This window comes from Bos taurus, chromosome 9 (genome assembly GCF_002263795.3).
Source record: "Bos taurus isolate L1 Dominette 01449 registration number 42190680 breed Hereford chromosome 9, ARS-UCD2.0, whole genome shotgun sequence".
Classification (NCBI taxonomy): domain Eukaryota; kingdom Metazoa; phylum Chordata; class Mammalia; order Artiodactyla; family Bovidae; genus Bos; species Bos taurus.
In genome coordinates this window covers 33,702,424-33,990,781 of record NC_037336.1, presented here as the reverse complement: position 1 = coordinate 33,990,781, position 288,358 = coordinate 33,702,424, and the positions used below count along the sequence as shown (strand labels likewise).

Sequence of the window (288,358 nt, the reverse complement as noted above, 5' to 3'; positions counted from 1 at the left end):
TTTCTTAGGAGATGCAGAAAGCTTTTTAATTAATGTAGTATTCCTGAATATTCCTATTTTAATAAAGCTGTTTATTTTCAAAACAGAAAGAAAAGCCATAGACTGGAAGGAAATATTTTCAAATCACATACAATATCTCCTGAAGGACTTATATCCAGAGAAAATGAATTCTCTAAAATTCAACAGTCAGGGAACAATTGGTCCAATCAGAAAATCAGCAAAAGACTTGAAAAACACTTTATCATAGAGGACAAAGGAACGGTGAACATTTCCAACTATATGTGCCACCATTAGTCACCAGAGAAACAGAAAATAAAGCAATTGTGAGATATCACTGCTTACTTATTTGAATTGATTTTATGAACTATTGGCAACATCAGATGCTGCCAATGATATGGAACAAATAGATCTCTCTTACATTGCTGAGTAATACACAAAATATCACAGCCACTTGGAAGACAGTTTGGAAATTTCTAATAAAATTAAACATATACTTAACATATGATTGGGCTTTCCTGCTGGCTCAATGGTAAAGAATCTGCCTGCCAATACAAGAGATGTCAGTTAGATCCCTGGATCAGGAAGATCTCCTAAAGAAGAAAATGGCAACCCACTCAAGTATTCTTGCCTGGGAAACCCCATGGACAGAGGAGTCTGGCAGGCTATAGTCCATGGGGGTTACAAACGAGTTGGACATGACTTAGGGACTAAACAACAGCAACAACACCATGTAATTATGTCAGGAGCCATGTTAGTCATTACTGACAAAAAGGAGGCATGGCCCCAAACCCCTCTCCTCATTCCGCAGGCACGGTCCTGGGATGAAGGAGTTAGCTCTTGTGATTCTGACTTGTTTCTTCCTTTCTTTGGTTGAGTTGGCTGGAAAGAATGTTAAGGTGCTTATTGTTCTTGAAAGGAGCATGAGAAAGCACAAAGCCTTGTGCAGCTGTGCCCAGAAAATAATCTATAAAGTAACCATTGACATTTGTTCAAGGATCTTTACAAAGAATGTCCCAGGATGAGCATGCAGTCCGCAGCTTGAGGCCATGGGAAGGATTGTTATCTGAGACCTGTTTGTGAGGGAAATGTTTATTGGCAAAGGAAGTTTGCTGAGTTTCGGGTTTAGGAATAATCAAGAATAACTAGAAGCCTTTTTAGGAGTCAGTGATCTTAAGATGCTAGGGGCAAACAGGATTTAGAAAGATAAGATACAAATTGAGGAATGTGGCTGGAGACAGTAAATCTGGGTGGGGGAAACTGAAAATGTCAAACCTCTGACCTAATGCTTTAGTCAAAGTATAAAAGAGAAACTGAAGCTTGAAATAAACATGTAGTTCTGTACTATGAGTCAGAGACTACATCATCGTCCGCTGATGTAGTTCTGTACTATGAATCAGAGACTATATCATTCGTCCTCCGACACCGCTAACCCCTTCAGGCTGATTCCCTGGCTGCTGGAGCTGGTCTCCGGCATAATTAAGCAATCCCACTGTTGTGGATTTATCCTAGAGAATGAAACTTTTATTCACACACAAAGTTGTTCATGAATTTATTACACCTGTTTGTAATAACCTAAACTAGATGGTATCTCAAATGTCCCTTCAGTAGGTGAACAGATAAAGACACCATAGTATAGCCATACAATGGCATTTCACTCAGGAATAAAAAGAAATGTACAAAACACAATAACTTAAACAAATTTCAAGGGCATTTCCCTAACTGAAGAAAGATTAACTCAAAAGGTAACATAGTTTATAATTTTGTTTTCATGACATTCTCAACCTGACAAAATTATAGTGATGCAAAGCAGCTAAGAAAAATCCAGGTGCTTAAGTAGGTGGGTGGGTATAACTACTAATGGGCAATGACAGGAGCTTTCTTCGTGGTGATGGGGCACTTTGTATCTCCTGACTGTGCTGAAGTTTACATGAATCTACATGAGATAATGTTTCATAGGAGTATAATTACCTCAACCCCCAAAACAAGTACATGTAAACACTGGTGAAATCTTAACAATGTCTGTTTTTGAATTAATATTTTACTAAAATCAACTTCATGCTTTTGATAATGTATTATGGTTATGTAGGATATTATTATTGGAGGAAACATGGAGAAGGGAACTTCTCCATGAGTTTCTGTATTATTTTTACATGTTCTTATGGAGCAAACTCTTTCCAAATAAAAATTATAAAATAGAACATCAGTTTAAAAGTCCTTAAAGAAGAACAAAGCTGAAGAATTCATCCTAGACAGTTATCAAGATCTATTTTCAAACCTCTTTATTTTTAAATAAGTAGATCTATAACAGTTTTTCAAAGACAGTCTATAGTCCCAATGTTCCCTCTTTCTCTTACAATGAAAAAGTGATCTCTACAATCCACTTGCTTATATATTCAACACTAGTACACATGTAAGTAGTATAACAATTGCTAAGTTATGTTTCTCTGAAAAGAAATTTACCAACTGGATTACAGTATTGGTATTCAGTTCTTTTTTATTTTTAGCCTTGCAGTGTATGGACAAAATTTGATTTCTACAATTTATTTTTTATTATATATTTTTAATTGGAATATAATTGATTTACAATATGCCTGCTCCTTGGAAGAAAAGTTATGACCAAACTAGACAGTATATTAAAAAGCAGAGACATTACTTTGCCAACAAAGGTCCGTCTAGTCAAGGCTATGGTTTTTCCAGTAGTCATGTACAGATTTGAGAGTTGGACTATAAAGAAAGCTGAGTGCCAAAGAACTGATGCTTTTGAACTGTGTTGTTGAAGACTCTTGAGAGTCCCTTGGACTGCAAGGAGATCCAACCAGTCCATCCTAAAGGAAATCAGTCCTGAATATTCGTTGGGAGGACTGATGCTGAAGCTGAAACTCCAATACTTTGGCCACCTGATGTGAAGAGCTGACTCATTTGAAAAGACCCTGATGCTGGGAAAAATTGAAGGCGGGAGGAGAAGGGGATGACAGAGGATGAGATGGTTGGGTGGCATCACTGACTCAATGGACATGCTGCTGCTGTTGCTGCTGCTAAGTCGCTTCAGTCGTGTCGGACTCTGTGTGACCCCAGAGACGGCAGCCCACCAGGCTCCCCCATCCCTGGGATTCTCCAGGCAAGAACACTGGAGTGGGTTGCCATTTCCTTCTCCAATGCATGAAAGTGAAAAGTGAAAGTGAAGTCACTCAGTCTTGTCCAACTCTTAGTGACCCCATGGACTGCAGCCTACCAGGCTCCTCCATCCCTGGGATTTTCCAGGCAAGAGTACTGGAGTGGGCTGCCATTGCCTTCTCCGTCGATGGACATGAGTTTGAGTAAACTCAGGGAATTGGTGATGGACAGGGAGGCCTGGGATGTTGCAGTCCATGGGGTCGCAAAGAGTTGTACACGACTGAGAGACTGAACTGAACTGATTTACAATGCTTTTTACATATATGTATGTACATACGTATGTACATATGTGTGTATATATATACGTATACACGTATGTATATGGCTTCCCTGGTGGCTCAGTGGTAAAGACCAGCCTGCCAATGCAGGAGATGTGGGTTCGATCCCTGGGTCAGGAAGATCCCGTGGAAAAGGAAATGGCAACCCACTCCAGTATTCTTGCCTGGACAGAGGAGCCTGCTGGGCTATAGTTCATGGGGTCACAAAGAGTCAGACACAACTTACTGACTAATTGAGCACGCATCCTTTACCTCAGTACCTTTATAGCCTTAAAAATCTAGTGTGGCTAGTCCATGTCTAACTGCAGTCTCAGCCTACACTGCTGAGATTTTCATTTGCTATTCTACAGCCTCTTTGTCTCCTATCAGTTTCTACAGAGCCACAGTCTCTTTGACCAATAGTTCTTTCACCCACATCTATATTCCAAGATTTCCCTGATTTCTTAATGTGGTGTAGATCACACAATTAGTATTATTGATTCATTTACTTTTTCATATTACATTTATTGCAGTCTACAGTTCTATATTTGTGTATTTTATTTAACACTTCTTCTCTCTCCATTCTTCTTCTTTTTTTAAAAATTTATTTATTTTTGACCACACTGCCTGCAGCATGTGAGATCTTAGCTTCCTGACCAGGGATTGAATCCATGCCCCATGAAGTGAAAGTGCAGAGTCCTAACCCCTGGGTCAGGGAAGTCTCACTTCACTCTCCACTCTTATGCTGGGAGAAATAAATACACTGTGAGAAAAGGCACTGACTACTTTGTATTATTTCACAGGGCTTGGTACATAGCAATCACACACACACAAAAATTGTTTAATGATTTAACTCTCAAAGGAGTATAAAAGTAACTAGGCAGACAAAAGAGGGAAATTATTCCTGGGAAAACAAGTAGGAAGTATGAAAACTCACAAGATGAGAAGAGTATTGATGCTTTTGTGAATCGCCAAATAGTTTGATGTGGCCAGAGGTCAGTACGCACACAGTAAAGGACAGACAATATACAGAAAAGGTGTATTTGAGGACAAATTCCCAGAAAATCACCTAAGGACTACAGGATAAAAGGAAAGGGATAAGAAAAGTTAGTAAACACATAAGCATGTCCAGTAGTGCATCTAATTCTTTTAAAAAGAAGGAAATACTAATATTTCCACTATTGTTTTCTAAATTATGAATGGATCTTCAAGTGAACAACAGACCATGAAAAGTGCATGTGTATATGAATGGAGAGTACTGTTAAATGTTTTAAATCAAAATAAATCAAAATCAAAATTGCTGATGTATAGAATCACTTGTGATCTTCATAACAATTATTTCTAAACAGGAATCATTTAACTAAATAGACAATTTCTTCAAAACCTTGGACAAAGGAGAATCTATTGTCTTTCTCTGATCTTGCCCCCGACAGAACAGCTTCTGCTGTAGCCCATAGAAAGTTCACTAATGTGTGTGTGACAGGGGGTAGGGGTGGGGAGTGAGGAGTGGGGGAGGGGTAGGTAACTATTGTAAACAATTTAATTCCATTAAACCAGACATACATAGAGGAATAACCAGACCAAGTCCAAGTCTAATGATTCAGTAATACAACCATTTAATTGAAGCTTTTCCACAAGAAGAAAATAGGTATTGTATAGCAAAGTTCAGTTCAGTTCAGTAGCTCAGTGGTGTCCCACTCTTTGCAACCCCATGAATCGCAGCACGCCAAGCCTTCCTGTCCATCACCAGCTCCCAGAGTTCACTCAAACTCACGTCCATCGAGTCGGTGATGCCATCCAGCCATCTCATCCTCTGTCGTCCCCTTCTCCTCCTGCCCCCAATTCCTCCCAGCATCAGAGTCTTTTCCAATGAGTCAACTCTTCGCATGAGGTGGCCAAAGTACTGGAGTTTCAGCTTTAGCATCATTCCTTCCAAAGAAATCCCAGGGCTGATCTCCTTCAGAATGGACTGGTTGCATCTCCTTGCAGTCCAAGGGACTCTCAAGAGTCTTTTCCAACACCACAGTTCAAAAGCATCAATTCTTCGGCGCTCAGCCTTCTTCACAGTCCAACTCTCACATCCATACATGACCACTGGAAAAACCATAGCCTTGACTAGATGAACCTTTGTTGGCAAAGTAATGTCTCTGCTTTTCAATATGCTATCTAGGTTGGTCATGCTTTCCTTCCAAGGAGTAAGCATCTTTTAATCTCATGGCTGCAGTCACCATCTGCAGTGATTTTGGAGCCCAAAAAAATAAAGTCTGACACTATTTCCACTGTTTCCCCATCTATTTCCCATAAAGTGATGGGACCAGCTTAGAATGATGGTAAACATGAGTGGCTGCTGATCCTGGAGTTACTTCACTGTGACAATCTTTTCTTTCTCATCAGAGGAGAAAAGAGAGAATCATTGTGAAGCATACTACCAGAGAGAAGACTGAATTGTAACTGAGGGACCGTATTCATGAAAGGATCCTATGGAAATATTCTTTCCACCAGTCCCATTTTTCTCTCCTGGTAAACAGAGGTATGGGAGTTTAAAATAGTCTGTAAGTTAAGCAGTAGGAAACGTGTCTCCTCTAAGTAGTCAAGGTCAAAATTTACCCCATCTAGTCAAGGGAAAAAACTAGGCCCAAAATTAAATTCAAAGCTTAAAAGAAGCAATGTAGAGCAAAATATTTAAAAAATCAAGAAAGTACCTGCATTGTTTTATATATCTGTGTCATTCTAATGCACAAATATCATAGGTGATTTTGAATCACCTGTTGCCTTGAATTTAAAGCTCATTATTACCCCCAGATAAACTCAATAGGGATATTTTTCATCTTTTCCTGAAAAAAAAAAGTCATGATTTTGTTGCTGTCAGTTGCCAATAACCACATGTAACAGAGGAGGAAATAGTAAAAAAGTCAGCTGCAAGTGAGTTTTGCACAAATAACATATTTTGTTGAAAGCTTCAAATCTCTGAATAATTTACTGCATCCTGACCACTTTTAATTTAGAGAAGTGTGAGGTAGGTGGCTCAGATGGTAAAGATTCTGCCTGCAATGCGAGAGACCTGGGTTCATCGATCCCTGGGCCAGGAAGATCGCCTGGAGAAGGGAATGGCTACCCACTCCAGTATTCTTGCCTGGAGAATTCCATTGTCAGAGGAGCCTGGAGGGCTACAGTCCATGGGATTGCAGAGTTGAATACGACTAAGCGACTAACACATACACACATGAGGTGATACCTGGGTCAAGTCTATAAAGCTACCACTTCATTTTAATTATCCCAAGTTAACAACTGGCCAAATTGTCACATAATGTCAGCGAAGTCTGGACCCTAAATTATTTTAAATGAGTACTGAGATTTATATCTACTATATTCTTAAACTTCAAAATTGTTCATATACCTACATATGCACAAAATAAACTTTACGGCCTTATTTAAGCAAACAAAACATAATTTGGATCATCCTAGTTGATAAAATCAATTTAATAAAATAATAATGTTAAGATATTTGAAATACATTTCTACAATGAATTACCAAACTCCTCTGTATTCTGCTATGTCAGCGTTGCCCTACAGTTTATGCTCTCTGATTTATACCTTTTCTTCTTGTTTCCCAGAAGCACAATTTCAACATCAGACAGGGGTCTCCTTTGTGCCAGCAGGATCTCACTGAAAGTGGTTAGCCTCTCTGAGATTGGCCTGTTTGAAATAAGAATGTCCTCCCTGGACTCAGTTCAACTCTTTTTTCTCAAAGATATCTCTTCTGAATGCTCTGCTCTTTCATAATGCACAGATTTCCTCTCAACAGCCCATAACGTACAGGTCTGAAACATTATCTTTCTCATTTGGCTCATACCAAATGTGATCATATGCATATAACACAATAAACTAGAATGAAATTAAGCTTTATCTCCATTACAAATGACTCACCTCTAGCTCTTACTAGTTGGGAGATGTTCTTCATATCATTAATTACCAGCTGTGTGACCTTGGGGTCAAATGTACCACTCCAACTTTACATTTCTGAGACACGTTAGGAAGAAGAGATGTACATTATAAAATTCATGTAAATAAAAGTAAGATTATAATTTAACTTTAAATAGCTATAGGGAAAATTATCAGCATCACCGACTCAATGGATATGAGTTTAAGCATGCGTTTAAGGGGCCACAAAGAAGATAGGACTTAACAACTGAACAACAACAACAATATTTGCATTTTGTAGCAAATTTAACCAGCAAACACTAGGTTTGCAGAAGGTCAAGGGCCCACTGCTAGGATCTCTGTGGTTAAAAGAATGGGGAAGTCATACTATTACTTCCATAAACAAATTTATACTCTAGTTAGGATAATGAGGTAATCCCAAATATAAAAGAATATGTTTTAAAAAAGCAGAACTTTGTGAGTGAATTTAGAATGCACATTCCAAATGAGGTCAAATTGAATTAAATAGGATGATGAATGTAGTAGGTAATAAATTTTAAGATGAATTATAAACTTATAAGACACACAGGTCAGTAAGAATTAGATATAGAACACAGAAAAGGAGGAGTCAAACGTTTGGTTAGTAAAGAACCTTGACCAGAGGCTGCAGCTCTGGACCAAGCTCTCTAGATATTCTAGATATTGAGAGAGAACTTAGAGGTTTCCAGTTTGAATGTCATAAAGTAGGAACTGCCCCCCTCTGCAATCTCCTAAAACATCACACTGCTTCTCATTAAACTCTAACATTCCAAAGAGCTTATCACTCCCAAAATCACTGAATCAGTGTTGAGACAACGCAACCTACAAGAGAGCTGTCCCCTGTAAAATGAGCCAAAATTTAGGAGTGAAATGCCTTGACGTCTTTGAACATATTTTGCCCTTGATCATCATGTCAGGATTTGAGCTTTATTGAGGGCACCTGCTATAAGCAAGTATAAACGGAAATTCTATGAAATTGACTAAATGAAAACAAAGAATGTAATCTAATCTGCTCAATCTAAATAGTTTTAATGGTAAAGGATTTGGGAGTTTACTAGAACTGGCTTAAGAAAATAACAAATACAGCCAATAATCTGGTGATTATCAAAACAATGGCAAACGCACATGTTAAAAGAGAGATTCCATCAAAAACAGGGCAGTCTCCCAGAAGGGGAAGGTAGATGAAGGAGAGGTGCCGGGGCAGCCCACCGCGTGGTCAGGCGGCCGTTGGGTGGACGCCCTGGCCTTGGCGCCTCCGCCCGCTGTGTGGCCACGGCAAGCTCCGCACCCACTCAGCGGGTTATCGTGCCCACTCGCACCAACGTGGTTGCTAGCATGCCCAGCGGCAAAGTGAGATACGCAAAGCTCTCCAGCCCCGGCGGCGGACATATTAACCGTCAGAAGGAAACTTCACCTGCCAAAGAGAGCTTAAAGCCGAAAAGATGCCCAGGTGTCGTAAGACCTCATGTATTGGAGAAAAGCCGTACTGACATTCCTTTTAAGGCCATTGCCTGCGCCTTCTCACAGTTTTTGGTTGGTGCTTTTCTCATTATTACGGGCTGCCTCTTGCTGGCAGGCTATATCAGCAAAGTGGGCGCCAATCGAGCCTTCCCAGTCCTGACTGTCGGCATCCTGGTGTTCCTCCCGGGGTTTTACTACCTGATCGTCGCCTACAGAGCCTACCGAGGCTGCCCGGGCTGCTCCTTCCGTGACCTTCCGGACTTTGATCACTAGCCCCCACCCCAGCCAGAGGAGTCACAGGTAGGGGTGAGCAGAGTTGGAGGCATTGGACAGAAGCTGTGGAAATCTATGCTTAAGAATTAAGGAAATCTACCGTTTTGCAAATAAATATTTGGCACAACTATAGCCAGATTTTATAAATCCATCCTCCAAATGTTGAGTTTACAGTTAGCCAACTAGAAAGTTAAGAGAGGACGTGTTCTTTTTTTCTTTTCCTGGCCCTTGCAGAATCCCATGACAAATTTTTCCACTTGGATATGTATGGAGGAGGAATAGCAATGTTAATTGTGTGAGGAAGTGAAAAGTTGTTCTGTGAAAGCAAAATGTTGCCACCGCCACCTATTTAGAGCTGAATGTTTCTTTTAAATAGTCCTCATGGACAATTTTATTATATCTTGTGGCAAATAGAAAAATGCAATACATTATGTTAAATTTATTACCAAGTGATTTATTTGAAAAGTTTTTATTTTATCCCTCATATTAATCTCTAACTTTGTATTCTATGGATGATCTTGATAAAACCAAATATCAATTGAGGAAAAATTAAAAGACCACTACAGCTGTGTTGTATGGAGGCCCTACAAGTTTTAGGGTCACACAAAGCTCCGTTTAAATCCCAGAGGCAAACTTGCCAGCTGTATATAAGCTTGGACAAATTAATACTTTGAGGCACAGTTGGGGACCATAATTCCTACAGTTTTAGGTTCTTAGTTCAGTTCAGTTCAGTTGCTCAGTTGTATCCAACTCTTTGCAACTTCATGAACCACAGCACGCCAGGCATCCCTGTCCATCACCAACTCCGGGAATCCACCCAAACTCATGTCCATTGAGTCGGTGATGCCACCCAACCATCTCATCCTCTGTCATCCCCTTCTCCTCCTGCCCCCAATCTTTCCCAGCATCAGGGTCTTTTCAAATGAGTCAGCTCTTCACATCAGGTGGCCAAAGTATTGGAGTTTCAGCTTCAACATCAGTCCTTCCAATAAATACCCAGGACTGATCTCCTTTAGAATGGACTGGTTGGATCTCCTTGCAGTCCAAGGGACTCTCAAGAGTCTTCTCCAACACCACTGTGCAAAAGCATCAATTCTTCAGTGCTCAGCTTTCTTTATAGTCCAACTCTCACATCCATACATGACCACTGGAAAAACCATAGCTTTGACTAGACAGACCTTTGTTGGCAAAGTAATGTCTCTGCTTTTTAATATGCTGTCTAGGTTGGTCATAACTTTCCTTCCAAGGAGTAAGCATCTTTTAATTTCATAGCTGTAGTCACCATCTGCAGTGATTTTGGAGCCTAGAAAAATAGTCAGCCACTGTTTCCCCATCTATTTCCCATGAAGTGATGGGACTGGATGCCATGATCTTAAGTTTTGCGTTCTAGTGGGGGTTAAATAAAAAATTCCATATCAACAACATAGCACATACGTGTTTTCAAAAGTATTAGTTTCTCACTGTAAAATAGGGTTCTATAGAAGAATGCACTAAGCCATAAATGAATTACATCTATTCACCTCAAACAACATAGAAGAGCTGGCCACCAGAGAGAATTAGACTGCTAATCTGCAAAGTTACAAGTTTAAATCCAGACACAGCGTTACTTTTTATTTGCATGAACCTTCTCTTGATTCCTATAAAGGAATAGGGCAGATCAAGGCTTTGTGGTGCCTAAATTTTCTATAATTTGGATGGGGGGGGGTCCTCTTTAGAAATAGAATGCAAATTTGTGAATTCAGAATTAAATAGAGGGCTTATCAAGGGGCATATACAAGGGTGGGGCCCTGATGGGTAAGTCTCATTAGCTTCCTGATAAATTTGGCTGTTAGAGAAAGTGAAGAAAGGATCTAGAGAAGAGGACTGAATATGGAGTCAAGGCTGTGGCTCCAGAATAAAGGTAATATTGAACAAACTAGTAATATTTTCTAGAGAAAAGTATATCATCATATAAAAACAAATACTTTTTGAAGTGTTATAATAAAGAACATAGATTTGTGAAAGATAAGGAAAGGAGTATATTTTCTGGACAAAGAATATTGTCAATTCATAAAAGAGAAGGAAGATACTCTCAGATGTGTTACTGTTAGAATAAACAGGATGTAGTCAAGTTTAAAAAAAGAATTTGGTGATCTTCCATGAGTATTATATTATTGTTCATACCTAGACATATACATAATGAATGTGAAAAACAAATAAAGCTCCAAATATTAGTTTGATATTTATCAAATTGTGCTAAATAAACAGAGATAAGATGAAATGTAATTTGTTTGGGCTCAGATAGCATCATCATAATCCACTCTCTTATTAGAAACCACAGAATATACAGAAGAGTATATTGGGAAAGTAACTGGTAAAAAGTTCACCACAGCTTCAATATGAGTAATTAATATCAAAGAACAATAAATCTGTGCAACGTTAGTTAAGGAATGCAAATTCATGAAATCAAAGATCCAAATAAAGTCAATAGTGGTAAACCTTTGTTTAGAGATGAACCTTATCCCAAAGAACACAGTTAGGCCAGTAAAGACACGCTATGAGAGCATGATCATACCCCAGAAGATGATACTAGAAATCCAAACATTGTCTTAACTCCACATGGTATGGATAGTGTATGTGGTAACTTTATAATTTTAGTTTACCAAGTCACATATCTAACAACTCTTCTTGAATTGTACTTATATTTATGTGTCGTTTCTTTTGTTATACAGAGTTGAGACAAATTTCCTAGAACAACATCCTTTTGAAACGACTAGATTTCCAAGCAGTGCCTGACAGCCATCTGATAACAGTTAATTGGCTCACCAAGCTGAGTCATTGGACACAAGAGATGGTGAGAGAGTGTAAGAAGCACAACCCATCTCCAGACAGAAGGATATTTCTAACAACATTCTGAGAGTAGGAGCTTATCTTTGATTTTGAAACAGAGCACAGTACTTCATTAATTTTTGGAAGAAAGTCTTATTTCTCTGTCCTCCCAAGAGTGTGGGCCACAAACTCATAATTTACTCTGAGGTCTTCTTCTGTGGTTTTGAAAGTAGCCTGTTTCACGGTGGATTCCACAAGCTCATTCATCAGCTGCTTTTCAAGAAATTTGTGGAACATGTCAAGTCTTAAAACCCATACTGAATTGAGAATATTACCTGTCAAAATTTTAAACAGACTAGATGCACCTGCCCAGTAAACTTGGGTCCCATCATCAAGATTTGTGTGGGAGACACAAAAACAAACACCTATCCTGTGACAGCACGTTCAGCTTCAAATATATCATTTAAATGAATGTGGGGGAAAACAAGACACTGGTCCTGCTGAACAGGTGCTAGTGCAGCAGTCAAATGAGCTTTTTTTCTATGCCTTTTCCTTTCTGCCTTTCCCTCCTCAAAATACGTTATGAAAGGGTCTATTTGACAAAGTCGTCAAGTAAAAGTATTGGCAAAACAAGAACAGAACAAAACAAAAAAGCAGCAAACAGGATCATATAGAGCTATACCTGGAAAAAGGAAGTGGGAAGTAGAAGAAAATGTTTCTAGACTTGAGTAGATCCAGCTCACACTCTAAGATCTTTCAAGTTAGTCATCAGTGATTGGGAATTTTGGGGCTCCCTCAAGTTAAGAAAGAATGGTTTGTGCATTTAACAATGAAGTGATATATTCCATTAAAACTGATCAGGATACACATACTTGCTTACACCTTTCCTCTCTTGGGACACGTTTGGGAAAAAATTATTCCTAAAAAATGATAATAAATATTTATAACAATATTTTCTAGTGATTATTGATATATACACTGCTGCTGCTGCTGCTACGTCGCTTCAGTCGTGTCCAACTCTGTGCAACCCCATAGACGGCAGCCTACCAGGCTCCTCCATCCCTGGGATTCTCCAGGCAAGAACACTGGAGTGGGTTGCCATTTCCTTCTCCAATGCATGAAAGTGAAAAGTGAAAGTGAAGTCGCTCAGTCATGTCTGACTGTTCCTGACCCCATGGACTGCAGCTCACCAGGCACCTCCATCCATGGGATTTTCCAGGCAAGAGTCCTGGAGTGGGTTCCCATTGCCTTCTCCCGATATATACACTAAAATGTTTTTAAAATAAAAATAATTATATGACTTACTATATTTCAGATAAGAATCAGTAAAGATAAATGGCGTGGATTTCAAAGTCTTCCAGCACATTTAGAAAATTTGGGTTCAAAAGTGGGCATGAAAAGTTAGAGCTTTGAAAGTCTACCACTGATTATCAATTGCCTTTGTTTTGATCTGCCATTGTTCAGTGAAATGCTACTAAAGCAGAGTAGCAGCTTAGAAAAAGTGAGCTTAATTTCTTTACTATTCACTGTGTAACTGGGCACTACATGGGGAATAAAAACAAGACAGTCTGGACTCTTGGCACTACTACCAGCCAATAAGGTGCTTTAAAGCCCGATATTCTTACACAGATACATTTAGCTTCTAATTTTAAATGGTTCGTTAGATGTTTAAGTGCATTACCTGAGTGCTAAGTTATAAAGAGTATATCACATAGCATGTACATAAGTACAAACTTGTTTTGAATAGCCAAAATACTAGATCATGGTATTTATTTGTATTTGCATCACATTTTCTGTGACGTATCAATGTAATTGATATATTGACATTTTAAGATGGTTGTATTGCTGCTTCTCCATATAAAAATTTAACTGGAAAATGAAGCATTTATAAATACAATTTAATAGAAAATTCTTTATACAGAATCAGAATATTTCAGGTAAGATATTATTTAACCAACTGACTTGTTTAGTTGCTCAGTTGTATCTGACTCTTTGTGACCTCATGGACTGTGGCCCCAGGCTTCCCTGTCCTTCACTATCTCCCGGAGCTTGCCTTATTGAGGTTAATTTATAAATATGAGCACAAGCCATTCATATCTACACAACTCAAATAATTTGTCAATTAATATATTGCCCCAGATTTTTCAGACATCTTAAAATGTAACAATTATAGTAGATTATCAATCTTTGTTATTGTTATTTAGTCACTAAGTCATGTCTGACTCTTTTGAGACTCCATGGACTGTAGCCCTTCAGGCTGCTCTGTCCATGGGATTTCTCAGGACAGAATACTGGAGTGGGTTGCCATTTTCTTCTCCAGGGGATCTTCCAAACCCAGGGATTGAAACCTTGTCTTCTGCATCGGCAGGCAGATTCATCAGGAAAGTCATTATGAATCTTGTTAGCTATCATTTGACAATGTGAATAAAAATTTTAAATGTACATAACTTCTGACCCAGAAATTTCACATTTAGAATTTATCACATATATATAAATACATATACACACTTATAATATATACTTTATGATCTGAACAAACATAATTGTGTTAAGATGTTTAGTGTTAAACTGTTTCAAATATTAAAAATTGAACAACTAAGTCTCCATCAATAGCCATTAGGGTTAAATAAATTATAGAACATATTTAATATCAAATATGTTATACAAACATATATGTACAAATTTTAGAATGTGTTGAATAATTATTGAATGTAATAAACATTTCTAGAATAGTGCCTAGCATTATCCCATTTGTTTCTTTACAAAGTAAATTCACAAATACATATATTCCCTCCCAGTTTAACAAAAAAGATAAACTAAACAGTGGGAAAATATTTTTTCTAAGTTCATTCATTTTTATCAATTGGCTTAGAAATGTATACTATTACAACATTCATATTTGAGTAATGGATTCAAAATTGTATGTGCATAAACTTTCTTACATTATACTAATACTTTTTAAATGTTTATTACGAGCACATATTATTTCTGTGTTTGAGAACTACTTTTAAGTACCCTGAATAATGAAATTTTATCCTATCAAAAATAAACTACGTGTCAAATCCTGGAAGATGATGCAGTGAAAGTGCTTCACTCAATATGCCAGCAAATTTGGAAAACTCAGCCATGGCCACAGGACTGGAAAATGTAGTTTTCATTCCAATCCCAAAGAAAGGCAATGCCAAAGAATGCTCAAACTACTGCACAATTGCACACATCTCACATGCTAGTAAAGTAATGCTCAAAATTCTCCAAGCCAGGCTTCAGCAATACGTGAACCGTGAACTTCCAGATGTTCAAGCTGGTTTTAGAAAAGGCAGAGGAACCAGAGATCAAATTGCCAACATCCTCTGGATCGTCGAAAAAGCAAGAGAGTTCCAGAAAAACATCTATTTCTGCTTTATTGACTATGCCAAAGCCTTTGACTGTGTGGATCACAATAAACTGTGGAAAATTCTGAAAGAGATGGGAATACCAGACCACCTGACCTGCCTCTTGAGAAACCTATATGCAGGTCAGGAAGCAACAGTTAGAACTGAACATGGAACAACAAACTGGTTCCAAATAGGAACAGGAGTACGTCAAGGCTGTATATTGTCACCCTGCTTATTTAACTTATATGCAGAGTACATCATGAGAAACACTGGGCTGGAAGAAGCACAAGCTGGAATCAAGATTGCCGGGAGAAATATCAATAACCTCAGATATGCAGATGACACCACCCTTATGGCAGAAAGTGAAGAGGAACTAAAAAGCCTCTTGATGAAGGTGAAAGAGGAGAGTGAAAAAGTTGGCTTAAAGCTCAATATTCAGAAAATGAAGATCATGGCATCTGGTCCCATCACTTCATGGGAAATAGATGGGGAAACAGTGGAAACAGTGTCAGACTTAATTTTTCTCAGCTCCAAAGTCACTGCAGATGGTGACTGCAGCCATGAAATTAAAAGATGCTTACTCCTTGGAAGGAAAGGTATGACCAACCTAGATAGCATATTCAAAAGCAGAGACATTACTTTGCCAACAAAGGTCCAGCTAGTCAAGGCTATGGTTTTTCCAGTAGTCGTGTATGGATGTGAGAGTTGGACTGTGAAGAAGGCTGAGTGCAGAAGAATGATGCTTTTGAACTGTGGTGTTGGAGAAGACTCTTGAGAGTCCCTTAGACTGCAAGGAGATGCAACCAGTCCATCCTAAAGGAGATCAGTCCTGGGTGTTCTTTAGAAGGACTGATGCTAAAGCTGAAACTCCAGTACTTTGGCCACCTCATGCGAAGAGTTGACTCATTGGAAAAGTCTCTGAGGCTGGGAGGGATTGGGGGCAGGAGAAGAAGGGGACGACAGAGGATGAGATGGCTGGATGGCATCAGTGACTCGATGGATGTGAGTTTGAGTGAACTCCGGGAGTTGGTGATGGACAGGGAGGCCTGGAGTGCTGCAATTCATGGGGTCGCAAAGAGTCGAACATGACTGAGCGACTGAACTGAATTGAACTGAACTAGATCTATAACGATGTGAGAATGCTGAAATAATAGTAATTTGTGTCATTAAAGCAATCAGGTGAAAGTACTTTAGAGAATGTCTCCAAATACTAAACTCAATATAAGATTAATATCTAACTGCATTAAAAATAATGTTAATCATAATACCACTATTTGACCACACGTCCTAAAATTCTTACCACAACCCTTTATAGATATTAGTCCAACATTTTTATGGATAAAATCTGAGGCAAGAAGTCTTCAAAAAACTTACCTATGTTTAGCACATAACTAGTAAGTAGAGAGCCAGGACTGGAATTCACAATTCTATGTGTTTAAGTCCTGGCAAAAAGAAAAAAAGGAATACCAAAGATGGCAGTGGAATCACAACCAAAATCACTAGGTCTGTGCCAGAAAATTAAACAGAAAACTGGACAGCTTTCTAAGTTTAGAGGGCTAACAACATTTTTCAGGTAATAGATTCAATTCATCCTGTTTTTACATAAATACCCGATAGATTTTTATCTTGTGAACAAACCCAAATGTCTCTGCCACACTTCATCTTGAGAATTGCTAGCATTGTCTAAAATGATAGTAATGACATAGTAGAGAAGGACAGTGGGCAGAATGAAAAAGCATATCTTTAAAATGGAAATAGTTTGTGACTATATTGTATAAACTATATCCCACATTAGCAAGAGCTATTTCAGGGAGTTATTAATTGTAAAAGTGTAAAGTGGCTCTCAATAAAAAGTTTGAGAGCCAGGAACCTATTTCTATAAGAAGTTCCCCAAAATAACCTGGTATCAAGTTGTATATTCATTGCAAAGGTGTTTCTTTCAGAGTAATTTGAGAATTACAAAAGAATTAGAAGCCTCCCTTCAAGAGTTAAACAGTAATCTGGCCCTAATTTGAGAGTCTGTAACTCACGAGCATTTCTCATAGAAAGACATATCACTATCAGGGAGCAATTGGTTTGTTTCTAAAGTCTGAGATAACAGTGAAGTCTGAGTGAGCTAATATGATAGACTATTATATATGTCAGAGGTTATTGAGATGCTATATTAGTTCTTTTTGTCTTTTTTGCATTCTTCCAGTATTTTTTATTCTGCAATGAATTTGGTCTACTAAATTGGCAGTTAGTGGAAACAGGAAAGCAAGAGGATAATGATATGTCCATTTTTTGTCTACTTGATACTCATACTCCATACCATGGACAAAGAATAATGATGCTGAACTAAGCTCAAGTAGTTATGGTGTTAGCTTCCTGTACATACCAAGGTTTTGTTTGTACACTGGACATGTCAGTTCAATTATAAAAGATTTAACAAAGTCAATTATATCTTATCTACAAGAAACCCACTTTAAATATAAAGACGTATCAGTCAGTTCAATCGCTCAGTCATGTCTGACTCTTTGCAACCATGTGGACTGCAACACGCCAGGCTTCCTGTCCATCACCAACTCCCAGAGCTTACTCAAACTTGTGTCCATTGAATCCGTGATGTCATCCAAGCATCTCATCCTGTCGTCTCCTTCTCCCACCTTCAATCTTTTCAGCATCAGATTTCCCAGTCTATTCCAATGAGTCAGCTCTTCACATCAGATGGCCAAAGTGTTGGAGTTTCAGCTTCAGCATCAGTCTTTCCAATGAATATTCAGGACTGATTTCCTTTAGGATGGACTGGTTGGATCTCCTTGCAGTCCAAGAGACTCTCAAGAGTCTTCTACAATACCACAGTTCAAAAGCATCAATTCTTTGGTGCTTAGCTTTCTTTATAGTCCAACTCTCACATCCATACCTGACTACTGGAAAAACCGTAGCTTTGAGTAGATGGACCTTTGTTGGCAAAGTAATATCTCTGCTTTTTAATATGTTGTCTAAGTAGGTCATAGCTTTTCTTCCAAGGAGCAAGAATCTTTTAATTTGATGGCTGCAGTCACCATCCACAGTGATTTGGGAGCCCAAGACAGCAACATCTCTCACTATTTCCATTGTTTCCCCATAAATTTGCAATGAAGTGATGACCCTGGATGCCATGATTTTAGTTTTTTGAATGTTGAGTTTTAAGCCAACTTTTTCCCTCTCCTCTTTCACTTTCATCAAGAGGCTTTTTAGCTCTTCTTCACTTTCTGCCATAAGGGTGGTGTCATCTGCATTCTGAGGTTATTGATATTTCTCCCAGCAATCTTGGTTACTTCTTGTGCATCATCCAGCCCGGCTTTTCACATGAGGTATTCTGCATATAAGTTAAATAAGCTGGGTGACAATATACAGCCTTGATGTACTCCTTTCCCAATTTGGAACCAGTCTTTTTTTCCATGTACAGTTCTAACTGTTGCTTCTTGACCTACATACAGATTTCTCAGGAGACAGGTAGGTGGTCTAGTATTCCCATCTCTTAAAGAATTTTCCACAGTTTGTTGTAATCCACACAGTCAAAGGCTTTGGCGTAAGTCAGTGAAGCAGAAGTAGATGTTTTTCCAGAACTCTCTTGCTTCTTTGATGATCCAACAGATGTTGGCAATTTGATATCTGGTTCCTCTACCTTTTCAAAATCCAGCTTGAACATCTGGAAGTTCACAGTTCATGTACTGTTGAAGCCTATCTTGGAGTATTTTGTGCATTACTTTGTCAGTGTGTGAGATGAGTGCAATTGTGCGGTAGTGTGAACATTCTTTGGCATTGCCTTTCTTTGGGATTAGAATGAAAACTGACCTTTTCCAGTCCTGTGGTCACTACTGAGTTTTCCAAAATTGCTGGCATATTGAGTGGAGCACTTTCACAGCATCATTTTTCAGGATTTGAAATAGCTCAACTGGAATTCCATCACCTGCACTAGCTTTGTTTGTAGTGATGCTTCCTAAGGCCCACTTGACTTCACATTCCAGGATGTCTGGCTCTAGGTGAGTGATCACACCATCATAGTTATCTGGGTCATGAAGACCTTTTTTGTTTAGTTCTCCTGTGTATTCTTGCCACCTCTTCTTAATATCTTCTGCTTCTGTTAGGTCCATACCATTTCTGTCCTTTACTGTGCCCATCTTTGCATGAAATGTTCCCTTGGTATCTCCAATTTTCTTGAAAAGATCTCTAGTCTTTCCCATTCTTTTGCTTTACTCTATATCTTTGCACTGATCACTGAGGAAGGCTTTCTTATCTCTCCTTGCTATTCTTCGGAACTCTGTATTCAGATGGGTAAATCTTTCATTTTCTCCTTTACCTTTAGCTTCTCTTCTTTTCTCAGCTATTTGTAAGCCCTCTTCAGACAACCGTTTTGCCTTTTTGCATTTCTTCTTGGGGATGGTCTTGATCACTGCCTCTTGTACAATGCCGTGAACCTCTGTCCGTAGTTCTTTGTGCACTCTGTCTATCATATCTAATGCCTTAAGTCCATTTGTTCCTTCCACTGTATAATCATAAGGGATTTGATTTAGGTCATACCTGAATGGTCTAGTGGTTTTCCCTACTTTCTTCAATTTAAGTCTGAATTTGGCAATAAGGAGCTCATGACCTGGGCCACAGTCAGCTCTCAGTCTTTTTCTTTTCTTTTCTTTTTTTTTGCTGACTGTATAGAGCTTCTCCATCTTTGGCTGCAAAGAATATAATCAATCTGATTTCAGTACTGACCATCTGGTGCTGTCCATGTGTAGAGTCTTCTCTTGTGTTGTTGGAAGAGGGAGTTTGGTATAAACAATGTGTTCTCTTGACATAACTCTGTTAGCCTTTGTCCTGCTTCATTTTGTACTCCAAGGCCAAGTTTGCCTGTTACTCCAGTTATATCTTGACTTCCTACCTTTGCATTCCAGTCCCCTATAGTGAAAAGGATATTTTTTAGGGGTAATAGTTCTAGGAGGTCTTGTAGGTCTTCATAGAACTGTTCAGCTTCTTCAGCATTACTGTCTGGGGCATAGACTTGGATTACTGTGATATTGAATGGTTTGCCTTGGAAACAAACAGAGATCATTCTGTCATTTTTGAGATTGCATCCAAGTACTGCATTTCGGACTGTTTTGTTTACTATGATAGCTACTCCATTTCTTCTAAGGGATTCTTTCCCACAGTAGTAGATATAATGGTCATCTGAGTTAAATTCCCCCATTCCAGTCCATTTTAGTTCACTGATTCCTAAAATGTTGATGTTCACTTTTGCTGTCTCCTGTTTGACCACTTCCAATTTGCCTTGATTCATGGACCTAACATTCCAGGTTCCTATGCAATATTGCTCTTTACAGCATCGGACTTCACTTCCATCACCAGTCACATCCACAGCTAGGTGTTCTTTTTGCTCTGGCTCCATCGCTTCACTCTTTCTGGAGTTATTTCTCAACTGATCTCCGGTAGCGTATTGCACACCTACTCACCTGGGGAATTCATCTTTCAGTGTCCTATCTTTTTGCCTTTTCATGCTGTCCATGGGGTTCTCAAGGCATGAATACTGAACTGATTTGCCATTCCCTTCCAGTGGACCACGTTTTGTCAGAACTCTCCACCATGACCGGTCCATCTTGGAGAAACCTATAGGGCATGGCACATAGTTTCATTGAGTTAGACAAGGCTGTGGTCTTTGAGATTAGTTTGGTTAGTTTTCTGTGATTGTGGTTTTCATTCTGTCTGCCCTCAAATGGTTATGGATAAGAGGCTTATGGAAGCTTCCTGATGGGAGAGACTGACTGAGGGTGAAACTGGATCTTTTTCTGATGGGTGGGGCCATGCTCAGTAAATCATTAATCCAATTTTCTGTAGATGGGCAGGGCTGTGTTCCTCCCTGTTTTTTGACCTGAGACCAAACTATGATGGAGGTAATGAAGATAATGGCGACCTCCTTCAAAAGGTTCCATGCACGCACTGTCGCACTCAGTGCCCCTGACCCTGAAGCATCCCACTGTGGACACACGCATCTGCCAGAGACTCCTGGACACTCACGGGCAAATCTGGGTCAGTCTCTTGTTGGGTCACTGCTCCTTTCTTCTGGGTCCTGGTGCACACAAAGTTCTGTTTGTGCCCTCTGAGAGTCTGTTTCCTCAATCCTGTGTGAGTTCTGGCGGGTCTATGGTGGGATTAATGGTGACCTCCTCCAAGAGGGCTTTTGCCATACCCAGATCTACTGCACCCAGAGCCCCTGCCCCTGCGGCAGGCCATTGCTGACCCGTACGTTTGCAGGAGACACTCAAACACGTCCTGGCTCGGTCTCTGTGGAGTCTCTGGATCCTGGTGGGCACAAGGTTTGTTTGAGTCCTCTGAGCATCTCTGGCCGGTAAGGGGTTTGAAATTTCTACACACAATTTCACCCCCGTACCATCTTGCTAGGGTTTCTCATTTTCCCTTGGACATTGCATATCTTTTTTGTGTGTGGGGGATCCAACATTTTCAAGTCAATGGTTGTTCAGCAGCGAACTGTAGTTTTGGAGTTCTCGCAGGAGAAGATGAGCGCACGTCCTTCTACTCCGCAATCTTATGCCACAAACATCACCAAAGACACACACAGGATAAAGTAAATGGATGAGCAAGAATGCCATGCTAACACTCAAACTCAGAGCAGCTATATTAATTTCAGACAAAGCTAAGTTCAAAGCAAGGAAAATTATCAGAGATAAAGAGGGGTATCACATAATAAGGGATCAGTCGTCCAAGAAGACATGTGCTCAGTTGCTCAGTCATATCCAACCCATGGACGATAGCCCACCAGACTCCTCTTGTCCATGGAATTTTCCAGGCAAGAATACTGGAGTGGGTTGCCATTTCCTTCTCCAGGGGATCTTCCTGACCCAGGGATCAAACCTGCATCTCTTGTATATCCTGCATTGCAGGCAGGTTCTTTACCACTGAGCCACCTAGAAAGCCCCCAAGAAGACATCAGTTCAGTTTGGTTCAGTCACTCAGTTGTGTCTGACTCTTTGCGACGCCATGGACTGCAGCACGCCAGGCAAGAAAACATAACAATCATTAGTGGCTTCACACCTATAAGCAAAAAGTCAAAATACATGAGGCAAATACTGATAGAACTACAGGGATAAATAAGTGAATCCACTATTGGAGTTGTAGACTTCAACACTTTTCTATCAGAATAGACAGATACAGTAAGGAGAAAATCAATAGGCACATAGTTGAAGTCAACAATACCATTAATCAACAGACTGTAATTGACAACTATAGGCCACTTCATACAACAATAGCAGAACAGGCATTCTGCTTAGACCCAGCGGAGAAGGCAATGGCACCCCACTCCAGTACTCTTGCCTGGAAAATCCCATGGATGGAGGAGCCTGGAAGGCTGCAGTCCATGGGGTCTCTGAGGGTTGGACATGACTGAGAGACTTCCCTTTCACTTTTCACTTTCATGCATTGGAGAAGGAAATGGCAACCCACTGCAGTGTTCTTGCCTGGAGAATCCCAGGGACAGGGGAGCCTGGTGGGCTGCTGTCTATGGGGTCGCACAGAGTCGGACACAACTGAAGTGACTTAGCAGCAGCAGCAGCAGCTTAGGCCCAGATGGAATATTCGTCAAGGTAGACCACATTCTAGGCCATAAAAGCATTTTAACAAATTTAAAGGATATAAGAAAATAAATATTAAAATCATATAGACCAGAATGGAATTAAATTATAAATCAATAACAGAAAAATAGGTGGAAATCTCAAAATATTTTGAAATAAATGAAAATATAACATCAAAATTTGGGGAATGCAGCAAAATTAGTATTTAGAGGAAAATTCATAGAAGTGAACACATATATCAGAAAAGAAGAAAGATGTAAGTCATCTAAGCTTCAATCATCTAAACTTCCACCTTAGGTAACTAGAAAAAAGGAGCAAATTAAATCCAAAGTAAGCAAAAGAAGAGAAACAATATAAATATAAATTAGAGCAGAAATTAATGAAATTGAAAACAGAAAATTAACAAGACCAAAAACTATTTCTATGAAAGAGTCAATCAATTAATAAGCCTCTAGCAAGGTTAAGTAAAAGAAAAAAAGGAGAGAAGGTGCAATTACTAATTCAAAAATTAAAGATATAATACTAAATGGCACCCCACTCCAGTACTCTTGCCTGGAAAATCCCATGAATGGAGGAGCCTGGTAGGCTGTAGTCCATGGGGTCGCTAAGAGTCGGACACGACTGAGCGACTTCCCTTTCACTTTTCACTTTCATGCATTGGAGAAGGAAATGACAACCCACTCCAGTGTTCTTGCCTGGAGAATCCCAGGGATGGGGGAGCCTGGTGGGCTGCCGTCTATGGGGTCGCACGGAGTCGGACAGGACTGAAGTGACTTAGCAGCAGCAGCAGCAGCAGCAGCAGTGATCCCATAGATGTCACAAGGATAATAAAAGGCACTATGAACAAGTCTATGTTTGTAAATTTGATAACTTAGGTAAAATGGACCAATTCCTTGAAAAAATCAGTCTGCCAAAACATACATAGACTTATATATATAGGCAATTTCCTCATATATATATATGTGTGTGTGTGTGTGTGTGAATCCATTGACTCAGTAATTAATAATCTTCAAAAATAAGCCCAGATGGTTTCACAGGTGAATTTTACCAATTCTCTACAATCTCTTCTAAAATACAGAACCAGAGAAGATACTTTCTGATTCATTCTATGAAGCTAGAGTTACTCTAACAACAAAACCAGACAGACATTACAAGAAAAGGAAACTACAGATAAATACTTCTTGAGAATATAGATGCAAAAAACTCTTCCTTATCATCCCTTTCTCCTGGTCTTACCACCCTGCTCTGGCTTGTCAGTCCAAGGAAAAAGCCTCCATCACTTCTTCCAGCTTCAAGGGTGGAGAGAATAGAACTATGAAGGGGAAAAAAAATGCTATCCCCACTTCAATCCTTGTACCAATGACAAAAAATAAAATCTCCAATTTATAATTCTAGCTTATCTTTCATTTTGTTTTTTGAATCTATTCCAAGAGCTCTAATCTGGGGCCTCTGACTTCAAGCAGTCCCTGAACTAGAAGAAATTACATACAACATTCTGTGTGTGCACACCCATGTACATTTTGGGAGGGGTAAAGATCCACAACTTTGAACAAAGTATTGAAGAGGAGTTCTGTTCTTTTGAATTCATAACTTCTTTCATGAAGTTAGAATTTATGACCAACAAGTTGTTAATTAGAAGTTATACCAAGTATTAATTGGCTTGTTTTAAAAGAGAGATACAGAACAAATTAACATGAAAGACTTTAATTAATTTACAGTTTTTAGTCAAGGCCAGGTATGTATGATTCCATCCTCTATACATTCTTTTTGTTGGGGATGGAATAATTAATAGTCATAATCATGACCTTGCTGCTGCTAAGTTGGTTCAGTCGTGTCCGACTCTGTGAGACCCCATAGACAGCAGTCCACCAGGCTCCCCTGTCCCTGAGATTCTCCAGGCAAGAATATTGAGGTGGGTTGCCATTTCCTCCTCCAATGCATGAAAGTGAAAAGTGAAAGTGAAGTCAGTCAGTCGTGTCTGATTCTTAGCGACTGCTTGGACTGCAGTCCACCAGGCTCCTCCGTCAATGGGATTTTCCAGGCAAGAGTACTGGAATGGGATGCCATTGCCTTCTCTGAATCATGACCTTAGATACTGCAAAATTATGAAATCACAGGTGTATTATAAAAAAAGATAACATTATACTAATATAGTTTTAGGGTTAATTTGAATTTCAGTTATTAGAAAACAGGTAACCCATGAATTATCTATTTACATAGGGTAACCTTCTCATTGCCTTCCCTTGAAGGTAGTTTTTTGCCTACTTATCTGGCAGATTCCACAGGAGGGAGAAGAGGAAAATCAGGACTCCTTTGTTTACTGTCCAGAAGTTGCCAGTTTGGTTGGCACAAACGAGACACCTTTGATTTCTGAGTTTTGGACCCTGATGTTGTGCACACTGTAGTCTCCTTGTCACCTGAACCTCCAGATTTCCAAGGTCTTCACCTCGCCCTGACCCCTGTCAGTCTCTTCTCCGTTACACACACACACACTCTCTCTCTCTCAAACACACACAAGCTCTGTAAATGCATTCTCCCCCGCCCCCATTAATGTAAGACTCCCTCCTCAACGCTCAACTTGAATAAAAATACTAGTATCAGACCCTGAAAATTCTCCCGGGCTCCTCCTCTGCGTCGGCCCAGTTCTCAGGTTTCCAGGCGGGCCTGATGGACGGCAGATTAGATTGGCTGAGCTACCGGAGAAGCAGAGGCTCCACCAAATCACAAACCCAGGATTTTCATCCTTCTCGGCCTCCTCCCTAGACTCCTGGCAACAGGCGTGCGTCGTTTCTCTTAGGGGAACCCAGCCTGGGGTTGCTATGGAGACATGACGCTGCGACTTGCAGAACAACTAGGACCCAGATATAGCCTAGCAAACCTAAGCAAAGCCAGTGCCCTGCGTTGCTGCCTTCCATATTTGCACGCCCTCTTCATCCAAAACTTTTTTTTCTCTTAACTCCTTCCATGGAAGATTCCATCCCCGTCAACCAAAAAATAAAACACCAAGAACTTGGGGAAACAGGGCGGCCGTGGGAAGAAACGGTAACTACTTCCCAAGCTCCTGAGCTTGGATTATCCGAGGCCCTAGAGTTGGAGCAGGGGCCAGAAACTGGACTCCAGCCCAGGAGCAGCCCTCCTACGATGCCCCTCTCTGGAGCCAGAACGCCGGATCGACCTGTGGATGACCTCGTAGGACTACGCGCATCATTTCCATCTTCCGCATTTCAGGAGCTCCCTTCCACTCTTTCTCCCCTGGCTCTGGCCAGGCAAGACTTTATGGCACCATGGCAGTCAGACAAGACCACTAGTGTTATTCCTGAAGCTGAGACACCTCATTTTGGCCATTTGGAACAATTATCTGATAAAGGTGGATCAACTCTTCATCAAACATGTCAATCAAAGGGAAACACCTTTCATCAATCTCAGCAAACTAAATATCCCCTGTATGAACTGAGGGATGTGAGCGACCACACCTCTAAACAGAAAGAGCTGAGATTTGACATTTTTCAAGAAGACGACTCAGACAGTAACTGTCATCTAGATCAGCCTGAGTCTGGGGCTTCTCAAGTGGCCCCCAGCATGCTTGAGATTGCCATTCAGAATACTAAGGCTTACCTACTGAAGACCAGTAGCAAGTCGGGCTTAAATCTGTAAGTCTTGGAGGAAAAGAGAGAGGAAAATTTGGCAAAGGGAGGGGCTATGATTATCTTTGTGTGAGGATGTGCTTCTGTGGGTGAATGAAAATATATCTGAAAAGTCTGAATTAGTGAGAGAGTAACTTCATAACTCTTTGTATTGTAGGACTCAAGACAGGTCACTGGTGGAGTTTCTTTTAGCTTCTTTAAAGGTCCTAGATACACAGAAATAAAATCTAGGAATTATGGAATCTGGGGTTTGAAAGAAACCATTAAGTATCTCTCCAGGATGCTTATTTAAAAGGACTGTCTACCAAAATCTAAGCATTTTCAGTGCTTGTATGATGTGGTTTCAAGTCCCTACCCAGGCCAGTGCTGGAGGGATAAATTACCTGCTTCACCTGGGACTGTCCCAACTAAGCATGGCATCCTGAGAAACTTCTCAGTCCGAGGCAAATCAGGAGAATTCCTTGCTATACAGGCCACCCAAGTACATGCCATTTTATCCAGATCTCTTTTAAAATAACCAATGACCCAGGAATATTCTGACCATCCTATTATAGCTAAGATTCAGATCTCATCATTGAGTCCAGATTTCTAGAGGTTCTTGCTTCCAGGATTACATAATCATAGGGTCAACAAAATTACAGGGCTAGAAGGGACTTGAGAAAACATCTAATATAATCCGCTTGCTTTTTAAATGAGGGGACTAAGTCATGGAAAAATTAATTTGCTCAACATTTCTCTGGCTACAACACTCTCTGACTCTTACCTTTCCACCATCACTCTGCTTCAGCCACATGGCCTTGTCAGTTCCAGTGTTGCTACCTTGGCCCAGATGGCTTCTTCCCTAAGTCCTCCTTAGTTTTTGCTGGCTGTCTTCACATCTTAGGAATCAGCTTCCATAGAACTCTATTATAACTGCCTGCTCTTTGCTTCATAGTACTTAAGGTCATTTATAATTGTATAGAGACTTACAGACTTATATTTAATGTTTGACTCTCCCACTAAAGTGCAGGTCCCCAGAGTACAGGGACCGTTTGATTTTTGAACGCCACTATATACTTAATGCCTCAGAGAAGGCAATGGCACCCCACTCCAGTACTCTTGCCTGGAAAATCCCATGGACCGAGGAGCCTGGTAGGCTGCAGTCCATGAGGTCTCTAAGAGTTGGACACGGCTGAGCGCCTTCACTTTCACTTTTCACTTCGTGCATTGGAGAAGGAAATGGCAACCCACTCCAGTGTTCTTGCCTGGAGAATCCCAGGGATGGGGGAGCCTGGTGGGCTGCCATCTATGGGGTCACACAGAATCAGACACGACTGAAGCGACTTAGCAGCAGCAGCAGCATATATTTAATGCCTAGCACAGTGTTATCAGCTATTTACTGACTAAAGAATTAATTAATTAATTAATTAATGACAGTACAGGAGACACAGTCTAGACCTTTTGAATATAGTTAATCCTCAAATGGGGGCTTCCTTGGTGATTCAGCGGTAAACAACACGTCTCGCAATGCAGGAGATGCAGGTTCAATTCCTGGGTTGGGATCTCCTGGAGATCCCCTGGAGAAGGAAATGGCAACCCACTCCAGTATTCTTGTCTGGTAAATCCCATGGACAGAAGGAGCCTAGCGGGCTACAGACCATGGGGTCACAACAGAGTTGAACACAACTTAGTGACTAAACAATGACAACAATCCTCAAAACAATTTGCTGAGATGCCTACTGATTACTCAGCAAACATTAATACCATTCAATATACGTATGTGGCAAAAGCTTGTAACTATTACTTGGCTTTTAAAAATGTGAAGTATAATCTTATAGTCTGAAGAATAAGATATCAGTTAATATATAATGTGAGGAGTCTTCACAAAACCCAAATTAAAATATTATTTATAAATTACTGTCTTTAATTACAATTTACTTAAACTTCAGGTATGTAATTTGCTGGATTCTACTTGAATTGCTGATATAAACTTCTTGTCACAATTCCCTGGGTTAAATAACAAGCAAGAATTTACAAACTTTGATAAAATGTCAAAAAAGTTCATTATAAATACTTGAAAGTTCACAATTTAAAACTGAATACAAAACATAAAATGGGAAATTTTCTTTTACTGAATTATTTTATAGCTGACATTGCTTAAATAGCTAAATTTAATTTAGTGTCCAAATGCTAAGTCTCTGAGGTGGTAAATGAATTCCGTCCATAATATTCACTATTACTTTCTAAGTGCTTTATAGCCTGTAGTTAAAAATGGCTCATTAAAGATGAACTAAACTCCATATCTTATACACAGCTCTTATTTAACAACCATGAAAGCTATTTTTTATTGAAGTTAAAACAATTTTGACTAAAATACAAAATTGGTTTTCATTTTGTGGAATAAAAAGCCTGCAAAAAAGACTGCTTCCTTCTTTTCTGCCAGTCATAACATTTCTGTTCATTTATAAAAATAGCAATTTTTGGAGAAAGAAGAAGATATTCTTCATATATAATATTTTCAAACTGTCCTTCACATTTGTCGTGCATATAATTTACCTATTTTCCTTTGACATTCTTAAGATCCATTAGACAAATACAGATATTAAAGAAAGAATTAAATAACTAGGGCAGGGTAAAGATAGTAGGAATTTATTGAACATCCATTTTGTTTCACTATGATAAGGAAGGAGATGTATTAAAACACCAAACAAAAACCTAATTTCAGCCCTGGAAGAACCTACTGCAGTTGCTGAATCAGAAATACATAATGTACACAATCACACCACAGTGTATCAGTGGTCTTAGAAAGGCCCAGTCCACACTGAGGAAGAACAGTTTCAGGAATAACCTGAGTGGTAAGGCTTTGAAGATTAAGTGTATAGTAAATCATTTCTTGAGAAAAATATATATAGGACACCACAAGCAAAGGCTCTCAAGTCAGACAGCAACAAGATGCTGGACAGACATTTACCTTGCTGGGCAGACATTCTAACTGAACTAATTGTTAGAAATGAAAATGGAGAGATATAGTGCTTATCCACCAGAGAGGTAATTTATGCAAGTCCTCACACTGGACAGAGGAATTTCTATCTCGCCTGAGAGCAGTTTGACAGGCATTTTGGGTTCTTCAGTAGTAAATTTCACGTTGAAAAACTGGTATCTTAAAAAGCACCTCCTAGCAGTTATGTGTAAAATGTAATGAATTAATGAGAGCTTAGAGATTAATTAATGAATCAATAGAGAGGTTAGAGGCAGCTTCACTAACTCAGTTATGAAATAAAAAGCTACAGCAGTGGTTTTAACAGAAAAGGACAAAAAATATTAGAATGCATCACATTTTAATAAACGTGAGAACATCAGATGACATTTTTCTCTCCATTTGTGTGTGTGGGGGTGGGTTGGGGTTGCAATATGAAATGTATTTCTTGTAGGTCTAAAAACACTGAAGTATATAACTGGCTTAGGAAATGTGAAAAGAAAATTGATCTTAAAAGAGTCAGCTGGATTTAAAAATCAAGTTGGATTTGATAAGGGGTAGGAAAGGGGGATGGAAAATAAGTTATGTTAAAAGAATGAAAAATAAGCTTAGTCACTTTTAAATATATAACTGAGCGATTTTGATCTGAAATAAAAAGTAAAAATTGTAGCTGATGTAGAACATGTATCTTGCTGTAACGTGTTTTTCTTTATTAAGTTAAATATTCATATCATATTGAAGGAATTTCTTAAAAAGTTCTAGGATAAGTTATTCTTGACAATGGTAAAAGTTACTGAGTTTTTCCACTAAAAATCTCTCAAGTCTTTAGGTTGTTGAAGTTTCCTAAAAACTCACTGAATATGTATGAAATATTTCTTCAGATGCTTTAGACAGGGATATTATCTGGACTTTTCTCTTTTCGGGTAGATATGATCATCTTTCTGAAATGCTGACCAAGGTTTTAGATAAGCGTCCTGAAAATGCTGTGGACATCATTGAAAATATTAGCCAAGATGTCAAGATGGAACATTTTAGTAAAAAATTAGATACACTCCAAAATGAGAATGAGATGCTTCCAACCTATGAAATGGCAGAGAAGCAGAAAACTCTTTTTCTTCAGGGAAATGTAGAAGGAGCTGACCAAGAACTGGAAGATGAAATAGTAAGTCACTCTGTAAATTTGAATAGGTCAATCTTAACGGTTTTTTTGAGGTGAATGGGGTGTGGCTTTAAATTCATACCCACTGCCTTTTTATAGCTTACTAAATAGTATTTGCAACCTCATTTCACACCACTCATTTCCTTGGTTAGAGTTTCTTATGTTTTCACCTTGTGTTTTAGTATTTCACAGATTTAGCTATTTTATGTTTGTGGGGCTAAATTCCTTGGTATCAGTGAAAATGGTTTCTTCACCTTTTATATTTTCCAAAGTGCCTGGGACAGCCTGAGTGCATAGCTATTTCTTATTGAGTATTGTTGAATGAATGAATAAATGGCACATAATTTAAAATTTGGCTTTAAATCAAGATGCATATTTTTCCCTTTAATTTACTGGAAAAATTAAAATAGCTTCTAATGTCATTTGCATTTTCTTCCAAGGCTACTTCTTCATATTGTAACTTGACAGTATGTATATCAATGAGACATAATAGGAGAGAAATAAAAGATTTCTTTTAATCCCCAAAGATAAATTGTTGAGAATATTTACCGAGAAAGTTGGTGACAGAGATTAAAAGCTATCATTCAAGAATGAAATCAGCTGTATTACAGAAATTTTACTTTCAAATATTTCAAATCAGTATCCGCTTTGTTTCCTAATGCCTGCATTTTTGCAATTTATTCTACTGAGTAATTTATACTGTACATCTACTGAGCTTCTATGTTCCATTACTCTTAGGCTATTTAAAACTGTCTACATACTTACAAATTTGATGTTTGGAGTAAGACACATTCAAAAAAGGACACAGAGTTCAGTCAAGCAAAGATAGGAGGGGTAGGGATATACCACATGGAACTAATGGTAAAGAACCTGCCTGCCAGTGAGTTAGAGACGCGAGTTAGATATCTAGGTCGGGAAGATCCCTTAGAGGAGGGCATGGCAACCCACTCCAATATTCTTGCCTGGAGAATCCCATGGTAAGAGGAGCCTGGAGGGCTACAGTCCACAGGGTCACAAAGAGTTGGACATGACTGAAGCAACTTAGTAAACACACACGCAAACCCTCTAGAGCTCTGTAGCCTTCATAAGGAGACACAAATGACACAGTGAGATATAGAAGAGTCAGAAGGGACAAGTGATAGGTGTCAAGGACTTGACATTAGCTGATCTTTTCTAAAAATATCTTACTCAAAACACTTGGTTATGGAGCTGTATATAGCATTGACAAGTCTGGGGACAAACAGCATGTGGGGATCAAATATTTGTTATTTTTGCTTTTATTTCTTTTGCATTGGGAGACTGATCTAAGAAAATGTTGCTATGATTTATGTCCAAGAATGTTTTGCCTATGATCTGTTCTAGGAGTTTTATGGTGTCATGACTCATAATTAGGTTGTTAAGCCATTTTGAGTTTATTTTTGTAGATGGTGTGAGGGAATGTTCTAATTTCACTTATTTGTATGTAGCTGTCCAGCTTTCCCAAAACCACTTGTGGAAGAGATTGTCCTTTCTCCACTGTACACTGTTCTTGCCTCCCCTGTTGTAGATTAATTGACCACAGGTACACAGGTTTATTTCTAGGCGCTCTATTCTGTTTCATTGATCTATATGTCTATTTTTGTGCCGGTACCATGCTGTTTTGATTATAGTAGCATTTGTAGTATTGTCTGAAGTCTGGGAGGGTTACACCTCCAACTTTTTTTTTCCCCTCAGGATTACTTTGTCTATTCTGGGTCTTTTGTAGCTCCAAGTAAATTTTAGTATTAATTGTTCTAGTTCTATGAAAAAGGTCATTTTTATAAGGATTGCATTAAGTCTTCGGGTTGCAAGCAGTTCTTTTATGGATAAAATATTAATCACAATGCTTGTATTCCCAGGCAGAACACGCTCTTCCAAACATTATGGAATCAGCTTTTTATTTTGAACAAGCTGGAGTTGGTTTGGGCACAGATGAGACTTACCGCATATTTCTTGCCCTCAAGCAGCTTACTGACACCCACCCAATCCAAAAATGTCGTTTCTGGGGCAAGATCTTAGGTCTGGAAATGAATTATATTGTAGCTGAAGTGGAATTCCGTGAGGGAGAAGATGAAGAGGAGGTGGAAGAGGAAGATGTACCTGAAGAGAGGGACAACGGAGATAGTGAAGCTGATGAAGACGATGAAGATGAATTACCAAGGCCCTTTTACAAGGCCCCACAGGCTATTCCAAAAGAAGAAAGCAGAACAGGTGCCAACAAATATGTCTATTTTGTTTGCAATGAACCAGGAAGACCATGGGTGAAGTTACCAGCAGTGACACCTGCACAAATCGTTATTGCAAGGAAAATCAAAAAGTTTTTCACTGGGCGATTGGATACCCCCATTATAAGCTACCCACCCTTCCCAGGAAATGAGAGTAATTACTTACGAGCACAAATTGCCAGAATTTCAGCAGGGACCCATGTCAGCCCACTAGGATTCTATCATTTTGGTGAAGAAGAAGGAGAAGAGGAAGAAGAAATAGAAAGTGGGCGAGATAGCTTTGAAGAAAACCCTGATTTTGAAGGCATCCAAGTGATCGATCTAGTGGAATCCCTATCCAATTGGGTTCATCATGTACAGCATATCCTCCCTCAGGTAGGGGTTTTGCAATTCTCAGCCTATCAGCTAGTCAGTAAATATGTATTAAATTCTGTCTATAATGCACACAGTATATTCAAGACAAAGGCCTTCAGACTGTAGACAAAGACAGAGACAATTTAAAAATCTAAACACAAAGTAGTATATAATTGCCAAGTCATTTAGACCCAGGATCTTCAAACAGATTTTATTTCCAAATGGAAGTAAAATGGGCTTTATTTTATTTGGGCTTCCCTTGTGGCTTAGATGGTAAAGAATCTGCCTGTAATGCGGGAGACCTGGATTTGATCCCTGAGTTGGGAAGATGCCCTGGAGGAGGGCATGGCAACCCACTCCAATATTCTTGCCTGGAGAATCCCCATGGACAGAGGAGCCTCGTGGGCTACAGACCATGGGGTCGCTAAAAGTCGGACACAACTGAGTGACTAAACACACATGGAGTATTTGGCAAGTTATGGAAGAATTTAGGTTTAGGTGTGTTGTGAAATTATTTTTATATGTTAAATATAAATGGGTACATTAATTTTGGGAAGAGTTCTTTTATTCCATTCTTATTAGCCAAGGAAATTTTTTTGCATGAACAATAAAAGATTTTAACAAAAGCAAGTAAAGTGCCATATAGTAGTTACATAGGACCTTTTCTGCCAGTTTTTAATAGCACTTTATATATAGTAGCTCATTTAAGACTCACACTTGTATAAAAGACTAATTTCTTTATTGTACAGGTGAGGAAACTAAGGCAGAAAGCTTAGGAAATGTCACAAGGGAAACAGATCTAATAAGTTTCAGATGTGAATGAGCAGAATGGATCCAGAGTCCACACTCAAAAAATCCGGTAAACGGTCTCATTGGCAGGTAGAATATCTTCACTATACTTTGATATAGATAAGAGATATTCTTAAATATTTCTAGATGAGTTAATTAAATGAGAAATTATAACCTCAAAACTCCATACCTAATCTTATTATCACATTGTTGCTATTAATAATAATAGTACCTTACCATCATATAAATGAGTAAAAGGCATTATTACCTTTTTCATTAAGGTTTGAATAATTTTAATATATAAATACCCTGTAACAATATTTTGCTTGAAATAACATAGATCAAAATAGCATTTGGTAAATATACATCAAATGAATGAATGGTCAATATGCCACACAGTGGAACACCATGCAGATTAATTATTTCAATCCAAAGGAATATTCTGGCATTTTAAGGTCCTCATTAGACCTCTAGATCTTGCAGTATTTTTGCCTAGGGTCGCTGTAATTGGTTCAACCCCATACAAAAAAGTGAGGAGGAAGAGGAAGAAGAAGATGAAGAAAAAGAAGACGAAAAAGGAGAAGAGCCTGACGACACAGAACAGGAAGTGGGGCCTCCACTCTTGACACCAATCTCTGAAGATTTAGGTAATTTTACATATCCTACATATATATGTGTGTCCATAGATGTGTGTGTATATATATATATACATATATGTACACATGTATATATATGTGTGTGTGTGTATGTGTGTGTGTGTGTTTTGTGTGTGTGTGTATACAGGAATACATAAATATGTACATGTGTATATACGAGCATGAAAGTGAAAGTGAAGTCGCTCAGTCATGTCCGACTCTTTGCAACCCCATGGACTGTAGCCCACCAGGCTCCTCTGTCCATGAGATTTTCCAGGCAAGAGTACTTGAGTGGGTTGCCATTTCCTTCTCCGGGGGACCTTCCTGACCCAAGAATCGAACCCCGGTCTCCCTCATTGCAGGCAGACGCTTTACCCTCTGAGCCACCAGGGAAGCCCATTTACGAGCATACCTTGGAGACATTGTAAGACAGATTCCAGACCACTGCAGAAAATGTGAATATTATAGTAAAATGAGTCAACTTTTTGGTTTCCCAGTGCACATAAAAATTATGTTTACACTTTACTACAGTCTATTAAATGTACAATAACATAGTATCTAAAAAATGTACATGCCTTAATTAGAAAATACTATATTGTTGGGGGATGAGAGAATTAGGTGAGGGAGATTAGGAGAGACAGATTTCTAGTTACAAGATAAATCACTTATGGCTATGAAATGTAGAGTGTGGGGAATATAGTCCAAATAACATAAGATCTTGGCATGGTGACATGCTACATGCTAAGTTGCTCAGTCGTGTCCGACTCTTTGTGCCCCCTTGGACTGCTGCCCACCAGGCTCCTCTGACCATGAGGATTCTCCAGGCAAGAATACTGGAGTGGGTAGCCATGCCTTCCTCCAGGGGATCTTCCTGACCCAGGCATCAAACCGGGGTCTCCTACATTGCAGGCTGATTCTTTACTAACTGAGCTATGAGGGAATCCCATATATGAATATATACACAGGTATTTCTGGCTTTTCAAAAAATCAATTTACAGCACTTTGCTTTTATGAGAGAAGTACATTAGTACAAATTTTCACTGATAGAAATTAAAAAAATAAAAAGGCAAAACAAAAGTAATGTTCAGCATTTTTTGCAGTGAGCAGTTATAGGGCAGCACACACTTCAGGCTGTCAGAGCGGCACTTCCAAGCTCCTTCCCCAGGAACTACACTCAGCATCAAGTTGTCATAGCTTTGCATTGAGTTTGGAGCTTCCGTGCTTTATCTCAGTTTATCTTGGCAATCTATTAGCAAGGTGTGTCCTAAGGTAATTGCTTCTTTGCTCTATGTCATTTCGGCTTACAAAATGTTTCATAGGAGCGCTCTACTTTTGGATAGTGGGGGAAACCTTTACACACACATACACACACACACTGTAGTTAATGGTGGGAGTAAAGACAGAGGTTGCAGGAGTGTATTGCAGAGGGGAAACATAAGTTGGCTCTCTTACTAGAAATGCTGACAGTTATCTTTTTTTTTTTTCATACTTGTTTTGCATTCTACAGATCATAAATACATGACATAGAGTAAAATATCATGAAGTACTATTTTTTTTCCAGTATACTCTTGTTCTCATATTCTTCTTTTCTTCCTGTTCAGTTTTGGAGTGTTCATGCTCCAAACCGTAGCTCTCTTTCATAATACTGAATTGGTCATCACATATTTTTCCCTCTACCACACAGGCCTCCTCTCCCTTGGTAAAACTTATTTTCTCTGTTGTTCAAATGTACACACAAGACAAATATATATAAACACACATTTTTTTCAAATTTCATTGTTCCACAATGTTCAAATGATATCCTCCTGATTCTATGTTAAACAGATGTTTTAACCTTTCTATGTCAAGTGTGTGTATGTTTTAAGGTTTATAAATATAGCTTTTCTGTTACACAGTATATGCTTGTCTGTTTAGGAGTTAAATCTATTTTGAGTTTCTCTTTGGTTTACAGAGATTCAGAATACATCGCCTTGGACAACACGGTTATCCTCAAATCTCATTCCTCAATATGCGATTGCAGTCCTTAGATCCAACCTTTGGCCTGGAGCATATGCCTTTTCCAATGGCAAGTAAGTATGCGCCCACTTGTAAGGCTGTTATTTTGGTGATTTAACTTCTAGAAAGTATAAGTTATCACTGGAATGTGAAGTTACTACTGTTTTCACTCTTCTTTGGCATGTCAAGTCTGTAATGGCATAAGATGAATTCAAACAACATCCATCTTATGCAACAAAGCATCAAATTCAGAACATTAGAGTAATTCAGACTTCTGTGTTTTCATCTGAATTATCCAATTAACGGAGCTAAAATGTTTTTTATTCTATGGTTATTTGAGTAATTGATAATCATTTCATGGAGGTAATTCTAAGCAGTGTCAAATTGAGTCTTATCACTTTTGTTAGATATCTTGAGAAAAGATAATTTAAAATATGTATGATTTAGGCTATCACTTTCAAGAGAATTAGGATAAGAGGATAGTCAATGTCCATCTGTCACCCAGAGCATATACTTCCATTTGTCTTATGCTTCCATTCCTTACTTAATAACCTAGGGTCAGGAGCTTGGCTGAGCTGGAGAACTGAATGGTCAAATGTCAGAGTAGCTATGAGATCAACAAGCCAAAAATGAAAGTGTTTTCAAGCTGTTAATCACTTGCTGTGATGGCATAAGCAAGTTGAAGCACTGATTCTACTCGCTGTCCGCCGCCTCATTCCATTTGCCTGCGTGGAACAGCACCCTGGTGGAAGGTCAGATGGGTCAGCACAGATGTGAGGGCATCCCACTGACAAGGAAGTCCTCGACATAAGGCTTTTGCAGTTTTATGGACCTGCTACCAGAGGAAGGTAGGGAGGGCTAGGAAAAAGTACTGGGTACTGGGACTTGCCTGGTGGTTCAGTGGTTAAGACTCTGACTGCCACTCCAGAGGATGCAGATTCGATTCCTGGTCGAGGAACTAAGATCCCACGTGCCATAATGCCAAAAATCAAAAACAAAACAAAAAAACTACTGGGTACTGAGGTCAGAGTAAGGGAAAGCATCTATAAGATCTCCTCTTCTCTTACTCAACCCCCATTAGGAAGCCTTGGCAGAGGGGCCTGAAGACTTCTGCTGAAGGCACGAGATGAAGAGGCTTGGGAATAAAAGGCACCTGGGCCAAAAATACAATTCTATCAAGAGCATGTCAGGCCAGAGGGGCCAGAGTCCTTGCCCACAACTCCTCTGAGACTGCAGTGCACTGGCTCTGCACCAAGTCTGTTGCGGAGAGCACTTTTCTCCATGAGGTCTACCAGGGAAAGCTTTTGTGATTGCCCAAGGTTGGACCTGAAAAATCATGCATAGGTTTCTAACCACAAGCCCAAATCCTCATGCAGCCAAGTTTGCTAGATTGGCAACTTCTTTATTCTTCCTAACACTAAGGAATGTATGCAACCTTTAACTTAGTTGTTTTGTTTTTCTGAAAATAATTAAAAGATCAAAGGCTGTGGTCCAGTCCAGGTGTAGGGTTCATTTTGAGAGTCTGGCCCTATGTTTTCTTAACCAGGTTGAGCAGTTTGGGTCATAGTAACCCGCTGTGGGCTTCCCAGGCTGTGCGTGGTAAAGGATCCACCTGCCAATGCAGGAGACGTGAGAGATGTGGGTTCAATCCCTGGGTCAGGAAGATCCCCTGGAAGAGGTAATGGCAACCAGCTCCAGTATTCTTGCCTGGGAAATCCCATGGACAGAAAGGAACCTGGCGGGCTACGGTACACGGGGTCGCAAAGAGTCGGACACAACGGAGCACACACACACACCTCCCTGTGGTAGAAGAATCATTTAGAGATAGTTCATCTCTAATGCATTTTAAATATACTGTACTGTTTTAACATTATGGGGCTATGATACTCTTAAGTACTTTATTCTTCAGAAAAGGATAAGTTTTTCTTACTGAAAACTTATATATGATCTACATTTTATTTTTAACTTACAGAAAGTTTGAAAATTTCTACATAGGCTGGGGTCATAAATATAGTCCAGACAGCTATACACCTCCAGTTCCACCACCTGTTTATCAAGAGTACCCCAGTGGACCAGAAATTACGGAAATGGATGATCCTACTGTGGAAGAGGAGCAGGCTTTCAGGGCTGCACAAGAAGCAGCAGCAAATTCAACAGAGGAGAATGAAGAAACTGAGGAAGAGGAAGATGAGGAAGATGATTATGACTGATACAAGTAGAATTAGCCCAGTCTCATGAGACTGATACACACATACTCCTTATTTGGGACTGGTTTATATATATAAATTACAACTATTCATGTGTAGAATATCATTCCCTGAAAATAAAAATTTGGAATTTCACATTTGGAACTATTATTATGTACTTTGAGAAAGATGCTCAACAGATTTTTCAGAGGCTAAATGACATTTTCTTAATTAGTTTTGATGGCTTCAGCTAACCAAATATGTACTTCTGTATTTTTTAAGCCTCAGGTTGAATTTCTAATAGGCAAATAAGATAATATATACTCCACAAAAGCTACTTGGGGGGCTTAAATATTTTTTGAGTGTCAAGGAATACTGAGATCAAAAATATTCATAACTAAATTAGAGCATGTGTTCTTCAGCAATTTGTGATACTTTTGCAAATACTGTATGTATATACATCTATCTATCTATCTATCTATATATATATTCCCCCAACCCCCTGTATACAGAGGGTATACAATTCTATTACCTGCTTCAAGACTGTAGGAACATTCAAATTTTTTAGCTTTTACCTGTTACTTCTTAAAGAATCTTCTCAATGTAACTCTTCTTTCATCCTATAGAAATTGGTTTTACCTGATTTGGGGAAAAACTATTTGCAGAGATGGCTAGCTGGGACATCAAAAGACTTCAGACTGATATTTTCTATCACTGCTTTTCTAAAACTAGTTATTTTTATTCACTAAGAAAGTATTTTTAAGTCCTATATCCCTGGCACTCCAAGGCTACTGTTAAAAACTAGGCATTGCTTCAGAAATCTTAGGAGTTTACATTCAAGGAGGGAAATATTTTGTGATACAAATATTATGTCATAGTACAGTGTCAAGCCCTGTGGTGAAGAACCAATTAAAAAATAAAAATAAAAAACCCTTCTACTCCATAGTTATTATGTGTAAAATGAAAGTATCAGTAATTGTAGTTTCTGTAATTTTCTTGTCATAGACTGGCAGTTTGCAGATGAGTGATCTTACCTTCAAGCAACATTGCTTATCAAACCCTTAGAAAGGGAAGTTCCTCAGTCGTGTCCGACTCTTTGCGACCCCATGGACTGTAGCCCACCAGGCTCCTCTGTCCATGGGATTTTCCAGGCGAGAGTACTGGAGTGGGTTAGAAGGTACATTTAATCCAAACTTGAGCAGTTCAGGAAGCATTTCTAAGAGAAGAACTAAGGAGGAAAGGATCCTAGGCAGCGCCAGCTGTATTTTGGCAAAGGACTTTAGGCTGAAAGAGTGAAACTTTGAGCATGGTGAGAGATGAAACTGAAGAGGTAAGCAGAGCCCAGATTGTATAGGACGTTTGGATTTTAATCATGAGCAATGAAGGGGACTCAACTAGGCAGTCACAAAATCGTATTTGTATTTTAGAACAATTTGGCTTCTGTGTGGAAGATGGACTGACAGAGGATCAAGACAAGCAGACCAGTTAGGAGGATATTACACCGTCTAGGTAAGAGATAAGGATAGCATGAAGCACCATAACTGCATGGGGATATAGAGTGGAAACCTGTTTACCAGTCTGAATGACAGTATTAGAAAGGAGGTTTTCCAGAATTTTCCAATTGGCAATACTATTCATTCCAAGAGTGCAACACTTAGTATTTAATATAATAGATAATATTCATAGAACTTCATTCAAGTAAGTTCTTGTTTGTTTTTTAATGGGGTAGCAGCCCCTTACTGCTTCTCCTTTTTAATTTAATATCTCTTTTTTCATCTACCCAGATTTCTTTTTAAGAAAGTGCCTCTGACCCATGGTAGATGGTCACATGCTAATCAGATGTGCCCTCTATGGAATCTGAAATCTAAGCAGACATTCTACCTCAACTCCTAACTTGATTGCTCTTGCTATAATATTAGGCCATATTCTAGCCTCAACTGTTGCCTTTGTTCTAGAATAGTTCCCTAGTTACCTGTGGATTCTGTGAACTTCTGATAATTTGAACGAATTCTCTTCTGCTTAAAACTGGCCAGAATAAGATTCTTGCTTCAACCTTAACTGGCAAATCTAACGTGAAACTGAAAGATTCCTTCTTACAGGACACATTAAACATATGACTCTCACAGTTATATAAGAGTGCAAATATTTAACAAAAGCAAATTACTCTTTTCAGAACTATGCCTATGAAGTATTAAGGTTCTTTCTATCTAGTGAGGAGGGAATTTCATTACATATATAATAACAGAATAAAGCAGAATGCTATAATGGTAAGAGCTTGGAGGTGAGACAGTCTGGGTTCACATCTTGGATTAGGGCCACTTTCTTGGGCAAATTACTAATCTCCAAAGTTTCAGCTTCCTCATAGGGCTAATAACAGTATTTGTCTCACAGAATATAAAATATTTTGGAAATCAAACTAATTAATACATGCAAAATACTGAGAATACCTAACACAAGTTAGAACTCAACAAATAGTCATATGACTATAACACAAAACTAGTTTCTGAAACATGGATAAATCAGGAAATACAAAACTCACAATGCAAACAAGATATTTTATTGGAATAATTACTAAACAATGAAGCACTAAAGGTATAATTTAGACATTTTAGAAATTAAAATATAAATGGAGTATTTAGAAAATTCACAGATTCATATGTTGTATTAAGGTTAATACTGGAATTTGGAAAACAAAGAAAAATTCCACAATCACTGAAATGCTGACTTCTTCAAGGGATCTTCTCAGCTGTAAAGACTTGAGAAGCTTGTCTCCTAGCCTTGAAAAGAAATTTTAAAAATGTTAAGTGAGAAGTCAATTAATTAAAATATGCATTATCATCTAATATCAAAAAAGCTAAAATCTTGGATTTTTTTCAAGATAATGAAAATTCTGTAAGGAATAGTACAACTTAAATTTAGGAAATTAGGAAATAATTTTTAAAGTCAATGAAAAAATAGAGAAATTAAGGAAACAATTCCATTCACCATTGCAACGAAAAGAATAAAATACTTAGGAATATATCTACCTAAAGAAACTAAAGACCTATATATAGAAAACCATAAAACACTGGTGAAAGAAATCAAAAAGGACACCAATAGATGGAGAAATATACCATGTTCATGGATCGGAAGAATCAATATAGTGAAAATGAGTATACTACCCAAAGCAATCTATAGATTCAATGCAATCCCTAACAAGCTACCAACGGTATTTTTCACAGAGCTAGAACAAATAACTTCACAATTTGTATGGAAATACAAAAAAAACACCCTCAAATAGCCAAAGCAATCTTGAGAAAGAAGAATGGAACTGGAGGAATCAACCTGCCTGACTTTAGGCTCTACTACAAAGCCACAGTCATCAAGACAGTATGGTACTGGCACAAAGACAGAAATATAGATCAATGGAACAAAATAGAAAGCCCAGAGATAAATCCACACACCTATGGACACCTTATCTTTGACAAAGGAGGCAAGAATATACAATGGAGAAAAGACAATCTCTTTAACAAGTGGTGCTGGGAAAACTGGTCAACTACTTGTAAAAGAATGAAATTAGAACACTTTCTAACACCATACACAAAAATAAACTCAAAATGGATTAAAGATCTAAACATAAGACCAGAAACTATAAAACTCCTAGAGGAAAACATAGGCAAAACACTCTCCGACATACATCACAGCAGGATCCTCTATGACCCACCTCCCAGAATATTGGAAATAAAAGCAAAAATAAACAAATCGTACCTAATTAAACTTAAAAGCTTCTGCACAACAAAGGGAACTATAAGCAAGGTGAAAAGACAGCCTTCAGAATGGGAGAAAATAATAGCAAATGAAGCAACTGACAGACAACTAATCTCAAAAATAAACAAGCAACTCCTGCAGCTCAATTCCAGAAAAATAAACAACCCAATCAAAAAATGGGCCAAAGAACTAAATAGACATTTCTCCAAAGAAGACATACAGATGGCTAACAAACACATGAAAAGATGCTCAACATCACTCATTATCAGAGAAATGCAAATCAAATCTACAATGAGGTACCATTTCACACCAGTCAGAATGGCTGCAATCCAAAAGTCTACAAGTAATAAATGCTGGAGAGGGTGTGGAGAAAAGGGAACCCTCTTACATTCTTGGTGGGAATGCAAACTAGTACAGCCACTATAGAGAACAGTCTGGAGATTCCTTAAAAAACTGGAAATAGAACTGCCTTATGATCCAGCAATCCCACTGCTGGGCATACACACTGAAGAAACCAGAACTGAAAGAGACATGTGTACCCCAGTGTTCATCGCAGCACTGTTTATAATAGCCAGGACATGGAAGCAACCTAGATGTCCATCAGCAGATGAATGGATAAGAAAGCTGTGGTACATATACACAATGGAGTATTACTCAGCCATTAAAAAGAATACATTTAAATCAGTTCTAATGAGGTGGATGAAACTGGAGCCGATTGTACAGAGTGAAGTAAGCCAGAAAGAAAAACACCAATACAGTATATTAATGCATATATATGGAATTTAGAAAGATGGTAACGATAACCCGGTATGTGAGACAGCAAAAGAGACACAGATGTATAGAACAGTCTTTTGGACTCTGTGGGAGAGGGAGAGGGTGGGATGATTTGGGAGAATGGCATTGGAACATGTATAACATCATATGTGAAATGAACTGCCAGTCCAGGTTCGATGCATGATACTGGATGTTTGGGGCTGGTGCACTGGGACGACCCAGAGGGATGGTACAGGGAGCGGGGGGGTGGTGTTCAGGATGGGAAATACATGTACACCAGTGGCGGATTCATGTTGATGTATGGCAAAACCAATACAATATTGTAAAGTAATTAATCTCCAATTAAAATAAATAAATTTATATTAAAAAAATATAATGAGAAGTAATACCAAGTAAAAATGCAAAGCAAATTTGAAAAAAAAAATTAAGAAAATTTGAGATAAAGATAAAACACAAAAAATTAAAAAGAAAATATCACCTTTTTATGGAATAATGAATCAAAAGTAAAAATCTGGCTGAAATTCAGAGAGAGACAAGTAAAAACAGGGAAGGAGAGATAAAGATGAGACTATGAGCAAAGAAATACCACCAATGCCTCACTTTCAAGACCAGAAAGATAACAGCCAAATAAAATACTCAGCTAAACTCCATCTTAGTATCTAACCTCATCTATGATCTCAAGTTATCTGTATACTGGTGAGCAAGCATCTTGCTTTTTCTAACAGTTAAAATTAACCTCTAACTTCATTCAGCCAAATAAATGATAGGGTTAAAAAAAAGGAATGCAATTTTGGTATTTAAGTCATTGCAAAGAAACCTCTTTGCACAAACATTTGCAAAGAAACTTATCATAATTAAATTGAAGAACTTCTTCAACAATCCTTGCCTTTATATCCCAAGTTGTGAGGCTAAAAAGATTACTCTAGCTCTCTCTCTTTTCAAACAACTTTAGTCCTTTCCCTCATGATCCTATTATTCTTCATAAATGCTCCTCTCTACTGCGGTGTCTCTTCTCCCTTTGAAAGTGAAAGTTGCTCAGTCTTGTCCAACTTTTTGTGACCCCACAGACTATATAGTCCATGGAATTCTCCAGGCCTGAATACTGGAGTGGGTAAGTGTTCCCTTCTCCAGGGGATCTTCCCGACCCAGGGATTGAACCCAGGTCTCCCACATTGCAGGAGGATTTTTTACCAGTTGAGCCATAAGGGATGCCCTTCTCTCTTTAGAGGGAAACAAATGTGGAGTACTTAAGAGGGACTTTTTTTCTTCAAGATTAGAGAATTGTGCATTTTCTAGACTTGATATGCTACCATATAGCTTCTGTTTATACAAATGGAGGGGATCCACTTCTTAGGAATTTTTCTATAATGTACTGCTCATCACTTAAATGCAAGGGATAAAGAGGCAACACCACTGGAGTTAATTTCTGGAATTGTATATATCCAGTAAGTATTATGTGTATGAACAGTTCTTGAATCTGAAAGAAAAACATGTCCCTCAGAATACTTAACTCTCTCAATAGTGTGATAATTATATCTCCAATAGTACATCCAATACATCCAAGTGCCTAACATAGAGCCTCAGGAATCTTTAGAATCACATTTAATCAACCAAGACCAATATGAGCTGGAACTCCTTGATTAAGTTAGACTTTCTTATCATACTGTTGCCATTTTCATTACTCCCTGATAATCAAAATTAAATTACGTATTATAAAATTAAATATTTTTATGAAGTTCTCAGCAAAGTATTTGACAATATTTGGGTATCATCTGAAATTTAAAGATGTCCATTCTGGAATTAAATGAACAACAACATATCTTTGCCAATCTAATATTATAAAATGAGGTGTTAGGAGTTACAAAGGAATAACATTGATTTTTAACTTAAAAATTTTACACTTTGAAGTTCAACCTGTCCAAGCGTCACATGAAAAATATTTAGATACTTACAATTTTCTCCTCTGAAGAAAGCACACCTTCTACTGCCACTATCTGGTATTGCTTATGTTTTAAATTCCCCACAAACTTCCGTAGTTGCTTGAGACTGCTAACTTCCATGTCTTGCTTTAAGAGTTTCTGCATTTCTCGAGAAGGACACCCAGGATCAAATACTAGTAAACACAATGTTCGGTTTTTTTTCTCTTCAATTCCAACAACTGTTCGACTATGACCTATAGAAATGTCAAAAAAGAGTACATATATAAATGTGAGAGAGACACTTATTTGAGCAGGTACATACAGGTGTAAGTTACTATACACACACACACACACATATATATAGACACCTTATATATACTTTTTATGTGTGTTTCAAATATAAATACAGTCAGTCCCTCTGACATATTGCTTATCTGAGTTCTTTTAGTTCTCAGACACAAAACTTTAGTTCTACTTCCTAACCTCCAGTTTTCTTTCGTTCAATTTTAGTTTTCCAAAGGCTTCATGGCAAAATATTCTACTTCTACTATGCCAAATATTTTAGTTTCTTTTCCTAATCCCATAGTCCTTTTTATTTAAGTGATCTCAGATAAAAGGATTTGAAATTTAACTGCTGGGGGACAAAAACTCATGGTTCCAAGAGGTAAACAAAAGTTAAGCAAAGTAATGCAGGGAAGAGGGAAAGGAAATGCCAGTGCTAGAGAGGGATGAGTAATGAGTTAAAAAATTTTAAAGGGTGGCCAGGGAAGGTCTCATTGAAGTGAGGAAAAGCCCTGAAAAAAATTAATGATGAACAATAAAGGAAGAGGTAGCCCTGAATCAGGTAGCCCCAAAGATATCAAGGATATCATCTATTACTGCAATGTATTATGATGATGCTATAGCTCTAAAAATCAGAGTAATGTCAGTGTACTTCTCTCCTCTCATTATCAGAATCTTAACATACTCTAAAGCAAAAGCTAATTAGTTGTCTTATATAAATAAATCATCTTATAAGTTACACTCAGTATCTATAAATTATACTAACCTTGATGCTGAAGATAGATAGGAGGTTTAGATGTACACACTACTTTTGGACTTCCTTCTCTCTCTGAAGCATAGTAGCTCAATATCCACTCAAATAAGCGAGGGTGTGTACCCAAAGGACCAGTTGACTCGTGAAAGTCAACAATACGGCACCTATAAAATAATTTACAAAATGGATTATTTAGAAAATATTTTAAAAACTTTTTTATAAATGGAGTTATAAAATGCAAACATTTTAAATTAATTTTATTTCATCATTATTTTCCTAAGAAGAAATAAAAGTTTATTATTTATCTGAAAACTGTTATTTTAGGAGGAAATTCTTTAATAACTTAAGGTTGATGACAGCTATCAAAGTTACAAAAATTTTCTCACACAGAAAATCTCCCTTTGTAGTAAATGAGGATCATACCTGATTTTAAAGAGTCTACATATAACCTGAGACATGGGGACTTTTATTCTAAAGTCTCTAAACCTGACGATTACTTAGAAGTTGATTTTTAATTCCTCAGCAGCCATGAGGAGCTATCAAAAATATCCCAAATATTTTTCCTGTCAGTTCTCTCAAATTTCAATAATAGACAAGAAAAGAATACCTGTAAAGATCATAGAAAACCTGTGTGTACCCCCATCTATACATCTATCTATCCTCTATTTAGCAACAGACCATACTGGTACTGTTTCCTCAAGAGGAAGTCAACCATGAATAAATCAAATTATTTTAACCAGGAGCATTATTTACACTTCTCAACAACTATTTTAAAAAGACTGAGTATAAAGGAAAGGAAAAACAATTAAAAGCTTTATTTTCACTTTAAAGTATAGCACAGATATCCTATTCTTGTCTTTCTTGGCCATAAAGTTTCCAGACACACCCACATTGCACTGGTTGCTATCTTCAGCCTCACCAAGTTTAACGTTGATAACTTTCAGCTGATTACTCCTGAGCTTTAAATATTGAAATGAACTTCTGGAAAAGCTATCAAAAAGTAAGAACAGTGATCTTGGGTTAGCAGTTGACTACAAGTTTAGATTGAGAATTTGCATAGTATTCTATGGATAAATTCACAGAGAGCAAAAGGAAGACATTTAAATAACTAGTAAACAAATTGAGGGTATAGTAATAAAAAGGCTTTACAAAGAACTAACTTATTACAGGTACCAAGAAAACAGCTTGATATATCAGGTACTTTAAACAAAAATTTTCCTTTCCTTAAAAATGACTTAAAAGCTCAAAACATGATATAGTATAAACAATCTGAAGGTGTGACCAGACTGGCAAAAAGGAAAAGAAGAAAAATTTAAAGGGCATTAAAACAGTCCTTTGAATTTAATAATTCAAGAAAGTTATTATATACACAGTCATTTTTCTATTTAAAATTCAAGAAGTATTTTTATCTCTGAATATAACTCATATATAGAAATGATGTAAAACACTGGCAAAATGACTTGGAAACAAACATAAAAGGAAATATACAGTCATGAAGCTTAAGGCAAACTTTCTATTAAAGATGATCATAAGCATTTATCTCTGATGCCTCTTGAAAGCCCAACAACATAATACTGAAGGAGAAAATGATTTAAACACCTATGGAGAAAGAGAATAGGGTCCAACAAGAAACTGGCACACATTTCTGGAAAATGGATAGCAGGAGAGAGTAAACATAAAAGTGAATGCAAAGAAATAGAGACAACTTTCTTAAAACCCAAAAGAGGACAGAAGTTTAATGAACACCAGGTATTGGGTAGAACAGTACTGAGGCTGAAAACAGAGATTAACTCGAAGGTTGAATAAATAGAGCAAATCACTAATCAACTCCTCACCTAGTGGAGGAACTATAGGCAAGAATGGACTCTGAGAAAAGAGCTGTCTCTTATACTAATATTGGAGAGTCCCCAACCACACAGCAAACTTCCACCTAAGAAATGAAGTTTTCTCAACTACAAGCACCAGAAACCCTACAGGACTGCCAATCAGCTTTTTTAGTGCCTCATTCTTCACTTTAGGAAAAACAGTAAGGATTTTTAAAAGTTAGAAGGAAGTCTTCTAAATGAACAGACTAAAATAAATAGACATGAAACTAATTTAACATGGAGGAAACAGAAAAATGCAAGGAATAGAAAAATTTTACAATCATAAAAGGCTATGATGCTATGAAATTACTCCTTAAAATCAAAAAACATTATTGTTAAAATAAAAATTTCAATACAGTAGTGAGGAGATAAAGTTGAGAATCCAGATAGTAAAACAAAAAGCAAAGATCAAAAAGTAAGACATGACCAGTGAACTCAAAAAGTCAAAAAAGTTCAGGGGCCAACAAACAGGAGTGCCAGAAAAAAAAAAAAACAAACAAACTGGAGAGATCATATTCATCAAACAACAGTGAACCCTTAAGCTCTTACTGCATGCCAGTCACAGTCTTAAGCACTATATCATCACTACAACTCTATGAAGCAGTCTCTATTTATGTGTTCTTTTTTCAATGGTGGAACTAGGGTACGAACAAGTTAAGTCATAGAGTTAATAAGCAGAGAGCTAGAATCAGTTGTAGGCAATTTTACTCCAAAAAGTCTAAGCTCTTAACCACTATGTGCTTAGTCCCTCAGTCATATCCAACTCTTTGTGACCCCATGGACTGTAGCCCACCAGGCCCCTCTGTCCACGGGATTCTCCAGGTACATCTTGCCTTCTCATTAAGTAATACTTATTGTTAGAAGCTAGTAGAGGAACAACTTGAAGAAGTGAAGTCGCTCAGTCATGTCTGACTCTTTGCGACCCTGTGGACTGTGGCCTACCAGGCTCCTCCGTCCATGGGATTCTCCAGGCAAGAATACTGGAGTGGGTTGCCATTTCCTTCTCCAGGGGATCTTCCCAACCCAAGGATCGAACCCAGGTCTCCCACATTGGAGGCAGACGCTTTAACCTCTGAGCCACCAGGGAAGCTTAATCTAATCCATAAATGATTTTGAGTTAAGAATAATATAGCAACACAAACTATCACTCAGTAATAAGACTAGGCATCCTTTCTTAGGAAGCTAATAAAGGAAGTGTTCAAGTAAAAGAGAATAATCCAAAAATGAGAAAGACATGGAAGCCAGGAAAAAAATCCAGGATCTAATGCAACAGAATGAAGAACTGCAACACGATTAGAGCTGTGGAAAGGATCTAGAAGCAAACAATCCAGACTAGAGAAAAGGACAATCGGGTTCAAGAAAAACGTCTCCAGGAATAAGGAGTACCTCAGATTACATAAATGGAGTTTCTGCAAAAACTTTACCATGATGCAGTCAAATAGTAAAAGGGAAAAGGTAAGGCAATTCTTAAGGAAAACTTTAAAAAGCTTTTCAGGAAAGATATAAAATCATTAGTGAATAATATTTACATAGTTATGACTCTAACTTAATAAAAACTGGAGATTTAACCATATTATAAAAAGTGAGGAGAAACAGGTGGGAGATATAAGGAGAATGCAACAGGTAATGTCTAAAGCTGACAAACCAAGAAAAAGCCATGAAAGCATATTATTTAAAAACAATGAAAGTGACAGCCGTCTCTAAGAAATAAAACTTGAGAATAGAGAAGAGCAAGAAACAGGGTATGTGTGGTTGGTTTTCATTATAAGTCCTTAATTTTATTAATGCTACTTAAATTTTATTTTTAAACTATCCCTTTGATAAAAAGCACAAACAACAAAAACTTCCTAGACATAACAATTAACTTGGTTTTTAGGTACATACTTTATCCTCAGGGAGGTGAGAAGGGTATATATTTCACATGCTCCAATCCAGGCCTTTGTTCCCTGTAACTTGTCATTAAGCTGAGAGGCACCCTGTGGATCAAAACCTTCCTTCCATGCATCTTCAATCATAGACTGAATTTTTGGAATGCAAGGAACTGACATACCTAAAATTATACAAAGCAAACATGTAATATGACAGTTACTAAAGTACTGAATAATACTAAGCAGTACATCATATATTCTACAAGAACCTAACATTTATAAGACAGTTATTTCTGACATCTACTATATCATTTTCTCTTCCTACAACCAGAATGAAGACTTTTAATGCAAATATCCACTAAAATACATCTTTATTAAAGCTATCAATTTTAATACGCATATTATATATTAATTCATTCCACATCATATGTATTTATTAGATGGTAAATTCAGAGTCTGTATTTCACATACCTTTCAAGCTATCATCATAAGCATCATTTTGCAATAATGATGAAAGCAGCATTTGGAAATTTCTGTAACCACAACCCCAACCTTTATCACCAAAAGATGAATGAAAGTGATCCACTCCTGCAGAAAGCCACACACGTCTCACATCTGTGGCAGCATTCTGATAATACCTATAAAGTGCTTCCATAATTCCTAAAGTGGAAAAGAGATATAGAAGGTTTAGAAGGGTATTACCTTTCTATGTCTGTCCATACATTTCCAGTATCAATCTCTTTTTCAAGGGCACATGTAAATCCTGCCAATTCCATCTTCTACCTTTTTACTGACATAGTCTTAGTTATTGTCCTGCTTGTTTTACACAATGCAAGGTTCCTAATACTAGCGTATTACTTATGCTGAATTGAAATTGTTTGCATTTTTCATTTCTGCATCTACAGGGCCTAGCACATAAAAGTACACTGCTGAACGAATGTTATCTCTCCATTTTATTATACATTATGCTGGATATCATTCTCTCTCAAGCTCAGTTCTAATCAGTTTGCTCCCAATTTAAAAACCTCATTATGGTTTATCACAGAGGGTTGATTTTTATGTGATATAACTACTTCCGGTTGGCATAAAAAAATACCAAGATCTACACGAAGGAATTGTTTTTATGTACATCAGATCAGATCAGATCAGTCGTTCAGTCGTGTCTGACTCTTTGCGACCCCATGAATCGCAGCATGCCAGGCCTCCCTGTCCATCACCAACTCCCAGAGTTCACTCAGACTTACATCCGTCGAGTCAGTGATGCCATCCAGCCATCTCATCCTCTGTCGCCCCCTTCTCCTCCTGCCCCCAATCCCTCCCAGCATCAGAGTCTTTTCCAATGAGTCAACTCTTTGAATGAGGTGGCCAAAGTACTGGAGTTTCAGCTTTAGCATCATTCCTTCCAAAGAAATCCCAGGGCTGATCTCCTTCAGAATGGACTGGTCGGATCTCCTTGCAGTCCAAGGGACTCTCAAGAGCCTTCTCCAACACCACAGTTCAAAAGCATCAATTCTTCGGTGCTCAGCCTTCTTTACAGTCCAACTCTCACATCCATACATGACCACAGGAGAAACCATAGCCTTGACTAGACGAACCTTTGTTGGCAAAGTAATGTCTCTGCTTTTCAATATGCTATCTAGGTTGGTCATAACTTTCCTTCCAAGGAGTAAGCGTCTTTTAATTTCATGGCTGCAGTCACCATCTGTAGTGATTTTGGAGCCCAGAAAAATAGTCTGACACTGTTTCCACTGTTTCCCCATCTATTTCCCATGAAGTGATGGGACCGGATGCCATGATCTTCGTTTTCTGAATGTTGAGCTTTAAGCCAACTTTTTCACTCTCCACTTTCACTTTCATCAAGAGGCTTTTTAGTTCCTCTTCACTTTCTGCCATAAGGGTGGTGTCATCTGCATATCTGAGGTTATTGATATTTCTCCCGGCAATCTTGATTCCAGCTTGTGCTTCTTCCAGTCCAGCATTTCTCATGATGTACTCTGCATATAAGTTAAATAAACAGGGTGACAATATACAGCCTTGACGAACTCCTTTTCCTATTTGGAACCAATCTGTTGTTCCATGTCCAGTTCTAACTGTTGCTTCCTGACCTGCATACAAATTTCTCAAGAGGCAGATCAGGTGGTCTGGTATTCCCATCTCTTTCAGAATTTTCCACAGTTTCTTGTGATCAACACAGTCAAAGGCTTTGGCATAGTCAATAAAGCAGAAATAGATGCTTTTCTGGAACTCTCTTGCTTTTTCCATGTATATATATAATTTTTTTAACTTTTTATTTTATATTGAGTATAGTTGATTAACATTAACAATGTGATAGTTTCAGGTATACAGCAAAGTGATTCAGTTATACATAATTCTGTTCTTTTTCAAATTCTTTTTCCCATTACGATTATTATATAATATTGAACAGAGTTTCCTGTGCTATACAGTAGGTCCTTGCTGGTTATCCATTTTAAGGGTATAAATATTTAAAGAATATAAAAGGATATGTTTATGATATTAAAGATGCAGGAATTTCTTAAATAAGACACTTAAAAGACACAAGTAAAGGGAAAGATTGAGAAGTCTGATTACATTCAAATTTAAAATTCTGCCTAATTAAAGACAGCATATACAAAATTTGGGCTTCCCTGATAGCTCAGCTGATAAAGAATCTGCCTGCAGTGCAGGAGACCCCGGTTCAATTCCTGGGTTGGAAAGATCTTCTGGAGAAGGGATAGGCTACCCAACAGTATTCTCAGGCTTCCCTTGTGGCTCAGCTGGTAAAGAATCTGCCTGCAATGCGGGAGACCTGGGTTCAAGGCAAATTATAGATTTGAAGAAGAAAACTGCTCTTCATATCATCAATGAATAATTAATATCTTGAATACTTAATGGACTGCCAAAAATCAATAAGAAAAAGACAAACAATCCAACAAAGACGAGAAAAGGGACTAGGTTATTTACAGAAGAAGCGAACTCAGGAGACATCAGAGAAATACAATTAAGAGGTGTATCTTACCATTAAATGGCAAAAACTTTAAAGAGTCACAATATAAATAAAGTGTGAGTCAAAAACACAATGACCTAATGTAGGTTACAACCATTCTAGAAAACAATTTCATAATACTCAATGAAATTAATTATGCAAATGCCCTTTAATCTAGTATTTCTAGTCTGGATGTTAGAGAAACTTTTGAGGAGGAAATCTGTTCATAATTTTTAAGAATAAAACACTGGAAACAATGTAAGTCATAAAAGCAAATTCTGTTCAGCAAAGTGAAAGCAGCACAGTTTAAGAATCAACATATTTAAGCAAATTCAATCAGAGCATACATATTGTATACCAACTTACACATAGTTTAAAATATAAAAGATTATATATTATTATGGAAACTTACATACAAGATAAAATTACTAAAACATATATGAGATTGATAAATACCAAATTCAGGATAATGATTCCCTTTGTGGAGGAGGAGAAATTAGAAATCAAAGAGGGGTATACAAGGGGTCTAAAATACATATAAAAGGTTTTACAGCTTAAAAACATTAAGTTTCATAAAAATTGGGTAGCAGGAACAAAGCTGTTTCCATATAATCTTTTTTAACTATACTAACAGATGGTCATGTATGGATGTGAGAGTTGGACTGTGAAGAAGGCTGAGTGCCAAAGAATTGATGCTTTTGAACTGTGGTGTTGGAGAAGACTCTTGAGAGTGCCTTGGACTGCAAGGAGATCCAACCAGTCCATCCTAAAGGAGATCAGCCCTGGGATTTCTTTGGAAGGAATGATGTTGAAGCTGAAACTCCAATACTTTGGCCACCTCATACAAAAAGTTGACTCATTGGAAAAGACTCTGATGCTGGGAGGGATTGGGGACAGGAGGAGAAGGGGATGACAGAGGATGAGATGGCTGGATGGCATCACTGACTTGATGGACATGAGTCTGAGTGAACTCCAGGAGTTGGTGATGGACAGGGAGGCCTGGCGTGCTGCGATTCATGGGGTCGCAAAGAGTCAGACATGACTGAGCGACTGAACTGAACTGAACTGAACGGATATGTTTTTTTAAAATGTGGAAAATATCAGGAAAAAATACATTCTTTGGAACAAGGCAGATCTGATTGTGAATACCAACTGGGCTATGCAACCTCACCTTGTGCTACTTTGCTTCAGTCATGTCTGACTCTTTGCAACGTTATGGACTGTAGCCCTCCAGGCTCCTCTGTCCATGGGATTTACCAGGCAAGAATACTGGAGTGGGTTGCCATGCCCTTCTCCAGGGGATCTTCCCAACCCAGGGATTGAAACTGTGTCTCTTATGTCTCTTGCATTGGAAGGCAGGTTCTTTACCACTAGCGCCACCTGGGAAGCCCAACCTTACCTTAGGAAAGTAATTTAATCTCTCTAAGTCACAATTTTCTCATCCAGAAAAATATAATACACAAGGTTTTTCTTTTGAGAGTTACATGATACAATATATAAGGTCTTAATGTCTAAAACTATACTGAACAATATGGCAGAAACTATTTGCATATGGTTATCTGAACATCTGAAATGTGGCTTGTCCAAACTCAGATGTTCTGCAAACTAAAATACACATTGCATTTTAAAGAATGTACAAAGATTGAAAATACTGCACTGATAATTTTTAATACGATTACACATTGAAATATATTTTGGACATATTGGAAAAATATTAAAATTAATTTCACCTAGTCTTATTTTTCTAATGTGACTAATGGAAATTTAAAATTATTTATGTGGCTTACTTACATTCTACTAGACAGCAATTGTCTGGAAAATAGTAAGCTCTCAATAAAAACTATTCTCAAAGGTCCATTTTCAAATGTCAAGTAAATTGATACAAGATAAAAGTGAATCATTTACTATAAAAATAAAAGATCAGGAGTTTTAAAACAACACACAAAAAAATTATTTGAATACATGGTCTCACCTAAAACTATATAAACTGTGGGCTGTGAAAATCAAGCACAATTCAAATAATCCTATTACTTCAGTGATGTATGAAATATTAAAACCATGATTTGGATTAAATACTCACCAGACGTTTTTGTTTTTCCATCATCAACACCAATAGCTAATGATTCCATCATATCAGCTTTTCTTCTGTGAAATTCAGATGGATGCATTCTTCCCCTATTTACTTCTATCTCCATATTTCGTAGCTGCTGTTGTTTGTACCCTCCAGAATTATCTAAACCATATTGTCTCTATTGAACATAAAAACAAATGACTTAATTTTTATGTCCCTTTACATCAATGAGGTGAGAAATTTACCACTATTTTATATATCTGGAAATATATTTTGAAACATTCTGGTTTATTGACTTCTATATAAGTCAACTTACAGATTTTTATGAAAAATAATTACACAACAAAAAAATCCCTGAGTTAATAATAGCCTTTCTCTACAAACAACCATTACGGCAAGAAACTTCTTTTCCTTGAAGTAGGGAAAGTAGAGAATCCAGTCTTCCTACTAATGGTAATGTGAAAAGCAGATGAGTTCTGACCATTCTGCTGATTTTTTTGAAGACAACCTATCAAGGAGCCTGTACTTCTTCCCTGGTTCCTAGGCTAGCCTACAAAGGCCTACTTAATCCACAATTCACTCAGGTATTCACTCTATGCAGTAAATGAACTATGTTTTTGCATACTGACAGAAAATCTAAAATAATATGTTAAAACAGCCCCTACAAAAATATTTCTGAGATCTAAACAACTAACCTGCAAAGTTACTAATACTATAATAAACGTATACTCCCTTAAACATTGAAAACTTTTGTATTGATAATATAAGGTAGAGAAGATATAGGAAAAGTCAACTTTTTTCTCCTCTGAATCTTGGTAGGAAAATAATTATACAAATAGATGAACCACAGATAAAAAAAATAGCCTAAATTAGATATTCTAAAGAAAGAATAGCCATGTGCAAGAAATCAGAGGAAAAAAAGTTAGGTCAAACAAGTTCAGGAAGATTATGATTTGTACAATGCATATTAGTATATTAAAGGCTTTAAGAAGACATCAGGTACACAAACCTGTTTAATTGAACATTTTCAAACCTATTCATTCATAAATCCTTTTTATTCACACATTATCCTATAAGCACATAGAAAAAACATTTAAAATCTATGAGCATTATTAGCAAATGACTACATAGTCTACAGCAAGTTAGGACTCAAAAGAGTAGAAAAAGTTGTTAAAATATAAAAGAAGCTACCAGTTTAGTTCAGTAGATACTACCATTCACCTAAAATAGGCTCAAACTTCATAAAAAAGCATTTTCCATTAAAAGTGGTTCTTTCTAAATTCCTGAACTGCAGTCACTAAAAGAATTTAAGACTCAGGAGACATTAATTCTAAGTTTCTGTTTTAAGTATTTATGCAAACATTTAAAATTCTGAGTCTCAATTTCTTAGTTTTCTCCATTAACATAGGTTTAAAAGTAGGCTTCACCATTTAATACTGCCCAATCCTGAACAAGTTAAGCTACATAAGCACTCTTTGTTTCCATTTCTTCCTCTGCTGTTCAAAAAAAAAAAAAAAAAAATCTAAAATAACTTTATGGAGTACGGAAGACTGTAAGATACTTTACATCAGGGTCCCCAACTCCAGGGCCACAGACTGGTACCAGTTCATGACCTATCAGGAACCAGGCCGCACAGCCAGAGATGAATAGTAGGTGAGTGAAGAAAGTTTCATCTGTATTTACAGCCGCTCCCCATCACTTGCATTACTGTCTGAAACTTGTCAGATCAGCAGCAGCATAATAAACGTAATGCACTTGAATCAACCTGAAACCATTCCCCTGCCACTCCAGGTCCATGAAAACACTGTCTTGGTCCCTGGTGCCAAAAAAGCTGGGGACTGCCGCTTTATAACAAGTGTTTGCTCCAGTATGCAAATGCATACTTATGAATGGTGGTTGTTATGAACAATAAAAAATATATGTAAAAAATATTTTGTATTATAATAAAGACAAAAATAATAAGCTGAAGTCTTAACAGCATGTTTAAAAAATAAGAACTCTAACTAAACCAAAATAATATAATAATTATTAATCTTTGTACCTGCAGCTTCTGAAATTCTTCCATTTCTTGTCTTGATTCTTCAGATCTCCTCTTTCTGTCTTCTTCTTGTTGAAGCTGTTGAGCCAACTCTAGATCTCTAGAACACTGGACTCTATTCACACCTATTATATATTTTTAATATTTAGAATAAAAGACTGAAATCAAGGCTCACTTATATGTTAGTACATATTTTTAAAATGGAGTAAAGGCTATTATTTTGCCATTTATTCATGACTATGATGTCATAGAAACACTGAGTATAAATCCAGCAGAACTTAAACTGCCTCTGTAAGGGTACAACCTCCACTTAAATCACTAATATTCACCGAGTGTTTAGGCTGTGACAAACACTTCTCATTAATTATCATTAATTATCTCATTTGGATCTTCATAACAGTTAGGAAGTTAAGTATTATTATCTATTGAAGAAATCAGAACTTAAGAGAAATTAAGTAGCACCCTGGAGTGGTGCCCCTCATTAATACATATAAGGCAGATTGGTTTTTAAGAGAAATACTTGGTTGGGGTGGGTATGGTGGAAATAATTAAGGAATAAAAAAACAAGTGAGCAAAGTACAGCTATTAGATCACAACCTAATGTATGACCTCAAGCAAAGAGTATAACTTGCCCATTTTGCTCTCTATCCAGGGTGCTACACATCCATTATTCAGTGCTCTCTGGCTAGCATCTCCTTGACCTCCCAATTTGATGGTTTAATTATGTATCTAAATATTCTTTCTTTTCCTTCAAATCTCTCAGCCTCTGATACCTCTTCCTAATTGGTCCCCACTTTTACTGGTGGAAATACACAATCCAAAACTGATTTTTAGCATATTTATAAGGCTATCTACAGTGATTCACTCAGACTCACCTCAGACTCCAGCCTATGGAGTACACATAGCCTATGTGTAAGCCTATGGAGGTTACAGAATAACTCATGTACCCATACAAAGCTTGGGTCTCCCTGGTGGCTCAGTGGTAAAGAATCTGCCTGAGACCCGGGTTAGATCCTGGAGTTGGGCAGATCCCCTGGAGGAGGGCATGGCAACCCACTCCAGTACCCTTGCCTAGAGAATACCACGGACAGAGGAGCCTGGTGGGTTGCAGTCCATAGGATCACACAGAGTTGGACAGGACTGAAGTGACTCAGTAGCAGCAGCAGCATACAAAGCTTATCATAAACAAAGAATTATCAGAAACTCAACTTCAGAGTTATTCTTCCACAGTAATTAGTAAAGAACCAACACAGTAAAGAACTGTCCCATCTTTACTGCAGCAATTCTCATCTTGGTATTAGGCTGAGTGATCAGGTAATGCTGTCCATGGACATCACTAACTGTACCAGGATCGCTGCTAATGAATACTAGAAACCTCTGCAGTAACAGGAGATATCTATGTACCTTAAGAAACTGATATCCAGTAGAACACAATTGGTTTCTCTTTTTGTCTACTTTATATTTTGTTTCAATGGAATTGTGAAACTCAAATAGGATCTTTCCACTTCTAAGACACCATCATGATTACTTAATCAATGCCACTAGCAAAAAAGATAGGGAAACAGAAGAAAACTTTAGAATCTCTTATAAAACTAGTCAGTGGTAATAAAGAAGCTAGAAGAGTAGTTGAAAATGTACTTGAAAAACTTTAAAGTCACATACTTCACATTCTTTTTAAAATTACATGTGCCATATGGCAGCTTCTGAGTTCATAAACAATTTTTACTGTTAAGATGTTAAATTCAATTACTTCCAGCTGCTGAAAGAATGGCCTCAACTTTTAAATCAAAAAGATTTTAAAAATGGTACAATATTTCATTATCTTCTGATGTTCTGGGTCAAAACCCTGGATGCACACCCCTAATTCAATTGTTGGTCACACCAGTTAATCCTTTACATCTTTTCTGTGAAAAATCTTTGACAAGTTGAAGCTGTATTAAAATTTTTTTAAGGGACAGATTTATTTTTAACCAGTGTGTTTTCTTCCCCTCTATAACACCAATCTAAAAAGTAGATAAGTGTCTAGGAAGTAGAAATTAAATCATAACATCCTTATCTTTAAACATATAGTCATACCTTGTCCAAAGCTGCTTTCTTCCAAATGCAAGTCAACATGTTCCTGCAGAATATGGTAGTTTGTACAGACGAGCCCACACATAGGGCAGTCATAGAGTAGTTGATTACAGTCTGTATTAGAGATATAATTTAGTTGGTTTTATTTTTAAAATCTTTAGATTTTTCACATCAAGTCAAAGACTGTCTACTACTCACTAACTATATTAAGTAAAAACTCTTTGTAGTTGGATTTAAAGCAATTTTCTACTTCTAGATGAAAGACTGAGCACAAACCTCTTATCACTACAGTGAAAGGAAATAATAATAAATATTCAGCTCTGTAGTCAAAATAAGAAAAGGAGAAAGGAAAATCAAATGGTAAATAGTGGTCAGTCTAGATATGGATTTTGGGGGCTGGATTCTCAGTACCCTCCAAACTAAGTAGTGATGTGCAGAATTCAAGCATTTAGCATAAAGCTGGACATGGATCAAATGCCCTAGTTTGCAGCATAAGATCAAAGAGCTGCATCCATTAACCAGCACTGCAGACAGACAGGTACAACTTGCCCAAGAGAGAAATGGTACTTCTATAAGACCAAGACCTAGCTGATACTGGGTACAGATGTTATTAGAAAATTACAAATTAAAATAAAACAACACTACATATATATTAGAATGACCAAAATCTAGATAGTCAAAATCTGTATGATCAAAACTCTGGTTTTTCTTAGTCATGTATGGATGTGAGAGTTGGACCGTAAAGAAGGCTGAGTGCTGAAGAATTGATGCTTTTAAACTGTGGTGCTGGAGAAGACTTCTGAGGGTCCCTTGGACAGCAAAGAGATCAAATCAGTTAATCCTAAAGGAAATCAACCCTGAACATACATTGGAAGGACTGATGCTGAAGCTGAAGCTCTAATACTTTGAGAATGAGATGGTTGGATGGCATCACTGACTCAATGGACAGGAGTTTGAGCAAACTCAGGGATATATCGAAGGACAGGGAAGCCTGGTGTGCTACAGTTCATGGGGGTCACAAAGAGTTGGAGTGACTTAGTGACTGAACAACAACAACAAAATCATAGACAACACCAAATGCTGGCAAAGACTTGAGCAACAGGAACTCTCATTCACTGCTGGTGGGAATGCAAAATGGTCCAATCCCTTTGAAAAAGTCTGGCAATTTCTTATAAAACCAAACATACTATTACTACATGATCCAAAATCACGAATTCCCTTGTGTTCACCAAAATGAATTGAAAACTTCTGTCCACACAAAAGCCAGTACAGTTTATAGCAGCTTTATTCGTAATTGCCAAAACTTGGAAGCAACCAAAGGGACCTTCAGTAGGTGAACAGATAAACTGTGAAACATCCAAAAGAATATTATTCAATGTAAAAAAAAAAAAAAAAAAGCTATGAAGCCATAAAAAGACATGGAGGAATCTTAAATGCACATTGCTAAGTGAAATAAACCAATATGAAAAAGCTACATGGCATATGATTCCAATTATACAACATTCTAAAAAATGCAAAAACATGGAGACAGTATAAAAAGATCAATGGTAGCCAGTGGCCACAGAAAGGGAGGATGAACAGGTGGAGCACAGGGGATTTTCAGGGCAGTGAAGCTATTCTGTATGATACTAAATACTAAATGGTGGGTTCGTGTCATTATACATTTATCAAAACCTGTGTACATCACCAAGAGTGAACCCTAATATAAACATGGACTTTGGGTGATATTGACATCAATGTAGATTCACTGACTTTGACAAATGTATCACTTGGTATGGGTTGTTGAATGCTGGAGGAGTTTAGGAGGATATACGGACAGAGGGTACTTGGGTACTCCCTGTACTTTCTACTGCATCTTACTGTGAACCTGCAACTTTCCTAAAAAATAGCATTTATTAAAATTCAAAAAATGAATATATGCCCTCTCCTTCAGTTCAGTTCAGTCGCTCAGTCGTGTCCGACTCTTTGTGACCCATGAATCACAGCACGCCAGGCTTCCCAGTCCATCATCAACTCCTGGAGTTCACTCAAACTCATTTCCATCGAGTTGGTGATGCCATCCAGCCATCTCATCCTCTGTCATCCCCTTCTCCTCCTGCCCCCAATCCCTCCCAGCATCAGAGTCTTTTCCAATGAGTCAACTCTTCGCATAAGGTGGCCAAAGTATTGGAGTTTCAGCTTCAGCATCAGTTCTTCCAATGAACACCCAGGACTGATCTCCTTTAGGATGGACTGGTTGGATCTCCTTGCAGTCCAAGGGACTCTCAAGAGTCTTCTCCAACACCACAGTTCAAAAGCATCAATTTTTCGGTGCTCAGCCTTCTTCACAGTCCAACTCTCACATCCTTATATAACCACTGGAAAAACAATAGCCTTGACTAGACGGACCTTTGTTGGCAAGGTAATGTCTCTGCTTTTGAATATACTATCTAGGTTGGTCATAACTTTCCTTTCCAAGGAGTAAGCATCTTTTAATTTCATGGCTGCAATCACCATCTGCAGTGATTTTGGAGCCTAAAAAAAATAAAGTCTGACACTGTTTCCACTGTTTCCCCATCTATTTCCCATGAAGTGATGGGACCGGATGCCATGATCTTCGTTTTCTGAACGTTGAGCTTTAAGCCAACTTTTTCACTCTCCTCCTTCACTTCTATCAAGAGGCTTTGTAGTTTCTCTTCACTTTCTGCCATAAGGGTGGTGTCATCTGCATATCTGAGGTGATTGATATTTCTCCCGGCAATCTTGATTCCAGCTTATGCTTCTTCCAGCCCAGCGTTTCTCATGATGTACTTTGCGTATAAGTTAAATAAGCAGCATGACAATATACAGCCTTGACGTACTTCTTTTCCTATTTGGAACCAGTCTGTTGTTCCATGTCCAGTTCTAACTGTTGCTTCCTGACCTGCATATAGGTTTCTCTCCTTAACCTTTCATAAAAATTATTCAAATGAATCAGACTTAAATGTAAAATTCAAAACTTCTAGACGATAACATGGGAAAGGTGACCTTGGGTTTGCCAGAGTTTTGATACAACACCAAAACATGAAAAAACACCAACCCATGAAAAAAGAAATCAAATAAGACAAACTTCATTAAAAGTAAAAACTTCTGATCTGTGAAAGACACTGTTAAGAGAATGAAAAGACAAGTTTCAGACTGGGAGAAAATATCTGTGAAATATTTGCAAAATCCAATAAAGGACTTGCATCCACAATATATAAATTATTCTTAAAACTCAACAGCATCAAAGAGACATATGATTCTAAATGTGTATGCACAAACAACAGAGCCTCACAATACATGAAACAAGTCTGATATAGCCTAAAGGAAAAACAGACAAATATACTGGGATATATAGATATATATAGATCATAATTGGGAACTTTAACCTCCTTCCAAAAACTGGTAGAATTGCTGGACAGGAAATTAGTAAGGACATGGAAGATCTGAACACAAACAACACACAAATATAGACAAATATAGAACATTTGATGCAACAACAGCAGAATATACATTTTTTTCCTCAAATGTCTATGGAACATGTGAACATGTGCTAAGACAGACCATATCCCATATCTTAGGCCATGAAACAAGTTTCAATAACTTCAACAAATTCAAAGGAACTTAAATCTTAAAGTTTGCTCTCTGATCAAAAACGAATCAAAGTAGAACTCAGTTAACAGAAAATCAGAATCCCAGACAATCCAGATGCCACTGGCCTGGTGGTAAATAAAAGAATACCCTCTGGAAACTGGTCTTCCCTGTGGCTTAGATAGTAAAGAATCTGCCTGCAATGCAAGAGACCCAGGTTCCATCCCTCAGTTGGAAAGATCCCCTGGAGAAGGAAATGGTAACCCACTCCAGTATTCTTGCCTGGAGAATTTCATGGACAGAAGAACCTTGTAGGCTACAGTCCATGAGATCACAAAGAGTCAGACAGGACTGAGCAACTAACACTTTCATTTTCACTTTCTTCCTCTGGAAACTAGATTGTGAGTCTACTTCTCCTCAGAAAGTTTCTACAGCTACTTTTGAAGTAGATGAAACATTTATTGTTTGCATCAAAACTCCTTTCCATTATAGTAGTTTCATATTATAATAATGGCAAATGAGCAATGCTATAAACTTAAATTAAAAACACGTCTGTAGTGATCTTATTTACAAACCAACTTTTGGGATACTACATATTAAATTGAGACTCATGCTACTTATTATATAAAATGAATACTTTACCTTCTAACGGAGTGTCTAAAAGATCAGCATGCTTTGTTTTCACATGAGTTTCCATATCTTGACTATTATCTTCTATTTTTCCACAGAATGGACATTCAGGAGGACTGTACATTGTTTCATAAATTGATTCTTTAATTTTGGTTCGGTCAGACTGTTTTTCTGTACTTTTCAGGAATTTTCTAGATTCAGTTAAGTTCTCTGAATAAAAGTCTTTATGTTTTAAAGTACCATCCTTAGGCAGGCTTTGAGCTGAAATCTTCGGCTGATTAGATGCACAAGCTGAATGAACACTTGAATTAATGTCTGCTCTGCACTGTAGGCTGCTGTCCTTCCTGTTATCGGAAATTCCATACTGTACTGTATTAATCCTCTCAAAGTTTCTTTCTAGTTCATTTTGCTCAAAATGAGCAGTTTCAATATGAAAACACATTTCATCATAATTCACACCTGACAACTTGCAAAATGGACATATAACTTCATTTTCCATGTGAACAATTAGGAGGTGAGCCTTCATGTCTGGTTCTGAGGATACTGTTTCACCACAAATATCACAAGATAGCATGGTAGAGCCGGTAACTAGAAAAGAATACAATGTTATTTATGTTAGAAAGTAAGAGCTGAAGAAAAAGAAAATACATTTTATAAAAGGATTTGGAACAACTATATTTGTTATTTATAACTAGATTATTTAGATGAAGAAATTTTCAATGTCCTTACTTCACTACTGTATTTCAAGTTTATGGTTTGGATAAAACAAAGGCAAAGCACAAGTGAAGTTGCTCAGTCGTGTCTGACTTTTATGGCCTGTAGTCCATCAGGCTCTTCCATGCATGGGGTTTTCAAGGCAAGAATACTGGAATGAGTTCTTATTTCCTTCTCCAAGGGATCTTCCTGACCCAGGGATGGAGCCCTGGCTCAGACTCTTTACTGTCTGAGCCACCAAGGAATCCCTAAACAAAGGCAATGATACAGCAAATTGAAATAAAAAATTTTTCAAAAATTTCAAAGTGTGTCTGGACTGAGGTGAAGAAAAAATAATGTATATAAACTCGCCCAGGTAAAATAAGCCAAGTAAGAGAAAATAAAGAGAAGAAACCTTATCAACCAATATATCTAAATACAAAAATTTTAAAGTTATTAACAATGAGTTGCACAAATAAATTTCATAATAGCAGTTAACAGTTGAAGAGTTTTACATGTCAAACTAATTTAAGCACCATTACTATCATTCTGGGCTTCACTAATAGCTCAGCAGTAAGAATTTACCTGCAATGCAGGATCCAACCTGCAATGTTGGATCCCTGGGTTGGAAAGATCCCCTAGAGGAGGGGACAGCAACCCACTCCAGTATTCTTGCCATGAAAATCCCATGTACAGAGGAGCCTGTCAGGCTATAGTCCATGAGGTTGTAAGGACTGAATTGACTGGGCACACACGATCATTCTAAATGAAGGAAACTGGCTCATAGTCACCAGCACCAGAAAATGATTAGCCAAAATGCTAACCCAGTCAGGCTCCAGAGCTGCACTCTCCACCCAAAATATAAAAAAAGCACAGTAAACACAGTTTCGGAGAAGGCAATGGCACCCCACTCCAGTACTCTTGCCTGGAAAATCCCATGGACGGAGGAGCCTGGTAGGCTGCGGTCCATGGGGTCGCTAAGAGTCCGACACGACTGAGCGACTTCACTTTCACTTTTCACTTTCATGCATTGAAGAAGGAAATGGCAACCCACTGCAGTGTTCTTGCCTGGAGAATCCCAGGGACGGGGGAGCCTGTTGGGCTGCCGTCTATGGGGTCACACAGAGTAGGACACGACTGAAGCGACTTAGCAGCAGCAGCAGCAAACGCAGTTTAAAAGAGCACCGATTCCAGAGCCAAGAGAACTGGGTTATAATCTCAGGTTTCATAATTTTAGATGAGACACCTCACCTTTCTGAGGTTCGGCCTACAAAATGAGCTGTACTGAATCAGCAGTCACTTCTGGGTTTTACAAAGTTCTGGCTATGACACAAATTTTGCTAAGACGTTTTTTAAAAGCAAGCACAGTCATAACCTTTCTACTATCTAGACTATCTTTCAGCTAGGAATTGTTTTAAAACAAACAAAGTGAAAATAAGGAAACTATCCCCACCATTTAAGTAAATTTAGTTTCATAAGATCGCCCAACTTTGTCTCTCCTCCCCCCCACCCCTTTTCCTCAGACAAGTGAAAACAGTCTCTGATTTTGATGTAAATTCTCCCAAACCATCAGTGCAAAGAACGTGACACCCAGAGAAGTTTCTTCTTTTCCCGGGCCAGGACCCAGAAGAGTGTGCTTGAGCTCCCCAACACTTAGATCAGAACAAGTGGATGACAGATGTGTGGAGGTCGGCGAAAGGTGCCGGAGCCTGCCCAAAGATCCATGCCAACGTCCCAAGGCCAGGACGTGAAACCAGTCCCGATACTAACTGGGTCAAAGCGTTGGGCCTAGGGATCCGGGGCTGGGACGGTCAGTTCCTACCGGCCTGCAGAGCCGGCCGCTGTCACACTTTCCTATGCTTGGCTTCCTCTTCGGATCCCGCAGCAGATGTCGTCTGGCTCGCGGGCAAAGGAGTGCTGCCCGGTGTCGATTACCTTTCCCGGCCTGAAAATCTGAGGTAGGCCCTTATTTTTACCCAGAGACTCACGGTTAACCGAGAAGAGAACCGGCGACTCTGAAAAGCCTCAACCCACAGACGCAAATTCAAAAAAGCTTTTCCTCTCTTCCCCGGAAGAGAAGGAATCCCAGCATGAACCTCTGCACGCTAATCTGGGTCGTAGTGCATTGTGGGAGTCGTAGTCGTTTTCCCGTCAAGGTTCCAACGCCTAATTTAAGAGGAGACACTAGACTCAGAGGTCTCTATAAATGAATTCCCAGGTTGGGTCCTAAGGCATTACGCGAATCCACAATACCCACTGTCTAGGGCCTGACTGAGTAGCACTCTATTACACCATCAATCAAGGGCTTATAATGTTACAGCGTGCCAAACTCCGCGAACTATGGAGGGTGGCAAAGACCTGTTTTTGCCTCAAGGTTTCAAGATAACGCTATTTTGACCCCTGATTAAAAATATGAAACAGCTCTTGGTACTTAAAAATACAATATCAGAATTTAAAAAATCGTATCAATAGAGAGCTGTAAGGTAACCCAAAAACTTTCTCAGAAAAGAGAACAAAAAAGAACAAGAGATGGAAAACAGGAGCTTCTTTGGGGAAGGAATCATGTGCTAATTATCTTGCATATTCTGTGCCTTGCACTACATAAACAATCTGTTTTCAATACTGCTTGTTCAACCCCAAGGTTGAATCATGTGTTGAACAAGGCTATATGTGTGTTATAATAAATTAAGAATACTTTACTTGGAGTTATTTATTTCATATATCAGTGGCTACTATTTTGCAAAAAAAAAAAAAAAAATCCACAGATGTTACGGCATCCAAAATTTTTCAACTGAAAGGTTGAAACAAATGAGCAGAGAAGATAGGAAGAAGTGAATGAAGTTGAAGAAAATGAAGCTCCACGAGGTCAGGATTTTTATCCGTTGTGTACACTATTGTACCTCCAACATCAAATCAAGTCTGGCACAGATTAGTCCCTCCGTCAATACTACGTTGTAAAATGAATAAATGAATGGATGGAAGCTTGGATGTATGGATGAACAAAAGAACGAACGGGTGAATGACAGAATTGGCAGGGAGCGCTACTGCTGGCAGGGCAGTAGGACACACTTCTGCCACAGCAACGCACAGAGTTAAAATCCCAGAGTCCAGAAGTCGCCGGATCCTCCATGAGTGGGTGGGGCTGGGGCGTCCGCTTCTCTCCGCCCCTCTGCCTGTCGGTGCTGCAGCTTCGCTGCCGCCGCTGCAGCCACCGCCGCCGCTGCCGTGTGCAAGGGCTTCTGGGAGCCCAGACTTAGGGGTCTAGAGTAAGGGGCGCAGGAGGCCGCCATCTTGAGTTGTGAGCCTGGTCTCTGTACTCATCGCTAGGGGCGGAGTGCTGACCCCACAGTTACCGCAGCAGCCACCACAGCCGGGGACTGGGAAGTCAGGGCGCCGGCTAGTGCCACATTAATGGGTAAGTGGGAGTGACACACACCAGGTGGGGTGAGCCTCGGGTTTGGTCCTTTCGGGAGCTACTAGTTCCTGAGGCCACTGTTTTTATCTTCCACTACAATTGGAGAAGGAAATGGCAACCCACTGCAGTGTTCTTGCCTGGAGAATCCCAGGGACCGGGGAGCCTGGTGGGCTGCCGTCTGTGGGGTCGCACAGAGTCGGACACGACTGAAGCTACTTAGCAGCAGTAGCAGCAGCAACAAAGGGTTCAGGGCCGGGCCGGGTTCTCTCAGCTTTTCCAGAGGGAGACAGCAGTGGCGGGGGCGTGGCGGCCAGACCTTTCCCTTGAGGACGCGAAGCCGCAGGGAGCTCAGAGCCTCTCCGAGAGCCAGGCTGATGCTCAGGAGTTTTAGGCACAGGATCCTCTCGCCGCTCTGCTCCGCTGTCTCTCGGCAGTTCTTTTTTTTTTTTTCGGTACATGGTCTTAACAGACGTTGCCTGTCACTTCAGGGGCTCAGCAGTCTGTTCCACAGCTCAGCTTGTTAGAAGTTCCTTCGTGTCCAGAATAAGGCAGGTTCAGCCCCAGGGGCCTACGTGTCGCACCCTCTACCGCCAGCGCTGCCGTCCACCTGGCGCAGATGCCTGGAAGGGCTCAGTCCTGACGCGGGCCAGCGCGGTTTAGATGCTTTAGTTAGCTCACTTCCAAGGTGACAGTTTAATAGTGTCTCCTCACTAATGCACAAGACATGAGAGATGAGAGGAATTGAAAGCTGTGAGAAAGGATAGTGCTACTTCAAAAGAATATGACACTGGCATTTACTCTTTGTCTTTTTGAACACTTCTTTAAAAAAACCTTCTGATCTGATGTCTCTTAGTTACAGCATTCCATGATTTATATTTTATTTTAAAAAGTGACTTTCTCTCATGGTAAACAGGAAATGGCTCTGTCCTTTAGATCTTCAAGTACTGCTTGTTTGCTTGTAGGGGCTCTGGTTGCTGCACTTTCCCCTTTGTACTGATCTTGTCATTTTACTAACAGACACCCAAGCCCATAGAAACGCAGGCTTTATGGAGACAAGAAATTCCGTTAATATGTATTAGAAAAAGTTCAGATTCCAGGTATTTGCCCAACCTCCGCACAGTTTTTTCAAAGAGCGGAGTAAAAAACAAGCTTATGACTGAAGAAAATCCTCTGGCAACTTTATAGTGTTTGAATGGCATTTCTTATATTTGAAATAACTTGTATGAGACAGCAGGCTTTGAAGTACTGTCTTTTAAGCTATATTCCAAAGAAAGAAAATCCCCTTGGGTGAGGCAGCTTTAAAAAATCATTTTCCTTGAACTTACCCCCTTTAAAGCAACTGCAGTGAGGATGCAGATGTTAAATAAGGGACAAGAAGTTAGTACTATAGAAGGAAAACAAACAATGAGTTGCTGGGGCGAGATTTTATTTGGTTAGCATTTATACTGAAAGATTTTAATTTGTCATTGCCTAGATTGATGGTCTTATGAGTACTGTCTGCTGTGTGTGTTGGGAGGCACAGGTGATTCAATCAGATGTGGGGAGAAAATATTAGAACTTCTGCTTATATTTTAAAACTTTTCTTTTTTTAATAAACTTCTGTGAATTTATAAGTGGATAGTTTATTAAGTTAGTAATATGCATATATAAATAAACAAGCATATTGAGGGTGAATTCCCAAATGTATTTTGTGTGCATAGGATATGTGATCAAAAGTTTAGAAGCCAGTGGCCTAGAAGATGCCTAATGCATAGGTGGTAAATATTGTAAAGAGGTTTATTGCTGCAAACATTTCATTTTGCTAAGATATTTTATACTGTTGAGTGTAATTCAACAATAAATATGAAGCCATTTGCTCGGTAATTAACTTTGTTTTTCCCTTCCAAGAGCCTAAGCTTTTATTAGTGCAACAGAGCTTTTATATATAAAATAGAGAATAATGCTAAACATTGTTATTAAGAAAGTTAGATTGAACTGTTTCTAGACATAGGTATTTGTAGGTGCACACAATATTGCTAAAATTAATTGATTGACTATTTTATAAAGAGATATTGGTTGATTATACATGTATTTTAATTGCACAACTATATACATGTGTTAAGAGGTGCAAAGTACTTTTTAAATCATTGTAAAGTCCTCAGCCCTTTCCATTCTACCTTTAGTTCCACCACTAAAGAAATTTTTCTTACTTTACCAGTGACCTGATTATCAAGTCTACCTTCCTGTGGCACTTGACTTATTGTAGACACTTAAATATTTGCGGGATAAATCAATGAATGAATAAATTGAGTGACTTTTTTTTTTTTAGGGTCACTGCAACTGAAATATTTCTTTATCTTTTAAATTCCCTTCTTTTTCAGGACTCTTATTTTCTTCTGATCCTTCTATTTATGTTTGGTTTCCTTTGTTTTCCATTTTCCATGGAAATGTGAACATCCTTAAGACATCCTTTGGGCGTCTTTCTTTTATAGCTCTAGTGCTCTTGTATGATCATTCAATACTCTTTTCCTGAGTTTGACTCATAATTTTTAGCCATTTATAAATCAAAACCTTCTGTTTGTGCTCTATGTACTATAAATTTAACACATTTAAGATTAAATTCACTATACATCATTAGAGTTGCTGCAGTAAACAATAACAAAATTCTAACAAGGGTAGCCAGGATACAGAGCAACAATAATAGCTAATGGAAATGCAAAGTGGTATACTTACTTTTCAGAATGGCAGTTATAAAATGTGAAGCATATTCTTGTCCTGTTATCCATAGATTCTACTCCTAGATATTTACCTGAGAGAAATGAAAACTTACATTTACACAACCTGTACATGAGTGTTTATAACAGTTTTATTTGTAACTGCCCTAAACTAGAAACTGAAAACTACCAGGGCTTCCCTGGTGGCTCAGAGGGTAAAGTGTCTGCCTGCAATGCAGGAGACCTGGGTTCGATCCCTGGGTCGGGAAGATCTCCTGGAGAAGGAAATGGCAGCCCACTCCAGTATTCTTGTCTGGAGAATCCCATGGACAGAGGAGCCTGGTGGGCTACAGTCTACCGGGTCGCAAAGAGTTGGACACGACTGAGCGACTTCACCTTCACTAAACTAGAAACCACCCTAAATGTCCTTCAGCTAGTGAATCAATAAACTGTGGTATATCTGTACAATAGAATATTGCTAAACAATAAAGAATGAATTTTGATACATGCCAACAATATGGTGACTCACAGATACACTATGTTAAATGTAGACAATTAAGACTATATACTGTTGTAATTTCATTTATGTGAAATTTGGGGAAAGGCAGAGCTATGGAAATAGTGGTTGCCAGGTTTTAGGAGTAGGAGAAGGACTAAATAGGAGCAGCATGAGGAAGTTTTGGGGGGAATTATGAAGCTGTTCTGTATCTTAATTATGTTGGTTATACGCCTGAGCATTGTGTCAAGTTCGTAGAACTGTGTACTGAGTGATTTTTGCTGTGTGTAAGTGAAAAATAAAATAATTGAATTCATTGTTTTCATCTCAAAAACAAGGAGGCAAGAAAACAAAACCACTACGCCAATCCTCCATCTGTATTCCCTTCTTGGGTTATTTTGTCATTATTCTGAAAGAGTTCATGCTGGAAACCATGAAATCATCCTCAACTCCTTTCTCTTTCTTAGCACATATTTCTTATGCTCACTTGGCCTCTAATTCTTATTGAATCAGTATCTGAAATATTTCTGGAATCAGTCTGTCTTCTGTGTTTTTCAGTGCAGCTACTAATTTACTTTAGGTCTTTTATCATCAATGTTTGAAACAACCTTCTCTTTAATTTCTTAATTCTTCTCCTTAGGATCAAGACCAGATTTCTCAGCTAGATTGCAGGAACTATATATTTCAACCTTACCTACCTTTCTGGTTTTATCTCCTGCCCCTTTTAAAATATATTTTATGTTTATATGTTTTGTATATTTATAAAATATTTATGTGTTAATTTTTAAAATATGTATAATAAAACTACTTAAAATATAGAAATATTTCAGTATTTTAAATGAACTGATTATACTCTAGTACTGAAAATTGGTATTGTAGTCATAAGTCAAGTCCTGACCTGTGTGGTTTTAGTTCTTTAGGCAGTTCCTTAAGTAAATGAAAGAAGCCAGACACCAATAAATACATACGGTGTGCTTACTGAAACTTGATGCTGTATTTTATTGAAAATAAGACAATTCATTGCTGATTATTTCTTGATCTTTCCAGAAGCTGTGATTTAGAAGTTTTTTATCCAACTGTTTTCATGACTGTTTGCTGGCTAACAGTTATTTTAAGATGCACCTCACTTATAGAAAGGTTAAAATACCAGGGATACGAGAGTGCCTCTCCGAATCAGTGAAATTATGGTAATGACTTTGTGTTTAGACCAAAATCTATTATTTGTTTGATAGTGAAGTCCTAAAACATTTGATTATTTTCCTCCAATTTTGATGTAGAGGTGAGAGGATGTATTCATTGTACATAATTTTCAGGATGAGTTTTATTGGTGTATTTAATCCACGAGCCTGAATTTATTGCCCCAGAGTAAACTTCTCATGTTATTTTGAAAGTAATTGATACCTATTTTCTTCACTCCTAATCTTAAGATGCCATGGCTAGTCCAGGGAAAGATAACTATAGAATGAAAAGTTATAAGAATAAAGCCCTAAACCCCCAGGAGATGCGTAGACGAAGAGAAGAAGAAGGAATACAGCTTCGAAAACAAAAAAGAGAAGAACAGGTAGGTGTCTTAAAATATTTAATTCTGTTATTGCTAATTTTTAGATAATTTTAAATGAAAAATTTTTTTCTAGGAAATTGAATATAAATATATTTTTATTAGAATCCAGTAATATTAGCAAATTCATGAATCAGAATCCTTTGCTATTTTAATCACTGACAAGAATGACTTTTCTATTCCATTGATGAATCTTTTATGTCAATATTTCTACCCCAGCGCTAAGACATATTTACTCTTGAGCCTATTTGTATCACTTCCACTCAGTGTTGCAAAATTTGCCCCCTAGAAAAACATTAACTGTATTCGTCACTTTGTGGTTTTCATAACCCTTGCCCCTAAGTTAATTATAATCGTTTTCCTATGCTACTCATACTGTTCTCCTATAGTCTCATCAGGCAGACCTCTTAGCCTTCTCTGTTTGAGCTTTATATATGGAACATAAGGAATAGAAAAATTCATTTAAAAGAATGCATCTCCACATGTTTCATTCCAAGACACACTGAAATTTAGAAGTATTCATCAATAAATAGAAGGGTATGGTCCTCACATACATGAATTAGAACCACTATGTAAAAGGGACTAGCAATGTAGAAAGTTAAAAAAGGCCTGTTTTAGAAATATGATTATCCCCCCTATTTATAGCATCTAACATAGTCTCTACTATATTACAGTAGGTACTTAAGAAAAAAAAGTCTGTTAAATAAAGGAATAGGAAAAGAACTGTGTAGAGACTGAGGAAGAGCAGAATTTTATTTAGCTATCAAAAAGATTATGATACCAGATTTTTTATCAGTTTTGATTTATGAAATATACCTGTAAATCTTGCTCTGTGACTTGACCATGTCTCTCTCTTCCTCTCTTTTTTTTTTTCTTTATGTTCACTCAGTTATTAAGCATAGGGTCATCTTCCCTGAGAGTTGTTCTTGTTACTTGTTAGTCTGATATACTGGCTCTGTTAATATATCGCATTATCTCACTCATATAACAGATCTGCTTTTCTTCTTAGATATCTCATAATTCAGTGTAGGCATATGTGTTTTTCTAAGTGCTGTAAAATATAAATGTGTGTTCTGTTTATGGTACTGGAAATTGGTTAAAAGACCTGAGATTAAGAATGTCCCAAAGCAGTCTATAGAACAAGAGCTAATCTAGCCCCAGATGTTTAACTTCTCTTGAATAATTTAGGTGTTTATGGTATGGCGATTACAAAATACTAAAATATTCGGAACTTTAAGTGATAAAATGATTGTTTTGTTCACTTAAAGGAAAAAATAATTCTATGGGAATTTAGGGTTTTATGGAAAACTTAATGTATTATTTCTCTTTATTATAGTTATTCAAACGCAGAAATGTCTCTTTGCCCAGAAATGATGAATCTATGTTAGAAAATCCTATCCAGGATCCAGACATCAGTTCCACTGTACCCATTCCAGAGGTAGATATTACAAATGTATTTCAAATTATATTTCTTCAGTATTTCAGAGATGTACTGCAAAATTATTAATTTAAAATGTTTGGATAATAATTATATTTTCTGTGTTTTAGGAAGAAGTTATTACTTCAGATATGGTTCAGATGATTTTTTCTAATAATGCTGATCAACAGCTAACAGCTACACAGAAATTTAGAAAGCTGCTTTCTAAAGGCAAGAATTATTTTCAGTGTGCTTATTTGATGTTACTTATTTCCTGATGTTACAGGAATTTGTAGTGCAATTTTGTTAGTTTTTTTTTAAATTTTAAGACTCTTTGCCAGTACGTCTTAATTTTTTCTATAATCTCTTTTTTAAAACCATTATACTGTCAAAGTAACACATGTTGATTGTAGAATATCTGCAAATGTAAAAGAATTTAAAGAAGCAAAATAGTCCCAAATCAGTCCCATTGCTAAGAAAGTTAGAGATACATATTTATAAATTCTTACAGAAATATTTTTCAGACTTTTTAAAAATGGCAGCATGACAGCAGAGCATGAATGTAAAATAATTTAATCAGATATTTCTTTTTTTACAAATTTTAAAAAATTTAATTTCTATTTTATATTGGGTGGGAGTAAAAGCATTAATATTATGTATTATCTTGATGTTTTATAACTGTAAGAGCAGTTTAGGCTGTAGAATCCAGACTTTTCATGTAGAACATCAAAACAAAACTTTGTAGTATTTTACTAGCTTTGCAGAAATCTCCCAATTTTTGAAAAAGTTAGGATAGCAAATTTGTAGAAAAAAGAAAAGGAAAAATGTCTATTCCTTTTTTTTTTCTTTTGACCACATTGCTTGACTTGTGGGATCTTAGTTCCCAATCATTGAACCTGGGCCCCCTGCATTGCAGGTGCATTGGACTGCCAGGAAATCCCAGAAATATCTTTAAGTTTGCATTTATTTTAATTGCACTTACTTTTTGCACTTATTTTAATTTTCATTTAAACTTCTTAGAGATTTTATTATTCTCTTAAGTCCTCACCTATTGTGAGAGTTTATCAAAAATTCTACATAGTTGAATAGCATTTTTGTAAATAACATCTTGAGAAGATAGGACTTGTCTGGCTGAAAGACATTAGGCAGTTCATGGTTGTAGTGAAAGGGATATCCCTGGAAATTGGAGTATGGTTATGAAGAATTAGAAGGACTGTTATCCTTAGGAGGGTTATTATCCTTTGATTGGTGTTTTGAGTATTGGACTGAAATACTCCCATACTGTAAAGGTGACCTGCTAAATAGCCTTTAATTTATGAATTTTAAATATTTGTTTAGGAAATATTTTAAAATTTTCTTACTGTTACACTAATGAAAAATAATTTGCTTTTTTGTAGTTTTTTTTTTTTTTTTTTGGCAGCAAACATTGCAGTTATGAGAGCATTTATTTTCTTCAGTTACGTCCAGCTAAGGGTTTCAAGTCTGGGCAGTGAAATCTAGGAAAGAGTTATTTTGTGTGTCCTGTTAACTGACACAGGGTCCAGATCATTGTGCTTTTGTATCTGCATAATAGCTTCATTCTTTTTTAATTTTTAGAACCTAATCCACCAATTGATCAAGTTATACAGAAACCAGGAGTGGTGCAGAGATTTGTGAAATTTCTTGAAAGAAATGAAAATTGTACATTACAAGTGAGTTCTGTAGTTTATGTTCTTAATTATCTTTCCAGAAATGACATAGGATTAGTTTCTAGTGAAAGCAACTTCTACAGTACTGAATATATTGTAAGCATTCAGTAAATATCAGTAGGTGGCGATTAAAGGTGGTGCTACCTGTCTTGCCCTGGTCAAGTTTACAGTGCTAATTTTTTCTAGGAACTATTACTTTCTCTAGAAACTATTATCATTAAGCAATTTTTTTTGAAAAATATATTTAAAATCATTTGTAATTTTAAGAAAAATTTTATAGTTGTCAACCTTTAATAACTTTTGCTTTAGAAAATCATAAATCAAAATGTTAACTTACTTAATAGTTAAATTTATTTTGGCTCCTAACTAAAGTTGTGACTTTTTAGTATAAACTCTTGTACCTCTTAAAACATTTTTATCTGATTGATCAGTTTTTTTTTTTTTTAAGAAAGAACAAATCAGTATAATCTACTTAAAATGTGACCAAAGTTAAGTGTGTCTTAAAGAGTGTTGCTTCTCAGTTATAGTGAAAATTTAAAGATGTCTTCCAAATAATTGGCTACTAAAAATATTGAAGTTTGCAAATATTTTACTGTTTAGGATTGTTCTTCCTGACTTTCATTGCTATATATATATAACCTACACCTACTTTCTTAATGCTCTTATTGGTATAGGAGAACTGTTCCTGGTATTTGAATAATTTGAAATTACTTGGGAAAGATCCTCTCTCTAGGTATAAGCAAAGAAATGTGCTGCACTTCTGAATATTACCCATCATGAGCTTTATAAAAAATGCTGAGAATGTTTACAATAAGGATAGTCTTATGTCAATTAAGTGATAATGCTATAAGGACTATTAATCACCTAAAATCTATCTATCAACTAGGGTCTTTATGTAATAGTGCTGTAAGGGCTGGAAATCATGGTTTGGTCATTGACTTTATTTGTAAGCTCTGAGTCCAAACTAAAATCTAAGCCTCCTGATAGCAGTTTATTTGGCTCTTTAATTCTAAGTGATTGAAAGAAGAAGTGAATGGATAAAATTGAATGTTACTTTAAACAATACATTGTATAAGGCATTGTAGTTACAGATTGGTAAGATATTTCTCTCTTTGCAGAAATTCTTCACTCTGTTGGGGAAGACAAACACCTAAACAGATCTATAGTACTATAGATGATACTATAGTTCACTTAGTGCTAATAGAAAATTGTTATACAAAGTACTTTGAGAGCAGAGAGAACATAGCAGCTTATGTTTACAATGTTACACAGCTAGTCTTAAGGGGGAATGAGAGTTTAACAGGCTGAATAAAAGGAAAAGTAATTTCAGGTTGTGAAAATAGCATGTGTAGAAAGCACACAGTATTCAAGAACGTTGGGGATTTGAGAGTTTATCAATCATTGTGTGTGTGTTAGTCACTCAGTCGTGTCCCTTTGTAATCCTGTGGACTGTAGCCCTTCAGGCTTCTCTGTTCATGGAATTCTCCAGGCAAGAATACTGGAGTGAGTTGCCATTTTGGTCTCCAATTAATCATTATACTTGAAACCTAGTGAAATTCAACAGTGTGTTCTTTGGGCAGCTATATGGTGTACCATATTATCCAAGTTAATATGAAATATATTGTTCAATATATTCTTGAACCATACCAAAGAATGCTCAAACTACTGCACAATTGCACTCATCTCACACGTTAGTAAAGTAATGCTCAAAATTCTCCAAACCAGGCTTCAGCAATATATGAACCGTGAACTTCCAGATGTTCAAGCTGGTTTTAGAAAAGGAAAAGGAACCAAAGATCAAATTGCCAACAATCACTGGATCATCAAAAAAGCAAGAGAGTTCCAGAAAAACATCTATTTCTGTTTTATTGACTATGCCAAAGCCTTTGACTGTGTGGATCACAATAAACTGTGGAAAATTCTGAAAGAGATGGGCATACCAGACCACCTGACCTGCCTCTTGAGAAACCGATATGCAGGTCAGGAAGCAACAGTTAGAACTGAACATGGAACAACAGACTGGTTCCAAATAGGAACAGGAGTACGTCAAGGCTGTATATTGTCACCCTGCTTATTTAACTTATATGCAGAACACATCATGAGAAACGCTGGGCTGGAGGAAGCACAGACTGCAATCAAGATTGCCGGGAGAAATATCAATAACCTCAGGTATGCAGATGACACCACCCTTATGGCAGAAAGTAAAGAAGAGCTAAAGAGCCTCTTGATGAAAGTGAAAGAGGAGAGTGAAAAAGTTGTCTTAAAGCTCAACATTCAGAAAACTTAGATTATGGCATCCAGTCCCATCACTTTATGGGAAATAGATGGGGAAACAGTGGCTGACTTTATTTTTTGGGGCTCCAAAATCACTGCAGATGGTGATTGTAGCCATGAAATTAAAAGACGCTTGCTTCTTGGAAGAAGAGTTACGACCAACCTAGACAGCATATTGAAAAGCAGAGACATTACTTTATCAGTAAAGTCAAGGCTATGGTATTTCCAGTGGTCATGTATGGATGTGAGAGTTGGACTGTAAAGAAAGCTGAGCACTGAAGAATTGATGTTTTGAACTGTGGTGTTGGAGAAGACTCTTGAGAGTCCCTTGGACTGCCGGGAGATCCAACCAGTCAATCCTAAAGGAATTTAGTCCTGAATATTCATTGAAAGGCCTGATACTGAAACTCCAATACTTTGGCCACCTGATGCAAAGAGCTGACTCATTTGAAAAGACCCTGGTGCTGGGAAAGATTGAGGGCAGGAGGAGAAGGGGACGACAGAGGATTAGATGGTTGGATGGTATCACCGACTTGATGGACATGGGTTTGGGTGAACTCCGGGAGTTGGTGATGGACAGGGAGGCCTGGCGTGCTGCGGTTCATGGGGCTGCAAAGAGTCGGACACAACTGAGCGAATGAACTGAACTATACTAAGTTCTGTTTTGAGAGTGCATTTATCAGTCCAATAACGTGACCCTAGGTACCCAACTAACACAATTGGCTATATAGTACTGTGCTGTAAAAGGTTTATAATGCTTTCCACACAAATAATACATAAAAAACAACCAAAAAATAAAGAAAACATTTTTAATCTCGTAGTATACTACCTTGAAAAGTATAGTAGTGTAGTACAGCAGCTGGCAGGCAGGGGCTGGCATGCCAGGCGAGAAGAGTTACTGACTGGAGGAGGGAGAGAAAGTGGGGATGGTAGAGCTGAAGGATCGTCAACAATAGGAGATGGAGGTTAGGCTGCAGATATATATCAGTATATATATATGCAGTATATCTGTATCACTCTTGCCTGATGTTGATGGAACACACGTTCATATCTTTGAAAGTTTGTGTCTTGAAGGCTCATATGTAGGGGACTTGCTGTAATTGAGAGGCCTCAAACTGGGGACCTACATGTTTGGCCTGCACATGTTTTAAAATATATGAATTCAGATATAAGGCTTTCAAAAGTTGAAGAATTTCAAATGGAAGTCTAGATTTGGGGCTTCTTTTTACAAATCAGAAGAATTGGCATTGTTGCCAAATACTGAAGATCTAGTGGAGTTGAATAGGAGCTCTGCCTCTTTTTTTTTTCCTTTTAAAAAATATAACCATTTTCTCTAGTTTTATCTGTACTTTTCATGCCTTTCACTAATGCTTTTTATTACACTTTTATTAATCATAATAATACCTACCTTAATGTGAAAAGTTGTCTAGGCCAAATATTTTTAAAGCCATTGTCATTATTGTCACTCCTTAATTTGCAGGTCTAATTTGCTAGTCGGTTAGAGAACCATGAGTTAAAATTTTCTCAATTGCATCATTATAAATCCATCACAGATAAGTATATCTGAAATCTGATTGATATGAGTAACTTCCCAGAGGCACTGCTACTTGAAAGAATACCACAAGTTTTTGTCTCTGCTAATAATGAACTCTTTCACCTTGAACTAACCACCTAAATGTATGGCTTTCTAGTTTTTCTTATTTAAGTGAGAAGGTTTAGAATAGATGATCCTTAGGGAAACAAAAGTAACCTTTTATGATTCTGCTGCTGCTGCTGCTAAGTTGCTTCAGTTGTGTCCGACTCTGTGCAACCCCAGAGATAGCAGCCCACCAGCCCTCCCCCGTCCCTGGGATTCTCCAGGCAAGAATACTGGAGTGGGTTGCCATTTCCTTCTCCAATGCAGGAAAGTGAAAAGTGAAAGTGAAGTCGCTCAGTCGTGTCCGACTCTTAGCGACCCCATGGACTGCAACCCACCAGGCTCCAATGCCCATGGGATTTTCCAGGCAAGAGTACTGGAGTGGGGTGCCATTGCCTTCTCCATTTATGATTCTAAGTTCCATAAATATTCTATTAATTAAGTAGTGTGTATCATTTTGTTTTAAACTGCTTGATTTAGAATACCTGGCTCCCTAATAGTAAACATCAGGGGTTTTATGAAATATAAATTCAGATGTGTTCATTTATTGTTCATGATTTTATAAATTTTTATTCTTCTCAGTTCTTATTTTTCCAGATTGAAGAGTCCTTTTTAAAAAAAATTTTTTTTACCTATCAAATCTGATTTCACATTGAATCTTATTAATCGTAAGTGAATCTTTCTCTCAGACTTATTCAGCTAAGTCTTGACTCCCTCTCTTCTTCCTTTCTTCCTCTTTCTGGCATTTCTTTGGGGCTTTCATCTATTTTGCTTTTATTTTTCCTTAGTTTGAAGCTGCGTGGGCATTAACTAATATAGCATCTGGAACTTTTCTGCATACCAAAGTAGTGATTGAAACTGGGGCTGTTCCAATTTTTATCAAACTTCTTAATTCAGAGCATGAAGATGTTCAAGAACAGGTAAGTTTCTAACTTGAACTGTTATATCTACTAGATTTTAATTTTCTCTTGAAAGTGCCATTTGTGATTATGATTTGAAATTCATTTTTACCAAGTTGCCTGTGCATTACATTTGTTAGAATATAATAATTTCTGTTTAGTGTCAAATTGGAAGGAAGAATGAACTGTTTTAGGTATTATCCTAGCTCCTTTGTATATAGATTTCAGCTATTGAGAATTACTATTCCCATTTATAGAAGAGCATACTGAGACCCAGAAAAGATAGTAATTTACCCAAAGTCACGGTGAAGGGCTGAGCCAGGTTTTAAACCTGGAACAGTCTGACTCCTTGTTCTTTACTTGTATGTAGATTATTTTATTGTTTCTTTTTAATATGTCATGTTATTTTTAATAAACCATTTTAGATTAGACTTTATAAATAAATTATCATAGTTGTTGTAACAGGGAAAATTTAATCACATATAATTTTTACCATCTAGAGAAAGTCAAATGTTTTGTTATTTTTGTTTTGATTCATGTTCATGCAAATTGATCCATAGATCTCACTACCATTCCATTTGTTTGTTTATATATATATTTTTATATTTTTTCTTATTATTTATTCTTTATCATTATTTATTAATTATTATTTTTATTATTTATTCTTGAAGAAAATTTTACTGATTACTCATTATCCATTCAGGTAGCTACATAATTTATTCCTCAGTAGTTGTACAATTGAGTTATTTCTAGCTTGTTGGTGTTAATATTGTGGTGAGCATCATTATATATCAATCTTGATAGTAATATGTCTTGACATTAATATATGCCTTGATTATTTCATTAGGGAAAAATGATTATACTCAAAGAAAAGCTTTTAAAGTGCTATTACTATTTCAAAGTGGACTTCCAAAATGTTATAAAAATTGATATCCCACAAACAAAATACTTCACAGGGTGAAAAATGTCATCACTTTAAAAACTTTTTCTTAAAAATGTAAAAAATAAACTTAGGTCTAGAGTAGATGTTAAAAATATTAGTGTAAATTTTAAATGTTAAAATATAATTTTCTCAGTTGAAAAATTAACTTATGTCTACTTTTGTACTTATGAGAAACTTGAAATGAAAATATAATGATCATTTGCATTTGTGTAATTTCTTATCAAATTGAAATTTAATACATGAATAATTTGATCTTTTACTGTCATTTATTTAATCTGGACTATCTCTAAGCTTATTTTTAAGCATTAATTCAAGACAGTTCTCACATTAGCTTTACCTTATAGTTTACTATGCTTTATCTCTCCTTCCTTTTTTCTTTTACAAGTTAGTTCCTTCCCAGTGAGTGGATTCTTTGGCATAGTGGCAAACTTCTAGCATAGGTAATTGTAAAATTCCCTAAATAGATATACAGTTGACCCTTGAACAAAACAGGTTTGAATGTGTTGGTTTACTTACACACAGTTTTTTTTTTTGCAATACATACATACTGCAGTACTATACAATCTGAAGTTGGTTGAGTCTGCAGGTGATCTTGGGTAAGGAGGGCCAGCTTTAAAGTTATACATGGATTTTCGACTGTGCAGGGGTTGATGCCCCTCACTGCCAAATTGTTCAAAGGTCAACTATATTTTGTCTCTCCATGTAGATTCAAAGTAGACAAACTATCTCCTTCTTAAAGAGAATAAACATTTCACTATCATGTAAGAAAAAATTTTTAAATGCCCTGTGTTTTAATTTGACTAAAAATATTATTAAAGATATTTTTGAAGTTTTCCTTTCTTGTCTACTAGCATGTTTTTTTTTAACATCTTGAAAACTTACCAGTTTTTTCCTTTTACAATAAAATTTCATTCTTAAGAGAGAATCTTATTTAAGATATTGTCGTAAAAGAATATTTTTTATTGTTTTTTGAAGGCTGTTTGGGCACTTGGTAATATTGCTGGTGACAATGCAGAATGCAGAGATTTTGTTTTGAATTGTGAAATACTTCCACCTCTTTTAGAGTAAGTACTTTAAGTTTATCACAATTAAATACTATTAACTTTTGGAAACGCAAACTATTTACACTATATTTCTACGTACACATTTACTTCTTCAGTGATACTTTTAAATTTTGCTTATGTTTGGCCAAGCCTGAAATAGCTTGAAATTACATAAAACTAACAAAATTTCTGGTTGTATCATATCTGTCTTTTATGTTCCCTTAAGCCACACTTCACAGCATTCATTGCTTACTTGATGCCTACTGTGCTAAAACAATTATTCTAGAGAACAAGGATAAGTAGTAGTTTTTAATACACTAAAAATTTAAAAGTTACTAAAGCAGATGATATTGAGTTGATGAACAGATGATGTGTTGAACTTGTCAGATTTTCATATTTGATTTTGAAATGTTCAGAGAACAGAGAGATTTTTTCAGAATTAGAATTTTACTTAAAATGACTTAGCTAGTGGTTTCTTTTTCTAATACTTTACACTTTTTTTAAGAAAAGAAGCTCCCCTATAATATAGGGTTCTTTACAAAGATGACATAAAATTATTTGAAAGATAGGTTTATTTATCCAAGTTGGTTATCATTTATTGAGAAAATTTTTATTTAGGCTGAATACCATTGGCAAATAGTGAAAAAGGAAAAAGTAATTGAGATATTTTGAAAGGGAAAATTTTACTCTTAGCATTTCTGTGCCATTTGCCATCCTTTCCAAGCTTAGAAATTAGAATATGTTTTTAGATACAGTTTTGTTTTGTTTTTAGATACAAAGAATATGTTTTTAGATACAGTTTTGCAAAATATTGACTTTCCGTGGACAAAATGGATTTCTCAGCATCATTTCACTCAACTCACACTGAGTACTTAACTATGTTCAGGCCACTGAACCACTTGTGATTTCATTTACTTTGGGCTTATTCAAAATAATATCTGAGCAGTTAGTCCAATTATAAAGGAAAATACTGATTTAGCATTCAATATCAGAATTATTTTGACGTTCATACTACTAAAAGTATCTGTTAAATTTTCAACTTAGGGTTTTTCTGGCCTGATTTTATGGTTTGTAGATTAACTGTGAGCACTTTGTTTCTCTTTTTACTTTGTCTCTAGGCCATATTCTTTGCTGTCTGTCTTTGGGTCATTTATTATTTGTTAATATTTAAAGTTGGTAATGGTTTATGAAATAATAAGTAAGCATTTCTTAGTTCTAATTACTCTAAATGTTCTGCTGTTAAGTCACTTCAGTCGTGTCTGACTCTGTGCAACCCCATAGATGGCAGCCTACCAGGCTGCCCCGTCCCTGGGATTCTCCAGGCAAGAATACTGGAGTGGGTTGCCATTTCCTTCTCCAGTGCATGAAAGTGAAGTCGCTCAGTTGTGCCCAACTCTTAGCAATATTTTAATTATGACTAAAGAAACCAAACTAAAAAACAAAGGTCTAATGAAAAACAAACAGTACCCAGCTATCTAATCATGGTTATAAACATAATAAATTTCAGAAAAAGAGTAGGTTTAGAAGTTTTCAAAGTTTCATTAAAAAATTGAGAAAGGTGATAAGAAGGAAGGTATGTCAAGATGTTCTCACCATGGTTGGTCAAAAGGAAAAATGGTATTACCTTTAAGAAGATTATGGATAATCTGTAGTTCACATTGAAGTTAAATTAACATTTAGCTAATGTGTTAAGTATGTATAAAATTTTTATTAATATAATACAGTTTTATCAGTTCTGCCTTTTGATTTTCAGTAAATGTAAAGCTTTTACTATTATGGACTTTATATACTGAAATGGTGATTTAGTCACCAAGTCGTGTCTGACTCTTGTGACCCTATGGGTTGTAGCCTGCCAGGCTCCTCTGTCCATGGGATTCTCCAGGCAAGAATACTGGAGTGGGTTGCCATTTCTTTCTCCAGTGGATCTTCCCAACCCAAGAATCGAGCCTGGGTCTCTTGCCTTTCAGGCAGATTCTTTACTGACTGAGCTACTAGAGAAGATCCCAATATACTGTTATAGCTTTGTTGTTTTAATTTAATGCAACTTTAATTTATAATACAGCAAATTTGGATAAGAAAAGATTTGTAATTTCTCATAATATTCCCATTAATACAAGGAGGATAATATGCATCACAGCTTAGCCAAGTACAGTCTTCATGCCAAATTTGGCCTGTCCCCTGTTTTTGAAAATTAAATTTTACTGGATCACATCAATTTGCTTACTTAATGTCTGTGGTTGCTTTCATGCTGTATCATCAGAGTTCAGTAGCTGCAACACAGGAAGGCCTGTGAAGCCAAAAGTATTTACTGAAAAGTTTGTCATTTCCTGATGTAGTAAGTCAGTGTAACTACCTTATTTCTAAATGAGTTATGGTTTTAGGAGGTTTCAAATATTCTTTATAGCAAAACTTTTAGAGCATATTTTTGTGTGACAGAATATACACAATAAAAAATTTACCATGTAAAAGTTTACAATTTACTGCCACTCAGTATGTTCATAGTGTTTCTCAACCATAACAACTATCTAGTTCTAGAACTTTCTATCATCCCAAACAGAAACCCCAATACCCTTTTTTCCAAGTACTTGGATACCTCTAATCTGTTTTCTGTCTCTGTGGATTTGCCTATTCTGGATATTTTACATAAATGAAGTCATATACTGTGTGACCTTTTGTGTTGGCTTCTTTCACTTAGCATATGGTTTTCAGGGTTCATTCATATCATAGAATGTATCAATACTTCATTCTTCTTATAATTAAATAATATTCCATTATATGGATATACCACATTTTGTGGTACATTGATCACTTGATGGTCATTTGGGTTATTTCCACCTTTTGGCTACTGTATATGTGCAGTACTCCTGTGAACATTTGTGTGCAGGTTTTTGTTTGAACACCAGTGTTTTCAATTCTTTTTAGGTATATACCTACCAGTGGAATTGCTGGAATGTGCTAATGCTGTCTTTACCTTTTACCACCAGACTTTTTCCATAGTAGCTGCACCATTCTATTTCTACCAGCAATGTGTGAGAGTTCCAGTTTCTTACCAACAGTTGTCTGTTATTTTTTTTAATTGATATTTTAATGGAAGCTAATTACTTTACAGTATTGTGGTGATTTTTGCCATACATTGACATGAATTAGCCATGGGTGTACATGTGTCCCCCCGCCCCTGACCCAAACCCCTCTCCCACCTCCCTCCCCATCCCATCCCTCTGGGTTGTCCCAGTGCACCAGCTTTGATTGCCCTGTTTCAGGCATTGAACTTGGACTGGTCATCTATTTCACATATGGTAATATACATGTTTCAATGCTTTTCTCTCAAATCATCCCACCTTCACCTTCTCCCACAGAGTCCAAAAGTCTCTTCTTTATATCTGTGTCTCTTTTGCTGTCTCACATATAGGGTCATTGTTACAATCTTTGTAAATTCCATATATATGCATTAATATACTGTATTGGTGTCTTTCTTTCTGACTTACTTCACTGTGTATAATAGGCTCCAGTTTCATCCACCTCATTAGAACTGACTCTAATGTGTTCTTTTGAATAGCTGAGTAATATTCCATTGTGTATATGCACCACAACTTCCTTATCCATTCATCTGCCGATGGATATCTAGATTGTTCCCATGTCGTGGCTATTATAAACAGTGCTGCAATGAACACTGGGGTACACGTGTCTCTTTCAGTTCTGGTTTCCTTCGTGTGTATGCCAAGCAGTGGGATTGCTGGGTCGTGTGGCAGTTCTGTTTCCTATTTTTTAAGGAATCTCCACACTGTTCTCCATAGTAGCTGTACTAGTTTGCATTCTCACCAACAGTGTTAGAGGGTTCCCTTTTCTACACACCCTCTCCAGCATTTACTGTTTTTAGACTTTTTGATAGCAGCCATTCTTACCTGTATCAGATAGGACCTCATTGTGGTTTTGATTTGCATTTCTCTGATAATGAGTGATGTTGAGCATCTTTTCATGTATTTGTTAGCCATCTGTATGTCTTCTTTGGAGAGATGTCTATTTAGTTTTTTGGCCCGTTTTTTGATTGGATCATTTATTTTTCTGGTATTGAACTGCATGAGCTGCTTGTATATTTTTGTGATTAATTCTTTGTCAGTTGCTTTGTTTGCTATTATTTTCTTCCATTCTGAAAGCTGGCTTTTCACTTTGCTTATAGTTTCCCTTGTTGTGCAAAAGTTTTTAAGTTTAATTTGGTCCCATTTGTTTATTTTTTCTTTTATTTCCATTACTCTGGGAGGTGGGTCATAGAGGATCCTGCTGTGATTTATGTAGAGAGTGTTTTGCCTATGTTTTACTTTAGGAGTTTTATAGTTTCTGATCTTACATTTAGATCTTTAATTCATTTTGAGTTTATTTTTGTGTGCAGTGTTAGAAAGTGTTCTAGTTTCATTCTTTTACAAGCGGTTGACCAGTTTTCCCAGCACCACTTGTTAAAGAGATTGTCTTTCTCCATTGTATAGTTTTGCTTCCTTTGTCAAAGATAAGGTTTCCATGCTGCTGCTGCTGCTAAGTTGCTTCAGTGGTGTCTGACTCTGTGTGACCCCATAGACGGAAGCCCACCAGGCTCCCCTGTACCTGGGATTCTCCAGGCACGAACACTGGAGTGGGTTGCCATTTACTTCTCCAATGCATGAAAGTGAAAAGTGAAAGGGAAGTCACTCAGTTGTGTCTGACTCTTAGCGACCCCATGGACTGCAGCCTTCCAGGCTCCTCCGTCCATGGGATTTTCCAGGCGAGAGTACTGGAGTGGGGTGCCATTGCCTTCTCCAAAGGTGTCTATAGGTTTGTGGATTTATTGGGCTTTCTGTCTTGTTCCATTGATCTATATTTCTGTCTTTGTGCCAGTGCCAAACTGTCTTGATGACTGTAGCTTTGTAGTATAGTCTGAAGTCAGGCAGGTTGATTCCTCCAGTTCCATTCTTCTTTCTCAAGATTGCTTTGGCTATTCGAGGTTTTCCTAAATATTTTATTCTTTTTGTTGGCAGTGGTGAATGGGATTGTTTCCTTAATTTCTCTTTGTTTTCTCAGTGTATAGGAATGCAAGGGATTTCTGTGTATTAATTTTATATCCTGCAACTTTACTATATTCATTGATTAGCTCTAGTAATTTTCTTGTTGTGTCTTTAGGGTTTTCTATGTAGAGGATCATGTCATATGCAAACAGTAAGAGTTTTACTTCTTTTCCCATCTAGATTGCTTTTTTTTTCTTTTTCTTCTCTGATTGCTGTGGCTAAAACTTCCAAAGCTATATTGAATAGTAATGGTGAGCGTGGGCACCCTTGTCTTATCCCTTACTTTAGGCGCAATGCTTTCAATTATTTGCCATTGAGGATAATGTTTGCTGTGGGTGTATCCTATATGGCTTTTATTATGTTGAGGTATGTTCCTTCTATGCCTGCTTTCTGGAGAGTTTTCATCATAAATGGGTTTTTTAATTTTGTCAAAGGCTTTCTCTGCATCTATTGAGATAATCATATGGCTTTTCTTTCAATTTGTTAATGTGGTATATCACATTGATTTGCAAATATTGAAGAATCCTTGCCTCCCTAGGATAAAGCCTACTTGGTCATGATTTGTGATCTTTTTAATATGTTGTTGGATTCTGCTTGCTAGAATTTTCTTGAGGAGTTTTGCATCTATGTTCATCAATGATATTGGCCTGTAGATTTCTTTTTTGTGTGGCATCTTTGTCTGGTTTTGGTATTAGGGTGATGGTGGCCTCATAGAATGAGTTTGGGGGTTTACCTTTGCAGTTTTCTGTAAGACTTTGAGTAGCATAGGTGTTAGTGCTTCTCTAAATTTTTGGTTCAATTCACCTGTAAAGCCATCTGGTCCTGGACTTTGGTTTGTTGGCAGATATTTGATTAGTTTCAATTTCCATGCTTGTGATGGGTCTGTTAAGATTTTCTATTTCTCCCTGGTTCAGTTTTGGAAGGTTATATTTTTCTAAGAATTCACCCATTTCTTCCAAGCTGTCCATTTTATTGGCATATAGTTGCTGATAGTAGTCTCTTATGATCCTTTGTATTTCTGTGTTGTCTGTTGTGATTTCTCCATTTTCATTTCTAATTTTATTGATTGGATTCTTCTCCCTTTTCTTCTTGTTGAGTCTGGCTAATGGTTTGTCTATTTTATTTATCTACTCAAAGAACCACCTTTTAGTTTTGTTGATTTTTGCTGTATCTCCTTTGTTTCTTTTTCATATATTTCTGCTCCGATTTTTGTGATTTCTTTCCTTCTGCTAACTTTGGGGTCCTTCATTTCTTCTTTTTCTAGTTACTTTAGGTGAAAAGTTAGGTTGTTGTTTGATTTTTCTTTTTTCTTGAGGTGAGCTTGTATTGCTATGAACCTTCCCCTTAGCACTGCTTTCACTGAATCCTGAGGTTTGGGGTTGTTGTGTTTTCATTTTCATTCATTTCTGTGCATATTTTGATTTCCTTTTTGATTTCTTCTGTGATCTGTTGTTTATTCAGAAGCGTATTGTTTAGCCTCCATATGTTTGTATTTTTAATAGGTTTTTTTTTTTTCCTGTAGTTGACATCTAATCTTACTGTATTGTGATCAGAAAAGATGCTTGAAATGATTTCAGTTTTTTTGAATTTACCAAGGCTAGATTTATGGCCCAGGATGTGATCTATCCTGGACAATGTTTTGTGTGCACTTGAGAAAAAGGTGAAATTCATTGTTTTATGGTGAAATGTCCCATAGATATCAATTAGGTCTAACTGGTCCATTGTATCATTTAAAACTTGTGCTTCCTTGCTAATTTTCTGCTTGGTTGATCTATCCATAGGTGTGAGTAGGGTATTAAAGTCTTCCACTATTATTGGGTTACTGTTAATTTTTCCTTTCATACTTGTTAGCATTTGCCTTACATGTTGAGGTGCTCATATGTTGGGTTCGTATATATTTGATTGTTATATCTTCTTCTTGGATTGATCCTTTGATCATTATGTAGTGTCCTTCTTTGTCTCTTTTCATGGTCTTTATTTCAAAGTCTATTTTATCTGATATGAGTATTACTACTCCTGCTTTCTTTTGGTCTCCATTTGCATGGAATATCTTTTTCCAGCCCTTCACTTTCAGTCTGTTTGTGACCCTTGGTTTGAGGTGGGTTTCTTGTAGATAGCATTTATAGTGGCCTTGTTTTTGTATCCATTTAGCCAGTCTTTGTCTTTTGGTTGGAGCATTCAACCCATTTACATTTAAGGTAATTATTGATAAGTTTGATCCTGTTGCCATTTTGTTGTTTTGGGTTTGATTTTATAAACCTTTTCTGGGTTTCCTGTCTAGAGAACATCCTTTAGCATTTGTTGAAAAATTGGTTTGGTGGTGCTGAATTCTCTCAGATTTTGCTTGCCTGTAAAGCTTTTGATTTCTCCTTCATATCTGAATGAGATCCTTGCTGGGTACAGTAATCTGGCTTTTTCTCTTTCATCACTGGTTCATCACTTTCATCACTTTCAGTATGTCCTGCCAATGCCCTTCTGCCCTGAAGAGTTTCTGTTGAAGGATCAGCTGTTAGCCTTATGGGGATCCCCTTGTGGGTTACTAGTTGCTTTTCCCTTGCTGCTTTTAATAGTTATTGTTTGTGTTTGATCTTCGTTAGTTTAATTAATATGTATCTTGGGATGTTTCACCTTGGGTTTATCCTGTTTGGGACTCTCTGGCTTTCTTGGACTTGGGTGCCTATTTCCTTCCGTATTTTAGGGAAGTTTTCAACTATTATCGCCTGAAGTATTTTTTCATGCCCTTTCTTTTTGTCTTTGTCTTTTGGGATACCTGTGATTTGAATGTTGTGCGTTTAACATTGTCCCAGAGGTCTCTGAGGTTGTCCTCATGTCAATTCTTTTTCCTTTTTTCCTCTCTGCTTCATTTTTCCACAATTCTTTTACCTCACTTATTCTCTCTTCTGCCTCAGTTATTCTACTGTTGGTTCCCTCCAGAGTGCTTTTGGTCTCAGTATTACATTATTCATTATTGATTGACTCTTCTTTATTTCTGCTAGGTCCTTGTTAAACATTTCTTGCATCTTCTCAATCCTTGTCCGTAGTCTGTTTATCTGTAACTCCATTTTGTTTTCAAGATTTTGGATCATCTTTAATATCATTTATTCTGAATTCTTTTTCAGGTAGACTCCTTGTCTCCTCCTCTTTTGTTTGTTTGGTGGGTATTTATCATGTTCCTTTACCTGCTGAGTATTTCTCTGCCTTTTCATTTTGTTTAGATTGCTGTGTTTGGGGTGCCCATTCTGTAGGCTAGAAGTTCATGGTTCCTCTTTATTGTGAAGTCTGCTTCCTGTGGGTGGGGTTGGACTAGTGGCTTGTCAAGGTTTCCTTGTTGGGAGAGCTTATATCTGTGTTCTGGTGGGTGGAGCTGAATCTGTTCTCTCTGGAGTGCAATGAAGTGTCCAGTAGTGAGTTTTAGGGTATCTGTGGGTTTGGCATGGCTTTGGGCAGCCTGTTTTTTAATGCTCAGGGCTTTGTTCCTGCTTTGCTGGAGAATTATCAGTCTTGCCCTGGAACTTGTTGACCCTTGGGTGGAACTTGGTTTCAGTGTAGGTATGGAGACTTTTGGGTGAGCTGTTGTCTATAAATGTTCCCTGAAATCAGGAGTTCTCTGATGTTCTTAAGTTTTAGAGTTAAGCCTCCTGCCTCTGGCTTTCAGTCCTTCTCTTACAGTAGCCTCAAGATTCTCCATCCATAAAGCACAGATGATAAAACATTTAGGTTAATGGTGAAACAATTCTCCACAGCAAGGGACACCCAAAGAGATTCAGAGTTACATAGAGAAGAGAAGAAGTAGGAGGAAGACAGAGGTGACCAGGAAAAGAAGAGGGGGAGTCAAAAAGGGAGTGAGCAATCTAGCCAGTAATCAATTCCCTAAGTGCTCTCCACAATCCAGAACACCCAGAGAGATTCACAGAGTTACATAGAGAAGAGAAGAGGGAAGGAGATAGAGGTGACCAGGAGGAGAAGACAGGGAGTCAAAATGGAAGAAACCAATCTAGCCAGTAATCAGTTCCCCAAGTGTTCTTCACAGCCCAGAACACCCAGAACAAGTAGAGAAGAGGAGAGGGAGTAAGGAGATTGAGGTGACCTGGGAGAGAAAAGGGAGAGTCAAAACAGGAGAGAGCAGTCAAGCCAGTAATTATATCCCTAGGTGAAAATGGATACTGAAGATTACATTCTTAAATGTACAAAATTGATTAACAAATACCAAAATGCAAAGATTAAAAATCTAGAATAGAGGTTAGACTCTCAAAAATGTAATATAAAAATTACAAAACAAAATCAATCACAGAAATTTTAAAAGAAATATATATATGTGAAATTTGCTTTAAAAATAAGGTCTTTTTTTGCAAGGTAATAGTAGGTTATAAAAATGAAAATTAAAGGTGTAATAAAGAACTTGAAAAAAAAAAGTGATAATAGTAAAAATATATCTAGGAATTTCTCTGGAGCTGTTGTGGGCAGTGTGGGTCAGTTCAGTTTCAGATAGTTCCTTGTTCCAGCTTTTACTCAAGGTCAACTTATTCTCAAGGTCTGTAGGCCCCCTTCAATGCACAGTTAATGTTAACTACAGGGTTTCTGAAGGAGATCAGCCCTGGGATTTCTTTTGAAGGAATGATGCTAAAGCCGAAACTCCAGTACTTTGGCCACCTCATGCAAAGAGTTGACTCATTGGAAAAGACTCGGATGCTGGGAGGGATTGGGGGCAGGAGGAGAAGGGGACGCCAGAGGATGAGATGGCTGGATGGTGTCACCGACTCGATGGATGTGAGTCTGAGTGAACTCCAGGAGTTGGTGGTGGACAGGGAAGCCTGGCGTGCTGCGATTCATGGGGTCACAAAGAGTCAGACACGACTGAGCGACTGAACTGAATAGGGTTTTAATCTGTTGCACCTGTCACTTACAGAGCGGTTCCCTCTTTGTTTCTTTTGGCTTCCTTTGTTTGCAAGTCTCTTTAGTGTCTAATTTTTGCCCTAACACAAGGGGGCGAAGGTGGTCACTTATTTAGGCTTACTCGTTCAGTTGTGGGGAGGAAGGGACACTGCAAACAGATATCTGGTGTTGGGGGAGTGGTCTCAGCGTATGGACCACACTGAGCTTGCCACAACCCAAAGCAGCATGTGCTTCCTGGGTCTACACTGCTCAGGCTCCAGGGCAGTCTGCAAGGTCACTGTCCCAAGTGGACCCTGCATTTCATGCACTTCCCAGGTCTAAACCATGCATGTTCTTGGGTACTCCACAAGGGCACAGACCCAGATGGGCATGCGTTTTGTGCCCTTCCCAGGTCCGAGCAGCTCAGGTGACCAGGTGCTTGGCGAGTGTACTGTCCCAAATTGGCCGTGCGTGTGTCTGAATCACCTCCCTGGTCCCAGGCGCTTGGTGTTTTGGGTACGCTGCAGTGGCACCATTTCAGGTGTCATGTGTCTCCTCTGGGGAGTTGATCTCAGGCTGCAACCCTCCTGGCGGATGTCAACCACCCAGGATCCCAGGAAGACATGGTTAGCAACTGGGTGCCTGCTCAGTTTGGTGGAAGATGCTGAAATGTTGGTCTCTGGGGCCGCCCCTTGCCTTCTGGCTGCCTCTCTACCTCCAGGCTGGGTAGGGGTGGGGAGGGTCCTATTTGCAGCTGTCTAGGACGCAGGCCTTAGAGCCCCTCTTGGGAAAGTTCCTTTTTTTTTTTGTCTCTCTGGAGATCCCACAGTTTTGGTTGCTATCTCATGTTAGATCCTTCAGATTGTCCTCAGGGCACTCAGGCCCGGTCTGATGATATACCCCAGCCTCAGCAAGCCCCTGGGCTGCTTCTCCACTGGCAGTGGTGGTTAGGCGCATAATGTGTGGTTTTTTGTTTTTTCGTTTTTTTCCTCCCGGTTATGTTGCCCTCTGAGATTCCAAAACTCCCCACAGACCTGCCTCTGAGAGGGTTTCCTACTGTGGCAACTTCTCCTCCTTCACAACTCCCTCCCCAGGACGGATATCCATCCCTAAATCTTCTCTCTTTTTTTCTTTTATGCTTTATCCTACCTCCTTTCAAAGAGAATGAGTTGCCTTTCTGGGTGCCCGGTGTCCTCTGCCAGCATTCAGAAGTTGTTTTGTGGAAGTTGCACAACATTCAAAGGATCTTTTGATGAGTTTATGGGGGGAGAAAGTGGTCTCCCCATCCTATTCCTCTGCCATCTTCTGTTGTCCATTATTCTGATTAAAGCCATCTTAGTGGGTATGAGGTGGTATTTAATTTTGCTTTGATTTACATTTCCTAATGACATTGCATATCTTTTCATACATTTGTTCGCTATTTGTGTATCTTTGGAGAAATATCTAAGTCCTTTGCATATTTTTAAATTCAGTTGTCATTTTGTTGTTGAGTTGTAAGAATTCTTCATGTATTCTGGATAGATTCTTATCAGATAGATGATTTTAGAAGATCTTTTGCATTCTGTGGGTTTTCTTTTCACTCTCTTGATAATTTCTTTGATTCACATAATTTCTGAATTTGAAGTCCAGTAGTATCTATTTTTTCTTTGGTTACTTATGTTTTCAGTGTCATATGTAAAAAACTATTGCCAAATTTAAGGTCATGAAACACTATGTTTTCTTCTAAGAGGTTTACCTCTTATATTTGCATTTTTTGGTCCATCTTGAGCTAATTTTTTTGTGTGACTCTAATTGAGATACATGTGAACATCCACTTGTTCTGGCATGGTTGCTTGGAGACTATTCTCTCCTTGTTGAATGATCTTGATACCTTTGGTGGAAAGGAGTTGACCATCCATGTGTGAGTTGAATCTGCAGACAGATTCTTTACCCAGTGAGCCACCATAGTGTTGCATAAAAGTGGCAACATTATGTTTTTTATCACTCATTCACCATTGAGAATAATGTTAGCTGTGGGTTTTTCATAAATATCCTTTATCTTATTGAGATGGTTTCCTTGTCCTAGGTTGCTGAGTGATTTTATCATGAAGAGGTGTTGGGATCTGTTAAATGCTTTTTCTGCATCAGTTGACATCATCACATGTTTTGTTTTGTTTTGTTTTCCTTTATGCTGTTAATGTGGTGAATATATTGCTTGGTCTTTGTTCATTGAACCATCTTTGCATTCCTGGGATAATTCTCAGTAGTTCATAGTGTATAATTCTTCTAATATGTTCCTGGATTCAGTTTCCTAGAATTGTGTTGAAGATTTTTTTGTATCTGTTAGTAATACACACACATACACTCTTGTCATATCTTTGGCTTTGGTATCAGGATAATGCTGGCATCATAAAATAAGGTAGGAATGTTCTTTTTTATTTCCTAGAAGAGTTTGAGAAGGATTTAATTCTTCTATAATGTTTAGTAGAATTTACCAGTGAAATTGTTTCATGTTTGACTTTTCTTTATTAGGAGGGTTTTGATTACTCATTCAGTATCTTTAATTGTTATATATCTATTTAGATTTTCTGTTTCTTCTTGAATCAGTTTGGTAGTTTATGTGTTTCTGAGAAATTGTTCATTTTCTTTGCATTATCCAATTTGTTGGCTTAGAGTTCATAGTATTCTCTTATAATTACTTGTGTTTCTGAAAGATAAGTAGTAATATCCCTAACTCTCATTCCTGATATAAGTCTTTTACTTTGTCAGTCTGGGTAAATGTTTATTTTGTTGATTTTTCTTTCAAAGAATCAACTCTTGATGGAGTTCATTTTCTCTAGTGCTTTTCTCTTTTCTGTTTTATTTATCTCTGCTCTTTATTATTGCCTTCTTTCTTCTAGCTTGAGGTTTAGTTTGGTGCAGATTTTTTAGTTTCTTAATTAAGATGAAGGTTTATGTTATTTATTTGATATCTTGTTTAATGTAGGTGTTTTCAGTTATAATTTTCTCTGTGAGCTTTCAGTGAATTCTGTAAGTTTTAGTATGTTGGGTTTTCATTTTCATTTATTCTGAAATATTTCCTCATTTCCTGGTGACTTTTTTGACCTACTGGTTGTCTAAAATTATATTACTTAATTTCCACTTATTTGTGAATTTTCCAGTTTTTCTTCTTTTAGTGATTTTTAGCTTCATTCCGTTGTTCTCTGTATAATTTCAATCTTTAAAAATATATCAGATTTACCTTGTGGTCTAATATATGGTATATCCTGGAGAATATCCCATGTGCACTTGAAAAGAATGTATGTTCTGCTGTTAATGAGAAGAATGTGGTATGTGCTGTGCTTGGTCATGTCCACCTCATTATGTCCCCATAAACTGTTAGGTGTCTAACTATTAGTTGATTTATAGTGTTGATCAAGTCCACTATTTTTCTTATTGATCTTCTGTTTAAGTGTTCTAGCTATTACTGAAAACTATATTAAGGCCTTTGTGATAGTACAGCTGTCTATTTCTCCCTTCAATTCTGTCAGTTTTTGCTCTGTACAATTTGCTTTGTTGCTAAATGTTAAAACTTCATGATGGATTGTCATTCTTATCAGCATGTAATGTTATTCTTTATCTCTTAAGCAATTTTCCTCTTAAGTCTATTTTTCTAATATTAATATAGCTACCCTGGCTCTCTTTGGGTTATTATTTGCACGGAATATTTTTCCCATCCTTTCACTTTCAACCTGTTTGTATCTTTGAATCTAAAATGAGTGTCTTGTAGAATGCATTACAGATGGCTCATGAATTATTGTTTTTTAATTTGTTTTTTAATGCATGCTGCTAGTCACTGCCTTTTAATTCTAATTCAAGAGTTCAGTCTGTTTACATTCAGTGTAACTACTCATGGGAAAGTACTTCTGCCATTTTGTTGTTTTCTATGTATCTTATGCCTTAAACCTTTTTTGTTCCTCACTTCCTTCCTTCTTGCCTTCTTTTGCATTTATTGACTTTTTTAAAAATAATATACTGTATTTATTCCCTTCTCATTTCTTTTTTAGTATATTTTTTGGTTGTATTTTTTAAATCTAAGGAGTACAGTGAACATCTTAAACTTAAAATAACTTTGAATTTATACCACTTTAGTCTCAGTATGCGGAGAAGGCAATGGCACCCACTCCAGTACTCTTGCTTGGAAAATCCCATGGATGGAGGAGCCTGTTAGGCTGCAATCCATGGGGTCGCTAAGAGTCAGACACGACTGAGCGACTTCGCTTTCACTTTCCACTTTCATGCATTGGAGAAGGAAATGGCAACCCACTGCAGTGTTCTTGCCTGGAGAATCCCAGGGACGGGGGAGCCTGGTGGGCTGCCGTCTATGGCGTTGCACAGAGTCGGACACGACTGAAGTGACTTAGCATAGCACAGTCTCAGTATGATACAAAAGCTCTGCTCCCTTATATCTCTTACAATGAGTTACTGTTATTACAGATTACATTGTTTTACATTGTGTGCCTGTTATCATAGATTTGTAACTACTGCTGTAAATGTATATTTTTTAAATCATAGAAGAAATTATAAACCAAAAATTAAATAATGTCTTTTATAATTACCTGTGTAGTTATTTTTAATGTTGTTATTTCTTCACACAGTCCTGAGTTATTCAGATCAGATCAGATCAGTCGCTCAGTCGTGTCCGACTTTTTGCGACCCCATGAATCGCAGCATGCCAGGCCTCCCTGTCCATCACCAGCTATCTTATTTCAGGACATTTTAGTTATTTTAGTTATTTTTATAAAGTAAATATACTAATGATGGAATTTTCTCAGCTTTTGTTGTTCCTTCATTTTTAAAGGGTAATATTGCTGGATATAGAATTCTTGTTTGATTAGTTTTCTTTCAGCAGTTTAAGTATATTATTGCCTCTGTTCTCCATGACTTTTGATGACAAATCAGCTATTGATCATAATGAGAGAACTCCCAGTTAGGCAAAACAAAGGCAAGCCCCCTTCATCAATCTTTCAGGGAGTACCCAGATAGGTTAAAACAGAGAAATACAATAATTACTTGGAAACAAGTCTCCATAGACCCTTTTGGAAACAGAACTCACAGTGGGAACTCCAGCTTTTGTCTTCAAGGCTGCTTCCAGGCTAGGGAGGGGACTGGACAAAAAGGTAAGATATTGCCAGAAAGCTCTCCTTCCACATTTCAGTCCCTTCCTGATTAAAAGTTTACTTCCTTACTATGAACATTTACAATCTTGGACAGTTCTAATTAAGCTAATACTAACAGAGTTTGCAAAAATTGGTGTTTTGGGGAAGGATAGGCCTCCAGGGTTATCTTCTGTACCATTTTTGCTGAAGTCACTCTAGAATAAGAATTCTTCCTGAATCTAGGTTCTCTGTACTTCTTGCAGTTTGCTAGCAGGCTGCAGATGGAAGTACTAAGACAGGCAGTCTGTTAAAAACAAAACAAAAACTATTTTTTCTTAATATCTGATCTTCATTCAATTTGACTCTGTATTCCTTACTTAATGAATTTGTATTGTGTATTATTTTCATGGTAAAAAACAAGTAATCTAATAATGTACTCCTTTAATTTTTTTTGGTTTTGCTTTTGTTTTTAATATAAATTTATTTATTTTAATTGGAGGCTAATTACTTTACAATATTATATTGGTTTTGCCATACATTGACATGAATCCACCACTTGTGTACATGTGTTCCCCATCCTGAACCCCTCTCCCACCTCCCTCCCCATCCCATCCCTCTGGATTCTTTTTAAAATATATAGAAATAACTAAGTCAATTTCCCATGGCATTCTTTATTTTGAATATTTTTCTTTTTTTCTGGAAATATACTGAATCTTTAAAACTCACTTTTCCTTTTACCACATCAGTTTGATTCCTTATAAGATATATTAAGAATTTTTGTGTTATGATAGTAGAAGCTAGCTGAAAAGGAAAAATGAATATAAAGTGACAGTTCCTTTTTTCTTTTTCTTGGCAGGTTACTAACAAATTCAAACAGACTTACAACAACCAGAAATGCCGTATGGGCCCTCTCAAATTTATGTAGAGGCAAAAATCCTCCTCCAAACTTTAGTAAGGTATTTGTAAAGTACACAAATTAAGGAATCTATGTACAAAAATTTTTAAGTCTCCTTATAATAGATTTTTAGAGATTGAAGGGACTGTTATCTTTTTAGTAATTATTTTTAATTGACTGGACAGTGTTTGCACATACATAAAATCAAAAGATGCATAATGAAAAGGCTCACTTGTTTTATTTTCCCAAATAAAAAAGTCTGAGAAATATTTGACTGAATAACAATTAAGAGTCAGTCTTTTAAGTAAAAATGGTATTACTATAGGGAAAATAAAATAGCAAATTCAGCTTGTAACTCAAATGTGTATATTTTCTGGAGATAATCATCATAGTTTTTTGATATGCAGAAGTGCTTGATGTGTACTTTCCATTTTATCTCACAATATTCAAAAGACATGTATTCAGGAGTTGAGGTTTAATAAAATTAGTAATATTTACTGCTTCTTTGGGATTATTCTCCCTCCCCACTATTAACTATAAGTATGTGGATGTGAAGACTACAGTGATCTGTGGTACATTTTGGTATCACTGCCTTTATTTGTGTAAATGTGCTGATAATTTTACTACCCACTATTGTTTTTATACTTTTAGTGTAAATGTCAACAAAATAAAAAAGGCTGATTGTGTTAGTATAAGCTAACACATAATAACTATGGAAATAGTTTTGGCATTGCTGCTGCTGCTGCTAAGTCGCTTCAGTCGTATCCGACTCTGTGCGACCCCATAGGCGGCAGCCCACCAGGCTCCCCCGTCCCTGGTATTCTCCAGGCAAGAACACTGGAGTGGGTTGCCATTTCCTTCTCCAAAGCATGAAAGTGGAAAGTGAAAGTGAAGTCGCTCAGTCGTGTCCGACTCCTAGCGACCCCATGGACTGCAGCCCACCAGGCCCCTCTGTCCATGGGATTTTCCAGGCAAAAGTACTGGAGTGGGTTGCCATTGCCTTCTCCGAGTTTTGGCATTAAAGACCCCCTAAATACAGTGGAGGACAAGGCAATGGCAACCCACTCCAGTACTCTTGCCTGGAAAATCCCACGGACGGAGGGGCCTCGTGGGCTGCAGTCCATGGGGTAGCTAGGAGTCGGACACGACTGAGCAACTTCACTTATTTTTTCACTTTCATGCATTGGAGAAGGAAATGGCAACCCACTCCAGTGTTCTTGCCTGGAGAATACCAGGGACGGGGGAGCCTGGTGGGCTGCCGTCTATGGGGTCTCACAGAGTCGGACATGACTGAAGCGACTTAGCAGCAGCAAATACAGTGGAAGTGAGAAATAGATTTAAGAGACTAGATCTGATAGACAGAGTACCTGATGAACTATGGACAGAGATTCGTGACATTATACAGGAGACAGGGATCAAGACCATCCCCATGGAAAAGAAATGCAAAAAAGCAAAATGGCTGTCTGGGGAGGCCTTACAAATAGCTGTGAAAAGAAGAGAAGCGAAAAGCAAAGGCAAAAAAGAAAGATTTTCCCGTTTGAATGCAGAGTTCCAAAGCATAGCAAGGAGAGATAAGAAAACCTTCCTCAATGATCAATGCAAAGAAATAAAGGAAAACAACAGAATGGGAAAGACTAGAGATCTCTTCAAGAAAATTAGAGATACCAAGGGAACATTTCATGCAAAGTTGGGCTCAATAAAGGACAGAAATGGTATGGACCTAACAGAAGCAGAAGATATGAAGAAGAGGTGGCAAGAATACACAGAAGAACTGTACAAAAAAGGTCTTCACAACCCAGATAATCATGATGGTGAGATCACTGACCTAGAGCCAGACATCCTGAAATGTGAAGTCAAGTGGGCCTTAGAAAGCATCACTGCGAACAAAGCTAGTGGAGGTGATGGAATTCCAGTTGAGGTATTTCAAATCCTGGAAGATGATGCTGTGAAAGTGCTGCACTCAATATGCCAGCAAATTTAGAAAACTCAGCAGTGTAACAGGACTGGAAAAGGTCAGTTTTCATTCCAATCCCAAAGAAAGGCAATGCCAAAGAATGCTCAAACTACCGCACAATTGCACTCATCTCACATGCTAGGAAAGTAATGCTCAAAATTCTCCAAGCCAGGCTTCAGCAATATGTGAACTGTGAACTTCCAGATGTTCAAGCTGGTTTTTGAAAAGGCAGAGCAACCAGAGATCAAATTGCCAACATCTGCTGGATCATGGAAAAAGCAAGAGAGTTCCAGAAAAACATCTATTTCTGCTTTATTGACTATGCCAAAGCCTTTGACTGTGTGGATCACAATAAACTGTGGAAAATTCTGAAAGAGATGGGAATACTAGACCACCTGACCTGCCTCTTGAGAAACCTATATGCAGGTCAGAAAGCAATAGTTAGAACTGGACATGGAACAACAGACTGGTTCCAAATAGGAAAAGGAGTATGTCAAGGCTGTATATTGTCACCCTGCTTATTTAACTTATATGCAGAGTACATCATGAGAAATGCTGGGCTGAAAGAAGCACAAGCTGGAATCAAGATTGCGGGGAGAAATCTCAATAACCTCAGATATGCAGATGATACCACCCTTATGGCAGAAAGTGAAGAGGAACTAAAAAGTCTCTTGATGAAAGTGAAAGAGGAGAGTGCAAAAATTGGCTTAAAGCTCAACATTCAGAAAACGAAGATCATGGCATCTGGTCCCATCACTTCAAGGGAAATAGATGGGGAAACAGTGTCAGACTTTATTTTTTTAGGCTACAAAATCACTGCAGATGGTGATAGCAGCCATGAGATTAAAAGACGCTTACTCCTTGGAAGGAAAGTTATGACCGACCTAGATAGCACATTAAAAAGCAGAGACATTACTTTGCCAACAAAGGTCCATCTAGTCAAGGCTATGGTTTTTCCAATGGTCATGTGTGGATGTGAGAGTTGGACTGTAAAGAAAGCTGAGTGCCGAAGAATGATGCTTTTGAACTGTGATGTTGGAAAAGACTCTTGAAAGTCCCTTGGACTGCAAGGAGATCCATCCTAAAGGAGACCAGTCCTGGGTATTCATTGGAAGGACTGATGCTGAGGCTGAAACTCCAATACTTTGGCCACCTCATGTGAAGACTGACTCATTGAAAAAGACCCTGATGCTGGGAGGGATTGGGGGCAGGAGGAGAAGGGGACGACAGAGGATGAGATGGCTGGATGGCATCACCAACTCGATGGACATGAGTTTGAGTGAACTCCAGGAGTTGGTGATGGACAGGGAGGCCTGGCATGCTGTGATTCATGGGGTCACAAGAGTCGGACACGACTGAGCAACTGATCTGATCTGATACCATCCCTAGCCACTGACCTCCACATTTTACTCTTTTTTGTCAATACCTTTTAATATAATATGTGTCTTTTTGTTGATTTTTTTATATTTAAAAAAATCTTTCTTCCTCTAAAGTATAAAATTCTTAAAGTTAGGAGTCTTTTTCTTTCATTAGACTTTTGTTAAGTAAATTTTTTGTGATTTTCTATGAGAGAAATTCTTATCATGCGAAGTTTTAAAAATTTTATTTTTACAATCATTTTATTTCTTCAAGAATAGTATTTTTTGTTCTTTGATTGCTCATCTTTATATTTTTATTCTTTTTATTCTTTTATAATTTCAGCAAACTGTCTTATCTGTGTAGGTTTGTAATTTTTGAATTTTTCTTTTTTTCTGATGTCTCCTTCATTTTGTTTATGGTCTGTTTATTTTGATTTCTTCCCTACTAGAGGCTCTCATGGAGAAGGAAATGGCAACCCACTCCAGTGTTCTTGCCTGGAGAATCCCAGGGACGGGGAAGCCTGTAGGGCTGCCGTCTCTGGGGTCGCACAGAGTCAGACACAACTGAAACGACTTAGCAGCAGCAGTAGCAGAGGCTCTCATACAGCTGGTGATCCTTGACACTCTGCAAATACTCCAGAGGCAGGCACTAAGAAGCTGATTGAAAGATGGGTATATAGGCTCATCGTCTTATGAGCTTCACTATAGACTAATTGGGTAGCAAAACCATGTTTTCTTTGAGGAACTCCAAACTTCAGTATGTTTTCTGAAACCGTTTTGTTTCTCTAGGAACAGATTTTCTACTCTCCTGTTGGAAGGTGGGTAGATTAGGTTGAGTAGGTAATACCATTAGAGATCTAGGACCTGGGAATTGCAAGAGGGCTGCAAGTTTTCAATTCAATCAGCATGTAACTTTTACTTAATCTCTCTAGTTTACAGTCCATTGTTTCATTTCAGCTTCTTCTATGAACTGTATCCCAAAGTTCAGTTTCTGTAGCTCACCAGTTGTAGTCAAGATTATAAATGTCTACTGGACTCCTCAAAGCTAGAATTTGTATTTCTATTTCTTCTTTTTCTAGTTTCTGAGAAGACAGTGGGGCAAAAATGTTTTTGTTTTCTTAAAACTAGAACTCTGTAGGACTTCATTGTTTTTTAAATCATTGTGGGGGTGTGTGTATATGACTCAGACATAGGAGATCCCTAATACATAATTATTTTTACAAACTTTGCCAAATAACTTATTCAGTATAAGATAAATAGGAATCATAATCAGTTTCATGTTTATATGTAGTTTTCATGATCATAGTTTTAAAACAGTGGAATGTCTTAATTTCTCTGTTATTTTTCTAGCTTAAATTTTGTGTTTAAAATTTTTATTTTAATTTAAATATTTTATTTTTATTTAAAATATTTATTAAATATTTTTATTTAAATATTTTAGAAATTATTTTCCTAAAGAAACTGTTTTGGATAGAGAAAAATTTTAAAAACTGGTTCTTTCTTCCCTTCCAGGTTTCACCTTGCTTAAATGTCCTGTCACGATTGTTATTTAGCAGTGACCCAGATGTATTAGCAGATGTGTGTTGGGCCCTTTCTTATCTTTCTGATGGATCCAATGATAAAATTCAAGCAGTCATTGATTCTGGAGTCTGTCGAAGATTGGTGGAACTTTTGATGTAACTATAATTTATGGTTAATAAGTATATGATTGTGTTTTAAGTTTAGCAGAGTAATGGTCTTCTAAACATCTCGAGTTACAAACTTCAGGAAGGATTGAAAAGCTACCAAATCCACTCTGCAGAATAGCTGAAATACTGAGAATCTGACCCTTAAACTTAGCTTTTATATCCTCTATTTGGAACTAGTCAGTTTGTTAATGAATTTGACTAGTTTAATCTCTTCATGAATGGGCGGGACTTAAATCAGCAAGTATTTATTGAATGCCTATTACCTGCTAGAGTGTTGTGCAATATGTTAATAATGTATGGAACACAGTTCTGCTCTCACAGAACCAATAATCTAGTTAATTGTTCATTACAATAATCAATTTGTGTATGGGTCCATGCAGTGAAAAACATTTAGTATTTCACTTGTATTAAAGATCATGTTTTTCTTTGCTGGGCTATTGTTGCTACTTTCATTAAAAAGAACAGATTTTCTATAAAAGAAATTAAAAACTTGTAAGAAAACTTGTTTTAAAAAGATTATTTTAGCTTCCTCATCCTCTTCTTTTAAAAAAGTGTATTATTTTTCTGCCTTTTTTCTTTTGTCAAAAAGTCATCAGGTAGGCTCAAACAAGGAAGATGGTACAAAAGAGAGGTTCAGTAAGAGGTTGTGGCCCTAGCTTGAAGACAGCATCTGAGGAAGAGGGGAACACAGTGCAACAGAGGGATCAGATCAGAGCCCACACTGATGATGACACCCACTAGAGCAGAGCAGATAAGCAGGCTGGAGCAGAAATTGGAACCAATACATGATAGCAGTCTAGCTGAATCAGAAGACCGGTCATACATAGGGAGGTTGTGATAATGGAAGCCAGCTTCGTATTCTTAGAAAATGGAGATATATGTCTGGAAAGGAGAAAAGCCGGAATAATCTTATGGTGCTAGATCAGAAGTAAAGGTATCAATGTGAGCTCATGGCTTTCATCATAAAGAGATAGAAATAAATATATATGTAAATGTACATGTATGTGTGTATGTGTCCTCTTAGAGGACCTGAGAGCAGTGACAAACCTATACTAACAAGATGAGCACACCAAATGCACAAATCTTGGTTAAACACTACTCTCATCAAGTAGAGTCATGGGTTCTTGAAGAAATGACTAATACCAGGACTGGGCCTAAAAAGAAAAAAGGCAAGATGAACCCAGAAAATATTGAGAGCTCAAAGAAGCTGCTGCTGCTAAGTCGCTTCAGTCGTGTCCGACTCTGTGCGACCCCATAGACGGCAGCCCACCAGGCTCCCCTGTCCCTGGGATTCTCCAGGCAAGAACACTGGAGTGGGTTGCCATTTCCTTCTCCAATGCATGAACGTGAAAAGTGAAGGTGAAGTCGCTCAGTCGTGTCCAACTCTTCACGACCCCATGGACTGCAGCCTACCAGGCTCCTCCATCCTTGGGATTTTCCAGGCAGGAGTACTGGAGTGGGTTGCCATTGCCTTCTCTGGCTCAAAGAAGAGAGAAGTATCAAAAGGACACAGGCCACTTGAAGGGACTCCTACAGTTTAAACCTGGAATGATTTGAACATTGAAATAAATTGTAATAACATATTACAACTTTTTTGAATAAAATAGCAATCCATAAGTCCACACTTAAATAAGTAGATAGATCAATAGATTAAAAAGAAGGTACATAGTGTAAGTGATAGTATTAGAAAGTCATCGTTGGCAACAATACTGATGATTATTATTAATTCAGACAATAAATATCAGAATATGCTAAAGCTAGTGGTGAAAGTGGATTAAGGAATGGTATTTTACATAGTCTAAAAGTATTATTTTCTCACAAAACACTAATTATAAATGGAAAAACAGTAGTGAAGAAATCTGGTGGACACCATCTTATTTAAGTGACAGAGGTCAGTGCCACTATAATGGACAAAATAGATACCATATGCCATACAATACCATATAATGAAAAGACTATAGCATTTCTGATATCTCAGCCAAAAGCATGTAACTTCATCTTAATCACTGAACAAAACCAAATAATTAGCTTTTGATTGTCACAGGGAAAACGAAGGAATTCTTTTGACTTGATAGAGACTGGAAAGACATGGGTACAACCCATGATTCTGGGTTAGATTTCTTTGTTAGAGGAATATTACTCGGAAAATTAGTGAAACTTGAAAGGGATCTCTGGGTGGAGTATGGAGGAATTTTTTGTACTATTTTTGCAAATTTTTTGTAAATTTTAATATAGAATGTAAGTTCATATTTTTATTACTTTTAGGCACAATGATTATAAAGTTGTATCACCTGCGTTAAGAGCAGTTGGTAATATTGTGACTGGTGATGATATTCAAACACAGGTGAGTTCAGACTTTAATATGATAAATTGGTAACTTAAGGAACTTTTAAGAAGTTTATCATTTTCATATGACTCAATTACATGTTAATCAAGATGTTAGTATTACCATAATTGTGCAGGCATCTGTTATATGTCAGTAAGCATATTCTCAGTAATAAGTAATCCATCTCAAATACCTCTATATGAAGGCACTATCCTAGACCTATATCAATGTAAAGAAGTATAGGATAGGAATTTGGCTCTTGAGGGGTTTACATTTCAATTGAGGAGACAATATATAATGAAATAAAGCAAATTACCTAAGGTAGTATGTTTCCTGAGAACTGATTTGTCCTTAAATACTATAAAATTTTTTTTTTAAAAATCGGTGTGCTGAGAAATCTTTGTAGATTCCATAAAGGAGTTGGGATTAAAGTTGGAGAATTTCAGTAGACTAGAAGAAATTTATGTGGTATGAGGTAGAGGCACACATGTGTGAGTTATGATTAAGAGGTGTTAAACTTGGCTGGAAAAGAAACTGCTTAGGAAATGGTGATTGATTATAAAAAGGTTAAAAGTTGGGTTGGAAATGCAAGGGTCTTTGTAATAGATTGAAAACCTAGATTATGAGAGTTGAAGGAAGGAAAGCAAGGAAACATTTTCCCTCTTTGGTAACTAACTGTGTGTGTCTGTGTCTGCATGTGTGTGTGTCTGTGTGTGTCTACGTGTGTGTTTGCCTGTCTTGGATGATGGTGAGACTTAAAAAAAAAGATGTGATGTCAAACTGATTTCAGATCTGGAATATTCTTTCTTAAAGATACAAACTTTAACTCAGAAACATTAAATTATCCATTGCTATCATGAACTGTATATTCTAATCTACATTCTTTCAGTTTTAGTCTTTTGAAGTCATATTTAGATATTTAGTTATTAAACAGTAGATCTTTAGTAATTGATAGTTATTAATTTAAAATACGTCTTTAAAATAAAATGCACTTCCACACATACACTGTTTTCAGCAGAATTTTGGTGCACTGCTTCATATGTTCTTCACCAAGTAAACATAATGTAAATCATTGTGGTTACTGTGAAAATGGAGCATAATTAATCTTGCCGTGAAATAAAGAATGTAAAGAGACAGAGCAAACCGTGCTGTGCTTAGTCACTCAGTCATGTCCCACTCTTTGTGACCCCATGGACTTGAAGCCCACCAGGCTCCTCTGTCCATGGAATTCTCCAGGCAAGAATACTGGAGTGGGTTGCCATGCCCTCCTCCAGGGGATCTTCCCAACCCAGGGATCGAACCCAGGTCTCCTGCATTACAGACAGATTTTTGCTGTCTGAGCCACTAGGGAAGCTCCTAAGAATACTTGAGTGGGTGGGCTTTCCCTTCTCCAAGGGATCTTCTGACCCAGGAATTGAACCAGGGTCTCCTGCATTATAGGCAGATTCTTTACCAGTTGAGCTACCAGGGAAGCAAACTGTACTTACTTACAAAAGGAAAATAGGACAGTATAAATTTTAATAAAACAAATAGACTTAATATACACATTTCTTAACAGTTTCTTAATAGACACTATTTCTTAACAGTTATGGAATTGGGTACATTGAAACTGTTTGAGGTATAGATATAGATACATTTCCCCCATTAATTTATTTGGCAAAACTTAAGTGGTTGGATCCTGACCAATCACTAAATCTCTGTTCAAATAGTTGTGTCAGTTGAACTCTGAATGTATTTGTAAACTTGAAGGGCACACCTCTGTATTCTGCATATTTGCAAATGAGTGGATTGAGAACAGGGCACTTCACTACACCAAGTTTTGGCAGATTGGGAGCGTAGAAGACAGCAAGTACGTAACTAAGTTTTACTTTGAGAGAAATTTATTTTTTCTTGATACAGTTTTCCAGAATTATTATTGTGTTTCTAAATAGTATATTTTTGTATAGTTCTTTTCCAATAAAACTGTTTTCATTTTGTTATTGTTGTTTTAGGTAATTTTAAATTGCTCTGCTTTACCCTGTCTTTTACACTTATTGAGTAGCTCAAAGGAGTCAATCAGAAAAGAAGCCTGCTGGACTGTTTCAAACATCACTGCTGGAAACAGAGCTCAGATTCAGGTAAATCGCTTTCATATCTGAAAAAACAGGAGATCTCAGGAGTTATTTTGGACAAAGGTCAGCATTTTATCAGTGATTTTTTTTTTTTTTTTTAGTGAGTTACTGAAAATATTTTCTTAAAAGATCCTTGAAAAGTTTTTTATAGAACTGAATTTTCCTCCTCTAAAATAGTAACATTTACTTGTTGTAGGTATTCTAGTACAGTGCCTGACACATAACAGTTAGTCATTAAGAAGAGCTTGAATTTCATTAGGTTTCAGTATCAGCAATGATCAGGCTTCCCTGGTGGGTCAGATGGTAAAGAATCTGCCTGCAAGAGACCCAGGTTTGATCCCTGGGTTGGAAAGAGTGGCTAACCACTCCAGTATTCTTGGAATGGCTACCCACTCCAGTGTTCTTGCCTGGAAAATCCCATGGATAGAGGAGCCTGACGGGCTACTGTCCATGGGGTTACAAAGAATCAGACACGACTGAGCAACTAACACACTAGGCAATAATCTTCCTCTCAATGCTTTTAAATAATGATTTATTAGTGTCCCATCAAGCTCCTTGAGTCATTTAATACTAATTTCATCTTGATCAATGACCAGCCTGTGCTTTATCATCTTTAAAATTTATATTCTGCTAATATATTTTCCAATCTTTAAAAGAAAGTATGTGAAAGTTTGTTGAAAATTTAGAAATAAAGTATTTCTAAAGGTGTTTCCAAAAAGTCTGACATTTTAAAGCCAATGAGTTTCAAGATTCCTCTACTTCATAATATTTATAAGACACTATTTGCATTGATTATGCTATATCATTTTTTCTCCTCAGGCTGTTATAGATGCAAATATTTTTCCTGTTTTAATTGAGATTCTTCAGAAAGCAGAGTTTCGCACCAGGAAAGAAGCAGCTTGGGCTATAACTAATGCAACATCAGGAGGCACTCCAGAACAGATCAGGTGAAAAAAAATTTTTAATTGTTTTTTTAATATAAATAGGACAAAATTTGGAATAATACATACTTTTTATTTGTTGATAAAACTAAAACATTTCTAAGTTAGTTTTATAAGCATTTCTAATGTGAAATGATAGCATTTGTTACATCTTTTATTCATTCACAGTGGTTTATTTTTGTCAAAGTATAATTGATATTCTCCTAGGCAAACTATGAAAAATCAGAGATTAAAAATCTGAAAAAAAAAGTGTATGTTAATTTGAAAACTATATTATTATGGGCATTAAGTATTTTTTTGACCATTAAAATCTCATGTGTGTAACTTTATAAAATGGCTAATAAATTCGAATATCCACTTATTTAAAATAAAATTGAAATAGACATTCCTAGTTGGTTGTTAGCCTTGCTGCTGGTGCTGCTAAGTCGCTTCAGTCATGTCTGACTCTGTGCGACCCCATAGACGGCAGCCCACCAGGCTCCCCTGTCCCTGGGATTCTCCAGACAAGAACACTGGAGTGGGTTGCCATCTCCTTCTCCAGTGCATGAAAGTGAAAAGTGAAAGGGAGGTCGCTCAGTCGTGTCCGACTCCTAGTGACCCCATGGACTGCAGCCTACCAGGCTCCTCCGTCCATGGGATTTTCCAGGCAAGAGTACTAGAGTTGGGTGCCATTGCCTTCTCTGGGTTGTTAGCCTTACCTGTGTATATTATCTCACTTTTATTCTTTCATAAATAAAATTTATTTTTTTTCAGGATACTTGTTTGGTTCTAGGATTTTTATTGTTTTTGTTTCTTTTCCTAACAACGTAAATAATAGGTATATGGACTTTGAAGTTAGCCTGCTTTCAAATCCTATTCAGTAAAAGATGCATGACCTTCCAAAGTCATTTAGTCTCTCTAATCCATGATTGTCTTCATTTTTTTAAATGGATAGTATGTTATGGTAGTGTAATTTGTACACTTCCAGTCTTACAGCATGGTGCCTAAACATTAAGCTCTCTACTAAGATTAGCTATTATCATTATTATTTGTAATCATCATAATTTTTATTATCGGTATTCTCTTTTCTGCTGTCACCTTTTTTTTTTCCTGCATTGGTGGTTTGCGGGATCTTAGTTCCTGGACAGGGATCAAATCCATATCCCCTTCAGTGGAAACACAGAATTCTAACCACTTGACTGCCAGAGAATGTCCTGCTTTCACTTTTTTCCTCCATAGCAAAGTTCTACTTTGCCGTTCTATCTACAGAATCTTCTTTTTCTGAGGATCATTTCATGAAACTCGAAACTTCTTTGGTTTCTTGACGTGCTTATTTAGGAAATAATTGTCTAATACATATTTGATTTAATTATTAATTTATACAAAAGAAGTTAGGCTGCTATGCCAATTTATAAATAACTAGGAGGATTTTGAAATCTACTTTTTGGGAGATCATTGTCTATTATTGCCTTCATTTCTACTGTTATTTTCTTTTCTCAGATATGTTGATACCATCTGTCTCTGCCTTTTATTTTCTATTCCTCCTCTTTGATTTAATCAGTATTACTTCCATTTCATTTGTGTCACGAATACAAACAGTAATAAAATCTTTCATTTGTTCTAACTTGTATATTTTTTGATGCTGATGTTATTTTTGTCTGTTTTGGGGCCCAAAGTTTGTAAACAGTTTATAAACAGTTGTATTTTCTTTTTCAATTTATTTTCATCTTTGTGTCTGTTCCTTAAAATGTATTAATATGAATCAGGTGTCCAAATTGAGATAATTATTTTTCTAGCCATTTCCACCATTTCATTAACTCTACATATAGGGGAAGGAGACTTGATCTCAGATAAGGTTCAACATTCATATCACTAATATTTATTGACTGCTAGTTGTTATGCTAAGTCATTTCAGTTATTGAGCGTCAGCAGTACATCAGATGCTTTCACGTATTTCCATTAACTTTATAACTATGAGATAGTTATTCATTCAGCAATTACATTTGATCAGTCACAGGTTAGTATATGGCAAGCAAGTATTCCAGTGAAGATATGCACATTTAAAAGAGGTGGGGATGAAAACTAACTTCTACTGAATGTTTGCAGTATTCTCACAGCAACATTCTAGTTTAGTACTATATTATTTCCATTTTTGATGTGGAAACTGAGGCACAGAGAAGTTACACAAAATCACACAACTAAATAAGGAGTGGGATTAGGACTTGAAACCATGCAGTTTGGCTTCAGAGCATGTTTAATATGGACTTTAGAGCATGCTTAATATGGACTTTTGCCAGGTGAAGAAGTTAGCTATTTTAAAGATCTAATAACAACTAGAAAAGGAAAAAGCATTAGGAAATGAGAATAATTTTTGTGATCGTTGTTTATTAAGATTATTCACAACATGGCCTGTTCTGCTTCTAAAAGCCTTCTGTGCTTCTGAAACACAGCCTATATTTTAGAACATTAACTACGATTGTTTCTGTGGAAAATTTCTTTCAGTTTGATTTAGGTGTCTCTTTTCGGTCTTCATTTCTACCTACCCCGATGTGGCTTCATGTGTTACACGGGCTAGAAAGAAAGTGAAGTCACTCAGTCGTGTCTGACTCTTTGCGACCCCATGGACTGTAGCCTACCAGGCTCCTCCCTCCATGGGATTCTCCAGGCAAGAATACTGGAGTGGATTGCCATTTTAACCAACCTTTAAAACAAAAACAAACCTTGAGCCAACTATTCTCTGCACTCATATGCTATGCAAAAACAACTATAAGTACCAATTTGCTTATATGTATTTTTTGTAATATTTGTAATACCATTAATTGCTAATTATGTTAAATTATGAAAATAAGAGAGTAAGAATTTTCAGGTTCCTATATAAGTAAAAATTTAAGTATTTTTAATGTTTGAGATTGTTTAGGAATACTTAAGTGTTTATGTAACATTTCATTGAAGAATGTTTTCATGTCATTGCTATAAATATTTAAATCTTTTAAAATGTTTCTCCCCCACATTTTTTTTTTAATTACTCTAAAGGTATTTGGTAGCCTTAGGCTGCATTAAACCACTTTGTGATCTGTTGACTGTTATGGACTCAAAAATAGTTCAAGTGGCTTTAAATGGACTTGAAAATATTTTACGGCTTGGAGAACAAGAATCTAAGCAGAATGGAATAGGCATTAATCCATACTGTGCCCTCATTGAAGAAGCATATGGTGAGCATTCAGTAAAATTTATAGTTGGTATCAATTTTTTAATTGAGATCCAAGCGACACATTGGTTTCATGTATATAACATAATTCAATATTTGTGTATACTGCAAAATGAATGTAATAATTATAGTTCATGTCACCATAGTTAAAATTTTTTTTCTTGTAATGAGAACTCTTCAGATTTCCTCTTAGCAGCTTTCATATATATATTACAGTATTATTAAATGTAGTCCCCATCACTGTACATTACTTCCCCAAAGCTTATATAGAGTAGAAGTTGGTGCCTTTTGACAGCCCCTTTCACCCGTTTAATTCACCGCCTCACCTCCTATCTCTGGCAACAGCCAGTCTATACCCTGTATCAATGCGCTCACTCTGAGCTCTTTGTTTTTGTTTGTTTAGATTCTGCATATAAGTGAGATTATAAGGTATTTGTATCTGTGACTTGTTTCACTGAGTGTAATGCCCCCGAGGTCCATCCAGGTTGTTGTAGATGGCAAGGTTTTCTTCTTTTTCAAAAAAACTGAATAATATTCCTCTGTATGTGTATGTGTTGTGTGTGTATGTACCACATTTTCTTTATTGATTCATTCTTTGATAGATAAGGTTGCTTCCATGTCTGGGCTGTTGTAAATAATGCTGAAATGAACATGGGGTTTCATAATATCTTGGAGTTCATTTTTTTTTCATTTTCTTGAGATAAATATCAAGAAGTGAAATTGCTGGATTATATTTTTTAAAAAAATGTAAAAAGTTAAAACTAGAACTACCATATAATCCATATTGTTATCCATAGGGATTGCACCAGTTTTCATTCCCACCAATAGTGCACAAAGGTTTCCTTTTCCCACATCCTTACCAACACTTCCTGTCTCATCTTTTTGATGGTGGTTATTCTAACAGGTGTAAGGTGATATCTTATTGTGGTTTTGATTTCCATTTCCCTAATGATTAATGATGTTGAGCATCTTGTCATATACCTGTTGGGCATCTTTGTATCTCCCTTGAAAAAATGTTCATTCAGATCTTCTGCCCATTTTTTAATCAGATAGTTTGGTTTTTGAGTATTGAGTTATATGAGTTCTTTATATATTTTGGATATTAACCCCCTACTAGGCATATGATTCGCAAATACGTTCTCTCATTTCCTAGGTTATCTTTTCATATTGCTGATGTTTTCCTTTGCTGTGCAGAAGTTTTTTAGTTTAATGTGGTCCCACTTGTTTATTTTTGCTTTTTTGTCCTTTGTGTTTGGCATCAGATCCAGAATTCAAACAACTGTCATCAAGACCATGGAATTTATTTCCAGATGAGGCATGAATCTAAGTCAGTTCTTTCTCCTCTCAGTATATTTCCATTAAATATTCACTTTCTGTCTTAAGTCCTATTAAATCCATTCAAGCTTTTATTTGCTATTCAACCAAGCCTGGTAGACCACTTTGCCTTTATTTCAAATTATTGTCACTGGTTAAGACATCATATAAACAAAAGATATTAATCGCTGATTTAAGAATATTTCCTACTACAATTATTATTTTGGCCCCAAGTTATACTAGAGTTTGAGCTATTCTATGAGTATATATAGATATGATTACTTGATATATTTATATCCTGCAACAAATTGAAGAGGTTTATCTATAATTAAGTGAAAAATACTTTTAGCATCATCCAGACTTACATGTGGATTATTTTCTTGTAAGCAGTAAAATAAAGCACTGTAGATTCTCCTTACACTATGCAAATGGGTTTTTTCAGTTTCACTTATAAACTGTATTGGATTTACAAATAGTATTCATTTATTCCTTATTGATACACTTTGGCTTATTCTGTGAGAGAACTTATTGTTAGTTTGCTCATTAATTTTAGGGTTTTGTTTTGTTTTGTTGCTTTCCCTTTTTGTGCTTTTTATTTAGCATGATTACTCTGGAAACAACTTGTGGAGTTTACATGATCTAAAACTGTCATTTTAAAATTCAGAAACTTAAGTACAGAGGAATCAAACTTATTTGGGAAAAATCATAAAACTAGAAGGGTGGATTCTATGATCTTCCTACTGCCCAGCCTATGCTTACTCTTCATACCCTATTGCCCAATATTTTTATTCCTGAACTATAAAGCATAAGTATTGATTGTCATTATATGCAAAAATCAGATAAAAGCTACAGAATCACTTAAATGTGTAATCTAAAAAATACTACAAACTAGTGACTATAACAAAAGAGAAGCAGACTCATATAAACTAGTGGTTACCAGTGCAGCCAGTGGGGGTGGAGTGCAAATTATTGGGTAAGATAGGCTCAAGGATGTGTTGTACAACACAGGGAATATAGCCAATGTTTTGTAATAACTGTAAATGGAATACAACCTTTAAAAATTATGTTTTAATTTTTAAAATTAGATTAAAAATAATAGTTCCATTGACAGTGGACTGGTGATACTATTGATTGATTATTTTGATTTAAATACATGTTGAAATCTGAGTAATAACTTTGATTTTATATATATGCTTTATATAATAGGTCTAGATAAAATTGAATTTCTGCAAAGCCATGAAAATCAGGAAATTTACCAAAAGGCTTTTGATCTGATTGAACATTACTTTGGTGTAGAAGATGACGACCCCAGTATTGTACCCCAAGTGGATGAAAATCAGCAACAGTTTGTATTTCAGCAGCAGGAAGCACCAATGGAAGGGTTCCAGCTTTAACTTGGTAGGAGGTAAATTAATGGCTAAGAAGGGTAGCTTTATATACCTCCCCTTTCTTGCATTGTCAGTAGGAATATTTGATGTGTTTTTGTGTAGAACAAAAAAAGAAAGAAGATGCACTTTTAGAAAGCAAAACAAGTTTCCATTCATATGCAACCTTTTATTATAGTTTTGTTGTTATGTTGGTGTGCCTGTATATATGTCTTTCATTGTTTTATCTTTTTTTGTATCTATTTGAGAACAGTTAAATACACTATTTAATAATTTAAGGCTGAGAAGGAGAATTTTGCTAAAGTATTACAATAATGGTTCTGAATTTTTCTAGCACTTGTGGAAACTGCACATCAACAGCACAGCTGTCGATAATTGCATTTTGGCAGTGTCTGACATTCCCGCTCTCTACTAAATCTACCTCTCAAAGCAAAAGCAAAACAAAAAAGCTTCAGAAGCATGAAATAGAGAAAAGGCTAAATTAGAATGTAAAGACAGATGTTACCAGAAATTATAAATCACTGTGCTGTAGGTTATACTTTGCAAAAAAATAAAAAGGTTTAACAAAACCAGTAAGAGTTACTTATAAAACATAGGAAAAATATTGTACTGATAATCAATTAAAATGTAGCAATTGTGAAGAGAGAAGCTGTTCTTCATATTGAACATATTAAAATAATTACACAACATTTAAATATTTGTGTTTTTAACATATAAATGCTATATTTTATATTTTGACCAAATATGCTAACATTTTTGAAATAGTTTTTTTTTTTATTTTTTCACTGCTCATTTTAGAGAGCATCATGATAGAGATGCCATTATGAATCTAAAGTAGTGCTGCATAGCAAAAATAATACTGTATTCCTTTCTCTGATTTTTCAGAGCAGTAATTGAAAAGTTTCACTTTCTGTGTAATAATGAACTTAGGTATTTGAATGGCAAAATTGTCCTGAAGAAATCACCTTGTTATGTATTAAATTTTATTAAATGTACTTAATGTTTGGACACAAAAGGATGATATTAATGAAAATTACTAAGGATTCTTTAATTGGTTGAAACCTATATTAGGATTTTTTTTTCCCTTTGGTAATACTCAGAGGGTCATACTGCTGCTTGTCAATGTACCATTGTATTAGATTACATTTGTATCAGATTGGTTAATATAATGTAAGTGTTTATGTATTAACAGCAAAAACCTCTTCATATTGTGAAACTTTAAAAAAAATTTCAATAGAAAATTATATATATATTTATTTATAGATCCATATATATGCATGTGTCTTATGTGTTTTTTTTCACGGTACTATATTCGGTAGTTTTCTAAGCAGATATGGTACTGTTGAGCTCAGTCTTTTCATTTATAGTTATATACAGGCTATTTACATTTCCAGTTATATATCTAAAATACTTATTTAAAAATTAGTTTATTGCTGTTTTAAGATAGAAACTAAAAGCATTTTTGATATGACTCATAGTCTATTCTGTAAAGAAAGATTTCATTTATGGTATCATTTATAATGTTTCTGCTGGAAATCAGAGGCATGTTAACAAGAAGAAAATGTATACAGAGGTACTTTTAAATAGTATGACACTTTGTAAAATTATATATCATGAAACTAAGCTTTTGGCAAGACACTTAAAACCTACAGGCTATAGACTACAGGTTTAAATGGTGTCTGTAATGCTGACTGCATCTGCCAAACCTCTTTATATTGTTAAGTAGAGTATTGTATCTGTGCCCTTTTTATTGTAGTAGAAGTTATGAAGTTCAGTATATGTATATTCAAAAGAACAGGGTAGTTATATTAAAGATTACCAAACTGATGGTGAATTTATCAGATCAACACTTTTTTGTGATGCTGATAGTCTAAGTATCAGGTGACAGGGTATTCCACTCTTTCTAATCAATTGAACTTGATAATGCAGCATAATTCATAAACTAACCAGCTGTGCCTGCTTTTATTTTGAGGACCCTGTAGTCAGTTTAGGAGGTTTAGGTTAATAAATCTCTAAGCCACGTCTTTCAAACAAAATAGTTCTTACAGAAGGAAAAATAATGGAAATAATAGAATGGCCTTTAATTTTAAATTTTTGCCAGTAAAGCAAGCATTATACCTCTAAGTATAGAATTTGACCATATTTTAGGCATTTATATACAAAAATTTAATTCATTGGATCTGTTACTAGGATAATTGATTTGATTAGATTTGAATGCAAGGGGCAATATATAATTAATTGTTGGGATCAGCTATTGGTGTGGTAATAACTTTATTGAACCAATACTAGCAAATACTTTGTTTCTAAAATTTTTCTTAATATGACTACTCTTTTCAAATGTACTATTTTAAATGCTCCAAAATGTATTTTCCTTAATCTTCATTGGCCCTTGTGGGAAATTTTTTTCTTTTTTCAACTTGCTTTCCTAAGATTTATTATATTTAAATCCGAGAGAAACTGTGCCAAAAAAAAGAAAAGAAAACATGTTCTAAAGGGCAATGCATGCAACATTAATGCAGAAATAAAAAAAAAATACTTGAAAGAGTCCTTTACGTTTAATTAAATTTGGTGTTTTAGTTTTGTCTGAATTTGAATTTTTACTAGCTAACCTATGCAATTATGCTTACTTGTTTTATATTTGTAAGTACTTGACTCAATGACCTGGGTGTTTTTACTATCAGTTTTATTTTGAAAACTGTTTTTAGAATTTAATTTTTAGTGTCGTTTTGTTCACTTAATGGTAGCACTAGAACAGGAAAGCAAAAAATAAAAACAAAAAAAAATGTAATAAAATCTGCTGGCACAGAAACAGCATATCATTCGGTAACTGTAAAACCTATTTGCAGATAAAGATTGATTTGTTGATAAAGGACTTTTGTTGGACAAAACATTACCTTTGCCTTCATATTTTTTCTTCTCTTAAGAAGGAGCATTATGGAAAAAGTAATTACAATACAAAGTCTTAGTGGATTTTTGTTGCTGTTCTAAATTCAGCAGTCTACTTGCTGCTTTGTGAAACTGTGAAATCAAAGTAATTGTTAACCTTTACTCATTTTAGTTCATAGCATTACTGTTTTATAGAATGTAACATATTAGGAGCCCATATGATAGAGCTCTAGAAGGATAATGTGTCTTTAAGTTGGGAAGTGGGATGGGGAAGATGTTCTTGACTAACTAAAAAAACAACAACATTTGAGTAATATGCAATATTATGAAATGTTACAGCACTATATTAAAAACAATAAAATCCTATTTTACAATTGCATTTATATAAGTGTGTCTGTTTCATTTGTTCTCACTTAGGATTGTGTATTCCTAACAGCAAAAATAGATGCCCTCAATGATTAAAATTCCATCCCCTTTCTAGAACCAGTACGATTTCGTTGGTAGGACTATCTGATAAAGTAGTATGTTGCTTTTATTTTAGAACATATATTCAACTGTAATGGAGGATGTATCTAATTTATGTTTGTATCTCATGCCTTGGCAATTAATGGAACATTCACATGTTCAGCTGAGATTATTTTTCCTTTTCTATTATTTTAATGCAATACAGTGCATTTATTTAAGGCTTAGAGTTTTGGAAATAGAAGGGAATATCTGATTTAACTTTCTTAGTGTGCTCTGAAACACAAAATCACACAGTAGCCAAGCTTAGCCTCCCCCCCTAGTTTAGTGTTTTTATTTTCTTATTCTACTACCTTTTTTTTTTTGCTTCATCTGGCCTCATTTCCTTCAGTATTTGAAACTTTGTTAATCACAGAGTAGTAAAAGTAGTTATGTCAGTTATTTTTAGGGTTTCTTGCTCCCAGTAAAGCAGTCTGCAATTTTAAGAGACATGTACATCATATCATTATTAGTCACTTTAACATTTCAATTTTCCATTCTTATGAAATAAAATTTTCAAATAGTTGCACTTGCAAGCATTGCTGTACAGCACCACCAGAACTAAAATGTTGGTTGGGAGCAACCCCACCAAGTAAAGAGCTTAAAATGCTCACTAGCTTTTGCATAAACACTTAAATTTGGAAGCAGTAGGCAGTTTGGGGAATTTAATGTGTAATGCTCAAAAGTACCTGTTATTTAAAAATTGGGAGTTCTAAACTTTGGACAGCTTTACTTTTGAGGGATCCCTCTTGTTCCCTTTCAGTCATGGTTGTTTTTTTTAAACTGCTGTCTAAAAAAGTATGGCAAAATTTTAGGGGTTTAACATGACTCATTATTTTCTGAGCATTCCACCTTCTAAATTGTTTTATTATAAAATACACAAAGAGAATAATGTGTAAGAAGACAGTTGAATAATAAAACACCTGTGTATTCAGCATCCAATTTAATTATTATCAGTCCCTTGTAACTATTACTCTGGATGTTATTAATAATCCTTGTGCTTTGCTTCATTGTTTCATCTCATGTGTATATATATCCCTAAGAAATATAGCCTTACTTATCTGTTTTCTAAATGTATAAACTGGAAGTTTACATATATTTTCTGTATCTGGGAATTTGGGGTTTTGGCTCAATGTTAACATTTTTTGAGATTCATGTTGATGCATATATGTGTGGTTTGCTCATTCTCTTTGCTGTTTACTATTCTGTTTTGTGACTACATCATGATGTCTGGTAGGGGAAGTTTGTTTTACTTTTGTTCCCGAGGCATGTGGGATCTTAGTTTCCCAACCAGGGATGAAAACTGTGCCCCGTGCGGTGGAAGCGCAGAGTCTCAACCACCGGCCCGCCAAGGTAGTCCCCAGAATGCTCATTTTAGCATCATCTCTAGTGGCCAAAAACTGGACCAAATAACCAGATAAACTGGCATATTCATACAATGGAATACTATAACAATGAAAATGAATGACTTCCTGCTACTCACAGTCTGTGGATGAACCTCACAGTATAATACTGAGTATAAGAATTTATACAAGTGTATATTATATAATCTTATGTATATAAAGTTAAAACAGGCAAAACTAGTCTACGGTGATAAAACAACATCTTTTTTTATCTGTGTGGTAATGACTGACTGAGGGCAGAAATGAGGCAGAAAGGAGATGTTTTACATCTTGATCTGAACAGTTATACAGTTGTGTTCACTAAAATTCTATCAAACCGTGTACACTTTTGTGCACTTTCTAAATGTATGTTCTACTTCAGCAAAAATTTACTAAAAGTAGAAATAAAAAAAGACTTCGCCATTCTTGTTACCAAATAAAGCCTTGACAAGTACTTTGTCAAATATTCTCTTTTACCTATCATTTATTGTTGCTGGTCATAGTGATGATATTCCGATGAATACTTTGTCAGTTAGAATATCATTTAGCCTTGGCCTGTGCAGCCAGTGCTGCTTCTTCACGCCATTTTGCCTTCTTTGCCAGGTTCCAACTTGTTAAAGATTCGTGTCGTTCTGCAGCCTGCAGAAGCAAAAGGCAAAGCATTTTGATGCTCTGGAAAAATTTGTGTTTTAGAGATACACAGCAGACTCCATAAAAGAAGAAAAATAACAAAGCGTCAATCACATGTAGCATTTAAGATAAACGATCCTTTGATACAGAAAAAATCAGCCTAAGTTATTAGACTTCTAGACAACAGTACCGCTATATCAGAAATCTGCCCCCACCTCCTCTTGGCACACAAAAGATACAGTTGTTGGACAAAACATAAATCACTTTCAAATAGTTAAAATCAAGAAAGGGAAATCCTCAGGTACCTTTTATGAAAAGAATGCAAAAGGCATAAGTTAATGGGGAATGAGAAGGACAAAAGCCAGGATAGATGGAAGTGGCTTTATTAGGGGGAAATAATGGCTTTAACAGCTGTGGGCTAGAAGTTGAATCGCTATACCAATAGGCAAGTTCAGGATTTAGATCATGGGCATGGAGCTGAGGTATTCCTGTGGAATGACTAAAACTCTTACCAGCCTGAGAACTGGCAAGGACACTAGGCATTTACCTGGGGGAGAAAAAATTACTTGTAAAAAGAGAAGACAATTAGCATTGTGATCAGGAGGAAAGAACTCTAGCTAGAAAATGGATCAGAGGAAATAATCTAAATGTGGCACAGAGATATAAGTACAAAAAAATAGAGAAGTTAAGAGACTTGGAGAATAGAATTAGAAATTCCAACATATATTCCCAACAGGTGAGTTATTAGAATGAGGGGAGAGGTCATATTTGAAGTAATAACAGCTTACACTTTTTCAGAAGTGAGCAAAGCTATAGGTCCCTCAGACTGAAGAACATACAAAGTCATTTGCAGGAAAAAAATAAAAATCTAATAGATACTGATGGAAGCCTAATATGCATTTCACACTTAACATATCCAAAATAGAGGACTTGATATATTTTGTCTGTCAGGGCTACCAGTTCTTTCCCTAGCCATAAACATGGGGAATGGCAACACCATCCATCGTAGGTTCTCAAGCAGAAATCCAGGCTTTTTTGATGTCGTTCTTCCATTTTGTTTCCTCCTCCCACACTGAACTTACCATAAAGGTCTATCCTTTTTACCTTTCTAAACACATCTCAAATTGCTACCCATTTCTCCATCTCTATCTGACAACATCTTAGATAAGGTAACATATTAATTATTCAAAGTGACAGATGAATTGGAGAGAAGGAAGATGGATACAGTTCAGTTCAGTCGTTCAGTCTGCGACCCCATGAACCACAGCACGCCAGGTCTCCCTGTCCATCACCAACTCCCAGAGCCTACCCAAACTCATGTCCATTGGGTTGGTGATCCCATGCTCTCCTCCTGCCATCAATCTTTCCCAGCATCAGGGTCTTTTCAAATGAGTTAGCTCTTTGCATCAGGTGGCCAAAGTATTGGAGTTTCAGTTTCAACATCAGACCTTCCAATGAACACCCAGGACTGATCTCCTTTAGGATGGACTGGTTGGATTTCCTTGCAGTCCAAGGGACTCTCAAGAGTCTTCTCCAACACCACAGTTCAAAAGCATAAATTCTTCGGAGCTCAGCTTTCTTTATAGTCCAACTCTCACATCCATACGTGACTACTGGAAAAACCATACCCTAGGAATCCCTTAGAAGAAATGGAGTAGCCATCACGGTCAACAAAAGAGTCCCAAATGCACTTGGATGCAATCTCAAAAACAACAGAATGATCTTTGTTCGTTTCCAAGGCAAACCATTAAATGTCACAGTAATCCAAGTCTATGCCCTGACCAGTAACGCTGAAGAAGCTGAAGTTGAACAGTTCTATGAAGACCTGCAAGACCTTCTAGAAATAACACCCCAAAAAAGATGTCCTTTTCTTTATAGGGGACTGGAATGCAAAAGTAGGAAGTCAAGAAACACCTGGAGTAACAGGCAAGTTTGGCCTTGGAGTACAGAATGAAGAAGGGGAAAGGCTAATAGGGTTTTGCCAAGAGAATGCACTGGTCATAGCAAACACCCTCTTCCAACAACACAAGAGAAGACTCTACACATGGACATCACCAGATGGTCAACACCAAAATCAGATTGATTATATTCTTTGCAGCCAAAGATGGAGAAGCTCTATACAGTCAGCAAAAACAAGACTGGGAGCTGACTGTGGCTCAGATAATGAACTCCTTATTGCCAAATTCAGACTGAAATTGAACAAAGTAGGGAAAACCACCAGACCATTCAGGTATGACCTAAATCAAATCCCTTATGATTATACAGTGGAAGTGAGAAATAGATTTAAGGGGCTAGATCTGATAAGTGCCTGATGACCTATGGATGGAGGTTCGTGACATTGTACAGGAGACAGGGATCAAGACCATCCCCAGGAAAAAGAAATGCAAAAAAGCAAAATGGCTGTCTGAGGAGGGCTTACAAATAGCTGTGAAAAGAAGGGAAGCGAAAAGCAAAGGCGAAAAGGAAAGATATTCCCATTTGAATGCAGAGTTCCAAAGCATAGCAAGGAGAGATAAGAAAGCCTTCCTCAGTGATCAGTGCAAAGAAATAGAGGAAAACAATAGAATGGAAAAGACTAGAGATCTCTTCAAGAAAATTAGAGATACCAAGGGAACATTTCATGCAAAGTTGGGCTCAGTAAAGGACAGAAATGGTATGGACTTAACAGAAGCAGAAGATATGAAGAAGAGGTGGCAAGAATACACAGAAACTGTACAAAAAGATCTTCACGACCCAGATAATCACAATGGTGTGATCACTCACCTAGAGCCAGATATCCTGGAATGTGAAGTCAAGTGGGCCTTAGAAAGCATCACTATGAACAAAGCTAGTGGAGGTGATGGAATTCCAGTTGAGCTATTCCAAATCGTAAAAGATGATGCTGTGAAAGTGCTCCACTCAATATGTTAGCAAATTTGGAAAACTCAGCAGTGGCCACAGGACTGGAAAAGGTCAGTTTTCATTCCAATCCCAAAGAAAGGCAACGCCAAAGATGCTCAAACTACCATACAATTGCACTCATCTTACACGCTAGTAAAGTAAGGCTCAAAATTCTCCAAGCCAAGCTTCAGCAATATGTAAACTGTGAACTTCCAGATGTTCAAGCTGGTTTTTGAAAAAGCAGAGGAAGAGATCAAATTGCCAACATCTGCTGGACCATCGAAAAAGCAAGAGAGTTCCAGAAAAACATCTATTTCTGCTTTATTGACTATAATGAAGCCTTTGACTGTGTGGATCACAATAAACTGTGGAAAAATCTGAAAGAGATGGGAATACCAGACCACCTCTTGAGAAACCTATATGCAGGTCAGGAAGCAACAGTTAGAACTGGACATGGAACAACAGACTGGCTCCAAATGGGAAAAGGAGTACGTCAAGGCTGTATATTGTCACCCTGCTTATTTAACTTATATGCAGAGTACATCATGAGAAATGCTGGGCTGGAAGAAGCACAAGCTGGAATCAAGATTGTCAGGAGAAATATCAATAATCTCAGATATGCAGATGACACCACCCTTATGGCAGAAAGTGAAGAAGAACTAAAGAGCCTCTTGATGAAAGTGAAAGAAGAGAGTGAAAAAGTTGTCTTAAAGCTCAACATTCAGAAATGAAGATCATGGCATCTGGTCCCATCACTTCACAGCAAATAGATGGGGAATCAGTGGAAACAGTGGCTGACTATTTTTCTGGGTTCCAAAATCAATGCAGATGGTGACTGCAGCCATGAAATTAAAAGACACTCCTTGGAAGGAAAGTTATGACCAACCTAGACAGCGTATTAAAAAGCAGAGACATTACTTTGTCAACAAAGTCCGTCTAGTGAAGGCTATGGTTTTTCCAGTGGTCATGTGTGGATGTGAGAGTTGGACTCTTAAGAAAGCTGAGCGCCGAAGAATTGATGCTTTTGAACTGTGGTGTTGGAGAAGACTCTTCAGAGTCCTTTGGACTGCAAGGAGATCCAACCAGTTCATCCTAAAGGAGATCAGTTCTGGGTGTTCATTGGAAAGACTGATGCTAAAGCTGAAACCCCAATACTTTGGCCACCTGATGTGAAGAGCTGACTCATTTGAAAAGATCCTGATGCTGGGAAAGATTGAGGTCAGGAGGAGAAGGGGATGACAGAGGATGAGATGGTTGGATGGCATCACCAACTCATGGCCTTGGGTGGCTCCGGGAGTTGGTGATGGACAGGGAAGCCTGGCATGCTGCAGTTCATGGTGTCACAAAGAGTGGGACACAACTGAGCAACTGAACTGAACTGACTAGACGGACCTTTGTTGACAAAGTAATGTCTCTGCCTTTTAATATGCTGTCTAGGTTGGTCATAACTTTTCTTCCAAGAAGCAAGCATCTTTCAATTTCATGGCCTGCAATCACCATCCGCAGAGATTTTGGAGCCCAGAAAAAGTCAGCCACTGTTTCCACTGATTCCCCATCTATTTGCTGTGAAGTGATGGAACCAGATGCCATGATCTTAGTTTTCTGAATGTTGAGCTTTAAGCCAACGTTTTCACTCTCTTCTTTCACTTTCATCAAGAGGCTCTTTAGTTTTTCACTTTCTGCCATAAGGGTGGTGTCATCTGCATATCTGAGGTTATTGATATTTCTCCTAATAATCTTGATTCCAGTTTGTTCTTCCTCCAGCCCAGCATTTCTCATGATGTACTCTGCATATAAGTTAGATAAGCATGGTGACAATATATAGCCTTGACGTACTCCTTTTCCAATTTGGAGCCAGTCTGTTGTTCCATGTCCAGTTCTAACTGTTGCTTCCTGACCTGCATATAGGTTTCTCAAGAGGTGGTCTAGTATTCCCATCTCTCAGAATTTCCCACAGTTTATTGTGATCCACACAGTCAAAGGCTTTGTCATAGTCAATAAAGCAGAAATAGATATTTTTCTGGAACTCTCTTGCTTTTTCGATGGTCCAGCAGATGTTGGCAATTTGATCTCTTCCTCTGCTTTTTCAAAAACCAGCTTGAACATCTAGAAGTTCATGGTTCATATATTTGTCAAGCCTGGCTTGGAGAATTTTGAACATTACTAGCGTGTGAGATGAGTGCAATTGTGCGGTAGTTTGAGCATTCTTTGGCATTGCCTTTCTTTGGGATTGGAATGAAAACTGATCTTTTCCAGTTCTGTTACACTGCTGAGTTTTCCAAATTTGCTGACATATTGAGTGGAGCACTTTCACAGCATCATCTTTCAGGATTTGAAATAGCTCAACTGGAATTCCATTACCTCCACTAGCTTTGTTCATAGTGATGCTTCTTAAGGCCCACCTGACTTCATATTCCAGGATGTCTGTGGCATGCTGCTGCTGCTAAGTCGCTTCAGTCGTGTCCGACCCTGTGCGACCCCATAGACGGCAGCCCACCAGGCTCCCCCGTCCCTGGGATTCTCCAGGCAAGAACACTGCAGTGGGTTGCCATTTCCTTCTCCAAAGCATGAAAGTGAAAAGTGAAAGTGAAGGCGCTCAGTCGTGTCCGACTCTTAGCGACCCCAGGGACTGTAGCCTACCAGGCTCCTTTGTCCATGGGATTTTCCAGGCAAGAGTACTGGAGTGGGTTGCCATTGCCTTCTCCGTCTATGGCATAGAATCACGAAATAGTTAGAAGTGCAAAATTTGGAAGTGATGACCACAGAGGCTAGTTTGCCTGTGTCCTGTATATGAGCCCTTTCCCTTGCCATCTCTAATATGTAGTTTCTGAAGGGAAATTATGAGGTAATAACTTTCTAATTTTGCTTCTTGCTTTTCCCCAATTCTTGCATCTGCTGATCAGTTTTTACCATGAAATGCAGCCCCACAAATATTGATATCTCTGTGAAAATTTTCTCTAGTCTGAATTTCTCCATCCCTAACAACTTTCCTCTGTGTTGAACTCTCCTCTGGATACACTCCAGTTTATCAGTGTACTTCTTCATGGTGGTACCTACAACTGAGCCCATTTGAGTGTGATTATAACTTCTTTGTTTTAGAACTATGTTTTAGTAACACAGCCAGGGGTGGAACTGGATTTTGGTAGCCTCATCACACAGAATAGTTTGCCTGGAACCAACTAAGCATCTTTGACTCGCTGTGATGCTATGGACTGTAGCCTGCCAGGCTCCTCTGTCCCTGGGATTCTCCAGGAAAGAATACTGGAGTGAGTTACCATGCCCTCCTCTAGGGGATCTTCCCAACCCAAGGACTGAACCCTTGTATCCTGTCTCCTACATGTCTCTTAGGTCTCCTGAACTCTCATGCAGGTTCTTTACCACTAGTGCCATCTAGGAAGCTCTAATGTTATCTGTATGTCTATTATTTTGGCCATGCCACGTGGCATATGGGGATCTTAGTTCTCAGACCAGGGAGTGAAGCCTTGCCCCTGCAGTGGAAGCATGGTCTTAACCACTGGACCACCAGGGAAGTCCCTATACATATCTATCTCTTTCTGTTGGCTTGGCAAAGAACTTAGGCTTTGAAATTATTCTTATCAAATGGAAATTTTAGTAAATGTTTATTGGAATGAACACTTAAACATAGAAATAAAGAAATTCAGTCATCTCTAGTTTTTAACCTACCTTAGTAACCTGCCTATCCAGTTGGTGATTCTCTAGCTCCTAAATGACAGATTTTATTCTGATATTGCCTGGACGCTTCGTGTTTCAAACTGTCTTCCCTTTATACTTCAGCCACATTAGTTCGTTGTTTTGTTTTTTTTTTTAAATATACTAGACACTTTACTCTCTATAGGTTTTCCTCACTTGTCTTGGCCTTACCCTAAATGACTTATTCTCATTCTTCTCAGAGTGAGCTTCCCTGACCACCACATCTGAAACACTCTCACTCAGGTACTATTTTATTATCTTCCGAGCTACTCATAAGTAAGTCACTATACACCAGCAATCCTATTGGCTCTGCTTAAAAATATATCCCGGTTGGACCACTCCACATCATCTCTCCTGATATCACCCTTGTCTGAGATAATCTGTTGCCTAGTTTATTGCAATATCTTTTACATAGTCTCAAGGCTATGGTTTTTCCAGTAGTCATGTATGGATGTGAGAGTTGGACTATAAAGAAATCTGAGCGCCAAAGAATTGATGCTTTTGAACTGTGGTGTTGGAGAAGACTCTTGAGAGTCCCTTGGACTGCAAGGTGATACAACCAGTCCATCCTAAAGGAGATCAGTCCTGAATATTCATTGGAAGGACTGATGCTGAAGCTGAAACTCCAGTACTTTAGCCACCTGATTCGAAGGACTGACTCATTGGAAAAGACCCTGATGTTGGGAAAGATTGAAGATGGGAGGAGAATGGAACGACAGAGGGTGAGATGATTGGATGGCATCACCGACTCGATGGACATGAGTGTGAGTAAGCTCCAGGAGTTGGTGATGGACAGGGAAGCCTGGTGTGCTGCGGTTCATGGGGTCGCAAAGAGTCAGACACGACTGGGCAACTGAACTGAACTGATGCCATAGCTAAACAGTTCATGATTTAAGGAAGGGTGTAGTTTGGATAACTTTCATACAAAAAAGTTCTTCCTTTGCCAATTTTAACCAGGTTATAAACTGTAATTTCTCATTTTTCTTTGTGTTATAAATGGAAACAAGCTTCTGTCCCTTCTGTCCAGATAGTTAATTTGTTGACTCAAATTTCCATGAACAGTGTTGTTTTCAGTACAATTGATACATGCGGATGGCTCAAGATGTCTGAGATGAGACTGTTCTTACATTGGAAAACCAGCAATAATCCCCCAAATGAGAACAAAGCTATAATCTTTCTTAAAATTCACAAGTCTATTTTTACTTTTAAGAGGTACTCACCCTTTTGGCTGATGCTATCACTGCAAAGCAGGCGATGATTGTGAGTCCAATCATTATGTAACAAGCTTTCACCCGAGCTTTGTTTCTTGCAGCATCTATCATTTCTGGCCTAAACCAAGATGTGTATTCTATTAATTACATTAAAGCAATATGATTTCCTGACTGGCATAATAGACAATGATTTTTTATGTAAATATTCAAAAAATTTCCCTGAATGCAATTGGCAGATGTGAAAGCCTTACAAATTCTAGTACATTATCTTACTAATTTCAAATTAACAGGTATTTATTATTTATATTACTGCAGTAATATGAAGTGGCAGCTTATAAATAGATATAAGTAAAGAATGATTTTTGAGAAAGTATTCAGCAGTATTTTTTCTTATCTATGTTATTTGAATAGAATGCAGTAACATAAAAAAATAATTCTAGGAAGTAATTCCTCTTAAAAATTAAAAAAATGTATCTTTAACTTTCCACTAGTTGAAAGAACACAGAAAACCAATATCTAGCCTGTTTTCCTCAGGTTTTAGGCAGATTAATGTAAGTTTTAAGATATTAGTTGCAAACAGGTGAATATTAGCACATTATTAGATTACACTTGTTGTTAATTTTTGTTCCAGATGGAACCTGAAAGATCTGATCTTTTTTACCCATCCATCTGGCTTTGAACTGCTATACCAAATTAGTTTAACACTGAAAAGAAAGGAAAAAGTACAGTCATTATTAAATATCATTAGTGTATGGTACAAAAATTATAGGTCAGTTGTTCATTATATGTCCATTAAAAGCATAAAAGTGAAAGCTGTTTACATTGTAAATCTAACACTTAGCTTAGGAGGCATATCTCTCCTAAATAGCAATGATTTGAAAATTATAGAAAACAATAAAAAATATTCAAATACTTTCATGTCTCCAACCCCAAACTATAATACTTTTCCTAGGCACCTTGCTCAAAGTTAATTTAACAGAATTTCTCCTTTTTACGATATTTCTTTGTGATCGTGGGGAAGAATTATTTCTGTAAAATGGGTCTCTTCACATATACAGCTATATTGCTATAATATTGGGTCTAGAATCTCTAGACATGCGTTAATTTACAATAATGCAGGTTCTTTACATTTTTGATTACTCTGTCATATAGCCCTAGAATTCAAAATCCAAAAACACTGAGGGTGGTCTTTTTAAGCTTTTCTGGGGCTAATTTCTGCTCTGGGCTAAATTATAGATCTCAAGGAAAACAAAATTTGTTTTGTAATATTAGAAAAAAAATCTCCATGGTGAATAAGTGCTGAAAACAGAGTTCAAATTCCATGTCCATTCCTCATTAAATCATTTAATCCAAGAAAGGAATAAAAATGTTTTGAGAATTCATTACTGAACATTTTCCCATATTTTTCCCATTTGAAATGCTTTTGATGACTAATAAGTTGACAATCAATAAAAAGTGTGCACAATATGCACAGAACAAGGTGTAGACCCAGTTTCCATCATCCATTCTAACAGGCATCGATCACATCATATAAAATAATATTTGAACATCTGAAATCCTTATTTGATTTTATAGTTCTAGTCTCACTTTTTTTTTTGACATCAGTTTAAAAAGTGGTAGATTGGTTTTGTCTTTAGTTTCCTTCCTTCCCCTTTTAACCACTCCCTTGTAAAGTGCTGGGAAGATTTCTGGGCTTTGCATAAACTGAAGCTGTAAAAAAATGTTTTTTACGGGTGACCTTTACTTTATTTTTATTTTCGTAAAAGATTACATTTACCCTGGAGTTGAAGTTGTCAGTTTAGGTTTTATCAAGCGAACGTCTGTCATGGATATGGGATGAGGAGGCCAGAGACACAGATGCGCCCTGGCTCCTAGTCCTAGAAAACCCGCGCTCAGAGGGCTGCAGAACCGCGTACACCAGGCATCTCCTGCCCCAGAAGAGGAGGTCACATGGATGTGGCTTCTTCCCAGAGACTCTTCGGCCACACCATGAGTTATGATCCTTCCTTGGGTGGATTAGGGAGCCGCAACTCCTCCCCTCCCCAGCCCAGGCCAGGGCCCCTCCGCCTCTCAGCCAGCCGGGCATATGCGAGGACCCTAGTTTTTGTTTGGTTGGCTTAAGGGTTCCACTGCCTCCCGGCCCCTGAGCTCGCCAGGGGCGGTTATCTGAGCGACCGTGCAAGTATCCATTGAACTTGGGGATTTTCACCCGACTTCAACAATCTCCCCATAAGCTTAGCTTGTCTCTCACAGTCCAGTGAAGGAGCTTGGCATTTAACCGCACTAAGGGCGCGTGAGTAATTCCCTATAGAGTGGTAAGTAGTACTGTGAAGACCCGTGTGGCTCTGCACACCTCTCCCGACCTCTGTGCGCCCAGGTCGGGAAGTCGGTGGACCCCGAGCCTTCCAGGCCTGGAGCGGACCCTCGAGGGCTCCCTCAACCCGTCCCGGCACGGGCCACACTTACGGAATCCGAGGCGGGATATCCTCCATTGCTTTGAAACGCCCGGTCCACAGCAGGATTCTCTTGTCAAATTGCGACGGCTTGTGCTCGGCGGGGACCCTATGGACCTTCTCGGCTGCGAAAGCGACAGGGACATACATAGTGACGGAGAGACCGACGGCCCAGTGATCGGGGCGCACTCACGCCTCCATCCCCCAGCCTCAGCACTCCACGGACCCGTCCCTCCCGGGTCGTTCCCAGCCCCTGCTCACCAGAACCTGGGGGCTCCGAGCTGCCGGGGCTCCCGCCACAGGAGTACTGGGGGTGACCCCGGGGCCAGAGAGACGCGACCGGCCGCCGCTCGACTTCTGGGGGCGCTCCCGGGGCGCAGCAGGGGATGCGCCCTAGGCGGAGGCGCAGGAGGCTCCCGACCGTGGCCAGCATGCTGCTGAGCCCTGGTCCAGCGCCCTCAGCCCAGCCAGGGCCGGAGCTCCCTGGACCCCTGCCGCCCCGCCCCGCGCCGCTCCCAGGGGAGCCCGGGATGCGCAGCTGGAGTCTGACGTGCGCACCCTGGGCTCCGGGTCCCCGCCCCCAGCCGGCGACCCCCGACCCGGGAGTCTCGACCCTGGGGCAGAGTCGGTCCCCTGGCGCGCCGCGGACGACTTTCCTCCCGAAACAGCTCCATGCCTTTTAAAGGCAATTCTTGGTATTGAATAGAAATGTGTTTCCATCACATATATATACATGTTTTTGTGGGTTTTTTTTGTTTGTTTGTTTGTTTTAATTTCACTGTTTGGTGCTTAAGAGAATAAATTTAACCGCTCTCTCTTCCAGGGGAAGCCAACAATCAGACCTTCAAGAGCAGGTCGTTTCAGTTGTTTACCAAGCGAGAGTAAGGGCTTTCAACAAACTTCTGACTTTCCCATCAGGCGATTTTTTGAAGTTAGCTCTTCACCTCACCCTCCACTCCCATACTTTCGTCTTCTCCAGACAAAACAACCTCAGTTCCCACAGTTTTTGTCCACCTCTTCATTTCTTAGATCGCAAACTCTCCAAACACTCTTCAAAATGAGCTTTTCTACATTTCTACCATCTTCCCTCTCAAAAAGAGGGGAGAATCCTCTATTCTTTGGCATCTAAATGAGGATAGGAACTCAGAAAAAAAAGGGCTTGTAGGAAAACTGTCAACTCTAAAGAAATATACTTATTCTATGTCCTCATATTCCCTGGTGGCTCAGAGGATAAAGAATCTGCCTGCTATGAGGAGACCTGGGTTCCCTGGGTGGGGAGAGCCCCTGGAGAAGGGAATGGCAACCCACTACAGAATTCTTGCCTGGAGAATTCCATGGATAGAGGAGCCTGGAGGGCTACAGTTCATGGGATTGCAAAGAGCCAGCAGGACTGAGCCACTAACAACACAACTTCCTCAGATTCAAGGGACCACAGACCTCATCCAAGTTAAAGTGCTCCCCTGGGGGGAGCCCCAGGCCAGTTCACCCTCTGGCTTTTTCTGTCTCTGAGGTTTTTCTGAACCCAGACACTGAGCTACTTTTAGTTGGGTCTCCAGATACTTCTTTCCTTCCTAACTAGAAGTGTCCAGCTCTTGAGGGCAATATCTCTGTAACTTTGCATCTTTCGTGTAATATGTTCAACAAAAGAAAACATTCATATCTCCCTAAAGAAACATGCATTGAGAGATGTGATAATGGAATGAACCATGAGCTTTGCTTTCACACCAAGGTTTAAACCCCTAATTTGTGATTTAAGAGTTGCACGATTATTAGCAAATCATTTAAGCCATTAGTCTTGGTCTCATTTGTAAAATAAGAATGGCTTCCTTTCAAGTTCATTCATGCAACAGCTATAAAAAAAAAAAAAAAAAACAACCCTGCTCTATCTATGCCAGCTACTCCTCAGAGCTGGACTTAGAGCAGTGAACAATGTCCAGTGAGGATTAGCATATGAAGAGGGATAAAAAGACCAGGATGAGAAAAAGTAAGAAGACATGAGGTAGAAACTATTTAGAGAGGATGGTTAAGGATACCCTTCTAAATGTCCCTGGCATGTTAATAACCTTTCAAAGATGTTTCCTTCCCTTCACATTCTTTAACTAGTTCCCAAGCACAAGTGCATTTTAATTCATGAAATCCCTTTTAGGGAACTGTAGGAGGCTATGAGCTCTCTGAGGGTATAGCCCAAACATTGGCTCTTAATAGATACTTAATTTTAATCTTACACAAATGAAAAAATTAATGTGAATCTTCAATAATAAAATGGATTGCATCTGGGCTAGTTTAAGAAGAGACTGGATACTTAGGACATGCTGCATGACAAACAGAATGAATTCCTACCTGAAAAATTATGTTGCCATAGGTAATATTTGATGGTTGCAAGTATATGCCAGTTGAAAATTCTCCCATTATTCAAATGTGTTTCTTCCTTTATTATTTTATTTTTCTTCACGTCACCGAGAATATCCATAGAGCTAGAGAAAAACATCTCTGTGAATCAGCCGGTCATTAATAGTTCACCAAGAAATATTAAACTAGTTATATAAATTTATTTCCCTGGAGAGAACCAAATGTCAGGCATCGACACATGGTTTTCTATCTCAGGCTTCTCTAGCATTGCAGAACCATAGGGCAAGAGAATCGTGGCTTATGTCATGAGAGAACAGTTTGCATTCTGTTCTCTGTTACTGATGGGATTAAAATACCACTATTTGGCAGTGTTCTCCATTTTTAAAAAGTTACAGCTGCATGAGAGATATTTTCTTTAGCTCTAGAATTGGGACAACCAAACAAAAATATAAACAAACAAACTCAAATCAACTCCTAATAGAAAAAAAATGCCAATTATATTTCTTTCTCTCTTCTAAACCAGGAGTTCATTTCTTCATTCCACAGATGTTCATTGAGTGTCTCCTGTGCGCTGAGTACTGTTCTGGGCTTTGAGGTCATTGCATAACAGGTAAATATACACAATTTTTGTTTCTCATAGAGCTTATTATTCATCCGTGGTGCTTTCAGTTTACCCATTCCATACAATATTATTTCTCAGTCCAATGGTTCATCTAATTTGCATGTACTGTTTTCAGTTTTGCTCCTTCAAAGCTTGTTTGAATTAGTATAGTTTACTTTCCCATTTCCTACAGTTAATTTACTTGTGTTGTAGATATATAACTTTTTAGAATAAAGTTATTACATAAAGTAAGTGGAAAGTGTGGGTAATTTTAACTTATTATCATTTTTTTATTATTAAAAGCTAGTGTGTGCTCAGTACAGGGCTAAGGCAGGAAATGCAAAGACTGCCACAGTCCCAGAAGTTCCCAGTTTGGCTGGGATGATATTCCCTCTTCAGGAAATGCCTTGCTCCCAAAGGAGGAGCTGGGAGGGACTTTAATCTGTTTCCAATCCCCTACTAGTCCCTCTGTAGGGAAAGTTCTAAAGTGACAGTTTCCTGGCAGGCCCAGGTTACAGTGGTCTCCACTGGTTCACACAGCCTTGCCAAGTCGGTGGTAAAGTGTCGGATTACCTGCTCTGTACTACGTGTGTGCTGAGGACACCAGCCAAAGTTCAAAATGAGATCTCGAAAACCAAAAAGATCTATGTACTTCTCTTCATGTTATTCCTTTTAATTTCCATTTTCATTGCTGCAGTTCAGTCTTTTATTCTCTTTCAATCATCCTATTGTAAGGACCTCCAAAGTATCTTCCCCATCTCTGGTCAGTTCCATCTCCAGTCCTTTCTCTGCCTAGTTGCCAGAAATAGTTTTCTAAAACATGGATGTTATCATGTAAAACTTTCATGGTGCCAGTCTCTTCCCTATTCCTTTTCTAATCCTGCTCCCCACATCCCAATCCCCAGACTACAAAAAGGACCCTGAAAAAACTTATAGCAAGGCAGGGAGGACTCTTTTAAAGTCTTCTGCTTTGGTATTTTGCCTAGTTTGATTCAAACCTATGCCCTTGTCATATTCCTAGACATTTAAAATGTTACTAAGCACAGGTAGGTAGATTACATTGAATTACTCTGTGCTAATAGTGATGCACAACAGCAATCAACTAACATCACAGTTTAGTTCTGGCTTATATAGCTGGGTAGGCGCAGTACTCATCAGGGCACGGCTGAGTTCTGACTGGCTGAGTTGCTTGTTGTCCCATTGTTCTAAACATTAGTCTGAGAAATACATTCAGAAGAAACCAGGCTGCATTAGCTGCTTCTGCACCAATCAAAGCCTTTTATATTTTCAGTAATACATAGCCTGCATTTTTTCTAGAAATAGCAAGTCTGAGATATAAGCATATTTATGAAGTACTATTTATGCAAACTGTCCCCTAGGGCAGTGAAGAGGCATCTGTAGCGGTCATGTCTCTCACTTTCTTTGGCTGAAAGGTTATTTTTGTAGCCTACTTGAATGTCTATAAAGACACATAAATGTCAGATTTTATGTAATTGCTAATCATTTTTGGCGGAGCAGCCTCTGGCACCCATGATCAATTTCAAACTCCAGAATTCCTAGTAACAATCTTTTATGACAAAAATGAGGATTTTATGATCCCCTACCCTGAATTTGCTATAGACTTCACACCCTTGAGGCACAGTCATGCCTTTATGTGGTTCAAATCTGTATCTTGCAATAGAAATTTATAATGACTTGCCAGTACGTCTCCAGCTCCGAGCCCCACATCAACCTCTTTACACATGAATAGGAAAGTGGTCTTGCAAAAGTTAATGATGTCCATTATAAATGTATGATATAATACCTTACTTATACAGTTACAATTGAAGAAGGTGTTTGATTTTTTTTCATAATCATGATGTGAATGATGCCATCTCACGTTCTCTTAAAACAACTGCCTGTTTCCCTACATGCATCTATTCAGTTCTTCAGCTTCTCTCAGCTGCTTTTCTCTCTCTTGGTTCATGTGATCATATTTTCTAGGAAATGGGGAATTGGCCTATTTGAATGTTTTCCCTATTCAGGGATAAAGAGATCAGCTTATCAGAATAATTTTCATTTTGCTATTGTGAATCTTTTTTCTTGGGGCTACTCATACTGATTTCTAATTTCCAATGTGAAGTCTAATAATATCCAGGCACAGCTAATTTTTAAAAGGGTAGAGTCTCAAGAGTTTTTTTTTTTCATATTTCTCCTTACACCACCATCTACAAATTCACACTAAATTATTATTTACTATTTATGATTGTGATAATGAAGATTAACAACAGAATTTGTTAAAGGTAATTGACAGGACACTAATACCACAAGTCATTTAAATTATCAGAGCTCTCCTACAAGAGAGCTAGGTAAAAAAATCAAAATCTAGGGAAATATTTTAAGGTCAAAACTAGATGGCCCAGGATACAGAATGTTATATAGGTTAAAAATCAGCTATTATTTGTTTATTATTCCTTCATTCTTTCACTCAACCAAAAAGTATAGATTAAACATCTATTCTCAAAAGCTTAATACTAATAAACATCCGAGAGTCAACCCTACTAGACTATCCAAAAATAAAACATTAATAATATTAAAAAAGCTATCTCCTTGAATACATACTTGTTATTGGAATTTCCATGTGTATTTTGACTAAATGGAAGTTCTAAAACAAAAAAAATTATGACACTGAGAGGCTGAAATATATTGATTCAATAACAAAGTTTTGTTTAGATCATGCAAAAAAAAAAAAAAAGTTAAATGGAAGCAGAGACAGAGGTACCTGAATGTTAAATACTCTTTACTTCTATTACAAACATCATGTTCTGAGTTTGAAAGGTTTCCTGGCTTCCTCTGCTAAGTCACTTCAGTCGTGTCCGACTCTGTGTGACCCCATAGATGGCAGCTCACCAGGCTCCCCCGTCCCTGGGATTCTCCAGGCAAGAACACTGGAGTAGGTTGCCATTTCCTTCTCCAATGAATGAAAGTGAAAAGTGAAAGTGAAGTTGCCCAGTCATGTCTGACTCTTCTCGACCCCATGGACTGCAGCCCATCAGGCTCCTCCGTCCATGGGATTTTCCAGGCAAGAGTACTAGAGTGGGGTGCCATCGCCTTCTCCGGGCTTCCTCTAGTAGTCATCTAAAATCTTGAAAGCTGGTTCATAAAAAGCTAGACTGCTCTAAGAGGCCATTAAAGTACTTACTAGTTGTGTAAGCATTGTATTTAAAAATTGAGTTATAAGGCCAGAAGGGAGTGGCATGATATATTTAAAGTACTCAAGGGGGGAAAAAAAAAACAAACTATAATCCTATGATACAGGATACTTTACCCAGGATGGTTGTAATTCAGAATTGAAGGGGAGAGAAAGCTTCTCAGGCAGAAAAAACTAAGTGTTCATCAATCCTGAACCAACTTTATAGAAGTGTTAAAAAAGAGCTTCTTTAAATACAAAAAGAAAGGCTACAATAAGAAATGCTGAGTGAATGAATAAATGGTGGGAAACTTTAAAAAAAAATTGTGAAGATTTTGTTCATATGTGTTACAGTTTGACTTTTTAGGGAAGAAAAGCAATTTCTATAACCAGTCATCCCCAAAGAAAAAAATGTTTAAAAGTTGAAAATAAGGGATCATTGCCCTGACAAAATGAAAACTTGTAATTTTTTTGAGTCAGTTTAAAAGCAAATTCTTTGCTCCTAAGGATATATCTTTACATTCAGTTCAGTTCAGTTCAGTTCAGTCGATCAGTCGTGTCCAACTCTTTGCTTCCCTGTTCATCACCAACTCCTGGAGTTCACCCAAACTCATGTGCATCTAGTCAGTGATGCCATCCAGCCATCTCATCCTCTGTCATCCCCTTCTCCTCCTGCTCCCAATACCTCCCAGCATCAGGGTCTTTTCCAATGAGTCAACTCTTTGCATGAGGTGGCCAAAGTATTGGAGTCTTAGCCTCAGCATCAGTCCTTCCAATGAATACCCAGGACTGGTCTCCTTTAGAATGGACTGGTTGGATCTCCTTGCAGTCCAAGGGACTCTCAAGAGTCTTCACCATCACCACAGTTCAAAAGCATCAATTCTTCGGCACTCAGCTTTCTTTATACTCCAATTCTCACATCCATATATAACCACTGGAAAAACCATAGCCTTGACTAGATGGGCCTTTGTTGGCAAAGTAATGTCTCTGCTTTTGAATATGCTATCTAGGTTGGTCATAACTTTCCTTCCAAGGAGTAAGCGTCTTTTAATTTCATGGCTGCAATCACCATCCGCAGTGATTTTGGAGCCCCCCACAAATAAAGTCTGACACTGTTTCCACTGTTTCCCCATCTATTTCCCATGAAGTGATGGGACTAGATGCCATGATCTTAGTTTTCTGAATGTTGAGCTTTAAGACAACTTTTTCACTCTCCTCTTTCACTTTCATCAAGAGGCTCTTTAGTTCTTCTTCACTTTCTGCCATAAGGGTGGTGTCATCTGCATATCTGAGGTTATTGATATTCCTCCTGGCAGTCTTGATTCTAGCTTGGGCTTCCTCCAGCCCAGCATTTCTCACGATGTACTCTGCATATAAGTTAAATAAGCAGGGTGACAATGTACAACCTTGATGTACTCCTTTTCCTATTTGGAAGCAGTCTATTGTTCCATGTCCAGTTCTAACTGTTGCTTCCTGACATGCATATAGGTTTCTCAAGAGGCAGGTCAGGTGGTCTGGTATTCCCATCTCTTTCAGAATTCTCCACAGTTTCTTGTGATCCACACAGTCAAAGGCTTTGGCATAGTCAATAAAGCAGAAATAGATGTTTTTCTGGAACTCTCTTGCTTTTTCCATGATCCAGCAGATGTTGGCAACATCCAGAGATGTTTGATCTCTGGTTCCTCTGCCTTTTCAAAATCCAGCTTGAACATCTGGAAGTTCACGGTTCATGTACTGCTGAAGCCTGGCTTGGAGAATTTTGAGCATTACTGTCCTAGCGTGTGAGATAAGTGCAATTATGCGGTAGTTTGAGCATTCTTTGGCATTGCCTTTCTTTGGGATTGGAATAAAAACTGACCTTTTCCAGTCCTGTGGCCACTGCTGAGTTTTCCAAATTTGCTGGCATATTGAGTGCAGCACTTTCACAGCATCATCTTTCAGGATATGAAATAGCTCAACTGGAATTCCATCACCTCCACCAGCTTTGTTCGTAGTGATGCTTTCTAAGGCCCACTTGACTTCACATTCCAGGATGTCTAGCTCTAGGTCAGTGATCACACCATTGTGATTATCTGGGTTGTGAATATCTTTTTTGTACAGTTCTCCTGTGTATTCTTGCCACCTCTTCTTCATATCTTCTACTTCTGTCAGGTCCCTACCATTTCTGTCCTTTATCGAGCCCAACTTAGCATGAAATGTTCCCTTGGTATCTCTAATTTTCTTGAAAAGATCTCTAGTCTTTCCCATTCTGTTGTTTTCCTCTCTTTCTTTCCACTGATTGCTGAGGAAGGCTTTCTTATCTCTCCTTGCTATGCTTTGGAACTCTGCATTCAAATAGGAATATCTTTCCTATTCTCATTTGTTTTTCGCTTCTCTTCTTTTCACAGCTATTTGTAAGCCCTCCTCAGAGAGCCATTTTGCTTTTTGCATTTCTTTTCCATGGGGATGGTCTTGATCCCTGTCTCCTGTACAATGTCACGAACCTCCCTCCATAGTTCATCAGGTACTCTGTCTATCAGATCTGCTCTCTTAAATCTATTTCTCACTTCCACTGTATAATCATAAGGGATTTGATTTAGGTCATACCTGAATGGCCTAGTGGTTTTCCCTACTTTCTTCAATTTAAGTCTGAATTTGGCAATAAGGAGTTCATGATCTGAGCCACAGTCAACTCCCAGTCTCTTTTCGCTGACTTATGTATAGAGCTTCTCCATCTTTGGCTGCAAAGAATGTAATCAGTCTGATTTCGGTCTTGACCATCTGGTGATGTCCATGTGTAGAGTCTTCTCTTGTGTTGTTGAAAGTGTATGTTTGCTATGACCAGTGTGTTCTCCTGGCAAAACTCTATTAGCCATTGCCATTTCTTAAATACTTTATCTTGTAAACTAACAAAATATATATTTTCATTTAATGCTTGTTAGTATTGAATTAAACAGAAACATAAATATAAGTTTTTATCATGAAGTCGTTCTAAAATCGTTCCATAACGGTCCTAGTTCCTATTATGCTATTGGCTATAAATAGTAAAAAATATGATTGCCCACTAGGTGGCAGCGGAATTCCAAATTGCTCCAGGCTCCTCTGTCCATGGGATTTTCCAGGGAAGAGTACTGGAGTGGGTTGCCATTGCCTTCTCAGGTTCTAGGAATACACACCTACAAAATAGAGTCTTCCTAAATTCTCATGGTAGGTATGAAAAGGATGAGTTCTGTCCCTGCCCTCAGCTAGCTCACAGTCTGAATTCCGCAGCTGTATGTGTACTTTCTGTTTTTTTCCTTTTCCTTTTCGTAGCTAAAAATTCTAAATACAGACTATTCTCAAATATCAGGAAAAAAACTGAGTTTACTGTAGCCTTTTTTTGCCAGTGTGGATTCTGAGCAACCAAGTGGTTATGTGAGGTGCTTGGAAGCAAATATGAGATTTGTGTGCCATAAACCCAGTTCCCTAAAGGTTAATCTAATAGACATTCTTTGACAGTTTTTCCACTAAAAATGTATTTGGTTTTAGGCATTGCTTTTTTTTCATGATTTTTCTCAGCCTCCAGACAATTAAAACTAGTATTTATGATTAGAAACCAGCAGTGCTCTAGGGCATTCAGTTCACGATTATTATATTTACTTCATAGTCTACTTTTGCTCTAACTAGTGGCAATAGAATTGCAAATTGATGGGAACAATCCCATTCTTTTCATCTCCATATTTCACTGTACTCCATTACATTATTTACATGAGAGTCCCTTGGACTGCAAGGAGGTCCAACCAGTCCATTCTGAAGGAGATCAGCCCTGGGATTTCTTTGGAAGGAATGATGCTAAAGCTGAAACTCCAGTACTTTGGCCACCTCATGCGAAGAGTTGACTCCTTGGAAAAGACTCTGATGCCGGGAGGGATTGGGGGCAGGAGGAGAAGGGGACGCCAGAGGATGAGATGGCTGGATGGCATCACTGACTCAATGGACGTGAGTCTGAGTGAACTCCGGGAGTTGGTGATGGACAGGGAGGCCTGACGTGCTGCGATTCATGGGGTCGCAAAGAGTCAGACACGACTGAGTGACTAAACTGAACTGAACTGAAAGTCATATTAAAGGTAACATAAAATTTCCATATTCTCACATCCTGAACACAAATATTTTCTATTTCTTATGCTTTCTTAAAGTACTGTGCTCAGCCGCTTAGTTATATCTGGCTCTTTGTAACCCCATGGACCATAGCCTGCCAGGCTCCTCGGTCCATAGGACTCTCCAGGCAAGAATTCTCCAGGAGTGGGTTGCCATTTTCTTTTTCCAGGGGATCTTCCTGACCCAGAGATTGAAACCGTGTCTCTTATGTCTCCTGCATCAGCAAGCATATCTACATTTATATAGAGTTCTAATTAGAGTATCCATAATATCTTAAAATGTTTCACTTATTAGATGATAAATCATTTCCATTTTGCAGCTTAATCTTTATATGCAGCATCTTAATATTTAGCTATCAGATCAGATCAGATCAGTCGCTCAGTCATGTCCGACTCTTTGCGACCCCATGAACTGCAGCACGCCAGGCCTCCCTGTCCATCACCAACACAGAGTTCACCCAAACTCATGTCCATTGAGTCGGTGATGCCATCCAACCATTTCATTCCCTGTCATCCCCTTCTCCTCCTGCCCTCAATCCCTCCCAGCATCAGGGTCTTTTCCAGTGAGTCAACTCTTTGCATGAGGTGGCCAAATTACTGGAGTTTCAGCCTCAGCATCAGTCCTTCCAATGAACACCCAGGACTGATCTCCTTCAGAATGGACTGGTTGGATCTCCTTGCAGTCCAAGGGACTTTCAAGAGTTTTCTGCAACACCACAGTTCAAAAGCATCAATTCTTTGGCGCTCAGCTTTCTTCACAGTCCAACTCTCACATCCATACATGACTACAGGAAAAACCATAGCCTTGACTAGACGGACCTTTTTTTGAGAAAATATTGTTTCTGCTTTTTAATATGCTGTCTAGGTTGGTCATAACTTTCCTTCCAAGGAGTAAGCGTCTTTTAATTTCATGGCTGCAGTCACCATCTGCAGTGATTTTGGAGCCCAAAAAAATAGTCAGCCACTGGTTTCTAACTTTACCTGTTGTAATTAATTATAGAATATATGTTGTCCTGGAAGGGCTTTAGTTCAGATATTTTGTATAATTCTATCTATAAATATGTACTCTCATATTTTTCAAAACATATATTCTGAATTTGATTCCCAACACATGTCAAGAATCATGTGTGTGTGTGTGTGTGTGTGTGTGTGTGTGTGTTCACCAACAGTTTTACTCTGGGAAGTTTTAAGGAAACAGTTCACACAAACAAAAATGTCCAAGTAATACAATGTTATGATATTTCTTCAGACTTCACTTAAATTCTGTGAATTTTATCATAACTTTATTTTTTGTAAGTAATGCTTTACTTTTTTTTCACTTTTCTATGATCAAATAATTGACAGAGAGTTTGTTCAGGGTGTAAGTTTTAGATCTAAATCAATTTTCTCTAAACTGTACTTCAATATCCCTCTCTGTTTGTTACATAATAATCACTTTCCTGGAATTATGTGATTCTTATTTTACTGACTGCTTAACTATAATATATAAACGGGTTAATTTGGATTTTAAAGTTCTGTTTTACTTATGTTTGTTTTTGTTTCAGTATTGCATCATTTAATTATGTTACTTTATCTGGAAGCACTACTGACTCCTGGTACTTCTCCCACCCTTATCATTCTTATTCTCTTTTAGAATATTCTTTGCCACTTATTTTCCATTTTTATTATATAAAACAGCTTTTTATGATTTTCATTGCAATAACACAAAAAAGTGAATGGGCTAAATTGAGAAATTATTTTTATTAAAATTTTTATTCTGAAATGAAACATGCTTATTGTAATGAAAACTCAAACAGTAATGAAGCATAGGAAATGAGTCTACTCGATCAAGTATTCTTTAGGGAAAACTAGTGTTTTCAGTTAGATTCTTATCTTTCCAATCTTTATATATATTATATATGCAAAAAATTTACTATTCTGCAACTGATTTTCAACATTCAGAATGGAAGGCAGGGCTTTCAATACCTGTTCATATAAACTTACTTCACTTTTTCAAGTGGCTGAACAGTCATTTATTGAACAAATGTGCCGTAATTTATTTAGTGAATTCTTTATAGACATTTAACTTATTTGAAATTTAAAAAAAGTTTATTTTATGTTTTGCTATTAAATTGATGTATTTAAAATAAATTTATCCTTAAATGGTTTTTTACAAGGAATATCTTGTAAATAAATATATTTCTGTGTAGTTGCGAATTTATTTCTGAGATATGAATGTTCTAGTGGGAGAATTGCTAAGTCAGAGACTGTTCTTTAATTGTGATAAATACTGACAAATAGACCTTCAAAAAGTTGTCTTGAATTACTGTTTCATCTACAGTATATAATAATTCCTATTTCCAAACTAGTAAATTTAACACAATTTGAAGGTTCCAAGAATATCTTTTCCTGGTTGAGTAAACACTGTTCAACACACGCTTCCCTCTTGTTCTGTATCTGGTTTTGATTGACTCACTGGAGAAACAGGTTTATGATTCTAACCTGATACTTGGATGTCGGTAGGTTCATCTAATGTATCTCCTTAAAAGTTTAAACATTTTTAGGTCAAAGGCATGAAATAAGTTTTGATACATGACTCTGGAAGCCTTTTCTGGTTGAAATTTGCAGAGTACATGGATTTGTATGGTCTAGCAGCAAGTTGAAGTGTCTGAATTCACATCTGTTTGGACATTAAATAGCTGTAGACTTCAGGCAAGATGCTTAATCTTACTGTTCCATAATTTCCTCCTTGGTAATAGTTACCAACTTCACAAGATTGTTGTGAAAACTAGTAATGACAGTGATGAGGATAATAATAATATTTTTGAATAGTGATTTGTAGCTTTCAAAACACATTAATGGTGCCTTATCTCTTTAGATCTTTATGCTGTGCTGTGCTTAGTCTCTCAGTCATGTCCAGCTCTTTGCAACCCCATGGACTGTAGCCCACCATGCTCCTCTGTCCATGGGGACTCTCCAGGCAAGAATACTGGAGTGGGTTGCCATGGCCTCCTCCAGGGGATCTTCCGGACCCAGGGATCGAACCCAGGTCTCCCACATTGCAGGTGGATTCTGTACCATCTGAGCCACCAGGAAAGCCCCCGAATACTGGAATGGGTAGCCTATCACTTCCCCAGGGGAACTTCCCAACCCAGGGATCGAACCAGGGTCTCCTGAACTGCAGGCAGAGTCTTTACCAGCTGAGCTGCCAGGGAAGATCTTTATAGTAACCCTATATGGCAGGTGGAATATGCACTTTGATCATCATTTTTTCACATAAGAAAAGTAAGGCACAGTTAAGATGTGGGTAACAGTATCAGGGAATGTTTCTTTGAGAAGCTAATCTTACTCCACAAAGTTAATACCAAGGACAAGGACACTTACATAAATATTCCTAGCAAAGCGTTTCAGGGGCTCCTGTGTGTGTATGGCATTTCTTCCAATGTTCCTAAGGATGTTTACTATGAGCAGACCAGTCTGTGACCAACAGGTCTCCCTCTGCTTTTCCCGCCAAAACTCTTTGAATATAGTTATGGAGAAAAGTTTAATTACTAAAAAATAGAAATGTGTGTGTGTGATTTATAAATGTGTATGTGATAAAAATACTATGAATTATTAGACAGCCATTGCTTTTGTATAGCAATTCACTCACCTATGCCCACTGGAAGTAGAATAGGCAAGTTTCCTCTTGTTTCTTCCACCCCTGGAAGCCTTGGTTCTGCATTTAATTTGCACCTTCTGTTTTCTCAGCTTCCACTAGAGCTTCATTACAAGCACTGATTTGCAGCCTTCCACACGCTAGGTTATTAGGAATAGCCCCAGAACAAAATACACACAGGCTCTTAGAGGTGAACCAGAAAGGGACCCTCTCTCATGTGGCTTAGCAGAGATTTGTCATCTTCTTCCCCATCCTGGAGGACGTGTATGTAAATATGCATTTTTATTTCTTTCTGAGGAGTAGGAGTAGATACTTGAAAGAAAAGAAAGTCTTGACATTAACAGATTCATGAGCTAGAGTTCAAAATTTGGCTCCTACTTTTTAAAACGACTGATCCAGTAAATGCTTTTATACTCCCCCTGATTCAAATCTTAAAAGTTCATTATGAGTGGAATGATTAATAATTTTTCTCCCTAACTTGAACTATGTCACTAATATATAACTCTCTTGGAATATTATATTTCCCATGAAATCAGACTTATAGTTCAATGTGTATTTCTCACTTGGGTTGTAAACACATTCAGTTATTCAGCTACATTATTTAGCTCTTTTTTGAGGAAAGAGAACCTATGAGCATATATCTGATACTGCTTTATTTGGGGATACAGATGGGGAATAAGTAAGCAAAATTAGAGATAAATAATTATAGAATAGGTTTGAAAAGTGGCTCACTTATTTTTTTTTTTCAATTGATTCCCAGACATAGCTATTGAGAGTCTTCTAAGTGGCACAAATTCTTGATACCAAAGTTGATGAGATAATGTCCTTGTGCTGAAGGAATTCACATATTAATCTAGTCAGAACTATAGAATTTAGATTGGAAAGGAAAGTTTGAAATCAACTTATTCCATGTCTTTCATTTTACAGATGAGAACATGTAACCAGTGATGTGAGACACAAGTGTTTTAGTCATGCTTCTTTAATTTCAATTAGTAGACATCCAAGAAAAATAAACTGAAGAAAACGGGAAAATTATTTGCTTTCATAGCCAATAGTCTAAAGAAAGTTTAGCTTTAGTTACTGCTGTGTGTTCAAATGTTGGTTTCCCTCTCCTCTTCTTCCCCTCTACCCGCTTCCCTCTTCTGTATTACTTGGCTCAGTTTTCCTTTTCATTTTGAACTCATTATCTTCTGTCTCAAACAAGTTTCCTTCAAGAAAGGTGAAGGTTGATAGCCCTATGGTTCACAAACTGAAATCAAGGAGGGTCTTTCTGTCTCCTTCCCAGTGCAGAGAGGACCCAGGACTCTTGTGGCTGGCTCAGTCACAGATGCTTTCCACCCTTGTAGTGCTCCAGGATTGACAGTCCTTTCAGTGTCGCATGGAGTAGACAGTTCCTCAAAGAATTATAAAGAGGGTTGGAGACTTGGAACACAGCAAATGCAGAAGGAGCTGAGACCAGAAAACAAGCCTCGGAGACGATGAACTTCCCAATGGCACTGCAGGTTATGCCTACTTGAGGGCGCTGGTGTCCACTTCCCTTGTCTGCCAAGATGCCCAGAGCTAAGTTTAGCACAAAAGCAATCACTACTCCTCACTTCAATTTCAGTTATTATTTGTCTTTCTAGACATGCCTTTCTATTATTTGCCTTCTAGAATGTCTAAGAATTCTATTATATGTATTTTCCTTTTAAAAAATACACTTCAGATCTCTTTTTGGAAATAGGTGGTTGCAAATATAATAAATAACTCACACCCTTCAACACCTCACTTTTCTTGTGCTTTTTACCAACATGGGCATCTCTTACTATCAGTTCTTATGTCTATACAGTGGCATGTAAGGACTAATATCCTGGATTCCATTAGTTTTACATTGGTAACTTGCAGAATTTGACCTCCAGGTTTTGTTTATCTAAAGTATTTACAATTGATAGCTCTTTAGATGGGAAATATCTAACACAGGCCCACTGGTTAACTGCTGACTAGATTTCACACTGTCAGCTTGTACATCTTATAGTCCTGCCTTCTATTTCAAACAAGCAAGAAACAGATCAAGTTCACATATTTATAGATGTGAAGGAATAGCTATTTGCAAAAATGAGAAGATCTTTGATTAATTTGTTTTAGGTCTGGCATTCTCAAAATTTTATTTTCCTATAATCTGATTTTGGCTGGAAACATAATACCAGGTACTAGAAAAATTATATAACAGCAGAAATTATGAAATGCAAGAAATGTCAATTGAGATTTTCCTCCAAAGAGCTTTTGATGTATACGTCTGTTTGTGTGTTTTGTCTTCCAGTACTTGACATCAATTTTATAGTTGGCCACTCATTAAAGCAGACAAGTAGCCCATACATGAATTTATCAGACTGTTTGTGTTTCTTACACATTCTCTAAGCATAAGTAATCCAGGGCTGAAAAAACAGTGCTAGAGTGTTGGGGACCAAGTCTTCCTCAGGCTTGTTGCTTTGCTGTCTTCAACTTGCAGATTCTATCTCATGGTCTGAGATCATAGCGCCATTGCTCCATAGAAGCAGCAAGAAGGGAAAAGAAGCGGGGAGAGGGCATAGCCTTTCCTTTTAATATCACAGTGGAAGTGCCACTTACTTCCATGTTTCATTGCTCACATGCTTATACGCCACCTTATTTTAGGCCATCTTTTGAAGGTTATGCAATTCATTGTTTTCTGCTCTGAAAGTCTAATTTTGTTGACCATGGCAGTGAAGAGCCTATCTGAAGGATTGGTTTAAAGATAGCTCAAGAACTGTGGAGAAAGCTGGGAACACAAACATTAAGTTATTGTGCTGACCAAGATACAAGGAAAATTGGTGAGAACATTAAATTCGCTCATTTAACATTTATTGAATGCCAGTTTCTGAGGTGGCCTTATACCAAACCCAGAATGCACAATTACACTGGGACCTTGCTCTTGAGATCCTCACAACCTGGGCTGATAGGCTTCTGATTTCATCCTGCCAATAAAAGTGGTGGTACGATGTGTATTATTTCCCCACCCCTGCATTTTAGCAATAAAATATATTAGTGTGTCTCCACAAACAGAGTAAGGAGATGACTATATGGGTCCTTTTTTGAGTGTTCATTTGCTTATTTTTATTTTCTTAGTAGTAGTAGTCGCTGAGTCATGTGCAACTCTTTCCAACCCCCAAAACTGTAGCCCACCCAGCTCCCCTGTCCATGGGATTCTCCAGGCTAGAATACTGGAGTGGGGAGCCATTCCCTTCTCCAGGGCAATCTTTCTAACCCAGGGATCAAACCCAGGTCTCTTGCATTGCAGGCAGAGTCTTTATAGTCCAAGCTACCAGGGAAGAAATAATAAATTTATTTTATAATTTTTATAATATTGTATACTGTCTTTATAATAAAAAATAAGCCCTTTATGACAAAATAGTAAGAAAATAATTGAATTTATACCCATTTTAATTCAGAAACTTCAAAAGTTAACAGCAAAATGAAAGGTACAATAATCATTCATTTAGTTGTTCATTTTACATGGAAGCAAGGAGATAGCTTTGGGTTTAAAGGATTCAGAACTTAATTTCATAGGTTGAATAGCATTTTCTTGTGGAATAACTGTTGAAAGCTTTGTAACTGTAGTAAAACTCACAACTCCTATGAAAAAATATTTCTTTAATCGTTCTGTTGACACAGCAGTGCTGGGATTTCTGTTTTGTGTGATTACACTTGAGAATCTGAAAGCGTTCCCACAGCTTTGCTCCCATGTCAACAGGAGAAGCTGTTTTCATGTCAACAGCACAATGAGTCAATGAAATGACAGAATATTCATTTCTTAACACTTTCATGTACATCAGAATATTTTATACCCTTAACAAGTTTATGAGATATTATCACCATATTGTATGTAAATACATTTAAGCTAAGCAGTCACCTAAGATTAATATCTTTGTTCTTTTCATTTGCTTATTTATTTATTTATCTTACTGTTTAGTCCATGCTGAGATAAGACTGTGGAAGGTCTTGCTTAGCAAGGTGGGGGAATTTAATTCTGAAGGCAATAGGAGGTTATTCAATTTTCTGAATAGGAAAATGATAATATTGGAACAAACTTGTTAGAGGTTGATCTGTAATGATGCATTCTGTGTATCAGAAGGGGAATCTTGGGGTAGGTAACTAGTATGGAATTTTCCAACAAGAGACAGATAAAGTCATAAGGGCTTAAATTGTGATGACAACAGTAATAATGACAGAGAGGAAAGGGCAGTTGAAAGAGCTCTTTCTAAAGAAGAATTGACTGCTCACTGCAAAATGATGAAAACACTAGAATGTAAACTCCTCAAGAGGTGAGAACTTGTTTGTCTTTTATCATTTCTATATTCCCCTTGCATAGAGTGGTATGCTTGTGTATAGTAAAACATTTGATAAATGTTAGTAGAATAAATTAGAATAAAAACAGATGAATGCAGTAAAATGTAATATGTGCTTTGACAGAAGCAGAAAGAAAATCTTGGTAGAAGAGGAGATGGTTGAATTGTATCTGATGGACCAGTGAGGAGGACAGAGGGGTGGAGAGGACATTAAGGCGGGGTGGAGAGGACATTAAGGCAGGGGGAAGAGGTGGGCTCTGAGGTGTGGAAACAGTCTCCAGCAGTTGGCCATTTCCCAAGGGTGAGGCAGTAGACATTACCTACATGCTGGAGCTGGACTTGCAGAATTTGAACATCTGGATAAGGAGTTTTGACTAATTGCAGGTTTAAAAACAAATGAGTAAAGCAAAGAGGTTTTTAATATAGAAATATGTGTATCATAAATGAGTGGAAAGTTTAGTGAGTCCTTCTCTATTTTTAGAATAAAACATTGAGAGACCAGAGTCAATTTGAAACCTATTGTAATAACCTATGTAAGAAGTGATGAAGGCCTAGGTTAAGGAACTAAAGACAGGGGTAGAGATCTTGGCAAGATTTTGAGAAAATGCAGGAATTAGAAAATAAAAGACAGGAACTTCCCTGGTTATCCAGTAGTTAAGACTTTGCCTTCTGGTGGCTCAGACAGTAAAGAATCTGCCTTTAATGCAGGAGACCCGGGTTCGATCCCTGAGCCAGGAAGATTCCCCTGGAGAAGGGAATGGCAACCCACTCCTGTATTCTCACCTGGTGAATTCCATGGACAGAGCAGCCTGGTGGGTCATAGTCCGTGGGGTGGCAACGAGTCGGGCACAACTGAGCAGCTAACACTTACTTACTTACTTCTAACGCAGGGTGTGTGGGTTCATTCCCTGGTCGTGGAGATAATAGTCCCACCTGCTTCAGAGCCAAAAAACCAAAACATAAAACAGAAATGATATTGTAACAAATTCAATAAAGATTTAAAAATATATAGATGATGAATTAAAAATGGAGAAGAATGAAGGAAATAGTGAAGTTAAAGGTGACTCGGATGAATTCCAGGCTTCCACGTAGTCCAGTGGTAGTACAACAAGCTGAGAAATGGAAAACAGCAGGAGGAGGAGTGAGGAGAAGGAAATAATGGAATAAATTTTAGGCATCCTGACTTTGAAGTGTTAGAGCGGCAAGCAGGTAGTTTGATTAAAGAATGACCTGGACCAGAGAGTTGGCGAGTTATCTGCATCAGAGTTAAGACATGAAGATGGGATAATATTATAGTGAGAAAGGGTGTTGGAAGAAGCGAGATTGATACTGAGGGAGGAACTCTGGGGAATGACCACATTTAGAGTCAAAAGGAGGAAGACATATCAGCAATGGAGACCAAATCTGAATGATCAGGGATGTCAGAGTAGAACCAAAAGAGCCTTTGCATTAGATTGAGGAATAATGGAAAGCTTTAAAAAAAACTATGAAGAAAGAGAATTTCAAGGAGGAGGAATTATACCACAAAGGCCATTAAGATTCAAAGGAGATGCTTAAAAATGACCATTGAATTTGATAGATTAAAAAGCTTCATTTTTCTGAGATCTTTTTTGCAGAGTGGTGCAACTAGAAGCCAGATTTTAGTGGTCTCAGAGTTAATGGATCACAAGTCATTTATGACACCATTCCCTCAAGCATTCAGTTAGGAAAAGGAGGGAGATATTATTTTGTACATTTATCTATTGTATAAGGATGGAAATGATATGAACATGCATCCAAATCCTTATCACCAGCCTGACCTATTCCCTGAGCTCAGAGTCTTATATCCATGTTAATGCCTGTTACATCTTGAGAAGACTCCAGGCACCTCCAATATTAGACTCCAGGCAAGTCCAATAGTCTTCATTTACTTTAAACTAGTCTTTCTCCTGTATTCTATGCCACTCTTCAATGAACCAAGCTAGACGCCTATTACCTTAACCTTCAACAACTACTTCAAAATTCCCACCTCCTATGTAGCTTGAATACACACACACAGACACAAACACACACATAAACACACACACACACACACACACACCCACATCCTTCTTTCTATTCCCTGTCATAGATCTTAATCCTCTGTTAACTAGACTCCATCCATCGCCTTGTGTCAGAGTGATCTGCCTTAAACAGGACTCTTTTTGCATACTTTTTTTCTATTGTGATAAAATATATATAACACAAATTTGAGCTTCCCTGGAGGCTCAATCAGTAAGGAATCTGTCTGCAGTCTAGGAGACCCAGGTTTGAGCCCTGGGTTGGGAAGATCCCCTGAAGAAGGAAATGGCAACCCACTCCAGTAATTTTGCCTGGAGAATTCCAAGGACAGAGGAGCCTGGTGGACTACAGTCCACGGGGTCACAAAGAATTAGACACGACTTAGTGACTAAACCACAAACATAAATTTACTGTTTTGACAATTTTAAGTACACTATTCAGTGGCATGAAGTACATTCAAATTGCTAGAACAGGACTTTGAACCTGTTATCTTTCTTTGATGATCACCTTCTACCCACAAGATAAGACCTAAGGTTTTCATAAAAGAACTCTGGTCTGTGACATTCATTTATAATTTCATCTTTACATATGGCTGATGACTTCTCTCTAGTCATACGAAATGATTCTCCTTCCCTGGGTACATACTCTTGATACATTTTCTGCTGCTGTTTTCCCCCTTTATCTGGAACAGCTTTCTCTACTTTCTTTGATTAGCCATGACTCTTACTCATTTTTTAGGATTTCAACTAAATATCACATTCTTTATTTAACCTTCTTTAAAACCCTCCCATTATTCCCCCGGTGGCTAAGTGCTACTTCACTATATGATTATAGTGCCCTACTCACATTACAACCATCAATCACAACTGCTCTGAATTGATCGATGCTTTCAAAAAGACTCTTGAGAGTCCCTTGGATGCAAGGAGTGTAAACCAGTCAGTCCTAAAGGAATTGAACTCTGAATATTCATTGGAAGGACTGATGTTGAAGCTGAAGATCCACTACTTTGGCCTCCTGATGCAAAGAGCCTATTCATTAGAAATGAATGAATGAATGAATCAGGGAAATGAATCTTTCTCTGATGCTGGGAAAGATTGAAGGCAGGAAGAGAAGGGGTCGACAGAGGACAAGATGGTTGGATGGCATCATCGACTCAATGGACATGAGTTTGAGCAAGCTCCAGGAGATGGTGAAGGACAGGGAAGCCTGGCATGGTGCAGTCCATGGGGTCACAAAGAGTCAGACACGACTGAGTGACTGAACAATGATTTTGTGACTGTTTTCCCCAGGATTTTGAGCTCTTTAAAGTCAGAAATGATGCCTCAGTCCTTTTTGTACCTTTGTATTTAGCATATCATCTGAACATGGTAACTGCTCAACTTCTTGTTTAACTGACCTTAATTGATCAACTGTCTGTTCAGCAGACAAGGCTAGAAGGTAAAGATGCTCAAGAGAGGAGGAGAACCCATACAAAGAGGTTTGAGAAGAGGTTATAGAGAATGGAATAAGGATGATGCATTACAGGTTGATTTCAATAGAAAAGATACCTTTGGCTCTGTGCCGAAAAAGAAGGAGGTAAAGATGGAGGCTGATGGGGGTGGCTAAGGAATGAAAGGAGTTTCAGGCTGAGGGCTCTGTTTACTTTGTTACACAGGTGGTTGAACAGGGGGAAATTTGGTGCAGGTAGTAGTAGTGAAGTCACATAGTGTATGTTTGTTCAGGAAGTAAATGCACATCTTAAATGCAAAGACCCTAGAAAACATTTCATTCTGAAACACACCATGTCTTAAGGACTCATTCATATACTTGAGATTCTTTTTGGAGGCAAAGCTTTAGTTCTGCACATAGCATTTTCTCTGCATATGTGTGCAAAGCCTTGTAGCTGAAGATCTCTGCTTTTTTGCTGGACTGCAGACCCACCAGCAGAGGTGCGGTTGGTTATTGTGATGTTGCTGTGGCTCATGGCAAGGCTGCCTGCACTGTGGGGAGAGTAACTGTAAATCATCTTGAGAAAGACAGATTTTGTGTTAGTCTCTTGCTTAGAAAGTATAACATAGCATTTGGGGAAGAACATGCAACATCAGATCCCGTAGTTAGATATTAAAATAATGATGATCTCCACAACCAGCATATATTTGCCAAACGTGGTAGATGGGGATGAAGGTGATCCAAGCTATGAAGTAAATGAGCATGCCAAATGTTATGAATTTGGCCTCATTGTAATTCTCAGGGAATTTCCTGCCTTTGAAGGCACAAATGAAGCACATGAAGGCCAGGATGGCAGCATAGCCCAGCATGGAGCCAAATGCAAGAATGGACCCCTCCTCACATTCGAAGATAATGACTCTGGGCAAGGAGACATTCTGTCCCACAGCAGGGGCTGCAAAGATGAGCTAAAGGGTGCAAACGACAATCAGATGCCCGTGCAAGTGAAAATGATGGGGATGGGTTTATAGAAGCACTTCAGGAAGTTCTGCAGCTTGGACAGCTGAAGGCCAGCAGAATTTTCAGGGACTTCATCAGAATGTAGGAGATGCAGAGAGTAAAGCTCATGCCAGATTAGTGTCTGCCTGGTTTTACACGTGAAGCTTTGTGGTTCTCTAATGAAAAAGCCTGTGCCGGCAAAGTTGAGGAAATGACAGAAGAGGATTACGTAGTAGACCATCAATTCCCCAGATGATTTCACAACGGGTGTGTTCAGGTTTCTTGTAAATATTATGCCAATGGCCAGAACAAACAGAATTCCCAGCAGAGAGAGGGCCAGGAGCAAGATAGCCAAGGAGTCAAGGTACTCCATTTCCTTTTCAAAGCACATTGTGCTCCCTACAGGGGCCCAGTGAGTTTCGTTGTTGTATAAAAGGTAATGATCCGTATCTAAAAGACACAGCAGATTTGGTTACATTGCAAATATTTAAACCAGGTGATTGTCCCCAGGTGCTACAAATGAGACTCCTCAGTGAGAGTTCTGACTGGAAAATGGATATAGATAATTGTCACATTGGTTACTTATTAAAATAAAGCATGCACATGACCCAGGAAGGTGAGAAAGAAAGGGTGACAGTGAGGGAACAGTAAGAGTGGAAGAGAAAAAAAGAAAAAGAGAAAAATTCATCTGGGCCATGAGTCTTTAGAAAATTAATATACTCAAGATAGATGCTAGCCTCTTATGAACTTGCTATGATAGGCGGCAGTTCAGGGACTGTCAAGAATAAGAACTTTGGTACCAGACATATTTCAAGCCCTTTCTTTATCCCTTACGGGTCCTGTAATCTTGAACAAGCTGATTGAACTAGTTCCTCTTGGTAGGAATAACGAGATCTCTAGAGTATGCACACCTCTGGGTTTTCATCATACTCAGTTTAGTTAATTCAGCATTTATTTATCTATAGTTATTGTGCCTCAGTTACAAATCAGACATGTCTGTGTGGGATACATAGACAAAAATTCACAGAGAACTTGCATTATTTTAAGAGGTGCTGGGAGAGGAAGTCCAGTAGAGGAACAACAGCTTCCCTTGGAAGTGAAGTTACTTTTACATCTGTTAGGTATTGAGTATTCATCTGCTGCAGAAGCATAAAACACTTTTTATTTTTTGAAATGAAAAAAATAAACCAAATAGAATCCATGTTAAAAAATCAGCTTAAAGAGAAATGGTTCAGGTGTATCACTATGCATGTTGTAGGGAGTGTAATTAATTACCTCTGATTACTATAGTGATTTTCAGGACAGGTCACACATTCATAGCAGCAAGTATGTTGACTTTTTGTGGTTTTCTTCATTTGCCCAGGACTGCATTCCTTGAAGAATTTAGATTGAATTTTCTGCAAAGTGAAAAGAAATTCCAAATAAGTTTTTAGAAAGATTTATCCTAACTATAATATCTCTGATTTAATTTAAAGATTTATTTACAAAATAGTATTTTGGTCTTTTTTTCTTCATAGTATAAAAGAATTCTTTTGTTATCTGGAGGAATTTCAACAACTTAAAGAGAAAGTATTTCAGATAGTGAAACTGCTCAGGAAGAATACAGTTTTTGTCACATTAATAAATTTTGTAAGCAAATAAGGAAATTAACTCTTTTAAAAAGTCACTAGCAGACATAAAAATGTATAGTGGTGGAACTAATGGAGGAAATGATGTTTTGGAAAATTTCAATCCTGTGCTATATGAAGAGTTCAACTGTATAAGAATCATTGGACTTTTATATACTTTAGATGAAGGTTATTAATCATGGCGTCCAAGGAGCATGCCGTGTCTAATCTTGAAAAACAAAATAATGGAAAATTATAATTTAAACCCATTAAAGTATTAGTTAAAAAGATAACCCTTGATACATAAATAAAATTTAATATTTAATTCATCTTGAGAATTTCAGTTTGAATTCTGCATGTCATGAGGTGAGTCACACATACTACTCTACTTTTATGGAACCATCTCTTTTCAATATAGCTAGTAACTCTTTGCATTTCAGCTATTTTTTTTTTCCATTCCTAATCCCTTTCTCATGGCACATCTTGTGAGATAAATTTTTTTTTTGTCTCACTCTTACCTTGGGAAGCCAAAGCTGAACAAGTAAGTGAGACTTTCTCTAGAGTGTCTTAACAGCTATTCCTAGCCTGGAAAATTAAGCCCTTAGCTAACTAGTCTTTTCTTTGGGACATGAAAATGATCTGAGTGAGAGAGAAAAGTAGCCAAGGTTAGTAGCTCTGCATTCACAGATGCTGGCTTTCTTGTCTTCACTACAGCTATGTCTGATCTGGGTTTTCAGCAGGCAGGATATCTGCCCTGTAGATTCCCCAGGGAAAACTTAGTCCAGAGTATCCATACTCCTAAAGGATGCTCAGAAGACACAAAAGGATTGAACTATGAGATAAAGCTGAACATCATTATGGGGATAAAAGTGAAACCTTTCTTCCCAGCTGTACAGTTTTTTCTCTCTCCCCACATAAAAGATAGAAATAAGAAAATGAATCTGGGTGAGGGGTGACTGGAGCTTGGATCAGGGTGGTGGTAGCAATGGAGTAGAGGACAAAAGTGTAGACTGTGTATTTTGAAAGTGTAACCTAGAATGGCTATGAAGTGTGACAGAAAGAGAAGTGACAAGGATCCCACTAGGATTTTTTCATAAGCAGCTAGGAGAAATGAGTTACCATTTATTGGGATGAAGGTAGGTTTTGGAGGTCGGTCTTGGAGATAATCAGCTAAGATGAAAAACTATTAGGCACCCAGGTAGAGATGTCAGATAGACAATTGTATATTTACTTGAGTTGAAATTCACAAGATAAAAATGTTGGCATCATCGGCCTTCTATATAATGACATTGTCTAAGTGCATGGATGAGATCACTAAGGAAAAGTGCAGATAGAAAAGAAGAGCAGGGAACTTCCCCGGTGGTCCAGTGGTTAAGACTCTGCACTTTCAGTTTATAGGGCACAGGTTTGATCCTTGATCTGGGAACTAAGATCCCAAATGCCACAGGGTGTGGCCAAAATAAAAAAAAAAATTAAAAAGGAGCAGTTCGGAGTTCTGGGTCTATCAATATTCAGAGGGAGCAGGAATGGTAAGGAAAGGGCAAAGGAGACTGAGAAGTTGTGGCTAGAGACAGAAGAAGAAAACCCAGGGAGTGTGGTGTCATGGAAGCAAATACAGAAAGCGTTTCATGGAGGGGAGAATAATTAGCCAGTAAGCGAAGTAAGATGATGTTTGTATTTATTAACCAGAGAGAAATAATTTTGATGGACTGAAAAGAATTTAAAAGAATTATGGGAGGAGAGAAATTGAGGCCAGTGAATATATTCAACTTTTTCAAGGAGTTTTGCCGTTAAGGGAAACAGGAATGGTCAGTATACAAAGGAGGAAGACGGGGATCAATACAGTTCTTTGGATTTTTTTTTCTTAAAATGGAAGGAAGAACAACTTATTTGTATCACTATTTAGAAAACATAGAAGAGAAAATACTTGAGGGTGCAGAAGAGAGTGGAGAATTGCCAGAGAAACATCTTTGAGCAAGTAAAAGGCGCTGGGATTCAGAGGAGCTGACCTTGGCTTGAAGCATGGACAGCCCACGCACAGTGCCAGATGGAAAGCAGCGACGCAGCATAGATGTGGTGGAGGCAGTCAGTCCCTTGCGATTGTCTCAGTTTTGTCAGTCAAATAGAAAGCAGGGTCCACTGAAAGTGAAGATGGGAAAGGTGTGCTGGAGTAAAAGGACAGACAAGAAAGTATAAATAACCATCTAGGGTGGTAGACAAACGAATGCACTGGGATACTAGTCTGATTTCCCAACAGCATTTAGAACCCAGTGGAAGTTAGAGATCATGAATTTTAAGTGAGAACAGTTAGCAAAGTAGGTGGAGTTTTTTGTTTGTTTGTTTTTGCCAAGATCAGCTGTATTGGTTAGACAAAGTTTAATATAATCAGGATTATACTTTGGTCCAATAATGATGGATAGAGAGCTGGGCATGGAAACTGAGGGTGTGTACAAGGCAGTAATATACAAGTTGACCATGGAATTTAAGGAGGGAAGTTGGGAACATTGAACAGGCAGTAGGGCCACTGAGGGGTCTGGTGGGGACAAGGACTTTTGCAGTTGAAGTATCAATTGATTTGAATGCTACAAAGCAGCCAATACAAAATTACCTTAAGATTCCTGTGCTCATTTTTTGTTTCTTGATTTGTGACAATGAAGACATCATTCTTCAGGTCATATTGTGCCATCTTGTGATAGACATGTGGCCATTGATCTCCCTCCAGAGCACAATATTGTATCCAGTATTCATAGCTCCATGGGCATAAAAATGAAATGAACTCCCTCCATCCATGAATCGGAGAAGGCAATGGCAACCCACTCCAGTACTCTTGCCTGGAAAATCCCATGGACAGAGGAGTCTGGTAGGCTGCAGTCCATGGGGTTGCTAAGAGTCAGACACAACTGAGTGACTTCGCTTTCACTTTTCACTTTCATGCATTCAGTTCAGTTCAATTTAGTTGCTCAGCCGTGTCCGACTCTTTGTGACCCCATGAACCACAGCATGTCAGGCCTCCTTGTCCATCACCAACTCCCGGAGTCCACCCAAACCTATGTCCATCGAGTCAATGATGCCATCCAAAGATTTCTTCCTCTGTCGTCCCCTTTTCCTCCTGCCCTCAATCTTTCCCAGCATCAGAGTCTTTTCAAATGAGTCAGCTCTTCGCATCAGGTGGCCAAAGTATTGGAGTTTCAGCTTCAACATCAGTCCTTCCAATGAACACCCAGAACTAATCTCCTTTAGGATGGACTGGTTGGATCTCCTTGCAGTCCAAGGGACCCTCAAGAGTCTTCTCCAACACCACAGTTCAAAAGCATCAGTTCTTTGGTGCTCAGCTTTCTTTATAGTCCAACTCTCACATCCATACATGACCACTGGAAACACTGGAGAAGGAAATGGGAACCCATTCCAGTGTTCTTGCCTGGAGAATCCCAGGGACAGGGGAGCCTGGTGGGCTTCTGTCTATGGGGTTGCACAGAGTCGGACACGACTGAAGCAACTTAGCAGCAGCAGCCCTCCATGAATGTGACATTTTTCAGTACAGCAAGTAACTATGAAAAAAATAAGACTGATAGAAATATTTTAAGTGTATCCATTATCCCAATTATAACACTACCCTTGCAAGGAATATCACTTAAAAATGAGAAAAAAGGATATTCTGGATCAATGAGTGTGAGAACTACTTGAGGACTAGTAGTTCTTAACTACTAGGCAACAATTTGAGAACTGTTGAGAATTTCTGATGTCTTGCTCTGTGAATTTGAGAAAGTAAGTTAATGTTTATGGAGATAGATTCTCTTACTTACAGAACTGAAATCTGAGCACCCTTATGTTTTCCACTTTGCATAATTTCAGAATGGGTCCTCTAGAGCAGATACCACTCTAATCCTGGTTCCAAATTTCATTAGTGGTGTGATCTTGACATTTACAACTTCTTTCTAGGCCTCAGTTGAGATAAATGAAACCTATTATACTTAATAGGACTATTGTAAGAATTAAATGTAATTATTTCTAGGTGGCTGCAGCATAAGGAGTCTGCCTGCCAATGCAGGAGATATAAGAGATGTGGGTTCGATCCCTGGATTGGGTGGTTCCCCTGGAGAAGGAGATGGAAACCCACTCCAGTATTCTTGCCTGGAAAATCCCATGGACAGAGGAGCCTGGCAGCCTACAGTCCATAGGGTCGCAAAAGAGTTGGACACGACTGAGCACACACATGTATATGAACACTTTAGCCTAGCATCAGAAACAGATTCGGAGAAGGAAATGGCAGCCCACTCCAGTGTTCTTGCCTGGAGAATCCCAGGGATGGGGGAGCCTGGTGGGCTGCGGTCTATGGGGTCGCACAGAGTCGGACACGACTGAAGCGACTTAGCAGCAGCAGGAACAGATTAAGGGTTAATAAAGATTAGCTTAATACTTTTAAATACCTATAATTAGCTGACAGGGATGATGTGCAAATAAATGAAAATGCTTTGAGTCTATCAAGTAATAAAGTCACCTGACATTCATATGCTACTTTCTAATACTCAAATCTGTGATGCCCTTTTATTCCATAACAACTCAGCGAAGCACACTTAGCAGGGATCATCTTCCTCTTTTCTCAGAGGAGGACCCCAGCCAAGGAGTGTAAGACCTTCTCTGAAGATACACATCTTGACTTTCATTGTGGGGTCTTTCTGTTGCACCTAATGATATATTAGTTTAAATTATCCTCACTGTGTTTTTCTTTTTTTTTCTTCTGACTCAAAGCCATAATCAAGGTGCCATTTGGAAGCAGGAAAATTCATCCTTTCCTTCTAGAGTCACACTCAGCCTGGGTCTTTGACCCAAGTTTCAGCAGGTGATCCAAGCCAGGAATTGTCATGCTCACCAGCCCCAAAATGAAGGCTGAAGCGACAGAGCTGCACACCCAGAGAGGGTTCAGTAACAAACGCACCCTGTTCTTGAGTGCATCCCTACCTGAGAAGTTTAACTGGTGGACCTAATGTAACTTCTAGGGCTCCCCAGATGTCTTCATGGTAAAGAATCTACCTGCAAAGCAGGAGACATGGGTTCAGTCCCTGGGTCAGAAAGAGCCCTTGAAGAAGGAAATGGCAACCCGCTCCATTCTTGCCTGAGAAATCCCATGGACGGGGGAGTCAGGCAGGTTACAGTCCATGGGGTCACAGAAGTGTCCGACACAACTGAGCACAGACTAACTGCTAGTGACCTCCCTCTGAGTCCATACTCATTGGGTGGGAGGTGGGGAATCTTAACTATCACTAATGGTTTTTAAGTCTGTTTCAGTAACAGAGGGTATAGTAATTGTTGTTTAGCTGCTAAGTTGTGTCTGACTCTTTTGCAACCGTATGGACTATAGCCAGCCAAGCTCCTCTGTCCATGGAATTTCCCAGGCAAGAATACCAGAGTGGGTTGCCATTTCCTCCTCCAGAGGATCTTCCCAACTCAGGGATCAAACCCATGTCTCCTGCATTGCAGGTGAATTCTTTACCACAAAACCACTGGGGAAGCCCCAGGATATAATAAAGAGACCTCTAAATTCTATTTCCAATTTAGTTCAGAAAATGATTTTTTTAACCTGAGAAGAAAGAAATATAATGAAAAATTACTCTTCTTACTACTCAGTTTGTGCAGTGAGAACTTGTACGCAGTACAGCTAGAACAGAAAATGTTTTACTGACATATGAGGCAGCCATATTGAACTTGTGGTGCAGGAGAGAATACTAGACTGAGAAGGAGGAGAACATTTGAGTTCTGGCTCCACCGTTAATGTGATATATAATCATGGCTAAGCACATACCATCACATCTGTACCTGTGATGCTTCTGTGGTTTTTGTTGGGTGCAAAATCTATGGAACAAGGCAGAAGTTATTCTACTTGAATAGAGTTATTCTTCCTCTGTTTTTTCTCATTTAATCTTTTATGAATGTTTCCTTCCTTCAGTTATTTCCCGCTTTGGCAAATACAGTGTAAGAAAATCAAGTTGTATTTTAAGTGAATATATTAGCTACAATAGTCAGGTCAATGACCAAATATAACTTTAGCAAAATCTTTAAGCATGTGTATTGATTTTATTATATGTCTTCACAGACTTCTAGTTATTTTAATTAATTCAAATTTTAATTAGTATTACTTTAAAGAAGCAGAGTATCAGATCTAACATGGTGGAATTAACCAAAAAAGTCTTATTGCAGCAGTTGCCTGGAAGAAAAAAAAATATATGGAGGAAACAAAAATGGGCAAAAAAAAAGCTTTCAGTGTTCCCAACTCTACCTGTGTATTGATTTTTCTTCCATTCGTTCCTTAAGCAATATACACATGTAAGCCTTAGTTTCTTATTTCATAAATTCTCTTCCATTCTCTTGTTTGAACTATAATTTCCATGAGCTTTTTTCCTGTATTTAATTAGGTTTTACAGGGTAAATTTCTGACACATATATGTTCCGTAAATAATGATAACATTGTATGATGTAAATAAAATGGCACAATTCCACATTTGTTCTTACAGGAAAGAGGATGGAACCAAACCAGTGCATTCATTACTTGTTAAATATTCTTTTGAATGTTTGCTCTGGATTAAATTCTGAACACTAATGCTACGATTATTAAGCTGTTAAAGACTTCTTCCATCCATTATTCATTTATTTTTCATCAAGACTCTGACCCTCATGATAAGTTGACCCAAAAATATTTAGAGTAGGATTTGCATTTCCATGATTATATAATTCACCTCAGTATGGTAATGACCTATTTTTGAGAACACAAGGTCAGGAGGCCACTCCCATTAAGCTGCTGTGGTTGATGTTGTTTTCCGTGTCCTCAGCCGCTCTGCTGTCCACTGCAACTCTGTAAGTGAGCTGTGCTTGGGAAAAGAGATATCTATGTATGTCAAGCAGAGAATTGCCGAGGAAGCACCCTTGCATCTCTATCTGGTACCCAACCTATGTCTTTTACTTTTGTAAAGTTTTCCATGGTGTAGCAAAAGCACATGACTAAGACTGGGAGAGTTTTGCTGCTAACTCTATGGCTACTGATGGGCCCCAGATCCTTACAATTGAGGTACCTCCATCTCTAAACTGCTGCAAGTCTCAGTCACCAGTAAAACCTCCTCTTGCTAGTTCTTTAGGATGAAGTGTAGTGAACATGAATCTGTGGATCTACCATAATATTTACAGATTAGAGATGAGGTATGTTAATGCTTAGTTTGTGAAGTGAAGTGAAAGTCGCTCAGTTGTGTCCAACTCTTTGTGACCCCATGGACTGTATAGTCCATGGAATTCTCCAGGCCAGAATACTGGGGTGGGTAGCCTTTCCCTTCTCCAGGGGATCTTCCCAACCCAGGGATCGAACCCAGGTCTCCCACATTGCAGGCGGATTCTTTACCAGCTGAGCCACAAGGGAAGCCCAAGAATACTGGAGTGGGTAGGCTATCCCTTCTTCCCAACCTAGGAATTGAACTGGGGTCTCCTGCATTGCAGGCAGATTCTTTACCAACTGAGCTGTGAGGGAAGCCCCAAGGCTTAGTTTAGTAAGCCTTAAAAATTATCAGTTATTATTGGCCTCATCACTTCACAATCTTTCCCTTCTAGTCCCAATGTCTCCTCTAACTTCCAGACCATTGCACTTGAATGTCTTATGCTGATAAGTCGATTCAGTCGTTTCCGACTCTGTGTGACCCCATAGACAGCAGCCCACCAGGCTCCCCTGTCCCTGGGATTCTCCAGGCAAGAACACTGGAGTGGGTTGCCATTTCCTTCTCCAAGTTCTTCAAATTCAACGTGTCCAAAATGGAATGCTTAATATTTCTTCTCTCTACCAGACCTTCACTTTTCTTTGCATTTTCAACTCAATAAATGGCACCAGTTGCCAAAATTTAGAATCATTTGCAGCATCTTTGCTTTTCCCTGTCATTCTTTACATCCAGTCTATCTCCAAAGACTCTCCATCTCTCCTCTCAAGCGTATATTGCTCCATCCTCATTGTCACATACTTATTGTATGCCTGGATTAACAAACTTTCTCTGCCTAGTGTTGTGTTCATCTAATCAATGCACATTGCAGTAGAAATATCATTTCTACAATGGTAGGTCACATCACTCTTCTGTCTAAAAATAGCTCTAATTGGTTCCCCTTTGCTCTCTCAAGTCCAAACCTTTAAACATAGCTTGCAGACTTTTCATTGAAAGGGTGGCCTTTGTACCAGCAATAATCAGAATCATCTGAGAGGCTGTTAGAAGTGCAGTCTTTCAGGTCCCCCTTACTGGAACTACTGAATTAGCATCAACATGGTCATAAGATTACCAGGTAATTAACACTCCAGCAGAGTTTGAGATGCTCTGATTGTCAAGCCCTAATGATGGATACTTCACTAATCCTCTACTTTGTAATTTCCACAGAAGACTCCAATTCTGTGGTGCTACTTTCTGATCCCTGAAGATGCCACACTTTCTCTCTCTGTGACTTTGCTGGAGTGTTTCTGTCCTGCCTAGCTCTCACTCATCTATCATATTCACCAGGGATGTCATGATCTCTGGAGAATATTCTCTGCCATCTTGTATTTATATGAAACATTGTAATGCATTATTCTTCACTGTAATCAGCTCCTTAATTCTTTGACTGTTTACTCCTCTAGACACATGACTCCTTCAGCAAGAGAATTATCTCGTTGCCCATGATATTTTCAAAATTCAACACCATGGCCGGAATACTGAGACATCCAATAAATATTTGGCAAATGATTGTGTGAATAGTAGTTTGACTCTTATACATTCTCTTGTCCCACATACATCACTCACTACCTTGTACCTGATCCAGAATAAAGGAAAATAAACAAGGAAACCATAATCACTATTCGTGACAAGGAGGTAAATAGTCCTCACACACATTTGAGGAATATAAAATAATCTGTTGCAGTAAAACAAATATGATTGCACTCTCCCTGAATACTGTTCACAGATATCACCAAATATGGAGCCAGAGTAAGGATTATCCTCAAACACTGGAGAAAACTAACTCTTTTGAAGTTATTTGAATCTAAAATCACTCAGAAAGTATTATTTAAGTATTAGTGAATTTTTCCAGGGGACGAAATAATTTTGAGGAATATATCCTTGATTAGTGACCCTAAATATTGCTGATCTTTTCAATTTAATATCTATGTGGAGATTTCTTCCTAAAAAGACAATCATTTGCATTATTGTATTTGTCCTATTGGATCTGGCAGGGACATGGCTCACTGGTGATCAAAGGAACAAGACACTCCTCTACTCCTCATTTCCAGGCTGTTTCTGTCTGTTTCTGGATAACCATGTCCCAGGGGGTGAATAAAGAATGACCCCAGGCTCCCAGTGTTTAAATAAAACATTTTAGAAGAGCTGCTTCGATTATACTTTCTCAAGAGCTTTCCTCAGAATGTTTGAGACTTATTCCTGATTTTAAATACTTTCCCAGAGGATAAGTAACTATTGCTATTTGTGTTTCTTTTTTCTTATGGGTCTCTTTATAGCTCCTCCCGTTTATCCCATCTGTCTCTGATTGTCTGTTTTCTTTCCATTACTAGCTCTCACTCTTAAAATTTCATCTAGTATGTTTTATTATGTTGGTCCACTTAACGTATAGGGGTTTCTTTTAAAAAACCAATCCATCATTAAAGTTTTTCACTACAAAGAGTATGCTTTCAAATAGCCACCTTAACATAACTAGACATATAAAGATGCATGTGTGTGTGTGTGTAGTAATGTATATTTTAAAGAGACTTTTAGTTAAAAATAAAAACCCTAATCTCTAGTCATACCTCTTCATTAGTTTTTGTTTTTAATTTTGCCTTGCATTTACAAAGTGAAAACTAGTTTTAATATGAGCAACCTAAAACACCCTCTGACCATCACATGATTCACCCAAATGTAAGCTGATCACCTCAAACCTCGGAGCTTGTGGTTGGGGGTGTTTAAAGTAAAATGACACAAGTGGAAACAGCCCTGGACTGATCCAGCCCTGTTCTGATCACTTATGTGATCAGAAAACACTGGGTCTTATTCCCTTTTACCTTTTTCCCCTAACAAATTTAAAAGAAATAAATTTTTGGAACATGATTCTTCCTTAAGACAGACAAGTTTGAATGCTGAGAAATTTGTTTTTGATGAGTTAAATTTATCATATAAAGCAGCAGTTTGCTTTTAAATGCCTTGTTTATGGACATTTTAAAGACACAGTGGATAATCTTCACTAAATAGGGCCACTCTAATTAGTTTCTACAAACTAATCGAAGAGAAGAAAGAGAAAGACTTCTTTTACACAAATAATGGTTCATTTAAACCTGAGATAACATAGGACTTGTTATGATTGACCTAGTAACATTCTTTTGAAGAAGATGGGAGTCCTAGAAAGACTGCCCTAAGAAAGAGTCCCAACTGGAGGTGTTGGGCTGTAATCACGCAAAGGGTATGGAATCAGAAGACCCAGACTGGAGTCTAGTACTTTTGGCTTTAGTTTCCTTACCCACAATATTTAGCGATAATAAAAGGATCATTAAACATACCTGGTCTTGTGTTGTTAAAAGCATCAAAAGAGATAAATTCGTATGAAATTTTGAAAAACTGCAAGATCAGATATAAATCCACAAGCTAAAGGAAAATAACACTATCAGCAGAATCTTCTTGGAAAATAAGAGAATACAACTTTGGTGGAAAAGAATAGAAGGTGAAGGTAAAACAACTCTGTTATGCTTAAGAACAAAGAACTAATAATAGAAATGAAGGTTATTCAACACTGACAGTATCTACTTACAAAATAAATAAAATTTAGAGCAGCTTATAGCAATATTGCAAATTAAAGGAAAGAAAGAAATGATGGTAGGGGAATTTTCTTGTATGTGTGAGCTACTACCTCCCATGGTTGAAAGTCTCAAGCTTGTCACAGATCCTGAATGGCATAACTGAGGGCCAGCACTGCTAGCTGAATACTGTGAACAAGTCCCAGTTCAGTGTAATCCCACAGGAAGTCAGTTCTCAGGAAGAAGTTCCTTTCTGAGTCCTTAGTGGCCAAAGTGCCCTGAGAACAGTTGGAGACACATTGACTCAGATCACTGTCTTTAGCATGTGCACAAGCAGATTAGAGCATGGCATGTTCATTTAAGGGTTTGTTGTTATCACTGGGAAACACACACAGATTTTGAAGAAAGGACTGGAAAGAGGACACATTCCCTCTTCTAAAGGTAAACCCCACAACTTTGCCAATCCTTTTAACATCAGGAATGGTAGCAATCTAGGTGGATGTTGACCAGCTCTAGCTAACAATCCAGATCTTATTTATATTCCTTTCAATGGCTTTACTGAAGAGATTGAAAACATGGAATTGACTCAGAAATACCACAATGACATTAACCTTGGCTTCTGCTGTGGTTCTCTCAAGTGTCTGATTGATCCTGACTTCGATGGTAATATCTGAGCGGAAGGCTGGGAGAGCTTCTCTGAAGGCTATGCACACATTATTTGCTGCTGTTTGAACTGCAAGAGTGTTGAGAGTCCATAGTCGTCATCTGTGGTTAGGATGCCAATCTAATCCATCCAGATTTCTGAATCAGGTGGGCCATTGCTTTAGTTTGGTAGAAGTCACTGGACACTGAGCGTAAAAATGAAGGAAACTGAATTTTGTCACTTAGGGTTTCTGCAGTAGATTCATAACTCACCTGGAAATGGACAGAATATTTTAGCTATGGTGTTGATGAGCTGCAGGTGGCTATTCATAGTAGATGTTCTTCTCTTTGATTACTATGAGTTTCCATAAAGTTTTCTAAATTCTTTGATCCTTTCTATCCTTCCCCTTCAATGAACTACTTTATAAATAGCTTAAATCATGATAGTTAGGAGCTGATGATTGTTGAGTCATTGCGTCTCACTTGTTTTGTCTGTGTGTAGTATAAGCAAGGGTTCAGGCTCTACATTATAACTCTGTCTACATGCCTGTATTTATTTATATCTATCTTATATCTCAGGTCAGGGCTACCAGTGTATATGATTTAAATCCTTAGAAATAAATATGGGAAAATGCAACCAGTCAAATAAGCACCATGACTTTTGGGACTCCTTGTTTGTTCAAAATGTGTATAAATGGCAACTTTGATGACTTTTATTCTAGATAAATCATCAAGACAAAGAATCATCTGTCCAGGGGTCAGCAAACTTTTTTCTGTAAAGGACTGAATGTAAAATATTTTAACCTTTGTTGGTCACATATTGTCTCTGTCATATATTATGTTTGTATTTTTTTGTAACAACCTTTCAAAAAAATGTGTAAAAATCGTTCTTAGTTTGAGAACTCAAGACCTTGAGAGCCACATTTGATCTACAGGCTATATAGATTTCTGACTCCTAATCTACTCAAATGAGCAGTAGCATTTTGGAAAATCTCCCTACTGTGTGCAAAGTTTTGCCTAATTTACAGCTTTGTTGATTTTATTCTAGGGAGAGTGGTTACCTTCCACAGCGGCCATTGCACCATGCCACTTGCTCAGTGAATTTTTTTCTTTTCTTTTTACTATTTATAGCAGCTACTGGTATGCAGGGAAAGACAATTCACTTTAAAGTCAAACAAACTGTTAGAATCCTGACTGCAATAAATTTGACAAAGTTAGTTAACATTTCTTTCACTGTGAAATGACAGGATTCTTGTGAAGACTGAAGGAGAAAATGTAAATCATTTAAATGGGTATTGGCACACAGTGGACATTCATTCACTAAACCTTAATTGCCTCAGGAGACATTGCTATGCTCAGCTTCACTCTGCTACCTGGGCTTCTGTGAAATCTGTGTTACCATGGAGAGTCCTCTCTACTATTGTGCTATCATGGAAATTACATTTTTACATTAAACATGCATTGTTAAAAATATTCTGCTTTTCTTACTTGTCACCTAACTAGTTTTATACATAGTCTAGAAATGTTGGGCCAAAGCCTTATCTCTGAGATATTTGGGGGAATTGTTCTTTTTTATTTTTTTAATCTAAACTTTTCATTATCGACTGTACTAGGTTACAATATAATGGAACTCTCAGAGTTCCATTATATATATATTATATATATATAATGGCTTCTAATCTTCCTTGAGCTTAGAAAGCAGTGATCTACTGAGGTATAAAGTGATGTCATATGAAGGTTGCTAAGTCGCTTCAGTCGTGTCCGACTCTGTGCAACCCCATAGATGGCAGCCCACCAGGCTCCCCCGTCCCTGGGATTCTCCAGAGTCTTAAGGGATATACACACTTATTTAGTCTGGCTCCAGAAAGTTATATAATTTGAATTCTTATGCATATTTATTATATTATTCATATATGTTTTTATCTGTTCACTTCTATCAGATGGTCACTTCTTGATAATCTGACCATAAGCATTGTCTAACTTTTGGCTTCTGATCTTCCTTGAGCTTAGAAAGCAGTGATCTACTGAGGTATAAAGTGATGTCATATGAAGGTTGCTAAGTCGCTTCAGTCGTGTCCGACTCTGTGCAACCCCATAGACGGCAGCCCACTAGGCTCCCCCGTCCCTGGGATTCTCCAGGCAAGAACAGTGGAGTGGGTTGCCATTTCCTTCTCCAATGCATGAAACTGAAAAGGAAAAGTGAAGTCGCTCAGTCGTGTCCGACTCTCAGCGACCCCATGGACTACAGCCCACCAGGATCCTCCATCCATGGGATTCTCCAGGCAAGAGTACCGGAGTGGGGTGCCATTGCCTTCTCCATATGAAGGTTAGTTAGTTCAAAATTGAAGTTGGGGGTACTTGTTTGAGTAATGCACAGGAACTTAGTGCAGGGCTCTCAAACACGTGCTTTGGTCTTTCAGAGACCATTTGCTTACTTCCTGGTAAGGGCTTACATCATAGGAAGCTCAGTAATTCCAGTCTGTGCTCAAAGCCCTTCCGTAATACTCAAAATGAAATACCAAGCACACCATAGCTTACAGGATGCTACATGCCCGGCCCCTACACATCTCTGGGAATGCATCTCTTACTCTGTACCTTTCTGCTCAGACTGATCTAGCCCTGTTGATCTTTTGCTTTTGTTTGGACATTTTATCTTCGCACTTACTGTTTTCTCAGCCTAGATGCTTTCCACTCCCCTCCCCCCGCCACCGCCCAATCTTCTCTTGGCTGTCTCTTCTCATTCAAGTTTCAGGCTAATCGTCATTTCCTTGAGAGTATTCCTTGACTTCTGGGCCTATCTACCTCTCACCTCCTTTTCAGTTTTCTTCATGGCATCTAACTGATGTAACTTTAGAAACAAGACAGTTGAGTTGCTTAGAGGCATCTGTCTTATGTAAATCATGCTAAAAGCTGTCAGAAACTAGACCTGACAGATTGGGGGGTGACTACTCCTTAGTGCTTTGATCACTATACTATCCATATTAGGGCACATCCTTTATTTTTTTCTGAAGAGAAAGAAAAGTTAAAGCAGAGGTATCTCCTCAACTAGTTTCCTAGATTACCCTGATCCATTTAGGATGAAGAATATGATCACACCCACCCAATGGTAGTAGAACAAAACCACCTGTGGCATGAGCTGTAAACTCAACGTCCGGGAGACAGCCATGGATATTTCTGAGTAGCCAGCACCTATGACAGCCTTAACCCTTGGCACGTAGTTGGAATAGTCGCACTTAAACTCCACAATTTCTCTGGAGCTGTTGAACTTAGAAACACACCTCAGAGCAGCTGCCATTGCCACTGTGATGTCTGTACACGTGTCATAGATTTCATACCCTAGTTTGACTCCAGACAATAGTGTTGAATTATTGATCATCTCAATGCTGTGTATCATGGCAAGAGTTTGAAGAAAAGTTGGTATTTCAAAGCTGTTGAGAAACAAGTGTTTTTGAAATTAGAACATAGCTCTTCCTCAGACATGGTAATATCCAATTTTATCCTAATTTCTGCCTTATGACGGACAATTCCTGAATCACTGAAGTTTACCTTTCGGAGGATCTAAACTTTATTTATTTAAAAACAGGTTTTGATGGACACCTTTCTCAAGAGTATATAGTGGGATTACCCTGGCAGTCCAGTGTTTCCAATGCTGCATGGCACAGCCAAAAAAAAATGTTTTTAATGTATATAGGAACCCATAGTTTCTTTAATGGAGTCTGTATAACAGGATTTAATCTTTTCTTGATTATTCAGGATGATTTTGAATACTCAATTTAGTATTCTACAGTGTGAAAATGTATCTGATATCTGATATCTGTTCCTTTTTGTAGTTAGATGTCAGCATTTTATTGCTGTTCAAGAATCTGCTCTTATAGACTCACTTCCCATTTTTTAATTTTGTGATGCTAAGCTATTGTGGTTGGAAAACAGATGAATAAGAGTCTTAAGAATTACTTACAAAACAGGCTCTGGGTAAAAGCCCAGTAGCTTTCTCCTAGATAACGTGCAATATTTTAGTTCCGAGGCATGGGTATTTCCTCATTTAGTGGGTTTTTCCAGTTGACTTTGGGACTTGTAATTATTCCAGAGCACTGAATTGTTTGATTACTGACATACTGTTACGTTTACTTCACCCACCACTATATCAAAAGGTTATAAACAGTGCCTAATATATAGTAAGAATTCAAGACATTTTTTGAATGAATAAAAGGGGATGTTTTTCAGGGTTTTGATATTTTCAGGTTTCTTTTAATTCATTAGTTAACATAAATTGAATAATATTTGGATAATGCTGTTTGTCACTGCAGCTATCTAAATGTGAAGTTTGGCAATGAGCTTTAAGTTTTTAACTTAAAGAAAGATACAAAAGAGAGAGAGAGGTTAAAGTAATGAGTTGTCTGGCAAATAAAATGCATACTATTTTCAGAGTCCCCTACACGTTAGCTCCATGGGAGTCTGAATCTCTTTTGTTCACCTCAGTATCACCCATGCCTAGAATAGGGCCGAGGTAATGTAGGCATTTAATAAGAGTTGTTCAGTGTTGAGTGAATACCGTTTTCTCTCAAGGAGTGACAATAAGACCAAAGGATGTTCAGTGACCTTTTTGGGGAATAAATTTTTTTAGACAAGATGACTTCTTTTTTAAACATTTTCCATCCTTATTAGTTGGCCTATGATTGTGGCCTTAAATCTATAGTCATTCTTTGGGTGCCAGCTTAGTGCTCTGAAAAATCCTCATTAATGGTTTTTGCAGTGTTCACTGGTATTACTGATAATCAATGATTAAGATGACAGTAGCTCAAAATGTCTAGTTTCTGGAGAGAATGATAGGAAGGAATATTAGAGTGACATGGGAACACATTTTACCTGAAAGCATTCATATAGGACATGCTAAATACTTTTGATTTTAAAAAAACGGATAATTGCTGGGGAAGGATGGAGGAAGGGATGGTTAGGGAGTTTGGGATGGACGCGTACACACTGGTATATTTAAAATGGATGAACAACAAGGACCCACTGTACAGCACATGGAACTCTGTTCAGTGTTATGTGGCAGCCTGGATGGGACAGGAGTTTGGGGGAGAATGGATACATATGTATGCATGGCTGAGTCCCTTTGCTGTTCACCTGAAACTACCACAACATTGTTAATGGGCTACACCCCAATACAAAATAAAAAGCTTTTTTTTTTTTTTTTTAAAAAGGAGTTGAAAAGATGAGATTAAATTTGCATCCAAAAATATCAAGATAAAAAAATCAAGATTTGAGAGTTAGCAGGAAGCACTGGAATCACATTGCCAGAGCAGCAGAAGCTGATGCTGCCTGCCTTTAAAAGTTATCCAGGCCCTTGTTTTACAGAAGAGAAAAACCAGAAGCTGGAACTCAAAGAGTTTAAATCTACAAAATCACTGTCCCCAAACTTAAATTAGAATTCAAATAGTCTGCTCTCCTTAAAGAAAGCTATCTGCAATATCCTCCATTCAGCTTAACTTTTCTATAATACACCATGACAAATGTCTGTTCTATAGTCCAGCTTTCACAATGTAAAGTGTTCACAAATGAACACTCTGAGTTGAAGTGGGATCTTAATTTATTATGAAAGAATTAGATTATTTCAAGAATGAAATAAGTACAGTGTTGACAAAAACATTAGTGTAGAGAAAAATTTTAAGTGCAGTCTATTTTGAAGAATTAAATTCATGTTTGGAACAACCTGCATTTGTGGGTGATAGAAATATAAATGTGCTATGTATGCATGTAGGGGGACAGGCTACTACTGTGCCTTCTCATTGGTTTTCTCGTGTAACTTCTGGGGTCATTCTTTTTAGGCAAAATCCAAATAAATACATTAATGGGAAGCATTCATAGCCTCTGTACTTGGAGGCTGATTATACATATAGTACTAATATGGTTTTCTTTTAAGGAAGAATAGCAAGGTGTAATTATATGCAACTTAAAAGTGTATGAGTTTAAATTTTATTAAAATGATTTAGATGTTAATACAAGTAAACATTTACATGCCCTAGTCTCACAGTATAAGTTTGAAATCCAAATGTGTTCTCGGAGGCTTTACACACCTGGCACACTTCTGGATTTCTGGCTTTCTGGGTATTCTTCTGAGGACAGAATTTTTTCATGAATGGCAAACAAACCTCCAATCATGATGTGTCCTGGAGAAGCGGCAGCCACTAAGTCGTCAGGGGTCTGGCAAGGCTGAGAAGCAGCAAAAACAATCACAAAACAGGTCATCAGTAGTGCCATGTTTCTAATTTGCTCACTTCTTGAGAGTTCTTAGGTATCTCTGAGCTCACAGGTGGCAGGAACATGATTCCTATTTCACCTGTAAAAACATATACAGCATGGGACACTGTCAAGGGCCAGAAACACCCAGTGTTCAGATAGCTGATGATGGTCAAAACAGTTCTTCACCAATACGAACATATCAGACCCTCTCACACCCCATTGTTGATGTGTGATGTGTGTTTAAATACAGCTCCTCACTGTGATAGCATCTTTTACTCTTCTGACATGTCAAAGGCTTTGAGTCATGTTGGTATTTCTTTTGAAGTGGGATATAGAATCTTTAAGAGGGGGCAGTTTGGGAACATTTTCTCACTTTGGAAATGGACAGTTATGCATTTTCAAAGGTATCAAATTCAAGCACAAAAGCTGCAAAGCAGTTTATAAAAAATAGCATCCCAAATTTATTTTCCCAGAAAAACTCTATGTAAAAAATGAAATTCAGTTAAATTTCGATATTTGTGATTTTCAGTTTAATCTAAGTTGGAAAATCTATTACTATTAAGGAGCCTTACAAAGGTAGAAAAACAAAGTTTCAAAAGACTTTGTGCTATAAAACTCAGTGTCATGTGGCAGGAAGTGCTCAGACTTTGCAAACTGACAGATTGGTTGACTCTGCCTACCACTTAGCATATGACCACGAACGAATTACTGAACTTTTCTGGACAATAATTTTCTCATATATAAAATAGGTAAGATACTCTGTCTCATGGATATGTTCTGAAACTTGAACTGAATCGATTTGTAAAGCTCCTAAATTTTAGTAGGCACTCAGTAATCGGCTCCTGTCTAAATTGATCAGGGCTGCTGTCCCAGAAATACTGTAAACTGGTAGGCCTAGAATCAACAAACACTCATTTCTCACAGGACTGAAGGCTGTGAAGTCCAAGATCATGGAGCTGGCAGACTCAGTGTCTACTGAGAGCCTGCTATAAACCTCACATGGCAGAAAGGGCAAGGGAACTTTCCCAAGGCTGCTTTCATATAGCCACTAACCCAACTTGGAGGGCCCTGCTCTCATGACCTAATCACCTCCTGAAGGCCCCACCTCCTAATACCATCACCTTTAGGCTTAGGTTTTAACATCTGATAGGTACTTCCCTGGTGGCTCAGACAGTAAAGCGTCTGTCTACAATGCAGGAGACCCAGGTTTGATCCCTGGGTCGGGAAGATCCCCTGGAGGAGGAAATGGCAATCCACTCCAGTACTATTGCCTGAAAAATCCCATGGACAGAGGAGCCTGGTAGGCTACAGTCCATGGGGTCGCTAAGAGTCAGACATGACTGAGCCACTTCACTTCACTTCACTTTAATATCTGAATTTTGGGAGGATATAAACATTCAGAACATAGTAGTTCCCTCCTGTTCCTTCCTAAAACCAAACTGAAAGTTATTAATTCCTAAATGTGGAGTGTTTTCCACAATTGGCTAAGTAAATCATTGTTCAAACCTCTTTCTCAAACATCTTAAATGCTTGCCTGGTGGAAATGATGATGTTTGTGATAGAACCATTAGCTGGCTATAGTCTTCCTACAGTGTAAATCCATTACTAAGTTCAGCATAAGGAAAGATAAATGTATATTAATTACTTCGGAATTTCACTGAGCATGTTATCTTCACTGTTGTAGTTTCTATTACTATCAAGATTTAATTTTGGACCAGGGACAAAAGTTTTAGCCATCATTTTGAATCTAAAATTACTATACATTTTATGCAATTTAAAAAGACTTAAAAATTACAATAATAATTGCTATTTCAAAAAAAATTTTTTTAATTAACTGCTTCTGAAAGATAAAAATTGGAAAAAAATTTCCAGTGAGTTGAATTACTGATGGCACTAGCTTGCTCCTCCTCTGATCTCAAGGTTCTATATTTCTTTGAAATTTTCTTTATGTGAAGACATATCTGGCTAGTATCATTTAAAAGTGATAGCACAGAAGTGATAGCACTAGCCAAGTAATTCTCATACAGACACCATTACCCTGCTTGGACAAGTACAGTAAGGGATGTAAAATCAATGAGTAAGTGTGCTTTGCACTATCATTAGTTTACAGCACTTTGGTAGGGTGAGTCGCTGCAGCCCAGTGAGCTAATCTGAGCTACAGTGGTTACTAGATATGATCAGCATCTCAAATGGGCTATTACTACTATTGCCCACTTGCAATAATCAAATTATCAATGCATATGATGTTTAAGCAGCATTGGATGCTAGAGGGATACCACTGTATCATACATCACAAAGTACAGCAAACTTCAGCTTGGAGAAGGCGATGGCACCCCACTCCAGTACTCTTGCCTGGAAAATCCCATGGACAGAGGAGCCTGGTAGGCTGCAGTCCATGGGGTCGTGAAGAGTTGGACACGACTGAGCGACTTCACCTTCACTTTTCACTTTCATGCATTGGAGAAGGAAATGGCAACCCACTCCAGTGTTCTTGCCTGGAGAATCCCAGGGACAGGGGAGCCTGCACAGAGTCGGACACGACTGAAGCGACTTAGCAGAGGTAAAATTAGATGGCCGAGGCCCAAATCACCAATGGAACTAGTTAGCTGCAAAGCTAAGTAATTGATTTCATTTAGTTGGATTTCTGGGCTTCCCTGATAGCTCAGTTGGTATAGAATCCACCTGCAATGCGGGAGATCCTGGTTGGATTTCTGGATTGGGAAGATCCACTGGAGAAGGGATAGACCACCCACTCCAGTATCCTTGGCTTCCCTTGTGGCTCAGCTGGTAAAGAATCTGCCTGCAATGCAGGATACCTGGGTTTGATCCCTGGGTTGGGAAGATCCCCTGGAGAAAGGAAGGGCTACCCCTTCCAGTATTCTGGCCTGGAGAATTCCATGGACTGTATAATCCATGGACTACAGTCCATGGGGTCGCTAAGAGTTGGACAAGACTGAGCGATTTCAGATATGTAAGCATTTGAATTTCAAATTTTGAAAGTAGTTGGATTTCAAATATGTAAGTAATTTTAGAGTTGGTTCTTAAGATTATAAAATAATTGAGTCAAATTTTGGTGTTCTTGCAATTTTTCACCTGCCAGTTCCTTTGTTCCTCTTTGTTTACTCACCTTGTCTGTCTTCCATCATTGTGTACTCCTCGCTGAATTGTCAGTTATCACTGCAACACTTCTGCCCCATCATACACCATCTGCTGTACTCCTGCCTGTAATTGAAAGTTCTCTCCTAGCATTTTGTTTGTGTGTAATATATAGATTTAGCACTTGAAAGTTAGTGTTCTTGAATGTTCAACATAGGGGACATTATCCTACTCAGGCCCCCCTAGTATATCCATGAAAGTCTGTGAATCCCTTAAAATTGTATAACAATTTTGAGTGGACATGCATGTGTGTGTTTTTTGGGGGGAGAGCAGGCAGTGCTTTTTATCAGATTCTCAGAGTCTGTTTCCCACAGAGAAGTTAAGCACTACTGTCTATTAGAACTGATTGGAGCCTTGCTTCCCAGGAAACAAGGGAATGTTTTCCAAGATAATGATACTGCCTTTGTTATCCATTTGTACCTCCAATCATTCTCACTAATCTTCCACTAACAACTTCATCATTTGCTTGATATCCAGTCGTCATTTAAAGCCACCAGTCAAAAGACCCACAAAGTACTTCTCATCACTTGCAAAGCAGATCACAACTAGATCACCACTCTAAGAAAACCTACTTACCTTACTGACCATAAAATGAAGGGAAGGATTGCTGTTTCCCAGTGAAGTTAAGCAGCAGAAACAGTCTATACTGTTTCATTAGTTCAAAACAGAACAGACCAAGTATTCATGTTGCAAAGCTATTTTCATTTTCTTTTTTTTTTTTTGCCAGTCATGCAAAAATGCTGTTATTAAAATAAATACTTTGTTATAATTTGAGGGTGTGTGTGTGTGTGTTCCCCTCTCTAAGAGGAGAACTTTAGTAATTTAGGTTGCCATTGAGATCTACCTTTCACAGTCTCACATGGAATGGTAATATAGCATTTCATCATCTTCTCTTTTAACTCTGATATACTGTTCCAGTTATACAAATACTTCTTTTGCCCAGCTCAGTCCTAATTGTAAATTAGGCAAGGAAATAAAAATCCCAAAGGATTAACCTCAGTGTCCAATCATTGTCTCAGCCTTCTTTTTATGTATTAATTGAATCTCCCACACTTATCTTCAGTGGAGTTATAAAAAAGTTATAAGGCTTTCATCTTTTGTCTAAGTTGCACATACTTGAAAGCCATTTTCAGTATCAAGCTAAATTATAAATTCCTTGAAAAAACAAATCTGCTGAATCACTATTTTCAAGTTGTTGATACAATTGGCTGATTGAATGTTTCACTTTTCAGTTTTTTGATGTACACATATATAGTCCAAGACAAGCGCTAAGCTTTCTTTTCTCAATGATGAATAAGTAATGCTTAATTTATAAAATAAACTTTCTTCAGAAATTTCTAAACTGTGTTCCTGTATCCCCACATTCCCTAGTAAACATTTTGCACACAATGCTTATGTTAGTGACAAGCCTATTCCTTCTTACCCGGGTTACTCTGTTGAGCCCAAAGTTGAAAAAGTCTAAAGATCACTTTATGTTACCCTACTGATGTTGATACTAGAGTATTTTCAACCTGTTTGTATTTGGTTTTGGCTTTAAATGTGTAAGTTCCTTAGAGAACTTATTCATTTTCTTCACAGCGCTTATTAGTATCTCTCACCATTAATTTTTTGTTTACTGTCCACCTCCTCTATTATATTTTAAAACTCTGCAAGGATAGAGATTATGTCCATAAGGTTACTTGACTGTATCCAGTATCTCATACAGGGCCCAGCACATGGTAGACACTCAATAATAAGCTGTTGGACAAATGAATGAATACTTTGAAACAGGACAAAAATGAATGGCTACAGTTTAGACTGCTGTTCTTGACTGGGTGCACATAGCTTTGGGAATCTACAACACCCATAGAAACTCTGAAAGCTGAATATTGGTGAATCCCACCAAAAAAAAAAGCAGCTAAAAAGCTAAAAAGAGAAACTCCCAAGTTCACATTGGTTTTCTCTGGTTTGTGATCGCAGAAGGAAGATTTGTATTGAAGTCAATGATACTTGCTCCCCTATTTATTCATTCTCCACCTTCCACTCCTAATGAGCTAAATAGTGAGCACCTGGCTGATTGTAGCCCCAACAGACTGTTCACTACTGACCTGTTATTTGTTTTCAACATACTCCATGAGGTTCACAGTTCACATTGTGAATGTCACATGTGAGTGTTTTAAGGATAAATAACTTTTTATATTTGCTACACATACAGCTGTTCAATTCAAATCACTAACAGGAACAGGCCAAAGTAAGTGATAAGTAGACAAGAAACTCAGAACTCTGTCATATGAACAGCTCATCAGTGGAAAAACAGCAAAGTTGCTCAGGAATGGGGGTATTTCCCTTTATAGGTTCCCATCAACATAGGCAGAAGTAAAGATGTTGTGAGTTTGAGTGGGAAATAGGACCCAGTGTAAGAGACAAGCTCAACTTTTCTGCCCTTGAGATTTCAGATAATCAACAGATTTAATCCCTCAAACAAAGGCAGACAAATTTGGTTAAACCAGGTTGGTGAATTATTGCAGATCTAGCTGCTTCTGTTGGCAAGCAATCACTGAAGGGTTTTTTCAAAGTTTACTTATAGAAAGAGATAACAGAACTATTGAAAACAAACAGGTAAAAATCTTCTCTGTTATGATTACAAAAGACAGTAAAACAGATATCTTACTAAGAAAGATAATAATTATACTTATAACTACTATATAGAATCCTAGTTGGTTAGATTGACCAGCATTGTTTAGCTCTGAATCCATTCAATTTGTCCTCAAATATTGTAGAAATAAATGTATATAATTCTTTAAATGTATAAAGTGGAAAATGAGAGTTGGAAACAAGAATAAAATTGAAACATAAACATTCGTGTGCTGATAGACTACTATCTATTTCTATCAAAGGAAAACTGATCATGTAGCAATTCAATGCTTTAGGAGAAATGTAGAGAGAACTTGGGTCAGTTATACTTACAATTCTATTCTCAGGTATAATTTATCTGAAATAGTCTCAGTTGCCTTGCCATTGATCAAAGTTACTTTTCATTTGTTTATACATTCTTTCCTTTCTTGGTTAAAAGGCATATTAAACTGTGCCTATGCTATATTTGTCAGAGAAGGCAATGGCACCCCACTCCAGTACTCTTGCCTGGAAAATCCCGTGGACGGAGGAGCCTGGTAGGCTCCAGTCCATGGGGTCGCTAAGAGTCGGACATGACTGAGCACCTTCACTTTCACTTTTCACTTTCATGCATTGGAGAAGGAAATGGCAACCCACTCCAGTGTTCTTGCCTGGAGAATCCCAGGGATGGGGGAGCCTGATGGGCTTCCGTCTATGGGGTCGCACAGAGTTGGACACGACTGAAGTGACTTAGCAGCAGCAGCACACTATATTTGTATTCAATAAATACTTAAGTGTCTTCTATGTCTCTAGCATAGGGGCTGGAGAAACAAAAGTGAACAAAACAGAAAAATAAATCCATCTCTCGTGAGGCTTACACTGTAATGGAGGAGGCCAATAATTACAGAAAATGTATGTTTTATAATATATTAGAAGGTATAAGAAGGTTGTAAAGAATAAAGAAGCAAAAAGGGAGATAGAAGTTCCAGAGTTGGTAAGGCAAGTTGGTCGTTCAAAGGCTTGCTGAGAAGATGAGACATTTGAACAAAGATTTTAAAAAGGTGACGGAGAGGAGCCTGTGGATATGGGAGGAAAGAGTGATCCAGTTACAAAGGCTTGACGAGGGAGACTTCCCTGGTAGCCTAGTGGTTAAGACTTCACCTTGCAGTGCATGTAGTCTGATCCTTGCTTGGGGAACTAAGATCCCACATGATTTGTGGTCAAAAAACCAAAACATAAAACAGAAGCAGTAAAGACTTAAAAAAAAAGTTGAATAGAGAGCATCCAGAATAGCAAAGAGTAGCATTTGGAGTAAAGGGAGTAAGGAGGGGGGCAGTAAGAGATGAATTAGAGAAATGACTGAGGACCATATATGAGGGCCTTGTAGATCATTGTAAGGACTTTGACTTTAAATGAGAAGTTATTGAAAGGTTGTGAATAGTAGAGTGATATATATCTTAATTTACATTTTTTAGATCACTTCATTGCTTTTTCATGTTCTTTTTCAAAAGCTTTTATTGGCGTATAGTTGGTTTACAATGTTGTGTTACCTGATTTAAGTTTTTAAAAGGTCAGTTTGTTTCTGTGTTGAGAGTAGATCGGAAGAGAGTTAGTAGTCATTACAATAATTTACGCAAGATGATGGTGGCTCTGGTGAGCCTAGTAGTAGCAGAGAAAGTCAGAAGTAGTCAAGTTTTAGATGTATTTAAAAACCACAGCCAACAGAAGTTGCTGACTTACTTAGAAAAATTGCCAGCTCTAAAATTCAATTTTTTTTTCTTTTTTCAATTTCTATTACAGCTACACTAAGGATGTGGGTATAGATTCAGGAAGTCAAATTATTTGGCTATAGAACCTATATTTTGAAATAGGTAAATGTTCAAGAAAAACTACATAATATTTCTCTATATTTTGTACTACACTATTTTTCCTAAAATATTCAATAAAATGAGATAAAAGATAAAACACAGTTTGTATTTTTCTCTTACCACCACTAAGTATGTGGTAAATATTATTTTTAATGAGGTGTGGCTGAAACATTTATTTTGAGCTTCATGGTTCTGTCTTGGTGTTTACCTAACAATAGCATAATATGTCCATCTTGGAAAATGCAAAAGATCAAACATTTGGCTTCAAAGACAGTAAAGGACAAACAGGAAAAGAACAATCATTGACAGTTTGCAACTTTTGAACTCTGTCACTCTCTCTTACTTGGTGTGTTTCCACACATCACTTTCATGCTTAGTTTAAAACTACTAGAACTTGCTTTAGTAAACAAGACATGATAAAAGCATTTTCTTTTGATTATGAAGTAAACCAAAAATTTAAACTCCACTTAAGAAAATTATCTTCCAGGAGATACAAGAAAAACAAAAAGCTTGTGAGTTAGAGTTTCAATGAATGATAGAATGCTAGCAAGAGAGGTGTCTGATGACTTCCTAGTTCAAGTACTAGGAAGATCGGGAGGAGAATTTTATGTGAGCAACTAGAGCCTGGAGAATCCCAGGGACGGGGGAGCCTAGTGGGCTGCTGTCTATGGGGTCTCACAGAGTCGGACACGACTGAAGTGACTTAGCAGCAGCAGCAGCAGCAGAGGAAGAGAAAAAATAAAATCTCCAGGTCAATGCTTCCCAAACTTACTCAAGATGTTAATAGTTGTCCTTTGATAAAAGGATTTTTATTTAATTAAATGGGAAACTTTGAGTTAGACTAAGTAAGCATCAGTTCAGTTCAGTTCAGTTCATTTCAGTCACTCAGTCGTGTCCGACTCTTTGTGACCCCATGAATCGCAGCACGCCAGGCCTTCCTGTCCATCACCAACTCCTGGAGTTCACTCAGACTCACGTCCATCGAGTCAGTGATGCCATCCAGCCATCTCATCCTCTGTCACCCCCTTCTCCTCTTGCCCCCAATCCCTCCCAGCATCAGAGTCTTTTCCAATGAGTCAACTCTTCGCATGAGGTGGCCAAAGTACTGGAGTTTCAGCTTCAGCATCATTCCTTACAAAGAAATCCCAGGGCTGATCTCCTTCAGAATGGACTGGTTGGATCTCCTTGCAGTCCAAGGGACTCTCAAGAGTCTTCTCCAACACCACAGTTCAAAAGCATCAATTCTTCAGCACTCAGCCTTCTTCACAGTCCAACTCTCACATCCATACATGACCACAGGAAAAACCATAGCCTTGACTAGACAGATCTTTGTTGGCAAAGTAATGTCTCTGCTTTTCAATATGCTATCTAGGTTGGTCATAACTTTACTTCCAAGGAGTAAGCGTCTTTTAATTTCATGGCTGCAGTCACCATCTGCAGTGATTTTGGAGCCCAAAAAAATAAAGTCTGACACTGTTTCCACTGTTTCCCCATCTATTTCCTATGAAGTGATGGGAACAGATGCCATGATCCTCATTTTCTGAATGTTGAGCTTTAAGCCAACTTTTTTTTTTCATTTACTTTTTTATTTTATTTTATTTATTTATTTTTTTAATTTTATTTTATTTTTAAACTTTACATAATTGTAAGCCAACTTTTTCACTCTCCACTTTCACTTTCATCAAGAGGATTTTTAGTTCCTCTTCACTTTCTGCCATAAGGGTGGTATCATCTGCATATCTGAGGTTATTGATATTTCTCCTGGCAATCTTGATTCCAGCTTGTGTTTCTTCCAGCCCAGCATTTCTCATGATGTACTCTGCATATAAGTTAAATAAGCAGGGTGACAATATACAGCCTTGACGTACTCCTTTGCCTATTTGGAACCAGTCTATTGTTCCATGTCCAGTTCTAACTGTTGCTTCCTGACCTGCATACAAATTTCTCAAGAAGCAGATCAGGTGGTCTGGTATTCCCATCTCTTTCAGAATTTTCCACAGTTTATTGTGATCCACACAGTCAAAGGCTTTGGCATAGTCAATAAAGCAGAAATAGATGTTTTTCTGGAACTCTCTTGCTTTTTCCATGATCCAGCGGATGTTGGCAATTTGATCTCTGGTTCCTCTGCCCTTTCTAAAACCAGCTTGAACATCAAGAAGTTCACAGTTCACATATTGCTGAAGCCTGGTTTGGAGAATTTGGAGCATTACTTTACTAGCTTGTGAGATGAGTGCAATTGTGCAGTAGTTTGAGCATTCTTTGGCATTGCCTTTCTTTGGGATTGGAATGAAAACTGACCTTTTCCAGTCCTGTGGCCACTGCTGAGTTTTCCAAATTTGTTGGCATATTGAGTGCAGCACTTTCACAGCATCGTCTTTCAGGATTTGGAATAGCTCAACTGGAATTCCATCACCTTCACTAGCTTTGTTCGTAGTGATGCTTTCTAAGGCCCACTTGACTTCACATTCCAGAATGTCTGGCTCTAGGTCAGTGATCACACCATCGTGATTATCTGGGTCGTGAAGATCTTTTTTGTACAGTTCTTCTGTGTATTCTTGACATCTCTTCTTAATATCTTCTGCTTCTGTCAGGTCCATACCATTTCTGTCCTTTATCGAGCCCAACTTAGCATGAAATGTTCCCTTGGTATCTCTAATTTTCTTGAAGAGATCTCTAGTCTTTCCCATTCTGTTGTTTTCCTCTATTTCTTTGCATTGATCATTGGAGAAGGCTTTCTTATCTCTTCTTGCTATTCTTTGGAACTCTGCATTCAGATGCTTATATCTTTCCTTTTCTCCTCCCTTGCCCCAGCCAAGTTCTCTGATTTCTCAGCCTTTACCCTAGAGAGGTACAGACATACAGAAATATCATTTATAAAATGCACCTGCTAAGTACTTTGTCCATTTGAAAATAGGGTTGTTCTTTTTCTTAAGGTTTCTTTATAAATTCTGCTACATATATGAATTAAAATTATTTTATAACACTCTATATCTTGTCTTCTCAAACCTCTCTCTGTTGTTAGTCTCTAGAATATTGGAGAAAAATAATGTCCCATTTAGGTTAGAATGACGAGTTCAAGGAAACAACTTCATGGGTAAGTCAGGAAAAGATGGTTCTTTTGTTGCTAAACTGAAGTTTCCATAGATACCAACTTCAAAAATGAAGTCTCATTTTCCATAAATGCCACAATGAGACTGAAGCTGCAGATTTATTTGAACGCTGTAGTTTGGCACTGGGTTAGATATTTGCTGGTTTCACTTCATCTTTAGGATATTTAGTCAGAATTGACTCCTAGGATAAAACATAGACCATCAGTTGTCAATGCAGGAGATGTAAGAGACACAGGTTCAATCCCTGGGTGGGGAAGATCCCTGGGTGGGGAAGAAGGGATCTTCTTCATTATTTTTGCCTGGAAAATCCCATGAACAGAGGAGCCTGGAGGGCTATAGTCCATAGCGTCAAAAAGAGTGGAAAAGTAGGACACAAGTGAAGCAACTTAGCACACACACAGGCTTGCAAGCAAAACATAAGAATCAACGAAGGCAGAGATGAAATTCTGTCTCCACCATCTAATAGTTGAATGAAACTAGCTAAGTAACTTAATTCCTCACTTCTCTTATCTGTAAACAGAGCTAATAATATCGACCTAATACCAGAGCACCTGACTTGCCTCTTTAGAAACCTATATGCAGGTCAGGAAGCAACAGTTAGAACTGGACATGGAACAACAGACTGGTTCCAAATAGGCAAAGGAGTATGTCAAGGCTGTATATTGTCACCCTGCTTATTTAACTTATATGCAGAGTACATCATGAGAAACGCTGGGCTGGAGGAAGCACAAGCTGGAATCAAGATTGCCGGGAGAAATATCAATAACCTCAGATATGCAGATGATACCACCCTTATGGCAGAAAGTGAAGAGGAACTAAAAATCCTCTTGATGAAAGTGAAAGTGGAGAGTGAAAAAGTTGGCTTAAAGCTCAACATTCAGAAAACGAAGATCATGGCATCTGTTCCCATCACTTCATAGGAAATAGATGGGGAAACAGTGGAAACAGTGTCAGACTTTATTTTTTTGGGCTCCAAAATCACTGCAGATGGTGACTGCAGCCATGAAATTAAAAGACGCTTACTCCTTGGAAGTAAAGTTATGACCAACCTAGATAGCATATTGAAAAGCAGAGACATTACTTTGCCAACAAAGATCTGTCTAGTCAAGGCTATGGTTTTTCCTGTGGTCATGTATGGATGTGAGAGTTGGACTGTGAAGAAGGCTGAGTGCCGAAGAATTGATGCTTTTGAACTGTGGTGTTGGAGAAGACTCTTGAGAATCCCTTGGACTGCAAGGAGATCCAACCAGTCCATTCTGAAGGAGATCAGCCCTGGGATTTCTTTGGAGGGAATGATGCTGAAGCTGAAACTCCAGTACTTTGGCCACCTCATGAGAAGAGTTGAGGCCTGGTGTGGTGGGATTCATGGGGTAGCAGAGTCGGACACGACTGGGCAACTGAACTGAAATGAACTGAGGGTTGCTATGAGAATTTGTTGTTGTTGTTCACTCGCTCAGTTGTTTCTGATTCTTTGCAACCTCATGGACTGCAGCATGCCAGGCTTCCCTGTCCTTAACCATCTCCCAGAGCTTGCTCAAACTCATGTCCATTGAGTCAGTGATGCCATCCAACCATTTCATCCTCTGTTGTCCCCTTGTTCCCCTGCCTTCAATTTTTCCAAGCATCCGGGTCTTTTCTAATGAGTCAGCTCTTCACATCAGGTGGCCAAAGTATTGGAGCTTCAGCTTCAGCATCAGTCTTTCCAATGAATATTCAGGACTGATTTCCTTTATGACTGATCTCCTTGCAGTCCAAGGGACTCTAAAGAGTCTTCTCCAACACCACAATTCAAAAGCATCAATTCTTTAACGCTCAGCCTTCTTACCAAATTTGAAGAGCACCTAATTTAGCACCTGGCACTTGTAGTTGCTGCTGCTGCCGCTGCTAAGTCACTACAGTCGTGTCCGACTCTGTGCAACCCCATAGGTGGTAGCCTACCAGGCTCCCGGGTCCCTGGGATTCTCCAGGCAAGAACACTGGAGTGGGTTGCCATTTCCTTTTCCAGTGCATGAAAGTGAAAAGTGAAAGTGAAGTCGCTCAGTCGTGTCCGACTCTTAGTGACCCCATGGACTGCAGCCCACCAGGCTCCTCCGTCCGTGGGATTTTCCAGGCAAGAGTAGGGTGCCATTGCCTTCTCCGCCTGTAGTTGCTAAATAGCTACTATTAGTGAAAGAAGTAGAGTCAGATTCTATCGTATTTTTGACATGTGGATCAGACACAGGCACTTTTTCTTTATTTCTATTTTGTAATTCACTGTCAAAGTACTGGGTCCAAAATTGAGATGAGACATTGATTTAAAGTCCACTAAGCAGCCCAGAGGCAAGACACTGACCTTCCAGTGACTGTACCTTCCTCCTGGAGCTCTAAAGTTCATATTCTAAGCTGAACCCAATCTTTTTTTTTTTATGGTTATTTTGAATACTTAAAAAAAGTTATTTGTAAATTTTGAAAAAAAATTTCCATTAATAAGAGATTTTGTAATACGGTAGGGAAGTTCTTTATTCGTAGGCTTTTTTTTTTTTTTAAAGTCAGGAACAAGGCTTGTGACATCCTAGAAAAATATTGTTCAACATCCCCACCTACTGGTAACTCTAAATAATGTTATTCAATTAGTGAAAACTGAAAATTCTTACTTTTAAAGAAATAAAGTACTACTACTAATAATAATGATTAACATATACTAAGCGCTTTAAGGTTGTGGAGAACTTATCAAGAATTTTATGAAAGGGCAAGTGATAGAATAATAAACTATTTTTTGGATTGAGTCAATATAACCTAAGGAAGAAATAATAATTTTCAACATTATCATTAGGCAAGAGGACAAATCACGGACTCAATCCAAAGCAGGATTTTGGGTCCACATCATCTTATGTGTGCAAAACCACACAGCCTCCTAAATGACCTCTCAGCCTCCAGTTTTTTCCCCAGGTGTATCCATGCAGTACTGTGACATGTATTTTCTCATACAGATTAAAAACAAAGGAAAAAAGCTACTGGATGGACACTTTCAGCAGCAGCAGCATTCCATCCTGATTAGAATTAGAGCTCATAGACTGGGGGAAATGGGAGATAGGGAAAGATTGTGATGCAGATAATGAGACCCTGGAACTTAGCCTGAGCCTGGTGCTGTAAGGGGATGATACATTTTGGAATCTGGGGAGAGAGGGAGTGTATTTTACAAGTGAGAGGCATGTAAGTAATCTGTGGTCACAGAATGGACTGTAGTGCTTGTCATACATTTTTTGACACTTGTCACCAAGAGATGGCATGTGAGATCCATGGCCCCTCTCCTTGAATCTTGGCTGGTTCTAGAATTTTTTTGATTGATACAATATCACAGAAGTGACACAATGCAAATTTCCAGGCCCAAGTCTTTAGAAATGGGCACTTCTTGATTCTTGGAATAGTCTGGGAGCTCTGAGGCTCCATGTAAGACTCTCACACCAATATTACCCTATATGTATAATTGTTCTTTTCATGGTGATTCTATGGTTCGATACAAGCACCAGATTTCTTAACAAAGCATTATAGTGTATCTGTTGAATATCTAGTTTGAAATACATTATTAATTATCTTTCTTTTAAATATGTGTATACTTATCTCTGAACTTCTCTAGTAAAGTGAGTATTACAAAATATTTCTTATAACAATGGGATGTGGAGGTATGGGTTCATAGGGCTGAGAGCCACTGGTACAAGTGTGTATAACACAGACCCTTTGCTGGTAGGAGGTCTAGCAAGCTTGCTATTGTATTGATAAGACTGTGAACCTTTAAATCAAGCCAGGCTGGATTCGATCCTGATTCCTCATTTACTAACCATGAGACCTCAGGCAAGTAACTTAAATTCTTTGAATATCAGTTTTTTCATCTGTAAAAAACTCATGTTTTCCTCTATCTCATAGGATCAGTGAGGATAAAACCATGTAACAAAGTACTTAACACAGTGGTCACCACATTCGTGTTTGGTATGCATGTTTGTGTGTGCTAAGTTGCTTCATTGGGTCCGACTCTTCGAGACTCTATGCACTGTAGCCCCCCAGCATCCTCAGTCCATGGGATTCTCTAGGCAAGGATACTGGAGTGGGTTGCCGTGTCCTCTTCCAGGGAATCTTCCCGACCCAGGGATTGAATCCAGCTTTCCTGAGTCTTCTGCGTCTCAGGCAGATTCTTCACCACTGAGCCACAAGGGAAGCCCTGGTATACAATGTAGTATTATTAAAACTCCCAAAGTTTATTAATCCCTATAATGAATACTGAATACCAATTATAAGCAAAATGCTATGTACTGTTAATGATACAGATATTGACAAATGTTTTGTATTTATTCTTTCATTCCCGAGGAACCTGTGTCTCCATTCTGGCTTAAAGGATTCAACGTGCTGTCCTTCTACTGTCTGTTTTTTTTCCAAGTACAAACAATTCTACCCCTTTCAGTTTATCCTAGTTATTTCTTCTGGATCTTGAATTTGCATTCAAATATATCAAAATCTTAGTTTGGGGATTTTTTTGTATTTCCTTTTCTCTCATTCTCCATAGTCTCATTAGCATCTCTTATTTCCCTGCTGGACATCAGGACTACACACAGGTGAATGTGAGGTTCAGCTCTCTATGTCATCAGTCTGTGCACAGAAGAGATCACTCTGTTGTGTGAGGCTAGGCAGCCTGCTTCCTCAGCAAGTCTGGGTGTGTCCTCTTAAGGCAAGAATCAAAGTGCATCCCTGAGAAGGAGGGAGCCTTGCTTCCTACAAAAGGGTAGGGTTTTTCACAAAGCTACCCCTACAGAGAGGGCTTCATGCCTGCTGCTCATAGAATGAAGCAGGGAAAACATCATATCCTTCCATTCTCTGGCACAATGAATCTGAAAACTTCAGAATGTCATGAATTTGAAAAAAATGACTTCACAATCTTAACTTTTAAGTTAAACTCAGGATTACATTATCCAGGACATGTATTCATATCCCTACAGATTTTCATTTTCTAGCTTAAAAATTTGGGCTCATTCCCATCAAAGTGGATGATAAAATAATTGAAAGTCTAACATATGCCTGCAGTTGGCACCATGGAATTACTTTTTCACTCTATAGGCTTGTAATTATCAACATACCGGAACAGGGTCAAAACAGAAATCATCCTTACTATGACCCTGACTCTACTCAAGTCCATCTTTTTACCTTAATCACTTCCTGTCTCAACTATTGGTATTTCTTTTTTTATTTATGGTCTTATTTGATCCTTTTATTTCTAACTAAGTGAATGCTGAAGGCAGCTGGTAATTCATAGATTATTTAATGGAAACTCTTTGCAGGAGAATTTTCCATTAGTTTAATTCTCCTTACGTGATCCTCCACCAAGTCATATAATGACCTTGACGATTTGCCTAGAATTTCTGGAGGGACCAATTGACTTTTATGTCTCCTATGTCTCCCTTCAGAATTAACTCATGATTAGAAACAGATAATCAACCACCTTTTTAGTAGTTACAGTAGCTATGCTGTGAGGATGAAGTGGCTATTTATTCTGTTCATAAAAGTGACGCTTATTTCACATTTACTCTAAGTTTGTGACTAGGTTTAATATACACTTTGCTTTTACGTCAGATTTTATGTTGCCTTACTTGTTAATGAATTAAGTTTCTAGAGATGTGAACAAACAGAAATTACTGATAGATCAACCTAAGATGTGTAATGGTATGTAATTGTGTGTTTTCCATGTTAGTGTAAATGTTACTGTAGTGTACTTTACTACTGTGCCATTTAATTTTTTAAGTTGTATTATTTTCAAAGTGGTAGATTTTCTGATTTACTTTTATGCATACAATTTATGTTGAAAGACATATTGTTAAAATTCAACATAGTTGACTTACCGTGTATATAGATATACATTTTTAGTACTACAGAGTTTAGGAAAATGATCCATAAGGCTTTGTATTTGAAACATTAATCACTTGATGTTTTTAGCTGTTTTGATTTTATAAAGTTAATATCAAAGCCACTTTTTTGCTTCTCTTTCTCTGATTAATTCCTCCTCCCCTTCACCTTTATTTATTTATTTTAACCTGAAATGCATGATTCTTTGTTTGTTTGCCAACATGATTAGCAGTTTTCATCCAAGGATAAAAATGGGTTCTATCACCTTTATATGTATCTTGCATTTTTAACGCTATAGTTTATACTTCTTTATTTTATGTAGAAAGTAAAAATTCTCTTGAAATTTCACTTCACATCATCTGTGCATGTGTGCATGGACTCCTCTGTCCATGGGATTCTCCAGGCAAGAATACTAGAGTGGGTTTCCATTTTCTCCTCCAGGGGATCTTCTCAACCCAGGGATCAAACTTGTGTCTCTTACATCTCCTGCATTGGCAGGTGGGTTGTTTACCGTTAGTGCCACCTGGGAAACCCTCAAATCATCTATATATGGCTTATCAAAAAGATAACATATGTAACATGCTTTCTGATACAATAATTTTTTTCTATCTTTTATTTAAATATTACAAAAATTTTTTACAATGTTGTGTTGGTTTCTGCCATACAACAAAGCAAATCAGACGTAATTATACATACATCTCCTCCCTCCTTAGCTTCCCTCCTCTCCCCGCATCCCATCCTTCCAGGTCATCACAGAGAGCCAGACTGGGCTTCCTGTGCTATACAGCAACATCTCACCAGCTTTCCACGTTTCCATCTTACATCTGATAATGTGTGTGTGTGTGTATATATATATATAGAGAGAGAGAGAGATAGAGAGAGAGAGAGAGAGAGATGCTACTTTCTCCATTCGTCCCACTCTCTCCCTCCCTGACTGTGTCCACAAATCCATTGTCTACATGTGTGTCTCCATTTCTTCCCTGCAAATAGATTGATCAGTACCATCTTTCTAGATTTCATATATATGTGTTAGTATACTATATTTGGAGAAGGCAATGGCACCCCACTCCGGCTCTTGCCTGGAAAATCCCATGGACAGAGGAGCCTGGTAGGCTGCAGTCCATGGGGTCACTAAGAGTCGGACACGACTGAGCGACTTCACTTTCACTTTTCACTTTCATGCATTGGAGAAGGAAATGGCAACCCACTCCAGTGTTCTTGCCTGGAGAATCCCAGGGACGGAGGAGCCTGGTGGGCTGCCGTCTATGGGGTCGCACAGAGTCGGACACGACTGAAGTGACTTAGCAGCATACTATATTTTTTGGTTTTCTCTTTCTGATTTACTTCACTCTTTATAACAAGCTCTAGGTTCATCCACCTCATTAGAATGGGCTCAAATTCATTCTTTTTTATGGCTGAGTAATGTTCTATTATATATATGTACCATATCTTCTTTATTCATTCATCTGTTGACAGACATCTTGGTTGCTTCCATGTTCCGGCTATGGTAAACAATGTTATTATAAACATTGAGGTACATGTGTCTTCTGTGATTATGGTTTTCTCAGGGTATATGCCTAGTAGTAGGGTTGCTGGGTCATATGGTTGATTTATTCCTAGGTTTTTTTAAAAGGAATCTCCATACTCTTCTCCATAATGGCTGTATCAGTTTGCATTCCCACCAACAGTATAGGAGGGTTACCTTTCCTCCACATCCTTTCCAGCATTTATTGTTTGTAGATTTTTTTGATGATGGCCTTTCTGACTGGTGTGAGATGATACATCATTGTAGTTTTGATTTGCATTTCTCTAATAATTAGTGATGTTGAATGTCTTTTTATATGTTTATTAGTCATCTGTATGTCTTCTTTGGAGAAATGTCTGTTTAGCTCTTCTGCCCATTTTGTGATCCTGCTGTTTTCCTAATATTGAGCTGTATGAGCTGCTTATATATTCTAGAGATTAATCCTTTGTCAGTTGTTTCATTTGCAATTATTTTCTCACTTTCTGAGGGCTTTTAATTTTGTTTATTATTTCCTTGACTTCCTACTTTTGCATTCCAGTTCCCTGTAATGAAAAGGACATCTTTTGGGGGTGTAAGTTCTAGAAGGTCTTGTAGGTCTTCATAGAACCGTTCAACTTCAGCTTCTTCAGCGTTACAGGTCAGGGCATAGACTTGGATTACTGTGACACTGAATGGTTTGCCTTGGAAACGAACAGAGATTGTTCTGTAGTTTTTGAGATTGCATCCAAGTACTGCATTTCGGACTCTTTTGTTGACTACAATGGCTACTCCACTTCTTCTAAGGGATTCTTGCCCACAGTAGTAGATATAATGGTCATCTGAATTAAATTCACCCATTCCAGTCCATTTTAGTTCACTGATTCCTAAAATGTCGACATTCACTCTTGCCATCTCCTGTTTGACCACTTTCAATTTGCCTTGATCTGTGGACCTAACATTCCCGGTTCCTATACAATATTGCTCTTTACAGCATCGGACTTTACTTCTATCACCAGTCACATCCACAACTTGGTGTTGTTTTTGCTTTGGCTCCATCTCTTCATTCTTTCTGGAGTTATTTCTCCACTGATCTCCAGTAGCATATTGGACATCTACTGACCTGGTGAGTTCACCTTTCAGTGTCCTATCTTTTTGCCTTTTTATACTCTTCATGGGGTTCTCAAGGCAAGAATACTAAAGTGGTTTGCCATTCCCTTCTCCAGTGGACTACATTCTGTCAGACCTCTCCACCATGACCCACCCATCTTGGGTGGCCCCACACGGCATGGCTCATAGTTTCATTGAGTTAGATAAGGCTGTGGTCCATGTGGTCAGATTGGTAGTCTTCTGTGATTGTGGTTTTCAGTCTGTCTGCCAGATGTTCAAGCTGGTTTTAGAAAAGGCAGAGGAACCAGAGATCAAATTGCCAACATCCGCTGGATTGTGAAAAAAGCAAGAGAGTTCCAGAAAAACGTCTATTTCTGCTTTATTGACTACGTCAAAGCCTTTGACTGTGTGGATCCCAATAAACTGAAAAATTCTGAAAGAGATGGGAATACCAGACCATCTGACCTGTCTCTTGAGAAACCTATATGCAGGTCAGGAAGCTACAGTTAGAACTGGACATGGAACTGGTTCCAAATAGGAAAAGGAGTACGTCAAGGCTGTATATTGTCACCCTGTGTATTTAACTTATATGCAGAGTACATCATGGGAAACTCTGGGCTGGATGAAGCACAAGCTGGAATCAAGATTGCCGGGAGATATATCAATAACCTCAGATATGCAGATGACACCACCCTTATGGCAGAAAGTGAAGAGCCTCTTGATGAAAGTGAAAGAGGAGAGTGAAAAAGTTGGCTTAAAGCTCAACATTCAGAAAATGAAGATCATGGCATCTGTTCCCATCACTTCATGGGAAATAGATGGGGAAATAGTGGAAACAGTGTCAGACTTTATTTCCGGGGGCTCCAAAATCACTGCTGACGGTGACTGCAGTCATGAAATTAAAAGACTCTTACTCCTTGGAAGGAAAGTTATGACCAACCTAGATAACATGTTGAAAAGCAGAGACATTACTTTGCCAACAAAGGTCCGTCTAGTGAAGGCTATGGTTTTTCCTGTGGTCATGTATGGATGTGAGAGTTGGACTGTGAAGAAAGCTGAGCACCAAAGAATTGATGCTTTTGAACTGTGGTGTTGGAGAAGACTCTTGAGAGTGCCTTGGACTGCAAGGAGATCCAACCAGTCCATTCTGAAGGAGATCAGCCTTGGGATTTCTTTGGAAGGAATGATGCTAAAGCTGAAACTCCAGTACTTTGGCCACCTCATGCGAAGAGTTGACTCATTGGAAAAGACTCTGATGCTGGGAGGGATTGGAGGCAGGAGGAGAAGGGGACGCCAGAGGATGCGATGGCTGGATGGCATCACTGACTTGATGGATGTGAGTCTGAGTGAACTCCAGGAGTTGGTGATGGACAGGGAGGCCTGGTGTGCTGTGATTCATGGGGTCGCAGAGTTGGACACACTGAACTGTAACTGCCCTCTGATGGATAAGGATAAGAGGCTTATGGAAGCTTCCTGATGGGAGAGACTGACTAAGGGTGAAACTGGGTCTTGTTCTGATGGGTGGGGCCATGCTCAGTAAGTCTTTAACCCAATTTTCTGTTGGAGGGTGGGGCTTTGTTTCCTCCCTGTTATTTACCTGGGGCCAAACTATGGTGGAGGTAGTGAAGATAATTGGGACCTCCTTCAAAAGATCCCACGCATGTACTACTACACTCACTGCCCCCAACCCTGCAGCAGGCCACCACCAACCCACGCCTCCACTGGAGACTCCTGGACACTCCTGGGCAAGTCTGGGTCAGTCTCTTGTGGGGCCACTGCTCCTTTCTCCTGGGTCCTGGTGCACTCTGGGTCCAGGGTTCTGTTTGTGCCCTCCAAGAGTCTATTTCCCCAGTCCTGTGTAAGTTCTGGCAGCTCCATGGTGGGATTAATGGCAACCTCCTCCAAGAGGGCTTATGCCGTACCCAAGTCTGCTGCACCCAGAGCCCCTGCCCCTGCGGCAGTCTACTGCTGACCTGTACCCCCACACAGATGCTCAAATGCAGTTCTGTCTGTCTCTGGGTCCTGGTGCGTGCAAGGTTTGTTTGAGCTCTCTGAGCATTTCTGGTGGGAATGGGGTTTGATTTTAAACACAAATTCACCCCTCCTACCATCTTACTGGGGCATCTCCTTAGCCCCTGGAAGTGGGATACCTCCTCAAAGTTGCTCCAGCCCTGTGCAGCCACCACTCCAGCGTTTACCATCTTGCTGGGGCTTCTCTGACCTTGGACGTGGGGTGAACAACAGTACGTGAATCGTGAACTTCCAGATTTTCAAGCTGGTTTTAGAAAAGGCAGAGGAACCAGAGATCAAATTGCCAGCATCCTCTGGATCATCGAAAAGCAAGAGAATTCCAGAAAAACATCTATTTCTGCTTTATTGACTACGTCAAAGCCTTTGACTGTGTGGATCACAACAAACTGTGGAAAATTCTGAAAGAGATGGGAATACCAGACCACCTGACCTGTCTCTTGAGAACTGTGTATGCAGGTCAGGAAGCAACAGTTAGAACTGGACATGGAACAACAGACTGGTTCCAAATAGGAAAAGGAGTACGTCAAGGCTGTATATTGTCACCCTGCTTATTTAACTTATATGCAGAGTACATCATGAGAAACGCTGGGCTGGAGGAAGCACAAGCTGGAATCAAGATTGCTGGGAGAAATATCAATAACCTCAGATATGCAGATGACACCACCCTTATGGCAGAAAGTGAAGAGGAACTAAAGAGCCTCTTGATGAAAATGAAAGAGGAGAGTGAAAAAGAAAAAGTTGGCTTAAAACTCAACATTCAGAAACCTAAGATCATGGCATCTGGTCCCATCACTTCATGACAAATAGATGGGGAAACAGTAGGAACAGTGACAGACTTTATTTTGGGGGGCTCCAAAATCACTGCAGATGATGACTGCAGCCATGAAATTAAAAGATGCTTAGTCCTTGGAAGGAAAGTTATGACCAGCCTAGACAGCATTTTAAAAAACAGAAACATTATTTTCTCAACAAAGGTCTATCTAGTCAAAGCTATGGTTTTTCCAGTAGTCATGTATGGATGTGAGAGTTAGACTATAAAGAAGCTGAGCACCGAAGAACTGATGCTTTTGAACTGTGGTGTTGGAGTAGACTCTTGAGAATCTCTTGGACTGCAAGGAGATCCAACCAGTCCATCCTAAAGGAGATCAGCCCTGAATATTCCTTGGAAGGACTGATGCTGAAGGTGAAACTCCAATATTTTGGCCACCTGATGGGAAGAACTGACTTATTGGAAAAGATCCTGATCCTGGGAAAGATTGAGGGCGGGAGGAGAAAGGGAGGACAGAGGATGAGATGGCTGGATGGTATCACTGACTCAATGGACATGAGTTTGAGTAAACTCTGGAGGTTGGTGATGGACAGGGAGGCCTGGCGTGCTGCAATCCAGGGGGTTGCAAAGAGTCAGACACAACTGAGCAACTGTTTCCTTTGCTGTGAAAAAGCTTTTAAGTTTAATTAGGTCCATTTGTTTATTTTTGTTTTTATTTCCATTACTCTAGGAGGTGGGTCACATAGAATTGCTGTGATTTGTGATGAGAAGCATACTGCTTGTGTTTTCCTCTAAGAGCGTTATAGTGTCTGACATTACACTTAAGTCTTTAATCCATTTGAGTTTATTTTTGTGTATGGTGTTAGGAAGTGTTCTAGTTTCCGTCTTTTGCATGTAGTTGTCCAGTTTTTCCAGCACCACTTATTTATTGAAGAGGCAATCTTTTCTCCATTGTATATTCTTGACTCCTTTGTCAAAGATAAAGCACCCATAGGTGTATAAGTTTATCTCTGGGCCTTCTCTCTCATCCCATCGGTCTACATTTCTCTTTCTGTGCCAATACCATACTCTCTTGATGGCTGTAACTTTGTAGTACAGTCTGAAGTCAGGAAGGTTGATTCCTTCAGCTCCATTTTTTTCTTTGTCAAGATTGCTTTGGCTATTTGAGGTCTTATGTGTTTCCATGAAAATTGTGAAAATTTTGTTCTAATTCTGTGAAAAATACTATTGATAGTTTGATAGAGATTGCCTTGAATCTGTAGATTGCTTTGGATAATATAGTGATTTTCACAATACTGAGTCTTTCAATCCAAGGACATTGCATGTCTCTCCATGTGCTGTGTCATCTTTGATTTCTTTCATCAATGTCTTAGAGTTTTCTGCATATAGGTCTTTCATCTCTTTAGGTAGGTTTATTCCTAGGTATTTTATTCTTTTTTGTTTCAATGGTGAATGGAATTGTTTCCTTCTCTTTCCAAGTTTTCATTGTTATTGTATAAGAGTGCACGGGATTTCTGTATGTTAATTTTATATCCTGTGACTTCACTATTTTCATTGAATAACTAGTAATTTTCTCGGAGAAGGCAATGGCACCCCACTCCAGTACTCTTGCCTGGAAAATCCCATGGACGGAGGAACCTGGTAGGCTGCAGTCCATGGGGTCGCTAAGAGTAGGACACGACTGAGCGACTTCACTTTCACTTTTCACTTTCATGATTGGAAAAGGAAATGGCAACCCACTCCAGTGTTCTTGCCTGGAGAATCCCAGGGACGGGGGTGCCTGGTGGGCTGCCGTCTATGAGGTTGCACAGAGTCGGACACAACTGAAGTGACTTAGCAGCAGCAGCAGCAGTAATTTTCTGGTGGAACATTTAGGATTTTCTATGTATAGTAATTGATGCTTTTGAACTGTGGTGTTGGAGAAGACTCTTGAGAGTCCCTTGGACTGCAAGGAGGTCCAACCAGTCCATTCTGAAGGAGATCAGCCCTGGAATTTCTTTGGAAGGGATGATGCTGAAGCTGAAACTCCAGTACTTTGGCCACCTCATGCAAAGAGTTGACTCATTGGAAAAGACCCTGATGCTGGGAGGGATTCGGGGCAGGAGGAGAAGGGGACGCCAGAGGATGAGATGGCTGGATGGCATCACTGACTCGAAGGACGTGAGTCTGAGTGAACTCCGGGAGTTGGTGATGGACAGGGAGGCCTGGTGTGCTGTGATTCATGGGGTCGCAAAGAGTCGGACACGACTGAGTGACTGATCTGATCTGATGTATAGTATCATGTCATCTGCTAATAGTGAGAGTTTTACTACTTCTTTTCCAATCTGGATTCCTTTTATTTCTTTTTCTTCTCTGATTGCCATGGCTAGGACTTCCAAAACTATGTTAAATAATAGTGGCAAGAGTGGGCACCCTTGTCTTATTCCTGATTTTAGAGGAAATGCTTTCAGTTTTTCACCATAGAGAATAAAGTTTGCTGTGAGTTTGTCTTATATGGCCTTTATTATGTTGAGGTAGGTTCCTTCTATGCCTACTTTCTGAAGAGTTTTTATCATAAATGGGCTTTGAATTTTGTGAAGGCTTTCTCTGCATCTTTTGAGATGATCATATAGTTTTTATCTTTCAGTTTGTTGATGGGGTTGATTTGCACATATTGAAGAATCCTTGTATCCCTGGGATAAATCCCACTTGATCATGGTGTATGATCCCTTTAATGTGTTGTTGGATTCTGTTTACTAGAATTTTGTTGAGGATTTTTGCATGTATGTTCATCAGGGATATTGGCCTGTAATTTTCTTTTTTGATGATATGTTTTCTCTGGTGGCTCAGACAGTAAAGAATCTGTCTGCAATGCAGGAGACTCAGGTTCAATCCTTGGGTCAGGAATATTCTCTGGAGAAGGGAATGGCTACCCACTCTAGTATTCTTGCCTGGAGAATTCCATGACAGAGGAGCATGGCAGTATCAGGGTGATGGTGGCCTTATAGAATGAGTTTGGAGTTTTCCTTCCTCTGCAATTTTCTGGAAAAGTTTGAGCAGGATAGGTATTAGTTCATCTCAAAACTTGGTAGAATTTGCCTGTGAAGCCATCTGGTCCTGGACTTTTCTTTGTTGGAAGATTTTTTATCAGTTTTGATTTAAGTGCTTATGATTGGCCTGTTCATGATTTCTGTTTCTTCCTTGTTCAGTTTTAGAAGGTTGTACTTTTCTAAGAACTTTTCCATTTCTTCCAGGTTTGTATAATAATTATTAAATTATTTCATTCAAATTTAAATTATGTCTTATAATAATCAAAAATACTCCACATGTAGTATTCTATTCATTTAATAGCATTCACTAGTTGACTATGGAAATGAAGACATTATCCCATGACTTCATAAGGAGCTAGAGAAAGATCTAGCAACTTCTTGGTACTAACTTTTCTATTCTTCAAAGCAGAGAACATGCAGGCGGTGCCAGGCATTGGTAACAGTGTATAGTGATATACATGCTAACAGACAGACTGTTTCCAACAGAGTGTCCCCAAGGGAAAGTATTGATTCCCCTCAGTCTCTTTTAGGGCATTCAGAGTGTCTTGTCTGCTTCCTTCTGTCTGTGAGAAGATTCACCTGTTTACCCTAGAGTGTTGGATATAACATTATCATTTTCTACATGTACCATGGTGTGAAAAAAATAGGAAAGCACTGTTGAGACTATTGAGAGATTGTGATCACCTTCTTATTCTTCAGCCTCCATATGTGTTATTATTATATTATTATTCCTCCATATGTGTTCCCGTCTCCTTTCTCCAACTCTCTCCTCCCTATTGTCATTCTAAATGAGCTGGTGCTAAATCAAATCCAGTTCACAGATCCTTTGTTATGTCTCTAAGGTTTTAGACTGTGGCTTAGGCTGAGAGATATTTTCCTCCCTCATATCTTCACAAAGCAAATCTTCCTTTTCTTGATGTGAGAAATTTATGACAGTATGTCGATAAATCTATTTCATGCAGTGATTCCCCAGTTATCTGTATATTTCACATATACTTCAGGTAATTCTGGTGCAGATGGTCCAACTTCAAGAAGTGCCATTTTAAACCTTACATTAGATCTAACAACCTATCTCTTCTTTTGGCCTAATATTTACTTACTTATTACGTTATCCCATTGTTATTTATCCTTTACTGGCACCCAAAAGCAATGTGTCATGGAAAGAGCAACATTTACTCAGCTCCTCCAATTGATAGATTGTTCCGTAAAGATGATGTATTGGTCTCAAAAGCTTTCAAACAGAATGAGGGATGAGGAATAAATATATTGTACACACAGTCTTAGAACCACAACTTGCAGTTAGTAGGCATAGTATCCACTCCACTCAGTGACAAGTTACAAAATTAGTGATTTAAGCAAAACTAATCTTGTTTAACTTGAGGAAATTACATGAGTTCTGAAAAGAGTTATTGATTTCAGTATTACATTAAACAGCAATGTATTTCATCAAAAGTACTAGTGATTATTAGTGAAATGATGATATACAATAAAGTTATTGTAATCAATATATTCACATGTTAATTTTATAAAATACAAAAATGGAAAGGTTGAGAAAAAATAAAAGCCTCAATCTTCAATATTCATGGAACAGAAATTCTAAATAAAGGAATCATTTAGCTTGTATGTCACAACTGGGCAATGATAAACAGAAAGTATACTAAGCATGCTGCTGCTGCTGCTGCTGCTGCTGCTAAGGCGCTTCAGTCGTGTCCGACTCTGTGCGACCCCAGAGACGGCGGCCCACCAGGCTCCCCCGTCCTTGGGATTCTCCAGGCAAGAACACTGGAGTGGGTTGCCATTTCCTTCTCCAATGCATGAAAGGGAAAAGTGAAAGTGAAGTCGCTCAGTCATGTCCAACTCTTAGCGACCCCATGGACTGTAGCCCACCAGGCTCCTCCATCCATGGGATTTTCCAGGCAAGAGTACTGGAGTGGGGTGCCATTGCCTTCTCCAATACTAAGTATACTATTGAACTAAGTATACTATTGATTTTTTAAAAAAATATAAGGACAAAATTATGATATATCATGTATCCTACCTTAAATTTTAGATTATTTAATTTCTTCAAAATTGTCCATGACAGTATATATAACATGACTGAAAATTCATACTTACAATGTAATCTTTTAATTATTTGTCTTGTTTTGATGAGAATATTAGGACTAAAAAGCATTTCTGGTTTTGCCCATTTCTCCCAAGTTAAACACTGATATGACATGAAGTTGTTTACTATCTTCATTTTTGGATTTTTTTGAATTAAAGTATAGTTGATTCCCAATGCTGTGTTAGTTTCAGGTGTACAGCAAAGCAATTCAGATATATATATATCTGAATTTATATATCTGAATATATATATACATATATTATATATATATATCTGCATATATACATATCTGAATACATATATTTTTCAAATTCTTTTCCATATAGGTTATTACAAGATATTGAATATACCTCCCTGTGATATACAGTAGGTCCTTGTTTATCCATTTTATATATAGTAGTTTGTATCTGTTAATCCCAAGCTCCTAATTTATCTGTCCTTCTCCCTTTTCCCTTCTGGTAATTATAAGTTTGTTCTGTGTGTCTGTGAGTCTGTTTCTGTTTTGTAAATAAGGTCTTTTGTATCATTTTTTTTTTTGAAGATTCCACATATAAGTGATACTTACCTTTCTCTGCCCAACATATTTCTCTTATGTGATCATCTCTAAGTCCATCCATGTTGCTGCAAATGGCATTATTTTATTCTTTTTTTATGGTTAGTGATATTCCACTACATATACACATACACACACATACATACACATAACACATCTTCTTTATCCATTCATATGTTGATGGGTGCTTAGGTTGTTTCCATGTCTGGGCTATTAGTAAATAATACTGCTGTTAACATTGGGGTACATTATCTTTTTGAATTAATTTTCATCTTCTCTGGATACAGGCCCAGGAGTGAGATTATTGGATCGTATATGGTAACTCTATTATTAAGTTTTTTAAGGAACCTGCGCTGTTCTCCATACTCGCTTCACCAACTTACTTTCCCACCAACAGTGTAAAAGGTTTCCCTTTTCTCCACACCTTCCCCAGTGTTTATTATTTGTAGACTTTTTGATAATGCCTATTCTGACTGATTATCTGGGTCGTGAAGCTCTTTTTTGTACAGTTGTTCTATGTATAAGAATACACCTCTTCTTAATATCTTCTGCTTCTGTTAGGTCCCTACAATTTCTGTTCTTTATCGAGCCCATCTTTGCATGAAATGTTCCCTTGGTATCTCTAATTTTGTTGAAGAGATATCTAGTCTTTCCCATTCTGTTGTTTTCCTCTATTTCTTTGCATTGATCCCTGAGGAAGGCTTTCTTATCTCTCCTTGCTATTCTTTGGAACTCTGCATTCAGATGCTTGTATCTTTCCTTTTCTCCTTTGCTTTTCACTTCTCTTCTTTCCACAGCTATTTGTAAGGCCTCCTCAGACAGCCATTTTGCTTTTTTGCATTTCTTTTCCATGGGGATGGTCTTGATCCCTGCCTCCTGTACAATGTAACGAACTTCTGTCCATAGTTCATCAGGCACTCTGTCTATCAGATCTGGTCCCTTAAATCTATTTCTCACTTCCACTGTATAATCATAAGGGATTTGATTTAGGTCGTACCTGAATGGTCTAGTGGTTTTCCCTACTTTCTTCACTTTAAGTCTGAATTTGGCAATAAGGAGTTCATGGTCTGAGCCACAGTCAGCTCCCAGTCTTGTTTTTGCTGACTGTATAGAGCTTCTCCATCTTTGGCTGCAAAGAATATAATCAATCTGATTTTGATGTTGACCATCTGGTGAGTTCCATGTGTAGAGTCTTCTCGTGTTGTTGGAAGAGGGTGTTTGCTATGACCAGTTCGTTCTCTTGGCAAAACTCTATTAGCTTTTGCCCTGCTTCATTCTGTACTCCAAGGCCAAATTTGCCTGTTACTCCAGGTGTTTCTTGACTTCCTACTTTTGCATTCCAGTTCCCAATAATGAAAAGGACATCTTTTTGGGGTGTTAATTCTAAAAGTTTTGTAGGTCTTCATAGAAGAAGCAGAAGCAGAAGATGTTAAGAAGAGGTGACAAGAATACACAGAAGAACTGTACAAAAAAGATCTTCATGACACAGATAATCACAATGGTGTGATCACTGACCTAGAGCCAGACATTCTGGAATGTGAAGTCAAGTGGGCCTTAGAAAGCATCACTACGAACAAAGCTAGTGAAGGTGATGGAATTCCAGTTGAGCTATTCCAAATCCTGAAAGATGATGCTGTGAAAGTGCTGCACTCAATATGCCAGCAAATTTGGAAAACTCAGCAGTGGCCACAGGACTGGAAAAGGTCAGTTTTTATTCCAATCTCGAAGAAAGGCAATGCCAAAGAATGCTCAAACTACCGCACAATTGCACTCATCTCACACACTAGTAAAGTAATGCTCAAAATTCTCCAAGCCAGGCTTCAGCAATACGTGAACCATGAACTTTCAGATGTTCAAGCTGGTTTTAGAAAAGGCAGAGGAACCAGAGATCAAATTGCCAACATCCGCTGGATCATGAAAAAAGCAAGAGAGTTCCAGAAAAGCATCTATTTCTGCTTTATTGACTATAACGAAGCCTTTGACTGTGTGGATCACAATAAACTGTGGAAAATTCTGAAAGAGATGGGAATACCAGACCACCTGACCTGCCTCTTGAGAAACCTATATGCATGTCAGGAAGCAACAGTTAGAACTGGACATGGAACAACAGACTGGTTCCAAATAGGAAAAGGAGTACTTCAAGGCTGTATATTGTCACCCTGCTTATTTAACTTCTATGCAGAGTACATCATGAGAAACACTGGGCTGGAGGAAGCACAAGCTGGAATCAAGATTGCCGGGAGAAATATCAATCACCTCAGATATGCAGATGACACCACCCTTATGGCAGAAAGTGAAGAGGAACTCAAAAGCCTCTTGATGAAAGTGAAAGAGGAGAGTGAAAAAGTTGGCTTAAACTCAACATTCAGAAAACAAAGGTCATGGCATCAGGTCCCATCACTTCATGGGAAATAGATGGGGAAACAGTGGAAACAGTGTCAGACTTTATTTTTGGGGGCTCCAAAATCACTGCAGATGGTGACTGCAGCCATGAGATTAAAAGATGCTTACTCCTTGGAAGGAAAGTGATGACCACCCTAGATAGCATATTCAAAAGCAGAGATATTACTTTGCCAACAAAGGTCTGTCTAGTCAGGGCTATGGTTTTTCCAGTGGTCATGTATGGATGTGAGAGTTGGACTGTGAAGAAAGCTGAGCGCCAAAGAATTGATGCTTTTGAACTGTGGTGTTGAAGAAGACTCTTGAGAGTCCCTTGGACTGCAAAGAGGTCCAACCAGTCCATCCTAAAGGAGATCAGTCCTGGGTGTTTATTGGAAGGACTGATGCTAAAGCTGAAACTCCAGTACTTGGGCCACCTCATGCAAAGGGTTGACTCATTGGAAAAGACCCTGATGCTGGGAGGGATTGGGGGCAGGAGGAGAAGGGGACGACAGAAGATGAGAAAGCTGGATGGCATCACCAACTCTATGGACATGAGTTTGAGTGGACTCCGGGAGTTGGTGATGGACAGGGAGACTGGCGTGCTGCAATTCATGGGGTCGCAAAGAGTCAGATACAACTGAGCAACTGAACTAAACTGAACTGATTCTGACTAATGTGAGGTGATACCTCATTGTAGTTTTGATTTGCATGTCTCCAATTATAATAGCAATTTTGAGCATCTTTTCATGTACCCATTGTCCATCTGTATATCTTCTTCAGAGAAATGTCTATTTAGGTTTTCTGCCCATTTTTTGATTGGGTTACTTGGTTTTCTTGTTATTGAGCTCTATGGGCTGTTTGTATATTTTGGAAATTAAGCCCCTGTCTTTCACATTGTTTGTGAATTTTTTCTTCCTTTCTGTAGAGTGTCTTTTTCGTTTATGGTTTATTTGGCTGTGCAAAAGCTTATAAGTTTGATTAGGTCCCATTTGTTTATTTTTGCTTTTATTTATTTTTTTGCCCTGGGGCACTTTATTGTCTTCATTTTATTTACTACACATTATATTTTGAAAGTAAATGTTGACTAAATAACATATTTTTACATAATTTATTTATCTGAAATAATAGGCACTTCAGCTGCAAGGCCACTAGGAAAATGTGTGGTAAGTATAATACTGTAACAAAAAGTTTTCAAATGAATAGAGTTTGTTTAGCCCTCAAACGTGCTTAATTTATTCAGAGGGTTTAGTGTGCACACTTATATTTTTCTGCATATATCCATAGAGTGTGTCTCTGTACAGACTGTTCACTTTGAAGAAGCAAGTGCAGAATTTGCTGGTTTTGGGGATGGAAGGAGATGTGCCTCTGAAAATTATATTCCACTTGTAGCCAGAAACTTTACAGAGCTGTTTTACTGTACTGGGCACTCCATATTGTTTCTCTGGAAAATGGGATGCATATGTAGATCTCTCTGTGTGTTTAGTGTGAATTTCCTTAAAAAGTCAAGTAAAAAAATAAAATATGTATAGTTTGCATATGTAGACTTGTAATGGTTATTTTTCATTTGATGTTTTTGTGTATATTTTTGAATTTAATCTTTATTTGAACTTTTTGAAGTAAGTTTTATTACTCAAAATCTCCCTCACCTTTGAGTTCTATTCTTCCCTATCTTAAAAAGAATACACACAAACCAAAACCCCATGAAAACCAAATAATAAAAATTGGTCCACATATACTAGCCAAATCGCTTTTCCCATGCGCTACTGCTACTTCTAAAGTATCTAAAAGTTCAACCAACTTTTGGTGATATGCAAAGCTATAACCAATCCATCATTAAATCAGCGAGTTTTTGATGTGTAGCAAACCACCCCAAACTTTACTGGCTTAAAGCCACAATAGTTTATTAGTGCACAAATTTATAGGTCAACTATTTGGGTTGAGCTCAGCTGGGCTGGACTTCATTGAGACTCACTCATGAAGCTTCACTCAACTGGCAACTTAGCTGGAGACTAGTTACCTCAGAATGGCTTCTTTTGGATCACTTACATGTCTAGCAGTTGGTTCTTGTTATTAATTAATTCTGGGTGTCACTGGAGTGATGGGTCTGACGTGTCTCCAGCAGGCTAGCCTGGGCTTGGCCATGTGGTGTTGTTTTAAGGTTTCCAGCATCATCAGGAGAAGTGGAGATTCAATATATATTAAGTGCTTTTCAAGTCTCTGTTTGCATGTTTGCTAATAGATATGTTCAGACTCAACATAGGAGGGGATTTCCCAAAGGCATGAATGGAGAATTCATGAATCATTAGGAGCTAATACCGTAAAAATTCTATCACCATCACCATGTATGCATCCTCAATATGTTCTTGAATCACTCCTTTCTTTTCTGTTTTCACTGCCATTTTCCTAGTCCAGACCTTTGTTTTATCACCTGGAATAGCAATCCTCATTTCCGAGAAAATAGACCTTAAAATAAAGAATATTACAAGAGATAAGGAAGGGCACTACATAATGATCAAGGGGAAGACATAACAATTGTAAATATCTATGCACCCAACATAGGAGCACCTCAATACATAAGACAAACACTAACAGACATAAAAGGAGAAACTGACAGTAATACAATAATAGTAGGAGATTTTAACACCCACTCACACCAATGGACAGATCATCAAAACAGAAAATTAATAAGGAAACACAAGTCTTAAATGACACATTAGATGAGATGGATCTCATTGATATCTTCAGGACATTCCATCCAAATGCAGGAGAATACACCTTCTTCTCAAATGCACATGGAACATTCTCCAGGATAGACCACATCTTGGGTTACAAATCAAACCTCAGTAGATTTAAGAAAATTGAAATTGTACCATGCATCTTCTCTGACCACAGTGCTATGGGACTAGATATCAATTACAAGAAAAAAACTGTAAGAAACACAAACACGTGGTGATTAAACAACATGTTTCTAAATAACCAACAAGTTAATGAAGAACTCAAAAGGGAAATCAAAAAACTCCTAGAAACAAATGACAATGAAAACATGACAACTTAAAACCTTTGAGTACAGTGAAAGCAGTTCTAAAAGGGAAGTTTATAGCAATACAATCCTACTTCACGAAACAAGAAAAACATCAAATAGACAACCTAACTTCACATCTAAAACAAGTGGAAAAAGAACAACAACAAAAACCAAAATTAGTATAAGGAAAGAAATCATGAAGGTCTGAGCAGAAATAAACAAAAAAGAAATGAAAGAAACAATAGCAAAGATTAATAAAACCAAAAGCTGGTTCTTTGAGAAGATAAACAAAATTGACAAACCTTTAGCCAGACTCATCAAGAAAAAAAGAGAGAAGAATCAAATCAACAAAATTAGAAATGAAGAAGGAGAGGTTACAATAGACAATGCAGAAATACAAAGGATTATAGGAGACTATTATGAACAACCATATGGCAATAAAATTGATAAACTGAAAGAATGGACAGATTCTTAGAAAAGTTCAATTTTCCAAGACTGAACCAGGAAGAAATAGAAATTATGAACAACCCAATTGCAAGCACTGAAATTGAAACTGTGATCAAAAATCTCCCAAAAAACAAAAGCCCAGGACCAGATGGCTTCACAAGAGAATTCTATCAAACATTTAGAGAAGAGCTAATGCCTATCCTTGTAAAACTCTTTCAAAAAATTGCAGAGGAAGGAACACTTCCAAACTCACCCTATGAGGCCACCATCACCCTGATATGAAAATCAGACAAAGACAACACAAAAAAAGAAAACTACAGCCCAATATCACTGATTAACATAGATGCAAAAATCCTCATCAAAATTTTAGCAAACAGAATTCAGCAAAACATCAAGAAGCTCATACACCATGATCAAGTTGGGTTGCATCCTTTCATCCAGGGATGCAAGGATTCTTCAATATACACAAATCAATGTTATACACCATATTAACAAATTGAAATATAAAAACCGTATGATAATCTCAATGGATACAGAAAAAGCCTTTGACAAAATTCAGCACCCATTTATGATCAAAACTCTTCAAAAAATGGGCGTATAAGGAACCTACCTCAACATAGTTAAGGCCATATATGATAAGCCTACAGCAAACATTATTCTCAATGGTGAAAAACTGAAAGCATTCCACTTAAGATCAGGAACAAGACAAGAGTGTCCAATTTTGCCACTATTATTCAACATAGTTCTGGAAGTCCTAGCTACAGCAATCAGAGAAGAAAAAGAAATAAAAGGAATCCAGATCGGAAAAGAAGTAAAGCTCTCACTCTTTGCAGATGAAATGATACTGTACATAAGAAACCCTAAAGATAGTATCAGAAAATTATTTGAGCTAATCAATGAATTTAGCAAAGTTTCAGGATACAAAATCAATACACAAATCAATTGCATTTCTATATACTAATAATGAAAAATCAGAAAGAGAAATTAAGGAATTGATCCCATTCACTATTACAACAAAAAGAATAAAGGATCTAGGAATAAACTCACCTAAGGAGACAAAAGAACTGTATACAATTATAAGACACTAATGAAAGAAATAAAAGATGACATAAACAGATGGAGAGACATTCCATGTTCCTGGGTAGGAAGAATCAATATTGAGAAAATGACTATCCAACCAAATACAATCTGCTGGTTCAATGAGATCCCTATCAAATTACCAATGGCATTTTTCACAGAACTAGAACAAAAAGTTTCACAATTCTTATGGAAACACAAAAGACCCCGAATAGCCAAAGCAGTTTTGAGAAAGAAGCATGGAACTGGAGGAATCAACCTTCCTGACTTCAGATTATACTACAAAGCTACAGTCATCAAGACAGTACGGTATGGCACAAAAACAGAAATATAGACCAAAGGAACAAGACAGAAAGCCAAGAAATAAACCCATGCACCTATGGGTACCTTATTTTTTATTAAGGAGGCAAAAATATACAATGGGGCAAAGACAGCCTCTTCAATAAATGGTGCTGGAAAAACTGGACAGCTACATGTAAAAGAATGAAATTAGAACACTTCCTAACACCATACACAAAGACAAACTCAAAATGGATTAAAGACCTAAAGACCAGAAACTATAAAACTCTTAGAGGAAAACATAGGCAGAACACTCAATGACATAAATCAAAGCAAGATCCTCTATGACCCACCTCCTAGGGTAACAGAAATAAAAACAAAAGTAAACAAATGGGACCTGATTAAACATAAAAGATTTTGAACAGCAAAGGAAACTAAGCAAGGTGAAAAGACAACCCTCAGAATGGGAGAAAATAATAGCAAATGAAACAACTGACAAAGGATTAATTTCCAAAATATACAAGCAGCTCATACAACTCAATACCAGAAAAACAAACAACCCAATCAAAAAGTGGGAAAAAGACCTAAACAGACATTTCTCCAAAGAAGACATACAGATGGCTAACAGACCCATGAAAAGATGCTCAACATTGCTCACTATTCAGTTCAGTTCAGTTCAGTCACTCAGTCGTGTCCGACTCTTTGTGACCCCATGAATCGCAGCACGCCATGCCTCCCTGTCCATCACCAACTCCCGGAGTTCACTCAGACTCACGTCCATCGAGTCAGTGATGCCATCCAGCCATCTCATCCTCTGGTGTCCCTTTCTCCTCCTGCCCCCAACTATTAGAGAAATGCAAATCAAAACTACAATGAGATATCACCTCACACCGGTCAGAATGGCCATCATCAAAAAGTCTACACACAATAAATGCTGGAGAGGGTGTGGAGAAAAGGGAATACTCTTAGATTGTTGGTGGGAATGTAAATTGATACAGCCACTATGGAAGATGGTATGGAGATTCCTTAAAAACTAGTAATAAAATCACCATATGACCCAGGAATCCCACTCCTAGGTGTACACCTGAGAAAACCAAAATTGAAAAAGACACACGTATCCCATTATTTATTGCAGCACTATTTACAACAGCTAGAACATGGAAGCAACCTAGATGTCCATCAACAGATGAATGGATAAAGAAGTTGTGGTCCATATACACAATGGAATATTACTCAGCCATAAAAATGAACACATTTGAGTCAGTTCTAATGAGGTGGCTGAAACTAGAATCTATTATACAGAGTGAAGTAAGTCAGAAAGAGAAAGATAAATATCATATTCTAATGTATATATATGGAATCTAGAAAAATGGTACTGAAGCATTTATTTACAGGGCAACAATGGAGAAACAGACATAGAGAATAGACTTATGGACATGGGGAGAGGGGAGGAGAGGGTGAGATGTATGAAAAGAGTAACATGGAAACTTACATTACTGTATGTAAAATGGATAGACAACCGGCATTTGCTGTGTGGCTCAGGAAACTCAAACAGGGGCTCTGTATCAACCTAGAGGAGTGGGTTGGGGTGAGAGTTGGGAGGGAGGTTCAAAAGGGAGGGGATATATGTATATCTATGGCTGATTCCCATCACTTCATGGGAAATAGATGGGGAAACAGTGGAAACAGTGTCAGACTTTATTTTGGGGGGCTCCAAAATCACTACAGATGGTGACTGAAGCCATGAAATTAAAAGACACTTACTCCTTGGAAGGAAAGTTATGACCAACCTAGACAGCATATTCAAAAGCAGAGACATTACTTTGTCAACAAAGGTCCATCTAATCAAGGCTATGGTTTTTCCTGTGGTCATGTATGGATGTGAAAGTTGGACTGTGAAGAAGGCTGAGTGCTGAAGAATTGATGCTTTTGAACTGTGGTGTTGGAGAAGACTCTTGAGAGTCCCTTGGACTGCAAGGAGATCCAACCAGTCCATTCTGAAGGAGATCAGCCCTGGGATTTCTTTGGAAGGAATGATGCTAAAGCTGAAACTCCAGTACTTTGGCCACCTCATGCGAAGAGTTGACTCATTGGAAAAGACCCTGATGCTGGGAGGGATTGGGGGCAGGAGGAGAAGGGGACGCCAGAGGATGAGATGGCTGGATGGCATCACTGATTCGATGGACGTGAGTCTGAGTAAACTCCGGGAATTGGTGATAAACAGGAAGGCCTGGCGTGCTGCGATTCACGGGGTCGCCAAGAGTCGGACACGACTGAGCAACTGAACTGAACTGATGGCTGATTCATGTTGAGGCTTGACAGAAAACAACAAAATTCTGTAAAGTAATTATCCTTCAATAAAAATAAATAAAATTTTTTAAAAACATAGGTCAACTTTTACTAAAGATAAAATTTACCCTGCTTCAAAAAAGTTTTTTTGAAACAGTTTTGATCTAGAAAAAAATAGAGTAACGTAACATGTATCTATGTACTGTCTATCCTGGCATTTTTACCTTTCCAAACTACATATTGAATAAGAAATAAGCATATTTGCAGGATTTATAGTATGGAGAGTTACAAGGCAAGAAGAACAACCCTAAGGAAAATCTAGGGACATGTCTAGACACTTGAATGTGGTTGAGAAGCACTCTCTCAGTAGAGTCACTTCTGGTTCAGGACTGAGTTATTAGCTCTTAACCTCAATTCAAGCTTAATCACATCTTTGGAATGATAGTGGTAAAAGAGTTAACTGTTATTTACAAAATTGTCTGGTAACTGTCTTTGGCAGTAGCTACAGTGAGTTCTGGCTCAGAGTCAAACAAGAAGCTGAGTGACTATTTTACATAGAAAATACCTTTTATTTTCCTTCATAGTTCCTAAAAACTGCAACCAGGAAAATAACATTTCTTTTTCATGCAAGACCTGTCACGAGGCAATGTTAATCCTTCCTTTAAATAATATTGCATGCTAAGTCACTTCAGTCGTGTCCAACTCTTTGCAACCCTATGGACTGTAGCCCACCAGGCTCCTCTGTCCACAGGATTCTCCAAGCAAGAATACTGGAGTGGGTTGCTATGCCCTTCTCCTGGGCATCTTTCCAATCCAGGGATTGAACCCTGGTCTATCGCATTGTGGGAGGTCTCCTGCATTGCAGGAGGATTCTTCATGGACTGAGCCCCCAGGGAAGCCCTTAAATAAGTAGTGTGTGCATGCCAAGTTGCTTCAGTTATGTCTGACTCTTTGTGACCCCATGGACTGTAGCCCACTAGGCTCCTCTGTCCATGGGATTCTCCAGGCAAAGATACTGAAGTGGGTTGCCATTTCCTCTTCTGGGGCTCTTCCCAACCCAGGAATGGAACTGATGTCTCATGTCTTCTGCATTGGCAGGTGGGTTCTTTATGACTACCACTACCTGGAGACATTAAATAAATTAAATGGAGATCAAATAACATTTTGTTGTTGTTGTTCAGTCACTTAGTCATGTTCAACTCTTTGCCACATGGACTGCAGCATGCCAGGCTTCCCTGTCCTTCACCATCTCCCTAAGCTTGCTCAAACTCATGTCCATTGAGCCGGTGATGCCATCCAACCATTTCGTCCTCTGGCGTCCCTTTCTCCTGCCTTCATTGTTTCCCAGCAAAAGTGTCTTTTCTAATGAGTTGCATCAGGTGGCCAGAGTTTTGGAGCTTCAGCTTCAGCATCAGTCCTTCCAATGTATATACAGGATTGATTTCGTTTAGGATTGACTGGTTTGATCTCCTTATGGTAATTCTGCAAGGAACTCTCAAGAGCTTTCTCCAGCACCACAGTTCAAAAGCATCCTCAGCCTTCTTTATGGTCCAACTCTCACTTCCATACATGACTATTGGAAAAACCTTAGCTTTGACTACATGAACATTTTCAGCAAAGTGATGTCTCTGCATTTTAATATGCTGTCTAGGTTGGCCATAGCTTTTCTTCCAAGGAGCAAGCGTCTTTTAATTTTATGGCTATAGTCGCCATCTGAGGTGATTTTGGAGCCCAAGAAAATAAAGTCTGTCATGGTTTCCATTGTTTCCCCATCTATTTGCCTTGAAATGCAAATGCCATGATCTTGGTTTTTTGAATATTGAGTTTCAAGCCAGTTTTTTCACTCTTCTCTTTCACTTTCATCAAGAGGCTCTTTAGTTCCTCTTCACTTTCTGCCATAAAGGTGGTGTTATCTGCATATCTGACGTTATTGATATTTCTCCCGGCAATATTGATTCCAGCTTGTGCTTCATCCAGCCCAGCATTTCGCATGATGTACTCTGCATATAAGTTAAATAAGCAGGATGACAATATATTGCCTTGACGTACTCCTTTCCTAATTTGGAACCAGCGTGTTGTTCCATGTCCAGTTCTAACTGTTGCTTCTTGACCTGCATACAGGTTTTGCAGGAGGCAGGTAAAGTGGTCTGGTATTCCCATCTCTTTAAGAATTCCCAGTTTGTTGTGTTCCACACAGTAAAAAGCTTTAGCATAGTCAATGAAGCAGAGTAGATGTTTTTTTCTGCAATTCTCTTGCTTTCTCTATAATCCAATGGATGTTGGCAATTTGATAACATTAGTATCTGCCATTTACCTTATTTCCAAGGGCACATTCTCTTTCCCAGTCCTGATCACTGCTCAGATGAAATCTCGTTATAGTTTTCTTGAACCCCCTTACTTGGATTTTTCCCAATTAATTGGCATCTTATATTGATTTGCAATTGTGAAAAAAAAAAAGTGGTTCTGCCTACATGTAAAGAGGAGTAATCTACAATGTTCTAACCAACTGGACATATCCTTTTTCTTTTTTTTTCTATTTTTTATTTAAATATTGAAAAAAAATTTTACACTGTTGTGTTGGTGTCTGACTCTTCGCAACCCCATGGACTGCAGCCCACCAGGATCCTCCATCCATGGGATTTTCCAGGCAAGAGTACTGGAGTGGGGTGCCATCGCCTTCTCCAGTTTCTGCCATAGAACAATGCAAATCAGCCGTAATTACACATACATCCCCTTCCTCTGTAGCCTCCCTCCCCTCTCCCCCAGCGCATCCCTCTAGGTTATCACAGAGCCCCAGACTGGACTTTCCGTGCTGCACAGCAACTTCTCACCAGCTATCCATCTTATTTCTGATAGTGTATATATGTTGATGCTACTTCCTTCATTCATCCCACTCTCTCCCTCCCCTACTGTGTCTACAAGTCCATTCTCCATATCTCTGTCTCCATCCTTTCCCTGCAAATAGATTCATCAATATCGCTTCTCTAAATTCCATACAGAAGTCAATGGCACCCCACTCCAGTGCTTTGCCTGGAAAATCCCATGGATGGAGGAGCCTGGTGGGCTGCAGTCCATGGGGTCACTGGGAGTCGGACCCGACTGAGCGACTTCACTTTCACTTTTCACTTTCATGCATTGGAGAAGGAAATGGCAACCCACTCCAGTGTTCTTGCCTGGAGAATCCCAGGGATGGGGGAGCCTGGTGGCTGCCGTCTATGGGGTCACACAGAGTCAGACACGACTGAAGTGACTTAGCAGCAGCATCAGCAGTGTTAATATACTATAATTGTTTTTCCCTTTCTGACATACCTCACTGTTTAACAGGCTCTAGGTCCATCCACTTCACTAGAGCTGACTCAAATTCATTCTTTTTTATGGCTAACATTCCACTGTCTATATGTACCACATCTTCCTTATCCACTCATCTGTTGATGGACATTTAGGTTGCTTCCATGTCCTGGCTATTGTAAGCAATGCTGCTATGGTCAGTGAGGCACATGTGTCTTTTGATTATGGTTTTCTCAGAGTATATGCCCTCAATGGGACATATTATCTCTTTGTTGTTTTTACTGACTCCCTCAATCCTCTCAACCATTTCTTGACCCTTCTTTTTCTTTCTTTCTCTCCTCCATGTTCTTTGTTTTCTAGTACTTCTTTCTCATCCTACATGCAATAAGGACAAGAAAGAAAGAGAGAGAGGAAGTGATGAAGGAAGGAGGGAAGGAAGAGAAAAAGGAAGGTAGGAAGGAAAGAAGAAATAAGATTAACCTGGCATAATCAAGACTGAAGGACAAAGGAATTAAACTTGAAGAAATATGTAGACATAATTGATTGAAATCTATAGGACGGTAGCTAAAGAAATAGCTCATATTTTAAGAATAAGCCTGGGAAGTTTTTCCAAACTTTCAGTTTTCTTCATAGCAAATTTTGGATTAAATAGTCATTGTTATCTGGTAAGGTATCCTTATAACACTGAACTTGCCTATTTAAATTTTTTTCTTTATTGAGATAAAATCCACCATTTTAACCATTTTGAAGTATATGATTCAGTGTTTTTTTTTTTTTTTTAGCATATTCACAATGTTGTGCAACCAACTCTACTAATTCCAGAATGTTTTCATTACCCACAAAGGAAACCCTATATACGTTAAGCAGTCACTTCCCAATACCCCACCTCCAGTCACTCACAATCACTAATCTACTTTCTATCTTTATGGAATTGTTTATTCTGGACATTTCATATAGATGGACTCATACAATATGTGGCCTTTATATTTGACTTCATTCATTTACCATTAGATTTTCAATTTTCACCCATATTGTAGTATATATAAGTTCTTCGTTATTTTTATAGCTAAGTATGATTCCTTTGAATGAATATGCCACATTTTATTAATCTACTCCATAGTGATAGACACTGGGTGGTATCTGCTTTGACTATTATGCATAATTTTGCTACAAACATTTGTATTTATGTTTTGGTGTTTTCTGTTTTCTGTTCTTTTGGGTAAATATATCAGAATGGAATTATTGGGTCATATAGTAGCTCCATGATATGACATGACATGAGTTTGAGCAAACTCTGGGAGATAACGACAGGAAAACCTGGTGTGCTGCAGTCCACGGGGTCACAAAGAGTTGGGCGTGACTTAGCAACTGAACAACCACGAAGAGTAGCTTCATGTTTAAATATTAGAGGGACTGCCAAACTGTTTTCTACAATAGCTGCATTTTACATGCTCACCAGCAATGTATGAGACTTTCAGTTTCTCTATATCTTACTTTCCTTTTCCTTTAAAAAATTATAACCATCCTAATGGGAGTAAAGTGCTATCTCATTGTGGTTTTGATTTGCATTTCCCTAAGGATAATGATGTTGAACATCCTTTCATGTGCTTATTGGACACTGGTTTACTTTCTTTGGAGAAATGTCTATTCAAATCTTTGGTCCGTCTATAAATTGGGCTACTATCTTTTCATTGTTGAGTTATAACAATTATTCAGATATTTGGGGTACTAGATCTTTATCAGGTAAGTGATTTTAAACGTTCTGTCATTCCATGTGTTTTCACTTTCTTGATAGTGTGTTCCTTGATGTACACATTTTAGTGCAGTTCATCTTTTTCTGTTTGTTGCTGTGCTTTTGGTATTCTATTTAAGAAATATATGCTTACTCTAAGGTCATGAAGATTTACACTTAGATTTCCTTTTAAGAGTTGTACAGTTTTAGCTCTTATATTTAGGTCTCTGATTCATTTTGAGTTAATATTTGTATATATTAAAAGTGTGAAGAAGAGCATCAAATTCAAAGCCCAGAAAGAGTCTGGGCAAGGAGCAAAATGTTTCTCAGAATCATTCTGCAATGAAAGAGAAAATTTCTTTTTCTTTTTTGCCTATGGTGCTAAAAAAGATCTAAAGTTTCAGAAAAAAAACTATTAGATACCTTTTATTGTGCTTAACTGTTCCAGTCACTGTCATAATAAAGAACACACCTAGGTTCTTTTTCACGATATTTTATTTAATTCTTACATCTGTGCTATAGTGTGGTATCTTATGTTGGCAGAACATGAGTCAAGCAGTCATCTACAAATGTGATTTTTAAGACACAGTTTTGAGAAGAAACAAGGGATGGGGCAGGACAGAGAAGAGGAAGAAGCCAAATAAGAATGTGTTTCCACAACCTAGATGTCCATCAACAGATGAATGGATAAGGAAGTTGTGGTACATATACACAATGGAATATTACTCAACTATAAAAAGGAATGCATTTGAGTTAGTTCTAATGAGGTGGAGGAACCTAGAGCCTATTATACAAAGTGAAGTTAAGTCAGAAAAAGACAAATATCATGTATTAACACATGTATATGGAATCTAGATAGTACTGGCGATCCTACTTGCAGGGCAGGAAAGAAGACATGGACATTTTGGACACAGTTGGGGGAAGGAGAGGGTGGGATGATATGAAAGAATAGCATTGAAACATATACATCACCATATGCAAAAGAGAAGACAGTGGGAGTTCGATGGATGATGCAGGGAACCCAAAGCCAGTGCTCTCTGACAACTTAGAGGGGTGGGATGGGGAGGAAAGTGGGAGGCTTTCAAGAGGGAGGGGGCATATGGATACCTAATGCGGATTCATGTTGAAGTATGGCAAAAACCATCATAATATTGTAAACTGATTATCCTTTAATTTAAAAAGCTAATAAAAAAAAGGAAAAAAAAAAAAAAACAGGCTTCCAGAAATAGTCCAGCAGATGATGCTTCAGCCTGATCCCACAGAGGAACTTTGGATTGTAAACTGCAGCTTGTATTTATCCACCACGAGGTCAATGAGCTAGGCTTTTATTTTCCTTAATCATCAGTCATTGGCTAAGGGCTATCCAGGGGATGTATAAACACTGAGGTACTGGGGCTCTGCCTATGGGCAAAGGTGGTCTGGTAGCCAAGGGCAGTTCCTCCAAAGAAGAGTCTCAGGTGCCTTCAGGTGGTGGGTGGTAGAGCTGGTTACTGGAAACAAAAGGAAGTTGAAGCTGGAGAAAGGGTGGTTCAAAAATGTAAGGGGGACCCAAGAGGATCTGAGAAAGCACCCATGGGTCTGCTACAGATAGTTACTATTTCTTCCAGTTTAGAGAGAAAGGAACAGAAAGGTTAAGTGCCCAGAGTCACTAGGAGAATGAGTACCAGTGTATCTGACTCCAAATTCCTTTCCCCTTTAATGTGGTACCTCCAGTCATGAAGATACGCTCATTTGGGAACTTCCAAGAATCTTCTTTCTCGTATATCGCTGGGCTGTTTTATTCAAACAGTAAACTTTTTCAGGTATTCTTTGAGATCTGTAATGCATACAGAATTCTGTATGTGTGTGTATGTGAGTGTATGTGTGTGTATGTGAGTGTATGCATGTGCTTTTATCTTCTGGGAAGAGAATCTATGGCTTATGCAAGTTTCTTAAAGGAATATAAGAAACAAAATGTTTAGAAGCATTATTTTAAAAGATCATTTTCTATATTTACCTATTTTCCTGCCTAGGATTTTTTTTTTTACTTGCTTATCAGTCTTATGTCTCTAAATCATTGTTCTTAGGAGCTCAAATTATAATAATCACAAATGGCAATTTAGGATGATAAAGCTTTTTATTTCCCTTCTCAGAGCACCACTCTTATTGCGTCTGAGAGGGATTGGTATGAACTCTTTTTTAAACATTTGATATAATTCAGCATTCAAGTCCTCTTGTCTTAGGCTTCTATTGTTGGAAATGTTTTTATTACTGATTCAATTTCTTTACTTATGGTAAGTCTTTCAGGTTTTTATTTCTGACCAGTAGCACACAGAACTTACATATTATTTTGTTAGGGGGAAAGAGTTTACTTAAAAATAAAGCAAAAAATTCACTTGGGGCCTTAAATGGTTTGTGTTTCGCTGATCAATTCAACTGGATAATTGCCAGATATTCACTTAGTGTCCGTATGACATACACACACACATACAACCTGGCCATCAAGTGATATTTTTAAAAAGCTATTTTTAAATCCTAGTAATTTTCCTTGAATGTTTTTCTTCTGATTATGTGATACAAGTGGACAGAGTCTTTCTGTGTACACTTAACCACTAGGACTTCTTTATAGAGTGAGTCTGAGGGTGTTTCTGTAAAGAAGGGACATGCTAAACTTTAGCATTGTAGGGCTGAGCCCCATGGACTGAGAAAACTCTGAGGCTTTGCAGAGAGGGGGTACTGGGTAGAGGAGACTGATACTGAAGGTTGTAGGGAGTGATGGTGGTATAGACTTAAAGCTTTGGGTACCTGGATAGATGGATTGCCCCAACCTAGATCCAGGCTCTGGAGGTACCAGAAGAAAATCTCTGACAGAGAAGTGGTGACTTTCCCATAAGTTATGCTGAAAAATGGGTAAGGGTCAAATACACTCATAATCTTAGCCACTTTGACAAAGTAATACTCTTAGATTGTTTTACTCCTGCCTATAATCCACCCTTCAGCCATCCACCACTTTGGGTCCCATTTTGCTTTTTCCATGTTATATTTGGATATAATATAGTTCAATATTGTTAAATTTCAGGAGTGATCTATCTTACTAATGTTCTAAATGAGGATGGCAGGCTGCAGGTTGTGGTGAAAAAGTGTGAATGAAAGCAAGATATTTGCTCTCTCTGGAGAGCACCAAACATATAGATAGTAAGCACAGGGCAATATCTGTCAAAAGAACAGAAGATGGAAGGAAGGAAGGATTCTGTGTCAATGGGGCAACACATAGCCCAAGTCTACTGATTTCTTCTTAAAGAGAGAACAAGATATTTTCCCCCATACACGACTATCTCGGCATTTTAGATTGGAAATGAAATGTGGCAATCTCATTTTTTCATTTCCGCAATGGTCCATTGCACTACCACCAGGTACGAGGGGTGAGGAATCGTCAGGGACGCGTTTAAATTACAAAATATGTAGAGACTGGATGCATCTTTTCCTCTAAGCTCAGAGCCAGATCCCCAGAGCGCAGAGAGGCAGGCATTCTGCGCTGGGGAGCAAGGCAGTCTCGCCACTTGTGGGCCGAGATGGCGTCTGTCCCGGTCACTGAGAAGACCCCTCACCACCCCCCGCCCCCCACAGCCCAGGATTACTCTGGGAATAAATCAACCCAGGCCATGTTATGCAAAGACTGAGCGGTGCTCTGAGGTCCCCGTCTTCCGGCCTGGGCGTGCAGATTCAGGGCTGTCCCCTGAAGCATCCTTGATGTCATCTGAGAATAGAGGTGGGGAGAGTTGCTTCTCCCCTCCCTCGGCATCCTCCCCGCCACCCCCTGCACCCCCGCCACCCCGAGATGACAGTGTCGCTTTCTTGGTTCTTTGGAGAGCTTTGGGTGTGAAAAGTGTCCTCAGTCACAGCTCAAGATGGGAGAAGAGGAAACAGAGGGAAGGAGATGTGGGGAAAGGGACTTCATTGCTCAGGCTTGACTCGCGCAGGTGAGGAAGTGAGTTCTGAGCAGAGCATCTGTCAGGATGGCAGACAGGTGGAGACAGGCAGTCCCGCCTCGGCCCACCCGGTTCCCTGGGCGGTCAGAGCTGCACCTGGGCCGGGCCTTCCTTCTCCGCGACGCCCGGGGGATCCCGAGCCGCGGCCTCCGTCTCCGCCCCAGCGGCCCCGGGTCCGCAGCCCCGCCCCGCCCCGCCCCGCCCCGGCCTCCCGGCTCCGCTGGGCGCCGGTCGACCGCCGGGCGCCCAAGTCTCGGCGGCCAGGAGGATGGCCAAGCTCCCGGAGCTGGAAGACGCCTTCCTGCAGGCGCAGGCTTCTCCCCCGGTTTCTCCCGAAGTCCAGGAGTGTTGTGTGCAGCTCCTGGGCAAGGGTTTGCTCGTTTACCCCGAAGAACGGGTGTACCTGGCGGCCGAAGCGCAGCCGGGGCGCGCGCTGGGCAGCGGGGAGAAAGCGGACGACCCGGAGCTGCCCGGGGGAGTTAAATCCGGTGAGTGCTCTGCCCTCCCGGGACGTGACTGGGACTCGGATGTAGTTTTAAAAGGGCCTCCAATAATAAAGATAAACACATCGCAAACGTACATGTGTTTCCCCTAGGAAAATGCTGGTCGAATAGAAATTAAGTCAAAGGGATTTTGTATAACTCCTCCGAACCCCCATAGGCCACCCCGTTTGACCCCAAGATACATTTAGAGCTAATTAATTGATTTTATATTCTGTTTTCCTTTATCATCTTTTCAACTGGCAATCAGAAATGCATTTAAGCAATGGTAACTTTTCCTCCGAAGAAGAGGATGCGGATAATCCAGACAGCAAAACTAAAGCAACCGATCCACACCTCTCACAGAAGAAAACCATCACGCAGATTATGAAGGATAAAAAGAAGCAGACCCAGCTCACCCTGCAGTGGTAAGGCTCCCTCAAGGGTACCTATAACACCTGTTGAATTTTTAAAGTCAGTATATTCAGATTCTTTGCTTTTCTCCACTTGGTTTTCAAACTTTCTTGGAGGAGTTTAAAAGACCAATTAGAAATTCATCCAAAAATTGTTTTCACTGAATGTTTCGTATAGAGACATATCCTGGTACGGGTGAAAAATGATCTGCAATGCAAATAAAAATCATCACTTTGTTCACTATTGGCTAACTTCTTTGTAATTTCTTTGTTGTAGTTTCATTATTGTAATTTCTTTGAATGTAAGCAATAATGAATTTTTAATAACTTATTTGTTCAACATGCAATCAACTCATAAACTTTTATGTTTATAAAACATGAATCTTAAAAATAACTTAAAAAGAGGAAGGATCTTAACATTACCTTTTACTATAGAGCGCAAATTCAAAATTGTGTATCAATTGTGTATCAGTTCAGCCATATGATGAAATATGTTTGAACTAGAAGACATAGATCAATCAGTTAAAATGGTGCTATTAACTTAAATAAATATTCAACTATTTTAAAAGTAGCTTTTATATATGATTTATTACAGTGAATATCACTAATTAGATTTTGTGGAAAATCTTCTAAAACCAAGAGTTTATCAATAGGCTCTCTAAGGTCCTACAGAACCTTTTATAATATTGTTTCAAAAGGAGGAGGAATCTAAAGTAGAAACATAATATTAAACTTCCCTATGTAGGGTAAAGAAATTTCCTCCCAAATTCCAAATAGGATGCAAATAAGTTAAAATGTCTATTTGCTGATAAGTTACACAATCTGTTTATATGTAAAATGTGATCTAAATCTTAGAAAAATACAATAGAAAAATCAGTATCTTAATAAAAACTAGTACATTTTATTTCATTTAAACATTGAATTATAATTTGCATATACTAAATGTTTGTGATTGTGTCCTTAATTCTTCCAAACATTTGAAGTACAACCTTAATATCCTTCTAAAATTATGGCTAATCTATCGAAGTTGATGTCTCATTTATTAGTTAAGAATATACTAGAGCAATAAATAATTGAGCTAACTATCTTAAATATTTAGGAAACAGCTATTTTCTTTAGGTTAATTGGGGCAAAAAGGTTTTGACTTCAGATATATTATGAAGGTTTTTTGAATGATCACTTCCATTCAATTTGAGTGAATGGAAACAAATTTGGGTTTTTATTTTATAAATATAAATACATTACAATTAAAGAAAAAAGTCATATCCAAAATTAAGATTGTATTTATGTCTAGGATTAGTCAGTATTTTGAAGACAAAAACAATGCCAACACCGGGTGAAAAAGTGGACATTATATGTGTCATTTAAATATAGTTTAAATAGTTGAGTATTTCTCAGTAATTTTCATATGTTTTGAGGCTATAAAATGTCATCATTTTTGTTTGAACTTTCCACACTCTCACCCCCTCCCAAAGAGATATATAGTTTTTAAAAAACCTAGTGGAGTTATTCACCTTTTGATAATTTTCCCTTACGATTACAGATTATAGTGGGGATGTTAAAAATTAGAATTAAAAATTAAAGTGAAAAAATCTGCCTGAGTAGCTTCAATTTTCACTCTTAGCTAGGTGTTTGGTTTTATGTATGCAGATTTTACTTGGATTTCCATCTTTCTGTGACAAAGGATAAAAGGAACCAAATCCCAGGAAACACATCTTGTAGCTTTCATCTCACGCACCTTGGGAACATGTTAAATCAGAGATCTTGAAGAGTTTCACTCAGTTTTAACCTAAATGTATATTCTATATTGCATTGCTCTTGTATAGTAGTAATTATGATTTTACTGTACATAAAAAGAATGTAAGTAAATTTTAGCCATTATTATCTACTGAAAGGGTAGAAGAATTGAGAGTAGAATCCACAAGTTCTGATTTCTTGATGGCTGTTCAGGTATTTGTAACACTTAAATATATGTTATTACATTTATATAAATTGTGTGCAGTTGCAATTGCTGGTATCCAAATTAAGTGGAATTATTTATAAATTTTCAAAGATTATATGATTATGTTTATAATATAGAACTGAATTTAGTGTCATGTTTGGTGGCATCTATAGAGAATAACATTATGTTTTGTGAGTACAGGATCTTTTAGGTAATTATAAGTACTGATTACAGCAAAAAAGGGTAGATAGAAATAAATCGGTACTATTTCAAACTTAAAGTTAATGTATTCTTATGTATTTTGCAAATAAATGTGTCACCATACTTCCCCAACTATTCAATGTTCAGAGCCAGTTTGTGAGTGAGTAAGAGATTGTAGGCATTCGCCAACCTGAAGCCTCTCAAGAATGTTATTTTAAAAATCCATCACCTTCAATTTCACTATTCATATTTGGTTATCACAGAGCAAAGCCTGATGAACAGTGAAGATTTACTCAGAAGTAAGGCTTATTTGGGCACGTGGACCAGGCAGAAGTGATTTTGTCTTAGCCATGGGTGTTTTAACTGCACTAACAGGTGTTCATTGAGGTTCTTGTTCTTCTAACTTTAATCCTTGTGATTATATTTTCAATATTATCCAGAATAAAAGAAGTCTACTTATGTCTGCTCATGAACACATTTATATAGAGTCTGTGTTCAAAAGGAGCATTAAAACAATGTGAGGGGGAAGGAAAGAAGAAATAAAGAAAAGGTTTGAACTAATTCTTTGCCCTTTTTCTTAGGCTTGAAGAGAATTACATTGTATGTGAAGGAGTTTGCTTACCACGGTGCATCCTTTATGCACACTATTTAGATTTCTGCAGGAAAGAGAAATTAGAGCCAGCCTGCGCGGCCACCTTTGGAAAGGTAAATAACACATTTTGACTATACTGCCTTACAACTAAAGTCATATGAGGCAGACAGTATGGAAACAAACTTAACTGTTCAAGTTTTCTTACAGAATATTAAGAAATCTGTTTGTAAATGAAATCTCTTAAGGACTGCATTTGAAACTACTCTATGTTTAATGTAGATTTTACCTACTATGTGTTTTACCTTGAACTGTAATTCTATATGTTTTAAATATTAGAACCCTGGCTACCAGATTTAATGTGACCTTAAAAGAAGCTTCAGATAAGTTCCATTCCCTTCAAAGAGGGATACATTAAAAAGAATGATATGGCCTGTACTGAGAAGCAAAATTAAGTGGAAATGACAAGTATCTTGTTAATATAATTGGTGATTGCATTTATTCTATCTCATAAACAGTTCTCTTAATTCTCCATTTGCTCTTATGTATATTTATACCCCAAACTCCCGAGATGTTGTGACAGGATTGGTTAAATTTCTCTCCTTTAAAAACATTCCTTTTTACTGAACCTGTGTGGTTAGGATGGGAATCGCTATAACTGATTGCTACTGTATTTACATACATGGGACTCATTTTAGGAATTTGGAAACAGTATCTATCTCTTGAGAAAGTCTTGTTTTTTGAGATTCTTGTCCTGCTCTATTGTCTTAAAAAATCTCAGATATCCCAGAAAAATTGGAACTTTAGATCTCAACTATTACATCTCTTATCAACTGAAATCCAAATTCTAACCTGTAGAGGGACTCATTGTATTAGAAAATAATGATGACTATCGTCTGGCTTCTCAGTTTTTTTTTTTAATAAAATAATTTATGAATTTATTTTGAAAACTTATCTGTTTACAGCACACAGTATGATAAGGGCATGGTAATCCAGTGATTTTGGTTCCAGCCTAGGCTCTAATTTGTTGGGAGACCTGAAAAGCACTTAACCTCCTGAAAACTCAGTTCACTCATTCTATAAAATGAGGAGGTTGCATAAGACGACTTCTAATATCCATTTTAGCTGTAATATTTTACTAGGCCTCCTTATGATAGTAATTCTTAACTGTTTGGGGCGCCATGAAACACTGAAGATATGATAAGAACTACAGAACCAGTCCTCAAGAAATTGATGCACATTAAAGCATAAAGTCTGCCATGGAGTCTTTAGAAGATCATGTCTAGATCTCCTAAGATTCAGGTTAAAAGTGCTGTTTTATGCAGAAGAGATTTTTGTTCATGACTCAAGCACTAATTTTTAGTCAGTTTAGAGAAAAAGAATTTAAAACACTGAAATTTGAAACCAAAGAAAAGAAAAAATTTAAAACACTGCTGTGGAGATCTGGTAAGACAAAGAAAATTTCCATGTCCTTTCAGAGCTGGAGATAGATATTTAATTTGGGTGAATCTCTGCAAAGAATTACTATAAAGAAACTCAAAATTTCCCACAAAGTATATAAATAAAGTAATAATTGTTCTAGTAATAATATCAAGCAAGAGCACATATTGGTATAATCTGCTTTGGAAATTGAGAAAAGGGCAATGGAACAATATCATCAAAAAAAAAATACCTCTCTCCCTGTGCAGATGTGTCATTATGTATCAATATGTGTATGACATTATTTTTTCCAGACTAAATATTTACTCAAAGCTCAACATTTGTTTTCTAGAATTAATTGATCATGGGAGGCTTGCAATAGAACCCCACACCTTCTAAAAACTAAAGTAATTGACTTTCTTTTCAGACAATTCGTCAAAAATTTCCCCTCTTGACGACTCGGCGGCTCGGAACAAGAGGCCATTCAAAGTAAGGCACATGAATAAGCGCATTTCAGATCTGTACACATGGTACCTTATACATGAGGACTAACACAGTGTGAAACAAGGATTGTCTTTATCGGTGAATAGAACTAGGTATTCTCTTCTTGATAAAGCAGAGAACTGCTTTACTAACTATTAAGACCTAAAAAGAAAAAAATAAATGGATTTTAGAATAATGTTTAAAAAGCTAAATTTACACAGAAAAATCATTTTTTTCTGGTGAAATAATCTTTATTTTATTTTACATTATTATTTAATTTTGGCTGTACAGGATCTTTGTTGCTCTCGGGCTTTTCTCTAGCGAGTGGGGGCTACTCTGCAGCTGTGGTGCACAGGCTTCTCATTGCGGTGGGCTCACTTGTTGCAGAACACAGACTCGAGGGTGCATGGGCTTCAGTAGCTGTGGTTCCTGGGCTCTAAAGCACAGACTCAATAGGTGTAGTGCACAGGCTGTTGCTCCATGTCATGTGGGATCTTCTCAGACCAGGAATCGAACTTGTGTCTCCTGCATGGGCAGGCGGACTCTATACCACTGAGCCACCAGGGAAGTCCTCTGGTGGAATAATCTAAATGAATCATTTTTACAACCTTAAAGCCATGGCTGAAGGTACCAGCATCATGAAAAGGAAATGCAAATGGATGCCTAAGTGACTGGGTGGAATCCACACACTTCCAAAGAGCAGGAAGGGGAGGGAGGGATTGAACATGGTCCAGGTTCTTCCTCTGTTTTTTTTTTCCCAGATAATAATTTATTTATATCGCCCTGTTTTCCATTCAAGACAAATGACAGGCACAAATGACTCAATGGAAATATAAATATAAAATGAACAGTCACGTTTTCTCTCTGTTGATAACGTTAGCTTTTGCTTATCTCCTGTGACAATCTCTGCAGAACCTTCAGCTACAGGTTCCTGTTCATCCATTATTTCTTTTGTCCACCATTTTTTTTTAGTTTTTCCTTTCCTAATGTCTACAAACATATTCAGATCTCTTCTGTGTTGATAAAAATAAAATTATCTCAAACCTGCTATACTCTTCAATATTGCTGTTATTTTTCTTCTCTTTGCTATTTCTTGAGAGTAGCTATCTGTTCACTTACCTTACCACTGATCACATACCTCTGTCTCGTCCATTTCTTTACCTGGACAAAAACTCAATGGCTCGTTTTTACTGTTGCTGATCTTCCTAGGCACCTGTCTAGAGTTTGAATCCACTGATAATGTCCTCTTAAAATAAATAAATGCATAAAGCTTCCTCTATGGCCTTTCTGTCACACCACTATCAAGTCTTTTTCCCTCTTCTGCCGTTTATTTTCCAGTTTATCCAGTGTCTCTTTCTGCCCTAACATCTAGTCCAGCGTAGTCCAAAAAAATCCAAAATTTTCTAGAAGCCACGTTAAAAAAGTAAGATGAGACAGATGAGATTGATTTTAATATTTTTTTAAGCCAACATATCCAAAACATGATAATTTGACCATATAAAAAATAAAATTATTGATGAGATATTTTACATTCTTTCTTTTCTACCAGTGTTTGAGATCCCATGTGTATTTTATAGCTACACTACATAGCAATTCAGACTAGTCACATTTCAGATGGCTCAGTAATAGACATGTGATCTGTGGCTATTCTCTTGGCTAGCTCAGCCTTAGTCATTTGCCGAAAAAATAGATACTATTTTATTATGAATTCTCTTGAATCTGTGTCTCTCTCCATTCATACTTTCAAAACCTGACCTTGACCCTGTCTTTCTAGTCTGTTCAGTACAGTTCTCATCTTGACCTTGTGAAGTTCAGATTCAATCTTTTCTCTGTCATCCTCAGACACTTTCACCTGCTCTTGACAAACTTTTCTAACTTCGACATTAAAGGCCCATTACGATTTAGTGCCAAACCATTTTCTTACCTTATTATCTGCTCCTCACTTTTCAGCATGCAGCCTGTGCTCTCACCAGTTTATTGATCACTTAGTTCCCTTTGCTTCCCTCTCAACTGCCACTGTTTTGTTCTTACTGTCTTCCTCCATGGAAGATCTCCTTTTCCCTAGAAGGGAACGGAACCCCTATCCGTTTAAAAGAATGTCTCCTGAACTTCCTCTTCTTTTGAATCTTTTCTTTGCCTCTTGACATTTTGTAGGCTTTTTCTTTGCACCCTCATGGGAGAAGGCAATGGCACCCCACTCCAGTGCTCTTGCCTGGAAAATCCCATGGATGGAGGAGCCTGGTGGGCTGCAGCCCATGAAGTCGCTAAGAGTCGGACATGACTGAGTGACTTGACTTTCACTTTTCACTTTCATGCATTGGAGAAGGAAATGGCAACCCACTCCAGTATTCTTGCCTGGAGAATCCCAGGGACAGGGGAGCCTGGTGGGCTGCCGTCTATGGGGTTGCACAGAGTCGGATACGACTGAAGTGATTTAGCAGCAGCAGCAGCAGTTTTTGATACCTATCCTAGTGGGAAATTAACTTATCTCCTCCTCTCAAAAGATAGTGTTTTGAAGATAGAGACTTTGTCTCACCCATTCTTGTATTCTTCCTGTGGTCTGCTATGTAATAGATTGGACTCCCCTGGTGAAAGTGAAAGTTGCTCAGTCATGTCCGACTCTTTGCAACCCCATGGACTGTTCGGTCCATGGAATTCTCCAGGCCAGAATACTGGAATTGGTAGTATTCTCCTTCTTCAGGGGATCTTCAAGCCTGGGATTGAACCCAGATCTTCCGCATTGTAGGTGGATTCCTTACCAGCTGAGCCACAAGAGAAGCCCAGGATTCCTTGCTGGATCAGTGGTAAGGAATCCACTGGCCAATGCAGGAGATGTGGGTTTGATCCCTGGGTTGGGTAGACCCCTCAGAGAAGGAAATAGTGACCCACTTGAGTATACTTTCCTGGGAAATCCCATGGACAGAGGAGTCTGGTGGGCTACAGTTGAAGGGGTAGCAGAAGAGTCGGACACAACTTAGCAACAAAACAAAAACAATATAATAGATTATCAATTAATATCTATTTCACTGATTCCTGTTAATGTTAATAGTATTGTGACCTGAGAAATGAAATGCCAGATTGAAAAAGACAAAGTTGGCTCATTCCTTCTAACCAAATCAGCTTTTTTTCAAAGTTGAATCAGTTTAACTGGCTAATTTCTACTGAATTTGATTCCTGCTGAACTGTGTAGGGAGATAAAAGATTAAATAGTGTTTGAGGTAAATAGACAGTGGAAAAAGAGGCTAAGCAATGCAGAGAAATCCTCTTCACGGGGTCTACAAGAGGACAAGCAGGCAGGCTGCAGAGAAAGTCAATTAATCCTAGAAGGAGCCTTTAGGATTAGGAATGAATCATTAACCTTGTCCATTGTGACAGTGAGGCTCCCGTGTGTAGGTTTATGTTGTAAAACAATATGTAGTGACTTCAGGGAGTTTGTTTGGTATCTAACAGCTGATGCCCAAGAGCATAGCATTAACAATTTGAATTTGTTCCTACTTTGCTGATATGCCATTTGCTTTTTATAAATTGCATATTATACTTTTGGTACTTGATATCATGGGGACATTTTTTTCTTTGTATCAGCTAAGTATGTTGAAAGATATGGCAAGCTGTAGAGTTTGTGTATTTTGTCATTGTTCATATTTTGATGTAATTATTCTTAGTGAGATGATTTTCCTGACTTTTTCATTTCCAAGAAATACTCTTAGACTTTTTTTTAATCTTAGAAGATAATATATCAAGAGGTAGAGTCACCTAGTGGTCAGGATTATGAGGTTTAAAGTTGAACAAATCTGAGCTTTAATCCCATATTCCCATATATAACTGGGTGAGTTGTTCAGCTTTTTATCAAGAAATTGGCTATGCCATTAGCTATTGGATTTGGTATGAGAATTAAATGAAAAAAGTATAGAAATGAATGGAGACATGAATATGCTTTCAACCTCACTATCCTTAATAGTAAAGAATTATTATTAATAGTAATATGAAATTAATAATATATTATTCACAGTGCATCCAAAAATCAGCAATGCAACTAAAAGTTATTACTTATCGAGCACTACACACACATGCACACATACACACTCACTCTCTAATCTTTACGATGACAATACAAGATTGGAATTACTGTGTTTTGCAAAGGAGGAGACTGCAGTTCAAAGATCACTGACTTGCCCAAGGCCATGTAGGTACTATAACATAAAAATGTTGGCATTTAAATCAAGGTTTATTTGGCTCTAAAGTTTGTGCTTTAACAACTGATAAAATTTCTTCTCTCCAATATGTCATATCAAAAAGTTGTATAATTGAACTTTTGAGATTTTGAGGTATACATTTTATTTATTTTTTCTGATATAGCAGTTGTAAATGTTCATTAATATATTAGACTCTTCTTCAAAGAGCTAACAACATTTCTCAAGCATCAAAATAAGGCATTTAAAATTATTTTATATTTATTTAGACATATTTTTGTTTTCTATAAAAGCAAATTTGTAGCACAAACAGTTTTACATTCTGCTTTGAATTTTTGTCCAAAATTTCTCTATGTTGGCATATTATCTTTACAATCATCGTTTCTACTGGCTGTTTAATATTTCAAAAATTTGCCTTTTATGAAAAAATATTTTTATGTGTTTGGAAATGTGAAAAATTGATGAAACAAATATAAATGAAGAAGTAAGCATGTTTTGGAGAAACAAGATTTATAATTTCTCCCAATTTTACTAGTAATTTTGGAAAACTTTTTGTTGTCATTTTTATAATAGTGCCCAGAATGTATAATCATTAAATATCTATTAAATTATTTCTAACATATGAATAAATTTAGTATTAATTTATTTATAAGTAAATAAATAATAAACACAGTCCTCCGTCCTTCCATTCACTCTCACCATCTCCTTCCTGCCAAGGAAACTAACAATCCCAATGGCAGTTTCTGCATGTTCTCAATACCAGTATAAAAACTGACTTTGCTTTTGAGGTTTTTTTCTCTCTTCTCTTTGATTCACCACCAATGTCAATAATATACTTTGATTTTCTTTCCTGTGCAAAATTTTTAAATTTAGATTTTGAATAAATAGAAATGGATCAAAATTCTATAGGTACAAAGAATGTTTAATGAAAAGTAATTTCTGCCTATTTTATATCATGAAAGTATTATTTTGAATATAGTATATTATGGATTTTTATTGATTACAAAGCATGGTGCTAAAGAGTTTTAGACAATAGTAAAATAGGGTACATACTGTCAAAAAACTTTCACTATTAATATTCATGTATTCAGTAAACATTTTACTGTGTGTCCTGGTGCTGACTAAGCCCTAGAGATACAATGATTAGCAAAAGAGTCTGTGTCCCACCCTTGCTCAAAACCGCTCAGCAGGATAAGGGAAAAGACAGGGGAGCCCACTGAGCAGATTTCATGAGACTTCATGCACACAGTAAACTGTTTGATTTGAAGTTACATTTTAATTTCTTGTAGACTTTGATCAGTCAAATCTTGGTTTTCAGACATGACAGATAAAAGCTATTATCTTATTTATTAGTAGTGATTTAGTGGGTTAATAAAACTGATATGGCAGCTGCTCTTATCATAGTAAGTTATTGCAAGGCCCTGAACAGCTTAATCCCATCATTTCCTTATCAGTTATCATTTGTCTAATGTAAACTAACATCAGGGCTACTAGCTCAGTGGGAACATATGTTTCAGGAATTCTATATAATGACAAAATGGAAAAGAAGACTTATAGGTGTAGGTATAAACTGATCATCAAATGAAGGAAAGTATTGGACACAAAGTAAATATTTTAGTACTAAAAACAGGAGCAATAATTTCATTTGTCCTATTAAAATATAACGCACTCACTTTAAAATGTGGACATAAAAATTAATGAATAATTTTTCATCATTCCTAAAATGTAAATGATGTCTGTCACCTAATACAAGGCAAAGGACAGTTGATGCTAATGAATGAACCCAATTTTGTTAATCACAAGGACTACTTGTATTATGCAAATGTTTTATTAGCTAAATTAGGTAATCATACCCAGGATTCTTAAGCAGTCATCATATATCTTTTAGGATAAAAATGGATAAAAATCATATAGGGAGAAAGAACTGTGAAATATTTGGAAATAGAGTAACCTACAGGATAGGCATTGTCTATTGGTATATAAGTTAAAAAAACTATTTATCCCATAGTGAGGCAAACCTCACTTTTTTATTCAACATTTACCTGTATGTATTCTGATTATGTTAGAATATTTCTGGCAAATATTTCCTAGCAAGATTTATTTTAGGGTAATATTTTAACAACAAATAATGATATAAAATGTTGCAAGTGAGATGAAAAAATTCACATATGTTTTGTTTGAAATTACTCTCCCTTGTTTATGAGTTTTATCTTCAGCTGTTAGGAAGACAGAGAGCTGCTCAATTATCTCTCTCAAAGACACTAAATCATCACTCAGATGATAATATGTTCCTAGTTAGACTAAAAGGAAGATTAAAGGGGAAAGATTATTTTACTGGCACTAGAAGGAACTGGATATGAAGTGTGCTAAAGCATTACAATGGTCATTGCAAAATATTGAGATTTATATTTCTAGCAATTTCTAGCCTTTTCACCTCAATACACTGACTGTCCATGTCCTTTATATACATTGTTCAGATATACAACTTTTGTTCAACTCCAGTATTTTACCAGTAACCTGAAAAGGCACCGTCTTAGAAAGCAGTTATTGAAAACTATTGGCTTTAAGAAAATGTGTGTTTTATCAGTTTCTAGATTTCTAGCAGAACACATTGACTGGTCCAATAAATGAGGATTTTTCTATACATTAATTTCTAAAGGGGAATACAATGAGGGGAAAGATAAAATTCCCTTCCTCTAAATCTTACTGGTCAGTAGGAGAGAGAAGCTGTGTGTGCTCATACCAGTAGTACGAGATACAAAGCTACATGGGATAACTGACCAAGAGTTCGAAGGACAGAGAAATTAATTTTACCTAAGATACCGTGCAAAACTTGCTTGAATCATGGATAACAAGTGAGGACGTGTAGGAAGAAGGCATTCCCAGAGCAGAGCTCAACAAGATAAAAGCACGAAGGGAGGAAAGCACACATTGTTTAAGGAAAGCAAGGAACTCAGAAAGAGAGAAATTGTCTTTATTATTATTCAGTATAAATAGCTACCACCTATTAAGCGACTATTACATGTAAAGAACTTTACGTATACTTCACCTTGAATTTCCACAGCAGCCTGCAAGTAAAGTAATATTTATTTTACTTTACTTTATAGGTAAACTATATATTCAATAAATGTAATAGTTTATTATTATTATTCACAAAAGTGAAAGTGAAGCCTCTCGGTTGTGTCTGACTCTTTACGACCCCATGGACTGTAGCCTACGAGGCTCCTCCATCCATGGGATTCTCCAGGCAAGAATACTAGAGTGGGTTGCCATTTCCTTCTCCAAGAGATCTTCCCGACCCAGGGATTGAACCCGGGTCTCCCTAAATCATTCAGTACTTGTGGTAGAGTTAAAGGAATTAGTCAATTTCCTCACGTCACATTAGACAAGAGATTTTAAAATCTCTATCAAATTTTAAATTGTGCTGTGTTTAAGTGTATGATACTGTATGCATGCCCTTTATTAACAAATTCTTGTTTTTAACATTTTCTTTATGATATATTGTTATTTTTAACTTTTTTCATGTGATGAATTTATTTATTCAACAAATGTTTATTACCTTTATAGGGAGCTTATATTCTAGAGGGTATGTTTGTTTACATATAGAATTTCAAATATGAAACATTCAGACCAATGGTATTGTTCTTAATGATTCAAGTTAGCTATTAATTCTTAATGATTAATGCTGAAGTTGGAGAGGGAATGTGTCTGCTGAGTGCAAGCGTGTTTGAACTATATTTCATCTAAGAATTTCTAATTATAAATTAAATTAAGATGCAGTGTAATTTTGTATCATGAGTATGGAGGGAACATGATCTCACAGAGAGTGCTCTGTGGAGCTTCGGGTTTGAATTTTGTCTTCAAACTCATAACCTTTCACACAACTCATTCAAAAAAATCACATAACCTTTTTGAACTTTGCTTTGAAATGGAAATATTACTTTATCTGCAGGCTGCTGTGGAATTTTGAGGTGAAGTATAGGTAAAATTCTTTACATGTAATAGTTGCTCAATAAGTGGTAACTGTTTATACTCGTATTGACTATCACCTGCTTCAGTTTTAACACATGTTAGTTTGCAATTCTTTCTTTGCATGCTTCCCCCGCCCCACAAGACTACCCACTCCCCCAGGGCGGAAACCCTCATCAGTATCTTTTTGAATCGTTAGCTCCTAGCACACAGTAAGCCTTGGATACATGTTTGAAAGAGTGTTCACTCTTTCACTAGTTCCTTGTTGGCCAGCATATTTATAAGGTTGTGCTCATGTAACATGCTCAAGTACATCAACATGTCTCAATTATGAGACATTGCTAATGAGAAAAGGGCTGGCTGCTTCTCCCTTCTAGAGTCTTCAGGTGTCAATGTATATCTGGTTGATGGTGTCATTTATATGTGACCTATGAATAAAATACATTACTTAAAAGATTTTTTTTTAGATATAACATCTTGATTCTCATTGTAGGTGGAGGTATTAAATACTTCTATTTTTAAGGATGTGTGTGTGCTTAGTTGCTCAGTTGTGTCCGACTCTTTGCGACCCCATGGACTGTAGTGAGCCAGGCTCCTCTGTCCATGGGGATTCTCCAGGCAAGAATACTGGAGTGAGTTGCCATGCCCTCTTCCAGGAGATCTTCCTGACCCAGGGATCGAACCCAGGTCTCCCGCATTGCAGGTGGATTTTTTACCATCTGAGCAACCAGGGAAACCCATTTTTAAAGGTATTCTGTCTTAATGATGAGAAGGGAGGAAGCAAAATAATAGCTGTTTTATAAAAATAAGGAACAAATGAATTGTGTAATAAAAATATCCTTTCCTTAAAAATATAAAGTAAAAAAAGAATTACAAATCCGTTAGTATTTTGGGGGGTCCTAAAGGATGTTGCAATTTTTACAAAAAGTGATCATCAAGTGATATTTTTAAATGGAAGTAAAGTTTGCCTAAGGGTTTTTCAGTGTGGTCGCTGCTCTGTGACTGGCAGGCAGCTGGGCTCAAGAAGCCATGAACCAGGGTGAAATGCAGAAACATATAGGTTCCTGGTTGATTATCCAGGTCTGGTTTTTAATCATTGTGTTGACAGCTCACACGGTGGTCAGGATACAGTGTGCCAGCTAATATTTGCTGAACTCATGGTTATCCCTTTGATTTGTCTTACAAATGTTGTCTACCACATGTGAAGGCAAGTAGTTTCTTCTCAGTTTACATGGCAAAACATTTCATCATGGTGTAATATTACTTACATGTTGAAAAAAGGATTATAAATGAGAAACAAGAAGATCAAATTATATAAAAGAATGAGTGCTGAGTGCTAAGTTGCTTCCATTATGTCTGATTCTTTGTGACCCTATGGACTGTAGCATCCCAGGTTCCCTGTCCATGGGATTCTCTAAGCAAGACTACTAACTAGAGTGGGTTGCTATGTTCTTCTCCAGGGCATCTTCCCAACCCAGGGACTGAACCCATGTCTCTTAGTCTCCTGCATTGACAGGGGGATTTTTTTTTACCACTAGCACCACCTGGAAGATCAATCAGCTTTAAACCAATGCTTACTATGTATTGCTTCGGACAGTGGCTACAATGATGTTTGTATTAATTCATTTTTAATTGGAGTATAATTGATTTACAATGCTGTGTTAGTGAAGTTATTTGAACTGTGGCATCTATAGAGCAAAGAGCAAGCTTTGCAAAAGATCGTGAAATTGCAGTTTATTTTCACTGTAATAGTTTCTCTTGTTCTCAGGCATCTCTTGCTTTATTTAACCCAATACAAAGTCATTTTCTTTTGGTATCTTAGTTCTAAAACCTAATAAAAGAAAAATAGTTATAATTATTTCAGACTTATGTTCACTAATCCTAATATGCTTGGCTGAATGTCATCTAAATATGTCCATTTGTTATGGTTTTTAGGTATTTACCTTATTATTTTCTATTACTATAGCTGATTTTGGTAATGTCTTTATCTATGATTTAAATAGTTTTCTTCTTTTAGCTTCTAATTAGAGACAAATGAACTCAAAATTTTGGAGTTTGCTTAAGTTTCATATTTCCTTCATTTTTCTCTTTGTCCCAATATACCATAGAGGTGCTTTTCCCTTATCTACCAGAGGGTTATTTTCTTACTGTAAAAATGGAGCTTATTCTCTTTAGGTTAATAGACTGATTTTGTTTTTCTTCCAAAACTGAAGGCTTGAACGCTTATTCCAAGTCTGCTACACTCATAACATATCTTCACTACCTTGATCAAATAGAACAGCTCTTTCTGAAGCATTTCTTATTATAATTATGTATTTTTTTCATATTTAGAAACACTTTCTTTTTCATCTCAAATGGCCCAGCGTCATTAGAGGCATCTTCTCTACCATCATACTGCCCTTGAAACCTAATGGGTGAGAAGCCATCTCTGGGACTCACATTTACAGAGGGCTCTGTTTCTGCCCTCTTTCAGCTGGTCTCCTCAGGAGACAAGGAATTCACAGCCCACATGGATGTGCCCACCTGGAGACCACATGCCCCTTCCAGCCCACATTTTAAGTCCATGGGGCCCAAGAACTCCAAACGGCCTCAGGCCTGCCTCCTGGGCCTATGTAGGCCTCTTCCTTCATCCATCCTCAAGAGACGTAGACCTCCTGGGCTGCTCGGGGGCACCTGTTCAGGTGTGTGTGAGGGTGGAACTTGGATGTGGAGGTTGGAGTGGTCTCGAGCAGCCCCTCACAGTGAACAGAGGAGCAGAGGCTGGGGGAGAAGTGAGGTGGGGATGGCTCTTCTCACACCACCATGTTTCCTCATGGAACTTCAGGAGGCCAGGCATTCTACATTCAGACCTACCTGCCAGATCATTATGGCGGTATGCTGTCACGACAGGACAGGGACATTTTGTTTCACAGTGTGTTCACTCGATTTATCTATTTTAAGTAATTAGGTATAAGGCCTGTGGGCCTCCATTTGTACTCTTGTCCTGAGACTTGAAAACATTTAAGGTTAGAGTTGCTCTGCCAAGTCCCATCTTTATTATTGAGGTCAGCAAAGGGGCCTTGAAGCATAGATCCTCCATTGTCTTCTCCACTTCAAACTCAGATGGCAATGCTAAGAAATGAATTTTTTAAATATGATTACACTGAAGTCTACTGGAAGCCCCCTTATCCTTTTATTTCATTCCTTCCCTAATTTTAGATGAATGCAAATTGAAATGGTAGATAACCAAATATTTGATGGTGCTATATGGTAGGCAGAGAAGGGAAGGGAAAGTGAAGGCAGAAATGAGCAGACTTTGGCCACCCTCACTAAATACCCGCTGTCCGACTGGTGTTTGTGGCCCGTGTGTAGCATTTGTACTTGAGTGTAAAGTAAGTCAGGATTCTGCAGTTGAGGAGAATGGGGTACAACTTGAGATTCCATGGGATGCTACATTTGCCTGTGTCTCCAGTTCCATGGAGAAGGCAATGGCACCCCAGTCCAGTACTCTTGCCTGGAAAATCCCATGGATGGAGGAGCCTGGTGCACTGCAGTCCATGGGGTCGCTAAGAGTCAGACACGACTGAGCGACTTCACTTTTACTTTTCACTTTCATGCATTGGAGAAGGAAATGGCAACCCACTCCAGTGTTCTTGCCTGGAGAATCCCAGGGATGGTGGAACCTGTTGGGCTGCCGTCTATGGGGTCGCACAGAGTCGGACACGACTGAAGCGACTTAGCAGCAGCAGCAGCCGGTTCCATAGAGACACTGATAACAAACTGTTCACACTGTTAATTCCATGTTTCATATTTCCACTGATTCATCACATAGTTGTTTTCTCCCCACTGTTGCACAAAAACTTGAAGTGAAAATGACAGTGAATTGGGCTTTTCACTCCTCCTGAGGAAAATAACTTTTAAAGGGTCATATGCTTTTGTACATATTCTTATACATGACATCATTGTCTTCCCCACACATAAAGTCATATTCTTCTCCATTCAATAAATGTACTACGAAGAGGACCCACTGTTTTCTTTTCAGTTGACCACATTCAAATTGAACCAAGCAATTTGTAGATCGTTACACTGGATATACTTAGAGCCAGTGTCTACATTTACAAATTTAAGTGCCTACAGTTAAATGCCTGCAATTACATTTTTTTTTCTTTTTATGCCTTTTGAAACCTAATTTTTTAGAGGTTTGAGGGGATTGGCAGTAGATGATTTTCCTTCTTTTTCAAGCTTAGAGCCAGAAATAGGACCATAAGTTGGGTTCAGTTCAGTTCAGTTCAGTTCAGTCACTCAGTCATGTCCGACTCTTTGCAACCCTATGAATCACAGCACGCCAGGCCCCATCACCAACTCCCGGAGTTCACTCAAACTCATGTCCATTGAGTCAGCGATGCCATCCAGCCATCTCATCCTCTGTCGTCCCCTTCTCCTTCTGCCCCCAATCCCTCCCAGCATCAGGGTCCTTTCCAATGAGTCAACTCTTCGCATGAGGTGGCCAAAAGTACTGGAGTTTCAGCTCTCAGCATCAGTCCTTTCAGTGAACACCCAGGACTGATCTCCTTTAGGATGGACTGGTTGGATCTCCTTGCAGTCCAAGGGACTCTCAAGAGTCCTCTCCAACACCACAGTTCAAAAGCATCAATTCTTCAGCACTCAACTTTCTTCACAGTCCAACTCTCACATCCATACATGACCACTGGAAAAACCATAGCCTTGACTAGACAGATCTTTGTTGGCAAAGTAATGTCTCTGCTTTTCAATATGCTATCTAGGTTGGAAATAACTTTCCTTCCAAGGAGTAAGCGTCTTATAATAATCATGGCTGCAATCACCATCTGCAGTGATTTTGGAGCCCCCCAAAATAAAGTCTGACACTGTTTCCACTGTTTCCCCATCTATTTCTCATGAAGTGATGGGGCCAGATGCCATGATCTTCATTTTCTGAATATTGAGCTTTAAGCCAACTTTTTCACTCTCCTCTTTCACTTTCATCAAGAGGCTTTTTAGTTCCTCTTCACTTTCTGCCATAAGGGTAGTGTCATCTACGTATCTGAGGTTATTGATATTTCTCCCGGCAGTCTTGATTCCAGCTTGTGCTTCTTCCAGCCCAGCATTTCTCATGATGTACTCTGCATAGAAGTTAAATAAGCAGGGTGATGTACTCCTCTTTCTATTTAGAACCAGTCTGTTGTTCCATGTCCAGTTCTAACAGTTGCTTCCTGATAGTTACTGTTAAAGAAGGATTAAACACATTAAGATGTTACTTGAAAAAAGTCGGGAGAGGAAGATGATGATCAAGCGACTGCAGTTCTTATCTGTGATTCACTTCAATTCTACTTTAGTTTTCCACTTCAAAAAACTATATTAACACAGAGCTGGTTCTTGTTCTAGGTATCATTATTATGGGATTGGCATCAAAGAGAGTAGTGCATATTACCACTCCGTTTATTCTGGAAAAGGCCTGACAAGGTAGAGTCCTGCTATCTTCAAGACAAGTTCTCTGAATGTCTTTAAATAATATATATTGAATAAAATGACTTGCTAACTTTGCTTATTGAAATGTTTTCCTTTAAGCATCAGACCTTAATTTTAACTTTGTACGGACACTTACAATGACTGGGCAATTTATATAATTTGCAGTCATTAATGAGAAATTACTGGTGAGCCAGGTGTCCCAGAGAGATGTAAAAGAGAAACCAGGGAAGCAGAATTACTTTTAAATTAATATTTGCTTCTAAGGCTAAATTGATTTTCAAGCTAGATTCAATAAAATAAAGGCAGAAAATGTATTTTTTTCTATGTGATAACCTGCTTTAAAGATGCTTTGGCCAGTATCTTATGAGAATGAAAAGCTTATTCATCTCTAGTCACATATGCTCTGATATACCAGCTTACTTTAGTATGATAAAGCTTCTGACCCCAGCTACTGAGTCTCTGTGAAGGAAAAAATACAAACGAATATAAAGAACATGTTGCTCTAATCTGCCATCAACTCTCAGGAGGATGTTATTGACAAGTAAGGTGGCATTGAATGAAACCAGTGATAATATGCAATTATTATTTTTTAAAAATTAGAACTCTAAACGATTAGATCTGCATCTGAAATTTCTTTATGGTATGATTTACCAAGAACTGCTCTTAACTCTTAAAAGAATGATTTATTTTTAAAAGTAAGATATCTTGTGGAAAAGCAAATAACTTTAGTCACCTAAGTCATACTAAGATGAAACTCAGATACTATAGAGAACATTATGGCAGCTTATTAACCACTGCTTGCTGTGAAGTGAAAATACAGGCTAGAACACACAATGCTTCGTATTATGTGCCTTCCTTGTCTCAATTCTTACCTGACTGCTCAGTATCCTTTATTCTGCTTTCCCTTAGAGGCTTGGGTCCCTTTGAAAATCAAACACATTTCTCTAGATTTATTTCACTAGTCGTGGTGTAGTTACTACTTTTGTAGGTCCTCTGCATTTCCTTGATAGCTATAACTGTATATGTATTTTTAATTACTGAAAAATGTTCTTATTTTTAAGGTTTTCTGGAAGCAAGCTGAAGAATGAGGTAAGAATTATTTTCATTTATATTATATATCGCTATAACATGTATTACAAGCTTAACAATAGGGTTATTCATCCTTATTAGCAAATATAGAAATAAATGTTATTTATTAAGAGTCCCTTGAATGGCTGAGCACTTCAGACAGAGTTAAATTAGATTTGGGGCAATTAACGATTCTTTACATGGACCTACTGAACCTCCAATTAACCTAGCAGGGGGAATTTTTCAATTATTCTCACCTAGTATTAGATACTAGAAAGAGTATTTTTTAAAAGACCACCATTGATCCAAAAAATTTTTATTTAAATTTTAAAAAGCCTAAAGCTGAGGATATGGAAAAAACTGGTGTTTGGAGTATATATACCTATTTAGACAAAACCTTTAATAGTTGTCAAGAACCCAAATGTTACGCTGTGATGTTTTACCGTGTATGTGTGTGATGTTGCTTCTCTCTTCTGCACTGGGGGTGATGGCAGGGTGTGGCAGAGGTGGGAGGTAAGGAGAAAGGGCCCACCACACACACAGCACACACTTTCTCACCCAACACACACTTTCTCTGTAGACTCCCCTCCCCCTTCTCACTCCCAACCAAAGAACAGGTCAACAAACTGACTTTATCTAAATGACTTAAACTACCATTAGAGACTGCATGGCTAATTAGGCACATGATCATGTCTTCATTATCCTCAAGTTAACTAATCATTAAAGGAGGTGCCACAGAACCCTGGGCCCATGACAGTGTGTTGTGTGGTCCATCTGGACCTGAGGTAAATTGTAACTCCATTAGTTTGGTGAAATGATGCAAACATATTAAGAAATAATATAAAAACCCCCAATCTTCTGAAATGGCCAATTTCTTCCCACAAGTGCTTTTAATACAGTTAATGGCTAATTACATAATAAAATCCTCCAGATTGCTTTTTTATCAATGAAATAATAGCTCTTTATTAGATAAACAGTTGTGAAAGTGCAAAAATATTGACTTAGAAATACACTTCAGTTGACTGAAGTTTATGTCAATAGGGAGTTTAAATCATTTCTCTCAGGTGTTCCTTCTACTGTTTTGAAGAGCTGGTGGTACCATCAGTCCATTAGCTGGTACAGCATGCAGGTGGCAAGCCTCGCTTTATCAAGTAAAAGAAAAATTTTTCTCATGTCTACTTCTTCCTCCTTAGAAGAGCACAATAAAAACTCGGGTATAGATTTTGTTAATAAAGTAAAAATAAATTTTCAATTAGCCTATACAGCCTATTTTTCTAAAGCTACCTGAAGCAATAATAGAGTATAATTATTGTGATTATTATATAAATGAGCACAGTTAAGGGCTGTCTAAAAGCTCGAAAATATTCTTTTTGTTGTTCAGTCACTAAGTCATGTCTGACTTTTTGTGACCCCATGGACTGCAGCGTGCCAGACTTCCCTGTCCCTCACTATCTCCTGGTTGCTCAAACTTATGTTTATTGAGTCAGTGATGTCATCCAACCATCTCATCCTCTGTTGCCCCCTTCTCCTCTTGCCCTCAATCTTTCCCAGCATCAGGGTCTTTTCCAATGAGTCTAAATACTTTAAAAAAATTATGATAAGATATGTGTTTAACAAAGTTGAAATTTTTTAAAATTGTTTTGTATTTGGAGTGACCAACCATCAGTTTGCTTAGGATGTGAGACTTTCAGTGCAAATCTTCATATCCTTCAGGTCATTTAAGCATTAAGAATGGTGAGGTAGGGAAAATAGGTAATAATATTGCCAATTTACAGCTAAGGAAACTGAGATGTATTTGTTTTCTTACAAATTCAAAATAAAATTCTATTTTTTAAACCCATGGTTGAAATGTTAATTAATAGATATGTGGTATTATAGGTATGTGGGAACAAAATTGTGAATGGATAAGTTTGATCCTATATAGTGTAGCAGAAAAATGTACCTTGAGCAAGTAATCATAACTAATCATAAAGAGTGTCTTGAGGGTTAACCTAGTATAAGTGATTAAGGACATTTCCTACAGGAAGTAACATTTAAAGATAGAACTGAGATAAGTAGGATTTTAGAGGAGGAGAAGAGTGGTCCAGACAGATGGAACATAGATTAGGATTTCTCAGCCTTAGTACCACTGACATTTTAGGCCAGATAATTCTGTGTAGTGGGAGATGTCCTGTGCATTTGTAGGATATTTCAACATCACAGAGTCTCTGGTTTCTATCCATCAGATCCAATAGCTCTCCCTCCACCTCACTGTGAAAACCAAAAATGTCTCTGATGTTGTCAAATATTAAAAACCAGCAAACAGGAAGGCAAACAAAAGGAGCATCATGCTATAGATACATGGATAGTCTGGATAAGAAAATATCCAAATAAGGATAAAAGCCCAAAGGATGGAGAGAAATGACTGATTTTAGCCAGGAAGTACTGGAAGAGAAACTAGTAGAAAGAATAGAAAGATGAAGGGCTCAGTTTGGAACTTGCTATATTTTATGTTGTGTCCGACTCTTTGTGACCTCATGGACTGTGGCCTGCCAGGTTCCTCTGTCCATAGAATTCTCCAGGCAAGAATACTGAAGTGGGTAGCCATTCCCTTCTCCAGGGGATCTTCCCGACCCAGGGAATGAACCCAAATCTCTTGCATTGCAAGCAGATTCTTTACTGTCTGAGCCACCAGGGAAGCCACCAAGGAAAAGACCCTGATCCTGAGAAAGATTGAGGTGAGAGGAGGAGAGGGTGACAGAGGATGAGATTGTTGTATAGCATCACCAACTCAACAAACATGAGTTTGAGCCAACTCTGAGAGATAGTGAAGAACAGGGAAGTCTGATTTGCTGCAGTCTGTGGGGTTGCAAAGAGCTGGACATGACATAGTGGCTGAACAACAACACATATTTGATGTGTTTATAAAATATCCAGTGTATACTTGAAGTGAGCAGTTGGATATATATGACTGGATGAGAGGATTTAGGTATTTAGTTTGGTGGTGACTGAAGTCATGGTAAAGGGTAAACATATAAAGGGAGAAAATAAATGAGAAGAAAAAAACATTATGAGAAAAGAGTTGTGAAAAGTGGGAAAGAAGAACAAGAGAGGAGAATCCAGAGAGGGAAGAGAAAGGAGAACATAGTGACACAGAAGCCAGGAGAAAAGAGTGCTTCCAAGGGAAGGGAATGCTTGCTGCTATCAAATGGAGCTAAAGGGCCATCAAGACACGGATTGGAAAAGGTCTATGGAATGAGTTAAGTACAGACAATAACTTCAGGGAGAGCATTTTCAGTGCTAGGGTTTGAATTGATTTGTGAGAGAGCTAGGGTTTGACTGATTTGTGAAATGAGTGGGCAGTGGAATTGAATGTAGAAAACTTAGGATAGGGGTGGGCTTGACCATTAGTTCAGAAGGAAGATTGAACTGTGGTTCTGATGTTGATAAAACATAGTCAGTAAAGAGTAGAGACTGAAGATGTGAAAGAGAATTGAGAGTACAGGGTCACTGAAGAGATGGGCAAGGAAGAGCTTTGGAGTGGAGGAAGTGGCCCTAGAGAGAAGGACATTTATTTCATTAAAACTGAAAAGAGGAATGGCTTAGTTCAGATGAAGTAGGTTTGTAGATTTTGTGGCAGGAAATTGAGATAGTTTGGTGGGTTTCGTTTCCTCTCTGAGGTACCAGCAGTCAGGTCATTTTCTGTGAGTGAAATCTTGGTAGGGGGTCGTAGAAGTCTGAAGAACTTTGAAGTCCCAGCTCTTCTCAGTCAGGATTTCCAGACAGAATGTAGTCTCAATGCCCCAAGGCATCCATTGTATGTAGGGAATGAGTACTCTTATGCATCTGGAATTGTACTAGCCAAGTGCTTTCCTTGGGAGAACTGAGAAAATGGTCATTCAAATTGTTTTCTACAGAACTTTTCTCACAGATTCCCGGTTGAGAGAGGTGGGAACAGTTTCTGGGGAAGACAGGAAAGGTAGAACATTGTAAAATGTAAATTTCAGGAAACAGCAGAAATGCAAAATATTTGGGAGTAATCAAAAGAAAAGCCATCCCTGGTGGCTCACATGGTAAAAAATCTGCCTGCAAAGCAGGAGACCCAGGTTCAATCCCTGGGTTGGGAAGATCCTCTGAAAAGGGGAATGGCTACCCTGTGTCAATTCTTCCTTAAATTTAGACATTTAATACTCTATTTAAAAATTTGAGAGGGAGGTGGGAGGGGGATTCAGGATGGGGAACACATGTACAGCCATGGCGGATTCATGTTGATGCATATATGGCAAAACCAATACAATATTGTAAAGTAATTAGCCTCCAATTTAAAAAAATTTTATATTAAAAAAATTTGAATGAGCAGTTATTTTTGGAAATTAACTTGATCTAAAAGGATATATGGGGTTTCCCAGGTTGCTCAGTGGTAAAGAATCCACCTGCCAATGCAGGAGACGCAAGGACACGCGTTCAGTCTCTGGATGGGGAAGATTCCTGGCAGTAGGAAATGGCAAGTCACTGTAGTGTTCTTGCCTGGAAAATTCCATGGGCAAAGGAGCCTGGCAGGCTACAGTCCCTGCGGTCACAATGAGTATAACACGACTCAGTGACTGAGCATGCACGCCTGCACAAAGGGTGTATAGGAAGTAATAGTTGAGGGAAGTATAAAGAAGAATACTCAAAGGAGCCATGTCTGGCAGATATCAAAATTATGACACTATTATACTAACTCAAATGTAGGTAGAACAAATCTACAGCAGAGATTAGATACCTGAAAAAAGGCCCAAGTGTATGTAATAATTTAGTGTGTAAGAAAGGACACATTATACCCAATGAAGGAAGAAGTATTTTTCAATGAATTGTCATAATTCCTTTATGGAAGAAGAGAGAGTACCAAATAAATAAGTAAAATTCTTCAGGGCTTAATGTTAGAAAAATGGTCTATTTTGGAAAAAAAAATTCTAAAGTTTATATCTGTATGAAGTTCATATAAGTTATTAAATAAAAAATAATAATTAGAAGGAAATATATCTACCTCCTTTCTGAAGGGAGAATAACTTTTTAAGCATGAAAACAATTTAAGAAATTTCAAAGGGAAAAAAATGAAAACATGAAAAATTCTTTAAATCAAAGTATCATATACAAAATCTGAAGTCAAAAAAAGACAATGGGAAGATATTAGTCCATTGTCACATGCAAATATGACAATAGGATAACATCTCTACTACGTGAAGAAATACTAGCAATTTATTTAAAAAATAGGAGGACCTCAATAACAGTTTTTTAAAAAGACATGAATAGACAAAACACACGAGGAAGAAAAGGCCAATAAATGCATGAAAATGAACTACCAAATACATTTAAATTAGATTTTAAATAATGAAATTGTCAAATATAAAAATTATTATTAAGCTGGTAAAAGTATGGTGAGATAAGCTCTTTCATATCCTGCTGGTGAAGACAGAACAAATTTTCTGGAAGATCATTGCAAGATCCATGTTCAAATCTTAGACATGTTCATACTCTTTCTCCCACTAATTTCACCTTTGTATGAATCTCACATAAAGAAAAAATAGAAAATGCAAACAAAATATTATGTACAAAATTGTTATTGACTATGGTGTGAAACATATCAATCTAAATGACCAATAATAAAAAATGGTCACATAATTTGTAAGACGTTTACAGGACTGAATATCATATCATTTATTAAAGACTTTTAATGACATGGAGAAGTGTTAGGAAGTAAAACAGGATGCAAAAACAAATATGGCTTCAAATATGTAAAATGTATAACATAAATCTGGGTATATATCATATATAAGTGATAGAGGATTAATAGCTACAAATACTATGCTATGCAGTATGGCAGCCACTAGCCACAAATGACTATTAATTACCTAAAACATTCAGTTTCTTTGTCACATTATTTACATTTCAAGTGCTGGCTAGTGAATATTGTGTTTGAACAGTGCAGATAATAGAACATTTTCATCATCCCAGAAAGTTCTATCAGACGGCACTTAGAGTGTGTTCAACTCAATAATAAAAATTGTCTGAGCCACCAGAGAAGCCCGATAAAAAGACCACCCAATAGAAATACAGTAAAGTGTGTGAACAGGCAAGTCACCAAGGTGAAAAAGAATGACACACACAGTGTCGGTGCTCACGGTGCCTGTTCTGATAGACCAGGCTCTATAATGCGTGCGTGCGTGCTAAGTCGCTTCAGTCGTGTCTGACTCTGTGTGACCCCATGGACAGTAGCCCGCCAGGCTCCTCTGTCCATGGGATTCTCCAGGCAAGAATACTGGAGTGGGTTGCCATGCCCTTCCTCAGGGGATCTTCCTGACCCAAGGATCGAACCCGTGTCTCCTGCAGCTCCCGCATTGCAAGCAGAGTCTTTACCACTGAGCCACTGGGGAAGCCCTTTATAATGTGTAGTCAATAAATATTTTGAATACCACCCTGCCAATAAATATATCTATTTTTAAAATGAAAATGAACATTAAAACCTTAATGAGTAATCATTTTACTATTACTGAACTAGCAGCAATTAAAACTATTAAAATATAGCCTTGTTAAGAATGGGAGCTAAGAAGCTTTTCTAAATGGTAGAAGGGGCAATACCTAATAAAACAGAAAGTTCACACACATTACGACTGCCTTCCTAGAGAAACCTTCACACTGTGCACAAGAAGGCATGTGTGTGGACGTTCACTGCAGTATTGTTTATAATTTCAGAATACCAAAAAATAAAAATTCCATTATGATATAGTAGGAAAACAAAATTTTATATATTTAAGAAAATACTACACTGCTTTGGAAATGAGTGAACTATAGCCTTAAGAATCAAATTAGGTTCATCTTGAATACGTAAAGTGTGCAAAAAAGCTCATTGCATGTAGAAAAATACATACTATATGGTACCAGTTTTAAAGCAATAGTATATGTTATTTAAAAGCATTTACATAAGAGGTAAATTTTTAAAGGTTTGTATAGTAATGATATAAACCAAATCCAGAACATTAATTATTCCTTATGAGGGGGATGGGAATGAAATTAGAGAGGGCAAAGGAGGCCACGATAGTATTTCAAATGTCTGATGTCTCAAGACGGTAAGTATGAGTATTTATTACTTTTTATATATACCTTCTTTTAAGTTTTAAATGGCTCATAATTTAAAAGTGAACAAAATCAATGGCAACAAAAGCAAAACAAAACATGGAGAGAAAATTAAGAGTCATTATCAACCAGCAGTATGAATTTTGATTGTTTAAAATGTTTTATTCATAAATATAGTGGTTCACATTTCAAAAATATCTTAGAGAAAGTCTCAGAACCCTTTAATTGCCAGGAATAAACAAACAAATGAAACCTAGTTTTAATACTTTGTCCTGGTCGAAGAAAACTTTTCCTGTGAATCTTCCAGTGTGGGTCCAATTTTGTTTTCAAAATTGGCTCTGGTAATGAAGTTGCCATTATTTCCTAGGGAATAGTCCCTTGATTTCATACATTTCAACCAGGAAGTTTCCCTGATAGCCTTCTCCTTAATATCAACCATTCACGACCAGTTTAACAACTTTGTACCAAGATAAATAGCAAATCCTCCCTCCTTGGTATATGCTTTTCAAATATTTGTAGACTGTTATCATGCTCTCTTTTAGTCATCACTTAACCAAACTGTGCAGCTTAAATCCTTTAATCTTTCCTCATAAATCAGACCCTCTTGCTTCTAATCATATTGTTTCTTTTCTGTAGGTTCCTTCTTGTTTTCTTTTGGAAAAAAGATTCCTAATCGTTCAAGAGTAGTGAAGTCATCAGTTGAGAGAAAAAGAAAAGAAAAAGAAACAGACCTCTATAGCTGGTCTAAGATTTGGCACCTCATTTAGTGCAATTAAAATAGAAAGCCTACTAGTGGAATTAAAATGAACATCTAATTTTTCCCAGTTTATCAATCTCTCCTTTCTTTTTGTGTTATAGGTTCTAGACAGAATATTATCATTTGATTTATACCAGCTTTGTACACACTTGTTAACATATCCAGACAAATTTAATTTTTGACTTTTTTTCTTTAGGCGCTCTTCCCCCTGTTGATGTTTCATATGTGTTGCTGGCTTCTATCACAAAACTATTATTTATCAACATGAGAATTTTAAATAATAGTCAAAAGACATATACTCTGTTCCTTAATATGTGTTTCCATAGCACTCCAACATTTTTATTGGGAAATGTATTATTGTAACACATGCACACACACGGAGTTTTTAAAATAAGCCTAAGATAAAAACTCATAACCTACCTCATTGTTTAAAAGAGAAAAGTCCTCTTTGTGCCCTCACCATAATCACTTCCTGTCCCTACCAAACATTACTGCTCACAGAATTTGGTGCTAATTACTCCTTTGTCATTCATTAAAGTTTATCACTTATGAGTGTATACCATCAATATTAAACAATGTAGTGATGATTGTACTTAGTACCACTGAACTGTATCTTTTAAAATGATTAAAATAGTTAATATTATATATTGTTTATCATTGTCCAATTTACCACCAATGCATTATTTATTATTGTTCCTACATAAAAATGGATTCACTTTTTCTATGACTTTCTGGTTTCATTCAACATTGAGTGAGTGAAGTCGCTCAGTCGTGTCCGACTCTCTGCAACCCCGTGGACTGTAGCCCACCAGGCTCCTCCGTCCATGGGATTCTCCAGGCAAGAATACTGGAGTGGGTTGCCATTTCCTTCTCCAGGGGATCTTCCCAACCCAGGGATCGAACCCAAGTCTCCCGCATTGCAGGCAGACACTTTAACCTCTGAGCCACCAAGGAAGCCCATTCAACATTAGGTTTTGTAATTCATCAATGTTAATATATGTAGGCATTCTCCACAAACAAAACCAACAATCAGTTGTGACCTATGAGTGTGTGCGTGCATGTTCAGTCATCTGACCCTTTGCAACCCCGTGGATTGTAGCCCGCTAGGCTCTTCTGTCCATGGGATTTCCTAGGCAAGAATATTGAAGTGGGTTGCCATTTCCTCCACCAGGGCATCGTCTCAACCCAGGGATCCAACCTGCGTCTCCTACACCTCCTAACAGTGCTAAAGGCAGATTCTTTAACACTGAGCCATCTGGGAAGCCTTTGCTAAGGCTCTGGTTCCACCATGACTATGTATTCTTTCTCTCTATGTGTGGGTTTCTTGTAGGTACATTAGAATTGCAGTATTATATGTTACTTATTTGTCACTTTTTCTGATTTTCGGGAAACTACCAGAGGGTGCTTTGTGGCTCAGTCATGTCTGACTCTTTGCAACCGTTTGGACTATATAGCCCACCAGGCTCCTCTGTTCATGGGATTTTCCAGGCAGGAATACTGGAGTAGGTTGCTATTTCCTTCTCCAACCTTTGAAGGGTGCTTTCCAAAGGATTCAAAATAAAACAAGTACCTGAATTTGGCAGAGGGAGGGAGGTTGAGATGGGAAAATCCTGAGTACTAGTTTGGGAGTCTGAAGAGTTAGGCTTCAATCACAATTTTACCACTAATTATTTCTGAGGTATAATAAATTAAAACTTCTTACCATCTCATTTATTTAATCCATAAATGATTTGGTAATTCATAGATGAATTTGGCAATTTCTGACCCTTTCATAGTAAAGTAATTTCAGTAGCCTAAAAGTAGCTCTTTAAAACATGTCATTAACAAATGTAAACTTGTGAACTAAAATTTCTAAAAGTTGTGAAAACTGAAAAAGTATTTAAAACTAAAATCCGAAGTAAAAGAAAAAGGCCCCAACTGTGAAACTATGTATGATTTGGCAACAGTAATTCTGCTGAAATATTAGTTTATCCAGGTATTTGATCTAATAAACAGTTTACTCAAACCTCCTGACTTGTTATGGTTTGAAAGATAAAGAAGAATGAAATTTTGTAGGTTTCTATATTGTTAGAATTGTATATTGTAGAATTCTCTGTCATTATCAAATAGTTGATAATGATTTATTTCTTTTCATTTTTTAAATTATAGGGTGGCTTCACTCGTAAATATTCACTTAGCTCAAAAACTGGAACACTTCTTCCAGAATTCCCCAGCGCTCAACACCTTGTGTACCAAGGATGCCTTTCTAAGGACAAGGTATCAATTAAAGATACTTCTCTATTGATTTTCTGATATGTTGGTTCCATATCTCAATTTGCTGGGAATCTCATGGCACTCGTGGGAAACAGAAATCTGCATAATCAAACATAATTGACTGATTTATAGGAGGGACAAATGTTTACTAACATTGATTCAGGACTTTCCAATTAATTATTTACCATCTCCCTGATAGTATATTATCAGAAGGTGGTAAAATAAACCTCAAAAGACTAAAGTTTATTTTTTATTTAAAACTCAGTATCAAGGAAGAAAATCCTAGAATGTGCCTATCATATGCAATTTCTTTCATTTTAAGTGTGGTATTTTCTACTAGCACCATTTCATTTCAGTAATTGGTCATCAACCACTTCTCTAGGACAGAATTTTTTCCTATCATTGAGGGGGTGATACCTTACTCGAAGATTCCAAAGATTCTTCTCAATTATGAAACTTTGTGCTCTGTGGCAAAATTTTTTGAAAGTTAAAGAAGAAACAGTTTCCTGAAATTCAGTTTATAAAATAAATTGCATTGCTTATGTAGTAAAGTCTAAAGCTAAATGCTCCCCTATTTCTAAACTTCTAGAGGCATTTGCTGGGTATCTGCTGGCTGACTAATAGCAGGATCCACTATTATATCAGAGCATAAAGATTTCTACATTCTTTTCAACTAAAGTTCATTTTCTATTAGCATTTGAGAAAATATCTTTCAGAGTATATTTAAGTCAGTTCATATTTTTAAGGTGCAAAGACAGATGAATATGATTAACAATGTCCAGCTGTGTTTAGTAATGGGCATTTGTAGAAACTGGAAATAAAAATGACATGCTGTTAAAAAGGTCTATTCATAGATAAGTAGAGATGCACAGTAACTTCATTGTAATTCATAATACTGACAGACTTATTTCCCAGTTAGGAACAGGCAAAATATTGAAGGTAGTTCCCAGATCCAGGCAAGCCTCCTGAAGTATGTCCACTTCCTACTATGCTCCTCTCCCATCACATTTCTCAAGGTCATCACATCATCTTTTAACCTTATGGAAATAATATGATATTATCACTTCAGATTGGAGACACTTCCAGTAAATGTTAACATGTGACAATTTGTGGGGGAACTTGTGGAAATCTGCGGGACCTTGGGGAACACAGTTCTTTGGGGGAGGGTATTATTGGCTCACCTTTGTGGAGAGGATGGCTCACATGCAAACATATCAAGAAGATGTTTACTATGTAAATATACCAGGTGAGGAGGGTAGACGGAGAGAGTAACAAAGAAAAAAAGAAGTGAGGAACATGTTCCAGTAGTTTATTTCAGCCTTCTCTAACCTCCAAGGAATTCCTTATCTGTCAACTTGAAAAACTGGTCTGTAGATCATTTCTCACTCAGTATTCAAGATGCTTAAATAAGCTCTGGTTTCTAAATTCATTCCCAGTGGCCCCCATCATGAGCCCCATACTTCCCTTTGTCCTTTGAGGACAGCTGGGCCCTGCCTTTTACCTACCTAGACAGTAGCCAAGTTCCCCAGGCAACATGTCAGTTCATAGAAAGAGGGGTGTGGCTGAAGCGGAACACTTTTAAGCACCTACTTTCTTGAGGCAGATATGATGGAGGCTGCCTAGTGGGAAGCTGACCCCAGTGAATGGTGTTTGCTGAAGCTGAGGGACCTGCTTTTTGCCCCCATCAGAGCGTCACTCAAGACAGGTGCTACCCCCTCTCTTGCTCACTGACTTTACTAGAGCGAAGACTTGCCTCTGATTCTACCCTCTATAATGTGATGTATGTTCTCAGGAAATTGAGCAAAATTATGTTTATAAAGACTGCAAAGTATGCTACAGTGAAAAGTTCTTACCCTAAGACTGTGTAACTATTAAATAAGCAAAGTACCAATGATAAGATTTACAATTTTTGATGCTTTCTGTATAGAAGAAAACAAAATTGACACAAATAAATGGAAACACTTGTGAAGATAAAAGTTCACTTGTTCTTTAGTGGCTTTCAGGGGTCAAAGGGTTAATTTTTGACAACAGTTATTATTTCCTTTCTATCATTCATGCTGTTCTTATCTTCATTTGAAACTATGTCTTGCGGCCCATCTGAAAATCGTTGCTTAAGGTAAAGAGCATATTTCATTTGCATCAGTGGTGACATATCCTGGCAGAGGTGTGTAGTCAGCATACCTCCTTAGAGGTAGATTGGTAATTTGCATGCCATCATTATACAGCTTTACACTAAACCACAAAGATGTCTGATGTCGGTGGGCTGCAGGGATAAAGGTTGGAGAGCAAAGAATTGGAGTAGGACATCCCTGTCACCATCACCACCCTAGATACTATAAAGATAAAAATAGTTAACCATAGTATTGTATTATGGATTACTCCAGCCACTTTCATGTGTTAATTTATTTAGTCCTCATAACAACCCGATTAGATATTTACTGTTTTTATGATCTCCATTTTATAGATGAGGAAATTAAAACACATAAATGTTAAGTACTTTGCCCGACATCACATAGCTACTAAGTGGCAGATGAGAGCTAGCATTCAAATCCAGGTATCCTGCAGGCAGAGTTCACACCTCTAACATCTAAGCCTGTTCCTCTGTTCACATAGAACACACAACCTGTAACAGGTAGCAATATTTCTAGCTTATAAAATAAAAATGTTTTGAACATGGGTGTTCCTAGTTTCCCAGAAGATTAACAAGTTCTGCTGCTGCTGCTGCTGCTGCTGCTGCTAAGTCGCTTCAGTTGTGTCCGACTCTGTGCGACCCCATAGACGGCAGCCCACCAGGCTCCGCCGTCCCTGGGATTCTCCAGGCAAGAACACTGGAGTGGGTTGCCATTTCCTTCTCCAATGCATGAAAGTGAAAAGTCAAAGCGAAGTCCCTTAGTTGTGTCCGACTCTTAGCTACCCCATGGACTGCAGCCTACCAGGCTCCTCTGTCCATGGGATTTTCCAGGCAAGAGTACTGGAGTGGGTCACCAGTGCCTTCTCCAACAAGTTCTAACCTTCTGCAAATTGTAAGATGTTTAAGATTTTCTATCTGTGGATACAAGTATTAGTGTATACATGGAAACAGAGAATTTTTGTAACAGACATTTAATGTTGAAATCTTTTTTGGCCAATGAGTCTATTTAATATTATTAGTAATTTGAGGTAATACAGTCAGATCTTATACTTTGCATGAGGAAAATGGTTCCATGTGCAGCACGTCTTGTTTTATCTTCTTCAACACCTTATAAGTAATATGTTATTACTACTTGAAGATATAAAGCTTGGGATCAGAGACAAAGCAACCTGTGCAAAACAGTGCAGTGGAGCCTGTTCAGTGTTAGCTGACTCCATAGCCGAAACTGGAAACCCCTGCACCACGCTGCCCAAGCACCTGCTTAATAAAACTGTGGGAAGAGTTCATGTATGTTATCATTTTACATTTATTTCTCCAATCAAAGGAGATTTCCTTATTAAGCAGAAAATTACAATGTCACTTTGACTGATAGTTCCCTAAACAATCACTTTTTTCGTTTTTCTTATCACACTGTCCTGCAACTATCCATTTGCTCGCCTTTGTCCCTTCACAAGGCAGTGTGCGCCTTAAAATAAGAATTACGCCTTCACCTTTGTTTCCTCAGCATTGAGCACAGTGCTTGGTACATAACAGGAATTTTAACCATGTGCTTGAATATATGAACAAATGTATGCATGAACAAAATGAAGGCAGCATTGAAAGGGTGCTTTTGTTAAGATTTTTCTTCCTCAATATAGGTTGATACCCTAATAATGATGTACAAAACTCACTGCCAGTGCATCTTGGACAATGCAATAAATGGGAACTTTGAGGAGGTAAGAGTAACAAAGAACGCTTTGCTGACTGTATTATATAAACATTCTTTTCTTGTTTTTCATACAAGTTCATGTTAAGGAAAAATGTTAATGTACATACTCTTTGTTCTCAACTAGATTCAGCATTTCTTATTACACTTTTGGCAAGGAATGCCTGATCATCTTCTTCCCCTGCTTGAAAACCCAGTTATAATTGACATTTTCTGTGTTTGTGACTCAATTCTTTATAAGGTAAGCTCTTTAGGATGACTTAAACATGTATTTCTCATTCCATCTAAACTTTTCAATATGTTTTCAGTAAAACTTGTTATTTCTAGCTGGAGATGCACTATTAATTTTTTCTGATTAGAAAGCAATCAGCTTAATAGTATGTAATAGTGAATGTATTTTAATGTAAATTTATATTAAGTAAAACAAAAATCAGTTTCTGTTTACAGCTAAGAATGATTCTAAATGTGACACACTTCCATAAAAACTTACATAATTTTATTAACTGTCTAAGATGTTTTCAGAATAAATAGTGGCTTTTTCACAGTATCAGAGTTTGGGGAAAAGCAGAATTAAGCACTCTTATAGGACTAATAACTTGAAAAATCTGGAAATCTCTAATGTTAATGCATTAATGATGAATTTTGTTCTTAAGCCAAACAAGAGTCCCTAAGTGTCTATAGAAGGATCAGGAAGGATATTGAAAGCAAAGAGGAGATGGTTGGCCACAGAACCAGCCATTCAGCTGGAAAGAGGGTAAAGCTAATTCCCCCAGGAATCTGTTCCCAAGTTAGAGCAGATACAGGTCCAAGCTGAGGGAGAAAACTGTGCTACAATTTGGGTATTTTGAATTGAGTCTATCTGCATTAACCTGTTAAATTGTCATAAGGAAAAACAAAAGCTTTCCTTTTAAAACATATTAATAATTTGGGTAAGCAAGAAAACCCAAGCTGGAGCCCTGTTAAGTATTTTGGAGGAAAAATCCGTCTTAGTTAGTTGCTGCTATTACATTTTCAACTTTGCAGAGAAGTGAAGCAAACACTGAACAGTCCAGAAGCAACTTTGTACGTCGAGAACCAGTAGGCAGGCTTGACCTAGGATGAGGGAGTCCATATTTTCATCCTCTGTCCCATTCTTCCTTACTTCAGGATAAGAGAATAGAGTAGTGCTGTATATTCTCTACCTTTAATTAAAGTTGAAGAAAAACAAAGGAGGGCAAGGACTGTCTCATTTTTCTGGATCAAATAAGAATATCATCATCCAGAGAGAAATGGTTCAGTTTGCACTAAGTGATTATCTGCAACGTTTAAGACATGAGGAAGTAATCGGAAAGGTGAAAGCAGGTGGTTCCAAAAGTAGGTATGAGACCTGGGCTCATACACGCACATTTACCAGCAGCAAGGAAAAGCTGTTCCGACTGTCTTTCAGACCTCCAAAAAATATCCGTAAAGCGTGGCTTTCCCCATTGCCAAATGGTCTATTTCTTTGCCTTCAGCACAAAAGTCCAGAGTTTAAGTACCTTTCCATACACAAAGTTTTTCCCACAGTGAGCACTGTAAAGAGAGTAGTGTATTGTAACACGAGCTTTGGCAAGACCTTCATCCCACCTCTAGAGATTGGTCAGCTTTTAGTCCTTAAAACTGTGCATAATTACCAAGGCCAGTTCACTGGTGACGAGCATACTGGGCATCTACAACAGTCTGGCTTTAGTGTTTCATATACGTGGACTACATGTGCGTTTTGCTAGTAGGCTACACAGGCCTTTGCAGACGAGTGTTTACTCTCATTTTGAAATATCTCCTGAAGCCCTCTTGGTCCTCGTCCCCAGGCTGGCCCACTCAGTTTATGAGCCAGCCCAAGGGGTCCGTACTATTCATAACCCTTCTGATTCCCCATCTCCTTGATTTATCCATTTTTCCTGAGCTGGTATCAGTTAGCACTAATTTTTTCTTTCCACTTGTTCTCATCAAGGTCATCCTTGATGAGAACCCATCTCACCCATGTTTAAGGTGCAGTCAGCCTAGCCCTTTCTTTTCAGTGTTCCTTATCTTCTGAAAACTAGCACTCTGTACTCAGTATATTCATGTCACCTGCTTAACTGGCATTGCAATATTTCTATAGACCCTTCCCCTTGCCTTTTACACACACACAAACACACATACACAGCTCACATATACATTCATTTTAGAGATAAAAGTACAACTTTCAGAAACGAGTTAACATATTATTCTCTGGAAAGCTTGGAATAAAAAGTAGCTGACAAAGAATAAGTGTGTCTATAGAAATATTGAGTAAGGTTTTATGTTAACTCTCTTTTGCTGTGATTAAGGTTCTTACAGATGTACTTATTCCTGCCACAATGCAAGAAATGCCTGAAAGGTAGGTTCAGTCAATAAAATATACTTGCTTGTAAAGGGTTTAACCTTATACATTATAGTAAAGCAAAACATTCAGTAGAAATTCATTCATTCACCAGTATTATTTTCCTGCTCCTGCCCGTTTGTATTAGCTGAAGAGATATGCCCCAATCTTTATATTTAAACCTCAATGAACAAAATTTGATGGGACAATCCTGAAATCCCTTTGAGAGCTGCCCAAGTGAAAAATAAATATTTAAGTATAGTTGACCTTTAAGATACTTGAGGAAGTTCTTCAATGGAAACTGGCTAGAGGGAGATAAATGGGATAATTTGTGGAAAATAACCACAATAATAAAAACATAAGGAAAATTGTTTTATATTTATTATACTTTAGTCTTAATTTTGAAAATCAGAAAGGAACATAATGGAATTATTACCTTCTTTTTAACAAAGGAGTAAGATCTCAAATGGAAATGATGCTTGAAGATTTTTCACAAAGTCTTTTCTGATGTAAGAACAATAGAAACTTGAAACAAAGCCAATTTAAAAAACAATAAATTCTAATAAAGTAATGAAATTTATTTTAGTATTTGGGGATACAAATATACATAGGCGGGGATAATAGGTTCTCAATAAATACATGATGATTGATAAAACAATCTTTATTTTTTATTTACCTTTTCCTCTAGACTGGTTTGTTTATTTAAATAGTAGTTGGTCTGTCAATAGTTTCTTGTAATTATTGTTATATAGTCTTTAAACATCTAATCTGAGCTCTGAATTAGGTAGACAACACTTCTGTGTCACAGCAAAATGGCTATGCTTACCTAGTGACAGGCATTCAGTCATGGGCTGTGTGTGCTGTGCTCAGCCGCTAAGCCGTGTCCAATGTGACCCCATGGACTGTAGCCTACTAGGCTCCATGGGATTTTCCCAACAAGAATACTGGAATGGGTTGCCATTTCCTTTTCCAAGGGATCTTCCTTATCCAGGGATCAAACCTAAGCCTCCTGCATCTACTGCACTGGCAGGCAGATCTTTTACCACTGAGCCACCTGGGGAGCCATTCAGCCATGTAGCTAACAAGTAGAAACAGCTGAATTTTATTAAACATAGTGTGGGAGTTTAATCTTACCCAAATTATTTCACCTAATTCCTACAACCAACCTGAAAAGTACTATTTATATATTTCTCTCTTAAGTATGCAAGTAGTTTGTATTCATTTAGAAAATGAAAAACATGCATAAGTGCACTTAAAAAATCACTGATAATCTTAGATTTTGAATGTCAGGTTATGATCTCACAAACTTTTTTCTAGGAATGTTAAAAAATGGAGTTAGAGTACACATACTATTGCAGTATACTGTGAAAATCTTCCCATATCAACAAATACAGATGAGCATTTTTTAAATGATTGGATAGACATCCAGCATCTGAAAAATACTATATTTAATCAATTCCTTTTCATTGAACAATTGGATTTTTTTTGAAAAACAACCTGTTACAGTATTCCAAACTGTTATGATCCCAAAGTCACAAAGAGGAACCCGGAGTACAAAGAAGTTAATTTATTTGCCCAAATTAGTAGGAAGCAGAACCTAGATTTTAATTAAGGTCTGTTTAACTCTAAACTCTGCCTATTTTTATTCCTTTACCATGTCACTGCTCCCCAACATATGCCCCATCCTAAATATATTTAGATCAGTTTCATTACGATGTCATATGTAGGTTGTTGACTGACATAAATTTTTGTATATTCTCATAATATATTTATACAACCAACATTTGCAATTTTCTAAATGAGGTCCTATAATTTGTGGTAATTTATTCTATAGTTATATTTGAATTATAGGAATTATTAGGAATTTGAAATATAGGAATCATGTAGAATTATAGGAATATATTACTAGAAACAAATATTAAATACCTGAAATGCATTGTGATCCCAATGCATGTCTCTCAAGAAGCCAAGATATGTACAATCAAGTGCACACTTACCTTTTCCCAGTACTATTTTACATAAGATGATTGAATTATCAATATTAATAATAAAGTATATCTTTATTGATCACTTTCTGCCGTCCAAGTTTTAACCCAAACACTTTCCATGAATCATTTCATGTAGTCCTCATTATAATCCTGTGACATGAATACTATTCTTATTCCCATTTAACAGATGAGGAAATTAGAGTTTCAGGAGATTGAGTATTTTGATCAAGATGATAAATGGCAGACCTAGGCTGACTTCAGTCATGTTCTTAGAATCACAGAATAATACTATACCTCTATCAAACTGCATTTATTTAATGCATTGTGAACTATTTAGTATTTAATACAGAGGTTTTTGTTCTTTGGGAATTTTTATAGCTTATTAGCAGACATAAGAAATTTTGCTAAGAATTGGGAACAATGGGTTGTTTCATCCTTGGAAAATTTGCCAGAAGCTCTAACTGACAAGAAAATACCTATTGTGAGAAGATTTGTATCATCTCTGAAACGGCAAACATCTTTCTTACATCTTGCACAGGTACGTCAGTCAGCCAAGGGTATCTGAGTCACCAAATCAAAATTAAATCATTTGTTAGCAAAGACTGAGGAACTTTAAGAGACTGAGGACAAAGTGGACAGCAATTAAATCCAATGTGAGATCCTAGAGTGAATGCTAGAACAGAGAAAGGACATTAGTGGGAAAATTGATGAAATTTGAATTATGTCTGTAGTTTAGTTACTAGTATTGTACTCATGTTGGTTTTCTGATTTTGGTAATATACAATGGTAATGTAAAATGATGACATAAGGAGAAGCTGGGTAGAGAGTATATGGAAATACTCTACACTATTTTTTGCAACTTTTTTGCAAATTTAAAATTATTTTAAAATAGAAAGTAAAAAGAGAAAAAACCTTTTGAATATAATGTAAAATGTAAAACTCTTATTTGCCACATGAATTCTATTAATAAATAAATCCAATTAATAAAATTAATAGATTGTGGGGAATGAGACCATCTGATATTTTGAAACCCACAACACACTTTAAGTGAAAGAAAGTGAAGTCGCTCAGTCATGTCCGACTCTTTGCAACCCCGTGAACTGTAGCCTACCAGGCTCCTCTGTCCATGGGATTTTCCAGGCAAGAGTACTGGAGTGGGGTGCCATTTCCTTCTCCAAAGGATCTTCCTGACCCAGGGATCAAACCCAGGTCTCCCACATTGTAAGCAAATGCTTTACCATCTGAGCCACCAGGGAAGTCATTTTAAACTACTTCTAATTTAGTTCTCTTAAATAGGAGGAAAAAGTAATTCCTAAATTAGAGTTATGTGTTTGTATATTGTTAAAATATACTTCCCCTCTCCTCAAATTTTCCTTTGTTTTATGAAGGTCATCAGCCTCTGAAATTTTGAAAGACTTGCTTAGGATAGTTTCAGATAAGAAATATAACATTGTGAAACTCTTATTTTATGACCATGGGTTAAAAAAAATATATTTTCTTATTCCAAAAATAGTTTTCAAACCTTTAACAGAGATGACCATGAGTCTCAGCTACTGCTTTTAGTTTTAAAATAAGAAATGAGTTATTTAGAATACATTTCTCTCAGAGAATTATTTCTCTAGAAGCTAAATTTTTCTTTAGATGGAAGATCAATGACATAACTTAGTATCCTTTTTACTTTCTTTATGCAGATTGCCAGACCAGCTCTCTTTGACCAGCATGTTGTGAATTCTATGGTATCTGATATTGAAAAGGTTGACTTGAATAGCATCGGATCTCAGGCCCTTCTCACCATTTCGGGCAGCACAGACACTGAATCTGATATCTACACTGAATGTAAGCCTTCTCTCTCTATTTAGAGCAGGGTCTCTCAATCTCAGTGCTATCCATGTCTTAGACTGCATAACTGTTTGATGGGGCAGAGACTGTCTTGTGTATTGAAGGATGTTTAGCAGCATCCTGGGCACTATCCCCTGCATGCCAGTAGCAGCCACCCCAAGTTGTGACAACCAAATATGTCTCCAGACATTCCCAAGTGTCCCCTTGGACTACACAATCATTGAGAAACCTTAGTTTATAGAAATACTTTTAATTTGAAAAAATTGTTCTCTATTTTAAAACAGTTGTACTTACTGATTGTGAAAAACCTGGAAAATATAGAAAATGTTAAGAGGAAAATAAAAGCCATCTATAATCTCATTGTCTAGAAATAACCCAAATGGAAAAAATCCTAGGAATAATCAAAATGGTTTTGAGTTTTCTTCCAGTTTTATATTACACACATATGCATTTCCATGTTTTCCACTCTTGGCATTATATGGGGTACAATGCATATCAAAATGGTATCTCAACGCAATCATGTTTTACAAAGCAGACGTGCCCTGCTTAGGTTTGGACAGTCTGACATTTACCAAGCCAGTATATGTGACCACACAGCCAAGCTCCATTTCCCAGGGATAACAACCAACTGTTTTTCCTACCATTTCTCTCTGAAAACACCAAAAAAAAATGCAGCCTCCTATAGGCTATAACTCACTGCTCTCTCGGGACAGGCCAACCTTAGTCCTGCTTTATGTTTCCTAACAAAATTATATTACCCTTTGGGATTCAGTAAACCTCAAATTGTTTAATAAAATGATAGTCCTAAACTGCCCCTTTAACTTTTACATGATAAAAGATTATTCATTTAAGTGGCTCATTTCTGCAGGGCAGAATTTAATTTTTGCTAAAGATAAAGGGTATTTCAGAAAGCAGGAAATCAACAAGTCTAGCTTAGTTCATTCATTAACTTTCAACTAATCCATTGCATTTAATGAAAGCATTGCATCCAAAACGAATTATCATCTCTATTGACAACTTATTCCTCCCTAGTGTATAATATATAAACCTGCATTTCAGTATATACCAAGACATATACACTTGTGACTAAAATTTTGAAGAGTCAAGAACTAAGGACTTTTTGTTAGTTTCCAGGATATGAAATTCATTTCTTTAACACATTTAATTTAATCTACCTGTCTTTCCCTTTTATACTATAAAATTACCAGTTATTCTAGTTTTAGGTTTTATCTTGGGTTCAAAATAGAATACAATATTAGGCTTTCTTTTTTTTTTTTTTTCTTTTTCCATGGTAGATGATTCTATCACAGTGTTTCAAGAACTGAAAGATCTCCTTAAGAAGAATGCCACTGTGGAGGCTTTCATTGAATGGTTGGATACTGTGGTGGAGCAGAGAGTTATTAAGGTATTTTTCAGATATATTCAGAAAATAAGATTTTGTTAATAGAAAATGCTAAACTGGCTATAATTTCTTGAGTGGTGGGGAGTGGTGATAGGATATGTGTAATAATGCTTTGAAAAGCTTTTGAAACCCTACCAATAAGTTAAGTCAAATATCAATATTAGAAATACAGCAGATTTGAGAGCATTGGACATGAATTGGATTTTATTTATTGTTTTCTGACAGACTACAAGCCACTGTGCCTTCGCTATCAGTCAATAAGTTTACAACTGAGTAACATCAGTAGTGAAAGATAAAACTGGAAAGATCTGGCCCTTTTCTTTTTTTTTTTTTTTTTGGCCCTTTTCTTAAAAAGCATGTTTTCATAAAAGGTGACAGAAGATATAGTTTTAAGTAATTTGCATTTTTTAATTCCAGGAGCTCAGTATTTTGTGTTTTGTATGTGGTTTCTTCAACTCTTTCAGTTAACCTTCAAGTCATCCATCACACAAGGCCATAAGAACAAATATATCCATCACCAATTGGTGTTAACCATTCCATATCAAGGAAACTAGTTATAGTGAGGAACTTTTTTTTCTCCTGGAAGGAAAACAGATTAACATTCAGGACCAGAGAAGTCAGTTAATCATTCACAGAAATATATAACCCTTTCTTCATACTTTGCTTCTGCTCTTTTTAAAAGCTCTGTCAAAGGAAAATTGAGAGAAAATATTTTGTAAATTATTTCATTTTGTTGTCCAATTCTGTTAGGTAACAAAACCATACACAATAAAGATCTATGAACCTGAGAAATGACAGCAAAGACAGATGGAAATTAAAATCCCTGGACAGATCATTTTATTTGATGACATAAAAGGCATGCTATGCCATCTGTCCATCTGTCAGTTTATCTACCTCTTGATCTTATGTACGAAGCATGTAGTGATGAGATAAGAGATTTTATATTTTCATTTTTGTTGCTTTACTTACAGACCAGCAAGCAAAATGGGAGATCATTAAAGAAGAGGGCTCAAGACTTCCTGCTGAAGTGGAGCTTTTTTGGTGCTCGAGTAATGCATAATCTCACCTTGAACAATGCATCCAGTTTTGGTATCTTATGTGCTTTATAAAACTCTTCTTAGATGAATTACATCATTCATTCCTCAGTCACATTTCCTATCAATTATTAAACGTGTGGCACTGTCACTTCTCCAATCTGACTATTAAACCAGTGGACAATGATTGTTATTAGCCTGGGTATTAGAGTCAGACCACTTGCAGAGTTAAATCCTTACACTCCTTTTCTTTGAGTTTGCTTTTACCCAAGCTAACCTGCTCATTGTAGAAACGGGAGAATACTTCTTTCATTGGGTTACATGGGCAATTGAGTGAGGTGATATATATAAAAATACATTGCCAGCAGTTGGCATACACAGTAAATAGCAGCTGTAACCATTACGTTCCATCAGTGCTAGGATAAATTTCCTTTGTTAAACAAGCAAATAAACAATAATCCATACATTACTTTCCAAAGGCGCTATTCATTACAGTATGGTAAATGTCTGCATCTTTTCCAGGAACCCACATAGCTGTATTCCAAGAGTCAAAGAGCTGATTAGAAGACATGCTATCATGTTTCTGAACCATCTTTCCTGATCCATATGACTTATGAAAAAATTGAGTCAAGTTACCTTATTTCAAAGTTGAATACCTTCTTTTTCCTAAAATTTCTCAGGTTCTTTGTTGGTAGTTATAATGCTATCTACTGGACAGTACTTCTGTACTTTGTAATTGCATTTTGCAAAATCTTCACATATAAAATAGGTTACAATTAAGTAAATTGTCTTCATTTAATTTCCAACAGAATTAGATTAAATTAGTGAACCTGTATTGAGGCATGAACAAAACATATTGTCTATTGTCTGAAATTTGTTGCTTATGCTTAAGGTTTCTTAAATTATATAATACTTAATCCTGACTTTATTATGAAAAAAGACTCATTGGGAAATCTGTTGAATAAAAGTTTAAGGTTTTCCAGGATATCTTCCACATGAAAATTACTTTTTCTTTTTTTTAATGAAAGAACATTTTGTTTCAGGAGAAAAAGACATCTTCTCACTTGATACTTTTTTCAGACCATGTTGGCTATTGTCTAATTATTTAGTCCAAAGTAAACAGAAATAGAGAGAGTAGAGCTCATTCTCCCTGGGTTAAAGCTTATCACACTCCAGTGTATGCCCTCTTAAAGCATAAAGCATGTCTCACTTTCATCCGTATTTTCCTTTGATGTAATTAGTGGCCAAAGAGCTGGCAGGACAGTACACACAGGGAGCTGGGCAGGCGGTGCACAAAAAGATTAGAGACCCCAGTTAAGCATGTTGGTCTTAGCAGGTCATTTAAAGTCCAACAAGTATTTGTTTATTTCAGTTGCTCCTTGTAAAGTGCTGCGAGATGGTCACAAAGATAACTTAGACGTCTCTCTTTTTTCTTTCCGTCTCTTTCTTTCCCTTATTTCATCTCGCAATGCCCTCTGCTCATTCCTCATCCATAAACAAGGTTCTTTCCATTTGATCCGAATGCTTCTTGATGAATACATTCTGCTCGCCATGGAGACCCAGTTTAATAATGACAAAGAGCAGGAGTTACAGAATTTATTGGACAAGTATATGAAGAATTCAGGTAATTTAAAATGTACATCTTATTTTGCATCTTTCTTTGTGGAAACCTAATTTCAGGAATTTGTAAGCACACCTGTTAAGTGGATTGATAGTAGACTCAGATTTTTCCCCACCAAATTGTCACTACTGATACAGGATACTAACACTAAGAGAGCCCTATTTCGTCTTTCCTCCATTGGTACATAGAGTAGTCAAGTAGTCAACTGGAAACTCTGAAGAATAAAATCGGTATTCTTAACTTCCGAGAACTTAGATAAAATTGGAGAAATGACTGTAACACAAAAATAACTGTAATTCAAGATAACATGTCTTATAAATGGTGCAGAGATGAGTTCTATAGGGATTAGAGAGGGAAGGAAAGTCATCTATTTGGCATGTGATTATTTGCATTTTGAAGGCTATTCACTACAGAGTGGATTATTTAGTGCCCCTAAGAAAACACCTGGATGGCTGGATGGCATCACTGATGCAACAGACATGAACTTGAGCAAACTTTGGGAGATGGTGAGGGACAGCAAGGCCTGGCATGCTGCAGTCCATGGGGTCACAAAGAGTTGAACATGACTGGGCGACTGAACAAAAACAAGAAAATACCTATACCCACAAGTATATAGTTAGCAAAACCCAGCACCTCTGCCAAGACCAAAGGTCTGCCTGTCTTATTTCCCATGGAAAACATTTCTCAAAAATTTCCAGATTTATGACACAGCCCTGGTACATTTACAGTGTGTTTTGTTTTTCACTTGGGCTTATCTACTAGGAATGTGGCAATGATGTTAGCTTTCGTATTTTAAAAAAAACTTTCCAGATGCAAGTAAAGCTGCCTTCACTGCTTCTCCAAGTTCGTGCTTTCTGGCCAACCGTAATAAAGGGAGCACTGTTCCCAGTGATACTGTGAAGAATGAAAGCCATGTGGAGACAACGTATCTTCCTCTGTCATCTAGTCAACCTGGAGGCTTAACCTCTGCTCTGCACCTGTTCCCTGCTGGGAATACAGACAACATGCCGCTTCCAGGTAGGCTGTGAGACAACCAGGAACATCACTTAGGCTTCAATATGTCTCACAGGAACCTATTCCTTTGTTTTCTTAAAGCTAATAACCTCCAGGTGTTCCAAGAATAAAAAGGCTTATCTCCAATGACTTCTAATAAAGCGTTATAATATTTTGTGATTTTCAACATTTGTCATTCATATTTTTATCAACACTATTTTAAAGATAGACATCACACTTTAACATACTCTTCTAGTTATATCAGAAGTCCAAATACTTGGTTATTCTCACTTGGTGGAAGAAAGAAATAGATTAGGTGTCCACAAAATCCTTAAGATGCTTTGAAAGTCAAAAAATATGAGCTACTTACTTATTTATGGATTTTGAGGAGACTTTATTTGTCCTCCATTATAAAATAGATTCAGGGGACCTGCAACTAAGACGCGATGCAGCCAAATAAATAAAAAAAATTTTTTAAGATTCAGCTATTTTAGGATAACCATCACAAAAATTTTTCTCTTTGGTCTGTGGTTCCCTGTTGGTCTGAATGTTTATGGCTTAAACTAGCTACTAGATAATACTTTAACTCTACTTATTGCCTTATGTCTTCCTTGAAATCCTTCTATAGACCTTATTTGTTGGATACACAGAATTTTAACCCTGGAAGGGCCTTATAGTTCAGGGGCCTAATTCCAACAATGGAAAGCTAGAGGCCCAGGGATTTGGTAGCTTTCATAGCTCACTGCTCATCAGTGGGGTTTGCATGGAGTTTTGAATTAGCTGCTTTGAAGCCATGGTCTTTTTGACATTATTGTGTTGTTCTTTCACACTATACATTGGCTTCCCAGGTGACGCTAGTGGTAAGAACCTGCCTGCCAGTGCAGGAGAGAGTTGCAGGTTTGATCCCTGGGTTGGGAAGATACCCTGGAGGAGGGCATGGCAATCCACTCCAGTATTCTTGCCTGGAGAAGAATATCATGGACAGAGGAGCCTGGTGGACTATAGTCTATAGGGTCACAAAGAGTTGGACATGACTGAAGCGATGGGATCTACAATGTCCCTTCTATACATCAAACCATTTAGCATTCAGTGCATTTTTTTAATTAGAAAGGTAAACAGCAGACCCTTTGCCCTTCCCAAGCTTGAGCTCTAATCATCTTTATACAGATGGAAGGATGAAGCCATCCCAGGCTCTTCTCCATGGTCAGTAACTCCAAAAGTTGCCACTGTTGTGAAATACATACATGTTACAATGATATTTTTAAGCCTAGAGTTTTGTTGTTTCCCCAGTCCTGTTATTTTTGGAGGTTAGAAATGATCCAAGTTGGAAAAAAGATATATTAATAAGTCTTTTGCATAATTTTAAATGTTGTGAGCCCATCTGTTTTTAATCTGCCACTAGTGAATGCTCCGGTAACTTTTTTCCAGGTCAAATGGAGCTTTCCCAGAGTTCTGGACATCTGATGACACCACCTATTTCTCCAGCTATGGCGAGCCGAGGAAGCGTCATTAACCAGGGGCCAATGGCAGGGAGACCCCCGAGTGTGGGCCCAGTACTGTCAGCCCCATCACACTGCTCAGCATACTCAGAGCCTATTTATCCGACTTTCCCTCAAGCCAGCCATGACTTTTATGGGACCAACTCTAACTATCAGACTGTGTTTAGGACACAGCCTCACACCCCATCAGGACTCTATCCTCATCGCCCGGAGCATAGTCGATGCATGGTCTGGAGTGATCAGCAGCTTTCTAGAGACTTCTTCAGTGGCAGCTGTGCTGGGTCCCCATATAATTCTCGGCCACCTTCCAGCTATGGACCATCCCCACATGGCCAAGATCCACATAGTCTGCAGTTTTTAAATACAGGAGGCTTCAATTTCCTGAGCAATGCAGGGGGTGCCAGCTGCCAAGGAGCAACGTTGCCTCCTAATTCACCTAATGGTATTGAAATTTTTAAAGAATTTTTCCTTTCCTGAGATGACAGTTAGGCAAAACCAGACACTGAGTTCCACCTCTGGTGAACAGCACATCATCCTGTGTAGAACTTCCTCAAGATTGTGGAATCTTAGACATTTGGAGCTAATTTCAGCCATGTACAAGCGTATCCCTGGGCTTCCTGGGTAGCTCAGCTGGTAAAGAATCCACCTGCAATGCAGGAGACCCCAGTTCGATTCCTGACTCAGGAAGTTCCCCTGGAGAAGGGATAGGCTGCCCACTCCAGTATTCTTGAGCTTCCCTGGTGACTCAGATGGTAAAGAATCTGCCTGCAATGCAGATTCTGCATTTGCAGAATCTGGGTTTGATCCCTGGGTTGGGAATATCCCCTGGAAGAGCGCATGGCAACTCACTCCAGTATTCTTGCCTGGAGAATCCCCATGGACAGAGGAGCCTGGCAGGCTACAGTCTATGGGGGTCACAAAGAGCCAGACACGACTGAGTGAGTAAGCACAGCACAACACAAACATATCCCTAATTCTTGTGGCTTTATTACAGCTGTCCTTCTAAATGCCACACAGGGTGAAAACATTGTCAAACCATATGTTAGCCCCAGAGAAGAACGTTGTGTCCTTTGAAGATATTTTTAGTGAATAATGTTTCTTCCAGAGAGCTAGCAGCAGATCTTAAAGATTAGGACCCAGACAGTGCTTCCTGTTGGTCTGGTAAAACACGTAAAGCTCTGTGGACTTATTCAGCCACCAAAGTGGCTGCTCTGTTCCCCCTCTCCTCAGCAAAGACCAGTCCTCCTCCCAGAAACATCAATCTGTAAATAAAACTGGTACTTGATAAGTAATCTTTGTGAAAGGCTAATAGTGCTTTTTTTCTTCATAGGCATCATAAGATCTTATTAATTTAGAGAAGGGAAATATGAGAGAGGTGTAGTCTTATATCTCAAAATTAATAATATGATAACTCCTACGTATTTTAAAAACAAAAAACAACAAGTGAACCATATCCATGGGTTTGGGTGGACTCCGGGAGTTGTTGATGCACACGGAGGCCTGGCGTGCTCTGGTTCATGGGGTTGCAAAGAGTCGGACACGACTGAGTAACTGAACTGAACCATATCCATATATAAGCACATCCAACTGTATTGTAAATGTTGATGTCAATGTAGTATTTACAGTAGGGTATCTTGAGGGATCTCTCCTGTTACCTTGTTCTTTCATTTTTCTTCCTGAATATTATTTGCGATAAGTTAACTCTACTTTCTCAACACTTTCTGTCATAGGGTACTATGGGGGCAACGTCAACTACCCAGAGTCTCATAGACTTGGATCGATGGTGAATCAACACGTTTCCGTCATCAGTAGTGTGCGCTCCCTGCCTCCATATGGCGACATTCACGATCCGCTCAACATTTTAGACGATGGTAGCAGAAAGCAGACCAGCTCCTTTTATGCAGACACACCACCTTCTGTTGCATGTCGAACTCCCGTAGTAGGTAAAATGTATTAATAGTTTTTGAAAATATTTTTTAAATGTTGTTAACCTCAGTATACAGTATTAACTGGGCACTCATGTTCCCAACCTTTGGTTTATCAGTTTAGATCTGAAGTTATGTTTTTGAATCTGTTAGGAACAGTCTTACCATTTTTCAATTTATATGTCACCATGCAACCTACTGCTAGATCTGTTATTCTTTCCAAAAAGAATCGCTGGCATCTAATTTTGTATGAAAATATTTCATATAACCTATCAAAAGTAGTCTAAAAAACTGTAAGGGCAATAATGATATCTTTTTCTCACTTTTTCTTATTTGCCGTTGGAAGCAGGGCCAGTGACAAGAACTGTCTTTGGACACCATAATCTCCATCAGTATCATAAAACCACTCCAGGTTTTTAAAAATGGTGACTTGTGAGGAAGGTTACTATCACTTTCTCATTTGTAAATAAAATATGATTAGACAACCTGTAGAAAATGTTGTTTTCTTAGTCTATAATGTACATTTTAAGTAAAAATGAGCAAAACTGTATGTTTTCCATGAAGTCGCCTAGCATCTTATTCCAACAAAGTTGCTGTCCCTGAGAAAATACCACGACTTTTACTAGATGATTCGCCAGCCCCCAGCAAAGTGTCTGCCATGGAGTAGGATCTCCATGTAGCAGTGAAATGAAAAAAGGGAACAGAAAAAAAGGCATAGATTTAGTCTCTAAACCCACTAATAATGTAACACAGGCAAAGTATATATCCATATAAGTATCAGGGCAGGTGCAGTGTTAATGTTTATATGAGATGATTGAAATCTTCCAGTGGAATTGATTTCAGATTAGTGTTAAGTAGAGAAGGAAATGGCAACCCACTCCAGTGTTCTTGCCTGGAGAATCCTAGGGATGAGGGAGCCTGGTGGGCTGCCGTCTATGGGGTCGCACAGAGTCGGACACGACTGAAGCGACTTAGCAGCAGCAGCAGAGGGTATCAACACCCAAACAGAGCATAAGGGAAAACTGAATAAAGTCCATTCTCCTCTCTCAGTGTGTTTTTCCAATAATTCAATAGGAAGCACTTCTTCCCTTCCTATGACCATTACAGATGCTCCTGAGCAGAGTCTGCCAGCTCATCTCATGCTATCTGCATATGGTCATTGCGTCTGTGTTACTCTAATGAAGCAGAAAATTCCACTTCAGGAAGTTTCCTTGCTGTGAGACTAAAAGGACCGTGTTGCTGTTGTTACTATTAGTTCTGTTTACTTACAGAGATAGTAGACACCTTGATGGAACATAGTTTGGATATAGGAGAGACTCTAAGCTTTAGTTGTCTGAGCTGGCTTATAAGTGAATTGCAAAGAAGACTTCAAGGTGAAAAGAGGGAATAGAGTAAGCTGAGTGAGTACCACAAGGAGTGTGTGCGTGTGCGTGCTCAGTTGCTCAGTCGTGTCTGACTCTTTGTGACCCCATGGACTGTAGCCCACCAGGCTCCTCTGTCCATGGTGTTTTCCAGGCAAGAGTACTAGAGAGGGTTGCCATTTCCTTCTCCAGGAGATCCTCCCCACCGAGGGATTGAACCTGAGTCTCCTGCACTGGCAGGCAGATTCTTTACCACTGAGCCACCTGGGAAGCACCACAAGGGAGTTACTGCTGCTACTAAGTCACTTCAGTTGTGTCCGACTCTGTGCGACCCCAGAGACGGCAGCCCACCAGGCTCCCCCGTCCCTGGGATTCTCCAGGCAAGAACACTGGAGTGGGTTGCCATTTCCTTCTCCAATGCATGAAAGTGAAAAGTGAAAGTGAAGTTGCTCAGTCGTGTCTGACCCTCAGCGACCCCATGGACTGCAGTCTTCCAGGCTCCTCCATCCATGGGATTTTCCAGGCAAGAGCACTGGAGTGGGGTGCCATTGCCTTCTCCGACAAGGGGAGTTAGGACCTATAATTAAATGTCCTTAGTTATGAACCTGCTTTTTAGTGACAGAGATGATGGTACTTAGAAAAAGAAGAAAAACAGTACTAAGAAAGCAGCAACCAAAAATGCAGGAAATGTAGTGCTGGTGAGCCAGTTAGTGAACAATTTTGAGAACCTACTGTGATGTGCCAATCCTCATTTTAGATGTGCAGTTACAGCAGTGATCAGGTCAGAGTTCCTGCTTGTAAGAAGTCTACATTCTAGTAGGGAAAGATCAAGCAATGAAAATATTTTTTAAATGCATTAAAAAAGATAATTTCAGATACTCTCAGGTCAATTAAATACTAAGGTAAATGACAGACAGTAATGGATGAGCTGTTTTAGCTAAAATAGTTGGGAAAGGAATCCTGAGGCAGAAACATTTGAGTTGAAAGCTGAATGATGAGGAGGAGGAAATGTGAAAATCTGATGGTGCAAGTTCTAGTCAGAAGGAATGGCAAGTTGCATAGCCTCTGAAATGAGAATTCTTTGGCTTCAATGGGTAGAAAGAAGGCTCATGTGTTTTGAGCATGGTGAATGAAGAGAGGGGAGTAAAATAAATCAGAAGACAGAGGCCAGTTCACCTAGGGTATTATGAACTAGAGCAAGGAGCTTGGATTTTGTTCTAAGAGTAATGGAAAGTCATTGTAGCATTTGAGCAGAGGGACAATTTGATGTCCACTTTGGCAAGATTATCCTAGCCACTCTCTACAGAGTAAAAAGTGAAGCAAACAAAGGCGAGAGTCCTGAGACTAGTTAGGAGGCCTCTGTGTTAGTCCAGGTAAAGAGAAGATGGTGGTTTGAACTCCAATTGTGGAGATGCAGATAGAAAGAGGAAGTAGACTGGGGGTACATTTTGATGATCAAGTTGTCTGAATTTACGTTTGAAATTGAGTTTTCTTTGTGAAAGATGTTGAAGAAGGAAAATGCAAGGGGAGAAATAGAAAAGATAAGAATTGCTCTGAGAAACCATACACACTCAAATTTAGTACAAATATATATGCTAAATGCACAAGTAAGTATGAAGGCTTAAAGTGAGTGGCACAGAAAAAAGAAAATGTCCGTCTTTTTTCAATTGCTATTTATATTTTCCCTTACAGCATCCAGCCTGCAAACCCCAATTCCTTCCTCCTCCTCCCAGTGTATGTACGGAACTTCCAATCAATATCCAGCTCAAGAACCCCTGGACTCCCATGGAGCAAATGGAAGAGAAATGGTGTCCTCTCTACCACCAATCAACACTGTGTTCATGGGAACAGCGGCTGGAGGCACTTAAAGCAACAGTGTTGGGTGGGGTGTGAAACTAAAAAATCTCTACCATTCACATCCTATCTACTCAGACTGCCATCAGAGAAAGAAAATGGACTATCCAGTGGCAGGATATTGTTTTTCAGGTCACTGGCATAAAACTATGGACAACTCCATAGTGAATGGAAATACTTGTGGAATTTGCCTTGCAAACAATTTGTTTAGAATGTATGTGGTCTCATTATTAATTATAGCATCAAACATTATCAAATGAACCAGTGGAGGTTTGAAGATGCAGACATTTCAACCATGAAGATTTAATATTTCTCTTCTTAATTTATTGAAAATCTGTGTGCTGTTTCATTTTTGGTTTTATAAAAAGAGAAACATTTATTTAATGCTTTTAAAATACTTTTAATTTATTAGGATCACAGAATCATTGTTTACTATCCCTTATTTGACAACAGTCAAATGTGTATGGCTACCTCCTATGGAAATGTTTACAGGATCAAGACTTAGTTCAATTCAGCCTCAACCAAAGATGCTTGACTTTCAATTCCTGTGCATTAGTATGAAGATTTATGTTACATAGCAGTATTCTGATTCTATGTAACTGAATGGAGATTAAAAATGCTTTCCTTCTTTATTTAAAAAAGATAGGAAGAAATAAAGTATAGAAATATTTTTAAAGGCTTGGTTGCTCTCAGGGCTGGTACTGTTTCTAAAGAATTCTTGGGATTTGCAGGCAAAGTTCCTTGGTATATCAAATTAAAAACAGTAATTCTAGAATATTTGCATATCAGATCCATGCATATAAATACAAAGAAATTGGGACTTGTAGACTGTTTGAACTTCTACAGTTATGGAAGCAGTCTTTAACTGAGTACTTTGCTTAGAAACTGAGAGTGAATGAGTATTTAAGGATCATCTAGATGCAAAAACAAACACAGAAATGAAGGATTCATTAAGTATAAACCAATACAATTTGATACACCATTTATCTAGCTGAATCTTTTCATATGTCTTAACTGGAAAAGTCTGTTGTTAAGACTTGTGGCCTATAGTAATGCGAAACTTTTATCAACTTTACAGGTTTTTCCTATAATCTTATGACAGGTGTTCTATTATTTTTATTAAGCATAGGGTTATACTGTAGGTCCTAGGTACATCATTATAAAAGGATCTGTAAGCCCTAAACACCCATTTTACATCATGATGTAATTTGGTAAAGACCAACTGTGGAATTGTTTTCAGCAAGCAATAAACAATTATCTGTGGACTTGTTGGGGTGTTGCTACCATTTGCTAGTATGTAGTTATGAGCTAGTTAATTAGCAGAAATATTTTGCAACAATAACAAATCATGAGAAATCTAAGTGTCCTATTCTTTGCTATGGTAATATCATGAGTACAAAGGAAATAAAATTAATAAGGGCTTGGACTGAAAGAGAAAACAAAACAGCTTTAAGAAGTATTTGGCCATGAATATTAAAACTTAAAACCAAATTTCCACTGTATAGTAATTAAATATATTTTCAGCATCTTGTTGTGTGTCAGACACAATGAAAATACAAAGATGAAAAAGACAGTGCCAATATCTTTAGTAAGTTCTGATGTAATGAGAAAGGAAAGATAAGTAAAATCTCAACTGAAGATTTTTGATTAAAAAGCAAGGTGGGGAAATGATGTTTAGGGAACATCTAGCCTAGTGAAGAGGAACTAAAAAGCCTCTTGATGAAAGTGAAAGAGGAGAGTGAAAACTTGGCTTAAAACTCAACATTCAGAAAACTAAGATCATGGCATCCGGTCCCATCACTTCATGGCAAATAGATGGGGAAACAGTGTCAGACTTTATTTTTTTGGGCTCCAAAATCACTGCAGATGGTGACTGCAGCCATGAAATTAAAAGATGCTTACTCATTGGAAGGAAAGTTATGACCAACCTAGATAGCATATTGAAAAGCAGAGACATTACTTTGGCAACAAAGGCCTGTCTAGTCAAGGCTATGGTTTTTCCTGTGGTCATGTATGGATGTGAGAGTTGGACTGTGAAGAAGGCTGAGCACTGAAGAATTGATGGTTTTGAACTGTGGTGTTGGAGAAGACTCATGAGAGTCCTTTGGACTGCAAGGAGATCCAACCAGTCCATCCTAAAGGAGATCAGTCCTGGGTGTTCTTTGGAAAGACTGATGCTGAAGCTGAAACTCCAACACTTTGGCCACCTCATGCGAAGAGTTGACTCATTGGAAAAGACTCTGATGCTGGGAGGGATTGGAGGCAGGAGGAGAAGGGGATGACAGAGGATGAGATGGCTGGATGGCATCACCGACTCGATGGAAGTGAGTTTGAGTGAGCTCCGGGAGTTGGTGATGGGCAGGGAGGCCTGGCATCTGTGATTCATGGTCACAAAGAGTTGGACAAGACTGAGCCTAGCCTTAGTTGCAGGGAGGAAGTGGATTTAGGAAAGGAATTAGCGTAAGAATGGGCCACTTAGAAGGCTGTTTCTTTCATCCAGACGCCCAGCTGGTAAGTGCGAAGGCAGTGGGGAAGAATAATGAGGGAGAGACAGAAGTATAAGCACCATTTCAAAGAAACATGAACATCATTTCAAAGACTGCGTTGAAGGGTTGGTGATTGACTAGATAGAAGGAATAAAAAGGATTATGTCACTAGCAGCTCTAAAGTTTTCCTTAACACTTTGCAGAGAACATCAGTGTAAATGAAACTGAAGTGAAAGTTGCTTAGTCCTGTCTGAGTGTAGCCCACCAGGTTCCTCTGGCCATGGAATTCTCCAGGCAAGAATACTGGAGTAGGTAGCCGTTCCCTTCTCCAGGGGAATCTTCCCAGCCCAGGGATCGAACCCAGGTCTCCCACATTGCAGGGGTATTCTTTACTGTCTGAGCCACCAGGGAAGCCCCCAGTGTAAATAGTTGACCGTATAGTGATACTGTCCTCTTAAGGTGACAGAAAGTGATCGGAGCAAGGAGAAGTTCAGAAGCAAGGGAACAGTGTCTGGGTTTCAGGTGCATCAAAAAGGTGCTAAATTTTGACAAGAAGAAGACTAACTTGCTGTTTCCCCTAGGTAGTGGACTTAGGCTTATCACTATTACAAGCCCAATTGTATTTCTTGATGCAAGCACCGTTGGCTTTCAGGTAGGACAGTTCTTGGTTTTGTAGGACTATTCTGCATCTTACTAAGATTTATCATTCCTGACCTCAAACACTAAATACCAATGCACTCCCCCAACACAGCCTTGTGACAAACAGAAACATCTCCCATATCTCCACATGCCTCTGGAGAGGCAGTGGCATTCCAGCATGAATTACAGGTGACAGCATCTTTAATTTTACCAAAAGGAGCTTGAGACGTTTAATACCATCAGCTACCTCTATTGTTTAAGAATTGTTTCCTGGAACTTCCCTGGTGGCCCAGTGGTTAAGGATGCCTGCCAATGGAGGAGACACAGGTTCGATCCCTGGTCCAGGAAGATTTCACATGCCATGGGGCAAGGAAGCGCGTGTGCCATAGCTACTGAGCCCAAGCTCTAGATCCCATGTGCTGCAACTACTGAAGCCTGTGTGCGACAACAAAGACCCAGTGCAGCCAAAAATAAATTGATTTAAAAAATTTTGTATAAAAATGCTATCACAAAATCCATTAGCAAGTGCATGGCTAAGGATAATACAGATGTTAATACCTGTGTGTAGTAATTCAGTAACCTACATTACTTCTGCTTTGTGTCATTCTGTATTCATCAGTTTCCTACATTTTCATAAGCCATCAATAAAAATGTCTTCCTATTAAACTAAAAAAAAACTTTTTAAAAAAGACTTTTATCCTTCATGGATCTAAAGTTTGGCGGTTTTCCACACAAAATGCCTTAAGCAGCTAAACTTTAGATCCATTAAAGAACTAATTTTAATGTAGTTAACTAATTTTAATATAGTTAAGAGAATCTTGCCTAGATTTTTATGTTTATGAAAGTAAATTATTCTTCAAAACCTGTTAGAAATTGTGGAATATCAATTATAAAGAGGTGATCTGTTCAAGCTAATGCTTATGTGAATTACAAAATTAAGGTTAAAATTTTTAAATGGTAGGTTTATAACTCAATTTTGGGGGTACTATTTCATGCAAAGATGGGCTCAATAAAGGACAGAAATGGTATGGACCTAAGAGAAGCAGAAGATATTAAGAAGAGGTGGCAAGAATACACAGAAGAACTGTACAAAAAAGATCTTCATGACACAGATAATCACGATGGTGTGATCACTCACCTAGAGCCAGACATCCTGGAATGTGAAGTCAAGTGGGTCTTAGAAAGTATCACTACGAACAAAGCTAGTGGAGGTGACGGTATTCCAGTTGAGCTATTCCAAATCCTGAAAGATGATGCTGTGAAAGTGCTGCACTCAATATGCCAGCAAATTTGGAAAACTCAGCAGTGGCCACAGGACTGGAAAATGTCGGTTTTCATTCCAATCCCAAAGAAAGGCAATGCCAAAGAATGCTCAAACTACTACACAATTGCACTCATCTCACACGCTAGTAAAGTAACGCTCAAAATTCTCCAAGTCAGGCTTCAGCAATATGTGAACCGTGAACTTCCTGATGTTCAAGCTGGTTTTAGAAAAGGCAGAGGAACCAGAGATCAAATTGCCAACATCTGCTGGATCATGGAAAAAGCAAGAGAGTTCCAGAAAAACATCTATTTCTGCTTTATTGACTATGCCAAAGCCTTTGACTGTGTGGATCACAAGAAACTGTGGAAAATTCTGAAAGAGATGGGAATACCAGACCACCTGACCTGCCTCTTGAGAAACCTATATTCAGGTCAGGAAGCAACAGTTAGAACTGGACATGGAACAACAGACTGGTTCCAAATAGGAAAAGGAGTACATCAAGGCTGTATATTGTCACCCTGCTTATTTAACTTCTATGCAGAGTACATCATGAGAAATGCTGGGCTGGAAGAAGCACAAGCTGGAATCAAGATTGCCAGGAGAAATATCAATAAGCTCAGATATGCAGATGATACCACCCTTATGGCAGAAAGTGAAGAGGAACTAAAAAGCCTCTTGATGAAAGTGAAGTGGAGTGTGAAAAAGTTGGCTTAAAGCTCAACATTCAGAAGACGAAGATCATGGCATCTGGTCCCATCACTTCATGGGAAATAGATGGGGAAACAGTGGAAACAGTGTCAGATTTTATTTTTTTGGACTCCAAAATCACTGCAGATGGTGACTGCAGCCATGAAATTAAGAGACGCTTACTCCTTGGAAGAAAAGTTATGACCAACCTAGATAGCATATTGAAAAGCAGAGACATTACTTTGCCAACAAAGGTCAGTCTAGTCAAGGCTATGGTTTTTCCTGTGGTCATGTATGGATGTGAGAGTTGGACTGTGAAGAAGGCTGAGCGCCAAAGAATTGATGCTTTTGAACTGTGGTGTTGGAGAAGACTCTTGAGGGTCCCTTGGACTGCAAGGAGATCCAACCAGTCCATTCTGAAGGCGATCAGCCCTGGGATTTCTTTGGAAGGAATGATGCTAAAGCTGAAACTCCAGTACTTTGGCCACCTCATGCGAAGAGTTGACTTATTGGAAAAGACTCTGATGCTGGGAGGGATTGGGGGCAGAAGGAAAAGGGGACGACAGAGGATGAGATACCTGGATGGCATCACTGACTCGATGGACATGAGTCTGAGTGAACTCCAGGAGTTGGTGATGGACAGGGAGGCCTGGCGTGCTGCAGTTCATGGGGTCGCAAAGAGTTGGACACGACTGAGCAACTGAAGTGAACTGAACTGAACTGATAACTGAATTTTGGGGGTACTATCTTTGAAGTCTTAAGGTGGTTACTACATATACATAACATAAAATTTTATGTTTTAGTTAATTTTCTGGATCCTTTTACAATTCAGAGACCAAAGGCCTGTTTTGTAACAACTTGAAGAAAAACTAAAACCCAGCTGAATCATTAACATAGACCCACAGATCAGAAGGGGTCTGGTTTAGAAGGGATCTGGTTTATCTTCTCTCCAGGTGGCACTGCCATAAGAAAAGTCAGAACTATCATCAGTTATATGTTCCCTAGTACACTTTCCAGGTTGCACTAGTGGTAAAGAACCTGTGTGCCAACGCAAGAGACTTAAGAGACCTGGGTTTGATCCCTGGGTTGGGAAGATCTCCTGGAGGAGGAAATGGCAACCCACTCCAGTATTCTTGCCTGGAGAATCCCATGGACAGAGGAGCCTGGCTGGCTGCAGTCCATAGGGTTGCACAGAGTAGGACATGACAAAAGCAACTTAGCATGCATACAAGTACACTTTCAGGTCAGAAGGAATTTTTTTGTTTAATAATTTAAGCTAAATTTCAATTACAGTTGTGATATAGAATCTTTCTCTTTCTTTCTCCTTTGCAAAAAAGAAGTCCATAAGACACTCAAGGTAGCCCAGGTCATAGTTTGGAAATGGTGAGGGGAATATTTTTCATTGGCATGATGCTTAAAGAGGGCCGGTCCACTGGCATGTAGTATCAGGACCAGGGATATGAATACTCTGCAATGTATGGGAGAGATCTGAAGAACCGTCCCACTTCAAAAGCCAAACTGTGGAGAAATAGAGGTAAACCAGTAGGCTATGAGGGGATTGTCCCAAAACTTTTACCAATAATGGCAATCTGTATTAAATGTTCCTATGTCCATGAAATTCTCCAGGCAAGGATACTGGAGTGGTAGCCATTCCCTTCTCCAGGAGATCTTCCAGACCCAGGGATCAAACCCAGGTCTCCTGCATTGCAGGCAGATCCTTTACCATCTGACCCACCAGGACAGAAGAGCCTGGCAGGCTATAGTCCATAGGGTCACAAAGAGTCAGATACAACTGAAGCAACTAAGCACATTAAATGTTATTTAACCCAATCAGATCATCTCTTAAGGAACAGTGACTGGGAAACTCATACACTTAATCTACAGAAACAAACAGGCAGAGGAGTAGAGCTAAAAGCAGAGGAAAAAAAGAGAAAGCAGCTGAGCTGGTACAGGAGTTCAGAAGGCAGCAATAGGCGGATCCCTCTAATGGGACATCGAGGTGGCAGGTCCTCAGACCTGATGTAGAACCCCGGCTCTGTGACCGTGCCATCCTGACCACCAGGGAACAATGCCAAATCCTCCTCTCTCCATTCAATTTGCTGGGAGCTATTAATGGACACGGGCTGCATTTAGCCATCCAGAGTATAGCTGCTCTGACCACACCACCAAATCCACAACAGCGTGTTTCCTCTTCTTCAGAAAAATTTGATAGGCAACACATTACAAGCTTACCGATTGTGCTTTTGAACCACTAATTCATGCTCGTACAAATGCAGTCCACCAAAAAAGGACAAAGAATCATGCCACTCCTTGAAAGTCAGCCCAGATGATACATTCTCTTTCCCTCTACCTCCCTCCCTCAAGAAAAAAAAAAAAAAAGGAAGAAATAAAACAACTTTGAGATAAATGAATTCTAAAATCCAAACCCAGAGTTCTACCTTTTCAAAAAAGCAGGAGGCAGATGAGAGTATGCTCAAACTTCCTGGAAAGGGATATTACAGGTACTCAGATTTCTTTATAAACCTGAGTATAAAGGGAGTGAAATTAATTGTCATACAAGTCTCATAATAACAGCTATGAGATCTTATAAGGCCTGGAGGAGTAAACTGTTTATACTGTATTTTAAAGGCAGATTTATAATCCTAGGTGAGTTATAGAAATTTAAACAAAAACCTTCCAGAAAAGTAAACAATAATGATAATGGCATACAGGACATTTTGTGCTTTGGAAAAGATAAGAAATGATGAATTTATATAAAAGGTCATTATATTATCTCATTCAATTATTGAATTCTAAATTAAATCCTTGAGTTTGTAAATGGCAGAGAACACAACCTGTCTGTTCCAAAAGCACACTGATTAAATGAAAAGAAAATAAATTTCAGTTACTCTGTGATATAGACATTAGCAATGGCTGGGAAAGACTGATAGTTTTAAGTAGACTCCAATGAAAAATCTATTTGCTAAATTTTGAGATCTCTGACTACAAAATAAGGTCTTGTCTCTGTTCTGATTGGTAAAAAATGTCTGTGGTTAGTTTTCTAGTATCAAAATCTTATAAATAGTGTTGTTCCATTTTCATTGATCTTGGCTACATAATACTATGGTAGAAATGTTTCCTATTTTAAAAATAGTCTATTTCCAGAATGAGCAAGATAATTTATTTAGTTTTTTTTTTATAGAATCTAATCTAGTTGGAGAGATCTCTGATTTTCCCCCAAATTTCTCTTCTAATGTCTATAATTTCAATCATATTCATGCAGATGTTTAGGAAGATAAAATTGACCAGTCATTAGTTTGACCTTTTTTTACTTATCACATCAGGGGTTTTGGTAAAAGACTCTCTGCTCATTCAGTAGCATGGGAAGTTTTTTTTTTTTTTTTTTTTGAGAATACCATATTATTTACTTCTCTGGAAAATAATAACAGTTATTCACTAATCAAAGAAAATCAAAACATGAAGAGCATAATACTGCTATATTTCTAAATAGCACAACTAACAACATACTTATAGATTCCAGCTCCTATTAAAACTTTATCTCAACATTTACAAATATTTCATTTACACTAAAGACTTAAAATTTACTTATTGCATCAATTAACATGGGGTACATGTGTCTTTTTTGAATTATGGTTTTCTCACTGTATATGCCCCATAGTGAGATTTCTGGGTCATATTGTAGGTCTAATTTTAGTATTTTAAGGGACTTCCATACTGTTCTCCACAGTGACTAATCTCCACAGTGACTATACCAATTTACTTTCCCACAAGCAGTGCAAGAGGGTTCCCTTTTCTTCACATCCTTTCCAGCATTTATTGTTTGTAGATTTTTTGTTGATGGCCATTCTGATCAGTGTAAGGTAATGCCTCATTGTAGTTTTGATTTGTATTTCTCTAATAATTGGTGACGATCAGTATTTTTTCATGTGCCCCGTGGCCATCTGTATGTCTTTGTTGTACAGCAGAAACTAAGGAAACATACAGAATTACACTCCAATAATAAAAAAATTGGGCTTCTCTGGTGGCTCAGCGGTAACGAACCCGCCTGCAATGCAGAAGACATGGCAAGAACTGCGAGTTTGATCCCTGGGTTGGGAAGATCCTCTGGAGAAGGAAATGGCAACCCACTCCAGTATTCTTGCCTGGAAAATCCCATGGACAGCCTATGGGGTCGCAAAAGAGTTGGACACAACTTAGTGACCAATCAACAGCGACAAATAAATAAATAAATAAAAGTATATACATAAAAATTATAAGTGATAGCATAAGCTAAAACATCAATTAAATCTACAGGGAAAAAAATTTTTTTTTAATTTACTTATTGCAAATTGCCAACATCCACTGGATCATGAAAAAAGCGAGAGAGTTCCAGAAAAACATCTATTTCTGCTTTATTGACTATGCCAAAGCCTTTGACTGTGTGGATCACAATCAACTGTGGAAAATTCTGAAAGAGATGGGAACAGAGCACCTGACCTGCCTCTTGAGAAACCTGTATGCAGGTCAGGAAGCAACAGTTAGAACTGGACATGGAACAACAGACTGGTTCCAAATAGGAAAAGGAGTACATCAAGGCTGTATATTGTCACCCTGCTTATTTAACTTCTATGCAGAGTACATCATGAGAAACGCTGGGCTGGAAGAAGCACAAGCTGGAATCAAGATTGCCGGGAGAAATATCAGTAACCTCAGATATGCAGATGACACCATCCTTATGGCAGAAAGTGAAGAGGAACTAAAAATCCTCTTGATGAAAGTGAAAGTGGAGTGTGAAAATGTTGGCTTAAAGCTCAACATTCAGAAGATGAAGATCATGGCATCTGGTCCCATCACTTCATGGGAAATAGGTGGGGAAACAGTGGAAACAGTGTCAGACTTTACTTTTTTGGGGCTCCAAAATCACTGCAGATGGTGATTGCAGCCACGAAATTAAAAGACGCTTACTCCTTGGAAGGAAAGTTATGACCAACCTAGATAGCATATTGAAAAGCAGAGACATTACTTTGTCAACAAAGGTTCGTCTAGTCAAGGCTATGGTTTTTCCAGTGATCATGTATGGATGTGAAAGTTGGACTGTGAAGGAGGCTGAGCGCTGAAGAATTGATGCTTTTGAACTGTGGTGTTGGAGAAGACTTTTGAGAGTCCCTTGGACTGCAAGGAGATCCAACCAGTCCATTCTAAAGGAGATCAGTCCTGGGTGTTCTTTGGAAGGAATGATGCTAAAGCTGAAACTCCAATACTTTGGCCACCTCATACAAAGAGTTGACTCATTGGAAAAGACTGATGCTGGGAGGGGTTGGGGGCAGGAGGAAAAGAGGATGACAGAGGATGAGATGGCTGGATGGCATCACCGACTTGATGGATGTGAGTTTGAGTGAACTCCAGGAGTTGGTGATGGACAGGGAGGCCTGGCGTGCTGCAGTTCATGGGGTCGCAAAGAATCGGACACGACTGAGCGACTGAACTGAACTGAACTGAACTAAGTGTTTTTAATGGTAGTGTTCTCAGTCTTTGTTAGGTTTTGTTAATGCAATAATGTGTTGAAAGTGGCAAGAGATACTCCATTTTATCCCACGTTTTGATAAATATGTCTGCTCACACTGGTGGTAACAAGAATAGACAAGATCCGTCCCTCAAGGAACTTATACAACGGGTTACAGTTAAGAAGTAATTAGCTGAAATTGTGAAAAGAAGTGAAGGATCTCAGAGAAATTCAAACAAGAATTGAGCTCCTGGAGATGCATACAGTGCAGGGATATGATGGGAAGACCTGGTCAGGGAAACTTGTTGAAAAAAGTGATATACTGAGATTGAAGAAAAAGTGAGAAGGGATGCTGAGGAAGGACATTGTGGTGGGGAAGGGATGAGCAGTCAGGACAAGTTCGGGACAGGACAAGGTCCAGCTCATAAGGAACCTGGAAGCAAAAGGTGAAAAGGTGTGGCAGAGCATGGAGAGCTTGGAGGAGTGGCTAGAAAGGCACTCCTGAGGCTTTCATGACTGTGGTGGTTTGTTGATAAAGCATGAGAGACATAAAATTGTAAAGATCTATAAAATATAAGAAGAGACTGGTAAGAATGTCAAGCTGCGATGTTTATAAACTCTGAAGTGCTAAAATATTTTCACTGTGAGAACAGCATTGCTTTCCTAGAGTCCACTACTAAAAATAACCTTTAGCCCCTTCTATGTGTTCCATAACAACACATAATTAAAAAACTTAACCTCATGGTTTTCTATTGGAACATGTTTGACATATAACACTGTATTAGGTTTAGATTTTGGTTTTCTTCATGAGGGTTTTCATGAGGGTCTCTTTTTAAAAAATGATAATCTCAGCCAATAAAACAAGTTTTAACAGAACTCACTATTCTTTTTCTACAAATTCAATCCCAGACTTCTTCCCTTGAACTATCAGGGAAATATTTAAATCTCATGGAAAAGTAAACTATGTTAATGCTTCTAAGTAGCATTTTTCTGTATTGCTGATGTGATTAATTTTAACCTTAAAGTTGAAGGGAACTAAAGGTGACGAGAAGGTCAAAACCAAGATTTCTCACTGTGGTGTGGTGACTTTTCTTAAAAGAGATGTAGAGTCTTCGAGTAAGAATTGAGGAACACACTTACAAAGGTGAAAAATTAACTACTCAATATGATACCTGCTCTAAAGTAAAGAGAAACCATTGTTTTTATTAGTTAAAAACAAGGATGGTGTTCTTACCAATCAATAGAATGAGGGTCAGAGATTTACAGCCCTCAAGCATCTTTAAACACACCGAGGCAAATATGAGCTCCATGGGCAGTTAGTTAATCAAGATTTGTCATTTGGCTTTGTGTACTTTAGCTTATTAATGCTTTATACATGACCTTTATGGAAAACAGAACTGTTTCCACATTTTGTATCGTAAAATGACAAGATTTCTTGTCTTTGAATTTTGGAGGTAATGTTTTGTATTATTTTCCACCTTCCCTCCCAATTGTTGTATTATTTGTTTGTATTATTTGCCTCCCCCCGCCACCCCAATGAACTATTGCCTGAGTATCGCTACCATTTATAATATTCATTTTAACTCTCCACTCTGCAAAGAAACTTCACCTAGAATATGTACCTAAAGATCGTTCCTGATGTGTTTTCACAGGAAGCTGAGAATTCAGTTGCCTAAGAAGTTGGAGGCACTTGGACATCAAACTAGCAGAGAAACCCCCTCTGAGGGTACACTGATCATTCAGTAAAAGAGAACTCCTTGGCATATCAGCGTTCTCTCACAACTTGATGCTCCCCAGAGAATATAAGGGCACACTGGCCAAGAAGTAACTAGTGAATCCTGGAAACCAAAAAGAATAGCTTGTCTTTGGCACATGCTCCCATGCTAAGTGACTCACCCTAGTGAAACTCCTGTAGAGCTTCTTGTGAGCTCCTTACATTTGAACACATATGACCATCAAAGATTCAGAGAGTCCAGCAGGGACTCAGAAGGATCAGGATAACGTGGGATAGATCTGAATTATCCTAGGAAAGGTACCAACCCAGGAACCACAGAGTTATCTTGACCTGGTTGTTCAAGTTTTCATTAAACTATGAAGATAAAGTTGAGAGAAAATATGTAGCAATTTAAAACACTTTCTACAGAGTCAGACAAATCTGTATTTGAAGCCACAGAGCTCAACTGTGCTATGTATGATGTTAAATAACATCTCCAAGACTCATTTTCCCCTGATACAAAGGAACTGACTTACAAAACAGAAAGAGACTCACAGACTTTGAGAACAAACTTATGGTTGCTGCAGGGAAGGATGGGGGGAAAGGATAGTTAGGGATTTGGGGATGAACATGTACACACTGCTATGTTTAAAATGGATAACTAACAAGGACCTACTGTATAACGCATGGAACTCTGCTCAGTGTTATATGGCAGCCTGAATGGAGGGGAGTTTGGGGGAGAATAGATACATGTGTATGTAGGGCTGAATCCCTTCGCAGTTCACCTGAAACAACATTGTTTGTTAACTAGCTATACCCTAATACATAGTAAAAAGTTTTTTTAAAAAGGTTTTTTTTTTCTCATCTGTAAAATAGGTTTAATTATATTATCTACCACAAAAAGTCTTTTGTGAAGATTAACTCAGCTAATGTTTATGAAATATTTAACATGATGGTTTCTGACACATTACACAGACTCAGTAAATGGTAACTGAGGTTAATTGTCATTATTATTCAAATCACATAGAATCAGTAGTATTATTGAAAGCAAGGCAAGTTGTTCCTGTGTGTCCTTATCGGTAATGTAGACTGCTCTATTGCTAGAGCTGTTCAGCAAGATAACCTAGCATGGTGTGATTAAATAAGAATTTAGTACCTAAAAGTAAAGGAAAAAAGCAAAATGTGGTAAATCATTAACTACTCCAATATGGTTTTATAGAAATGACATTCACAGAATGCAATATGGTCTGATTGTTGGATATGAAAACATGATTACAAGAAATATTTCAAAATAATTTGTTTATACATATTTTGGTAGTTTCATACAATGATGCAGATTCTTCCTCTATTGATCAATAATTCTGGGAGGACACTTTCAATGTCAATATTTCAGTCTGATTGTTTTCAGACCTATAATATGCAGCCATAAAAAAATGAGATTTTTCTGTGAAAATTTCTATTAGGAAGAAAATAGTTTCCACTGATTAATTTGATTCTACATTAAAAGTCAGTTAAATTAGTATTTTTAAAATGTAAATAGCTAAATTTATAATCAGAAATTATTAAAGTGTTAAATGTTTTTAATACCTTCAGAACTGCAAAGTTAGGGATAAGCTTTCTCTTGTCTGTATTATTATTGTAAGCAGAACTTTTACCCCAGCCAAAAGAACTCTCCCAAGCTACTAAGCTGAACATCCAGTTGTTAATTATTGAACATTTCCTCAAAGATGTTCTGCGGGAACCCAAGGCTCAGCATGTACACCATTGGCGTCATTGTATTCTCTCCAAGTTTTCCCTCTCATCATTATAGAGAAAAGCAAGCCAAAAACCTAGAAAACATTCCAAATTCCCTTTCAGTCCCTGTATTCCTTCTGGTTATCTTCCTGAGTTCTCATCTTCTCATCCTCAGAGACAAGATCCCAGAGCAGATTATATCCTTAATAGGATTATGGTATTAGCTCCAACTTGATCAGTTCTCCATCACTTCCAGACAGAGTTTCCTTCAACACAATCTGCACTACTCAAGATCGTCCTCTCTGGCTCCTTTCTGACCTTGGAACAGGGCCCAAACTCATCAGCATGGCTCTAACGCTTTTTTTTTTTTTTTTGGCTTTTCCTGCTTGTACCTAATGTTAATCAATATAACGTATATGCTCTTTGGAACTTTGTCTGCAACTGGAAGCTTCAGAGGATTTTTAGATGTCAAAAATAATCACTGTGTAGGTACTGAGATTTCCTTTATGTTCTGTGGCAGAGTAGAAAGTGTAGAAATATGAGTGATAAATGGTCAATAGAGATGAAATGCTTATAAAAATCAATAGATTTAATGGCTCTAAAATATTTCAGGATGTTAGCATCTGACACAAACAACATTGAAGGAAACCTTATTTAATGGAATATCTTGGCTCATGTATCAGTCTTCCTAATGTATGACAAAGTGATATTGAAAGACTGAGGAAATAGACTTTGACGGACCTCAATGACATATAGGCAGATCGCTTAACTGAATTGAAGCTTGAGATTTTTAAAAAGTTAATACACAGAAATTTAATAAATGCAATAAACTCTCTTCTACTTTCTTCTGCCTCTTCTTCTTTGACTGATTCTTACGAAACCTTCCAGTACAGATTTACAGTCTCTAAGAAATCATTCCTGAAACTCCAAAGTTCAGGTTAAGGTCCCCTGTATACATTCTTTTCAAGTCCTATACTTCGCCAGCATGACTCTTATCATGTTAGTTTGCTGTCTTCTGTCCTAGACTATTAACTCTGGGATGGCTAGGCAATCGTTAGGCTTTTTGATGTATTTCCACAGTAAATATATGTTTAATTAAAATTGCATAATAAACATCTTCAAATTCAGAATGAATAATCACCTGTAGGTTCAAGATGCTGTGTATCAGATAACATAATGAGGTCAGAGTCAGGCTGTTCATCTAACAGGGACCCAGAACTGCACAAAGAATGAAAATTTACTGAGGTTGGGTTTGTCCTGGCAGGTACCAATCAGAAGCATTCCTTGGAGAAGAAAATTGTGTTACATTTTTGTCTTTAGATTTTCTTTTCAGTCACAGACTTGAAACACAAGTGGATTCTGAGAACTAAGGTCTAATAGTTATCCACTTTAATAGCATAAGCCCTCAGTAAATGAGTAATTCATTCATTAATTCATTGATTAATTCATTGAATGGTTGATTGGGAAGGCTTTCAAGTTGCCATTGTAAGTCATGCAATCCAAATATGCATCCTAAATAAATTCTTGTGTTTTGCTCAAGTAGAAAGATGGTAGGATGTTCTTAACAGCATTATTTGCAATAGGAAAAAAATTGGAATTAACTTAAATGACCGCCAATAGTTGAATGGATAAGAAAAAAAAAAGAATTCATGCAATGGAATACCATATTCAGGCAAAATTAGTGCATTAAACCTACACATATTAGGAATAAGTCATGAAAAGATCATATTAAGTGAAAAAAGCAAGTTTAAAAGAAAAAATATAATATTTATGTAAATATAAAACCATAAAACAAAACTATTTCTTTTTATGTATGAAAGTGAAAGTCACTCAGTCCTGTCCAACTCTTTGTGACCCCATGGACTATACAGTCCATGGAATTCTCCAGGCCAGAATGCTGGAGTGGGTAGCCTTTCCCTTCTCCAGGGCATCTTCCCAACCCAGGGACTGAACCCGGGTCTCCCGCCTTGCAAGCAGATTCTTTACCAGTTGAACCACAAAGGAACACCTTTTTCTGTATACATATGTGATAAAAATTAAGATATGTGGTTGAGAGGTATATATATTATTTTCTGTGTAATGACTACCTTGGGGGAGGGAAGCAGAGGAATAAGGCGGGATGAAGTTTCAGTAATACCCTAAATGCTGTGCTTCTTTAAAAAAGATGTGAAATAAATATGGCAAAATGTTGTATGTTGGTTAAAGTTTGGTGATAGATACATTGATGCTTATTATATTGTCTTGTGTACTTTTTAGTAAATTTAAGTATTTCATAATTATTTCTTGAATTACAATAGAGAAAAACAAATCATAAGAGGGGAGCACCTATTCAGCTTTAAAAATTAAACTTTATCCATAGGTGTTGGTTCAATCTTGAGTTGAATAAAATATGCTGTTGAGAGTCAGAGGGTTATTTGAGTCTCATTGGCAAATGTTTATATCTCTGGTAAAGTCAGTTAGGCAGTAAAAAATGGCTTTGTTAGATAAGATAGAAAAGAATGTCTTTCTTCTTTACAGCAAATAGTTTTCCTAATTACAAAAGCGAAAGATGCTCAGAAATGTAAAATAAGAGGAAGGTAGGAATACACATATAATCTTGCCTCTTATAAATAAAATCTATAAACATAATTTTTCACATGTACACATGCCTATATGCATACATGATTTAAGGGCATCTCTCTGTGCATACTGGTTTGCACTTAGTATTATATGATGAACATATTTTCTATGCTATTTCATTTTGTTTTACTGAAGATTTTTGGTAACTGTGTAGGATTTCTTCAGACATGCTATCATTTGCTTAATCAGTTCCCTACTATTGAATATTTAGGTGGCTTCTAGACTTTTTAAAAAAAGAAAAAGATAATGAATTCCGGGTTCACTGGAAATAATATGATTTCAAATGTTTTCTAATTCAGCATTGTTTTCATTGAACCCCAACATGTAAATACATGCATTTGATTTTTTTCTGACATAAGGAATCATCTAGACGATGAACTAAATTTCCCATCTATTTTCAGCATGTGTAATATCCAGGAGACAAATCCACTGTAACATCCTTGCCAGCTCTTAGCATGTCTAGGGGTTGGCATGCTTAGGCTAGGACAATATTCCCACAATGATTTTTACCTGCTTACTTTGGAGGTGAGGAAAAAGAATGTCAAACATTTTCAAAGTGTTCAAAATCAAATTCTTAAGAAAGGACTAAACTGTTTAAATATTCTTAAATGGAAATTATTTCCAAAATATTAATAATACAGACACTGGATGAGTTCTTTTAATCCCCACAACAACCTGATATAACATATTTAATGAAATAAATTTCTGGACCCAAGATGGAGCTGCTTCTGCCCAGGGAGCCATGTCAGCAAACTGAAATTTAGATAACTTCAGTGTCCCTGTAAATATTCTACTTGACCGGAAACACAATATAACCAGTCAGTCAATCCCAAAACACCAAGTCAACTCTGAATTCTATACTTTGTTCTATAAAAGCTTCCTATATGTTCTCATTTTGCAGTTTTCAGAATGGAGACTGTCCACTTCATGAGTTGTTAAGTAATGCTTGCTTGTATCACCTAAATTGTCATTAGCTATTTTAAACATATTACATTAACCTTTAAGTCAAATGTTAGAAGAAACTGCTTTATGATTCCTTTAAGATAAGTGAAAGTGAAGTCGCTCAGTCGTGTCTGACTCTTTGTGACCCCATGGATGGTAGCTTACCAGGCTCTGTGGTCAGTGGGATTTTCCAGGCAAGAATCCTGGAGTGGGCTGCCATTTCCTTCTCCAGGGGATCTTCCCAACCCAGGGATCGAACCCAGGTCTCCTGCATTGCAGACAGACGCTTCACCGTCTGAGCCACTAGGGAAGCCCTCCTTTAAGATAAGACAATCACAAAACAGTCCTAATTGCCGAAAAAGACCTCTAAAACACAAACACCCATGTTCACATATCCATACAGATGTGGCAATAGTCTAGGTAAGAGACATGAACTCAGTGCACCTTGGGGAACACAAGCAAGTAGAACTGAAGTGAGGCAAAATGCCATTAAGCAACCACACAGTGGAATTCAGACACTGTGGGGTCATGATTTGATCCCCTATCAATGCCAGTGTCACAATTCACTCTTTCAAGTTCAGTTAATATT

At 38.0% G+C, this 288,358-nt stretch overlaps 6 protein-coding genes and 1 non-coding gene across 12 annotated transcripts; 4 read left to right on the top strand and 3 right to left on the bottom strand.

Annotated features, from left to right (window-relative positions):
* The first annotated feature begins 8,566 nt into the window (after positions 1-8,566).
* LOC100336222 (transmembrane protein 230) lies at positions 8,567-12,885 on the top strand. Its single transcript, XR_003036322.2, has 2 exons — positions 8,567-9,152; positions 11,837-12,885. It is a non-coding gene; the product is annotated as a transmembrane protein 230 (transcript).
* Positions 12,886-25,732: 12,847 nt separating this feature from the next.
* RSPH4A (radial spoke head component 4A) lies at positions 25,733-39,022 on the top strand. 3 transcript variants are annotated; one of them, XR_001500969.3, is made up of 7 exons: positions 25,735-26,555; positions 30,433-30,667; positions 32,542-33,282; positions 34,547-34,697; positions 36,637-36,754; positions 37,237-37,528; positions 38,653-38,739. XR_001500969.3 is itself a non-coding variant. In XM_002690087.6 (6 exons), the coding sequence occupies exons 1-6, from the start codon at positions 25,870-25,872 to the stop codon at positions 38,888-38,890; spliced, it is 2,169 nt and encodes a 722-aa protein (XP_002690133.2). In that variant the 5' UTR covers positions 25,737-25,869; the 3' UTR covers positions 38,891-39,022. The 3 variants fall into 3 exon arrangements, 2 of the variants coding, with proteins under 2 accessions (XP_010806716.2, XP_002690133.2); XM_002690087.6 differs by lacking the exon at positions 37,237-37,528 and having other exon boundaries at positions 25,737-26,555; positions 38,653-39,022; XM_010808414.4 differs by lacking the exons at positions 34,547-34,697; positions 37,237-37,528 and having other exon boundaries at positions 25,733-26,555; positions 38,653-38,675.
* A 2,379-nt stretch (positions 39,023-41,401) lies between these two features.
* Positions 41,402-66,200, bottom strand: ZUP1 (zinc finger containing ubiquitin peptidase 1). Of its 2 annotated transcripts, none has more exons than XM_005210746.5 (10): positions 65,977-66,200; positions 63,474-64,049; positions 59,244-59,354; positions 57,171-57,292; positions 55,139-55,307; positions 50,547-50,735; positions 50,092-50,257; positions 46,355-46,506; positions 45,340-45,560; positions 41,402-41,643 (listed from the first exon to the last, which is right to left on the bottom strand). In XM_005210746.5, exons 2-10 carry the CDS (start codon positions 64,033-64,035, stop codon positions 41,596-41,598), a joined length of 1,740 nt encoding a protein of 579 aa, XP_005210803.2. In that variant the 5' UTR covers positions 64,036-64,049; positions 65,977-66,200; the 3' UTR covers positions 41,402-41,595.
* A 729-nt stretch (positions 66,201-66,929) lies between these two features.
* On the top strand, positions 66,930-117,662 carry KPNA5 (karyopherin subunit alpha 5). Its single transcript, XM_002690097.7, has 14 exons — positions 66,930-67,569; positions 72,186-72,319; positions 73,653-73,754; positions 73,865-73,964; positions 75,330-75,424; positions 80,120-80,251; positions 82,149-82,237; positions 98,095-98,194; positions 102,958-103,121; positions 105,399-105,477; positions 107,451-107,576; positions 108,390-108,517; positions 111,524-111,702; positions 114,219-117,662. The coding sequence occupies exons 1-14, from the start codon at positions 67,566-67,568 to the stop codon at positions 114,404-114,406; spliced, it is 1,620 nt and encodes a 539-aa protein (XP_002690143.2). The 5' UTR covers positions 66,930-67,565; the 3' UTR covers positions 114,407-117,662.
* Positions 117,663-118,099: 437 nt separating this feature from the next.
* On the bottom strand, positions 118,100-130,511 carry FAM162B (family with sequence similarity 162 member B). Its single transcript, NM_001101289.1, is given in 4 exon segments — positions 118,100-119,805; positions 127,608-127,716; positions 130,065-130,176; positions 130,313-130,511. Coding segments are annotated over 4 exon segments (492 nt in total). The 5' UTR covers positions 130,485-130,511; the 3' UTR covers positions 118,100-119,706.
* Positions 130,512-148,125: 17,614 nt separating this feature from the next.
* Positions 148,126-271,465, top strand: RFX6 (regulatory factor X6). Of its 3 annotated transcripts, none has more exons than XM_059890146.1 (19): positions 148,126-148,241; positions 218,918-219,074; positions 221,784-221,907; positions 223,638-223,699; positions 237,235-237,312; positions 238,380-238,407; positions 248,387-248,494; positions 252,260-252,337; positions 252,455-252,568; positions 254,655-254,704; positions 257,053-257,212; positions 258,366-258,510; positions 259,809-259,918; positions 260,887-261,004; positions 262,451-262,573; positions 263,381-263,587; positions 264,992-265,504; positions 266,793-267,005; positions 270,041-271,465. In XM_059890146.1, exons 2-19 carry the CDS (start codon positions 218,920-218,922, stop codon positions 270,214-270,216), a joined length of 2,562 nt encoding a protein of 853 aa, XP_059746129.1. In that variant the 5' UTR covers positions 148,126-148,241; positions 218,918-218,919; the 3' UTR covers positions 270,217-271,465. The 3 variants fall into 3 exon arrangements, with proteins under 3 accessions (XP_059746129.1, XP_059746130.1, XP_003586511.1); XM_003586463.6 differs by lacking the exon at positions 148,126-148,241 and adding an exon at positions 218,376-218,655; XM_059890147.1 differs by lacking the exon at positions 252,260-252,337.
* GPRC6A (G protein-coupled receptor class C group 6 member A) lies at positions 152,003-173,732 on the bottom strand. The gene is given in 17 exon segments (XM_024997202.2): positions 152,003-152,452; positions 152,454-152,721; positions 152,724-152,792; positions 152,795-152,861; positions 152,863-153,179; positions 153,564-153,568; positions 154,005-154,126; positions 156,945-157,027; positions 157,030-157,116; positions 157,845-157,884; positions 165,719-165,858; positions 165,861-165,893; positions 165,896-166,022; positions 168,874-169,177; positions 171,827-171,860; positions 171,863-172,014; positions 173,638-173,732. Coding segments are annotated over 17 exon segments (2,292 nt in total). The 3' UTR covers positions 152,003-152,103.
* Positions 271,466-288,358: the final 16,893 nt, after the last annotated feature.

Coding starts and splice junctions, on each gene's coding strand:
- RSPH4A (XM_002690087.6), top strand. CDS start 25,870: ATGGAAGATTCCATCCCCGTCAACCAAAAAATAAAACACCAAGAACTT. Junction 26,556..30,432: donor AGCAAGTCGGGCTTAAATCT/GTAAGTCTTGGA, acceptor CTTTTCGGGTAG/ATATGATCATCTTTCTGAAA. Junction 34,698..36,636: donor ACCAATCTCTGAAGATTTAG/GTAATTTTACAT, acceptor TTTGGTTTACAG/AGATTCAGAATACATCGCCT.
- ZUP1 (XM_005210746.5), bottom strand. CDS start 64,035: ATGCTATCTTGTGATATTTGTGGTGAAACAGTATCCTCAGAACCAGAC. Junction 46,507..50,091: donor CTCACCTCCCTGAGGATAAA/GTATGTACCTAA, acceptor ATTATTTTATAG/GTGCCGTATTGTTGACTTTC. Junction 41,644..45,339: donor TTTCTTCAGAGGAGAAAATT/GTAAGTATCTAA, acceptor TTTCTTTTCAAG/GCTAGGAGACAAGCTTCTCA.
- KPNA5 (XM_002690097.7), top strand. Junction 80,252..82,148: donor ATGAAGATGTTCAAGAACAG/GTAAGTTTCTAA, acceptor TGTTTTTTGAAG/GCTGTTTGGGCACTTGGTAA. Junction 105,478..107,450: donor GTGATGATATTCAAACACAG/GTGAGTTCAGAC, acceptor TTGTTGTTTTAG/GTAATTTTAAATTGCTCTGC.
- RFX6 (XM_003586463.6), top strand. CDS start 218,436: ATGGCCAAGCTCCCGGAGCTGGAAGACGCCTTCCTGCAGGCGCAGGCT. Junction 237,313..238,379: donor TCTGGAAAAGGCCTGACAAG/GTAGAGTCCTGC, acceptor CTTATTTTTAAG/GTTTTCTGGAAGCAAGCTGA. Junction 262,574..263,380: donor CAAGTATATGAAGAATTCAG/GTAATTTAAAAT, acceptor AAAACTTTCCAG/ATGCAAGTAAAGCTGCCTTC.